This window comes from Anabrus simplex, chromosome 12, assembly GCF_040414725.1.
Source record: "Anabrus simplex isolate iqAnaSimp1 chromosome 12, ASM4041472v1, whole genome shotgun sequence".
Classification (NCBI taxonomy): Eukaryota; Metazoa; Arthropoda; class Insecta; order Orthoptera; family Tettigoniidae; genus Anabrus; species Anabrus simplex.
In genome coordinates, this window is record NC_090276.1 from 85582950 (window position 1) to 85871307 (window position 288358).

The following is a 288358-nucleotide window of genomic DNA, read 5'->3' on the forward strand; positions in this document are numbered from 1 at the left end:
CTGCTACGCCAAAAGGCGTATCTCCAAAGTGGTATTCATCAACTATTTCTACAACTTATTCAATTATTAGGGGACCAGTCACATGTTGCACATACACTTTATAAGCTTCGTGACTGTGTGCACACTATGTTCTCTTTAGATGCTACGTATCCTGCAGTGGAATGCTAGGAGTATTCCTTCTAAACGGTATGAGTTACAATTTTTGATAAACGAAATTTCCCCATTCATTATAGCATTACAGGAGACTTGGTTTTCCCCATCCTCTGAGTTTTATTTAAATGGCTTTAATGTTGAGCGCTATGATGGTGTTGCATAAAATCAGCTTCATGGTCCGTATCGCACTTCAATAGATTCACAATTAAGTATTTATTTTCCACCTAGTCGATACAATGATTGCTTAAGGCAATTTTTAATGGTCAAAAGTGGTACATGTTTCGTATATTATCAACATCTTCAGCCACATAACACTGTTTAGAAATAACTTATATATTTTCTCTTGAGTTATTTGTTTGTTTTAATCTTGTCAATCTTATGTTAATTTTAAGGACACTTCCTCTAAAGCATTACTTTGTCAATTTTATACATTTTTCATCTAAACAGTGTTATGTGGCTGAAGATGTTGATAATATACGAAACATGTACCACTTTTGACCATTAAAAATTGCCTTAAGCAATCATTGTATCGACTAGGTGGAAAATAAATACTTAATTGTGAATGATGGTGTTGGTTACGGTGGTGTTGCTTTATTTATTCACCATAGTTTATCCTATCAACGTCTTCATATCTCGTATTGTCTACCCCATACGTTTGTTATTGGTATCTTATATAATCGCCTTTCCATTATTAACCTTTACTGCCCTCCAGATCTTTCTATTTCTCATATTCAATGGTGTCGATTCTTGCAGCAATTTTCTTCTCATAACGAGCTTCTCCTCTTAGGGGACTTCAATCTTCATCATTCTATGTGGGGAAGCAGTAGTGACACTTCCCTGGGTTCTTATTTTGTCACTGCTTCCCAATCGCATGACTTTGTCATTTTAAACGATGGTTCTCCCACGCACCTCACTCCCCCCGGCTCTCCTCCCAGTGCTGTGGATTTATCATTATGTTGTCCTGCAATGGCTTCGGTTGTAACTTGGCACCGTCTTACTGATACACATTCTAGCGACCATTTCCCTATTATTCTTACGTATGGTCTTGGTAGGTTTCCTAGTTCTTCTTCCACTCCTACATGTATCAGTAATGTTCGCTCCCTCCGTCACTTTGATAGAGTATCTTTTATTTCTTATGTTACCCATCGTATTGAGCTTATTTCGGATACTATTTTGTCCTTTTCTACTCTCTTTCAATTTATACAAGATTATCTCGATCTTTACCATCCCTATAAACCTATTTCTTCTCACTCTGCTCGTCCCTCTTCCTTTTTACGATGGTGGGACTCAGAGTGCCATAATCTGGTTCTTAAACGACGCCGTTTATTCCGGATATATAGGACAACATTAGCCCCCCATCATTATTTCCGTCTTAAACAACATATTGCTTACGCTAGACGAGTTTTTCTTTCTAAACGCCGTGCTGCATGGCGATCCTTTATTTCCTCCCTAAACGCTCATACTTCGTCTTCTCATTTATGGAGTGCAATTTGCTCACTTACCCAAGCTTCTCAATACATTCCACCCTCTGTCACCCCTCCACAGATTCTATCTTTCTCAACTCACTCACTCCTGATTATGTCGTGCCCGACTTTACTATCCCCCTGTCTCCATGCTCTTCCCGCTTTTCTGTATTACTCCAACCTATACACCTTTCTGAACTTGAGGCCACCTTGTGTAACGCAAAGAGTTTGTCTCCAGGCCCTGATTATATATCATATGATATGCTGCGGATCCTCCCTCTACGTGCTAAACAAGCTTTATTAGCTCTCTGTAATAATATACTTCTCACTACTTCTGTTCCTGCCTCTTGGAATGATTTTTTTTTTTTTTTTTTTTTTTTTTTGTGCCTATCCCCAAACCAGGTCAACTTCACACTGACACTAACAGCTTTCGAGGGATTGTCCTTGGTTCATGTATCCGCAAAACGTTTTTAAAAATTCTCCTTCAACGAATTCTGTGGTCTCTTGAATATTATAATTTGGTTCCCAAATATCAATTCGCCTACTTTAAAGGTCGTTGTGCTCAAGATGCTATTAACATTTTAATTATAGATATCTTATTAGCACAAATTCGTAAGGATTGTCTTATTGCTATTTTTCTTGACATACGAGGAGCTTTTGACTCCATACCACTTCATCTTCTCTGGACTAATCTCGCACAGAAAGGTTTTCCTGCTCATTTTCTCCACATCTTGCGTAATTTGTTTACGTATTGGAAACTTTCACTTAAATCCACTTATTCTTCTCTTCCTTGTCGTCTGTCATCTGTCGGTGTTCCTCAGGGAGACATTTTAAGTGGTCTGCTGTTCGCCCTGTATATGAGTAATCTTGAACAATTGGTTACACAAAAAGCTTGCATTCTCTTTTATGCTGATGATATAGTTCTTTATTATTCTCATAGTAATATCGATGTGTGTCGTCACCATATATGTCAGCTAATGGAGCAAGCCATTACATGGCTTACTTTCCATGGTCTTCAACATTCCACCTCCAAATGAGTGCAATGTTTTTTACCTCTAAGCGTAGGTTTAACTCTGAGCCATTTGTTTTCGATTCTCATGTCATTCCTTTTTGTTCCTCCCATAAATACCTTGGTGTTATGCTAGACCGCTCGTTATCTTGGAAACATCATATTACTCAGTCAGGTAATTCTTCTGATACGTATATTAAAATTCTCCAAGCGGTTACTAGACGATCATGGGGTGCTGACCCTGGCACAGCTCAGTTGTTATATTCCGCTACTATTCGCTCTAGACTCGACTACTGTGCGCATGTTATAGATACTGCGCCGGATTCTTTTCTTAACCACTTAAATACTTTACAATTCAAAGCTCTGAGAACTTGTGTTGGAGCATTGTTGTCTACCCCTACTAATGCTCTCCTTGTCGAGACCGGTGAGCTCCCTCTTCCAATTCGCCGTAAAACGATAACATCTAAATATTTACTTAAAAGATTTGCCCTGGCTCAACACCCATTGCTTCCTAAATTGCAGTTATTAGATGGATACTCTCTTCTTTCACAGGGCCGCCGTCGTAAGATGCCTGCTTTGTTGTATGCATATCAATTTCTTCTCTCCTATAAAAATACTATCTTACGCACTGCGTCTTCCCCCTTTTATTCAGTACATTTTGATTGTTTATTTTTTGTCCCTTCTATCATTATCTCCCCATCTTCTTTTTCCTTTTCTATTCCTGATTCTTCGTTGACTGGCCCTCCTTTTAAGAAGCTACGTTTTGCTCTAAGTGATTCTGGTGTCAACATATATACAGACGGCTCAAAAAACTCTTCTGGCGTTGGAGCAGCGTTCTATATCGTCAATACCAATGTTGCTGAACTCTATCGTTTACCCAGTGACTTTTCTATCTACACTGCGGAAATTTTTGCTATTCGTCAAGCCCTCATGTACATTAAGCATCATTCTATACCTAAAGCAGCTATTTGTACGGATTCTCTCAGTGCCGTTCAGTCGCTCATGTTCTCTCATCTTTCTTTTAGCTGGTATTTGTATCATGTTAAAAGTCTCATTTATACTTTGCATCAATCTGGGGTGGTTCTGTCTTTTGTCTGGGTCCCTAGTCATATAGGTATCTATGGGAATGAACAGGCAGATTTATTCGCTAAGCAAGCTGCTCGTGATGGAAAATCCCTACTTAAACTTGCAGTTCCTCTACCTGATTTTTACTCTGTTCTTAAACATTCCGCTTATCGTCAGTGGCAAGAAGATTGGACTCGATCAGCTCCTTATAAAGGTCGCTATTATTACAACATCCAGCCTTGTATTCCTCCCTCTCCTTGGTATTTGAAGGGTAACTATTCTCGCCGTCACATTACCAACATTATTCGTCTTCGCTTTAATCATGCCCTTACTCCTCTGTATAAACATCGTTTTAACCTCTCCCCCCACTCCTCCTGTCTATGCGGTACTCCGAGTGCTGATGTAAATCATTTATTATTCCAATGCCCTGTGTATGATTCTTTTCGTCCGGCTTTTATTTCTCGTCTTATCAGTCTTCAGAAAGCTCTCCCCACCAATGTCTCCTGTTTGCTTACCAATATGTCTCCTGCAATAATACATGCTATCAATCAATATTTGGATGACTTTCATATTCATTTGTAAATTACTGTCTTTTTATTGTTCGCACGGTTACATACTCCTGCTTCCACTGGTTTTTGCTTCTACACACTTCCTTTGTTATGGTACGCGTTACTTAAGATGTGTACGTAGACATGATGCTCAACTCTGTTCTTGTGACCTTCGTAGTGTGAACAGTTGCGTGTGATTTCGTATTATAAGTGTAATATCACGATAATAAGTGTAGTGGCTGGGTGAAATAATAGAGCCCATAACCTCTACTACTACTACTACTACTATTACTACTACAACAACAACAGCAACAACAACAACAACAACAACCACTGTATCTTGTTAGGCAATCCATGTGGAGATAATTGAATGCATAAATGTTCATTAAAGTTCATTAAGGGTAGGCCTATTCCATGAAATATCACAATCTGCTACAAGCTCTTCACAAAATGTTATGACATTTTCCTCACATGTTCATTAAATACCAGTACCAATATTCTTTAAATCAGTATAATTTTCTGTTCCTATTAATAGCTCCGTTAGGCCTAATGATGCTCGAAATGTACTCGCCACCAAAATTCATAATTTCATAAAGATTTTCCTTAATATTTTCGGTATTTATTTGAAATAAATTATTTGCATGAGGAGAAGATTCCCTTGTGGTGAAAACTCAGATTTCATTAAAATTGTTATACTAAAATTGTTATACTGGCACTAACTACATTTTATCATTCTTTGAAATCTCAAGAAGGGTACCTATGGTTCTTGCTGAATTAGTTAAAGTATTATTTTAAGAAATTTTGTTAAGACTTATCTAGTTCTAGCAGTTACAGCATTATATCCATGGAAAGAATGTGCGCAAAATTCCGAACGTATTAATTCATGATGCAACCCTACATTTTAAATTATATGTCTGCTTTGAATACAGGATGATTACTTCCCCCTGTGAAATATAATTGTTGCAAGGCTGAAGTGGCCAGAGTGAATTCTGATTTCCATTTTAGAATTAGCATTGGAAGTCAGTGTGTTGATGTCGCACCGATTGATCTAATGCAAACCTGCATTTTATGTAAAAAATATTTCATCATTATTTTCATTCTTAGATAAAGTAATTATTTTAATTTTCAGGAATAACTTAGAGATGGGAATGTTTGCATAGTAAGATTGAATACCTACTTTCCTTAATCTTGTCTATAATCTGTCCTTATTTGCTCCATTCCACAGTTCTTGACAAACTGGATGTTTAGGCTACATCTTCTATAATCTATTTTGTCCACAAATATGGTTCCTCTGGGAGTTAAAGATCTGTTTTATCAACTTCTAGATTCAAAGAAAACATTGACAGCACCACCAAATACCATTAAATTATCTTTGTCTTTCTGAAGCGGCAAGAAAAGTGCTCATTTCTTTGCCAGAATCTGCGAGGTATTTACATAAATTTATGGAATAATATTTGTTACATCCTCATGTAATTCATGAACTTTTTCTGAAAAAATTTATACTTTAATATCTTTTGAGGTAACTGCTAAGGAAATTGTCATTGTTTAAGAAGCCTTTCTCGTGGTCAGTCGAGATTTCTTCTGAGGACGCAGAGCACAGTTTTCTGCGAAACGTTAAGAATTCCACCTTATTTTCTTGACACGGCATAAGCCCAAAAGCCTATAGAGCATTATGTCTACTATTTTGTCATACAGTATTCTTACTTGAAACTCTGGAAAAGGAAATGAAATAGCGAATGGTTTGTTCCAGATGTAAAGAATTGTATTTTGGAGAATAGAAGTATAGTTTTCCAGAAAATAATATATAACCACTACTTTTTTCCAAAGAAATAAACCTGTTGTTGGATCAAGTTGCACAAGTCTTGGTGAGTGGAGTCAATAGTAGCACTTGAAGAGTAATTTCTAGCCTCAATGGGTCACCCCCTGTGGGTGGGGGCGGTAGAATAACACCCACGGTATCCCCTGCCTGTCGTAAGAGGCGACTAAAAGGGGCCCCAGGGGCTCTGAATTTTGGAGCGTGGGTTGGCGACCACGGGGCCCTCAGCTGAGTCCTGGCATTGCTTCCACTTACTTGTGCCAGGCTCCTCACTTTAATCTATCCTATCCGACCTCCCTTGGTCAACTCTTGTTATTTTCCGACCCCGACGCTATTAGGTTTGCGAGGGCTAGGGAGTCTTTCATTTTCACGCCCTTCGTGGCCCTTGCCTTCCTTTGGCCGATATCTTCATTTTTCGAAGTGTTGGACCCCTTCCCTTTTTTCTCTCTGATTAGTGTTATATAGAGGATGGTTGCCTAGTTGTACTTCCTCTTAAAACAATAATCACCGCCACCACCACCTCAATGGGTCAGGCGGCAGCGCGCCAGCCTCTCACCGCTGGATTCCGTGTTTCAAATCCCAGTCACTCCATGGGAGATTTGTGTTGGACAAAAACGAGGCAGGAGAGGTTTTCTCCAGGTACTCCAGTTTTCCCTGTCATCTTTTATTCCAGCAACACTCTCCAGTATCATTTCATCTGTCAGTTATTAATCATTGCCCCAGAGAAGTGCGACAGGCTTCGGCAGCCGGCACAGGTCCTATCCTCGCCACTAGATGATGTGTTCCATTCCTGACCTGGTTGAATGACTGGAAACAGGCTGTGGATATTCATACTTGGGAGTGATTTCCAGTAATTTTTTTCTGAGTAATTCAGTGCTTGGATATACTGATCAGCTGTTCAGGCTGGGCTGGGTAGCTAGGGCAGTAGAGCACTGGCTTTCTGAGCTCAAGTTGGTATGTTCAATCCTAGCCCAGTCCAGTGGTACTTGAATTTAATGGTGCTTTTTGAGGATCCAACTTAACAGACAGACCATAGTCAGAGGTATTTATCAAAATTATCTGAAGCTCACTTCTCAAGTTCAAAGTTTATTTATAGAAGTATGCATGGAAATCACATTTTTTTGTTGAGATAGTCATTTTTAAAATACAACAATGAACATTAGATCAGCCTGCCTGGTGGCTATGATCGTTAAGGCGTTGAAGTCTAAACTGTCTGACACCGAGGTTAGCCAGTTCGAGTCCCGTTGGTCAAAAAAAATTTTACCATCAGAATGTTGGCTGCCAGGGTAGGGGAGGGGGTGGTATACAATTTATAACCACTAGATTGCTTGTCAATAGCCTAGATTAAATTCCAAACCTCTCTGCAATGCTCATATGGAGTGAGAGCGTATGACACTGTTGATAGTGATTTGTCCGTCAGATGGAGACGTTAAGCCTTGAGCAGACCTCTTGGTGCTATTCGACAGGAGTAGGCTACGTGCCGGCATGGGTTTCACCCTCTCCCTTCCTAGTATCATATATCACATCATTCATTTCATCTCATTAACTCCTCTGATGAGGTTGGCGTCAGGAAGGGCATCCAGTCATAAACACCCGCCACGACAGATTCATCTCACCTCACCTCATACCCGAGCCCGTACAGAAATGGGACAAGGGTTGGCCAAACAACAATGAACATTAGATCACCAAAACAGTACTCTACAAACTATGTCCAAACCTTGTCCCGTTTTATCTACGGGGTCGGGAATACGGTGAGATAAATCAGTCGTGGTGGGTTTTTATGACCGGATGCCCTTCCTGGCGTCAGCCTCATCAGAGGAGTTAATGAGATGAAATGAATGACGTGATATATGATAGTAGGAAGGGAGAGGGTGAAACCCTGTGCCAACATATAGCCTACTCCTGTCGAATAGCACCAAGGGGTCTGCTCAAGGATTAACATCTCCAACCGATGGACGAATCACCATCAACAGCGTCATATGCCCTCACTCTATATGAGCACTGCGGAGAGGTTTGGAATTTATTCCAGGCTTTTGGCACGCAATCTAGTGATTAGAAATTGTATATCACCACCTCCTCTACCCTGATGTTTTCGATCACGGGGACTTGAACCGGCTAACCACGGTGTTAGACCATGCAGACTTCAACGCCTTAACAATTATGGCCACCAGGCGGGAACGAGTACTCTACAAACAAGTTTAGTAAAAAAAAACAAAACGTAAATGTCTAATTTGTTGTAAGTTTGTGAGTTTTTCTGGAATGACCCTTACCATAACACAAGTTGAGCTGTGCAATAAGTTTATTATTATCTTAATGTTAATAACTAGTAATTCAAATTTTCTATTCTTTTCAAGATTTTAAGGTATGGAAAGCAAAGGAAAAAAAGACACTCAATCCAGATATTTTCTAACTAGTCCACCAAGACATAAGAGGACATCAACACCTACCAAACCAAACCCCATGACACTACAGCCCTTGAAGGATCTACTTATTTCTGTCATCACAGTGGATTGGTCAAAAGAAGAGGAATGGGAATACAACATATGAAATTTCAGGGTTCGTGTAAAATAAATAAATCGGGTGTGCAAGTTATTTTCAATAATGTGCATTTTGGACATCGCAGAGGAGTTGGGCATATCTTGCTGTCAAAAGAAGAGAGAGAGAGCAGATTGCTGGCCAGTTGGCTCAGAATATTCCCTTTGACACTGTTCTGAAAAATATCACAGACAATTTTGATTCTAAGCAGATTACCAGGCTACACCTTCTGCAAAGACATGACCTGAGTAATATTGTTCGTGATTTTAGATTAGACTAGCTGATGTACCCGTGCTTTGCAACGGGATTCTCAGAAAGACTAACTTTGTGGTTTTCCTAACTGAAGTCAACATAGGTCATTACAAAAACGTCAGTAGGAATGTAGCCATTAAAAGCAATGTTATCACATAAAATACTTGATCAAATGAAAAACTACACATTTTCTCACTTTTAACGAACAGTACTACAGTGCCGATCTAACAGTCCAAAGTTCCAGAGCTGGAATGACCAAGCCGCAGGCAGCCGTAAACACTCCTCCGCCAATATTCCGTTAAATATGCACACTTCTCATTCCAGTGAGTGCCTCAGAGTAGGGATTGAATAGCTCGAAAGCTATAATAAACCAGTGTTTTACGTGCCAGTAGTACCGGGAAATTTATGAAACAGAGGAATGGCATGCTAAAAAAGAAAGTTACCTAATTCCACAGCTAATTCTCGCCGATATTTAGGCAGACTGTTACACTCGTACGACTGGGCGAGTTGGCCGTGTGGTTAGGGGCGCACAGCTCTGAGCTTGCATGTGGGAGATAGTGGATTCAAACCCCACTCTCGGCAGCCCTGAAGATGTTATTCCGTGGATTCCCATTTTCACACCTGGCAAATTCTGCCAGGGCTGCTTCCTTCACATTCATAGCCCTTTCCAATCCCATCGTCGCCATGAGACCTAACTGTGTCGGTGCGACGTAAGGCAAATTATAAAAATACTCGGTACGCAGCAGTAATCCTATCTATCGGAGATCAGTGGCAACATAACACAAAGCACATCACAACAAACAATGCTCAATGTAATGTTATTGTTGATCAATTTTATGAGCTTTGTATATTGTAGGCCTTCACATTTAGTTTTCTTACGACTCTGTGATATTAGGGCGTCTTATAAAATTATTTATAGCATAGACTGTAATCCCTTATTCTCCGACTTTACATACCGATTTTCATTCAATCCTGTTTACCCATTTTCTCGTGACTCAGCGCTGATAAGGACTTACAGTAGTAACAAAAATCCAAATTCATGAATATCTCTGATCATAGCCGCTATGGTAACAATGTATAATACATAAATGATGGGAAATATAATACTACATAACAAAAATATTATGTAGTCTTTATCGATACGACCACTAATAACATAATTATTTGGGGATTAAATTTTAGGCCTACCCCTAAACTACCATTTTATTCAGCATGAATAACATTATTTATGGCATAGATTATAGCAACTTATTCCTCGACTTTGCATACCAATTTTCATTAAGATAGGACCACTAATAACATAAATATTTGAGAATTCCATTGTAGGCCTTCCCCTAAACTATAATTTTTCTCAGCATGAATACAATTAATTATGGCCTAGATTGTAGCGACTTATTCCTCGACTTCCCCTACCGATTTTCGTTAAGATAAGACTATTAATAACAAATATTTGAGAATTAAATTTTAGGCCTTCCCCTAAGCTACCATTTCAGTCAGCGTGAGTAAAGTGACGTATAGGCTAGATTGTAGCGACTTATTACCCGACTTTGTATACCGATTTTCATTAAATTCTCTTCAGCCGTTTCCTCGTGATGCATGTACATACAGACAGACGGAAAAGTAGAAAGTGCATTTCCTTGTTACTGTGGGCACGACTGATACAGAAATACCATCCTTTTTAAATTCTGAGCAATGTACAGACAAAACTCTTATTTTATATATATATATATATAGATTGTGGTGTTAAAATTTGGAATATGCCTAAATTGTTATTCTAGACCAGGCCATACTACTACTACTACTACTACTACTACTACTACTACTACTACTACTACTACTACTACTACTAAGTCAGCCTCTGCCTTAAGTATGCACACTGCTCATTCAAAACAGAGGAATGACATGCTAAAGAAGAAAGTCTTCTAACTCCCCGGCTATTCCCCCCCCAAACATTCAGTCAGGCTGTTATACTTGGTACGCAGCAGTTAATCCCATCTATCGGAGTTGAGAGGCAGCATAAGAAACAAATAACATCACAACAAACAATGTTCAATGTAATGTTATTGTTGATCAATGTTATGTGCTTTCGATATTGTAGTCCTTCACATTTAGTTTTCTTCCGAATCTGAAATACCACTCATCATAGTCGGTACGGTAAAACTGAAGAAAACATAAATGATCAGAAATTGTATTCTCTGTAACTTTTGTTATATAGTACTTTTCAATAGGACCAAAAACATAGGTATTTAAATTTTAGGCGCCTTGCCCTAAACTACAATTTCTTGTTTTATTTTGCTAGTGGCTTTACGTCACACCGACACAGAGAGGTCTTATGGCGGCGATGGGATAGGAAACGTCTAGGAGTTGAAAGGAAGCGGCCGTGGCCTTAATTAAGGTACCGTACAGTCCCGGCATTTGTCTGGTGTGAAAATGGGAAACCACGTAAAACCATCTTCTGGGCTGCCGACAGTGGGACTAAAATCCACTATCTCCCAGATGCAAGCTCACAGTCGTGTGCCTCTAACTGCACGGTCAAATCGCCCGGTAAACTACAATTTCATCCAGGGTGAATAAAATTGTTTATAGCTTAGACTGTAGTTTCTTATTCCCCGACTCTAAATACCAATTTTCATTAAAGTCTGTTACCCCATTTCCTCGTGGGTCGGCGTCGATATGGACTTAGCAACTAAAATACAAATTCATGAATATCTGAGTTATCATAGCCGGTACGGTAAAAATGTGTAAGACATAAATGGTCAGAAGTTTCATTCTGTATAACTTTGGTTATGTAGTATTTATCGATAGGACTACTAATAACATAAATATTTGAGAATTAAATTTTAGGCCTTCCCCTAAACTACAATTTAATTCAGTGTGAATAAAATGATGTACAGCCTAGATTGTAGTGGCTAATTCTCCGACTTTGTATACCAGTTTTCAATGAGATAGGACCACTAATGATGTAAATGTTTAAGAATTACATTTCAGGCCTTCCCCTAAACTACCATTTCAGTCAGCGTAAATAAAATTATTTATAACCAAGATTGTAGCGACTTATTCTCCAACTTTGCATACATAAATACATACATATCCCACGTCGTTCCATCTTAAGCGATGGGTCGGCAAACGAGGCTTCTCCACCAGTTGCGGTCCCTGAACTTCTCTCCTTCTTCAATGCTTTCCAAAGTATGTCCTCTCTGTTGAATGTCAATCTTCACCATGTCCTTGTACCTGCGTCTTGGTCGCCCTCTTGGTCTTTTGTCTTCAAGTTTTAGATCGTACATTTTTTTGGTAATCTGTTATCACCCATGCGTCGCATATGTCCATACCATCTCAGTCGTTGCACTGTTATTTTGTCCTGCAGTCTTACAACTTGAGCCTGCTTGCGGATTTCCTCATTACGGACTCTGTCCCCCCCGTGTTTTGCCGATCATGCTACGGACAAATTTCATTTCTGCTGCCTGGATTCTACTAACATCTTTGTTTCTCATGGTCCATGTTTCGCAACCATAGGTCAATTTTTATTAAGATAGGACCACTAATAACATAAATATTTGAAAATTAAATTTTAGGTCTTCCCCATAACTACCATTTCTACCAGCGTGAATAAAATTATTTATGGCTTAGATTGCATACCGATTTTTATTAAATTCTTTACAGCCGTTTTCTAGTGATGCGTGTACATACATACAGACAGACAGACAGACAGACAGACAGACAGGAATTACGGAAAAGAAAAAAGTGCATTTCCTTGTTACTGTGGACATGACTGATACAGAAATACCATCCTTTTCAAATTCTGAGCAATGTACAGACAAAACTCTTATTTTATATATATAGATAGTGATAAACAGAGTCAGGAAGATGTAGAAAGTGTGTGCACTGGGATGGATAGGTTAAAAGAACAAGGTAATGAGTATGTCCGGTTTGGTAAATTACAAGCGATTTCCAACCCAGAATACGGATTGACAGAGAATGATTTTGTATTAATAATTATGTCTGATGTGCAGAAAGTAATGCTTGTGGAGTTTGGGAAAAAAATCATTTGTATGGACAGTGCTCATGGGACAAATGCTTGTGACTTCTCACTTACAACATTATTGATGTTAGATGAATACAGTGAGAGATTCTCTGTTGCATTCTGTTACTCTAATCGAACAGACTGCAATGTGCTGAAATGGCTTTTTTTTTTTTTTTTTTTTGTCAAATAATCCATATCTGCAATTGATTTTCCTGTGCAGATACTGATAACTGATAATTAGGCTTCATTCTCTAATGCACGGGTGCCCCTTTGAAGAAACTTCTATGCATGTGGCATATGGATAGGGCTTGGAGAAAGAACATTTCCTCAAAAATTCATGGTACACAGGCATTCAAAGCAATTGTGTAACAAACACCTAAGGACGTTGTTGCAGTGTGAAAACGTAGTTGAATTCCACAGTGAGCTCAACAACTTCCTAGATGCTTGTGAAAATAATGACACATGTAGAGAGTTTGGTGTGTACTTCGAAAAGGACTATGCTAGTAGGCCTATTGTTACCGATTAGAAATGCACGGTAATACCAGTATGCATTTAGAAGTCTTCCACCAAGTCCTAAAACAAGTGGTAATGAAAGCTCTTCGAGTCAGTAGGATGGATAAGAGCATAAATGCTGTGACGTCAGTGGTAAAACACAAAGTGGTTGATAGGTTGCTAAAAGTAAATAAAGGAGAACTTAGCAAAGCTGTGCAACATATAAGGCAGAGACACAAAAACAGTCCACAAATGTGTATTGATGATGTGACAGTGGAAAGTTCCACTTCATGTAAGGTTGAAAGCAGGAGGACAGATGAGTTTTATAGTGTCAGGAAAGAATGTGTAACAGGTCATTCATTCTGCTGTCCATTGATTAGCTATGAATATAAAATATGTATTCATCAGTATCTGTGTACATGCTGTGACTATTCTTTGCATTCTACAATATGCAAACATATTAATTTGGTTTTGAGGAGAGCCTATTGTACTCATCTGTCCTGAAATTCCTGAGTTCTTTAATTATTGTGAAAATTTTCCTTAGGTGCAACTTCATGCCATGTATATTTTATTTCACTTGTTCATGGTAGTTTATAGTTTACTCAACATATCTGTAAATGTATCTTCATTCTCCTTGAGTGAGTCAAGATTATTTTCCAGTTTAGACATGTTCTTTACAGTATTTTAAAATGAATCATTCAGTATATTTGGCACAATGGCTACAGGCTCCTTTGTTACCTTCCTAGCAGTTTCATTATTTCAGCACAAGCTGCCATGCATTTATTTTTGGAACTAATGAATTTGTCATTGGCAATTATTTTTCATTTTTCAATGTGTCTTCTACATAATTATTTAATAGCATTGTACCTTTCTTTGCCTTCCGAAATATCCTGCTTAGCTTTAATGTAAAACAGTACCAATGAGTTCTTAATGGCTGCAAGATGAGGAATGTATCATTTTGACATGTTTTCTCATGTACCATTGTATTAATATTTTAATAAATGAATGTACATAAAAATAATGAGTTGACATTTATTGAAAATAATTCCTACATATTACTGTAAAATGCAGTTGGTATTTCAATGCTGATAATGATCAAATCAAAATCAAAATCAAATCAAAATCTCTTTATTTGCAAATGAGGTGTCTACCTCGGTGGCAAATGGTACACTAAAATACATTATTGTCAAGCACTAAATTTTAAATTAACAGGAGACGAAGAAAATTTTCCTAGAATACAATATTATACAATTTACGCTAATATTTTTTTCTATTAAACACACACATCATCCTTAATAAATTTATATTGTTTACAAAATTCTACTTATAATATCTTACAAACATAGTCAATTCATATACAGTACGGTATGTGAAATTACTTCTAATAATACTATACAACTGGTATAAGATTAAAATTAACATTGAATTTATTTACATATTTATATTTTACCCATTTTGGAACCTAAGTAGCATAACGACCTGCTGCGTCTTAACCAGAGCCCCTTTTGCCACCACTTTTCAGAGTTCCTGAAGGGCCTTCACAGCTACCGTAGCGGTCCCAGGGCCCTCGAAGTCCCCACTGTACTTCACCCCTACAGGCAGTCCCCTACTTGGGCTGTCCAAACTGCTTAGACCAGGGGATGGAATTAATTTAATCACACACATTTATTATTTACAATATCCTGCACTGGTCGAATGCCCTCTAACATTTAATTTATTATCTCTGTTGTAGTTTATTCTCTTCTTGAATATCTGTACAGATTTTGGAAAAGGATCAAACACTACCCCTGGTAAACTGTTCCACTCCTTCACGCCCTTCCCAATGAAAGAAAATTTACCCCAATCGCTTCTGCTAAAATTCCTTCTAATTTTGTACTTGTGGTCAGTTCTACCAATATAATTATTTTCCAACCGAAGCCTCTCACGGATATCTCCCCATGCTTCTTCTCCTGTATAGGCTCTATATAATACTATAAGTCTACTTTTCTCCCTTCTCTTACTTAAAGTTTCCCACCCAAGTTCCTTTAATATTTCTGATACACTATTCTTTCTCCTGAAATCCCCTGTTAAAAACCTTGCTGCTTTCCTCTGCACACCATCTAGTTCTTTTATTAGGTATTCTTGGTGAGGATCCCAAACACTGTTTGCATATTCCAATAATGGACGAACCATACTTAAGTAACATTTTTATTTTAATTCTTTGTTGCATCCTTTAAGTAGCCTATTATGACATGTAACGATCTGTATGCTTTCCCAACAACGTCATCAACATGACCCTTCCAGTGCAAATTACTTTCAAATCTCACACCTAAGTATTTGCACTTGCCATCTTTTGGGATAACTACCTCATCCAAAGTATATTCAAATTCAGTTTTAAAGCTCCTGTTTGTAAAAGTTGTAACAGTTGATTTGGCTCCATTAATCTTCATATTATTTTCTTCAACCCATTCCTGGATACTGTCAAGGTCCCTTTGTAATTCTGAACAATCCTCAATGTTATTTATTTCCCTATAAACAATTATGTCATCTGCATACAATCTTATTTTAGATGTTATATTGTTCCCTAAGTCATTTGCGTATATTAAGAAAAGTAACGGACCGATTATACTACCCTGTGCAATTCCCTTCCAGACTTTCTCTTCCTGTGATATATTATTTCCTACTTTGACTTTCTGAACCCTTGAATTTAGAAATGTTCTTATCCAACGTATAACCCTTACGTCCAATCCTATTCCCTCCAATTTCTTTAATAATATTCCATGTTCCACTCTATCAAAGGCTTTGGAAAGATCTATGGCTATGCAATCTAACTGGCCTCCTGAATCTAACTGATCTGATATGTCCTGCTGAAATCCCACCAGTTGTGCCTCGCAAGAAAATTTCTTTCTAAATCCATACTGGCTCCTCATGAACCAATTTTTATCATCACATATCCCTCTGATGTACTTTGCTATTAAACTCTCCAGTATTTTACAAACTGTACTGGTCAGGCTGATTGGTCTGTAGTTCTCTGGTTTCCTTTTATCACCCTTTCCTTTATAAATTGGTATTATTATAGATTCCTTCCATTCCTTTGGTATCACACTATTATTTATGACATAGTCAAAGAGAAATTTTAAATAAGGCACTATATACCACCCCATTGTCTTTAATACCTCCCCAGTAATTTGATCACTTCCTGCTGCTTTTCCTTGCTGAAGCAGTTGGATTTCTCTGAAAATATCTTCATTTGTGAATGAGAAGCTTCTTGTTTCCCTCTGTGTCTCTCCCTCTCTATCTTCTGTTACGGTTTCCAAGTCCTGACAATCTTCTACTGAATCTCGGAATTCCCTACTAAAGAGGTTTGCTTTCTCAGTATCTGTTAAATAGTGTTCACCCCCTTCTTCCACCATTGTAGGAATTTGGATTCCTTTTCCTTTTTGATTCCTAATATATGAATACAGCTTTTTCCATTTCCCTTTGTGGTCATTACCCTCTTGAAGAATGCCATTCATATAATTCTCTTTTGCTTCCTTTTTCACTCTATTCAGTTCCCTCACTAGTTGTTTTCTAGTTTCTCTATTCTCCCTACCTTCTTTGATTTTCCTGTTTACTATTCTACATTTTCTTTTTAATTTTCTTATTTCCCTTGTGTAATAAACAGGGTCTGAGGTCATTTTACCCTTGTTAACAGGTACAAATCTCTTCTCTCCTTCCCAAATTATTCCTTTAAATTTAGCCCAAAGTGTATCCACATTATTCCCTTCACTTATCCAACAACTGAATTGTGATTTAAGGTAAGTCCCAAATTCATCAACTTTAGTTTTTCTGTATAATTTCTTGTCTTTTGTGACCCTCTTATTAAGCATTTTTGGTACAAGTCCTACATCCATTATTACAGCCTTATGGTCACCTATTCCTTCAATTACCTCAGTTTTATCAACAATTTCCCATGGTTTAACCAAGAATACATCTAGCAAGTTATTGAGACGAGTTGGTTCTTGTACTACTTGTGTAAATCCTCCCTCCCAAATTAACTTATTTGCCAGTTTCTGTTCATGGGCTTCACTTGCAGCTCCATTCCATTCAACTTCAGGCAAGTTTAGATCTCCCCCAATTATTACCGTATCATTATTGTTTTTATGAGTATAATCTATTATTTTCTCAAATATTTCCATATCTCTTTCCTCTCTTCCAGGCCTATATGTTCCTATAATTCCCACCTCCTTCATATTATCACAAACTAATTTTATCCCTAATATTTCATCCCTTGATGATCCTGCAATCATTAAGAGGGAAATTCCTCGAGGCAATATTATTGGACCTTGAATAATGTGAGTAAACAACTGGAATCTGAGATAAGGCTTTTTGCAGATGATGTCATACTGTATAGAGTAATAAATGAGTTACAAGATTGTAAGCAACTGCAAAAAGACTTCGAAAATGTTGCGAGATGGACAGCAGGCAATAATATGATGATAAACAGTGTTAAGTCAGGTTGTGAGTTTCACTAATAGGAAAAGTCCACTCAGTTTTCATTACTGCATTGATGGGGTGAAAGTTCCTCATGGGGATCATTGTAAGTATGTACGTGTTGATATAAGTAAAGATCTTCATGGGGGTAATCACATAAATGTGATTGTAAGTAAAGGCGTCGGATTTCTGCACATGGTTGTGAGGGTATTTAGGGGTTGCAGTAAGGATTTAAAGGAGAGATCATATAAGTCTCTGGTATTACCCCAATTAAGAGTAAGTTTCCGGTGTATGAGACCTTCACCATGATTACTCGACTTGAGAAATGGAAGAAATCCAAAGAAAAGCAGCTCAATTTCTTCTGGGTGATTTCTGACAGAAGAGATGCGTTACAAAAATGTTGCAGAATTTGGGATGGGAAGACTTGGGTGTAAGGAGACTAAGTGGTACTTTCTGAGCTGTCAGCGGAGAGATAGTGTGGAACGACATTGGTAATCGAATAAGTTTGAGATCAAAATATAAAGATAAAGTTGGAATTCAAGAGGACAAACTGTGACAAATATTATTTTATAAGAAGAGGAGTTAGTGATTGGAATAATTTACCATGGGAGATGTTTAATAAATTTAAAAATTCTTTGTAATTCTTGAAGAGAAGATGAGTAAACAACAGACAAAGTATCTGCCACCTGGGCAACTGCCCTAAATGCAGATCAGTGGTGACTGATGCGAATGACAGAAAACATGACCGACAAATGGTGAATAAGTTAATCTGGGAAGGACAACTGAATCAGAAAGTCATGTAACAAACAATATAGAGGGAAAAATATTCCAGACATAGTGCTAATAAAACCAGATGAACACTATAGAAAAACTGAAGTGATCATGAAGATCATTTCTGTTGTAGTTGAAAATAAATGTGAGAGAATAGAATGCTGCAAGACTATTAGGCAATATCATAAGGTTGATAAGAAAGACAGAGGGGAGTTTTTAAAAATTAATTATGATTAGTTAAAAATGGTGAATCAAAATATAAACTGACTATGTGATGGGTTTAACTAATTGTTGGGGAGTTTGAAAACAGGTATGGTATTTTTCTAAAGTGGTAAGTAATGGTATAGACACACTGTATTATAACAGAGGTGCAGGTTAGAAAGAACCGTACCGTAATGGATGGGTATGTATAGGTACTTTAAGGCAGACACAAGTTCCAGGATGGACATTCCAGGGAAAATTAATGAACTAAGAGAGTGTACATGTGAGGACTTCCAGAAAGCATAAGAATTCAGTTAGCAATATGCAAAGATAGTTGGATGTAAGATTTATTTCCAGGTTGAGGAGGTGACTAATACAGGCAAAGTAGTGGAATTTACCTATTATTATAGACATTTTTAAAAAAAGATACAAAAGCTGAAAGCTAATAAAAGAAAGCAGCTGGCTTTATTAAGAATTCAGGGTAATTACTAGAAATATGCTGCCATATCGGAAATATTTGTAAGAAGGAGCTCTAGCCCCACTGTATAAAGAAAAGGCCAGTCTGCTTAACATGTGTTGCATATAAGCTCTGGTTTGATAGAAGGCTGTACACGTTTAGGAAAAGTTATTCCAGTGAAGCTCAACTTGTAGGATTCCAACATGATATAGCAGATAATTTAGATTCAGGTCGAATGGACTATATGTATCCATCCATGGTCATGGTGGTGGTGGTGTTTATTGTTTTAAGAGGAACTGGGCAACCATCCTCTATTAACACGAATCAGAGGGAAGAGATTCGACACTTCAAAAAAAGAAGGTAGCTGCCAAAGGAAGGTGAGGGCCATGAAGACTGGTAAAGTGAGAGTCTCTCTAGACCTCAAAAACCTAATACCACTGGGGTCAGAAAAGAACAAGAAATGACCAAGGGAGATTGGATAGGATAAATGAAAGTGAAGAACTTGGTGTGTAAGTAAAGGGAAGCAATGCCAGGACTCAGCCAAAGTCCCCACGGTTGTCAACCCGTGCTTGCAAGTTTAGAGTTCCTGGGCACCTTTTAGTTGCCACTTATGGCAGGCAGGGGATGCCATGGGTGTATTCTATTCCCCCACCCACAGGAGGTATTGATTCAAGGATTTTGACAGGGTAGATCATTAGAGATTACTGACGAAAATGAGGGCTAATGGACAAAAGAGTGGTTGAATGGGTGGCTAAATTTCTAGAAAGAACTCACAGAATTAGAGTAGTTGAAGCATTACCTGATCCTGAAATGGTTATCTGGAATCAAAGATAAGGCTTTTTTTGCTAATGACTTACACTGTATGTATTAAATAAGCTGCAGGTTTGTAAGTGACTACAAAAAGAGATCAACAATGTTGTGAGATGGACAGGAGACAAGGGTATGATGGTAAATGGGATGAAAAGTAATTTTTACAAAGAGGAAAAGTCCTCTCAGATTTAATTACTCTATTGATCAGATGACAGTACCTCATGGGGATCACTGTCTAGGTCTTAATATAAGTAAAGATCTTCATTCATGAATGAGATAGTACATAAAGGTTACACATGAGGGTATTTAAGGGTTGTAGTAAGGAGGTAAACCAGAGGGCATATACAATAAGTCTCTGGTAAGACCCCCATCAGAGAATGGTTTCACTGTGTGAGACTCCCACCAGGATTACTTGATACAAAAACTGGAGAAGATCCAAAGGAAAGCAGCATAATTTCTTCTGGTGATTTCAAATCAAAATCTCTTTATTTGCAAATGAGGTGTCTACCTCGGTGGCAAATGGTACACTAAAATACATTATTGTCAAGCACTAAATTTTAAATTAACAAGGGAAGAAAATTTTTTTTTCCTAGAATACAATAATATACAATTTATGCTAACAATTTTTTTCTATTAAACAAACAGATCATCCTTAATAAATTTATATTGTTTACAAAATTCTACTTATAATATCTCCTATACTTACAAACATAGTCAACTCATATACAGTACGTGGAATTACTTCAAATAATACTATGCAACTGGTATAAGATTAAAATTTACATTGCATTTAATTACTTTTTTTTTTAACCATTTTGGAACCTAAGTAGCATAACGACCTGCTGCGTCTTAACCAGAGCCCCCTTATGCCACCACTTTTCAGAGTTCCTGAAGGGCCTTCACAGCTGCCGTAGCGGTCCCAGGGCCCTCGAAGTCCCCTCTGTACTTCACCCCTACTTTGGCTGTCCAAACTCCATGGACCAGGGGATGGAATTTTTTTTTTAAACACACATTTTTTATTTACAATAGCCCGCACTGGTCGAATGCCCTCTAACATTTCATTTTTCCCTGTTGCTGTTTATTCTCTTCTTGAATACCTGTACAGATTTTGGAAAAGGATCAAACACTACCCCTGGTAAACTGTTCCACTCCTTCACGCCCTTCCCAATGAATGAAAATTTACCCCAGTCGCTTCTGCTAAAATTCCTTCTAATTTTATACTTGTGGTCAGTTCTGCCAATATAATTATTTTCCACTGAAGCCTCTCACGGATTTCTCCCCATGCTTCTTCTCCTGTATAGGCTCTATATAATCCTATAAGTCTAGTTTTCTTCCTTCCCTTACTTAAAGTTTCGTACCCAAGTTCCTCTAACATTTCTGATACACTACTGTTTCTCCTGAAATCCCCTGTTACAAATCTTGCTGCTTTCCTCTGCACACTATCTATTTCTGTTATTAGGTATTCTTGGTGAGGATCCCAAACACTGTTTGCATATTCCAATAATGGACGAACCATACTTAAGTAACTTTTTTCTTTTAGTTTTTTGTTGCATCCTTTAAGTAGTCTCATTATGACATGTAACGATCTGAATGCTTTCCCAACAACGTCATCAACATGACCCTTCCAGTGCAAATTACTTTCAAATCTCACACCTAAGTATTTGCACTTGCCATCTTTAGGGATAACTATCTCATCCAAAGTATATTCAAATTCAGTTTCAAAGCTCCTGTTTGTAAATGTTGTAACAGTTGATTTGCCTCCATTAACCTTCATATTATTTTCTTCAACCCACTGTTGGATACTTTCAAGGTCCCTTTGTAATTCTGAACAATCCTCAGTGTTATTTATTTCCATATAAACAATTATATCATCTGCATACAATCTTATTTTTGATGTTATATTGTTCCCTAAATCATTTGCGTATATTAAGAAAAGTAACGGACCGATTATACTGCCCTGTGCGATTCCCTTCCAAACTTTCTCTTCCTGTGGTATATTATTTCCTACTTTGACCTTCTGAACCCTTGAATTTAGAAATGTTCTTACCCAACGTATAACCCTTACGTCCAATCCTATTCCCTCCAATTTCTTTAATAATATTCCCCGTTCCACTCTATCAAAGGCTTTGGAAAGATCTATGGCTATGCAATCTAACTGGCCTCCTGAATCCAACTGATCTGATATGTCCTGCTGAAATCCCACCAGTTGTGCCTCACAAGAAAATTTCTTTCTAAATCCATAATGGCTCCTCATGAACCAATTTTTATCATCACATATCCCTCTGATGTACTTTGCTATTAAACTCTCCAGTATTTTACAAACTATACTGGTCAGGCTGATTGGTCTGTAGTTCTCTGGTTTCCTTTTATCACCCTTTCTTTACAAATTGGTATTGTTATACATTCCTTCCATTCTTTTGGTATTACACTATTATTTATGACATAGTCAAAGAGAAATTTTAAATAAGGCACTATGTACCACCCCATTGTCTTTAATACCTCCCCAGTAATTTGATCACTTCCTGCTGCTTTTCCTTGCTGGAGCAGTTGGATTTCTCTGAAAATATCTTCATTTGTGAATGAGAAGCTTCTTGTTTCCCTATGTGTCTCTCCCTCTCTATCTTCTGTTAATGTTTCCAACTCCTGACAATCTTCTACTGAATCTTTGAATTCCCTACTAAATAGATTTGCTTTCTCAGTATCTGTTGAATAGTGTTCACCCCCTTCTCCCACCATTGTAGGAATTTGGATTCCTTTTCCTTTTTGATTCCTATTACATGAATACATCTTTTTCCATTTCCCTTTGTGGTCATTACCCTCTGGAAGTATGCCATTCATATATTTCTCTTTTGCTTCCTTTTTCACTCTATTCAGTTCCCTCATTAGCTGTTTCCTAGTTTCTCTATTCTCCCTACCCTCTTTGATTTTCCTGTTTACTATTCTACATTTTATTTTTAATTTCCTTATTTCCCTTGTATAATAAGCAGGGTCTGAGGTCATTTTACCCTTCTTAACAGGTACAAATCTCTTCTCTCCTTCCCAAATGATTCACTTAAATTCAGCCCAAAGTGTATCCACATTACTCCCTTCACTTATCCAACAAATGAATTGTGATTTAAGGTAAGTCCCAAATTCGTCAACTTTAGTTTTTCTGTATAATTTCTTGTCTTGTGTGACCCTCTTATTAAGCATTTTTGGTACAAGTCCTACATCCATTATTACAGCCTTATGGTCACCTATTCCTTCAATTACCTCAGTTTTATCAACAATTTCCCATGGTTTAACCAAGAATACATCTAGCAAGTTGTTGAGACGGGTCGGTTCTTGTACTACATGTGTAAATCCTCCCTCCCAAATTAACTTATTTGCCAGTTTCTGTTCATGGGCTTCACTTGCAGCTCCATTCCATTCAACTTTAGGCAAGTTTAGATCTCCCCCAATTATTACCATATCATTATTATTGTTTTTAAGAGTATAATCTGTTATTTTCTCAAATATTTCCATGTCTCTTTCCTCTCTTCCAGGCCTATATGTTCCTATAATTCCCACCTCCTTCATATTATCACAAACTAATTTTATCCCTAATATTTCATCCCATTCATCGGTAAACCATTCATGTGGACAATAAGTTTCCTTCACCAGAATAAACACCCCCCCACCGTTTTTATCTCCTCGGTCTCTACGATAGACTGTATACCCTTCTGGAAATACTTCTCTATTACACACCCCTTCTCTCAACCATGATTCTACTCCTATCACCACATCAGTCTCATAAGATTCCATCAATGTACTGAATTTTATTTGTTTATTTACAACACACTGACAGTTTACCAAGAGCAATCTCAGACCCCCTTCCTCCCTAAAACTTGGCTGTTGTAATTGGGTAACATTTGACTCATGAGTTGAGAATGTCCTTGGAACCCAGATCTTTGTACATAGATCTTGATTTAAGGATCTCTGTTTTCTGGCAAGTTTCCCTGTATATGCCAATTTAGTGGTATGGGTTTTCTTAAGTGCATATTAGTTTGCAAATCTCTGTTGATAATGGTAGCAATTTGTCTACAGAGAGTTGCTTTTCCATTACCATTCAGATGTAACCCATGCCTAGTGAACATTTGCCTGCCAAGACCTAAAGTATCTACTACATAGACATTTCTAAAACTCTTACTTAATCTCTTGATTTTTATATTTACATCATGTACAGCTTTGTTCACACACGAGTCTTCTATAAGGTCATACCTGGGTGGCACATTAATTACAATTACTTTTGAGTCAGATAGTTTCGAAATCTTACCTCTGAGATTCATAATTAGTTCCTCACCTTCATTTGCAGCAATGTCATTTGTACCACTCACAATCACCACGTAGTTGTCCTTCTCTAACACAGGATCACAACTTGAAAGGACGTCTTCAGTTTTGGCACCTGGTTTTATTAGTCCTAAAACCTCAGTTTCTGGATTATGCAGCTCATTCTTGATGCCTTCTGCCATACCCCGCCCTTGACTGTCTGCGTAGAGATGAATTTTTGGCGATCTTGACTTCCGGTTGGTTTTCTTCTTCTGTAGGTTACCTCCACTGGATTTAAAATTATTCGGAAAACTTGATGTGTCTTCTTCTGGAACTTGTTGCAATAACTGAAATCTATTTTGGCACTGCAAAGAGTTTTTTCCCGGTTTTAAGTTGTACGTAGTTTCTCCCATATGTTTAACATTAGGCCTAAAATGGCCACGCGTCACTTCCGTCCACGGCGATCTTCCTTCTCCACTGTCTTCTTTATCTTCCAGTTTCTTTATTCTGTCCTTTAAGCTTTCATTTTCAAGTTTCAGAGCACATAAGTCTTCTTGTAGCACTCCCAAAATCTTAAGCATAGATTCGTAAGTCTCTCTTTCTTGTTGTTCTACCTCACTATCAGTTTGTTTACACTCGGGACACAGCCACACACTTTCTTCAATATCAGGCCTATTTACAATATTTGCACAACGAAAATGGTAAAATTCATCACACTTACGACACAGAATCCCATTCTATCTATCACTATCACTATCACTACTGATCTGCATTTAGGGCAGTCACCCAGGTGGCAGATTCCCTATCTGTTGTGTTCCTAGCCTTTTCTTAAATGATTGCAAAGAAATTGGAAATTTATTGAACATCTCCCTTGGTAGGTTATTCCAATCCTTAACTTCCCTTCCTATAAACGAATATTATGTTAGCCCCAATTTGTCCTCTTGACTTCCAACTTTATCTTCATATTGTGATCTTTCCTACTTTTAAAGACACCATCCAAACTTATTCGTTTACTGATGTCCTCCCACGCCATCTCTCCACTGACAGCTTGTATTGTATTGTATTGTATTGTATTGTATACATTATTGTATTGTATTGAACAGGTGGACTTATAATATTGTAATAAGATTTGAGACATACGTCAACTTCAATACGGAACCAAAATGAGAATAGTTACTTGTAACATACCACTTAGTCGAGCAGCTCGTCTCCTTTCTGTCAAGTCTTCCCAGCCCAAACTTTGCAACATTTTTGTAACGCTACTCTTTTGTACAATATAACTATTTATAATAGTTTATTTAAATCCGCCTTGATCAATACACTCATTAAATGGAAGAAACATTACTTATTAAACCATACATGTTTCGGGAAATCTCAACCATTCCCTTCATCAGTGGTTAGATCAAAGAATAACATAATATGACACAATCTTTTGTTTTACAATTTGAAGGAGTATTGTGTCCCAATACATCATGTCAAAGAGTAAAGAGAACTTATGAAATATTATAAAAATGATCAATACATACAATTTTGGTTGAACTGAATGAGAAACACTATACAAATTTATGATCTTCAAGTTTTTCTTCTTTTCTTCTTTTTTTTTGTTCCTTAAATGATTATATGCTAGCCTAAACAGTGGGTTATCTTCTGTACTTTTCTCATTTAAACTTGATTCAGAATTACATTTTTGTGTAAGGTAAATTTCTAAATTTTCCAAAACATTCATTAGTTTTCCCTTTTTGGTCGAATGTAATAATTTCATGTCATTGGAAATGTCTGTAAATTTATGATTCATTTCAACCATATGTTCTCCCATTGCCGAATATCTTTTATGTTTGACCGCATTAACGTGTTCTTTGTACCTTATAGCCAAACGCCCAGAACAAATCGAGCTGCTTTTCTTTGGATTTTTTCCAGTTCCTGAATCAAGTAAGTTAATCCTGGTAAGGGTCCCATACACTGGAACCATACTCAAGTTGAGGTCTCACCAGAGACAAATATGCTCTCTCCTTTACATCCTTACTACAACCCCTAAATACTCTCATAACCATGTGCAGAGATCTGTACCCTTTATTTACAATCATATTAATGTGATTACCCCAATGAAGATCTTTCCTTATATTTATACCTAGGTATTGACAATGATCCCCAAAGGGAACTTTCACCCCATCAATGCAGTAATTAAAACTGAGAGGACTTTTCCTATTTGTGAAACTCACAACCTGACTTTTTTCCCCATTTATCATCATACCATTGCCTACTGTCCATCTCACAACATTATAGAGGTCATTTTGCAGTTGCTCACAATCTTGTAACTTATTTATTACTATGTACAGAATAACATCATCTGCGAAAAGCCTTATCTCTGATTCCACTTCTTTACACATATCATTGATATATATAAGAAAACATAAAGGTCCAATAATACTGCCTTGAGGAATTCCCCTCTTAATTTTTTCAGTGACAGATAAAGTTTCACCTACTCTAATTCTCTGAGTTCTATTTTCTAGAAACAGAGCCACCCATTCAGTCACTCTTTTGTCAAGTCCAATTGCACTCATTTTGGCCAGTAGATTCCCATGATCTACCCTATCAAATGCCTTAGATAAGTCAATCGCAATACAGTCCAACTGACCTCCTGAATCCAGGATATCTGCTATATCTTGCTGGAATCCTACAAGTTGGGCTTCAGTGGAATAACCTTTCCTAAACCCAAACTGCCTTTTGTCAAACCAATTATTAATTTTGCAAAAATGTCTTATATAACCAGAAAGAATGTTTTCCCAAAGCTTACATACAATGCATGTCAAACTAACTGGCCTGTAATTTTCAGCTTTATACCTATCACCCTTTCCTTTATATACAGGGGGTACTATAGCAACTCTCCATTCATTTGGTAAAGTTCCTTCATGCAAACAAAAATCAAACAAGTTCTTCAGATATGGTACTATATTGCAACCCATTGTCTTTAGTATATCCCCCGAAACCTTATCAATTCCAGCAGCTTTTCTAGTTTTCAACTTTTGTATCTTACTGTAAATGTCATTGCTGTCATAGGTAAATTTTAATACTTCTTTAGTATTAGTCACCTCCTCTATCTGGACATTATCCTTGTAAGCAACAATCTTTACATACTGCTGACTGAATACTTCTGCCTTTTGAAGATCCTCACATACACACTCCCCTTGTTCATTAATTATTCCTGGAATGTGCTTCTTGGAACCTGTTTGTGCCTTAAAGTACCTATACATACTCTTCCATTTTTCACTAAAATTAGTGTGGCCACCATTATGCTTTTGAACTACTCTTCTGCATTTGCCACATTTTTCACTGCAGCTTACACCATTATCCACCATGGATATCACAGACTCACACACAGTAGTCGCCATCTTGAATCTTGAATCTTCCGACAAAGGAGTAGTTTTTGAATTTGTTGGACAGAAAAGACCTGGGAGTAAGGATACGAGATGCTTGACTAAGCGGGATGCTCTGAGCTGTCAGCGGAGAGATGGCGTGTGACGGGCGTAGCCATAAGGGGCAGGTTTACTGGTGGTTAGAAACCCCATGGAAATTTTATGAAAGAAAATAAACGGAAACTGACTATAAACACGTGAAAGTCGACTCAATGGGGTGGCTCTTTTTAACATTCATAGAGACATAATTGTAAAACCAACAGATATCTTGAATATGTCTTCTAAGAAGCCTCGAATGTTGGATTTTAGATTGTAAACTGAACATACCATTCGCTGTAAAACTGCTGAGTTTGATCGTATTGTTTTTTCTGTATTTTAATGTAAGATTCTGTAGTGTACTGCAATCTGAATATCAACGTAATTCATTTTATGATGACACTCAAGCATGCACAAGCACCTTAATTATGTTCTATCATAATTTTGCAACTTTAAGCCCCCTCCCATAAGTTGATCTGCTACTGGCGTGTAATGGCATTAGTAGACAAACAAGCTTGGAGAGAAGCTTTTAAAGGTAGGATAGATCACAATATGAGGATAACGTTGGAATTCAAGAGGACAAATTAGGGCAAATAATTTATAAGAAGACGAGTTAAGGATTGGATCAATTTATCATGGGAAATGTTTGATAGATTTCCGAGTTCTTTGAAATCATTGAAGAAAATACTAAGTAAAATGATAGGGAATCTTCCAATTGGGCTACAGCTCTAACTGCAGATCATTGATCATGGGCTTAATAGAATCCTTGATAATTCATCAATGAAATTATAACACGTAAAATTTCTGCTAACGAAGCTTGAAAGGTCTAATAAATTGTACAAAAATACAGGTTATGCAGTTGTAAATATGAATAATGAAAGCACCGACACGAATTCCTCGAAGTATAGACAGTCCCAAAAGCAGATCAATGATGATTGATTTCATAGAACCCTTCATAATTCATCAGTTATATTATCAGGTCGTATTATCGCAGTGTTATACCGAGACGCTTGTGTCTCTACTGTACTTGGCTAAAGTAACTATGTACTTGCATTCTGATTGGTGAACGGCCATTCACTGAGCCCATTCACACTGGAGGCGCTCACCTGGAGCACATCATAGAGAGCCCAGCACGGCCACCGAGCTAACACCCTGCAACAGACAGCTCACCAGCCGCCAAGTAACATCCCAAGCCCCGCACAGTCTGCCAGCCAACCAGAGGGCAGAACCAAGCACCGAACATAGAGCGAGCCAGCATCCCGCCAGAAGCCAGCTCGCTGCCGCCAAGAGACACCTCGAGCTCCCGCACAACCCTGCCAGCCAATCAGCGGGCAGCACCAAGCCAGCAGCCATCTTGCTATTCACTGCGCGGTCCGTCCTGTTTGATACACTCAAGCAGGACTTTCTGTGGTCGCCGCCAGTCACACAGCCATATTCCCACCAGCTCTTCAACCAGCCATAGTCCAGCCAGCTGCCAGCCTGCCTGCCATTGTGGGGCCACACAGCAATTTGTCAGTAGCACTCAGTGTAGTTACTCGCTCGGTTCTTGTCACGTTGAGATACGATACTTATACCTGAACCGACGGTACTCTCTGATCTGCGCCAAGTAACGAGCCGGTCCTCCTAGGAGTTTGACCGATCCAGTGCTCTCCCCTAACCGGATCCAGACACACGACCTCACCATGTCAGACCTCCCACCCTGGAATATGGCCAACCCTAGTGGACCGACTAGCTGGGGCGCCATATTCCAAAACCTTCAACTCCCCCCTTAATGTCACCTTTAACAGGACTGATCCATACAACGAACACAACTACATCCGCATCCCTATGCCATTCGTACCCCGCCCAGCCTCACTCAAGCGCCATAGACGATATATAGCCTCAATCCTGCACCCGATTTGTCACCTACTACACAGTGTAGTGGAAACACCCAATCACTGTATCTACATTATACCCAATAGCCCCTCCGACAACCAATCAATCCTCTTAACCCTACATGAAAACAGAATATCTCACTTGCTTATGCAAGCCTCACCCAGCTACCCCTCCACCCCACCGTTCCGTACCCAGCTGACTACAACAAGCGAAGTGGAAAAAGAAGACGAAGAAGTACACCCCACTACAGTAGCTACAAGCGAAGTTGCAACAGAAGACAGTAACAGCTAACCCACTGCAGCACCAAAAGAAGCTGTTGAAGAACGCCTGGAAGAGGACTTTGAGCAACCATTCCACTACATCAGGAAGAACTTCAAACATCCCATATCCCAGACATGCAGTTTCCTCATCATCCCACTCTCGAACCCAGGACCAGTACCTTGCACCCGCAAAATTGTGATAGAAGCAATCCAGCCAATAATCAGCCACCATATTGCCATCATTGAAGAAACCCATAACCACCACCTAATTGTCACCCCTACAGCAAACAGGTCTATATCTACCATACTCAATGCACTCCTGCACTGTGGTACCCCCAACCCAATCAAAATCAACCCTGTCACTAACTCTTCCAACCAAAGAGAACCATCACCTGAATCCTCTCCCACGCACCTAACCGCAGAAACCGGCTCCCAAACAACCCCACAAACCACTGAAACCGGCTCCCAAATAACCCCCAAAACCAATAACCCAAACACAACCAGATTCACCCAAACCAAAGCTAATTCCAGTAACCCAAACACAACCAGATCCACCCAAACCAAAGCTAATACCCGGGAAAAAACTTTCCAAATCACTCCATGTACCATATCCGCAGCAGTTCAAACCAACCCACCCTCATCTACCACCACACCACCACCCCCAACCCCACAGGGACTCGATCCCCTCACCTCCACCCCGCAACCCACCAGCCCTACTGTAACAGAATCCATAACCGAAGCCCAACCAACTCAGCAAACAGCCCAATCTCCGACTGCCCATGATTCATACACCCACACTACGAGGAGGCATAAAAACCCTCCCCCCAAATCGCTGGCAAAACCAACCCACTCAACCTCCCATCCTAACCTTGTAACGCAATGCTACAAGTGCCTAAAACTCTACCACTCTGCAGAATATTGCCCAGAATCGAGACGATGCAACAGATGTGGTGGCCCTCACCACCACTCTGTCTGTAAGGTACCAAAGGAGCAGCCAAAGTGCGCAAACTGCCTAGGCAACCATGCGACCTCGTTTCCTAGATGCCCCTACATAAAAAAAGCTATCCGAAGGCATTACCGTCATCAGCGCCACATCACCCACAGCACACACCCTAAGAACCCAGCACCCATTATACCACCCCCCTCCCAACCTAACCCAGAACCACAACAATCTACTCCTCATACTACTAAGCCTCCTCACCACCCAGAATTGGCCAGCCCCAGCCCCACTCACCTCACAATAACACAGTCCAGACCAGAACAATTCCCCCCACGCAGCCCCTCCCAACATGCTTCGCCCTGATAACTAATACTCTCCAAGTATACCTAATGCTTCTTCTTCTCCTCTCAACTCATCTCAAAAACTAGGCATCACATCATGATAGTTAAGCAACATCGGGCGTGGTCACTCACTGGTTGAGTGACTGACAACCGTACCGCTGATTTAATCCAAAAGCGCCTTGCGCACCTAATATTGCTAAAAAGCACTCACTGCGCACTCGCGCCAGGCCATACTCTGGCCAGTAATCGACCACAAATTTTCCCTAACCCAAACATTCTACCAATCATTAATGTAGGGGAAAGCACTGTTATGATAAGGCTCTCAAAACCAATACAGGTTCACAGGCCACAACGCTCGCGACTTAGTTTCTCACGATACTAAGCCGACGAAAGAAATGGGTCTTGCTTGGTGAACATGAACAGAATGTGACGTCATTGCCATCAATGCTGATAAATATATACATTGCGTGGCCAACACCGGCTGAATAAAGGCACAAAGAAGAAAACACCATGTAAAGGAAACAATGTGAAATGCACAACAGAAGTAATTTAATTTAATACTTACTTTAAATGGTCTTGTCCAGGTTCTATCCTAACCGTCCACATGTCCAGACCAATCGTATTTCCACAGGAAACTGGAGGCCTAAGGCCAGTTTGCGGCTTGTAACCGTCTAGACTATTTGTCTTGTCTACGGCAAGAATGCTAACTGTCCAGACCAAGGATCATGTAAGAGAAATGCTGAATGTAGCGAGTGCTGGGCTAAGGAAATAAAAATTATAATCTTCAGTCTCTGGAAAGTAATTTCTGATTGAATAAAATAGAGAAAATACTGGAAAAAGAAAAAAAATCTTTGTGAGATTTAATTTGTAGTGAGAAGAGCTATTCACTATTTCAGGTTGGGTTGTTGTTTAATGTTCAAATTCAATTGTTTCGAACGGTGAGAATTACATATATCGTAAACGCTTCCCCCGTTTCATTTCGCAGATTGTGCATTTCTCTTCGATTTCCTTCAAGTAACTTTCTTCTAGATCTCAAAAAAGAATTTAACATCGTACGGTGGTACCATAGGTACTTTTGAAATCAGGCGAGTTTCTTGTTTACAAACAGAACTTGAGTAATCGTCAGGCAATTTTTATCTATACTACTGCTTTGGGGTCCGACTCGTTGGCTGAATGGTCAGCGTACTGGCCTTCGGTTCAGAAGGTCCCGGGTTCGATTCCCGGCCGGGTCAGGGATTTTAACCTTCATTAGTTAATTCCAGTGGCTCGGGGGCTGGGTGTTTGTTCTGTCCCTAACATCCCTGCAACTCACACACCACACACAACACTATCCTCCACCACAAAAACACGCAGCTACCGACAAATGGCAGATGCCGCCCACCCTCATCGGAGGATCTGTCTTACAAGGGCTGCACTCGGCTAGAAATAGCCACACGAAATTATTATTTATACTGCTTTGGGAAAGCATTCTTTCTGATTATATTAGACATGTTTTGTTCGATAGAAGGCAGTTCAGGTTTATGTAAGGTTATTCCACTGAAGCTCAACGTGTAGGATTCCTGCAAGATACAGCACATAACCTGGATTCAGGAGGTCAAATGGACTGTATCACGACTGACTTGTCTAAAGCATTTGATAGGGTGGATCACGGGAGACTACTGGGATAAATGAGTGCAATTGGACTAGACAAATGAGTGACTGAATGGGTTCTTATATTTCTAGAAAATGGAACTCTGTGAATTAGAGTAGGCGAAGCTTTACCTGACACTGTAGTAAATGGTTCTTGCTGTGGGTTACTGTAGTCACGTCCTAGTTTGTGAACCATGGGTAACGGCTGAGTGGCCCAGAAAGTGGTCCTGAGAGTCAGGATACCAGTTGCTATGGAATGAGGGTGGGCATCTCGGACATATTCTCAGTCATGGTCCTCCTTGTGATCAGGCGGCTAGGACTATACAATCCACTGGTGCTCCATAACCCGTTAGAGGAGTGATCCTCACTTGGACTATATGTAAGTAATGTAGCATTCTGCTTCATGAATTTACCGAGTTCAGAACATTTTAAGCAAGCCTCGGACCTATGGGAGTAACGGAGTCCCACTCCCATTTGACAGGTGAGGGACTCCTTGGAAACAACTTGGCGAACGGAATGGAATTCGATGGGGAGCTATCAATATTAATGGGTCTTATGGAAGGAAGAAAGAAAGAAAGTAGAACTGGCTGAGTCAGCAAAGAGGATGCGTCTGGATGTTCTAGGAGTAAGTGATATTCGGGTAAGCGAGGAAGACATAGGAGATTATAAAGTGTACTTGACAGATATTAGAAAGGGAAAGGCAGAGTATGGGGTAGGTCTGTTTATCAGCAATACCATTGCACACAACATAGTTTCTGTTAGGCATGTAAATGAGCGAATGATGTGGGTAGATTTGGCAATTCGAGGAATTAGGACGAGAATTGTCTCAGGGTATTCACCATGTGAGGATGCAGATGAGGATGAAGTTGACAAGTTTTATGAAGCATTGAGTGACATCGTGGTCAGGGTCAACAGCAAGCATAGAATAGTGCTAATGAGCGATTTCAATGCGAGAGACCGAGCTCGATAGCTGTAGTTGTTTAAGTGCCGCCAGTATCCAGTATTCGGGAGATAGTAGGTTCGAACCCCACCGTCGGCAGCCCTGAAAATGGTTTTCCATGGTTTCCCATTTTCACACCAGGCAAATGCTGGGGCTGTACCTTAATTAAGGACACGGCCACTTCCTTCCCACTCCTAGCCCTTCCCTGTCCCATTGTCGCCATAAGACCTATCTGTGTCGTTGCGACGTAAGGCAAATAGCAAAAAAAATCAATGCGAGAGTTGGAAATAGAACTCAAGGATACGAAAGGGTGATTGCTAAATATGGGGAACATATGGAAGCTAATGGAAATGGGAAGTGTTTGCTGGACTTTTGTGGTAGTATGGGTTTAACAGCTATGAATACATTCTTCAAGCATAAGGCTATTCACCACTACATGTGGGAGGTTAGGGGTACCAGATCCATAATAAAATTATATCTTAATCGACTTGGAATTCAGGAAATCTGTTAGGAATGTACGAGTTTTCCGGGGATTTTTCAATGTTACAGATCACTGATGTGTAGTTAACTATATCTAGGCCTAGGGTAGAGAAAGTGAAATCTGTCTGCAAACGAATAAGGGTAGAACATCTCTAGGACGAGGAAATTAGAGGGAAGTACATGGATATGATTAGTGAGAAGTTACGAACAGTAGACAATAAGCAGGTTCAGGATATAGAAAGTGAATGGGTGCATACACGGATGCTGTAATAGAAACAGCAAGGGAATGTCTAAGAACAACTGTTTGTAAAGATGGGAAAAGGTGAAAGTCTTGGTGGAATGATGAAGTGAGAGCAGCTTGTAAATGTAAAAAGAAGGCTTATCAGAAATGGCTCCAAACAAGGGCCGAGGCAGGCAGAGATTTATACCTAGATGAAAGAAATAGAATGAAATAAATAATTGTTGAATCCAAAAAGAAGTTGTGGGAAGATTTTGGTAATAACCTGGAAAGGCTACATCAAGCAGCAGGGAAATCTTTCTGGACAGTAATACAAAAATCTTAGGAAGGGAGGGAAAAAGGAAATGAACAGTGTTTTGAGTAATTCAGGTGAACTCATAATAGATCCCAGGGAATCACTGGAGAGGTGGAGGGAATATTTTGAACATCTTCTCAATGTAAAAGGAAATCTTCCTGGTGTTGTTGTGAACAGCCAAGCTCATGGGGAGGAGGAAAATTATATTGGTGAAATTACGCTTGAGCAAGTGGAAAGGATGGTAAATAAACTCCATTTTCATAAAGCAGAAGGAATAGATAAAATTAGACCTGAAATAGTGAAGTATAGTGGGAAGGCAGGAATGAAATGGCTTCATAGAGTAGTAAGATTAGCATGGAGTATTGGTAAGGTACCTTCGGATTGGACAAAAGCAGTAATTGCACCTCTGTATAAGCAAGGGAACAGGAAGGATTGCAACAACTATCGAGGTATCTCATTGATTAGTATCCAGACAAAGTATTCACTGGCATATGGGAAGGGAGGTTGCGAGTAGTCGTTAAGGGGAAGTTGGATGAAAACCAGAGTGGTTTCAGACGACAGAGGGGCTGTCAGGATCAGATTTTCAGTATGCGCCAGGTAATTGAAAAATGCTACGGGAGGAATAGGCAGTTGTGTTTATGTTTCGTAGATCTAGAGAAAGCATATGACAGGGTACCGAGGGAAAAGATATTCGCCATACTGGAGGACTATGGAAATAAAGGTAGATTATTAAAATCAATCAAAAGCATTTATGTTGACAATTGGGCTTCAGTGAGAATTGATGGTAGAATGAGTTCTTGGTTGAGGGTACCTACGGGGATTAGACAAGGCTGTAATCTTTCACCTTTGCTGTTCATAGTTTACATGGATCTCTGCTGAAAGGTATAAAATGGCAGGGAGGGATTCAGTTCAGTGGGAATTTAGTAAGCATCTGGCTTGTGCTGACGACTTGGTCTTAATGGCAGACTGTGCCGAAAGCCTGCAGTCAAATATATTGGAACTCGAAAATAGGTGCAATGAGTATGGTATGAAAATTAGCCTTTTGAAGATTAAATTGACATCTGTAGGTAAGAAATTCAACAGAACTGAATGTCAGATTGGTTGTACAAAGCTAGAACAGGTCGATAATTTCTGGTATTTAGGTTGTGTATTCTCCCAGGTTGGTAATATAGTAAGTGAGATTGAATCAAATTGTAGTAAAGCGAATGCAGTGAGCTTGCAGTTGCGATCAACAGTATTCTGTAAGAAGGAAGTCAGCTCTCAGATGAAACTATCTTTACATTGGTCTGTTTTCAGACCAACATTGCTTTATGGGAGCGAAAGCTGGGTGGACTGAGGATATCTTATTCATTATTTAGAAGTAACAGACATGAAAGTAGCGAGAATGATTGCAAGTACACACAGGTGGGAACAATGGCAGGAAGGTACTCGGAATGAAGAGATAAGGGCTAATTTAAGAATGAACACGGTGGATGAAGCTGTACTCAAGGCAGTGTTATTGGACATTTATGTTTTCTTATATATATCAATGATATGTGAAAAGAAGTGGAATCAGGTAAGGTTTTTGCAGATGATATAATTCTGTATAGAGGTCTATGCTGTGAAATTTTCTGACTGTAAGTACCTACCTAGGTGTTAATATAAGGAAAGATTTTCATTGGAGTAATCACAATAAATGGGATTTTAAAGAAAGGTTCCAGATCTCTGCACATGGTTATGAGTGTGTTTAGGGAGTTGTTGTGACTGTGTAAAGGAGAGGGCATACAAGTCTCTGGTAAGACCCCAACTAGAGTATGGTTCCTGTGCATGGGACCCTCACCAGGATTACTTGATTGGAGAAATGATTAGGTTCTTAAAGAACCTAAAAGATGAACTCAATTATATAAAAGATTTGGCAGAAATTAATGAGTATAAGACAGGAACAATTAACCATTTAGTCAACAAGATAAAACTCAAATTAACAACAAACCTCATCCCTGACAGACCCATAAAATCAAATTTTATTACTTTCACTTACAACAACCCAGACATTTACCAGGTTTCAAACCCCCTAAAAATCCAAAACATTTGCATAGCCTTTAGAACAAATAACGCCAACCAAGAATTATTTTTCAGTCAATACACAGTCAAATCAGACAATAACATTTACTCAGGTTCAGGCTTTTACAGACTCACTTGCACCAAATGTGGCATCTCGGCTGCAGCGTTCACACTAGATACTTACAACATTACAATGCCTCTAAACACAACAAATTTTCAGCTATGAGCTCTCACTTGAAAGAAGCAGGTCATCATTTCATTACTATTGATCAAGACCTCACTATTATTAAAAAGTAGATAAAGAGAAATTAATGAACGAACTGGAAAACATCTGTATATTTGAAGACCAATATTACAACAAAAATTTAAACCTTAATGCTATTATTGAAGTCAAAAACTCATTATATTAGATTTTACCGAAATTGTTAGAATCACTGAACCATAAGCATAATAACGTAATAAACAATCTTAAATTATCATCTTCCAAGACCCCTCCCACTTTAAGAAACACAACTCCCTCCCCATCTGCCCCCACTAGCCAACTGCATCCAATAGCACATAAACTTAATGCCCCTCCCAACCCCTCCCACCTCCACACCCTGCCCCCACCCCCCAATCTCACATCGATGTAACACTAGAAGCACAAATATCAGTCATTCAAACGCTACCATGGCACTGTGCTGGTCGTAGTAGCTTACCTGCTGCCCTATTTTCTTATTCATTACTAAACCAACTCCTGCATTTCCCCTGTTTGATTTTGTGTTGAGTGGTGGTGATTATTGTTTCAAGAGGAAGTACAACTAGGCAACCATCCTCTATTAAACACTAATCTGAGAGAAAAATGGAAGGGGTCCGACACTTCGAAAAATGAAGGTATCAGCCAAAGGAAGACAGGCCACGAAGGACGTGAAAATGAAAGACTCCCTAGGCCTCAATACGTTATACCGTCGGGGTCAGAAAAGAACAAGAGTTGACCAAGGGAGGTCGGATAGGATAGATGAAAGTGAGAAGCCTGGCACAAGTAAGTGGAAGCCATGTCAGGACTCAGCTGAGGGCCCCGTGGTTGCCAACCCATGCTCCAAAGTTCAGAACCCCTGAGGCACCTTTTAGTCGCATCTTACGACAGGCAGGGGATACCATGCGTGTTATTCTACTGCCCGTACCCACAGGGGGATTTTGTGTTGATAATTCGGTAGTTGCCTGACCAAAAAATCCTGTTCTTCCTGCCAACGTACTTCACTTATACCATCTACGTCTAACTTTAGTCTATCCATCTCCCTTTTCAGGTTCTCTAATCTACCACAACGATTCAAACTTCTAACATTCCACGCTCCGACTCACAGAATGTCAGTATCCATCTTCCTGATGATCGCCCCCTCTCGTGTAGTCTCCACCCGGAGATCCGAATGGGGGACTAGTTTACCTCCGAAATATTTTACCCGGGTGGAAGCCATCATCAGTACATCATTCATACAGAGGGAGCTGCATGTCCTCGGGAGTTAGTTACGGCTGTAGTTTCCCATTGCTTTCAGCCGTGTAGCAGCATCAACACAGCTAAGACGTGTTGAGTATTATTACAAGGCTGTATCAGTCAATCATCTAGACTGCCGCCTTTGCAACTTCCGAAAGGCTGCTACCCCCCTTTTGGTGAACCATTCCTTAGTCTGACCTCTCAACAGATACCCATCCGATATGGTTCCACCTGCAGCTCTGCTATCTGCTTCATTGGGACACACAAGCCTCCCCACTGCGGCAAGGTCACATGGTTTGCGGAGGAGGAACACCAACATACCAGGCGGGTTTCAGAGCCAAACGAAGCTGCTATGAACAAGTATTAGCATTAACATCATATGTTGAGGCAGGATTCCAGAAGAAGCAAAAGATATCTGTTGCTCTTGCCTGACAGCGGCATATGATACAGTGTGGCTGGATGCACTACTATTCAAAATTGAAAAGCATACATGCTGCCAAAAACTTATAGCCCTTCTGAAGAACATGCTGACAAATCGTTACTTCAAGGGCATCATAGGGCAAAAGACTAGCAAGTCTTTTAAGTAAAAAATGGACTACCTCAAGGGTCTGTATTAGCCTCACTACTTTTCAACTTGTACACCAGTGACATGCCTGACACCATCAGCAAGAAATTCTGCTATGCTGACGACTTAGCCATCGCTGTACAAACTGTCGCATTAAAAGAGGGGGAAAGCATTCTCTCCAATGACTTGGAAGCCTTGAATGCATACTACACGAAGTGGAGACTTCTCCCATATCCAGCTAAGACAGAGGTATGCTCATTCCATCTGTGTAATCGAATAGCTCACCAAAAGCTCAACGTTGTGTTCTGCCAACAAAGATTTAAACATAGTTTCAACCCCAAGTACCTTGGCATCACCTTAGACTGTTCTTTAACATACAAAACTTTTTAAATAATAAACAATTAAGAAACATACACATCACAGTGAACAAAAGTGTTGGAAACCAAAAAATTTTTAACATCTGTTCAAGTGAATAGACATTGTTTTAAAATATGTTAGAACAAAGTGGCTATTTGCTTTACGTCGTACCGACACAGATATGTCTTATGGCGACGATGGGGTAGGGAAGGCCTAGGAATTGGAAGGAAGCGGCCGTGGCCTTAATTAAGGTACAGCCCCGGCATTTGCCTGGTGTGAAAATGGGAAACCACGGAAAACCATCTTCAGGGCTGCCGACAGTGGGGTTCGAACCCACTATCTCCCGATTACTGGATACTGGCCGCACTTAAGCAACTGCAGCTATCGAGCTCGGTTAGAACAAAGTAGATCCATTACCCTTCCCCTTTCATTGCCCCATTTAACCTGTGACATTGATTTTAATTATTTTCATTTTTTTAAATTCGTATCGTTTTTAAGCATAACAAGTTACTTTTATGATGTTCTTGAGAAGGAAAAGTATGCTTTGTAATTTTGCCTATGCATTGTATCATAGCAGAAGATGTTCACAATGAAGGGAGCATAACTAATTTGCTCGAAGCAAATAAATGTATCAGAAAGGTGAATATTTACTTTTATTGATTTAGTGTAAATAAGTTCTGATACGGGAAATGAAGCTAATTTCTTGCAGTAAGCGGTACGTTTCAAGCTGTCAGTCGAGAGATTGTGTGGAATGACTTCAGTAGACAAATAAGTTTAGCTGGTGTCTTTAAAAGTAGGAAAGATCACAGTATGAAGATAAAGTTGGAATTCAAGAGGACAAATTGGGGAAAATATTCATTTATAGGAAGGGGAGTTAGGGATTGTAATAATTTACCAAGGGAGTTGTTCAATAAATTTCCAATTTCTTTGCAATCACATAAGAAAAGGCTACATTAAGAACAGATAGGGTATCTGCCACCTGGGTGACTGCTGTATATGGAGATGAGTATTGATTGATTGATTGATTGATTGATTGATTGATTGATTGATTGATTGATTGAATATATGAAGAGAGAATGTGAGTTTGTTTGTATGTAACAGGTAACGTCAGAAACCACGGGACCAGTTTCACGATTTGAAAGATAAAATAATTCCGGGTAATATAGGCTACGTATCATCGTGGAATTACAAAAGGTTCTCTCAAGAGCCGTACTTTAAGGAAAAAATGACAGCAATAATAAATATCAAAGTTGAAACATTTGATGCCTGCTTGACTGATGGAGCTCGAAATTGGCAAACATTTGGTCAACTTACAGGTTACTTGCTATCACTGGGCGAAGTATTGACACAAAATGGGAATGAAGTGCTCTTGGTAGTTTATTGCTTATGTGGACAAATCATATTCATGAATTTTCATTGTAATTTTGCTTTTTTGCTAGTGACTTTATGTTGCACGATGATGGGATAGGAAAGACTTAGGAGTTGGAAGGAAGCGGCCGTTTTCTTAATTAAGTTACAGCCTGGTATGAAAATGGGAAACCACAGGAAACCATCTTCTGGGCTGCCGACAGTGGGATTTGAACCCACTATCTCCCGGATGCAAGCACACAGCCGTGCACCTCTTACTGCACGGCCAACTTGCCTGGTTGCAATTTTTGTCCTAAATGGAGGATATCACTTGCTTTCACACAAATCAACAGTAAAATTAGTTGTAAATTAGTAAATACCATTATTACTAGAGAAATATGCATATGTACCTACAGGGACTCTTTCATTTTAGGCACGAGTCTATTCTATGGCACTCCTCTTCATCGCGCTATCTTTTGTTTCCTTCCTGAGGTCTAGGGCTAGCACCGACAAATGGGAGTGCTATTCAGAACTAAGGAATATATTCATGTTAATGTGGTTATGGGGCTCTAAATCTTACATCTCACCGAGCTCGATAGCTGCAGTCGCTTAATTGCGGCCAGTATCCAGTATTCGGGAGATCGTGGGTTCGAACCCCACTGTCGGCAGCCCTGAAGATGGTTTTCCGTGGTTTCCCATTTTCACACCAGGCAAATGCTGGGGCTGTACCTTAATTAAGGCCACGGCCGCTTCCTTCCCACTCCTAGCCCTTCCCTGTCCCATTGTCGCCATAAGACCTATCTGTGTCGGTGCGACGTAAAGCAAATAACAAGAAGATCTTACATCTCGGTGACTGCCAAGGTACTTAAAATCACCAAGTATTGTGTGGTCTGCTTCATCATGTTTGTTTCCTTTTTGAGCACCAATGAATGGGTGTGCTGTGTCTGTGAATTCTCAATATCTTTGTCCATCATGAGTAGTCAACAATAAAATTGGATATTCCTATCTAATTAATACTGTACATAGTGCCTTTGCTGGCGGGACCTAGTGTTTACAGTGCTCTGTGTCTTCTGGTATAGGCTAGAGCAATTTTGTTACTTTCATTGATCTGTCTGTCTCTGTCTTATAATTGGCTTTTGACAAGATGAAAGTGACCGAGGTATGAGTGATGCTAGTAATGCCCTTCCTTATGCAGCCAGTCCCTGCTATGAATGGTATAAAACTGTTGGTCATAGGGTCAGTTGGTGCATGCATTTCAGTGGGCTTGGCTGACTGATATGTTCTGGCTTGATGAGGAAAACAATGGGAAATACCTCACTCCTCATTTCCCCAGTACTCCTCTTCAGTGATGCCTAGGCCATTTATGACAGCTGATGGCAGAGCTGTTGAGGATCAAACCCGCCTTCGGGCTGATGACTAAACATATTTATTTATATTTAAAATGTATATATACAATCAGCCATTTCAATCATTAAAATGATGTGGCCTCTTTAAGTCGTGGGTATAGGTAGGCCTTCAACAGTCTTCTCCAAGTAGAACGGTCTTGGGCAGATCTCATCCAAGTGGTACCAGCGATCTTCTTGATATCTTTGTCCCATCTGTCCGGTGGTCTTCCTCTAGGCCTTCGATGTTCTCTCGGACTCCACTCCAGCACTAGTTTTGTCCATCTATCATCATTTCTTCGTGCAACATGGCCAGCCCACTGCCATTTTAAGGAGCGTACTCTCTCTAAGATGTCTTTAACCTTTGTAACAGACCGGATGTCATCAGCTCTTTTCCTATCTTTCTTTGTATAGCCTAGCATTGACCTTTCCATGGCTCTCTGCGCGGTCCGAAGTTTCCCTTTTGTGAATTCGTTCAGAGTCCAAGTCTCACAGCCATAAGTCAGCACAGGAAGGATGCATTGGTCAAATACTGTTTTCTTCAGATTTGCTGGCATTTTTGATCTTAATACTGAAGAATTCCTTCCAAATGCTTGCCATCCGAGCTTGATGCGCCTATAGATTTCTGGTCTTATATCACCTGTCATATTTATAATCTGGCCAAGGTAGATATATATATGTATATATATATTAGCAAATGTCATGGGATAGTCACCTAATAGCGTGTGGGGCCTCCTCTGGCTCTGCGAACTGCAGTGAGACGCCGTGGAAGTGAGTCGACAAGTCTTTGGTAGTCCTCTGGACGCAGCTGACACCAAATCGTTTGCAGAGCGGGCGCCAATGCTGGTCTGTTCGTGGGTGCAGGATCCATGGCACGGAGCTTGCGTTTCAGGACATCCCAGATATGCTCAATAGGGTTCATATCGGGGCTCCTGGGTGGCCATGGCAGTTGTTGGACCTCTGCTGCATGTTCGTGGAACCATTCCTGGGCGACGTGGGAGCGATGTGGCAGCACGTTATCTTGAAACACCGCAGAACCGTCTGGACGCAGGAAGGCAAAAAATGGGTGGAGATGGTCCCTGTCTGAGCAGCTCAACATACCGCGTACCATTCAAAGTCACTTCCAGAACAACTAGCGGGCCCATTCCATACCAGGAAAATGCACCCCAGACCATAACAGAGACATCAGCGCCCTGGACCACACCTTCGAGGCAGGCGGGATCCATCGCTTCATGTGGTATGTGCCATACACCGTGCCTCCCATCGGCATGGTGCAGTTGAAATAGTGATTCGTTCGACCATATCACGTTACGCCATTGTTCCAGTGTCCATCCCTAGTGACTGGCGACAAATGCGCGTCGTTGTGCCCGATGATGTTGGGTTAACAGTGGCAACCGTGTGCTGCGCCAGCTCCCATACCCCATAGAACCCATGTTCCTATGGATTGTCCACTGGGAGACGTGTCTAGCACGGCTTGTGTTGAATTGAGCCGTGATTTGTTTCATGGTTGCCCGTCTGTCACTATTGACTATCCGTCTCAGATGTTGCTGGTCACGGTCATTGAGGGTGGATGGATGGTCGTTCATCTGTTTTGGACGGTGACACCTGCATTCAACCATTCACGATACTCCCTGGACACGGTTGGTCGTGTGAAGCCGAATTCCCGCACCACTTCCGAAATCGCACTTCCCATCCGTCGGGCACTGGCCACCCCGTTCAAACGGTGTCATCTCACGATGACGTTCCATGTTAAACCTGTCATACGCACAGCCACTGCTCACAAGGTCTCCTATACAACTGCCGCTGGCACAGGGGGCGTGTGGTGTGCAGACCACACACATGCGCATCAGTGCTCCGCTATCCCATGACATTTGCTCAGTCGGTGTATATAATACCCCTTACCGCATTCAGTAAATCGGTATATAAATTCTCCAGCTAGCATGATCTCAGGGTTCGAATGTAACGGTAGTGTAGTTTTACGTGAGTTCAGATGGGCTATGGTACGATAAATACAGAGTTATTGAATTTGTATTATGGATGACTTGGAGCATCCCATAGTGCATAAATGTGCAGCATATAATAGTATGGTCTAACGTGCCTTCGCGATACCCATGACAAAGGAAGACCTTAATATCATAAGGGCAATTGCCAAGTTCAATGGGTAGAACAAATAATCAACAAATACAGGTACCGGCCCAAGATCACTCTCGTGAAAGAAAAATCAAAAGCTCCTATTTTGTCTACTTTTACTAATAACAACGCCTATAAAATCACAATACTTTTCCGGAAACACAATGTGTGAATTTTATTCAGAACTAACAACAGAACCTCTGAAATTTTACACAACTCTGCATCAATTAATACCCCAACATTTACCCCAAATCTGGAACATACAGACAAATGTAATGAATGCAGCAGCTCGTACATGGGTCAAACAGGACGTAGCCTTACGATTAGATATTCAGAACACTTCAACGCAATTAGGTACAACAAATTCTCCGCCATAGGTTAACATATGCTTGACACTAATAATAAATTCACCAACATCGAACAAGACATGGAAATTTTTCAAACAGTAAATAAGGGACCCATCATGAATATTATCAGAAGTTGTTACATTAATTGTGATCAGTATTTCAATCCTGATTACAACTTAAATGAAAACTATGAGAAACCCAAAATTCTTTTTGATCTTTTAATCAATTGGCTTAAAAATAAACTATCGAAAAACAACTTGATTTTCTAAGTCATCCGTAATACAAATTCCCATCAGTTACCCCCGCTACCCCACCCTTCCGCCCTGCCATAGTTCCATTACCCCGCAGGTGCTCCGCCTCCTTCCTTCACCTTGCTTCCTTGCCTCTTCCCACTACCCACCACAGCCACTACACACATTGTCCGGCTCCTTCCGTCAGTCCAGTATATACGTTCAACATGCTGCTCAAGGTTAGTTAATTGTCAACATTTAATGGTTCTAGTCATTTCCGTACATTGCTTCCACTATCTTCCCCACCCAATTTGGCTTTCTTCCTCAGGTTTCAAATTGAAGTGGGAATCTCAAGCTCAAGTCATACTACAACCTTCATATGACCAATCAAACTTCTTTGGAACCACCTAATTCAAGTGAACAAGTGCCAACTCATATAGACGACATAAAAATAGTATAGATTACACAGGTTGGAATTACATAATAACTTTACAACGGAATTGTCAAAATGTTATGAATTTTATACCACAGCATTTCAATTGTAGCATAATTTTAACTCATTTCATGTATCATTGTAGTTGCTAGTAATGTATTTTATAATGCGTTTTAAAATGTGTTTTAGGTTGCTTTAGGTATGTTAATGGAATTTTTCAGTTTACATCTAGGGCTGATGATGCTGAAACTAGTACACTTATGACATGTGATTGACTCACAATAAAATATTATTGTATTGAATAGGTGGACCCTTAAAACCTTAATTTTCTGCATTAGAGACCTCTGTTGAAAAATGTTCATATTTCTTCCACTAGCAGTTTCAGAGTTTGTTATATATAGCCTTCCAAAGGGTGCTTATTTTAAATGCACAGGGCGGGTGTACCTGCAGTACAAGGAGTTCTGTACTAAAAAAGCACAGGTTTTACTATCTCCTTTATAGAAATGGGTGTTTTTCTGTTTTTTTTTCTTGGTAATAACCTGTTGTAATTAGAATTCATCTGAACGTAGTTTAAAATTATCGTAGTGTATTATAGCATCTTATTAGAAAGTAGTGTGTTTATTCTATTACTGTGAAATATTTGTATAGTATAGTACCATTTCTGTGGTATCTGTAGTAACTCTCTTACTAAAATTCTGTTGTTGTAATTAGGGTAGATTTAACTGCAGTTAAGAATTGTATAATTCTTGTGTATTATTCTCTGTTTCCAGTAATTAACAGCAATTTTCATCATGTTAGCGTGTTGTAGGAATAAAAATAGTACAATTAAGTAGTATTGTAGTGTAGTAGTAGCCTATATTAAATAACTTACTGTCGTGTGTTCTTTGTGAACTAACCTAGACAATATTTCTTTCCTTTCATTTTTATTTTGCACCGAATAAGTTATCTTATTTTTCCTTTTCTATTCATTATTTAGTAAAAAAATGCCTAAGCAGTGCGAGTGTAGGAACTGTGGGTGTGGTCAGGCATTAAGGAGTTTGAGGGAGGATTTGGAGAGGTTGAGGGAGATAATTAGGATACTCTCAGAGGACAGGAAGGAAAGTAGGCCTCCAAATAATGTACAGGATACAGTGGGTGAAATAGAGGGACTGGAAGGAAATGGGGGAATTGTGGAAGACAGGTGGTCTAATGTTTTAAGGGGAAGGAGATTGCAGGCTAAGGGCTCCATTCAGGATCAAAATTCAGGACAGGTGTCGGTGAGAAATCAGTACGAGTCACTGCAGGTAGAACAACCGAGGGAAGATGAGGAACAGGGAACTGTTGCCGAGAAGTTTGGAAGTAGGAGAAAGGGAAGAGGTAGGAAAGGGAAATGTGAAGTAGTGGATAGGAAAAGACAGGTGAACAGGGTCATGGGATGGAGAAAAAGGAGGAGGAAGTAGCTTCTGCAGCTGTCAGGAAAGATAGGACTGACCAGGAGGGGAGGGGATCAAATGAGGTGGGTAGGGTTGAGGCTCTGGTCATGGGGGATTCTATCGTTAGACATGTCGGGAAAGTATGTGGAGGAAAGGGTACCAGGATAGAGTGTTATCCAGGAATTAGGTTAAGACAGATCTTGAAGAGAGTAGAAGAGAAGGAGGAGGGAAAGGAGAAAGTGGTAGTGTTTCACGTTGGTACTAACAACGTAAGACAAGCAGGTATAAGTACCAACATAGTTGGGGATATGTGGGATCTGGTAAATGCAGCAGGATAAAGTTTAAGGAAGCGGAAATTGTTATCAGTGAAATACTGTGTAGGAGGGATACTGACTGGAAGGTGATTGGGGATTTAAATGAGACTATGGAGTGGGTATGTGGGAAACTGGGAATGAAATTTCTAGATCCTAATGGGTGGGTACGAGATAGGGATCTGCGCTCAGATGGCCTTCACTTAAACCGCAGTGGTACATATAAGTTAGGAAATTTGTTTAGAAGGGTTATATGGGGAACAGGGTGCGCTAGGCAGCGGTGTTAAGGGAACAGGGAACTGGAAATCAAGTAGGGATGACATAAAACTGTTAGTGCTCAACTGTAGAAGTATTGTAAAGAAAGGAATAGAATTAAGTAATTTAATAGATATATACTTACCAGATATTGTAATAGGAGTTGAATCATGGCTGAGAAATGATATAATGGATGCAAAAATTTTCTCACGGAATTGGAGGGTGTATCGCAGAGATAGGATAGGAAAGGTAGGAGGGGGAGTAATCATTCTCGTGAAAGAAGAATTTGTAAGCTACGAAAAAAGTTAAAGATGACAAGCACGAAATTCTAGGGGTAAGGCTCATTTCTAAAGATAATAGGCAACTAGATGACTTTGGAGTGTACAGACCAGGAAAGGGTAGCACAGATGCTGATTCAGAATTATTTGATAAGATAATCAGCTGTGTGGGAAACGATAAGGAAAGGAACGTGATCGTAGCGGGTGATCTCAATTTACCAAATGTCAATTGGGAAGGTAATGCAAACGACAGGAAGCATGACCAACAAATGGCAAATAAGTTAATATGGGAAGGGCACCTGATTCAGAAAGTGATGGAACCAACTAGAGGGAAGACTATTCTGGATGTGGTGCTGGTAAAACCAGATGAGCTCTATAGAGAAACCGAAGTAATAGATGGTATTAGTGATCACGAAGCTGTTTTTGTGGTAATTAAAAATAAATGTGAAAGAAAGGAAAAGATTAAAATTAGGACTGTTAGGCAGTACCATATGGCTGATAAAACAGGCATGAGGGAGTTTTTAATAAGCAACTATGATCGGTGGAAAACGGTAAATAAAAAAGTAAACAGACTCTGAGATGGGTTTAAAGCAATTGTTGAGGAATGTGAAAATAGGTATGTACCTTTAAAGGTGGTAAGGAATGATAAAGATCCACTATATTATAACAGAGAAGTAAAGAGACTAAGAAGGAGGTGCAGGTTGGAAAGAAATAGAGTTAGAAATGGCTGTGGAAGTAAGGAGAAATTGAAGGAACTTACTAGGAAATTGAATCTAGCAAAGAAGTCAGCTAAGGATAACATGATGGCAAGCATAATTGGTGGCCACACTAATTTTAGTGAAAAATGGAAGAGTATGTATAGGTACTTTAAGGCACAAACAGGTTCCAAGAAGCACATTCCAGGAATAATTAATGAACAAGGGGAGTGTGTATGCGAGGATCTTCAAAAGGCAGAAGTATTCAGTCAGCAGTATGTAAAGATTGTTGGTTACAAGGATAATGTCCAGATAGAGGAGGTGACTAATACTAAAGAAGTATTAAAATTTACCTATGACAGCAATGACATTTACAGTAAGATACAAAAGTTGAAAACTAGAAAAGCTGCTGGAATTGATAAGGTTTCGGGGGATATACTAAAGACAATGGGTTGGGATATAGTACCAAATCTGAAGTACTTGTTTGATTTTTGTTTGCATGAAAGAACTTTACCAATTGAATGGAGATTTGCTATAGTAGCCCCTGTATATAAAGGAAAGGGTGATAGGCATAAAGCTGAAAATTACAAGCCAGTCAGTTTGACATGCATTGTATGTAAGCTTTGTGAAAACATTCTTTCTGATTATATAAGACATGTTTGCAAAATTAATAATTGGTTTGACAAAAGGCAGTTTGGGTTTAGGAAAGGTTATTCCACTGAAGCCCAACTCGTAGGATTGCAGCAAGATATAGCAGATATCCTGGATTCAGGAGGTCAGTTGGACTGTATTGCGATTGACTTATCTAAGGCATTTGATAGGGTAGATCGTGGGAATCTACTGGCCAAAATGAGTGCAATTGGACTTGACAAAAGAGTGACTGAATGGGTGTTTCTAGAAGTAGGTGAAGCTTTATCTGTCCCTGTAAAAATTAAGAGGGGAATTCCTCAAAGCAGTATTATTGGACCTTTATGTTTTCTTATATATATCAATGATATGTGTAAAGAAGTGGAATCAGAGATAAGGCTTTTTGCAGATGATGTTATTCTGTACAGAGTAATAAATAAGTTACAAGATTGTGAGCAACTGCAAAATGACCTCGATAATGTTGTGAGATGGACAGTAGGCAATGGTATGATGATAAATGGGGATAAAAGTCAGGTTGTGAGTTTCACAAAGATGAAACGCTGGTTAATAGAGCAAACGCCTGAAAAGCCATACTTCTAATTGTTGATCTAATTTTTGATATGCTCTATTGGTGGAAAAATATCTAATTCCCGCCTTGGGAACTTAGATTTTCCATTCAGAATTGCTAGGCGGGCATTAATTCCATTGTGGAGTCATATCATATGCTCTATTGGTGGAAAAATATCTAATTCCCTCCATGGGAACTTAGAATTTCCATTCAGAATTGCTAGGCGGGCATTAATTCCATTGTGGAGTTTTGTCTCCTGTATGCAGTTATCAGACTGTGCCTCAAATAGGCTTCTTATAAGTTCACCTGCATCACATCCTTCGCCGTCCGACTGTTTGCAACACCGAAAGCAGCCACGGGGGTTTATTGCTTCATAAAAATTGTGGACTAGCCAGGTGGACGAACGCAAACCAGTGAGGTCTCACGTCAGGACGTGCCCATCGGTAGCACTGCACAATAGGAGAATCGTCAGCAGCTTAGCCCTGATCCGAGTCTACCAAGGCTTACTTATTTACGCCGCTCCGGGGACTGAAGCAAATTACAACCATGTACCCCTACAAGCCATATTCTCCTGCTAATACCACAGCTGCCACCTGCACCACCACCTCCAGCTTCCGACCATTCGCCGTAGACACCGCCGCCGTAGCCTTCCACACGACTCTCCTGTCCAGTTATGCAACTCCGAATAACGCCGCGCGCTTTCTGCCAGCAAATCCAGCAACGCACCCGGACAACCCGCGGACAACCCACGGGCTCATTACCAGAGGATGACTCATCAATCGGCCCCCGAGGGAGCGCGTGCTCCACTTTACCTGGCAGTGGACTCGGCACCTACAGCAGCTGCTACATCTCTTCCAATGGACACCACCATACAGCATATATCCCCATCTACTACCATCACTACACCCACCTCCTCTCGACTTGAATATTCCTCCACGTCTGGCACTAGACGACCCATCAACCATCTCTGATTTCTCCAGCAAACCCCTTTCGGCACACATGCATTTCTCCTCAGCCCTTCTCCAGAATTTCGGACACCTCAAGCCATCTTCTGCACGCTTCTTCGCTACAACATGCGCGGAGAGGACATCGCTGACATCAGGAAGACTTCAAAAGGAATCATCATTCAAATCAACGGGGAAGTAGCAGCACACCAACTCGCCACCACAATAGGATCAACTCCGTTCGGATCAACTATCCGTCTTCAACTCCTCTCACCACCACCCACTCCACCACCACCTCCACCATCACGTTATAATCTACTAAGTTGCGTCATCCGTGGTGTGGATCCTTCACTTTCAGAAGAGACGATTCTTGCCGAGCTCAGTGCGGAGGGAGTACCTGCTCGGAAGGCCGTTCGCATCCGGAATGCGGAGGGTCCAACATTCCTGGTGCGGATTCTTCTGCCAACACCAGCCGACGTCGACAGACTGCTTGCCAGTGGTGTATCGATACATCGACACCATCACAAAGTCGAACCTTCTCGTGCTCCACCTCCACAGTCAATCAGATGTGAAAGATGCCTCCTCTATAAAATCACACAACGGCTCAGTGCAAAGCAAATCATCCAATCTGTGGTCATTGCACTCAGCATCATGTCACTACCAAGTGCCCCAACACCCTACACCCCGCCCGCTGTAACACTTGCGGGGGCAGCCATCCAGTCTATTCTCGCCATTGTTGAGGACGTCCGACACCTCCCTCCAATCACCCAGAATTCATAGCCCCGACTTGCACTATTGACCCACCAACCACGCCCACCCGTTCACTTTTTCCCCACCCTACAATTGAAGATCTTGTCAGATTTGTTACACTCTCCTTGTTAAATATCCATCCATACAATAGACCCCTGGTTCTCGCACACCTTCAGGCTGCAGCTAATCAGACCCTCAATCTCCATTTTCTCACTACCCATTCAGGCTTAAACACTCATTTTAACTTCACACCCTTAGAAACTCTCGTATAAATCCCCTCAACCTCCTCTCAGCACCAAGAAACGGACAATAGCATTATATCTTAATGACACATTGTAATGCACAAGATCCAGAATCACTTCAGAATGGCATGCTATTAGAACCACCGAATTCTTGTATTGCAAACGTCCTTCTTCTTAAATGTATTTATAGCATAATATTTTCTATAGCATCAGGCGAAGGATGTAAAAAAGAAAAAAAAAACACCCCTTAAACCCTTTAAAATTATCTAATAATGAAAAATATTGTTTATGTTTATAAACTCTTCTCTGTAACTTTTGGAAAAAGAACATTCAATAAAGCTCAATAAAGAGGCCCAACCCAGTACCATCCCCTCTATTTCTCACATTCTCCTACCCACCTCCCTCATCCATCAAACCTCCCCAACCCGCCCGCAACTCTTGGCCAGAGCGAGGGCGTCACCCTCTAGGTGGCCCGCCCCACCCCTTCAGGGTGGGGAATGAAAACGAGTAAAGTAGTAAGTCACCTGCATAGGTGTGGCCCCCCCCTGGGGCCCGCCTTGGGTGGTCTCGGTTTCCTCTGCGCCAACCCACCTCCTTCCCAATCCTTTATGTATGTACAGCACATACCACTCTCAAGTTGTTCATTTTCGCTTTCACATTTAACTTCACACGGCCTAAGAGCTACTGGTTAGCTGCGGCCTGCCCACCTCATTTGGAGGTGGGAATGAAAGGACTTCTTGTTGTTGTTGTTGTTGTTGTCACCTGCATACACCCAGCGTCAGTGGGTAGGGTCTGACACATCCCACTCTGAAGAGTCTAGTGTCAGACCTAAGATGAAACGCTGGTTAATAGAGCAAACGCCTGAAAAGCCATACTTCTAATTGTTGATCTAATTTTTGATATGCTCTATTGGTGGAAAAATATCTAATTCCCTCCATGGGAACTTAGAATTTTCATTCGGAATTGCTAGGTGGGCATTAATTCCATTGTGGAGTTTTGTCTCCTGTATGCAGTTATCAGACTGTGCCTCAAATAGGCTTCTGATAAGTTCACCTGCATCACACATTACACATCACCTCGCTTATCGGGGAACACAACGACCTCTCTAAAGCAGAAACTGTTGTACGTCTACGCATCTCTCCGTCTCTTTTTTTGCGGCTGGGTGGCCATCATCTTTAGTCAGCTACCTCGCTGCCCCAAAAAAGCATATAGGCTGACGCCTAGTTGGCAGTCGGCCTCCCCATCACCATGTTCACCTGTGTCATCCCAGAGATCGCTCCAGCCATATCAGAAGATGACGTCTGCATCGCAATCCGCTCCGCCGGCTTCAGACTCCATGATGCCTACCAGCTATTGGATGGCACCAGCTGCTTACCATCTATGCAGATTCTTCTCTACTTACATACGTTGGACGACCAGAAGCATCTCATCGACGCCGGCGTGTCCGTTCATGATCATTACTACATCGTGGAACCTACTCCTCAACCCATACTTGCTCAACTTTCCGCCGATCCCACTCGCCTCCCTGTAGTACACACGCCACCGACCACGACCCTGCAACAACCTACATCGCTGTCCTTCTCTCTATCCCCTACGACAACTGTCACCACCACGACCTCTACTACGGCAGCTTATTCCTCCTCTCATACACCTGTCACTTTTGTCACGACCTGTCATCCATCGCCAATTACGACCTCCTCTCTACCCACTTCTACACTTCCTACAACAGTTAATTCCTTTCCACTCCCTGACAACCCCTCGGCATCCACCGCCGCAACGCCACTGTCGCCTCCATCATCGCATCCAGAAAACGCCGCAACAGTAGCAACCTCATCACCGTCCACGCAGCTCCCCACGTCGTCCCACGGTCTGCCCAGCTGTGTGATCCGTGGCATCGACCCTTCGATCTCCAACCAGGACATCCTCAGTGAACTTCACGCTGCCGGCGTCCCTGCTCGTAATGCCTTTAGAATTCAGACAATTACGCCTACTTCTACCGACTGCAGACAACGTCCACAACCTCATTGTCACCGGTGTCAACATCTACAGCCATCGATTCAGAGTGGAGCCTTCTCGCTCCCCACCTCAACCTTCTCACTATTCATCCAACACCACCTACCGTCGCCCCCGGCCAGTCCCTCCTCCGGTTCCACACCCTCAACCCGTTCATCCAACCCCTCCTCCAACTAATTTCTTCTTTTCGCCACCACCGTCCCCCACTGACTTGTTCCGACTCTTACTCACTTCTCTTGTTACCTTCTCGTCTGTGTTTCATGTACTTGCTCTTCAACTCCCTCATCACCCCCTTGCTTAAAACTTCTCTTCCTTCAGTTCTGTCATGTTTCTCTTAAGTCCTATATTAAAACCGTCCACATGCTCCTCCATATTCCACAATTCTACTTTCCATCTATCTAACTTTTCCTCTTCGAACCCATACCTTATCATTTCTCACTTCGTTTACCCACCTTCCCTTTTCCACACATCTCCTTGACCCGCCCGCACCTCTTGGCCAGAGCGAGGGCGTAACCCTCTAGGTGGCCTGCCCCACCCCTTCAGGGTAGGGAATGAAAACGAGAATAGTAGTAGTCACCTGCATACACCTAGCATCAGTGGGTAGGGTCTGACACATCCCACTCTGAAGAGTCTAGTGTCAGACCTAAGATGAAACACTGGTTAATAGAGCAAACTCCTGAAAAGCCATACTTCTAATTGTTGATCTAATTTTTTATATGCTCTATTGGTGGAAAAATATCTAATTCCCTCCATGGGAACTTAGAATTTCCGTAAGTGGTATGTTTCGAGCTGTCAGTGGAGAGATGGCGTGGGAGGACATCAGTAAACGAATAAGTTTGGATGGTGTCTTTAAAAGTAGGAAAGATCACAATATGAAAATAAGGTCGGAATTCAAGAGGAAAAAATTGGGGCAAATATTCTTTTATAGGAAGGGGAGTTAGGGATAGGAATAATCTACCAAGGGAGATGTTCAATAAATTTCCAATTTCTTTGCAATCATTTAAGAAAAGGCTAGGAAAACAACAGATAGGGAATCTGCCACCTGGGCGACTGCCCTATATGCAGATCAGTAGTGATAGTGATTGATTTGTGTGTAATTCTGGTGTTTGAAAGCCTGAACCTTCCCTACCACTATGGCTCGGTAGTATGAACACCAAGAATTAGGTCCCTTTTGGCAGAAATAATGATATGGCCCACCATCTGAGGGTAATTTTTGACACGATACAGCTTAAATAGTCTTCCTGATCTTATTCATACAATGGCAGTCGTCTCTGATGGCATTCCCATGGTAAGGAGTCAAGGTATATTTTCTGGAGTCTGTCTGAAAGAGGTTTCCTCTCCCAATCCTACTTTAGTTTCTTGAGGTGGCTGCTGTCTTCAACTGCACAAAAATTAGATAAGATTAGAGTATAGTGTAGTACATGATATGGTGATGTGGAGAGATGTACACCCAGGTGTATCTGGCAATAGGAAAGCGGTATAGTCTATATTAGAATACATGATATGGTGGTGTGGAGAGACTTTATACCCAGGTGTATCGAGCATGAAGTAAACGGTGTAGTCGTTGGCTCTTTACTATGGGGCTGCAAATCAGTCCCAGCTAATGGATATGGGATGTTACGGAGTGAAAGTGTACGTCCATGGGATTCAATTTTCATGCAGACCTAGATGTCCTCTTGCTATGAGCACGATCATCATCATCATCATCATCATTTCCCTTTATCCAGCTGTAGCCGGGTAGGGGCAAATATGGTTTCTCTCCACTTTCTATGGTCTTTCCACCACTCCTCCTCCAACACTGTGTCCCAGTCCAGGTCTCTTTCTATAATGCTGCGTTGGATGGTATCCTTCCATCTCAATCGTGGTCGTCCACGGCCTCTCCTTCCTTGGATTTGCATTTCCATCACCTTTTTTGGCATTCCTTCGTCGCTCATTCGCTTTATGTGCCCAAACCATCTTAGTCGGCCCTTCTCTATTCTATCATTCATTTTTTCCACTCCAATTTCTTCCCGGATTTTCTCATTCCTTATTTTGTCTCTTCTACTCTTCTGTATCATACTCCTCAAGAATTTCATTTCGGCTGCCTGTATTCGACTCTCATCCTTCTTTGTCATTGTCCAAGTTTCTGATCCGTAAGTTGTTATGGGTATGTAATACATCTTGTACATAGTTTCCTTTGCTTCCATTGGCACATCTTTGTCCCATAACATATTTCTTACACTATGATAGAAACAACTTCCAGCTTGAATCCTTTTACTAATCTCAGCATCCAGTCGAGCATTCTCCATTAATTCACTCCCCAGGTATTTAAACGTTTCCACTACTTCCAGGGGCTTGTCTGCAAGTCTAATCTGACCTTTCCCTTCTTTCTCCCCTCTAGTCATAACAAGAGTTTTACTCTTTTCTACACTTATTTTCAATCCACATTCTTCAATCTTCCCATTCACCACATTCAACTGTTCTTGAACCTTCCTGTCGTCTTCTCCCCAAATCACAATATCATCTGCAAATGACATCATGTTCATTTCTCTTCCTCCATATGCTGCTTTTGCTGTTCTCATGATGTCATCCATTACTATTGTAAACAGGATTGGTGATAGAACACTTTCCTGTTTCAGCCCACTAGTTATTTTGAACCAACTTGTCCTGCCAACTTGTGTTTGCACGCAACTACAACAATTCCTTAATCCCTGTCCAATTCCTTTTTGCACCAGACTGTCCCAAACTTTCGTCCTAGGGACACTGTCATATGCCTTTTCCATATCAATGAATGTCATCACCATATCATTCCCGTACTCCCAATGCTTTTCCATTAGTTGTCTCATAATGAAAATGGGCTCTATTGTTGACCTTCCACTTCTGAAACCAAACTGATTTTCCTGTATCTGCTTCTCAACCCTCAACCTTATTCTACTTTCCAGTATCCTTTCCATTATCTTAGCAACATGGGATATTAGAGTAATTCCCCTGTAGTTCTTCAAAACTTTCTTATCACCTTTCTTGAAAATTGGGATGATTATTCCTTTTTGCCAATCCTCAGGGACCTCCTTATTCTCCCAGACATTCCTGAGAATCCGATATGTCCACTGCAGGCCTACAGCTCCAGCTGCCTTTATCATCTCCACTGAAATTTCATCTATTCCAGCAGTTTTTCCATTCTTCATCTTTCTTACTGCCATTTCAATTTCATTCATTGTAATTTCTTTATCCATTTCTTCATCAACTAATTGCCTTTGCTGGTCGTCCATTGAATGACTGTCATCCGTTCTTATGTTCAGCAGCTTCTGAAAATACTCTCTCCAGCTATTTCTTATTTCTTCTGGCTTTGTTAAAATTATGCCACCTTCATCCTTCACAAATCTGGTGTTTACTTGATCTCTCTTTTTGTTTCTTAAGATACCATACAGTAATTTCTTGCTGCCCTGTGTATCATCTCTCAATTTCTGTGTGAATAAGGCCCAGCTTTTCCTCTTTTCTTCCTCCACTACTTTCTTGGCCAAATTCTTTGCCTCCACATATTTTCTTCTACTTTCTACAATATCAACAGTTATCTGAGCCTACAGCTCACTGATGACCCAAACAGAACTATTAAAAATAATATGTTTCTGGGTCATGTTTCAGTGGAAATAATTTACATCTCCTGCTCCATCTAGAACTACATACGCTTTGTGAAATGGACTTGCAAGGAACTGTCAAAGAGGAACCAGTAGGCAATTGAAAGGAATATGCAATGAGAATAACAGAAGTGGCTCTTTTGTAGAGAGACAGTAAATTACACGTAAGTCACTCCGAATCATGATGGACCCCTGGACATCACAAAAGAAGGTACACGTTTCTTAAATGCGTGTGTGATCACCACGGACAGGGATACATGCTCTGTTCTGCTACTCTGCTGGCCACAAGATTGGTAAGCAGTTCTTTTGGTAGGGCATTCCATTCCTCAACCGGCGTGGTTGACAACTGCTGGATGGTTGTTGGTGCATGTGGGCATGTTGCAATACGTCTGCCCAACATGTCCCACTCGTGCTGGATGGGATTTAAGTGAGGGCAATGGTCAGAGCAGTTCATTGGCTGAATATCCTCTCATTCCAAGAGCTCCTCCACCTGTGCTGTTTGATGTGGTCATTGTCATCCATAAAACTGAAGTCAGAACTGGATGCACCCCTGAAAAGACTCACATAGGGCAGGAGTATACTGTCACATTAACGTTGACTGGTGAGTATACCCCGTTCAAAGATTTGAATGTCGGGATGCCCATGCAACATTATGCCTCCCCACACCATAACACTTGGATCACCAAAATTATTATGTTCGACAACATTCCTGGGTGCACCTCTTGCCAAATTAGGGTACATCTACAGTCACTACTTTGATTGAACCTGCTCTCATCTGAGAAGAGCATGCAACCCCACTCTTTGTCGGTGTGCACCATTGCAAACGGTGCCGCTGATGTGCGGGTGTCAACGGAACATAACGTTATGGTCGCTGGGCAAACAGACCATCCCCCATGCAGTCGCTGTGCCACTGTGGAGTGCGAGTCCTGTTAAATGTGGTTGCAGTTTCACCCGCTGTTTAACTTAAGTCTCTTGTTGCCTGTTGCTCAATGTAGTGGCCATCTGGTGCTGTAGTTGACTGTGGTCGGGCAGCAGTGCCTGTGGTTTGGAATGCTCTCCATGCATGTGAAACAATGCTGTGAGCAATACCAAACTCCTGGGCTATACTCGTAACACTTCATCCTTCTTCTAATTTCCCGATGATTCTTCCCCATGTGAAGTCATCCAGATGTTGTCTCTGAACCATGTTGTAATGAAAAACACCATCACCATACACTGTAACAGCTTGCTGATTGCCTCACATTGTACTGACCCATCGAACTCAGGGACTCCAGGTTGGAGGCAGGGATGCTATCCCTACACCACAGTCATCCACTTTGTCACTCTTTATTTCAGCAGCCCAAAAAAACTATGGTTTACCGAGCTCGATAGCTGCAGTCGCTTAAGTGTTGCCAGTATCCAGTATTCGGGAGATAGCGGGTTCGAACCCCACTGTCGGCAGCCCTGAAGATGGTTTTCCGTGGTTTCCCATTTTCACACCAGGCAAATGCTGGGGCTGTACCTTAATTAAGGCCATGGCCGCTTCCTTTCCACTCCTAGCCCTTTCCTATCGCATCGTCGCCATAAGACCTATCTGTGTCAGTGCGACGTAAAGCAACTTGCAAACAAAAATCTATGGAATCAACACTAATATGGATTGTTTTCAGTTATTTTTACCTGTCATTCCCATCTACTCCAACTGTGTTTCACTCCCACAGTATTTCCCTCCAGATATTATTAAGTAATGTGTGTACCAAGTTTAGTTTTAAGTGCCGGATTGCTTGTAGTTGCCATCACTTTTAATTGTTTAGCTTCACCAGTTCCTTTACGTGAAGATATTGCTCCTTAACTGTGTGCAACCTGCTAAGTACAGAACGTATTGTTGGCTAGGGCAAGCATTGAACTGCTGTTTTATTAGAGTGGTCATTCAGTGATTTATTTTAGGAGGACTAAAAGCTGACTCAAGTTTGAAATCTCTCAATGCCTGTTGATTTACCAGCATGTCATTCCGGAGAGAATGACTCAAATCATTCCAGTAGAACAGATGAATAGACTTCACAAAGCTCATTTTAGTAAACTCTTAGTGTAGGCCTATAGATGGAAGTGAAAAATGAATTCCAAAATGAACTGAAACAACACATACCAGAATTGAGCTGGAGGGTGTGGAAGTCGAATGGGACATGTTCAAGAAGGAATCTGTAGGCTGTATAGAGGGAGCCTTTGGCAGAATAGTTGATAGGAGTGAAAGATAAAGAGACCCCATCTTTAAATTAGACAGTAAAGGAAAAATAAGAAAGCATGCCAGTATTGTGAAACTGGGATAAACTGGAAGGAGAAGAAAGGATCAGGAAATGAAATGAAGGAATAACAAAGTAGTAAGTGGAGAAAAGCCGGAAAGCTGAAACGGAATGTGGGTAGTGACGAAAGGATTTGTGGACTTGTAACAAAGAAGAGAGAAGAAAGGGTCTACAGAAAGCAGGTGGAAAAGAAGGAAGAAAGGATAATAACACAACAAGAGGAGATCGGGACTAGATGGAAGGGATCCTTTGAATTCCTCTATGTGACAAGGTGATAGATACGAAGTGTGAGGAGACAAAGTCCAAAAGTAAAAAAGAAGAAGCCGCTGTCAAGTGAATGAATGAGGGAAAAGCAGAGGATTGGATGAAATATCTGGGGAATTATAAAAGCAGTAGGACTTGTTGGTCTACAATGGCTGTATAGACTATTTAGATGAAATGTCTGTGTGTATGAGGACCTGTTGGTCTACAGTGTCTATGTAGGATATCGGGAAGAGAAGTCTGTGAAAATTATAAAAGCAGTAGGACCTGTTGGTCTACAGTGACTATTGGTTATTGAGATGAATTGGGAAAGAGAAATTGGTTTCAAATAACTGGAGTAAAGGAGTAGCAATACCTAAAATGTAAGAAGATACGTAATAGTTATTGATGTGTCACGATCATATATCAAGCAGCAAAAATATTTGAGTTGGTACTAAAAAAGAGAATAAGAAGAAAGGTGAATGGACAATTACAAGAACAGCAGTGTATATGGTTTTTGGAATAGAAGATCAACACTAGACTCCATCTTCGTTTTGAAGCATTTAATGGAAAATCAATGAGAATATGGGGGAGATATGCTGATGACATTCCTTGATTTGGAAAAGCCCCATGATAGTGTAATCAGAGCAAAGGTATGGAAAGTGAGGTCATGGAAAGGATTTGGAAAACATCTGATAGAATGTGTGCAAGCAATGTAGAAAAATTGTTCCAGCAGTGTCCAGACACATGTGGGGAGAACAGAGTGCTTTTGTAATGAAAATGGACTACTACAGATAAGATAATAAAACAGATGGGTAAAAAGAAGTCTTCTGGTTTAGATGGTTATTCAAACTACCTTATTAAATGCTGTTATCAATACATAATCAAGCCTCTCTGTTATTTGATAAATTTGTCACTAACCACTAGTAAATTTCCAGACAAATTCAAGGTAACCTAAGTTGTTCCGATACATAAAAAGGGTAGTGAAGAAGATGCTGGTAACTATAGGCCGGTCTGCCTCCCCTCTGTATTCTCCAAAATACTGGAAAGAATTATGTACGATATACTGTTACCATTCTTAGAGAAGCATAATATATTAGCTGGTTGCCAGAATGGCTTTCATAAAAATAGATCAACTACCACAGCATTCATTAACTTTATTGAACGGATATATGACACACTAGATGGAAAGGGTACATGTTTAGGTATTTTCTTGGACTTAACAAAATCTTTTGATATAATTGACCAAGGCTTGCTTTTAGATAAGTTATACATGTATGGAGTTCGGGGAATGGCCTATGACTGGTTCAAATCATTTTTAGGGGATAGAATACAGATTGTTGAAATATCATATACCGGTACTGATTTGAGCAAAAATGTAATTAAGAATGTGTATTTCTGTGCCAGATACATAGATCATGGCGTTCCACAGGGGTCAGTTTTAGGACCATTATTATTTTTAGTATTTATTAATGATATCGTCCAAATTGTCGATGATATTCAAGGAGTGCAATTAACTTTGTTTGCAGATGATATTACTGTTTTTGTAGCTGATGAAAATTCTGAAGTGTTAGAATTGAAGGCAGGCAATATAGTGAGTAATATCCTGAGCTGGCTTGAAGATAATAAATTAATTTTAAGTAAACAGAAAACTTCTGTGATTAGATTTCACCATAAGATTAATTTAAATATGGAAATTAGTCCAATATCATTTGGAGAGACCATAATTGAGTACTCATCATCAACAAAGTTTCTTGGCTTGTGGATGGATGAATCATTAACCTGGGAAAAACATGCAGAGTTTATAGGGAAAAAGCTTAGTAGAATTTATTTCATGATAATATCTTCGAAAAATAGTTTTAATTTAAAGGCTTGCCAAATTATGTATTTTGCATATGTCCATCCCATACTAACCTATGGAATCATTTACTGGGGAAATTCATGATATAGCAAAGTCATCTTTAAGTTACAAAAGAAAATAATTAGAGGAATGGCCGGTGTCGGCAGGAGGACAAGCTGCAAGAAATACTTTAAACTTTATTTTATTTTACCATTGCCTAGCCTTTATATCTTCCATACACTTGTATATATGAAGGAGAATGTAAACAGCTACACCATAAACTCTGATGTACACTAGAAATAGAAACACTCTGCACATAGAACCACACAAAACTAAGCTGTATGAATCAAGTTTGAGATATGCAGGAGTACATTTATTTAATAAATTACCAGACTACATTAAGCAGATAAAACCATGTTCAAAATTTAAGAAAGAATTATTCAAATTTGTTTCTAACCATTGTTTTTATTCTATTGAAGAATACTTAGCTCTTGAAAATTAACTTATGTATCACTTTTTTTTAAATCTGTGCCTCTTTACCACATTGTATATTTCTCTTTATTTATCTTGGCTTGTATATTACTGTTTTATCCTTTGTTACTGTAAATATGATTATTGACGTGTCCCATATCACTGTATGATCAGTTGGACGAAACAAAATACAATACAAGGAAGTGTTCTGTCACATCTCTTAATCATAATGTTCATGGACGAAATTGTTAAGAAGACAAACTGAAACTACAGTGACAGGGAGCCTGAAGGTGTTTGGTGTGGCTGGAGACAGGCAGGAAGCACAAGTGCAACTCGATAGATTAAGTGAGATTATTGAAAATTATGGAATGAAAATCATTGTCCAACTGGTTAGCTGAATAGTCAGCATACTGGCCTTCGGTTCAGAGGGTCCCGGGTTCGATTCCCGGCCGGTTCAGGGATTTTAATCACTTCTGATTAATTCTTTGGCTTGGGGACTGGGTGTTTGTGTCCGTCCCAACACTCTCCTCTTCATATTCACCCAACACACTACACTGCGAACCACCACAGAAACATGCAATAGTGATTACATTCCTCCATATATAGGGTGGGTGTCAGGAAGGACATCTGGCCCTAAAACAGGGCCAAATCAACATGTGCGACGCATTTCGCACCCGCGACCCCACAGGTGAGGGAAAAGCGGTAAGAAAAGAAGAAGAAGATGGAATGAATATCCTTGTGGAAAGGAGTAAGGCAATGCTGTTGATAAGAGGTAGAATGAAGGCAAAAGAATTATAAATTTAAAGGGACATGGAATCATGGAGAGCTTCAGGTCTGTGGAAAGCAAACTGAGGCAGGGCTGGACATGGAGATCAGTAAAGGGATTCAAAAGGAAATGCATTCTACCAGAGTGTGAGAACCCTGAAGTGGAAGAAGGAACTACTAGTGAAGTCGTAAGATATGCAACAGCCCAATACTTATACATGCAGTGAAGGCCTGAACACTGACAAAAAGACATGAGAATAAAATCTTGGCTGCTGAAACGAAATTTTGTAGGTATGTTAGGAAGACAAGAAAGGGCAAGGTAAGAAATGAGGAGGATAAACTTAGAAGGTTTGAACATATTAAGAGGATGGAGGAGGTAAGCATGCCAAAGCAGATGATGGAGACACAAATGAAACGAAGGTTTAGAGGGTGACCTTCTCAAAGGTGGTAAAAAAACCAAGAATAGTATAATTTGAAGAAACCTGGATTGGAACACAGCTAAGGACAAACAATGGTGGTCGGATAACTGAAGTTGATATGGAGAGTTTCATTGGGATGAGAACCAGCTTACATCTACTCACCAATAAGAATCCTCTTTGGGGACTTGAGGAATGGAAGGAAACACATGAACATAGTGACGGGACAGTGAAGGGTATGGGAGGAACAGAAAGAGAGGTGTGGAGATTGTCCTCTCTTGTTCTCCCTTTTCTATTGATCTCTCTTCCTTGTTATCTTCATCGTGTCATGTGTTCCTTTTCATGTTTCCATCTCTCAATATAATTATGGCACATGTTTCTCCCTTTTCATTCTTCTATCTTGAGATGCTCCTGCTTCTCTGTCTGTATTTATCTTCAGTTTCACGTATGTTTAATTAATGTTATGAAATCCTTTACTGTCTTTCTGTACTAGCAGTCATACACTTGATAGTTTATCATATTGTCACAAGATGGCAGTAGTGTTTCCTCTCGTACCTTTGGCTTTTCTACAGCCTTCATTCTAAGCCCCTTAGAGATTTCTTCTTTGAACTTTGGAGAAAAGCAAAATGGAATCCAGAAATACAGTGCATGCCTTCTTACTATATTATAATATTTATAATAGATTCAGAAGATACTATGCTGGAGATTCGTGCAGAATTTATAATTTCTTATCTTTACTCGGTAAGTTTGTGACTATGTCCAATTTACTTTGATTATTAATTCTGTGCTTTTTTTCCCTGCCTTGTCGGTCACAGTTTGATTACCGTTTGGCCGAATGTTACGCTTTGAAGGTGTTGCCATATTATTTCACCCTTTGCTTGGGTTTTGCCTATTTTTAACGTCTCGCCTCAAGTGTGTGTTTCTTACCTTTATTTCCACCTTATTTGTATGTATCACTACAATGTTGTGGCACAATATGGTCTATTCTAATTTTTTTTTTTTAAGTAATAAACTTCATGGTAGGGCTCCGTATTGAGTTAAGACTTAACTTAAAAATGAGTACAATTTTATTGTTCCACCTTCTCAATACTTAAAATCATTTAATCATTAACGGCTAGAGCTCTTCCTAAAATTCATTCGTCCAATTATCAACTTTAGACCGAGTCCCCTATATAAAACTACGCAATTTATCCAAAAGTTTTTACGTAAAAATTACCTATTTTCATCCAAGAAGTCGGTTAGAAACTCCTTCGAATTAATAGACAAACTTAATAACTTTAACATGCGACCTGACTATTCACTTCATTCCTTTGACATTGTTAGTACTATATGTACCCCAGTATACCAATTTCTAAACTAATTCCCATCATCAAAAATAACCTACAAAGTAGCGGTCACCTGAGTAAACTTGAAATCCAAGACTTTATTACATTGCTCAAATTGGTAGTTAACAATAACTTTTTTACGTTTAATGGTACTATTTACCAACAAAATGGCCCAGCAATAGGCTCACCGGCTTCCGGGATTCTCGCGGAAATTTATTTTCTCGAGAATACAAAAATCAATAATAAATTTTAACTGTAGCCTTTGCTACATACTATGGCCCTATGGTTCAGAGAAAATATTATACACGCAAGCTATTTTCTGACAGAACCCAATTTGACAGTTTCATCACGGCACTGAAATGTGTACTTTTAGTTAACAGGAGAGGACCAGTGACCCTGGAACCTCAGAACTCAGGTAACGTGCTTCAACAAAATTATTCGGACACAAGTCAGTTGCCATGCAGAGGTCGTGTTTAGAAGAGCCACGGGCAGTATGAACGAAAACATTCAGTGAGTTAGAGTACTGTGCACAACTTAGGAGAAAATCGCCTGCAGAGGAAGAGAGAGTAAAATCAAATCAAATCAAAATCTCTTTATTTGCAAATGAGGTGTCTACCTCGGTGACAAATGGTACACTAAAATACATTATTGTCAAGCACTAAATTTTAAATGAACAGGAGACGAAGAAAATTTTCCAAGAATGCAATATTATACAATTTACGCTAATAATTTTTTCTATTAAACACACACATCATCCTTAATAAATTTATATTGTTTACAAAATTCTACTTATAATATCTTACAAACATAGTCAACTCATATACAGTACGGTATGTGAAATTACTTCTAATAATACTATACAACTGGTATAAGATTAAAATTAACACTGAATTTATTTACATATTTATATTTTGCCCATTTTGGAACCTAAGTAGCATAACGACCTGCTGCGTCTTAACCAGAGCCCTTTTTGCCACCACTTTTCAGAGTTCCTGAAGGGCCTTCACAGCTACCGTAGCGGTCCCAGGGCCCTCGAAGTCCCCACTGTACTTCACCCCTACAGGCAGTCCCCTACTTGGGCTGTCCAAACTGCTTAGACCAGGGGATGGAATTAATTTAATCACACACATTTATTATTTACAATATCCTGCACTGGTCGAATGCCCTCTAACATTTAATTTATTATCTCTGTTGTTGTTTATTCTCTTCTTGAATATCTGTACAGATTTTGGAAAAGGATCAAACACAACCCCTGGTAAACTGTTCCACTCCTTCACACCCTTCCCAATGAAAGAAAATTTACCCCAATCGCTTCTGCTAAAATCCCTTCTAATTTTGTACTTGTGGTCAGTTCTACCAATATAATTATTTTCCAACCGAAGCCTCTCACGGATATCTCCCCATGCTTCTTCTCCTGTATAGGCTCTATATAATCCTATAAGTCTAGTTTTCTCCCTTCTCTTACTTAAAGTTTCCCACCCAAGTTCCTTTAACATTTCTGATACACTACTCTTTCTCCTGAAATCCCCTGTTACAAACCCTGCTGCTTTCCTCTGCACACTATCTAGTTCTTTTATTAGGTATTCTTGGTGAGGATCCCAAACACTGTTTGCATATTCCAATAATGGACGAACCATACTTAAGTAACTTTTTTCTTTTAATTCTTTGTTGCATCCTTTAAGTAGTCTCATTATGACATGTAACGATCGGTATGCTTTCCCAACAATGTCATCAACATGACCCTTCCAGTGCAAATTACTTTCAAATCGCACACCTAAGTATTTGCACTTGCCATCTTTTGGGATAACTACCTCATCCAAAGTATATTCAAATTCAGTTTTAAAGCTCCTGTTTGTAAATGTTGTAACAGTTGATTTGCCTCCATTAATCTTCATATTATTTTCTTCAACCCATTCTTGGATACTGTCAAGGTCCCTTTGTAATTCTGAACAATCCTCAATGTTATTTATTTCCCTATAAACAATTATGTCATCTGCATACAATCTTATTTTCGATGTTATATTGTTCCCTAAATCATTTGCGTATATTAAGAAAAGTAACGGACCGATTATACTACCCTGTGCAATTCCCTTCCAGACTTTCTCTTCCTGTGATATATTATTTCCTACTTTGACTTTCTGAACCCTTGAATTTAGAAATGTTCTTATCCAACGTATAACCCTTACATCCAATCCTATTCCCTCCAATTTCTTTAATAATATTCCATGTTCCACTCTATCAAAGGCTTTGGAAAGATCTATGGCTATGCAATCTAACTGGCCTCCTGAATCTAACTGATCTGATATGTCCTGCTGAAATCCCACCAGTTGTGCCTCGCAAGAAAATTTCTTTCTAAATCCATACTGGCTCCTCATGAACCAATTTTTATCATCACATATCCCTCTGATGTACTTTGCTATTAAACTCTCGAGTATTTTACAAACTATACTGGTCAGGCTGATTGGTCTGTAGTTCTCTGGTTTCCATTTATCACCCTTTCCTTTATAAATTGGTATTACTATAGATTCCTTCCATTCCTTTGGTATCACACTATTATTTATGACATAGTCATAGATAAATTTTAAATAAGGCACTATATACCACCCCATTGTCTTTAATACCTCCCCAGTAATTTGATCACTTCCTGCTGCTTGTCCTTGCAGAAGCAGTTGGATTTCTCTGAAAATATCTTCATTCGTGAATGAGAAGCTTCTTGTTTCCCTCTGTGTCTCTCCCTCTCTATCTTCTGTTACGGTTTCCAAGTCCTGACAATCTTCTACTGAATCTCGGAATTCCCTACTAAAGAGGTTTGCTTTCTCAGTATCTGTTAAATAGTGTTCACCCCCTTCTCCCACCATTGTAGGAATTTGGATTCCTTTTCCTTTTTGATTCCTAATACATGAATACAGCTTTTTCCATTTCCCTTTGTGGTCATTACCCTCTTGAAGAATGCCATTCATATAATTCTCTTTTGCTTCCTTTTTCACTCTATTCAGTTCCCTCATTAGCTGTTTTCCACTTTCTCTACTCTCCCTACCTTCTTTGATTTTCCTGTTTACTATTCTACATTTTCTTTTTACTTTTCTTATTTCCCTTGTGTAATAAACAGGGTCTGAGGTCATTTTACCCTTCTTAACAGGTACAAATCTCTTCTCTCCTTCCCAAATGATTCCTTTAAATTTAGCCCAAAGTGTATCCACATTATTCCCTTCACTTATCCAACAACTGAATTGTGATTTAAGGTAAGTCCCAAATTCATCAACTTTAGTTTTTCTGTATAATTTCTTGTCTTTTGTGACCCTCTTATTAAGCATTTTTGGTACAAGTCCTACATCCATTATTACAGCCTTATGGTCACCTATTCCTTCAATTACCTCAGTTTTATCAACAATTTCCCATGGTTTAACCAAGAATACATCTAGCAAGTTATTGAGACGAGTTGGTTCTTGTACTACTTGTGTAAATCCTCCCTCCCAAACTAACTTATTTGCCAGTTTCTGTTCATGGGCTTCACTTGCAGCTCCATTCCATTCAACTTCAGGCAAGTTTAGATCTCCCCCAATTATTACCGTATCATTATTGTTTTTATGAGTATAATCTATTATTTTCTCAAATATTTCCATGTCTCTTTCCTCTCTTCCAGGCCTATATGTTCCTATAATTCCCACCTCCTTCATATTATCACAAACTAATTTTATACCTAATATTTCATCCCTTTCATCAGTAAACCATTCATGCGAACAATAAGTTTTCTTCACCAGAATAAATACCGCTCCTCCCTTTTTATCTCCTCGGTCTCTACGATAGACTGTATACCCTTCTGGAAATACTTCTGTATTACCCACCCCTTCTCTCAACTACGATTCCACTCCTATCACCACATCCGTCTCATAAGTTTCCATCAATGTACCGAATTTTAATTGTTTATTTACTACACTCTGACAGTTTACCAAGAGCAATCTCAGACCTCCTTCCTCCCTAAAACTTGACTGTTGCAATTGGGTAACGTTTGACTCATGAGTTGAGAACTTCCCTGGAACCCAGATCCTTGTACATAGATCTTGATTTAATGGTCTGGGTTTTCTGGCAAGTTTCCCTGTATGTGCCAGTTTAGTGGTATGGGTTTTCTTAAGTACAGATTAGTTTGCAAATCTCTGTTGATAATTGTAGCAATGTGTCTACAGAGAGTTGCTTTTCCATTACCATTTAGATGTAACCCATGTCTAGTGAACATTTGCCTGCCAAGACCTAAAGTATCTACTACATAGACATTTCTAAAACTCTTACTTAATCTCTTGATTTTTATATTTACATCATGTACAACTTTGTTCACACATGAGTCCTCTAAAAGGTCAAACCTGGGTGGCACATTAATTACAATTACTTTTGAGTCAGATAGTTTCGAAATCTTACCTCTGAGATTCATAATTAGTTCCTCACCTTCATTTGCAGCAATGTCATTTGTACCACTCACAATCACCACGTAGTTGTCCTTCTCTAACACAGGATCACAACTTGAAAGGACGTCTTCAGTTTTGGCACCTGGTTTTATTAGTCCTAAAACCTCAGTCTCTGGATTCTGCAGCTCATCCTTGATGCCTTCTGCTATACCCCGCCCTTGACTGTCTGTGTAGAGATGAATCTTTGGCGATCTTGACTTTCGGTTCGTTTTCTTCTTCTGTAGCTTACCTCCACTGGATTTAAAATTATTTGGAAAACTTGGTGTGTCTTCTTCTGGAACTTGCTGCAATAACTGAAATCTATTTTGGCACTGCAAAGAGTTTTTTCCCGGTTTTAAGTTGTACGTAGTTTCTCCCATATGTTTAACATTAGGCCTAAAATGGCCACGCGTCACTTCCGTCCACGGCGATCTTTCTTCTCCAATGTCTTCTTTATCTTCCAGTTTCTTTATTCTGTCCTTTAAGCTTTCATTTTCATGTTTCAGAGCGCATAAGTCCTCTTGTAGCACTCCTAAAATCTTAATTATAGTTTCGTAAGTCTCTCTTTCTTGTTGTTCTGCCTCACTCTCAGTTTGTTTACACTCGGGACACAGCCACTCACTTTCTTCAATATCAGTCCTATTTACAATATTTGCACAACGAAAATGGTACCATTCATCACACTTACGACACAGAATCCCATTTTTAACTACTCTTCTGCATTTGCCATATTTTTCATTGCATCTTACACCATTATCTACTACGGATATCACAGACTCACACACAGTAGTCGCCATCTTGTTTAGGCAGCTAGTGATTTTTCCACCATGCCAAAGGTAAAAGTTGTCGTCAAATTCCTGAAATGTTACAAATGAAGAAAATACAGTCTCTGATATTATCACAAGATTCCGGGAGGAAGATAGGATTGAACATCTACGACAATATGAGACGCCCAAGAACTTATTCTGTGAGAGAAGAGAGTTATATCACCAGAAAGACAAAAAATGAACCCAAATTAAGTGCTCCAAAACTCATTATGGCGACTGCCGCAGACACCGGAAAGAAAGTGCATCCCAAAACGATACGGAGAGTGCTCAGAAGAGGTAACTTTCATGGCCGTATTGCAAGAAGGAAGCCCTTCATAAATCAAATAAATCGAAGAAAGAAAATGCTGTGTGCCAAAGAGCATGTTAGAGAGGACAATGAGTGGCGGAATGACGTTATATTTGCTGATGAGAGTAAATTTAACATATTTCAGTCTCATGAGAGGATAACAGTTTGGCGGCGTCCTGATACTGAGCTTCACGAGAAAAATCTGAAAACAACTGTGAAGGATGGCGGTGGACATGTAATAGTGTGGCGGTGCATATCGACGAACGGAGTTGGTGAATTGGATTTTATTGATGGTAAAACTGACCCCTTTCAATACCTTAGAATACTGAGGTAGAATATTAAAAAGAGTGCCAAAAATATGTAGATTGGTGAACATTTTAAGTTTTATCAAGATAACGACCCAAAGCATATGGCCTGTATGTAAGGATGTGGTTATTGTTTAATTGCCCAATGGTGCTTTATCCTCCCCCTCAATCACCAGACTTGAATGTGACTGAGAACCTTTGGGACAAAGTTGATATATATTTCGTATGGCATGAGGATACATTGTTACAATTAGGTTATTAACAAATATGTGCAATTACACGAAAAACAGTTTCATCTATACACACAGAACAAGTACGTAGTAAACAAACTATATTTATACATTTGAGCTCATCTGCATTGCTGCTAAAGCTGAATGTCCAGTTTTGTTAGCCAACTCACAGCTCCATCACTGGTCTCGTGGATATCCTTTATTGTCCCACTGAATCTTCGGAGTGGGCATTCTGTGACGATAGCACGTCAGAGCAGTCGCAATAAGGATCGCTGGTAATCTTCCACTTGTGTTTCCAGAAGTTGCATCTGCCATGTTGAGTTCTGATCCGATTAAGTGATGACCAGATTTTTCTGGGTAAGTTGAAACCAGGAGGTTGCATAACTGGATCCGAAATTAGACCTAATCTGTCAGGGTTTGAAGCTGCCCACCCATCGCGCCAGGCAGTGTTAGTATGAAATTCATCTTGGGCTAGCCTCTTTCCTAGTAACCAAGAAAGGTTCCTAGATTTCAGCCTGAGATCTTCACGTAGGCAGTCTTGATGTATTGGTAGAAGAGGATTGTCACAGCATTTAACCCATTCTTTCTTCAGTGCCATTTGTCTTCGGAGATGAGGAGGTGGAATATTTGAAAGAACTGGTAACCAATCCAAAGGTGTGGATTGGATGGTTCCTGATATAGTCCTCATTGTATCGTTTAACTGAGTGTCTATCTTCTTTGTATGGGCACTGTTGAGCCATACTGGGCAGCAGTATTCGGCTACTGGGTATACTAACGCAAGTGCTGTAGTTCGGAGGGTGGATGCAGATGGGCCCCAGCTTGTTCCTGTGAGTTTGTGCAGGATGTTATTGCGGGTTTTGATCTTGGCAGATGTTTTGCGTACATGTTCGCTGTAAGTCAAAGATCGATCCAAGGTAACGCCTAGATATTTTGGATGAGGATTGAACTTCAGTACATGACCTCTGAATTGAATCTGAGGGACATAAGTGGCTTGTCTGTTGCTCAAATGAAAGCAGCTGACCTCTGTTTTTGTTATGTTTGGTTTCAGTCGCCAGGTTTTAAAATAATTATCAATTCTGCAGAGATCTTTAGTGAGTGTGGTTTCTGCTCCAGCAAAATCACTAGACTGGGCTGCCAAACAGATGTCGTCAGCGTATATAAACTTCCTAGCATTAGTTGAAGGTAGATCTGCTGTATATACGTTGAAGAGCAATGGGGCCAGTACCGATCCCTGTGGTAATCCGCCCTCAGTTTGTAAGTTTTACTTATGTTGCCGTGTAGGTGTACTTCAATCATTCTATTAGCCAACATATTATTCAGCAGGGTGGCAAGCGTCTTACAAGGGATTAACTTCAGGAATTTGAGGATCATTCCTTTTCGCCAGACTGTGTCATAAGCTGATGACAGATCTACGAACACTGCTACGGTCTTCTTTCGATCTTGAAATCCCCTCTCAATATGGGTGGTTAGGGCTAACACCTGGTCGGTACAGCTGCAGCTTGGTCTGAAGCCAGCTTGTTCAAGTGGTATGTGCTCTAGGATTTTGGCTGAGATTCTATTGTATATTACTCTCTCCAGTAGTTTGTAGCAGACACTTAAAAGGGCTATGGGTCTGTAATCTTCTGCACTGTCTCCACTTTTCCCTTGTTTAAGGATTGCTACTATTTTTGTTCTTTTGAGTATTGATGGTAGTTGTCCAACATGTAAGATATTGCTGTAAAATTTGGCAAGCCATTCAGTTGTTCGGGGGCCACAATGTATAAGGAATTCTGGGTATATTCCATCCAATCCGGCTGCTTTTCCTGACTTTATTTCTTTTAGCGCAGTTGAGATCTCAGCAGCTGTGAAATCAGAGGAAAACTGTGAGACTGCTTTGGCCTGGGTTATCCTCGATTTTAGCTGTTTTTGAATTCTTTTTGACTCTTTCTTATTTGTGCCGACAGGTTTTCTTGTCAGGCTAACTAATCTGTTTGCCACCTCGTTTGGTTTTATCTTAGAGCTCTTGGGACCGAATTTGGGAGTGTTGTTGCCAAGTTTCCTTAGAAGTGACCATGATTTTCGACTGGAATATTGAAAACTTATATTTTCCATGAGATTGAACCATTTTTCTTTTCTAGATGAATCTAGAGACTGGATCAGTTCATCTGCAATTTCAGGGTCACTGCTGAGCATATATTCCTTGTATAGCTTTTTGCATTTTGGGTTCCATCCAGGAATATAATCCTTCCTGTATCCTCTTGGGATATGCTTTTTTGCGATGGCGGATGTTCGTTTGACAAAGCGCTCGTAATTTCCTGTTGTAGGAGGAATCCACTGTACATTATGTTCCAGTTCGCTGGTGAATTTAGACCAGTTGGCTTTGGAAAAATTCCAGCGGGGAAGTGGGACTGATCTGATGGCAGGTATTTCCAGACCGACTTTGACAAGCACTGGTCTGTGTTGGCTTCGGGGAAAGTTGTTCAGAATTTTCCTAGTACAGTGTAGAGGTTTCCAAGAGAGTCTTTTGATACAAAACACAGATCAGGGTTATAGTCCTTATTCCATCTGGTAGAGTGGAAGGAGCCCTTTTCTTTGGCATCAAACAATAGAAAAAGATCTTCGGCATCAGCCCATTCAGACACATCTTGTCCCTCTTTGTTGGTATAGTTATAACCCCATTTAGTGTTCTGACTATTAAACTCCCCAAGGATTACGGCTGGGTGCTGTATATTCAGGATGGTCTCGTTTAGGCTCCAAGTTTGACAAGGTGGTTTGTAGATGTTTACAATTTCTGTATTTGCAATCTTTGTTTTAGAGCAAAACATGTTGTTATCAGTATTTGTGCTTATTATTTCAGCTTCCTCTATATCATTTTTTACATATGTTGCTGTTCCGTACTGTTTATGAAAAGTTGCATTGAGCAGATTGTATCCGGGAATCCTACATCTGGCATAAAGCTGGTCCTGGTTTTCACAATGGGTCTCCTGCAATAGAACAATATCCACCTTGTGATTAGTCAGTATTTTTGTTAGATAGTCACTTTTTGGTCGACTTGCTCCTTCGATATTGAGCTGCAGAATGTTTAGAGTAGGATCATGATTTTCAGTGGGGCTCTGAAAAGGGCCATTTACGATTTTAATCATTTTTCTCACATTTAGTTGATGAATCCTCTAAATTGCTGGGATATCCACAAAGAAGAGCTTTGGGTCCAGCAGCCAAAGTTGTTGCTCTCTTAGCACCACCCAGGGGTCACGTGTAGGGTAATATGAGGTTAAACCTACGGACATGTAGCAACGAAAACCCCGCTCTAAAGATGGCTGACTAAGTAAGGGCAGAAGGTGTAAATAAACAATTTAAGCTCTGTGGCCTAGGCAACGCATAAAATGTAGGGTAGAATTCCCATCTGCATCGTGGTTTCCATGGCTGTGTAAAATGGCCGACATTTAGGGCAGTAAGAGTGATAGAAAAAAAAATTAGAATAGAACAATAAATTGCCCCTCTGACTAGTGTTTACTATGGATGGATTGTAGGAAAACAAGATGTCTGACACTTGGGGCACATAAATATAGTAAAAATACGAACTTAATATCGCTTGTAACAGAATGTATTCACAAGATAACACCACCACATGGACATCACATATAAACACACTACGGATAGCTCTTAAAACCACAACTGAGGCATTAGTTCTTAATAAATACATAAACTTCTCAGCACATCTTTATCTGATCTTAATTCAAGAAATAAGGAAAACAACAATCTCATCTAGAGAACAGCTGAAAAACCACTTCAAGAAGAGTGGCAGAGATATCTTCCGATTACATCAGGAAATCAGTGGAGAGCATGCCAAGTCGACTCAAAGAAGTAATTAAAATGAAAGGAAAGGCAACCAGGCACTGAACCTTTAGGATCATAAGTAAAAAGGAAACTGTCCGAATAATTTTGTGCAATATTGGTTTTGTTATTATTTTGTTTTTTAATTATTTCCCGATGATTCTTCCCCATGTCAAGTCATCCAGATGTTGTCTCTGAACCATGCTGTAATGAATAACACCATCACCATACACTGTAACAGCTTGCTGATTGACTCACATTGTACTGACCCATCGAACTCAGGGACTCCAGGTTGGAGGCAGGGATGCTATCCCTACACCACAGTCATCCACTTTGTCACTCTTTATTTCAGCAGCCCAAAAAAACTATGGATTACCGAGCTCGATAGCTGCAGTCTCTTAAGTGTTGCCAGTATCCAGTATTCGGGAGATAGCGGGTTCGAACCCCACTGTCGGCAGCCCTGAAGATGGTTTTCCGTGGTTTCCCATTTTCACACCAGGCAAATGCTGGGGCTGTACCTTAATTAAGGCCATGGCCGCTTCCTTTCCACTCCTAGCCCTTTCCTATCGCATCGTCGCCATAAGACCTATCTGTGTCAGTGCGACGTAAAGCAATTTGGAAACAAAATCTATGGAATCAACACTAATATGGATTGTTTTCAGTTATTTTTACCTGTCATTCCCATCTACTCCAGCTGTGTTTCACTCCCACAGTATTTCTCTCCAGATATTATTAAGTAATGTGTGTACCAAGTTTAGTTTTAAGTGCCGGATTGCTTGTAGTTGCCATCACTTTTAATTGTTTAGCTTCACCAGTTCCTTTACGTGAAGATATTGCTCCTTAACTGTGTGCGACCTGCTAAGTACAGAACGTATTGTTGGCTAGGGCAAGCATTGAACTGCTGTTTTATTAGAGTGGTCATTCAGTGATTTATTTTAGGATGACTAAAAGCTGACTCAAGTTTGAAACCTCTCAATGCCTGTTGATTTACCAGCATGTCATTCCGGAGAGAATGACGCAAATCAGTCCAGTAGAACAGATGAATGGACTTCACAAAGCTCATTTTAGTAAACTCTTAGTGTATAGATGGAAGTGAAAAATGAATTCCAAAATGAACTGAAACAACACATATCCAGAATTGAGCTGGAGGGTGTGGAAGTCGAATGGGACATGTTCAAGAAGGAATCTGTAGGCTGTGTAGAGGGAGCCTTTGATAGGAGTGAAAGATAAAGAGACCCCATCTTTAAATTAGACAGTAAAGGAAAAATAAGAAAGCATGCCAGTATTGTGAAACTGGGATAAACTGGAAGGAGAAGAAAGGATCAGGAAATGAAATGAAGGAATAACAAAGTAGTAAGTGGAGAAAAGCCGGAAAGCTGAAACGGAATGTGGGTAGTGACGAAAGGATTTGTGGACTTGTAACAAAGAAGAGAGAAGAAAGGGTCTACAGAAAGCAGGTGGAAAAGAAGGAAGAAAGGATAATAACACAACAAGAGGAGATCGGGACTAGATGGAAGGGATCCTTTGAACTCCTCTATGTGACAAGGTGATAGATACAAAGTGTGAGGAGACAAAGTCCAAAAGTAAAAAAGAGGAAGCCGCTGTCAAGTGAATGAATGAGGGAAAAGCAGAGGATTGGATGAAATATCTGGGGAATTATAAAAGCAGTAGAACTTGTTGGTCTACAATGGCTGTATAGACTATTTAGATGAATGATTCAGACCGGGCCGGAGGTGTCCTGTGACTATTCCTCTTCATATAAACTATATATTTTTAAGTGTCGGATGATCCCAGAAATATTTCTGCCCACGTATTTTACTCCTTTTGAATAAACACAGCGGGCTGTGCTATGCGGCATCTCTTCATCATAACCGACATCCATGACTTACGTTGCGTTTCGGACAGGTGGTGGTAGTGGTGATTATTGTTTTAAGAGGAAGTACAACTAGGCAACCATCCTTTATATAACACTAATCAGAGCGTAAGAATTGAAGGGATCCGACACTTCGAAAAATGAAGGTATCGACCAAAGGAAGGCAAGGGCCACGAAGGGCATGAAAATGAAAGACTCCCTAGCCCTCGCAAACCTAATAGCGTCGGGGTCAGAAAAGAACAAGTGTTGACCAAGGGAGGTCGGATACGGAAGATGAAAGTGAAGAGCCTGGCATAAGTAAGTGGAAGCAATGCCATGCGTTTCGGACATCGTCTTCAAGTTGTTGGATACAACTAAACACAATTATACTTTTGCACTGTCATATACCGAAGTACTTAATTATTATTAACAAATACATCGCAAATGGGAAATATCCCGGTGGCAATGGTAATTTACAGTAGTGTAATAATAACCAGGATACTGATGTGGGCAAATTTTCCTCTTAAACAGGACCATAAGGGATTGGAGTAAATTACCAGCAGCAGTCTTTGATAGATTCCCTTCCGGTATCAAATCGCTTAAGAAGATGATTAGTGCTAGTGTAAAGTGAAAAGTAAAAGCTGTAAACGACGGACACTGAATTTGTGATTTTCTGCTGGATTTAAATTGTTAAACTAGTAGTATTTCTTCTAATATTTCCTTTCAATGGAATTGCTTGTTGTACTCTTGTTGTTTTCGTTGTTGTTGTTGTTGTTGTTGGGTAGTTATGTTAACTTTACATATAACGCGAATACTCTACAACGCCGTAAGGAATTATTTCCTTCGTCACCAAAATATCGGCAAACACAAGCAGTGGTCATATGATATTGAATGTGGGGTCTGATAACGTCGTACAACTACCTGTCGAAAGAATTCGAGCAAACTCAAGCATTTTAGATTACGCAGTCCACTCATGCGTAATAGTGGTTACATATGCAGCAAGGCGCATCTTGCCTCGTCTCTACTTCGAATAATGCACGCCTCTAGTATCCAGATACGTGTACCTACAGTAGCCGTCAGTTTCTGTACTTAGCCTACTCATTCGTGAGCCTACCAGTGCACACAATGCCAGAATGCGTATCCTTTATAATTATGTTATACTGCTCAAAATAGGCCTCGGTAGAAATGAAAGAAATGAACGTCCTAGTCGCTTGTTGACACGTATTTACGGAATGGAGAAGGTTCGTAGTTTGCTATTTGCATACTCGGCACAAACAGCATTCAGCCCCGACTACCTGTAGGCCTACGAACACTGTTCGCCACACATTGTGGGGAAAACGCTCTCGAGATCTCTCGAAATCTCGAGACCTCGTCTCAGAGTGTCCATCACCAGTGCAAACATTACTAAACTGCACTGTTTTGCCAAGTGTTCTATTTTCCTCAGGAAATATGCTTGGAATAAAGACGGTAGGGAGAAATTATATAGTTTCAGAGTTATGAAGAGACGCCATGAGGTGTCTCAAGCACACACCAACGCTGTTGCCGAGATGATTTAGTTCGTATGGTCCAGAATAGAGAACAGCTTACAGAAAGAAAATTGACGAGCATGATGAGCCAGTAAAAATAAGAGAGATATTATCAGCACTTTAATAGATGCTGTGAGTTTTCTTTCAAAATATTGATTAGCTTTCAGTTTTCGTCATTAACTGGGCCGCTGCTTTTGATAAAGCAATAAGAAAAAGTTGATTACGGCACCAACAGAAGCATTTGTGCCCTCTGTCTACAGAGATCTACTTGAATTCTTCAGAGAAATGAAAGATAACGCTGACTAATTGGACAGTGGGACGAGAATTCAGGCTAAGTGTTAATATGTTACACTGCAAGACTTTGATTTCTAGTTCCTATTGCCCCCTTTATTCCCAGTTGGCTCAGCCGGAGAGAGAAAGTCCCAGACGTGGACAGTTCGCTGTCAGGCTTTGCTTGCTTTTAATAGGCAGGAAAGATACAAGGACTGACGACAATCACTAAAATAACATTTAAAACAACAGTTTTGACATTTATTTAAAACTAGCACTCAAAGCACAAATTTAACAAACAAATCTTGATGGATTTCTACTCAATATTCTTCTCCGCAAGTTGCCCGAGATATAACACCATCGTTCTCCACTCATATCGAAGCTTGAATTTAACTGAAATACACAATGAGTATGTATTAGCCTACATCTAGCTTGAATAAAGAAAATAAATTATGCTGGGAAAATCTCCTCTTAATAATGGTAGGATTATTGACAATTTACAAGAAAATTAAATATCAATGAGCTTTCCATGCCTCGAACATTTCACCTGTGCCATCCTAGGCTATCCTAGGCTACCTTATACTTTCATGTGTTATTGGGATAACATCCACATTCACGCAAAGAAACTTCATGTTTTCAGAAGAAATTAATTAATTGTGGCGTCATTAACTTCACAAAAATACGTCAGAAATATTATAACAGAGTCGTCCTTCTTGTGGATGAATTTGATTAACATTATCTCATTTATCTTGCGTGAATTTCCCTGAACTACGCTTCAAATATTTATTCTAAAATTTTACTGAAGCATGTCTATTTAAAACTTATCACCATTAATTTACATCATTATAATTGCCATTTCCACGAAACTCCTTCAAACTTCACTGAATAATACGTGATATTAATCAATCCCCATTATCTGACGCCTCAAAAATGAAATTAACAACTTTTACAAATTCGGGTGCCTTTGCCCTCACCTATGAAATATTACACACTTATTCATTCGTGACTGGTACCTGAAGGTTTAAATCAACACAAAATTAAGGCTAAAATAAAAGCAATAATCATCGTCTATCTGAATTAAATTTAAGCGCAATATATCGCCAGCAAATAAAATTTCCCCACTCCTCATCAAGATTCCAGTCAATAACAACACAGCCCTACTCTAACCTTAACATATATGCTATGTTAGCCACAAAAATTTGCGCAAATAAATGTCATGAGATCAACCTTTAAAATTAAGTTGTCGCCGCATCTTGTTACTTCGATAAATCACGGAAAAAAATGTAATTAACTACAACACACACACAACTTTCACACAAAAGATACTCGAATATTATTTTCATTCATTACAAGCGGATTCTAGAATTTGACTTATAAATTCTGGTTATTATCCCCTACTCATGGAATTTTAAGGATGACTGTATCGGTCAAATATCAACTCACGACCCTCACAGGAATGTGATAAAATATGGGCGATCAATAACAAAGTTCTCACGTCGTTGATCATTAGGAATATAATCGGTTCAATATTCAGAAGAAATTTCGGCTACAAAGATGCACATAATACAGGTCAAACATTAAAACCATCGAACCTGCGGTTCGTGAGTCACGATAATATTATTATTACTTTAAATCTTACACACATCATTTAACACGCGCTCCAATATTTACAGAAGTCATTGTTCACCAAACAAATACTTCCCAAATAAATAAAATAATTAATCTTCGAGATTTCGCTTTATTCCAGACTCATATTCCACTTGACTGAGCACATATCGAACATTTCACAATAAGAACAAGTAACATTTAAACTCATGACCCTAAATCTTTACTTCAATCCGAGCTATAATTTTCATTATTATTGTATCGGGAGGTACACTTCAACGCCGCCCATTCAAAATAAGCGCCCTTATAAACTCCCCTATCGATCAAAATGTGAAACTGATAATACCTGAACTTGGAACTTTAGTCGGAAGATGTCACCACTGAAAAATTAAGGAATAGTGTTATTGTGAAGTTTCCTAAACTGATTGAATTTCTCCTTGTTTTGTTTGCCATTTATCAAGAAGTTTGGACATTCTTCCACATATGACACTACCAAAAACCCTGATCATGCACTCTGGTGCTTGATGAAAGAACGTGTAACTAAAAGAAGTTTCGTATTCCAAGGTTTCCATAACTGAATCTAGGTTCATTTATTTTTGGGTTGGCAACACTTCCTTTTCTTTCCGCCAGTTTTGAATCTGGCCAATGAAAAATTCTGTAATTAATTTTCACCCTATCACAGGCTTTTTGTTCGATTTTGAGCGTAACTTTTGAACTTAACCAATATATTTGAGAGTGTGTGTACGGATTAGCCCATGATCCTCTCGAACCTTCCCTGAGGGTATATAAGGTGCGGATTTTCGGGTTTCCTTGCCAATTGATCATCATCTTTCTATGTGTGTGTTAAGGCAGGGGGCGGGGTCGCCTCCTTCTTCGGAGAGCAGAACATCCAAAAGGTAATGGCCACATAAAATTATATCTTTCTTGCTGTCTCCGCTACTTTATCTGAGGGGAAGCTTCGAATCTTTAACTATGTAACCTACTTTTCTAAAATGTAACTTTTCTTTCGGCTAAGGTAAAAACTTCATAAAATCTTTAATTGTAAATCGGGGATAGAGAGTGAGTTACCCTCTCGAGCTCCCCTTCATTTTGGTATGAGGTGACTACGTTTTCATAACTGTTTTCTTCCTGTAATGTGTTAAAATGATTTCCATGCAAGCCACCTCCGTAGTTTAGGAATAGCCCCTGTTTCATTGGCTAAGAGCCCTGTAGGTTTTTAATTTTTCATTATCTGGAGCGCAGTGTTCGCATCCATTCAGTTTGTGTTCGGGCCGTTTATTTAACATGTTCTTTTTCGCAAAGGTCCAGTAGGTTGGGTACGAGATACCTCTGTGTAAAATGTGCCTTGAGTAGGCTGAGAGCCTGTTAGCTCTTGTAACAGTAAAGTGTGCCTTTGGGAGGCTAGATATTATAATTTAGGGAGCAAGTGCTCTTGGACTAGGGGATTTCTGGCCTTAATTAAATAATACCACTTTCATTTGTAAATTTGTACCCTAGGGGCTTGTAGCCCAGAATTGTCAAGGTCTGAATCTTGAATTTTCCAATTTAGGAAATTGTCATTGTACCTGATGTTTCGTTGTTATGTTTATTCAGTGAAAAATTGTTAAATTAGAATTTCTAAAAGTAATATAACCTTCAGTTCAAGTTTTAAATTAATTTTGATATTGTAGATAAACCCATTCACCCCGGCACCTTCTTTAACCTCTTTCTGCTCCACGGGTATCCCCGTAACAATTATTATTCTTATTATTATTCTTAATGCTGGATATTACTTCCACAAATTCTGAGTTCGACAATGAATCTGATGATACTAACTCGCATAAAATCCAATGAAATACGTGAGGTGAAATTTACACTGAAATTCAACATATTAAATATGCCGTAAATCTGTCCCACACGAGTTCAATATTTGGAAATATCCTCTCAAAAACAATCATCTGTTATCGATGCGGTCAGTGATTTTTAAATGGTACACTAAGCTGTTGGTTGGAACATCCAGTATTATAATAGAAGACACACACAGTCTAACTACTCTACAGTAATAGAATCCAATAACTCATACACTCTCAACGTAACAATACTACCATTACCCATGTGAAAGAAGAATGGAAATATCAAAATTTACAAATCTAATATAAATACTACCACTAAGGAATAAGTAAGTATTATTTCTACAAAGATGAACAGGAAAAACTTTATAAAATGGCACTTAAATTTCTGATGGAATTGGATCTCCGTCGTTGTTCTGGATCTGCTCGCTCGCCTGTCGCAATCTCCCCTACAACTTAGTTCTCCATGTCGGCAGCCAAGTCCAGATGAGTAATCTTGTAGATGGTAGTTGAAACATCCTGGCGCTGTGGTCCTCTTCTCTCTTGATAATGTGAGAGCTGAAACTAACACAAAATGTTAATCTATGTTTCCACACACAACCACATTGAATTTATTGGAGAACAGAACGTAAAATCTGCTTTACTCGACGACTACCAGAATGTCAGAATGTCAGAGTATCATAGTGTCGTAGAATCAGAGTATAAGAGTGCAGTATCAAAGAATAAGAGAGCGTTTGAAGTATTTACCAGGTGGGTGTGTCTCGTACTTGCACCTGATAGGCTACTATAATTCTAGATGTCACATTCTCCAGAATATTCCACGCGCGCTGCTAATTAGCCTGGCCTTGAAATTTCCCAAGTAGGTCACATGACACAGCTGACTGGTCGATTGAAAATCAGTACTGCTCTCCCGGCCTGTAAAAACCGACTCTATGCATGCGAACACGATTGTGTAAGAATGAACTTGAATTATATCACTCTTGATAAAGGAATGATAGTCTCTCATTTCCACACACAATAAAATGTTCGTTTTTGTTCGCCGGGCTGAGTGGCTCAGACGGTTAAGGCGCTGGCCTTCTAACCCCAACTTGGCAGGTTCGATCCTGGCTCAGTCCGGTGGTATTTGAAGGTGCCCAAATACGACAGCCCCGTGTCAGTAGATTTACTGGCACGTAAAAGAACTCGTGCGGGATTAAATTCCGGCACCTCGGCGTCTCCGAAGACCTTAAAAAGTAATTAGTGGGACGTAAAACAAACAACATTATTATTAATAAAATGTTCATTGTAGGCCAAATTTGAAGGGAACAGTACTTCCACTGACGCATCAAATAATCATGCAGGCGTGTCAGCGAGAGGAAAGGTCACAAGTTCTGTCCGATTGCATTGTTGTACCAACAAAGGTTTGTTACCGCTGGTCATCTAAACCTCCCACAAGAGCAGGAAGGACCAAGGCCAGTCTATGATGAAGGACTCTAACTTACCAGAGATGACTCACTTCTATAATGGTAAAAACGGAGGCGTTAATGTATTTGACGAGATGCGTGGAACATACAACTGTGGCAGGAAAACAAGACGGTGGCCAATTTGCCTTTAGTATGGGATGATTAACGCTGCATGCTTCAATGGGTACATAACCTACAGAGAGAAGGTTTTTGCACAAAATCAAGAAGTAAAATCTAGGGAAGATTTTTCTTTTCACATTGGGTGAAGAACTGGTGTAACCTTGAATGATACACAGACTTCAAACCGCCCCCCTTCTGAGAGGTATTCGCGTGGCTATTGTGGAACAGCTGGGAGTTGAGATGTCCACTCAGCCGTCAACCTGCAATCGATCGTCCGGAAGGTGCTCCATCTGGCCACGATCCAAGGACACAAAGACCTCTGTGGAGCGCTCAGAATCATAGCTTGGTGTTTTGTCGTGAATGTAAGAAGTGAAAACGGTGATAAATTTTCATTTTATAGCCTCAATAAAGTATTCTGTGCTACAGGGTTGATTTTACTCATTTGTACTTGCAGTTATTGCAAGTAGTTGGATGTTCTCTGCTAGTTGTGCTCTGTGTCCAGCGTCAATTCCTACACCGTACGAGGCCACGACAGTTTATCGCTCTTTGAAAAGGTGGACCCCCAGGTGGAATAAGTGTCACCTCAGGACTTTGTGCGAGTATCGCATCTTCATTCATCCGTGTACAGCACACCCCAGGGATCCTGGGCTCGCTCACGGGTTAACCGGGGGTTTCCCCCTTTTTTCAATCTCGTCACAGCACCATGTTCAGTACTGCCAGCGCTTCGATGATCACCACTCCATCACACAGCCGAGGGGTTTCATCGCTCCCCCGCCACCATCATCACGGCATGCCCCACAAACAACGTCCAATTACGAGACGACATTGTGAGACACCCACCTGGTAAATGCTTAAATACCCGTGTTTTACGAACAAACTGTGGCGTCGCTCCAGCAAACACCACGGAGAAACTGGAGACCTCCGCCCAGCACTTCAAACGCCGTTTCAACACACATGCCGACTCTAATTTCGATATTTCAGACAATCAACTTTACTTAAACCTAGTCTCCTCCCCCGCACTCACACCCTCCATGAACTACATCTCAAATCCAACGGATGACGACACCGCCAGGAAGCGCTTTCTGGATGTCGCCGCAACATCAGGATAATCTACACCGTTAACTTCCACCCCATGGACACTCCAAACCTCCCACCAGACATTAACTCCATCTCTGAATTTCCACACTTCTCCCGAGCCCGCCGTCCAATTATCAACCTCCGCACTCTTCAGAAAACTCTCCAAGGCACGCACACCTTTCTCCTGCACAACCCTTCACCAGAAATCCGCCAGCCGAGGAACATATTCGCCACGATCGTCAGATTCAACACGCAGCGCCACGAGGTAGCTGACATCCGTCCAACTTCTATAGGTGTAATCATTAAAGTCAATGGGGAGGACGCCGCACGCCTGCTCACCCACACCATCGGAGCCACCCAGTTAGGATCAGCATCACCCTTGAAGCCCTTATCCATTCCCACCAGCAAAGCCCCTCCAACCCCCTCCCCCTGCCCAGTCACAGCCTGTTCAGTGGTGTTATCCGGGGAGTGGACCCGGACATCACAGAAGACACCATCATTTCCGAGCTGATTACTGCTGCATCCTCGCCCCACATTTCCACCACTCTCCACTCAGCATCCCAACCCTGACTTCCCCCGCGTTTCGTCCACCTCCAAAAGCTCTCCCAATCCTACCTTCACCAATTCCAACCCACTCGCGATCCTTACTTCCTCTGCCTACTTCGACAGACCCTCCGCACTATCCGGAACTACCTTGCAACTCGTACCCGTCGATCCTGGGACCATACCTGCACCACTCTCAATACTCTCCACGTACATCCATCTAAATATTGGCGCAAACTGAACACTCTCCTTGGTCAATCCTCTACTCCTAAATATCCGATGATCGACTGTGGCGTCGCTCCAGCAAACACCACGGAGAAACTGGAGACCTCCGCCCAGCACTTCAAACGCCGTTTCAACACACATGCCGACTCTAATTTCGATATTTCAGACAATCAGCTGTACCTAAACCTAGTCTCCTCCCCCGCACTCACACCCTCCATGAACCACAGCCTCACAAACCATCCTCTAGACAATTCCATCACACCGTTCGAAATCCGTTCTGTCCTATCCATAACCCGTAACACTGCCCCTAGACCTGACAAGACCCGCTACCTACACATCCGTCAAGCCCCTCCAATTCTTTTCAACATCCTAGCCACACTCTACACCTTTGTCCTTAGAACCGGCTTTTACCCTTCATTCTGGAAACACACCACAATGCTCCTTTTCTCAAAATCCGGGAAACCTCCCTCCGACCTCGACTACTACCGCCCCATCACAGTTAAAATCGATAAAATCCTTGTTCGCCGTCTCCACCAGCATCTCCACAGTAACAACTTACTTCCCCCCTCTCCCAATTCGGCTTCCGCCTTGGCCTATCCACGACTGATCAACTCCTTCGTCTGGTCCAAATCACATCAAATATCTTCAATCGCGCCGGTCCCACTCTTTTAATGACGTTTGATTTCCACCTAGCTTTTGATTCCATCTGGCACCCGGCTCTCCTTTTCAAGCTACATTTCTTTGCTCTTCCTCTCTCGTACATCCGATTTATCTCCTCCTTCCTCAGCAAACGCACGACCCAGATATCCATCAAATAGCAACTCTCCCCCTCTTTTCCTCTTACGCTTGGTGTCCCACAAGGCTCTCCACACTCCCCCTCCTCTTCATCATATTTGTAGCAGACATACCCCAGCCTCCATCCCCGATCCAACTTCTCCAATTTGAGGATGACACCGCCATTCTCGCCCCACTCTACTCCATCCAATCTTTAACGTACCGTCCAACCCTACCTAGACTCCTTCATTTCCTGGTGTGATAGGTGGCACCTTAAACTCAACTAATCTAAAACTCAGTCCCTTCTATTTCGTTGCAAACGCCGGAGATTCAGCAGCACCCGTGATCCCCACAATCTCCACCTCCGAATTCGTGATAACCCCGTCCGCACTCAATCCACACTTAAATACCTAGGAATCCATTTCGATGAACACCTAACCTTTCGTCCCCACTTCCTCCAGCTTAAAACCAAGACCGCCGCCCGGGCTCGGCTTGTCCGACGGTTAGCTGGCGCTCGGTGGGGTCTTAACTCCTCTCTACTCCTCTTAACCTACAAGTCCTTTGTTCGTTCCCCATCACCTACGGCCTTACTGCCTGAGCAGCTGTCGCCCACTCGAATCCTACCTTGTACCGCCCACTCCTTTCCATAGAACGTCACCTAGTCCGTCATGCCCTACGTCTCCCCTTCCTTTCCCACACGTCCGACCTCTATGACATTTTCCCCTTTCCCAAACTTGATTCCTTCGTCCTCATCCTCTTCCAACGAGCCGTCCTTCGCACCCTCAGCCGAGCCCATCCTCCCCTAATGAGCCACGCCCTCCTTCCCCACTCTTCATCCATCCCCATTTCACCTCTACCGTTCACCCTAAGGTGGTGACCGACCTGTTCCCGTATCACCCTCAACAACAACAGCAGCAACAGCAACAGCTAAGCAATCTACATCACCCCCCACCATTACAATTATTTTAATCTTGTGCGTGATGCTGCATCGGCGTCCCCCGTTCTATACTCATTATGAGTGTTCACCTCTCCAACCATCCATCTATTGTATTAAATCATTAAACTGTATGCTAAGGATTAACAAAGAAACAAAAAACAAGAAAACAAAAATGTAGACACGTCTAATAGTCTATGTTGTATGTTCTGCATCATTTACTTCTGCAAAATAGCATTCCAACAATAATCCATATATCCCCATATTTATAATGAAAACTAGTCCCTCAATTAGGCTAATGCCCATACCACATCTTAACATTCCTCAAATCACTCCACTCCCACCCTACACATCCCTCACTCCCTCTCAACGTCTTCAACTCCTGGCCAGAGAGAAGGCGTTACCTTCTAGGTGCCCCCCACCCCTTCAAGGTGGGGAATGAGAACTTTAGTAGATAGATAGATTTCCAGTCATTGACCGTGTCAGGAATGTGATGAATGAATCATATATAGCCTATTAGTACGATGGGGTCGCCACTTCCAAAGCGACTTATTAATGACTGATAGATGCTATGAAATGAGAATGGAGAGTGTTGCTGGAATGAAGGATGACAGGGAAAACCAAAGTACCCAGAGAAAAACCTGTCCCGCTTCCGCTTTGTTCTGCACAAATCTCACATGGAGTTACCGGGATTTGAACGTCGGTATCTAGCGGTGAGAGGCCGACGCGCTGCCGCCTGAGCCATGGAGGCTCACTTGCAGTTATTATTAATACATAACTAGCAGTTTCCTGCTGGCTCCGCCCGCAATGTGCAAAGTATAGTGTATTTACAAAGTTTCGAGTTAATGAAATAAAGCACATGATCTACTGTGGTAATAGAATGTAATATTATGTCAACAAAATACTTGAAAATACATCACACAAATAAATTGAATTAAACGTTCCTTGGAACAACACTACGCGCCGAACTGTTATAAAGTCCTTCAAAGATCTTCGTCATGGAGACAAATGTACTCATAACTTTTCTCAGAATCTTCCACTTTAAGTAGTTACTGCCTCAAAAGAAAGCGCTTGACCCACTGAGTGTTTTTAGACAAAAACGAACTGCGTACCTCAATTAGAACGAACGATATGATTGCTTCAATGAGAAAAATGCTGAAGAAATGAGACGTTAAATTGAATGTGCACTCACAACTTTCCTCAGAATCTAACCAATTTGAATAGTTAAGAGCTGAAATGAAAGAGCTTGATCCACTGAGTGTTCTTAGGCCAAATACGAACTCCGTACGTTAGTTAGAACCAAAGATATAATTGCTTCAAAGAGACAAAAAATTGAAAAATCAAATAATTTGAGGAAGGCGGAAGTTAAGTGATTTATAGTACCTGATGTCAAATCTGTGCATGAATACTTTTCGGTTTAAAAAAATTGAAGGAAATCGACTGCATAGAATGGCCGGACTGACTGACTTTAGTTTTCATGATTTTTTAAAATATATACTGTAGATTTTAATGGAGCAGAGTTGTGTTTCTGTCCTGGGGTACCGTTACTGTTTCTAGAGAATAAGGGTACTGTTCCTGGGTTAAAGCACTTATTTTCCGGGAGTAAATTCAATCGGAGAACGACTGTACCGGAGTAAGAGCGTAAGCAGCTGCTCCGCTCTCACCTAGAGATGGGCACTATCGACTAATAACTATCGAACTAGTCGATAGTTTAAACTATCGTAGCAGTCGACTACTTCAAAAAACAAGTCGACTGAATTCAGCCGCACTCCTGTTACAGCGACGCGGAAGCGAATGGAACTATCGGTTTATGGTCACTTCGGATATGTAATATATATGTTAACTTTATACAAATACAGTAGAGACAATACGCGACATTCAGCGAGATATCGAGGGACAGCTATTAGAGCTCTCTCTAGCGGATTGACCTGAGGACTACTGATTCTGTCATAAGAGCACGTGTATTTGTGTGTGTAAAGTTTTTGGTGTTATTTATGCGTTTTCAGTGAGTTGACATAGTTAAATAGTAGCATGTGTCATACCTTGATATCTCCTCTTAACATGAGGGGAAAGGTATGTGCTGTGTTTGGCTGCAGTAACTATGAAGTAGAGAATAATGCGCGGTCTTTCTTCAGTTTTCCTCGTGACAAGAAAATGTAAGTAATATTCTGTTTGCATATATATTCTTCCAGTGACAAAGATATTTTTATAGTACTTCATAATTTCTGATATGCTCGACCCATATTTTAATTGGCTTAAAATATAAATACGTATATTTTATTGTATTGCGCCCTGGTGGGGGCGTGATAAGCGTCATGCAATTGTAATTATTTATGGAGGAATATAAATTTCATTTTCAGAAGCGAGAAGATCGTACTGTACATACAGTAAGACCAGGCCAGGCCGAGATGGTATGGTGAAACATGCATAGGCTATTGTCTCCACTGAGATTAACAAACACAATGAACGGCAGAACTAGAATTCTCAGAAATTATGACGAAGGGGGAAAGACAAGGTTTTCATAGTCCCGAGCAGAATAGGTAGTGGCGACAGCGCCGAGAGCTGGGTGCAAATTTCTGAGAAATGACGTAGGGGTATCTCCATGTACTAGCGGGAGTTGAACGCAGGGTTGGCACTGGAAGAAAAAATATGAGCCTTCCCGGTCACGTGGTTTAGGTGGACCAATGGAAAAATTCACTTGACCAAAGCAAGGCGACAACTTCGTATTGTAAGAAGCACTAGCGAGGCTAACTCCGTGGATTAAACTGATAGAAGGGAAAGAGTAGTATAATATACGGGTTCTGCCGCCACCTCCACCTCAGGCTCCCAGTGGCCACCTCCACCTCCACCTCAGCCAGAGGCCTCGCAGTGGCCACCTCCACCTCCACCTCAGCCAGAGGCCTCCCAGTGGCCACCTCCACCTCCACCTCAGCCAGAGGCCTCCCAGATGCCTCCTCCACCTCCCGCGGGAAATTTGAATTTGTAAACAAAGCCACGTGCTTTTTGACAGACAACAACGCATCGCTAACCTCAGTACTGCCATCTTGACGGGACTAAACCTCAGTAGTGCCAACTTAACCTAACTAGCGCGAGGTAAACAAAGCCACGTGCTTTTTGACAGCCACGTGCTTTTTGACAGATTTGTAAACAAAGCCACGTGCTTTTTGACAGCTCTCATCAACAACAACGCATCGCAAACCTCAGTACTACCATCTTGACGGGCCTAAACCTTAGTGGTACCAACTTAACCTAACTAGCATGAGGTAAACAAAGCCACGTGTTTTTTTGACAGCCACGTGCTTTTTGACAGATTTGTAAACAAAGCCACGTGCTTTTTGACAGCTCTCATCAACAACAACGCATCGCAAACCTCAGTACTACCATCTTGACGGGCCTAAACCTTAGTGGTACCAACTTAACCTAACTAGCATGAGGTAAACAAAGCCACGTGTTTTTTTGACAGCCACGTGCTTTTCGACAGATTTGTAAACAAAGCCACGTGCTTTTTGACAGCTGTCATCGACAACAACGCATCGCTAACCCCAGTACTGCCATCTTGACGGGCCTAAACCTCAGTAGTACCAACTTAACCTAACTAGCGCGAGATAAACAAAGCCACGTGCTTTTTGACAGCCACGTGCTTTTTTGACAGCTGTCATCCGCCATCTTTAAACCACAGAGCACTGTGCTGCCCTCTTGCGTCACCTGTCATCGGCAGTGCTGCCATCTTGACGGGCCTAAACCTTAGTGCTACCAACTTAACCTCACTAGCTCGAGATAAACAAATCCACGTGCTTTTTGACAGCCACGTGCTTTTTTGATAGCTGTCATCCACCATCTTTAATCTATAGAGCACAGTGCTGCCCTCTTTAGCTACTTACCTTTGAAATGTGGTGGCGGATAATTTGAAAAATGCTTTTCGACAAGCAGCCATCTTTAATCCAGAGAGAACAGTGCTGCCCTCTATGTGGTGGCGGCAAATTGAAAAATTCCACGTGCTCTTGTTTGAAAACAAACTCACGTGCTTTTTTGACAGCTGTCATCTGCCATCTTTAATCTATAGAGCACAGTGCTGCCCTCTTTAGTTTGAAACGTGGTGGCGGTAAATTCCACGTGCTCTTGTTTGGAAACAAAGCCATGTGCAGCTGTCATCCGCCATCTTTAATCAACAGAGCACCGTGCTGCTATCATGCGGGCAATTTCATCACCTGTCATCCGCCATCTTTAATCCACAGAACACCGTGCTGCCCTCTTTATGGCTACTACCTTAAGCATGTAGTAGCGGGCAATTTGAAAAGTTCTGTTAGCTATCATCCACCATCTTTAATCAAGAGAGCACCGTGCTGCCATCTTTAGTTGAAATGTGGTGGCGGCAAATTCCACGTGCTCTTGTTTGGAAACAAAGCTATGTGCTTTTCTGACAGCTGTCATCCACCATCTTTAATCAACAGAGCACCGTGCTGCTATCATGCGGGCAATTTCATCACCTATCACCCGCCATCTTTAATCTACAGAACACCGTGCTGCCCTCTTTATGGCTACTACCTTAAGCATGTAGTAGCGGGCAATTTGAAAAGTTCTGTTAGCTATCATCTACCATCTTTAATCAAGAGAGCACCGTGCTGCCATCTTTAGCTAGATACCTTTGAAATGTGGTGGCGGCAAATTGAAAAATTCCACGTGCTCTTGTTTGGAAACAAACTCACGTGCTTTTTTGTCAGCTACCATCCGCCATCTTTAATCAACAGAGCATAGTGCTGCCCTCTTTAGTTTGAAATGTGGTGGCGGCAAATTCCACATGCTCTTGTTTGGTAAACATAGCTACGTGCTTTTTTGACAGCTATCATCCGCCATCTTTGAGCACCGTGCTGCCCTCTTTATCGCAGTAGATGTAAATTCGTCACCTGTCATACGCAGTGCTGCTATCTTTAGCTAGATACCTTTGAAATGTGGTGGTGGATAATTTAAAAAGAAAAATTCTACAGCAGTCCTCTCTCAACGCTAATTGCATAAGATGGCGGCTATACATGACTCCTTAAGGGTGCTTACGCAAGATGGCTGCTATACACAGGTTCTTATGAGACTCCCTTGGGATGCTTGCGCAAGATGGTGGTTATACAAGGCTCCTTATGAGACGCCCTAGTGATGCTTGTGCAAGATGGCGGTTGGTCTTATGAGGCGGCTTAAGGGTCCTTGCACAAGATGGCTAGAGACGCCCTAAGGATACTTGCGCAAGATGGCGGACACAAGATGGCGGCTATACACGTCTCCTTATGAGACGCCTTAAGGGTGCTTGCGCAAGATGGCTGCTGCTCTTAGCTTAGAGACTAACGTGTCGTGCTAGTTCGATTCATTAAATTTAGGGCTTAACTGCAAAATGTTAAATATCTCGAAAGCAGTGCATCGTAGAGCAAAACGGACAAAAAAAATTCCGCCCAATACCTCGGTTCGCAGTACGAGGATCAAGTAAAACATAGTCTAATGATGAGATCAACGGTTCGGTTCGTACTTAGGCCCTTTGGCATTCACTCTGTTTTAGCTTGTATTGAAGTAAGTCTTCGTAACATGATCAGGTCTAGCTATGGTAGAGAGTATAACGTGCCGTGCAGGTTCGATTCATTAAATTTGGGGCTTAAATGCAAAATGTTAAATATCTCGAAAACGGATAAAATTTTTCTACCTGATACCTAGGTTTGCAGTATCAGGAACATGAAAAAACATAGTCTAATGATGAGATCGACGGTTCGATCCTTACTTAGGCCCTTTGGCATTGGCAGCTATCTATTTCTACAAGATGGTGACTATACATAGCTTCTTATGAGACAGCTTAAGAGCGCTTGCACAAGATGGCTGCTACTCTTATGAGACGCCCTAGGGGTGCTTGCGGGAGGTAGCAGCGACAAGACGGTGACTATACACAGCTGCTTATGATACGGCCTAGAGGTGCTCACACAAGATGGTGGCTGCTCTGATGAAGAAAGTTAGCTTTGCATCGTGCAGGTATCTTTACAGCACTAAACCTCATACCTTTGAAATGTGGTAGCAGGTAATTTGAAAAATTCGACGTGCTTTTTCTTCACAGCAGCTATCTTTAAACAATAGCGGCTATACATAAGCTGTTAAGGCCTCCTCTTATGTCAAGGTATAGCTCTATCGAACAAGTTTAAACCTGCATCGGGATAGCTAGAGTAAGCATGTGCTGCAGTGATGACGTCATTATGCATGTTTAGACTTGCAAATCACTAAAGAAACATAACAAGACTAGAATCGAACACCGCACTCTATGCCGTTAACTTTATCATGTGATCGGAACATTGATTGAAGTGTTTAGAACACTAAATAAGTGATCAAGACTATAATAGAACACTGTACTCGATACAACATGTGTTTAGAACATGTCAGGGGATACCTTTGTTCTAAGAAGATTAGATTACCGCACATTCCTTGGCTAAAGGGCTAATGGGCTAAAGGGCTAATGGGCTAAAGGGCTAAAGGGCTAATGGGCTAAAGGGCTAGGGCGCCTCTCCTCTCTTTATCCGGGCTTGAGACCGGCTCTACAACTAGAGGCGGAGTTAACACCCTAAGGAAGGGAGAATGTTGGGAAATAATCTATACGAATATAGCTACTCGATCGACTATATACTACAGATGGATGACTTAGGTGAGGGTAAGCGCTTACTTAATAATACCAACACGACGTAATTCATGCTCTATTTCAAAAATATCTTCTTTGTACTGTGTGTAACCAGCATCATGATAGGCTCTTAGCAGTTGTAAACGTTTTACCAGTACGTTGGGGTCTTTACAGTAGCTTATATCTACATAGGGTAACAGAGGCTTGTTGTGAACTTTGAGTCTATATGCAGACAGTTGATGTGCAGGGACTTGTTTTGATATAATACGTGCTTCAGCAGTAGCGTTTCTAGGTACAAACATAACTTGTTTCGATAGCGATGAAGCGTTGAAATTTCCTTCTTCTTTACCTTGCATCTCTTCTTGAGATGTTTGCACTTCGACAGAACGTGTAGTAGGCTTAGGAAATGAAGTAAAATCATCAAGCTGTAATGGCAATGAATTTTCTTCTTCTTCTACTTTCCCTTTACTACTGTTTTGATCAACATCATTATCCTTATTATCATAATCATGATCTTGCCTCTCTTTATCTTGAAGTTTGTGCTCAGTAACAGAACTTGCAGCAGGCCTAGACAGCAAGGGAGAATTAAAAATCTCTCGCAGAGGTGTACTTTTTAAACATAAATCAGTGTTCGCTGGAATATGGTTGAGCTCTTTGTATTTTGTTCCCGATGAAGCTACATTACACGCGGCTTCATGACGTTGAGCGTTGTATGCGTTCTTGAACTCTCTTCTACAATGTTTGCATTGAAAAATCATCCTACATGATATCTCATGACGTCTCCTGTGATAGCTTCGGGAAAATGCTTTTCCACACTCTTCGCAAATATACCTAGAAATAGGTTTTTCCATGACGGACTTTTATCTTCTGCTAACAGATTCTTCTTTAAATCTACTCGACATTTGTTACTCTCTACTTCGATGATGCGAACAGCTTAGCGATTAATAGTAAACTAACACAAAAGCGTATAGCCAAGGTAGCAACAGTAAGGTTTAAGCCCATCAAGATGGCAAGAGTGAGGTTAGCGACGTTCTGCTGTTGGATTTTAAATTCCGCGCTGTAACATGCATAAGGTGGCAGCCTTGAGGTTTACTGCCGTAAAGATGGCAGCAGTGAGGTTAGCGACGCTCTATTGTCCTTCAAAGTGAGGTTAGGGTTCGTCAAGAAGACAGCTGTCAAAAAAGCACGTGGTTATGTTTACCAAACAAGAGCACGTAGTTGTGACGTCATGGTCACTTCATCAATCCTTAGCTCTACGTCGTTAAGAGCAGCATTAGGATTAGCTATGTTTAAAAATCATAGGAACAGAGCAGCAGTATGAATAGCCATGTTTTAAAGCGTGTAGACATCACCTATCGATTTTACATGCATCGACTCTCGTACTAAACTTCTTCCGCTAGATCGTGCTGCTATCTTAGCATAACCTATACGCATGACCTTAAAGTACAATGAATAGTCATGTTTCAAAGCGTGTACGCATCAACTATCGATTTTGCATGTATCGAATCTCGTACTGAACTTCTTCAGGTAGATTGTGCAGGTATCTTAGCATGAACTTAAAGTACAAAGAATAGCCATGTTTCAAAGCGTGTACACAACACCTATCGATTTCGCATTCATCGAGTCTCGTACTAAACTTCTTGCGCTAGATTGCGCTGCTATCTTAGCATAACCTATACCCATGAACTTAAAGTACAAAGAATAGCCATGTTTCAAAGCGTGTACATATTACTTATCGATTTTGCAAGCATCGACTCTCGTACTAAACTTCTTCCTCTAGATTGTGCTGCTATCTTAGCATAACCTATGTGCATGAACTTAAAGTACAAATAATAATCATGTTTCAAAGCGTGTACAGATCACCCTGAACTTCTTCCGCTAGATTGTACTCCTATCTTAGCATAGCCTATACGCACGAACTTAAAGCACAAAAATAACGATGTTTAACAGCGTGTACACATCACCTATTGATTTTGCATGCATCGACTATTTTTTACCGCCAGAGTGTACAACGATCGCATATGTGTATTGCTAACGTATGTGTATAAAGTTAAAGCACAAAGAATAGCTATGCTCCAAAGCGTGTACACATCACCTATCAATTTTGCATGCATCAACTATCGTACTAAACTTCTACCGCTAGAGTGTACAACGTTCGCAATTGTGCGCTGCTACCTCTGTGCGTGAACTTAAAGCACAAAGAATAGCGTGTACACAACACGAGTCAATTTTGCACGCATTAACTCTTGTACTAAACTTCTGTCACAACAGCGTGCGATCATCGCTTGTGTGTGCTGCAATCTTAACATAACCTATGTGCACGAAGTTAAAGCACAAAAAATACCCAAGTTCAAAGCGTGTACACATCACCTATCGATTTTGCATGCATCGTCTTTCTTACTAAACTTTTCCACTAGAGCGTGCAACAACCTTATAAGTATGCTGCTAACTTAGTATAACTTATACGCATGAACTTAAAGCATAAAGAATAGCGATGTATAAAAATCTTGTGAACATAGCAGCAGCAGTAAGAATAGCAATGTTTTAAAAGCGTGTACGCATTGCCTATCGATTATACATGCATCAACTAGAGTACTAAAATTCTCCCGCTAGAGTGTGCTGCTATCTTAGCATAACCTATGTGCACGGATTTAAAGCACGAAGAATAGTTAAGTTTCAAAGCGTGTACACAACACCTATCGATTTTGCATGCATCAACTATCGTACTAAACACATTCCGCTAGAATGTACAACGTTCGCATGTGTTTGCTCTGCTACTTTAGCATGACCTATGCGAACGAACTTAAAGCACAAAGAATAGTGATCTTTGAAAATCTTGCGAACATAGTAGCAGTAAGAATAGCAAGGTTTAAAAACGTGTACGTATCACCTTTGGATAATGCATGCATCTTCTACTAGAGCACGTGACCATCACTTGTACGTGTGCTGCTATCTTAGCATAACCTATGTGCACGAACTTAAAGCATAAAAAATAGTTGTGAGTAAAAATTTTGTGAACATAGCAGAGTGTTTACTACGTAGGTGTAGACATTGAACATTGCATGCTGAAGCAGCATACTACGTGACCGTGACGTTACGACCACGTGCTCTTGTTTGGTAAACATAACCACGTGCTTTTTTGACAGCTGTCTTCTTGACGAACCCTAACCTCACTTTGAAGGACAATAGAGCGTCGCTAACCTCACTGCTGCCATCTTTACGGCAGTAAACCTCAAGGCTGCCACCTTATGCATGTTACAGCGCGGAATTTAAAATCCAACAGCAGAACGTCGCTAACCTCACTCTTGCCATCTTGATGGGCTTAAACCTTACTGTTGCTACCTTGGTTATACGCTTTTGTGTTAGTTTACTATTAATCGCTAAGCTGTTCGCATCATCGAAGTAGAGAGTAACAAATGTCGAGTAGATTTAAAGAAGAATCTGTTAGCAGAAGATAAAAGTCCGTCATGGAAAAACCTATTTCTAGGTATATTTGCGAAGAGTGTGGAAAAGCATTTTCCCGAAGCTATCACAGGAGACGTCATGAGATATCATGTAGGATGATTTTTCAATGCAAACATTGTAGAAGAGAGTTCAAGAACGCATACAACGCTCAACGTCATGAAGCCGCGTGTAATGTAGCTTCATCGGGAACAAAATACAAAGAGCTCAACCATATTCCAGCGAACACTGATTTATGTTTAAAAAGTACACCTCTGCGAGAGATTTTTAATTCTCCCTTGCTGTCTAGGCCTGCTGCAAGTTCTGTTACTGAGCACAAACTTCAAGATAAAGAGAGGCAAGATCATGATTATGATAATAAGGATAATGATGTTGATCAAAACAGTAGTAAAGGGAAAGTAGAAGAAGAAGAAAATTCATTGCCATTACAGCTTGATGATTTTACTTCATTTCCTAAGCCTACTACACGTTCTGTCGAAGTGCAAACATCTCAAGAAGAGATGCAAGGTAAAGAAGAAGGAAATTTCAACGCTTCATCGCTATCGAAACAAGTTATGTTTGTACCTAGAAACGCTACTGCTGAAGCACGTATTATATCAAAACAAGTTCCTGCACATCAACTGTCTGCATATAGACTCATTCACAACAAGCCTCTGTTACCCTATGTAGATATAAGCTACTGTAAAGACCCCAACGTACTGGTAAAACGTTTACAACTGCTAAGAGCCTATCATGATGCTGGTTACACACAGTACAAAGAAGATATTTTTGAAATAGAGCATGAATTACGTCGTGTTGGTATTATTAAGTAAGCGCTTACCCTCACCTAAGTCATCCATCTGTAGTATATAGTCGATCGAGTAGCTATATTCGTATAGATTATTTCCCAACATTCTCCCTTCCTTAGGGTGTTAACTCCGCCTCTAGTTGTAGAGCCGGTCTCAAGCCCGGATAAAGAGAGGAGAGGCGCCCTAGCCCTTTAGCCCATTAGCCCTTTAGCCCTTTAGCCCATTAGCCCTTTAGCCCATTAGCCCTTTAGCCAAGGAATGTGCGGTAATCTAATCTTCTTAGAACAAAGGTATCCCCTGACATGTTCTAAACACATGTTGTATCGAGTACAGTGTTCTATTATAGTCTTGATCACTTATTTAGTGTTCTAAACACTTCAATCAATGTTCCGATCACATGATAAAGTTAACGGCATAGAGTGCGGTGTTCGATTCTAGTCTTGTTATGTTTCTTTAGTGATTTGCAAGTCTAAACATGCATAATGACGTCATCACTGCAGCACATGCTTACTCTAGCTATCCCGATGCAGGTTTAAACTTGTTCGATAGAGCTATACCTTGACATAAGAGGAGGCCTTAACAGCTTATGTATAGCCGCTATTGTTTAAAGATAGCTGCTGTGAAGAAAAAGCACGTCGAATTTTTCAAATTACCTGCTACCACATTTCAAAGGTATGAGGTTTAGTGCTGTAAAGATACCTGCACGATGCAAAGCTAACTTTCTTCATCAGAGCAGCCACCATCTTGTGTGAGCACCTCTAGGCCGTATCATAAGCAGCTGTGTATAGTCACCGTCTTGTCGCTGCTACCTCCCGCAAGCACCCCTAGGGCGTCTCATAAGAGTAGCAGCCATCTTGTGCAAGCGCTCTTAAGCTGTCTCATAAGAAGCTATGTATAGTCACCATCTTGTAGAAATAGATAGCTGCCAATGCCAAAGGGCCTAAGTAAGGATCGAACCGTCGATCTCATCATTAGACTATGTTTTTTCATGTTCCTGATACTGCAAACCTAGGTATCAGGTAGAAAAATTTTATCCGTTTTCGAGATATTTAACATTTTGCATTTAAGCCCCAAATTTAATGAATCGAACCTGCACGGCACGTTATACTCTCTACCATAGCTAGACCTGATCATGTTACGAAGACTTACTTCAATACAAGCTAAAACAGAGTGAATGCCAAAGGGCCTAAGTAGGAACCGAACCGTTGATCTCATCATTAGACTATGTTTTACTTGATCCTCGTACTGCGAACCGAGGTATTGGGCGGAAATTTTTTTGTCCGTTTTGCTCTACGATGCACTGCTTTCGAGATATTTAACATTTTGCATTTAAGCCCTAAATTTAATGAATCGAACTAGCACGACACGTTAGTCTCTAAGCTAAGAGCAGCAGCCATCTTGCGCAAGCACCCTTAAGGCGTCTCATAAGGAGACGTGTATAGCCGCCATCTTGTGTCCGCCATCTTGCGCAAGTATCCTTAGGGCGTCTCTAGCCATCTTGTGCAAGGACCCTTAAGCCGCCTCATAAGAGCAACCGCCATCTTGCACAAGCATCACTAGGGCGTCTCATAAGGAGCCTTGTATAACCACCATCTTGCGCAAGCATCCCAAGGGCGTCTCATAAGAACCTGTGTATAGCAGCCATCTTGCGTAAGCACCCTTAAGGAGTCATGTATAGCCGCCATCTTATGCAATTAGCGTTGAGAGAGGACTGCTGTAGAATTTTTCTTTTTAAATTATCCACCACCACATTTCAAAGGTATCTAGCTAAAGATAGCAGCACTGCGTATGACAGGTGACGAATTTACATCTACTGCGATAAAGAGGGCAGCACGGTGCTCAAAGATGGCGGATGATAGCTGTCAAAAAAGCACGTAGCTATGTTTACCAAACAAGAGCATGTGGAATTTGCCGCCACCACATTTCAAACTAAAGAGGGCAGCACTATGCTCTGTTGATTAAAGATGGCGGATGGTAGCTGACAAAAAAGCACGTGAGTTTGTTTCCAAACAAGAGCACGTGGAATTTTTCAATTTGCCGCCACCACATTTCAAAGGTATCTAGCTAAAGATGGCAGCACGGTGCTCTCTTGATTAAAGATGGTAGATGATAGCTAACAGAACTTTTCAAATTGCCCGCTACTACATGCTTAAGGTAGTAGCCATAAAGAGGGCAGCACGGTGTTCTGTAGATTAAAGATGGCGGGTGATAGGTGATGAAATTGCCCGCATGATAGCAGCACGGTGCTCTGTTGATTAAAGATGGTGGATGACAGCTGTCAGAAAAGCACATAGCTTTGTTTCCAAACAAGAGCACGTGGAATTTGCCGCCACCACATTTCAACTAAAGATGGCAGCACGGTGCTCTCTTGATTAAAGATGGTGGATGATAGCTAACAGAACTTTTCAAATTGCCCGCTACTACATGCTTAAGGTAGTAGCCATAAAGAGGGCAGCACGGTGTTCTGTGGATTAAAGATGGCGGATGACAGGTGATGAAATTGCCCGCATGATAGCAGCACGGTGCTCTGTTGATTAAAGATGGCGGATGACAGCTGCACATGGCCTTGTTTCCAAACAAGAGCACGTGGAATTTACCGCCACCACGTTTCAAACTAAAGAGGGCAGCACTGTGCTCTATAGATTAAAAATGGCAGATGACAGCTGTCAAAAAAGCACGGGAGTTTGTTTTCAAACAAGAGCACGTGGAATTTTTCAATTTGCCGCCACCACATAGAGGGCAGCACTGTTCTCTCTGGATTAAAGATGGCTGCTTGTCGAAAAGCATTTTTCAAATTATCCGCCACCACATTTCAAAGGTAAGTAGCTAAAGAGGGCAGCACTGTGCTCTATAGATTAAAGATGGTGGATGACAGCTATCAAAAAAGCACGTGGCTGTCAAAAAGCACGTGGATTTGTTTATCTCGAGCTAGTGAGGTTAAGTTGGTAGCACTAAGGTTTAGGCCCGTCAAGATGGCAGCACTGCCGATGACAGGTGACGCAAGAGGGCAGCACAGTGCTCTGTGGTTTAAAGATGGCGGATGACAGCTGTCAAAAAAGCACGTGGCTGTCAAAAAGCACGTGGCTTTGTTCATCTCGCGCTAGTTAGGTTAAGTTGGTACTACTGAGGTTTAGGCCCGTCAAGATGGCAGTACTGGGGTTAGCGATGCGTTGTTGTCGATGACAGCTGTCAAAAAGCACGTGGCTTTGTTTACAAATCTGTCGAAAAGCACGTGGCTGTCAAAAAAACACGTGGCTTTGTTTACCTCATGCTAGTTAGGTTAAGTTGGTACCACTAAGGTTTAGGCCCGTCAAGATGGTAGTACTGAGGTTTGCGATGCGTTGTTGTTGATGAGAGCTGTCAAAAAGCACGTGGCTTTGTTTACAAATCTGTCAAAAAGCACGTGGCTGTCAAAAAAACACGTGGCTTTGTTTACCTCATGCTAGTTAGGTTAAGTTGGTACCACTAAGGTTTAGGCCCGTCAAGATGGTAGTACTGAGGTTTGCGATGCGTTGTTGTTGATGAGAGCTGTCAAAAAGCACGTGGCTTTGTTTACAAATCTGTCAAAAAGCACGTGGCTGTCAAAAAGCACGTGGCTGTCAAAAAGCACGTGGCTTTGTTTACCTCGCGCTAGTTAGGTTAAGTTGGCACTACTGAGGTTTAGGCCCGTCAAGATGGCAGTACTGAGGTTAGCGATGCGTTGTTGTCTGTCAAAAAGCACGTGGCTTTGTTTACAAATTCAAATTTCCCGCGGGAGGTGGAGGAGGCATCTGGGAGGCCTCTGGCTGAGGTGGAGGTGGAGGTGGCCACTGGGAGGCCTCTGGCTGAGGTGGAGGTGGAGGTGGCCACTGGGAGGCCTCTGGCTGAGGTGGAGGTGGAGGTGGCCACTGGGAGCCTGAGGTGGAGGTGGCGGCAGAACCCGTATATTATACTACTGGAGTGTGTTATCAATTCGGAATAATGTGGGATTTAGGAGCCTTACTATATTATATAACTTATAAAAAGTTAATAATTGCGGGAGATTGCATGGTGTAATTCTGAGAATTCATGGACGCTATTCGTTGATTGGCTGGAGGCAAAGGACGCCACAAAAGAGCGCGAAATCCCAGGCCGGGATACGGCAGCTAAATTCGCAAATATATCCATTACCAGCGAACGATAATAGCTGAGAATTGGTATAGAGCATTTGAGAACATAATTACATCATTGGATATCATATTTAAGCCACGGGCCAAACCGCAAATTGTCGTATGAAGATATCGGGACTGCGCGTCCCAAGATGACCTCCTCTGAACTCGGAAGAGAGGGGATACAAGTATAAATATGAGGTCGTGGACAAGGACTGACAACTACTTTCGACAAAGCGTTCGAGCGGATACCACGCCTGGGGTGCGTGACAACTTCTGATAATTTGTTCGAGCCGTGATTACGCCAGGGGTGCGTGTGTGTACTTACTCGTGGAGTAGGGTTCGAAGTATTATATTGTTACATAGTATAGTGATTCATGACGTGATGTAGCTCATATTACAGTCTTGAGCAGTATACTAGTATGAAGTGTTTCAAATAGACAGGACTCAGTAAAGCATAACTTACGGAGTGTGAGATTCTACCAACAGATTAGGAAGTGCGTTACGTGAGAACGGTCACGAGTGTTTATGTCACCTAGTAAACAGTCGATTCTAAACTGATACCTGTTCAGCTACTCGAACGTGAGACGGGAAATTCAAGTGCGCGCACGGGCCGTTGTAAAGGGGATCCCGAGGTATCCCATGTTCCTAGTGTCCGGGAAAGGAATGAAGAATGTATATCTACATTAAGTGGGCTAGACACAAGGCCGAGAGTGTAAAATTTGTGAGTAGAATTTAGGGTGGAAATTATTCCAGAGTGCAACAGTTATTTTATTTGTTTTCATTCAAAATGTGTAAAGTTCAAAAAGGTCAAGGATTAATTCTTCAAGCTGGCATGAATACCAGTGGAATGCAGGGCTGAGACTGGACGGGGCCTGTGCTTCTCGTCCGGCTTAGCAGACTACAAAAAAAGAGATGAGTAACCTTTTCAAATATTTGTAGATTGCTATCGTTAGGGGGAGGAAATCATATTATTTTATCATGGTAACTTGATTGTGAAACGAGCAATTTCCGGCTCGTATAAATTCAAAGATAGATAGACAAAGGGACAAATTAATATGTACATGATTAGATCGAGCACTCATCATATTTTTGATTATTAAATAGAGTAGAGTAGGATTGATTTGTTCATTCAAGTGCTTGAGTTGTTTGATATAATACGGAGCACGTTTCACGTAAAGATAATGTTAATATTCAATTTAGAAGTGCTTCCAAAGTGTTTTTCCGTTATCGGATGTTTTATAGATATTAAGGCATGTTGTTAAGATAATCCAGAGGTAGGGTTGCCAAGTGATATAAATTGTTGTGGGACGGAATGAAGTCCATTGATTTGTTTGTAAATATCGCGAAGTTCGCCAGTGGACAAAATAATAATAATAATCTGTAGAAGTGTCGGAGTAATAAATTAATGTTGGGTAATGTGTAAAGGCGTGTTTAATAATAATCTTTGAGAATAAAGGCACGGGCCTAGTTGGATAGAATGATTGCAAATTAAAGTAATTTAAATGTGGAGATATTATGTGGCATGAATATTTTATTTGGACAGTGAATCCGATTTTAACACTAATTGTTGATTTAACGTTTTTTTTGGACTCCATAATAATCATAAATAATTTTGCTAGAAACGAGATAGGCAATTTGATAATATGGTCACGCTATGTTTGAGGCCCAGAGTGATTTGAGCCAAAAGTTGAGATTTGGAGTTTTGTGGGACAGAAATCCGGCCCGAAATAAAAGTGAATTGTACTGATGTTGATGAAGAAATAGATGGATCTTAAGGCCTACATAGAGGTTGTATTTCTATACCGGTGTATTGAGTGGCAGAATAGAGTCCACACACCGAGGGTTAATTAATGAAAATGTTTTGAAGAGTTCCAACGGATAAATGGACTTCAAAATGGAAAAGGAAGGAATAATTTAACACTTGCAGAGATTGGAGGTATTTGCCCAACTGCGAGGTGTTATGGGATTTGAGAATTGTCTTAGGAGCACATGGTCTCCATGAATTAACGACAGTACGAAAATAAGGTTGCGGGTTCGAACACTATTTTGTCCCGACCGATGTGAATTCGGATCTTTGTGATTTCTGTTTGGGAGAGAACGTATGTGACTAAATTATAAAGATGGAGCATAAACATAAAAATTCTCGAGAGAATAATATTAATATTATTATTAATAATAATAATAATAATAATAATAATAATAATAATAATAATAATAATAATAATAATAATAATAATATTCCAAGTAAATCATGTCTGGATTAATAAGTGCCAAAATAATTCGGAATTGTAAAAGGGGTTATGCGTTAAAAATATATAGAGTGGACTACCGTGTAACAAGCGAAATTATTTTTTTAAATTATAATAATAATAATCATAATATTTGAAGAATCAGAAGAAGAATTTTTTATTTTTATTTATGAACACAATAATGATGTTGGGAGTTGAAATGAAAAATTTGAAATTATTAACTAATAATAATAATAATAATAATAATAATAATAATAATAATAATAATAATAATAATAAATATTTGAAAAAGAAGAAGAAGAATTTACTCTTTATATATTTTGGACATAATAATGATGTTGGGAGTTGAAATGAAAAATTTGAGATTTTTAACTAATAATAATAATAATAATGAGGAGAATATTTGAAGAAGGAGAAGAAGAATAAAAAAGGAAGCTTTTTTTTATGAGAATAATAAGAGCGAGAAGTTGAAGTATTATAGCGAGGATGATTACGGGTTACGATAATCACGATTTCCACTATTAATAATAATAATAATAATAATAATAATAATAATAATAATAATAATAATAATAAATATAAATATAATAATATTTTAATATTTTTATTTTATTTTATTATTTCGGATGCTGATGATGAATGATACTAGGGAAGTCAGCTGGCGAATTAACGTAATAATGTCAAGTGTTGTGAATAATAAGTTAAGTTAATAGTTGTAAAATGAAGGCAAATCCCTACATCTGGACCATTAGGTTAGAGTCGCTTTGTCGTTTCCTTCAACTAACGATTAGCATATCTTGGTTAGGAACCCGGGGAGAGTTTGTAGTTTCCCGGGTTGGTCTCATCTCAATCAAAGTGGAGGCGATAACATAGTTCATGTGATCGCGCCCACTTAGCCAACAGGTAATTGGTCCATGACCAAAAATGGTCATGGTGTTAACGAAGGTAAATATGATACCTTCAGATATCAACGGTTCTACCACCCAAATGGAAGGGTGGTCAAAAGTGATAAATATTATGTAATCATTTTTCAGGAATAATTTGCCAAATTACCGGCAAATCAAGGGTCAACAGATTTTGATTGTGTGTAAAAATTAATTTGTTTACTTAAACAAAATGCTCCTTTAGCATTTGCAAGGAAAAAGTTCCAGGTTCTTGTTCTTGTAGAATAGTAAACCCTTGGTGACCGTTTAAATATCCGTCCCCATCCCTAGGATGGAGCCTTCATAATTTCCCTTTGATCTGAATATAAATATAATTTGTGTGTTTCCTGATGAGCCTTAAAGTTAAAGATTAGAGTGTCCCGTTCAACCCTGTAGTACTGATTGGATGGCGCCCTTACATTTAGTTTGAGATCTTATATCTCAAAATATATTTTTTTTATTGTTTATTAGTTGCGATAGATTCGGACCGTAACACTCCCTGAGATAAATGCTGGTTGGGACTCAGGCTTTGAGCGGGTACAGCATAGTGCAGCAGTTAACTTTCAATACCGATGTGTTGTTGTAGGTGTGGTCTGTGGGTTTGCTTTAATTCGGGAAAATACACATGCGTATGAGTGTGGCTGCTTGTGTTCCAAGTTACCCCATTTGGAATGCCGTAATGCGTTGTCAAGCACCGAAGAAAATATGGGTGATTTAAGAAATGTACATACTTTGTTGAAACAATATGATGATGCAAATTTGGTTTACCCTAATGTAATGGCATTATGGCAAGTATTGCTTATAGGAAAAGTTTGAATGTTTTTGAGGCTAAATTTATAGATTTTCTTTCTGTTAGTAGGCTTCAATTTAAAAGGAAAATTGTCCAGCTCTTAAATGTAAATTAATTGAAGCATGTGTGTAAGGAATGTGCCGATATTTTTGTTGAAAAGTGTTTTAATAATATGAATCAATGCTTTTAAATAAAAAGAAAAATCTAGCCGTGAACGTTCAGGCAGGAATTCTAAAGCTAAAAAAATGCTTAAATGAAAGATCAAGCCCTTTCACAGCAGTCCATTTCACATCTTGATTGTGTATCTAATTTCAGTCTTTAAATAATAACGTGTTAAATAATTGTTCATTCATTTAACCAGAATTGCTTTAGCAACTTTGAAGTTAATATCTTAGCAACACTTTCTTTCTAGGCGTAATTCATTTATCCACTTCCGTATATACATTTCCATTGATATTTGAATTTAGCGCGAATTTTCAGGTCAAGCCACTAGGAGCGCCACTTTCGACTTGTCTCCCAATTTAACAAGGCTAAATCCGGAAGTGTCGCGTATTGTCTCTCCTGTATCTGCTTTATATGTACCTACTTAATATGGTGATTTTCTCTTGTCGTTTATGTGCTCTTTATTTCATAGCATATTTTTTATATTAATTACGTTATTCATAAATAAGGCATAACTATAATAATAATCCAGAAAATACAGTTGTAGCGTAGTAGTGTGTTCGGCTATTCTCATATACAGGTATCTTGATTGTGTACTACAGCAACAAGTTTTACATATTATTATTGTTAGCTTTGTTCGAGAATAGAACCTCATTGTCGTCTTTCTACGTTTCACTGTCCATTTAGCGCCAAGCAAGGCCATTCGTATGATGCTGTTTCGTGTTAATGTCATCTCTCTATTTATTAGTCCCGTGTGCGTACATCGGATTGTAACCTGCGCAACTGTGAATTCCTCGATAGTGTGATTATATAATCCGGGATTGGGGTATAGTACAGTACTATTGTGACATTTGCCAGGAATAAATCTAGAAAACTCCATGGAAAACTGCCGGTACATTAAGGATATGGTATCCGCTGTCAGTGAATGGAATACGAACCTGGGATATCCAGGTGGTGCAGCGTCTTATTCCTAATGTGGAACGAAGTGGACTCCTCGGCTGCGAACGTAGGTCCCTCTGAATAAATTTGTAAGTTACTCAATATAACATTAATATTGTCAGGACGAATAGAAATGAATAGTGTGACGACTCCCTCTGAATCACATGTTAACAGACGCGGTGTACATGTTCTCCGCCACCTGCAGCGCTGCTGTCGATAAAAGGGCCAAGTACGCGCGCTTTTCGTCGGCTTACTGTGGAAGTGTGCAAACAGTTTGTGGTCTTTTTCAGTAGTTTTATACATTCTCCAGTTGTATAAGTGCAAAATAGCTGGCATTAACTTTTCATGAACTGAAAAGTGAAAAAGATTATGCATTTGAGAAGTAGAACGTATACTTTGACATATGCTTCAATTTACTACCGCATGTGAATATGCCTACAACTTGCAATGTCCCGGGTTGTAATTCGGGTTACAATAAACATTCGAATGATAAGCATCATTTTGTTTCACCCCCAAAAGATCCCACTCTGTTCTCAAAGTGGTCGAAGGCTATCCCACGTAAACATCTGCCTTAAAGTGATAGTACCCTTAACATAATTTTTCAGTCAGATTAGAGCCATAGCAAAAGCTGGTTGTCAAAGAGAATGCCAAAACCACAAGTACAGCTCAGGAAAAAATTACAGCACGCTTACCTTTGATCAGCCACATTATAATTATTATTATTTTTTTTTTTTTTTGCTTAGTTGCTTTACGTCGCACCGACACAGATAGGTATTATAGCAACGATAGGATAGGAAAGGCCTAGGAGTTGGAAGGAAGCGGCCGTGGCCTTAATTAGGGTACAGCCCCAGAATTTGCCTGGTGTGAAAATGGGAAACCACGGAAAACCATCTTCAGGGCTGCCGACAGTGGGATTCGAACCCACTGTCTCTCAGATGCAAGCTCACAGCCGCGTGCCCCTAACCGCACGGCCAACTAGCTCGGTCCACCATTATCAAGTAGGGAAGATGAACAAATAGCTCCTTTCACCAGTTCAAAGATTAATGTCATTCATCAGTTCTGTGGGTATATTGTTAAACATGCAAGCGAAGTGATAGGCTGTACAGCATGTATTGGTTCTATGCAAAACAATACAGAGGGCCTAACAAGTCTAGAAGAATATTTTAACGCATCCAACTATCTTATTTATCCATCGAGTAAATTATTATTGATGTTTTCTCATGTAGAGGAAGTTGTTGTGAGAAATACTGGTGTACAAGAAGCATATGGAGTGAAGTATATCACAAATGCCTGGATAGTTTACCTTCAGTTACTGTTTCTTACACACTTGGGTGCTGTAGTGAACATGCTCAGGACTTGGTACCAAAATTAATTTTTCATTACATACGATGCCGATTTTATTTCCGAACAAAAGAAGTACGGAAAGAAATGCAAGCTTGTACGACCGCAAAACATACCCGGAAAATGTTCAAGGTGTCCAGTTAACTGACTGATGGGGTGAAGTGCTGATAAGATTCATGAATGTGAGCATGTTAATATATAATTTAACTTAAGTAGTTATGTAGGAATTACATATGTATGACATACCGGTACGTAACAATCATGTGGGTGCCTGCAGAGTTTTAATATGTTTATATTACGCAGCATGTACACTAGCAGTTGAACATGTGTTTTTTAAAGGTTACAGCTGATAATTGCAACTGAGTTTGATTTTGTAGTGAATTAATGAAATAGCTCTATACACACATACCCGTTTGACATATTCGTTAAGACACTGACGAACCAATTTCAGAAGTAATGTCATTAAATCATTACTAAAAGTAAAATATTTCCTGCGAATTTGTCACATATTACTTTCAAAACAAGGAACACTGTAATCTTAATTTGCACGAAACACAGATCGCACATAAACACAGTCAACGGTCAGTAAAGAGAATGCACATTCCTGAAACATAACAATAATAAACACACGGTTTTAAATAATTTATTTAAACGATACATTTCGAATTAAGTCACATCAGATCTCATTTAAAAACACATGTTCAGGGACAGCTGATCCCTGTTTACCTACACCAGCGCCGCGTAGTGTAGGAACATATCAAACAGCAGAAGTCGTCACACTATGTACTTCTATTCGTCCTGATATTGTTCTAATAGGTGTCTATACAAGTGATTTCTAATTATTGGTAAATTGCGTTAAAAGAAGTCGAATTCGTAAAAGTACGGCTCTCCACTTTTGATACGGCGAGTTTCGACTGGAAATATTCGAATGTTTTTCATGGACTAACTCTACTTGCGTTATATGAATTCTTTCATTCGATTGTTCAGTCTTCTCGACAGGAAGTAATGAATACTTTCGTTCGTCTGAAAACATTCCACTATTCAGTCGATAGTTCGAAGGGAATATCGCCCGACTAGTCGATAGTAGTGATGGCTGCCGCTTGGTAAATAACGTAACGGGGTTTTTTAACAAGTACGCGCTTGTAACGGTTACACCATGTAACGGTTACAGGAGATATCCAGTTACTGAAATAACTGCAACTCAACAATACTCGGGTGAACTCGATTAACACCGGCAGCGCGTTTCCGAACTCCCCAGCAGTAACTCTCGGCTTTCTTGACCGAGGCCGTCATCACCGTCAGATAGCTTCTCAAGTTTATAAACACGTGGACCTCTCGAAGCAGCCCCTCAGATGCAGCTAAAAATCGCTGACCAGGCCGGCACGCTACACCGAGACTGGCACCATATTTCCTTTGTGCAGCGAATATTAGGTACCCCTCTTGTACTAGAGGTTATAATAATAATAATAATAATAATAATAATAATAATAATAATAATAATAATAATAATAATAATAATAATAATAATACTTTTATTGACGTTATGCCCCACTAACTACATTTACGGTTTTCTGAGAAGCGAGGTGTTGAAATTTAGTCACGTAGGAGTTCTTTTACGTGCTAGCAAATCTACCGACACGAGGCTGACGTATTCAAATACCACCAGACTGAGCGAGAATCGAACCTGCCAAATTGGGGTCAGAAGGCCAGCGCCTTAACCGTCTCAGCCACACATTTCAGCACTAGAGGTTATTTTTTATCGTTAACGTTAATGAGTATTTTTGTGTAACCTTTCCAGTTGTAACCGTTAATCAAAAATAACTGCTAAGCCCATCTCTAGATAGCGCCCATCTCTACTCTCACCTCTCCCAACCTTCATTTCTATTATTTTGCTTATTTAAAGATAAAAGTTCCCTTTGTCGGAACTCCCAAAAATTATAATTACAAGACACATGAAGATAAAAAACATTATCCTTTGACCAAGGACCAAGGGGGATGTTACGCCTTCTCTCTGGCCAGGAGATTTGGCGGGGTTTGGGGATTTGATGGGAGTTTGAACTTAAAAGGAAGAAGCTTTGATTTTGGAGATGTGTAGGGATTTGGCCTCTTGGCTAAGAGTGCAGTATCTGCTCTTGTGCTTTTTATTGAGATTCCTGGGTTACATACATGAGTTAAATACATGGGTTACATACATCATATGAGTTATGTACATTAGGTTGCTTACAATGATTTTACGAGTACAATGTGTTTAGTTGGTTTACTAGTACATGTAATAGATTGCTAGTTAGATGTGGGTTGGGTAGGGGTTGTAGTGGTAGAGTTGGGATGTAAGGAGATGAAGGGTTGTTGTGATGTTGGTGATGGACGTGGCTAGGAGGCGGAGAAGATCTAGAATTGGGAGTGGTGGTAGTATGAAGTTGGTTTGGGGGATGGGTAGGTGTATGGTTTGCTGTGGCGGGGCGGCGGTGCGGGATATTAGGTGGGGGGCGTGTAGATTGGGGCGGGGAGCAGGTGTGTTCTACTCTGTGATACTGGCTATTAATTTGGACGCCGGTGGTTATTAGCTGTTGTACTTCTTCTTCTGTGGGGAGTTGGATTCGTACCATGTAGGTCGGGCCGTTCCTGCTGTAAATGCGGTACGCTCGGAGTACTGATATGCCTGCAGATTTCAGTTCTTGCTGGATGTCACTTGTTGTTAAAGTTGGTTCGATTCCTCTGATGGCACAGCTCGGCACTGGAGCTGGTGGCTGCTGATGTGTTGGAGTTGCGGCGGTTTCTTGTTTCTGAAGGGGTGGGGCGGGCCACCTAGAGGGTGTCGCCCTCTCTCTGGCCAGGAGAGATGACGGGGTTGAGAAGATGTGAGAAAAGAGGGAGGTGGGTAATGTGGTATGAAGAAGTTAAGGAGATGAGAATAACGGATGTGTAGGTTATTTATTGCTTTGCGGAGAGATGTACAAATACTTATATAGGAGAGAAGCCAAGAAGGGAAGGTTTAACCAAGGTTGCAAGGGATAAGATGAGCTGCAAGGATGTGATAGAAGGAACAAGAGAAGTGAGTAGAAGGCTAAGGAGGTGAGAGGTTGGCGATGGTGGCGAAAAGTAACGGGGTGGGGGTGGATAAGGTCGGAGATGTGTACTAGGTGGGTGAGGAGAAGGGGCAGGCCGGGGACGGCGACGATGTGTGGTATGTCGGGGCGAGGTTTGAGGAGGCGAGCGAGATGGTTCAACTCGATGGTGGCGGCCATAGAGGTTTATCCCGTTGTCGATGAGGCGTTGAGCGTCTTCGGAAGTTGGAAGATGGAGTCTGACTAAGAAGGTCGGGCCGTCGACGTTGTGGATGCGATACGCTCTTCACACGGGCAGTCCTGACTGGCGGAGTTCCTGGGCGATGACGTCAGTTGGTATACTTGGTTCCACACCGCGAACGACGCAGCTATACAGGATATTACGGTCCGAAGGTGGTGGCGTCGATGGTGGATGTAACATACTTCCAGGAGTATCAGGAGTAATAGTTCCCTCGGAAGGTAGCTGAAGAGATATGTTCTGGGGACATGATAGATCAGGGGTGGGAGGGGTGGGGAGAGAAGACATAAGGGGGAAAGGATGGGACATCGTTGTGGTGGTAATAGGAGTGTTGAGTGAGGTGTGCGCAGAGGTGGTAGTAGTAATTAGGGATGGGCATGAGTGCAGCTCGAGCGGCTCGAGCTGATGACGTCACTGCTCGATCTAGGTCGAGCAGGAGTATGGCCTGCCATCTATGAGTGATTACCTTGTACTAAATCAGATGAGTGGCAATCTTCTTTGCTCTTTTAATACTAATGAAATGAAACCAGTGTGTGTGTACAGGAACACAACTGAACAAACTATATCCTCACCCGGCAATTTCAGAAATAGCTTGTTACATTTCGTACCATGAAAATAATACACTGACTGACAGAGCAAATGCAACACCAAGAAGGAGTGGTCAGAACTTTATGCCAATTGCAGGGTAGACTGACGTCACTGAGGTATGCTCATGGTGTGAAATGCGCCGCTGTGCTGCGCACGTAGCGAACGATAAATAGGACACGGCGTTGGCGAATGGCCCACTTCGTACCGTGATTTCTCAGCCGACAGTCATTGTAGAACGTGTTGTCGTGTGCCACAGGACACGTGTATAGCTAAGAATGCTAGGCCGCCGTCAACGGAGGCATTTCCAGCAGACAGACGACTTTACGAGGGGTATGGTGATCGGGCTGAGAAGGGCAGGTTGGTCGCTTCGTCAAATCGCAGCCGATACCCATAGGGATGTGTCCACGGTGCAGCGCCTGTGGCGAAGATGGTTGGCGCAGGGACATGTGGCACGTGCGAGGGGTCCAGGCGCAGCCCGAGTGACGTCAGCACGCGAGGATAGGCGCATCCGCCACCAAGCGGTGGCAGCCCCGCACGCCACGTCAACCGCCATTCTTCAGCATGTGCAAGACACCCTGGCTGTTCCAATATCGACCAGAACAATTTCCCGTCGATTGGTTGAAGGAGGCCTGCACTCCCGGCGTCCGCTCAGAAGACTACCATTGACTCCACAGCATAGACGTGCGCGCCTGGCATGGTGCCGGGCTAGAGCGACTTGGATGAGGGAATGGCGGAACGTCGTGTTCTCCGATGAGTCACGCTTCTGTTCTGTCAGTGCTAGTCACCGCAGACGAGTGTGGCGTCGGCGTGGAGAAAGGTCAAATCCGGCAGTAACTGTGGAGCGCCCTACCGCTAGACAACGCGGCATCATGGTTTGGGGCGCTATTGCGTATGATTCCACGTCACCTCTAGTGCGTATTCAAGGCACGTTAAATGCCCACCGCTACGTGCAGCATGTGCTGCGGCCGGTGGCACTCCCGTACCTTCAGGGGCTGCCCAATGCTCTGTTTCAGCAGGATAATGCCCGCCCACACACTGCTTGCATCTCCCAATAGGCTCTACGAGGTGTACAGATGCTTCCGTGGCCAGCGTACTGTCCGGATCTCTCACCAATCGAACACGTGTGGGATCTCATTGGACGCCGTTTGCAAACTCTGCCCCAGCCTCGTACGGACGACCAACTGTGGCAAATGGTTGACAGAGAATGGAGAACCATCTCTCAGGACACCATCCGCACTCTTATTGACTCTGTACCTCGACGTGTTTCTGCGTGCATCGCCGCTCGCGGTGGTCCTACATCCTACTGAGTCGATGCCGTGCGCATTGTGTAACCTGCATATCGGTTTGAAATAAACATCAATTATTCGTCCGTGCCGTCTCTATTTTTTCCCCAACTTTCATCCCTTTCGAACCACTCCTTCTTGGTGTTGCATTTGCTCTGTCAGTCAGTGTATTTATAATGATAACGCCTTAACATTATTAACAGAATACATTGAATCCCTTACACAACATAGGAGTATATGGATTATATGGTTGTTATCCTAGAGTAATATTATCGCCTGAGAAATGATACGGTGTAATATGTAAGTAAGTCCGCCTCTGTGGTGTAGTGGTTAGCGTGATTAGCCGCCACCTCCGGAGGTCCGGGTTCGATTCCCGGCTCTGCCACACAATTTGAAAAGTGGTACGAGGGCTGGAACGGGGTCCACTCAGCCTCTGGAGGTCAACTGAGTAGAGGTGGGTTCGATTCCCACCTCAGCCATCCTCGAAGTGGTTTTCCGTGGTTTCCCATTTTCACACCAGGCAAATGCTGGGGCTGTAGCTTAATTAAGGCTACGGCCGCTTCCTTCCCACTCCTAACACCTTTCCTATCCCATCGTCGCCATAACACCTATATGTGTCGGTGCGACGTAAAACCAATAGCAAAAAACCCAGTTATATTATATCGGACGCAGGACTTCAGGTCTGTTCACATTTTTTATTATGTAGGAGAAATAGTAAATATAGCATTATAATAAAACTGACCAGAATATATTATTAAAATGATATACAGTACAATGTTCAGAAGAACCGAAAATGGAAGTAGCGACCAAGTAACGAAAGGAAAACCACACAAATACTATCACTATGCAGAGCTCATCGCCATGTCGAGCAGTCACTTCCATTTGATAAAAAAAGTAATTCTGGGCATATATGGATTTAATAAACTGATGCGTCCACTATGACTTACGGTACGTATGTATTTCTGTAGAATGGACGCTATCGCTAATGACTCTACTTCTACTCTACGCGTAGTGCCGGAAGGTGAATATCAAAGAGAATGAGTGCAGACGGAATTGTGGCTCGAGCCCTAACACACACTCCTGCTTAGCGCACATGCAAGCCTACGTCACGAGGGAATTCCGTGTTGCTCGATCTGGCTCGACACACCAGTTCGTGACGTCAGCACTCGAGCCTGCTCGAGCAGGCGATCGAGTGGCCCATCCCTAGTAGTAATGGTAGTAACGGTGGTGGTGTAGCTAGAGGACACGTGTGCTGGTGGTGACGGGGATGGAGGGGTTGTGATGGGCGAAGCGGCTGGAGCAGGTGCGTTGTCTATGAGCTGCGCGAAGACGTTGGAAGGAGTAGATTCCACACGGTAAAGGCGATGTTGGATGAACACACCATTATCGTGAAGGTTGAAGTAGGCATCTGCAGAGTCGATATACAGAAGTACATCCGGTGATGGTGCGGGGTCGTCGTAGAGTCGTGCGGCACTATGAACGCCGAGGATGCGCAGATCGTTCTGGATGGCTTCGTCGGAGATTGCAAGGTCAACATCACGGACTATACAGGTATAATACATGGCGGGAAGGCCGACTTCCTTTTTATTTTTATTTTTTTTTTTTGGTGTTGTGGGCATCGAACTGGAGAGTCCCAGGGCGAAAACTATGCCCTTTTAGTCATCTGTTTCCTAGGAATAGCCGATGAGTCGGAAAATCGCAATCATGCACTGGCGGGGGGGAAAAGCGATCTGTCTTGCAGGCTAAGCCTGCAAGTCAGAGAAGAAAACCCCCTCTTCGCTAAGTTTTGTTTTCAGCTAATTAAAATCATAGGGTAAACGGAGAAGAAGAAGGAGCATTCTTAAGAAACGGGGCTTTTCAGGGTGTAATTTCTAGGTATTTAATGAGTGGATAGTGTTCAATTTGGAAAAGGCCGAAATGGTTTACTTAAGACCGGTCATACAGGAGCCAAGGGCCGCGATACTTATAACGAGTATTCGGCTTCTTGGTCCTGATGACCTGTTTTAGTAACGTGATGCCCTGATCAGTAGACTGGGCTTGGAGAATTCTAGCCCTGGTCATCCTAGTTAGCTTGTTAATCTGAGTTCTAATAGTAAGAATACGGACTTCTGTGCGCATCCTCCTATTAGATCTCAGAAGGGGCGCTCTTGTCATTTTTCTTAATATTTTATTTTGGAAAACTTGTAATTTAGAAAGAGGAGTCTTGGGAACATAGCCCCAGGCCTCGCACCCATAGAGCAGTATGGGCCTGACACATGCTAAATAGAGCTTTCTCTTGATGGATATTGAGATGTATCTATTATAAAGCAGAGGTGCCAGGTTTGCCACACGCGCCCATGCTCGTTGCAGGGCCTGTTCTATGTTCCCTCTCCAGATAAGACTTTTGTCCATTGTTAGGCCGAGATACTTGATTTTATTAGACCAGGACAGGGGGGTATCGTGTAAAATAAGATGACCAAGGCTAGGCCTTCGTCGAGAAAAAATAATTGCTTGCGTCTTGCCAGCATTTATTTTAATTCTGTTCCAAAGGCACCACTTCTCAAACAGAGAGATCCAAGATTGCAATATGGTGATGGTATCTCTGTTTCTCCTTTTAGAGGCGTAAACAGCTATATCATCCGCATACTGCTGGATTTCTACTCCCTGCCACTGGGGTAGATCATTTATTTTATTATTATTATTGATATATACAGTCGTATCAGCACACACGTTTTTAAAACATAACCGGTTTTCGGACACTAAGGTCCATCATCAGTGTTAATATTTAAATTTAATTTCACATAAGTGTGTCGTCAAAATGAGTTAAAAATGAGTTTAAATTTGTAGCCCTGTTGACATCAACTGTAAAATGAGAAAAAAAGGAACCAAGTGTTAAAATTATGAAATCAATACATGTAAACTTACAATGTTGTTGTAAAAATGGTATGTCCATAATTTTTACAACAACATTGTAAGTTTACATGTATAATTTCATAATTTTAACACTTGGTTCCTTTTTTTCTCATTTTACAGTTGATGTCAACAGGGCTACAAATTTAAACTCATTTTTAACTCATTTTGACGACACACTTATGTGAAATTAAATTTAAATATTAACACTGATGATGGACCTTAGTGTCCGAAAACCGGTTATGTTTTAAAAACGTGTGTGCTGATACGACTGTATATATCAATAATAATAATAAAATAATTACATCAGCACTGTCAAAATGGCTTTGATATTTTATAATGATTATAAGTAGATCATTTACGTATATGGCGTAGAGTATGGGGGAGATTTTTCCACCCTGAGGGACTCCAGCTCGTAGCCTCCGAGGGGTGGATTTTTCTCCGTCTACAGTAACGTAAAATTTCCTATGTGTTAAATAGGACGTTATAATTTTGATAATATAATTTGGAATAACATGTAGGTCCAAAAGTTTGGCTATTAAATTTTCGTGCCAGACGGTGTCAAAAGCCTTCTCTACGTCGAAAAATACCGCTGGCACGCTACGCCGTATGTTAAATGATCTACAAATATACTGCACGAGGCGCAGCGCCGCTAGAGGGGCGCTGCGCTTCGACCGGAACCCAAATTGTTCCGGTCGCAGTATATTGTGGGCGTTTAGGCAAGCATTGAGGCGGTTGAGAATAAGTCTCTCAAGTATCTTAGAGATGTGGGATAATAGGGTTATAGGTCTATAATTTTGAGGGAACAATCTGTCCTTCCCCGGTTTAGGAAGGACGACCACTCGGCCCGTCTTCCAAACCTTGGGGAAGTATCCCTGCTTAAAACATGCCGAAAAAATGGTTGCCAAAAAGATTACTGCTCTGTAGGGCAGAGATTTAATTTCTTTGTTGCTAACCCTATCATCCCCGGGAGACTTTTTCTCATTTAGGTCTTTTATAACCCTGCGGACCTCTGCAGGCGTTACGTCAGATATGTCATTGTCAGGCGTCCATTGTTGTAAAAAAGATGAGACCTTTCTGTGTACCTCTCGGGTCCGTAGTTCGTTTTCGTCGTCGTCATCGTCAGAAAGATCGTGAGGTACACTTTGACTTTCGATAGTATCAGCGAAGGCCTCAGCTTTATCGTAAGGGGAGAACGCTAATCCGTTGCGGCCATGAATTGCACGCCTGGGGGGGGGAGGGGCGATTCAGAGAACGAGTAACCCGCCAGAACTCGTGATCTGATTCGTTTTCGGTGAGGGTACGGCAGAATTCCTCCCATCTTTCCACCTTTCTTTCCAGTAATCGTTTTCGGACTTCTTGAGCGAGTTCGCGGTATTCCGCTCTGTCCGCTGGGTCCCGAAATCTTTGCCATTTTTACGGTAGGCATTTTTAATTTTAATTAAATCCTTAATAATTTCAGGAGTGGACTCATCTTGGCATGTTATGCGGCTTCCCATATTAACATTATTATTATTATTAAAATGGGAGGAATGACGTATCGTATGCCCGCCATGTTGTGTGGGCGTACGATTGTCATTGTTGCCCCTATCGCTATTTACTGAATTTCTAGCAGCTCTTAGGATGTATTTACGGGCGTTTTGCATCTTATTAGTAAGATGCTCCACGGCCCGGTCAATATCATCCCGGCTGTTGATTTCGAAAGGTTGAAGGTTCTTATTTACATGCCAAGTGAACTTATTATAATCCAAAGATGAGTTTAACAATGGAAAAGATGGCTCAGATAACCTAACCCAAGAAAGATGAAAAAGAATGGGGTCATGGTCTGAATTTAATTCCCTAGGTACTGTAAAATTTATAGGTTGATTATAGAATTTTGTCACTGCCACGTCTATGACATCGGGACGCGAACCATTACTGGGGTAAATAGTAGGTTCGGTGGGGGCAAAAACTCCGATGTCATTTTCCCTCATATATTTATGTAGCGTTCTGCCCTTAGGATTAGTCACTCGTGAGTTCCAATCTGGATGCTTGGCGTTTAAGTCACCAATGATGAAAGAGGAGACTCTGGACGGGTTGTTTAATAATAAATCTAGTTCCGCTGTATGTAGCGGAGTCTTGGGAGGAGAATAGGCCGCAAAAATACGATAGTGATAATTTCCATGTCTAATCTCGATACCGAGAGACTCGATAGCACCATGAGGAAGAGGGTCTAACAGGTTGTGCGTAAGTTTAGACTTAATCAGCACAGCCACGCCCCCGTGCTCATCGTGAAGCCTGTCTTTACGATAGACAGTAAAATTTTTAATTTTAAAGGGCATATGTGGTTTTAACCAAGTCTCCCCTAACAGCATTATATCAATATTGTGGTCAGAAATAAAAGCTTCAAGCTCATATTTCTCACCGACAACACTCTGACAATTCCAAGCACAGATTGTTAAGTCCATGTCAGAACAGAATGAGCCTTAAAATTAGGGCTCTGAGAAATACTGCATAGCAGCATTTATCAGCACCATAATTTTGTCCATTGTTGTCGGACATGTTCTTAATTTGGTCGCTGTGTCTTTTATTATAGGTATCAACTTGGGAAAATTTACTTGCCTACAGAGGTCTACGATATCCCTCAGTCCCGAGAGGTCGGACGTGAGGGATGCCGCCGCTTGAGGGGCAGGGTCGGCTGTTGGCGCGCCAAGTGCGGCGGGGGCGGGGGTGGGGGCGGCGCCTCCTGACGCTTGGGCGAAAGAGAAGCTGGGATCAACTACTCTTGAGGGAGGGAGAGTCTTGATTTTCTTAGTTTTTGAGACCTCCCTGGCCGCTTTTTGCTCCATAATGGAGACGTATACAGAACAGCCTCTGAAGGAGGCTGGGTGGCTTACTCCACAGTTAAAGCACCTGGCTGCGGCATTATCCTGAAGAGGACACGCCGCAGCCATGTGGTTTTCGCCGCACTTGACGCATCTCAGCATCATTTTGCAATAGTTGGCCGTGTGGCCCCACCTCTGGCATTTATAGCACTGAGATGGGCCCTCACGGCCCCTGAATGCCTCAATTTTGACCTTCGACCCACACAGGTATTGCACAGAGTAGATGGTCTTGGAATACTCGGTGTTGGGGAGGGTAAGGCTCATTACGTTAAGGGGTATTTCTTTTTTAGTCGTGGCGTCACGATGGGTGTATTGATGGATGTCCTGGGGTTCATACCCCATCGCCATGAGCTCTTCCCGCGCCCAGTCTACTCCTACAGTAGAAATAATGTTTCTGATGATAACTTTGAGGAGCCTGTTGCCGGGGAGCTGGTGGGTGTAAAAGCTGGCATTTGACTCCTCAAAGTACTGCTTAATGAGGTTATAATCCTCTACATTTTCAGCATGATATTTCAGGGCATCACGCGTGTTGATTACCCTGATATTACCAGTGCATTTAGATCTTAAAAATTTGTAGTGGCGCTGATAATCACTCTTATCAGCCACTACAATGGGGGGGGGGATTGCGACTTTCTTCTTTGGGGTGTTCTCCATCTCAACGTCCACCACACCATCGGGCGCAGAGCTGGTTCCAGGTTGCGCCTCTGGGGACGGAGGTGGGGCCACGTCTTGGGGCTGATTCGCAGTCGTGTTACTTATTGCAGACTGCGACTGAGCAACCTGGTTAGCTGTCGTAAAAAGAGGTTGAGATGGAGGAGGGAGGGGGGGGAAATCGCCACTAGAAGGGAGGGACGCTAGTGCACTAAAACGGTTTTCCGTGGTAACCGGATTTAGTGCTACCCTAGCCGCCTTTCGGAGGCGCATTCTAGGGGCGGTTTTCCTTCTACCTCTAATTAATGAGTGCCATGCCGGGATAGCAGCCAGTTTGGTAACGTTTCCTGTATTAACTAGTTCTGAAATGAGATTTGGGTCAACTTCATTAATTGTAGGGAGCACAGTTATTGAGCTAGAGTTCATGCAAGGCCCAGAAGAACACTGAGGGGTTTCAGTTGCGCATTCAGGGGTGTCCCCGCCTCCCGGCGGGGCGCAAGCCATCGCCATTACTCACAAGCACTAAAACAGGGTTTTATCCAGACACAAGACAAAAATAACCATCAAAACAACAAACATGCACTACACAAGCACCGATCACAACAACACTAGGGGCACAAGCGCCGCACACCGGGAAAGGATAGCAAAATCCACTACCAGGATGAAGGGATCCCGCTAACAATGCACCAGAGATAAGGGAGCCCAGAACAAACACGTCCGTCCTCTTTGCATTCAAGATAAGGAGTGTGGCCGACTTCCAACTTGGTGTCTGGCCGATATGCGTTGTTGGGTCGGCTGGGTGCGATGTTAGAGTTGCTGCTTCACCCGGCCGAATCAAAAATAGTTTGGGATGAGGTAATGGAGAAGACAGTCCACTGTAGAGACAGACGACGAAGGCCCCCCGGAGAATTCCTGGGCGGCTGCTTCTGCTGCTTCAATGCTTTCATTCCCCACCCTGAAGGGGTGGGGCGGGCCACCTAGAGGGTGTCGCCCTCTCTCTGGCCAAGAGATGCGGGCGGGTTGGGGAGATGTGATGGAAGAAGGAGGTGGGTAGAGGATGTGGAGAGTTAGGAGATGAGAGAGGAATTGTGCCTATGCCTGGGTATTACACAATTGCTTTATTTAAGTCATAAGTACATGATACATAAAACATATATTATTTACGAAAGGGTGTGGGGGATAAGGGGGTGTGCAAGGTAAGGAGATGAAGGGTGGCTGTCAGGTGATTAAGTGAAGTGATGAGAAGTCGAAGGAGTTCAAACGTCGGGACGGTTGGGGGGATGAAACCAGTCGGAGGAAGGGGAGGACAAACTGGTGGAGATGGGTAAACAGGAGGAGGGTCCGGCCGGGGTCGGCGACGAGGAAAGGTAAATCGGGTCGAAGGTTGGGGAGGCGAACGGGAGGGTTCCACACGATGGTGACGTCCATATAGCTGGATCCCATGAGTGATGAGTTGGTTCACGTCTTCGGGCGTCGGCAGGTGGAGGCGAACTAAAAACGTTGGACCATCAGCGTTGTGTATCCGAAACACTCGTTGTACGGGTAGTCCTTGCTGGCGGAGGTGAGTAGCGATGTCGTCAGTAGGAATGTTTGGGTCCACCCCGCAAGCAACACAGCTGTAGTTATTAGTACGGTTGGGCGACGGTGGTGGTGATGGTGGATTTGCCATGTTTATTGAAGTCCCGGTGTTTGTTCGCTCGGAGGTTATACACTGAGGTCTTTGTTGAACAGTGGTGGGAGGGTTGGGGAGTGTAGACATCATAAGGGGTAAAGGATGGGATACAGTTGTAGTGGTGATAGGGTGGGTGGGGGAGGTGGATGCAGAGGTGGTGGTGACGGTGGTGGTAGTAGTTGTGGTGGTAACAGGGTTGGTATGACTAGGGAACAACGGTGGCGATGGAGGAGGGGGTGAGTTGACGATGGGCGAAGCAGTTGTAACAGGCGTAGCAGGTTCATCTTCTGGCAGCTGGGCTAATATATATGATGGAGTAGAGGTCACTCGGTGTCGGCAGCCATGGATGAGCGCTCCGCTTGCTTGAAGACGATTGCGGTCGTTCTCAAAGGCGAAATACAGAAGTACATCGGGAGACGGGTCGGGGCCATCATAGAGCCGTGAGGCGCTATGGACGCCGGTCCCGCGGAGGGCGGTCTGGACGTCGTCGTTGGAGAGAGCAAGGCTCACTTCTTCGATGATACAGGTAAACATGGTGGGAGGCCGACTTCCAACGAGGTGTCAGGCCGTTATGCGTGTTTGGGATCGGCGGGGTGAAATAGTAGAGTTGTGGAAACACCCGGCCGAACAAAAAGAGACCTTGCGTGGAGAAGCGATGTCCTTCCTGGGCGGTGATGAACGTCAATATTTATTCCATAGTATTTGCTATAATAATGCAAGTAATAATTCCGGGATATGATATGAATAGAATTTCTTCCTAATATTCAACGTTATTTTTCCCTTTTTGTATAACAAAGGATTTGTTTTTCACCATTACATATAATTAGTTTACTCGATAAATATTATATAGCATCGCAGATATCTATAATCGAGTACACACGGCACCGACACCAACGCTAGAAATTAGGTCATCGTCTCCCACCAGAGTGAACAACCGTATGGTCTGGAACGTTCAAACAGGCTATGGTATTTGGCCTTTCTCGTAAGGTGTAAGGTCCAACTTTTGGATCGTATATGGCATAATGTACGTCTTGCTCAAATTTTGTAGTAAAATGAACTTTTAAAAATAAGAAGAAACCCTTAGTGAAATATAAAGAAGAAGGGGGGGGGGGGTTGAATGCAATATTTTCTATGTTTCTCAGAATGCATTCTTGAAACGTATGGCCGCTGATGGCCTCAGCCAAAGCCTACTAGATATTAGAAGGCCTGGACAGAGAGCCAATTTCTTGCATTAAAAGCGGGGTAATAGTTTTTCTCTTTTCCACCGCTAGGTTCGCGTTTATGTTCTGTTGTTTGGCGCGAATTCTATGATTACGTGTGTTACTGCAACATGTTTTATGAGAAGAAATAACATATTAAACTTCGTTTTATAAGGTAAGGCCTTATCTAACATGAAATATGAAGAGTTTAGTCTTTTTTTAATTTATTTGGTCTCACGATTTGCATGTTATGGATGGTTACTGAGATGCACTTAACATTTGTTTAGTTATGTGCTTCCAAATTACCTTCACGGTGGTGGTGGTGATTATTGTTTTAAGAGGAAGTACAACTAGGCAACCATCCTCTATATAACACTAATCAGAGAGAGAAAATGAAAGTATCGGCGAAAGGAAGACAAGGGTCACAAAGGGCGTGAAAATGAAAGACTCCCTAGCCCTCGGAAACCTAATAGCGTCTGGGTCGGCAAAGAACCAGAGTTGACCAAGGAAGGTCGGATAGGATAGATGAAAGTGATGAGCCCTGTACAAGTACTTGGAAGAAATGCCAGGACTGAGCTAAGGTCCCCGTGGTCGTCAACCCACGCTCCAAATGTCAGAGCCCCTGGGTCCAATTGCCGTCAAGTTTCTCTTTCCATTCTGTATGTTAATGCGGTTTATTGTTGCGTGCCTAACTGCACATGTGACATAGCGAAGAAATACAGTTGAACCTGCTTTATACGTAACTCTGTTCTACGTAATTCGTATTTGTACGTAATTTCCTTTAGGTCCCGGCAAAATATAATTTAAAAGCGTGTTAATTAAACCTTATTTATACGTAATCCGTTTATACGTAATTCGCTTTTATACGTATTAAGTGTCAGTGAAATATAACTGAGTTTTGCGTAATTGTAAAGAGAACGTGCTTTTTTTAAAAAGAAACTACTGTATTTACGAAGTTTTCTCTTTGCCGGCGTAGGCGGAAGTAGAGCGATCGGGTTTCGGTGCTGAAATAGAACACACAGAGTTTCGCCGAGTGACATTGTTAACCCTTACTTACTGGCGGCTAAACAAAGGCAAGTCCTCTTCGCTCCTCCTCTACTTCGTCGTTTTTTACACGCCGCCAAAGATTAAGATACATTATAAACAAAGCGGGCGGTTTCGGTGCGGAAACAAAGAAAATACAGTAAATTTGTTTGAATATGAGAATTTCTTTCGTAGGAACAACGGTGAAGTAAAATGTCCACGGCGCCGGTATCTGGTGTTCACTGTTGAACAGTAGTTTTGTCATTGGAGAACAGAAAAAGAAAAAGTTATACGAGAAGTGGACGCTAATCCACACAAAACAAAAACGGAAATTGCTTAGACCGCGCTATGTACAGTCATCAGTAAAAGAAACGCTATTTTGGATGAGTTCCTAAAACTGGGTTCAAAATCAGCAAAGCGCAGCCGTCAGCAAGAAGGATGGTACGCAGATTTCGAGAAATCACTTTTCACATGGTTCCGGCAAAAGCGGGCTGCAGCTCTACCAATTAGTGGCAACATGCTGAAGGCAAAGGCGATAGATTTAGCTAAAATGATGAGTATCTCCGATGATTTCAAGGCTTCATCAGGATGGTTGCAAGGATTTAAAGATCATCAAGGAATCACAGGGAGAACAATTTGCGGTGACTCAAAATCTGCGGACGACGTCACTGTGCAACACTGGAAAGAAGAGGTTCTGCCGGGTATCGTAAGTGAGCATCAGCCTCCAAACATCTACAACTGTGATGAGACCGACCTATTCTACAATCTCTCCATCTAATAAAACATTAGCTGAAAAAATGACTCATGCCATGGAGGGAAGAAAAAAGTAAAATTAGTGTAACAGTACTTCTCGCCACCAATGCAGATGGATCTGACAAACTTCCTCCACTTGTGAAAGGAAAATCGAAGAATCCGAGGTGTTTTAAGGGTGCGAAAACAAAACCTACGGAATATGAATCCGATGGCACAGTGGTTGAAAAAACTGGACATTAAAATGAAAAAGAAACAGTAGAAGATCCTTCTTCTTATGGATCGATGTGCAGCACATACACCTCAAATCGTTCTGGAGAATGTCGGAGTTGAATTTTTCTACAACCGCTTGATTTGGGCATCATTGCAAATTTCAAAGTGCATTATAGAAAAATGCTGGTTCAACATTTGATAACACTGAGTGATGCAGGAAATGAACCTCTCTCCATTAATTTGCCACAAGCCACGGACTTTATTTCGGCTTCCTGGAAGCAGGAGTCATCCTCCACAACCAGCAACTGTTCCCGCAAAGCTGTTGTCTTACTAGAAGAGGCTGCCTCTAATGATGATTATGGGGACGAAGTTTTGTCTGGCAATGAGCTAACGCTACCGGAAGGCGTAGAAGTCGATACTTTTGTACATTTCGATGACAATCTGGCTGTATGTGGAGAACTACCGGATAAAGAGATTATTGTTGATGTATGCCAACAACGCGGCGGTGATGGACCAGCTACAAGCGATAGTGACATTGGAGATGGAGATAACAACTTGAATTTTGAAACACCTGAACTGAGTGAAGTGTTAAGTGCAATCGATGTGTGTAGGAGTTACATCAATGCGAAAATTTGTAGTGAAAATATTTTGAATTCATTACTAAGTTTGCAAAAGGGAGTTTATACTCTTAATGCAAGAAAAGTGAAACAAGCCACACTATCTGATTTCTTTAAAGCTGGACTAAGTTCAAAATAATATTTTCTCTCTTAATGTGTTTATTATTTGCAACGATTTACACATGTAGGTCTATTCCATTGTTTTTTGGAGTAAATATGTGATGTATTGCGTAAGTCTGATTTCTAAGTAATTCTGAGTTATAAGTAGTGTTTTACTCTTCCCCTTGATATACTTATAAGTCAGGTTCAACTGTATACACAAATACAAATTTTCATCTTTTTCCTAAAAATCCGAGTTTAGGGGACAAATGGAGGATTGCTATTTCTCGACAGGGCAGCAGAAAAGGATCTCTTTGGGCTCCTAATGATAACTCGAGAATATGTAGCTTGCACTTTGTCGAATCAGATTACAGTGTAAGTACTGTGAGGGGAATTGTGCTCCCCGACAAAGTGCCGACGCAAATTCGTCTTCTTCTTAAAAATGTATTAATATTTACAACGCGGGCGTTAGGATATCTCAGAAAATATAATCTTGTCAGAAAGCTGAAATTCCTTACCGCTCAAAAGTTTAAAGAGACGTTTCAGTGCCGCGACTCTGTTCAAGCACACATTACATACGTTATACTAACAAAATTTTTCAGGCCTGTTCTGGATACTAATGCAAATAAAGTGACTAAAGACTGTTTTATTAAACAAATTCAAGAGCAAGCCTCTGAGCAGAAAAGTGTTGATATTATATAAATAGGGAAAAATCGTGTGAGTACTTTTGTTTAGGCCTATTTCCCTATTCTTTATTCTTGTATGATAATCAAGTGAAAAATGAAAGAAATATATGAAGTGTAGTGTGTTCTAAGTTGTTTTATATATTTATATCTGATTCACACCGGGCATAGTGATAATAAAATGTATTAATTCGCGTTATTGTATGAATCTTCAATATAAGGATATAGACAGAACATGAGAACAACAGAACATAAACGCGATCCAAGCGGCCATTGCCTAAACTACTTTGTTCACCCAGAAATGTGTCGGCTTGTTCAGGCCTTCTATTATAGCGTAGGCAACGCCTCAGCCTTTCACGAAAGTGCTGCCATCTGGTATGATTTGTAGTAAATATGACAATTGATTAGCAATTGGTTTTGCGTAAGTGGAGGGAAAAGTTGTTGTTTGAATTGTGTTTAACATGTGGTCAATACGTTCGGGTGAATAATTTTTAATATTTGTTTTAATTGCGTCAACACATGGTCAATAAGTTCATTTGGATCATTTCTAGTGTGGTCAATACCTTCATTTGGATAATTTCTGCTATCTACACGATACAAAGTTAAAGAGACATAAATTACGAGTACACAAGTTGTCATCTGAATCACTAAAGAGTGGGCGGCTTAATGGAACTGGATTTACTTGTAAATTTTGTAGCTGGGACATATCCAGCGAACGAGAGTTACGGGGACATATGAGCGTCATACATTCAGTGAGAAGATTCAAAATTCATATAGACTGTCCTGGTAAGTGCTGACGATTTCCAGGTTATGTGAACGATGGTGATCATTGAACTATAGGTAATACTGGAATGCTGACTGTAGTGGTAGCTCCCGCAGAAACCTGCTTCCTGTTTCTCGGCTAGTCACGCCCCCTCGTGTACGGCAAAGTTGACAAGATACAGAGCCTGGAAGTTAGCTGATGTGTTTGGTGGACTCTTTTGGTAATATCTGATCGTACGTCAAATTTGTGATACAATCAAGGTGCCTATTTCTTGTGCAGCATACGGTTACACTAACAGACAACAGAGGAAAACAGATGTGAACTCACAAAAGCTTCGTTTCCACAGATAAGCAGTCTAAGCACTATCTCACTGCAAAGCAATGAATATGGTATTTTAAAACGATAATTACTATTTTCTTCCGGTTTGGCTCTTGTCATTTATTATTCTACGTTTATGGAGATATCTTACATGATATTAAATATCGTACGTTACGTTTTATAGGTTGTAGTCAGGATGATATTGTTATAGAATTTATAACTTCAATTGCAAATTGGAAATATTAAAAAAGTGGGTTATAGCTGTGAGAAGGATGGATTGTACCCTAACAAAATGGGAGATGTTCGATACATTTTCAATTCTTTGAAATCATTTCAAAAAAGACGAGGGAATCTCCCACCTGGGTGGGTGCTCTAAATGCAGATCAATAGTGATTGATTATTATGTAAAATGTATATATTTTGTTTATTAAGTGTATATTCCATTGTGAAGTTGCGTATTGTGTATGTATAATATACACGCATACGCATGCTGCCTTTGTCCTGATAACAAATATGGTTCTAAAACTGATTACAATGTATTTTCAATTGACCATCATTCGCAGATATTTCCCGTCTAAAACCACTAGACTATAACTTTGTATGCATACGTTTCGTTCTTTTGGCGTCTATTTTATTGCTTTTCTAGTGTAGGTATCGGTCTCGAAAGCCAAGAATAACGGCCGAGAGGATTCGTCGTGCTGACCCCACGATACCTTCTAATCTGCAAGCCTTAGGACTGAACAGCGGTCGCTTGGTAGGCCCTGGTCCTTCGAGGCTGTTGCGCCAGGGGTTTATTACTTTTTTGTTAGTGCAAATATACGCATTTACTGTATTGTGATGTCTTGAAGTAAAAATGTTTGAGAATAATCAGGCCTAAAATATATTTTCATTTTATCCAATATTCCTAGCCATTTTCAATTTCAAATCGCTAATAATCCTCTGAAATATAGATTTCACCGTAAATCAGGTGAAATATGCAAGAGTCATTCCGCCTAAATGTTTAAAGTTCGCTAAGATACCTGTGTCTCTTCGCATGTACGTATACGTCAGTCATGCCTCCTTGCCGTACAGCTAGTCGCCCCGGAAGCCGCACTTCGCTCCCATACAGTCAGCGTTCCAGTATTACCTGCAGTTCAATGATGGTGATCCACGAAATATCACTGTAATATTTGTCACAAACGAAAGGTAATCATTGATTTACTCAAATGAAGTCTCAAATCCCAGGTTGATTAAGAAATACCGTCGTTACTAGCAAGAAATATGTATACGTATTTACTGGCTGTAAATAGGAGTCCATGGTGTTGCATTCCGCTGCTCGCGCCGTAGTTTTTTTTTTCCTATAGGTCCAGGGCTGGCACCAACGAGCAACGAGCTCTCTTTCTAGCGAATGGGAGTGCGGGTATTTTGTTGAAAAATAGCATGATCCCTGGACCAATACATATATTATATATATATATTTGAAAAGGAAAATAGCATGATCCCTGGACCAATAAATCGTTTAATGAATCAGTTAATGCACATGAAGTGTGTAAGACATTTTCCTGAATTGCTGACTAAATTTACAAACATATATAAATCTGGATTTTACTTGAAAATCTGAATATCTGCATTTAAAATGGAGATTATGAAAATTAACATTCATTAAATAAAATACACACTCGTCGAACCTTGTACTCACACTTACTTGTTACCTGCTTACTTACACATACGTTATTTGAAGGGCGCCAGCTGTCACTCAGTACAGCAATAATAGAATGAGACTCTTGACTATCTCTAGGGTGTGGGATAATAAGCTTACTTTTGACAACATACCATATAAGTTCTGGGAAAAGGAGATTGGCGTTCGGTTTCCCCATTAATTTTGAGGTTAAGATATTTCACTGTCAATGAAATGAAACTATGAATTCGTTTGATAGAACAATATATATTCTTTAAATAATATATCAAAAAATAGTGAGTCTTGTTGCGATAAAACAGATGAGAATATGAAATTATGACATTGCAACTGAAAGAAACTAGGCACGAATTTGAATTCTTCTTGACCGGACATTTAACAATTTATACGAAATATTTCCCTCACTGATTCACTTGACTGTACCTTCAACACTTTTAGTGTAATTACGACGTATTCCTTTGCTCTGGTGTTTACTGTAGATGTGTCACGCCTAACGTGGTGATACATCCTCGCGACTGCTTCTTCTCCATATCATCTGACTTCTTTGTAAGTCAATATGGTATGACCTCTTGGCAGGTCCAGGGTTGCCCTCTCTGACTCCTTGGTAAGCCTTGCGTCCGCGTCTTCCACTAAGTGACGGACCAACCATTTGGTCTCACTCTCTCAATGTCCAATAATGGCTCACTGAGTCTTCTCCATCTCTCGTTCACACTGGTTGACTGGCCAACTAAGGCCTCTTGATCTAGTAGACTACTTCACTGTACTGCATCCGTATAAGTAATGACTGACGCTACAATATGCACCCACCTTATATAGACGTTGGTTGACACAGCTACGTAATCTCCAGAAATAACAGACATACTCCCACCTACGCGACAGATATTACAGACAGTGGTGAAATAGCCCGCAGGCGGCTAACTCCGTGAGCGCATATCTAATAAATACAATGCCGTAGCCATGGCGCGATGACTTGGCAGAATCGCCAGTGGTGTCGCAATATAACAACGTCACTTCCAATCTCTGATATATACAACAATTCTCACTGTACAGGTATTGAGTGCTATTCTACACATACGTATATATGTATACATCTAAGTTCAATCTTGCAAGCAACAGGCAATTGCAAAATTGAATAAAACGGATAATTACAATAATAGTACAATATCACAGATAACATAATAATAATACTGACATAATAATAATAATAATAATAATAATAATAATAATAAAATACAGATAAAATCATACAATAATAAAAATACAGATATCATCTTGTAACGGGATTTGAACCGTTACAATTCGCCTCCCTCATAAATAAATCGAAGAACAATGAATCGATTGATTTATGAACAAAATTATATATATAACACTGACACATATAAGCACTTTAAATGAGTATACAACAATAATTTTCTTTTTCAGCATCCATACATTTTATAATACATCACATATGAGAATTATTCTCGCACATTGCCATCGTAGATAACTGTTCAGTGTCCCATTCTCATACAATTCACAAGAGCATAGCCCTTAATTTAACACACACAAATAATTTTCAATCAATATACACATTCTTCTCTTTTTTTTAACATATCAAAACTTTTTGTGAAATATCACTTATATGAGAACTGTTCTCGCATATTGTTATCGCAGATAACTGTCCAATGTCCTGTTCTCCGTTTTTTTGTCACACAGTACATGACAATGTAGCACTTATTCTTCCAATACACCAATACGACACTTGGTTCACACGCATATCGCAGATGTTAGATTTATTTTGCCAGTTTCTCACAAAATTAATCATCTTATTCTTATCTCAACAAATCTCACGTGATGTACTTCTTTAAGTTCATTATACTATAAATACCGACAATATCCCCTTCCTGAATTTATAAGAATATGCACACTTCCCGATACGGTTCACAATAGTGAAATACCCCTGATACAAAAGAATAACTTCAAGATATTTCCCGCCTCTGCAGATGATGAAATGGAACTCTGAGTAGCACTCTGTCACTCAAACTGAATTCGTCCAATTTTGCCCTTATTAACTTACATATATCAATAAATCACATCCTTCTTGGCAACAATAATTAAAGAATCAATACTATGGCTACAAGATGGTTCAATTATTCCGTAATCCAGCATAATGTTTATTTGTTCTTAGACGTCACTAGCATTTTTAAATTTAATGGGGTACTTACCTCCCACAAACGATCAATGGTCATTTACTACAAATTCATATTCATATACGTGTTCTTCCTCACTTACCACTAAATACATCTCGATGCTTACCATACATCGAACACAATTACTCCTCCTGTAATTCACTCAAATTACCTCACGTCACTGCCTCATACCGACTATCCCTCGGATACTGGTCGTTATAGACACGTAACACACCCAACAAAACATTTCCTCTCACTAGGAACAACTTCACTTACCTCTCATATATTTCAAAGAACACACGTCACCAACACACTTACCTCAGATCATCATAATTAACACGTACTTCTTTGCTAGATTATTCCAAGAACAAACACACACTACCTAAATTAAAGACTACTCTACTTCCATGATTTGCAACCAAGTCAGTTCCTAAAACAACTGAACACACAAGTTTTGGTACAACAAGGCGTGGCTGAAACTTACAATCATCTTCTATCGTGATTACTACCGCTATCATCTTATTTACTCACTTTGACTTACCCAACGGCTGTTATAAGATCTGATAGTACCTTCTTCATATCACAATTTCCATCATCGGAGTTACTATCTCACTACTTACGTCATATTCTCGGCATTACAAGTACTTACATCACTTAACAGAACACTTCTTACGTCTAGCTTACTACTACTATTAATTACTTCATTATCTACGACTACGTCATTACTTAAATATCTCACTTAACATTACTTAGGTCACAATCACACTACTCTTAAATCTACTTTCACTACATAACTACTTGTACTAAATACCAGTTCATCTACTACCTTCAGCCTGTCTACTTAACTTACCCGATTCCCTGTGAATCTGAAATACTCTGGCTCGATAACGACACCTTGATAACCTTCATATTCGGCTTATCATAATCCCTCTGATAACTCAAATCCGTACGCCTCCCATCTCCCGATTCTCTCTGATTACTCCTCTGACCTTCTCTCTCATAACTCAAATACATACGCCTCCCATCTTCCGATTCTCTCTGATTACTCCTCTGATACTCTCTCTCACAACTCAAATCCATACGCCTCCCATCTTCCGATTCTCTCTCGTTACTCTTCTGACCACTATCACCATCAACACAACTATTAATCCTCTGCGGATCATGATCACCCCCTCTCCTCTGATACACGGCTAACATTTTCCCCCTTCTCTCTACTATACTACTTTCCCCAGCTATCATGCGCTCTCTCTCACGCGCGCGCCCTAGCACGCATTCCTCCCAAAGCCTATCAATGAATACTTTAATCTCTTCTAAATTAGACATATTATCCCAGTACACTCGAAACCATATTCTACTTTCACCGATAAAAACATTCGACAAAATCTCCAACACATATTCCCATTCATTAATATTATTCCTCGACTTACTTGTAAATCTTGTCTCAACTACTTTTACAAATTCTGTAGTATTAAACTGTTTTCCAGAAAACTTGGTTAAATCACGATCCCTACTGAACAAACCACTCACTACTATCACCTCACCCGCCGACTTACCTCTACCTTTCTGCTGTACCACTCCCTGGCAGTTCACTTCTTCTTCTTCTTCTTCTTCCGCTGCTCTTTCAGCATTCTCTTCCACTATTCTCACGTCTTCCTGCAATTCTTCCTCTCTCTCTCTCACCTGCTGTGATAGCGTTTCCTGCTCGTTCCGTAGTTCACTGACTTCCTCAAGTTTGCTTTCAATTTGTTCAATTCTACTAATCTGTTCCCTCGTATCTTCCCCAATTACATTGTAAATTTTGTCCAATCTTTTCTCGACTACCTCATAAATTTCTTCCCGATTACTCGAAATTTTATCACTTAATTCTACGATATTCTCTGTACCAGTTCCTTTATCATGCTTAATTTGAGTATGAAAATCGCTCCGATTCAACTTCATTTCACCTTCAATTTCAACACTTTCTTCATTTGACTTACTTTCTAACTTACATGTTGACTTAGATGTTTGATTATTTATCTCTAATATCTTAGAATCTATTTTACTAATGATCGCATTACAATTTTCGTTATTACTGCTAATAAACTGATCCATTTTGTTACATAGAGAGTTACACAGTTTTTTAAAATTTTCATTACTACTATCAATTAATTCTTTCATCTCTTTCTTATTATTTTCACTCATCTTTTCCATTCGTTTATTACTATTTTCACTACTACTACTACTAAATAATTCTTTCATCTCTATCATCTCTTTCTTATTATTTTCACTACTAGTATCAATCTTTTCCTCCTTCCGTTTATGACTGCTTCCAGTACTATTAATTATTTGTTCCATTTCTTTATTATTATTATTTTCACTACTAGTATCATTCTGTTCTTCCATTTTGCTACAGCTACCAATCACTTCTTCCATCTGTTTATTATTATTTTCATTACTAGTATCAATCTTTTTCTTCCACTTTTCGAAACTCCTATTCATTTCTTCCTCGAACTCGTCCATTTTGGCCATCAGCAAATTAAAAAGATCCTGGCTCATCCCCCCCGCGATTTCCTTTTGAGTTTCAGTGTGCTTCTCAATTTCTGCACTTTCCTGAATTATCTCAGCAGCTTCCATCGTTTTCACCTGTTCCCTACTCCGAATTTCACCTTGGATGTCCGCAGAAGCAATGACCTCGTCGTCACATGACTTGTTATTGTCTTCCTTGTCCATCTTTGGTTCACTAGTGATAGTACGCGATCTCAAATTAATTTCCCTCTTCAAATCCCTTGACATATCCCCAAAATACAAATATATATCACAAAGTTACACTCCTAACATTTATCGGTAATACTTCCGCTGGCTTAACTGTGCATACTCTTCCCAAATGAACCTATGATATGCTGTCATTCAGAACAGATTCTGAATTTATTCGTGCCCCACGTTGGGCGCCAATTTGTAAGACATTTTCCTGAATTGCTGACTAAATTTACAAACATATATAAATCTGGATTTTACTTGAAAATCTGAATATCTGCATTTAAAATGGAGATTATGAAAATTAACATTCATTAAATAAAATACACACTCGTCGAACCTTGTACTCACACTTACTTGTTACCTGCTTACTTACACATACGTTATTTGAAGGGCGCCAGCTGTCACTCAGTACAGCAATAATAGAATGAGACTCTTGACTATCTCTAGGGTGTGGGATAATAAGCTTACTTTTGACAACATACCATATAAGTTCTGGGAAAAGGAGATTGGCGTTCGGTTTCCCCATTAATTTTGAGGTTAAGATATTTCACTGTCAATGAAATGAAACTATGAATTCGTTTGATAGAACAATATATATTCTTTAAATAATATATCAAAAAATAGTGAGTCTTGTTGCGATAAAACAGATGAGAATATGAAATTATGACATTGCAACTGAAAGAAACTAGGCACGAATTTGAATTCTTCTTGACCGGACATTTAACAATTTATACGAAATATTTCCCTCACTGATTCACTTGACTGTACCTTCAACACTTTTAGTGTAATTACGACGTATTCCTTTGCTCTGGTGTTTACTGTAGATGTGTCACGCCTAACGTGGTGATACATCCTCGCGACTGCTTCTTCTCCATATCATCTGACTTCTTTGTAAGTCAATATGGTATGACCTCTTGGCAGGTCCAGGGTTGCCCTCTCTGACTCCTTGGTAAGCCTTGCGTCCGCGTCTTCCACTAAGTGACGGACCAACCATTTGGTCTCACTCTCTCAATGTCCAATAATGGCTCACTGAGTCTTCTCCATCTCTCGTTCACACTGGTTGACTGGCCAACTAAGGCCTCTTGATCTAGTAGACTACTTCACTGTACTGCATCCGTATAAGTAATGACTGACGCTACAATATGCACCCACCTTATATAGACGTTGGTTGACACAGCTACGTAATCTCCAGAAATAACAGACATACTCCCACCTACGCGACAGATATTACAGACAGTGGTGAAATAGCCCGCAGGCGGCTAACTCCGTGAGCGCATATCTAATAAATACAATGCCGTAGCCATGGCGCGATGACTTGGCAGAATCGCCAGTGGTGTCGCAATATAACAACGTCACTTCCAATCTCTGATATATACAACAATTCTCACTGTACAGGTATTGAGTGCTATTCTACACATACGTATATATGTATACATCTAAGTGCAATCTTGCAAGCAACAGGCAATTGCAAAATTGAATAAAACGGATAATTACAATAATAGTACAATATCACAGATAACATAATAATAATACTGACATAATAATAATAATAATAATAATAATAATAATAATAATAATAATAAAATACAGATAAAATCATACAATAATAAAAATACAGATATCATCTTGTAACGGGATTTGAACCGTTACAAGTGACAGCCCATCAAATTACATCGAATGAGAAAAATCAATAAAACGACACCAAAGAATGCGTGACAGTGTTGGACAAACAAAACACTTACGGAAGCGCTGCGACGTAGCAGAAATAGTTGTTGTAAGGCAGTAAAGTATGTATTCTCTAAAATAAAATATTTCGTATTATTTCGTAATCAACCTGGGATTTGAGACTTTATTTGAGTAAAAGCAATTACTATCTTCCATTTGTGACAAATATTACAGTGATATTTCGTGGATCACCATCGTTCCCATAACCACTGTATCTGAGTCCGTTCGTGTGTCTCGTACGGTGCGGATCGTTCTTTGGTTGCAGTCTGGTGTTTGCCTGCGGTGACAAGTAGTGTGTCTGAGTAAGCTTTGGCGATGGATACTGATAGTGGAGGAGATGAGGCACCGGATCCCTCATCCAATGCCAATGTTGGTCGTGAAGAAACTGTGCCGATGCAAACCGATTTGATTAATCTCACTTCAAATATGAATTCATTACAGCAGCCTTTACAACCTCAACAGTCTGATGACGCTCAGCCACCTCCCCCACTTCCTGAAGAGTTGGAGGTTTATCAACAGGCTCATTTTGGTCCATTTATTGTCTTTGTTGAATCAACTAAGTCGAAAAATATTGGTGGGCTACATCCCATGGCGCTTGGGCGCTTGTTTTACGATAATGATATTTTTGTGAAAGGTATAACGCCCAAAGGACGAAATAGATTATTGGTGGAATTTAGTTCCGCGATCGAAGCTAATTCCTTTCTACGTCATTCAATACTTGCAACTCACTCTTTGAAAGCATATATTCCCAGTTCCAATATCTTTCGTGTTGGACTTATACGCGGTGTGGAAAAGAATGTTTCTGATTCTGACATTCTTAAATACCTCAAATCTGATGTTCGGGTCAAATCGGTCAAGCGGCTTAACCGTAAGGTTGTGGAGCCCAGTGGTGTGACCTACGTTCCTACTGGAACAGTTAAGATTGTTTTTCGCTCAAAGAATCTTCCTCAATACGTCTCCTTGTTTCAAGTGCATTTAGAGGTTCACCCTTTCATATTCTCTCCGATTATATGTTCAAAATGTCAGCGATATGGACACACGATCAAAAACTGTCAGGCTAAGTCACCCCGATGTGGGCATTGTGCGTTACATCACCTTACATCTGAGTGTCAGGAAAATATTCGCCGATGTGTTCACTGTCATCAGGAACATTATACTGGCTCATCAAACTGCCCTACTCATCAACAGCAAACTGCCCTTAAAAAGCTTATGTGTACAGAAAATCTATCCTTTTCCGAGGCGTCTGCTAGAATACCCTCGACCCAATTTGACATGTCCAATAATACCCATCATTTTCCACCTCTTCCTTCTACTAGTTCCTCTTCACCTGTGGAAACCCCCAGAAAACGTAAATTTACTGAGGTGGTTATGAAAGAGCCCCGTCCCATTCCAACACCTGGTTTTGATAAGTCTGGGTATCTTAATCTCATCAGACCCACTCCAGTGTCTTCACATACCTCGGTCTTTATCTTCATCCTCCCCGTCCCCGATTCCGTCTACGTCCCGTAATTCTCAGTGTTTACCTTCAGCTCCTTCTCAATCATCTAGTTCCCCTGTGCAACGCCAAAAGGCGTATCTCCAAAGTGGTATTCATCAACTATTTCTACAACTTATTCAATTATTAGGGGACCAGCCACATGTTGCTCATACTCTTTATAAGCTTCGTGACTGTGTGCACACTATGTTCTCTTTAGATGCTACGTATCCTGCAGTGGAATGCTAGGAGTATTCCTTCTAAACGATATGAGTTACAATTTTTGATAAACGAAATTTCCCCATTCATTATAGCATTACAGGAGACTTGGTTTTCCCCATCCTCTGAGTTTTATTTAAATGGCTTTAATGTTGAGCGCTATGATGGTGTTGGTTACGGTGGTGTTGCTTTATTTATTCACCATAGTTTATCCTATCAACGTCTTCATATCTCGTATTGTCTACCCCATGCGTTTGTTATTGGTACCTCATATAATTGCCTTTCCATTATTAACCTTTACTGCCCTCCAGATCTTTCTATTTCTCATATTCAATGGTGTCGGTTCTTGCAGCAATTTTCTTCTCATAACGAGCTTCTCCTCTTAGGGGACTTCAATCTTCATCATTCTATGTGGGGGAAGCAGTAGTGATACTTCCCCGGGTTCTTATTTCCTCACTGCTTCCCAATCGCATGACTTTGTCATCTTAAACGATGGTTCTCCCACGCGCCTCACTCCCCCCGGCTCTCCTCCCAGTGCTGTGGATTTATCATTACGTCGTCCTGCAATGGCTTCGGTTGTAACTTGGCACCGTCTTACTGATACACATTCTAGCGACCATTTCCCTATTATTCTTACGTATGGTCTTGGTAGGTTTCCTAGTTCTTCTTCCACTCCTACATGTATCAGTAATGTTCGCTCCCTCCGTCACTTTGATAGAGTATCTTTTATTTCTTATGTTACCCATCGTATTGAGCTTATTTCGGATACTATTTTGTCCTTTTCTACTCTCTTTCAATTTATACAAGATTATCTCGTTCTTTACTATCCCTATAAACCTATTTCTCCTCACTCTTCTCGTCCCTATTACTTTTTACGATGGTGGGACTCAGAGTGCCATAATCTGGTTCTTAAACGACGCCGTTTATTCCGGATATATAGGACAACATTAGCCCCACATCATTATTTCTGTCTTAAACAACATATTGCTTACGCTAGACGAGTTTTTCTTTCTAAACGCCGTGCTGCATGGCGATCCTTTTTTTCCTCCCTAAACGCTCATACTTCGTCTTCTCAATTATGGAGTGCAATTCGCTCACTTACCCAAGCTTCTCAATACATTCCACCCTCTGTCGCCCCTCCACAGATTCTATCTATCTTTCTCAACTCACTCACTCCTGATTATGTCGTGCCCGACTTTACTATCCCCCTGTCTCCATTCTCTTCCCGCTTTTCTGTATTACTCCAACCTATACACCTTTCTGAACTTGAGGCCACCTTGTGTAACGCAAAGAGTTCGTCTCCAGGCCCTGATTATATATCACATGATATGCTGCGGATCCTCCCTCTACGTGCTAAACAAGCTTTATTAGCTCTCTATAATATTATACTTCTCACTACTTCTGTTCCTACCTCTTGGAATGAATTTTTTTTGGTGCCTATCCTCAAACCTGGTCAACTTCACACTGACGCTAACAGATTTCGAGGGATTGTACTTGGTTCGTGTATCCGAAAGACATTTTTAAAAATTCTCCTTCAACGAATCCTGTGGTCTCTTGAATATTATAATTTGGTTCCCAAATATCAATTCGCCTACTTTAAAGGTCGTTGTGCTCAAGATGCTATTAACATTTTAATTATAGATATCTTATTAGCGCAAATTCCTAAGGATTGTTTTATTGCTATTTTTTTGGACATACGAGGAGCTTTTGACTCCATACCACTTCATCTTCTCTGGACTAATCTTGCACAGAAAGGTTTTCCTGCTCATTTTCTCCACATCTTGCGTAATTTGTTTACGTATCGGAAACTTTCACTTAAATCCGCTTATTCTTCTCTTCCTTGTCGTCTGTCATCTGTCGGTGTTCCTCAGGGGACATTTTAAGTGGTCTGCTGTTCGCCCTGTATATGAGTAATCTTGAACAATTAGTTACACAAAAAGCTCGCATTCTCTTTTATGCTGATGATATAGTTCTTTATTATTCTCATAGTAATGTCGATGTGTGTCGTCACCATATATATCAGCTAATGGAGCAAGTCATTACATGGCTTACTTTTCATGGTCTTCAACTTTCCACCTCTAATTGCTGTGCAATGTTTTTTACCTTTAAGCGTAGGTTTAACTCTGAGCCACTTGTTTTCGATTCTCATGTCATTCCTTTTTGTTCCTCCCATAAATACCTTGGTGTCATGCTAGACCGCTCGTTATCTTGGAAACATCATATTACTCAGTTACGTAATTCTTCTGATACGCATATTAAAATTCTCCAAGCGGTTACAAGACGATCATGGGGTGCTGACCCTGGCACAGCTCAGTTGTTATATTCCGTTACTATTCGCTCTAGACTCGACTACTGTGCGCATGTTAAAGATACTGCGCCGGATTATTTTCTTAACCACTTAAATACTTTACAATTTAAAGCCCTGAGAACCTGTATTGGAGCATTGTTGTCTACCCCTACTAATGCTCTCCTTGTCGAGACCGGTGAGCTCCCTCTTCCAGTTCGCGGTAAAATGATAACATCTAAATATTTACTTAAAAGATTTGCCCTGGCTCAACACCCATTGCTTCCTAAATTGCAGTTATTAGATGAATACTCTCTTCTTTCACAGGCTCGCCGTCGTAAGATGCCTGCTTTGTTGTATGCATATCAATTTCTTCTCTCCTATAAAAATACTATCTTACGCACTGCTTCTTCTCCCTTTTATTTAGTACATTTTGACTGTTTATTCTTTGTCTTCTTCTATCATTATCTCCCCTACATCTTCTTTTTCCTCTTCTATTCCTGATTCTTCGTTGACTGGCCCTCCTTTTAAAAAACTACGTGTTGCTCTAAGTGATTCTGGTGTCAACATATATACAGACGGCTCAAAAAACTCTTTTGGTGTTGGAGCAGCGTTCTATATTGTCAATACCAATGTTGCTGAACTCTATCGTTTACCCAGTGACTTTTCTATCTACACTGCGGAAATTTTTGCTATTCGTCAAGCTCTCATGTACATTAAGCATCATTCTATACCTAAAGCAGCTATTTATACGGATTCTCTCAGTGCCGTTCAATCGATCATGTCCTCTCATCTTTCTTTTAACTGGTATTTGTATCATGTTAAAAGTCTAATTTATTCCTTGCATCAATCTGGAGTGGTTCTCACTTGTGTCTGGATCCCTAGTCATATAGGTATCTATGGGAATGAACAGGCGGATTTATTTGCTAAGCGAGCTGCTCATGATGGAAAATCCCTACTTAAACTTGCAGTTCCTCTACCCGATTTTTACCCTGTTATTAAACATTCCGCTTATCGTCAGTGGCAAGAAGATTGGACTCGATCAGCTTCTTATAAAGGTCGCTATTATTACAATATTCAGCCCTGTATTCCTCCCTATCCTTGGTATTTGAAGGTTAACTATTCTCGCCGTCACATTACCAACATTATTCGTCTTCGCTTTAATCATGCCCTTACTCCTCTGTATAAACATCGTTTTGACCTCTTCCCCCCACTCCTCCTGTCTATGTGGTACTCCGAATGTTGATGTAAATCATTTATTATTCCAATGCCCTGCGTATGATTCTTTTCGTCCAGCTTTTATTTCTCGTCTTATCAGTCTTCAGAAAGCTCTCCCCACCAATGTCTCTTGTTTGCTTACCGATATGTCTCCTGCTATAGTACATGCTATCAATCAATATTTGGATGACTCTCATATTCATTTGTAAATTACTGTCTTTTTATTGTTCGCTCGGTTACATACTCCTGCTCCCACTGTTTTTTACTTCTATGCCACTTCCTTTGTTATGTTACGCGCTATTTAAGATGTGTACATAGACATGATGCTCAACTTTGTTCTTGTGACCTTTGTAGTGAGACTCATTGCGTGTGACCTTTGTAGTGTGAATAATTGCGTGTGATTTCGCATATTAAGTGTAATATCACGATAATAAGTGTAGTGGCTGGGTGAAATAATAGAGCCCATAACCTCTCCAACAACAACAACGACCTGCATTTCACACGAGGCGGTGTGGACAGGACGGCTGCGATCATGCGACATATAGCGGTGAACTTTTCTTGCCTTCAGCCAAATCAAATACAGTAGAGACAATACACGACACTTACGGATTTCTCCTTGCTAAAATGGGAGACAATTCGACGGTGGCGCTCCTAGAGACTTGACCTGAACAAATCGCGCTAAATTCAAATATCAATGGAAATGTATATACGGGAATGGATAAATAAATTACGTCTAGAAAGAAAGTGGTATTGAGATATTAACTTCGAAGTTTGCTAAAGCAATTCTGGATAAATGAATGAAGAATTATTTAAAAGGTTATTATTCAAAGACTGAAATTAGACACATAAACAAGAAGTGAAATGGACTGGTGTGAAATGGCTTGATCTTTCATTTATGCATTACTTTTTTAGCTTTAACATTCCTGCCTGAACTCTTACGGTTGGATTTGTCTTTTTTCTCATTTAAAAACATTGTATCATCACATTAAAACACTTGTCAATAAAAATATCGGCGCATTCCTTACACATATGATGCAAGGAATTAACATTTAATAGCTGGACAATTTTCCTCTTAACATGAAGCCTACTAACAGAAAGATATTCCTTACACATATGATGCAATGAATTAACATTTAATAATAATAATAATGTTTTTGTCCCACTAACTACGCTTTTACGGATTTCGGAAACACCGAGGTGCCGTAATTTAGTCCCGCAGGAGTTCTTTTACGTGCCAATATATCTATCGACACGAGGCTGATGTATTTGAGCACCTTCAGATACCACCGGACTGAGCCAGGATCGAACCTGCCAAGTTGGGGTCAGAAGGCCAGCGCCTTAGCCGTCTGAGCCACTCAGCCCGGCGAATTAACATTTAATAGCTGGACAATTTTCCTCTTAACATGAAGCCTACTAACAGAAAGATAATCTATAAAATCCCGGCTTTAATCTGAGAAGAGGGATAAAGAAAGGAAAGTATGAAAATGTCGTCGATAGTGATGCTTTAAGGAATATTTACGTACAATTAGAGCAAAAATGTAACATATCCTTGGCTGTATTGTCGAGGATTTCTAAAGTCACTGGCCTGGAAATGATCTGAACAGATCTTATAATTCTTATACAAGCGTAACGTCCCTTCTTTCTTGTACACTTTATCCAAATCGCTTCTGTGACATTTCAAAACCCATAGATCACACCTACAACAACGCATCGGTATTGAAGGTTAACTGCTGCACTATAGAATAAAATATGCGTAATATATTTTAAGCCCGTTAAAACATGGGTCGAGCAGGTCAGAAGATTATGAAGGACTATAAAAATCTCTGTCACTGGAAGAATATATATGCAAACACAATATTACTTACATGTTCTTGACACGAGGGAACCTGAAGAACGACCGCGCATTTTTCTCTACTTCGTAATTACTGCAGCCAAACACAGCACATAGCTTTCCCCTCATGTTGAGAGGAGATATCAAGGAATGACACACGCTACTATTTAATTATGTCAACTCACTGAAAACGCATAAATAACACCAAAAACTTCACACAAAAATACACGTGCTCTTATGACAGAATCAGTACCGTTCAGGTCTATCCGCTACAGTGAGCTCCAATAGCTGTCCCTCGATATCTCGCTCAGTGTCGTGTATTGTCTCTACTGTATTTGGCCAAATACAGACACTGAGCGAGATATCGAGGGACACCTATTGGAGCTCACTCTAGCGGATAGACCTGAACAGTACTGATTCTCTCATAAGAGCAGGTGTATTTTTGTGTGAAGTTTTTGGTTTTATTTATGCGTTTTCAGTGAGTTGACATAATTAAATATTAGCGTGTGTCATTCCTTGATATCTCCTCTCAACATGAGGGGAAAGCTATGTGCTGTGTTTGGCTGCAGTAATTACGAAGTAGAGAAAAATGCGCGGTCGTTCTTCAGGTTCCCTCGGGACAAGAACATGTAAGTAATGTTGTGTTTGCATATATATTCTTCCAGTGACAGAGATTTTTATAGTACTTCATAATCTTCTGACCTGCTCGACCCATATTTTAACTGGCATAAAATGTAATACGCATATTTTATTGTATAGTGCAGCAGTTAACCTTCAATACCGATGTGTTTTTGTAGGTGTGATCTGTGGGTTTTGAAATGTCACAGAAGTGATTTGGATAAGGTGTACAAGAAAGAAGGGATACAGCTATACTATACAGCCAAGGATATGTTACATTTTTACTCTAATTGTACGTAAATATTCCTCAAAGCATCACTATCGACAATATTTTCATACTTTTCTTTCTTTAACCCCTCTTCTCAGATTAAAGCCCGGAATTTTATAGATTTTCTTTCTGTTAGTAGGCTTCATGTTAAGAGGAAAATTGTCCAGCTTTTAAATGTTAATTCATTGCATCATGTGTGTAAGGAATGTGCCGATATTTTTATTGACAAGTGTCTTAATGTGATCATACAATGTTTTTTAAATGAGAAAAAAGACAAATCCAACCGTAAACGTTCAGGCAAAAATGCTAAAGCTAAAAAAAAGTAATGCATAAATGAAAGATCAAGCCATTTCACAGCAGCCCATTTCATATCTTGTTTCTATGTCTAATTTCAGTCTTTGAATAATAACCTTTTAAATAATTCTTCATTCATTCATTTATCCAGAATTGCTTTAGCAACTTCGAAGTTAATATCTCAATACCACTTTCTTTCTAGACGTAATTTATTTATCCATTTCCGTATATAGATTTCCATTCATATTTGAATTTAGCGCGATTTGTTCAGGTCAAGTCACTAGGAGCGCCACCGTCGAATTGTCTCCCATTTTAGCAAGGCGAAATCCGTAAGTGTCGCGTATTATCAAATACAGTAGATGCTTCAGCTGCGTAGAGGGGCGTGTCTTAGAACCACGTGATCAAGTAAGTTTCCAATATGGCGGAAGTCCATGTTTTCCGTCCTGTCCTACCGCTTCGATGTGTCTCTTGAAAGCCATTGTTGCATTTGTGATTCTTTACGATTACGATTTTAGACAACTGCTTTTCGTTGTGATTATTGGGTGCGACAAGTAGTTCACGGTCAAGGGTTGTGTGTCTTGAAAGCTATTTTGCAGTGAGATTCATTTCAAATTTTAGATAACTGTTTTTCATTGTGATAATGGAAAGAACATGTGAATATTGCGACAAACAGTTCACAGTAAGAAAGAATTTATTTGCTCATCTGCGAAACATTTATAAAGTAGAACCTAATGTTTCAGGTGAAAAGAAATTGAGTTGTTCATTGTGCGATTCGTATCACAAAACATACGAAGGATTACGTGACCATTATGTTGAAACACATAATAAAAACATTTTCAAGGAAACAAAAGTATTCATTTCTTTAGCCGGTAAGTATTATACACAGTACAATAACAGACTAATTAGAAAGCCTGTTTTTCCATATTTCCTTAAACAAGCGCACTAATGTTTTTCCCATATTTTATTAAACAAGCACACTAATGTAGGCTATATTTTTTTCTTACATATTTTCTTTCATGTAAGGATGCAAAAGAAAAGGAAATGTAATGCTCTTATGTGAAAGTGACGGGTATAAAACAATCAAATGAAAATAAAAGGTCATATTTCATTTGCCACCGTTCAGGTTCAAGTAAAGAAATGCCTAATTCAAGAAAAGCACAGAGAAGCCAGGGTCTGGTGAAAATGGGTTCATGCTGTCCTTCAACACTTGAACTGAGAGAACATACTGATAGCGAATTATTTGAAGCCACATTATTCACACCACACATTGGTCATGAATGTTCACTAACATACTTAAATCTTTCCAAGGCAGAAAGAGCTGAAATAGCAGGTAAGTTGTTTTTTTTATATATAGGGGAAGCATGCTGCATATTACTATTGATGATTGTGAAATTAGTATTAATATTAGCCTATTTCTATAATTTCAGGTAAAATTCAACAGGGCATATCTTTCAATAGAATCTTGGATGATATAAGAGGCAGCATAAACATGGAACAGTCCATGGAAAGAATCCATCTCCTTAGTCGACAAGATCTTAGGAATATTGAGAAAGAATTTTTGTTAAAAAGTGAACCTCAATTTCATAAAAATGATGCTGTAAGTGTAGATTTGTGGGTTCAGCAGATGTCCAAGTTTACTGACTGTTCTCCTGTTTTATTCTATAAACCCCAAGGAATGGTGAGTGAGTCTGAAATGTTCAAAGATGATGATTTTGTTCTGATAATAATGACATCTGCTCAAGAGTCACTACTGAAGCAATTTGGTAACAAGAAGATTTGTAATGATTCTACTCATGGTACCAATCAGTATGATTTTCAGTTAACATCACTTTTGGTCGTTGATGAATATGGTGAAGGAATACCAGTGGCATTTTTGCTTTCAAATCGTGTTGATACCAATACTCTTACACATTTCTTTAATGTGCTAAAAAGTAAGGTAGAGTCATTAACATGTGAAGTGTTTATATCAGATGATGCTCCTGAGTTTTACAATGCTTGGACTAATGTAATGGAACGTCCTGAACGCCGCCTGCTGTGTATTTGGCATGTTGATAGGAACTGGCGTAAGCAGCTCAGAAAGGTACAAGGGGATCAAACTCTGAAAGTTCTTGTATATAAAAGTATAAGAATGGTAATGGAGACAACTGATGAAGATGAATTTTGTAAGGTATTGGATTCTTTGTTAAATGAGTTGCTTTCTACAGAAAACACCAAATTGTTTGGGGAATATTTCCAAGAATATTATGCCGGAAGGCCAAAGTGTTGGGCATACTGTTATCGTAGAGGACTAGGGATTAATACGAACATGTATCTTGAATCCATGCATAAAACATTGAAATATGTTTATTTGGAAGGAAAAAAGCAAAACGAGTGGACAAATGTATTGGTGCATTGATGAAATTAGTGCAAGATAAGTTATTTGACCGTTTGAGGAAGAAAATAAAAGGTAAGCAGACCTATAGATTAAAAGAAATTAATGATAGGCATAGAAGGGGTATGTTGATTACACAAGATTAACATTGTGGCAAAGGATGAAAATGTATGGGATGTGAAGTCTGAGAGGAGTAGCCAGTATTTCACTGTGAAGTTGTTGAACAATGTATGTAGTGAAGGTTGTGAACTTGCATGCAAAGACTGTAGAGTATGTGTCCATATGTTTACATGTGAGTGCAGTGATTATTACATAAGATGTAATTTGTGTAAATATATACATAGCGTTTGCAGCATGTTGGGTGTTGTAAGAAATACACCTAAGGGTTTGAACACTACAATTGTAAGCCGAAATGAAACTGAGCAACATGATCACAAGCTAAGTGCACTACACAATAGTCAAATGCATGACTCCAATGACAGGATTAAATCAAAGTTGAACCATTTACTAGCATACGTATCAAATACCAAACTTGATGCTAGATGTGGCAGTCTGCTACCCCAGTATCAAACAGGGAACCATCAAATAAAACTGTAAATGGGCAAATTCGCTTTGAAGGCACTAAAAAGAGACTGAAACGTAACCATGAAAGTGCTGTAAGTAAACCCAGTCTAGTGGAAAAGCAGGCCATTAAGAATCTTGTTAGTGGGCCTGATGATGACTCAGATAATATGTATTGCAAAAGAAAAAAATCTTTGAATGAATATTATTAAGTGCTGTACATATAGCTTACATTGACATTTTTCTGTACTGTGTGATGATATAAATTGTTGTTAATTACTGTACTTATAGCATACATTGACAGTTTTGTGTACAGTGTGTTGATTTCAATTGATGTCTTGTAACCTATGGCTTTAAGTAATAATGTACAGATCTATTAGAGAACAACAGATTCTTGTTTCTGGCTGTCCAGTATAGGGCTGGTAAGTTGCCTTGTTTTTGTTGGTTCGGGTCCATCCAGTAATTTTGCAGATGGTACACTTTTCCATCTGGTATATTTTGATTGTAGCTAGATGTGCAGCTAAGCAATTATGTCCTGTTTCTAATCTGAAGATCACCACTGCTTCTTTTGTACCATAGGTCATTTTTTACATTTCTTCATTGTAGTAAGTTGGGTAATTCCTTTCTTCCATTTTTCAACGGTTTTATTTGTGATTATCTATCAAACACATCAGAGACAAAGCAGCCTCAGCAGTCGCAGCAATGAAGTACATCAAAGTTCTTCGACATTTATCTATAGAGACAGCAATAGCCTTATTCCACATCAAGATCTCCCCCATCATGACATATGCATTAGAGATTATCTGGGAGTACCTAACAAAGCTTCTTCACCACTGATCTTCAGGATGTTCTTCGTTTAGCATACGAAGTGCATTACTGACAATACCATCTCTCTTTTTGAGATTATCAGGGAGAGGTAGGTTGGTTTGTATTGAGGTGTAGTCCAATGGGCTTATTGGTTCAGGGGTGGTTTCAATTTCAAATGGTACCGTATACTTAGTGCTTTTAAAATATTTCTACTAGCAGTTATAGGTGTCTCTTGCTTTTTTAATCTTTCATTGTGTCTTATTCTGGGTATCCAGTTTGCTTTTCATAAAGCTTCAATTTTAACTAAGTTTATTGCACTTTTTTTATTTTGTATTAATCTTTGTATTGGTGGGTTATTTGTATATAGCATGGTGCTGTGATTGTTGTTGTTTTAACTGCTCCTGATGTTAATCTTAAGGCATTTGATTGTATTCTTTCAAATTGTTGTAAACATGTTTTATTTCCTGTGACTATTACCTCCATTACATATTTAATTATACGTTTCACATATGTATTATAGGTGATGTTGAGTGTGTCTTGTGTACATCCCCATAGTGCCTGCTAGTCTCATCCGGTTAATGGCTTTATAGAAGACCCCAAAGTTTTGTTAACCAAGTCTCTCCTGTCTTGAAAGGGGAACCTAAGTTCTGGGAAACGATGAAATGAATAAACTGATTGATACCTTGGTGTTTAATGTTCTACGTACAGCCTACATTGACATTTTTCCAGTGGCGAAGCTTGCTAGTATCCACTCTTACCACTGGTAATAGTTTGAAAATATAAAAATATAGTACTCTTTAATATTAATATTTAATATATTTATTTCTTTGCTGGAACGTGTTGCGAGAACTGTATTACAGTAGATAGCCACCATCAAAGCTGAGAAAGAGACTGTTACCAACTCCAGGCAGTGGATACACGTTGAATCTCTTCTAACAGCTCGGCGAGTATTATTACACCAAGCAAAGCCCTTCTCCCTCTGACACTGAGACGTTCTCTCATTATGTTACCACAATGCAAAGTGGTCACAAACATTTACAAAGTTGGATGGTTCTGTCCATTCTTTCTGCCTTGCTCAAAAGTGCACTGTTATAATTCGTGTTATTATTGTTTTCTATTATAATATGATGTGACTTTTCTTGTTAGTGTGAATTTATATTTAATTTGTCTTGGGTAAAGATAGCATATTGTACTGCACAACTTATTAAATTTTAAAATGAGTGCTGTCACTTCCACCTCGAAAAGAAATGTGTTGGTGGGCCCAGAATGCTCATGTATAATAGAAAGTTTAATGAACACACCAATTTCCTTAGGAAACTTTGAAGGTAAAGGAAAGTATAATTGAAAAAGTTAAGACCCACGCCTTCTCTTAAGAATTTAATCAAGGAATCAAAAAGAACAGTACGATATTTTCATAACTCGTGGTACAGAAATCTGCACTGGTTATTTGGTTATGCAAAAATGAATAAACTGTATTTTTGGCTGCGACTTCCATTTTCCTCAGGAATGAATGCTTGGGAAAACGACGCTATTGAGAATTTATATAGTTTCAGAGTTTTAAAGACCCGCCGTGAGGTATCTCAAGCACACATCAACACTTGCCGATATGATTCAGTTTGGAAGGTCCAGAATAGAGTACAGCGTACAGAAAGAAGGCACGGAGGAGTGTGGTAACACTTTTCAAAACGTCACGTGTCACCACTGTTCAGTGTAGGGATCTCAGGCTGTGATAATTGTTTTAAGAGGAAGTGCAAGTAGGCAGCCATCCTCTAAATAACACTAATCAGAGGGAAAAATTGGAAGGGATCCGACACTTCAAAAAATGAAGGTATCTGCCAAAGAAAGGCAAGGGCCACGAAGGGCAAGAAAATGAAATCACCCTTGTCCTTGAGTGCTCTAATACCATTCTTACAGGTAATAAATTTCAACTTGATCCTTGGGGGAGTTATATATAACAAATTTCAACTTGTATGTTTGGGAGGTTCCACCACTAGATTACCGAGCTCGATAGCTGCAGTCAAGTGCGGCCAGTATCCAGTAATTGGGAGATAGTGGGTTCGAGCCCCACTGTCGGCAGCCCTGAAGATGGTTTTCCGGGATTTCCCACTTTCACACCAGGCAAATGCCAGGGCTGTACCTTAATGGCCACGGCCGCTTCCTTCCACTTCCTAGGTCTTTCCTATCCCATCGTCGCCATAAGACATATCTGTGTCGGTGCGACGTAAAGCAAATAGCCACCACTAGATAGAAAAAGTGAATCAGCTGTCATTTACCGAGGCCTCTATTTTCTTTGATTACAATAACATTCATTTTTAAAGGTTAGTTGGTACTGCACCCGTCCACCTCCCGAGTCCCAGACTAGCATTTATCTCAGGGGTGTCGGTTCATTATTTAAGTCATCAAATATAAATATAACGGCATAATAGAACACGGGGATGAACGGAGCAACTAAAATTAAAATGGGGAAGGCTCAATTGTAACTTGAATTTAAGGACTCCATGATAGGACTAGGAAGTGACTGTTACTTTAAAAAGGGCATCATCTAACTACAATAAAAAGATTATGAGAGTGGTTTCCTTTGAAATAATTGCCAGAAGGGGCGGTTTATTACGCCATCTGACGTATGAAACTTTGATACATTTGGCAACGACATTTAAATTTCCACACATGTTACATACACAAATCACTTGCCATACCGCAAGTGGTATCAATATCTTGCTGGGTTGCTTCTGAAATAAAATGACATTTTGGAGGTATAATTTCCGGATCGATTCCATTTGAATCGAACCGTTACTCAAGGATATAGCTTCCTTCTATCGGGAGCCCGAGCATAACCCATGTTACGGTCGGCTTCCCGATTTAACTAAGATGACGTACTCCGGCTATATACATTTTTCCGAGACCGGTACTCGGACTGGGTAATGTTTCTCGTGAATTGCGAAAACTGGATTCCACGGACAGTTCCTATCTTACGATATCCAGCTGATGCCATACCACTGATTTAGCATTTACATTTTATTTACATGTGATTTGAAATCTTGCAAAGTAGCCTCAGCAGACTACTGCCACAGATGAGATAACGAGAAGCGGTTGGGAAATACCGTGGCAATGGCCCCCCTCGCATCGCGAGCGAAGTAAACAAACACGCCAAGTATTACTGTAACATCGTCCCATGCGGAAACCGTACAATAACGAGGTCCCAAAATGACTCTAATATTATCATTCTCATTATTCAAACATACGAATAGAGGGATGTTGTCACCAAATAATTCAATTCACTATCGTCAGAATATTCATGAAATTATCATCTTCGAAATTATTATTATTATTATTATTATTATTATTATTATTATTATTATTATTATTATTATTATTATTATTTAACGGTTCCTGGCACTGTCACGTTTGATTAATATCGTCATTATTATGCGGGATGCAAACACAAATGGTTATTACTGTTATTATTAGTATATCCCTCTCGTGGTTATTATTATTATTAATGAATAGGTGACTCAAGATATTATTATTATTATTCACGTCACTTAAGAGGTTATTATTATTAATGGACCGGTCACTTCCGCCAAAATATATATAGATATCGGACGCAATTACAAATATTTCACTGATCAACCAACGACATCATTACTGTTATTGTTATGACAATTATTATTAATCTGACCGCGATGATTTAACATCATCCTTACATTATTATTATTATTATCGGTTGCATATTCTCATTTAGATTCCCGTTTAACATCTTCATCAACGCTCATTTAATTAAGGCGGTCCAATCCTTTATCTGCAATATTTATTATTATTATTATCACGACATCATGATTGTCCTCGTTCGTCATTACAATGAATACAATATACGACCATTTATGTGGAATCTGAACTCTCATTATCCTTAGATCCGTTGTATCTCAACGAATAGCTGTGCAGTCTATTTATTTCGTACATGCTGTCACGGGTTCGAATTCTACCCGCTATGTAACTCAGTCTTTCTCTGTGACACTGCCCGTACATTTTACACTCATATCAATATCCTAAGTGTCTCTCGTACGGAATCTATTTTCCTCTCTATCTCAATATTCCTCGATTCATTTATTTCTCACAGAATTATCAACTGACTTATTTATTCATTTCTGACATCGTACGACCTCTTATTATCTGACTGCAGATCCTTTAACTTTTTCTATCTCATTTTGATCTACGACTTAGTTCATTCTCCACAAATAATCGTAACATCTTGAAATTATATTTACCAAAATTTGACAATCATGGTTTCGTAATATTAGTCCTACGTGTTCCGGCTAATGAATCGCAACTTTAAAACACGACATTTATTCGTAAAAAAATATTGGACCGTAATTTAAACCACACGTTCATAACATGTACGGATTATTAGCACCGATCTACATTTCAATATTATTAATTGATCAAATTAAATTATCACACACTTTAATTCCGAATTAAAAACGACCTCCCGTCATTAAATGATTCCCGATAAACTCAACACCTGATCACTAAAATTTATTATTACGCACCGCTCACTAAATATTCCGATATCACATGAATTATTATTATATCCAAATTATATTTAAAAAAATATCTTCTTCAAAAAAATAGTTATATTATTTATTTATTATTATTATTAATTAAAACAAATAATTTCGCCTGTTACACGGTAGTCCACTCTTAATATGTTTAACGCATAACCCCTTTCACAAACTCGATTTATTCTGGCACTAATCACTCCAGATATGATTTACTCGGAAAATTATTATAATTGCTTCTCACAAATTTAACAACTTCACTTTGAAATATGACCATATTAATTACAACAAAACACAACTGGTATGGCGAAGCTGGATTTTCCTTCCATGTCATTACATAGCTCGTTAAAATGACAAAACAGAAAACACATATCGGGTCTTATTTAACTATCATAACCACAATCAAATGTAAAGAAAATTATTGACTACAAAGAAATATGAATGCATGCATGACTATATATACAAATTTACATCTACAACAAACTGAATACATAAAAGACCCGATTATTTACATTATTATTATTTACTACTGTCCGTGCTACAAATTTAGGATGGGGTCGTTAAGCGACTCATCTTGTTACAGAAAGTAACCAAGTATAACCAAATTATTCCCATTTTTCCCATCACGATAACATTTCCCAAATATTATTTACAGTTTAGTACTCATCTTAGTTATCGGTATTCCATTACAGCTTTGCAGATGAGAGGCTCCTCCGGCCCCTCCCTGCGTTTTACTCCTCCATTCTTGATGGCGTAGTTCCACAAAAGATTTCCTGGCACATTACCATTTTACACTGATATCTTGATTACTACAAACCTTCACCATTTACAACGTTAACACTGAATACTTTAACTTTTATACAACAAATTACTATCCTAGACCCAAGAATTTAATATTTACACTATTTAATCTTCGTCCAACTACCGCACAATGGACCTGGACACGTACGACGAGGTGTCAACTTTTACGCCCGTCGCGATACGCTTGTTTCGTACGGCACTCTTGACGTGTTCATGACATCGGTTCGATATAGCAAAGTACAGGCTACTACTTCCTTAAAGTACTGTTCGTCACACAGTCTATTATGTACGTACTTATTTGATATAATTTATACTACTCCCGTGCAGTGCAATTACTTTACATCACTGATATTCATAAATGACAAACACTGTCCTACGTTAACTATTTCCCGTCCATGTTGCTTGAGCGCGATCACATTTTACAAACACTGGCGGATGCTCGCGCCATTAAATGACTGTACGTCCGCAGAATTTTAAGTTAGCGGCGACCAACAGTTCAGCTCCCGATATTCAATTCAAGTGTACCGCGACCGTCAATTCAGCTCCCGAGATTCACTTCAAGTGTCCTGCGACCGTCAATTCAGCTCCCGAGGTTCACTACAAGTGTGCTGGCGAGGATCCCTTGCCCCGTATATATGGATGAAGCCTTTTTCCCGCGGATTCCTTGACGTCATACCCCTGAGGGAGGGGGTGGATTTTTAATATCGGTACTTGCACTCCGAATTGGAAGTTAAAATTTACATCAAATTAATCCACTCCGCTAGCATATCTCCTGGATTAAATATGAACTCCTGGTGATCACAGATTTAGGAGATACGGGTGGATTTAGCTCCTCACATTTCGCGCCTTCGTAAGCGTCCCTTACAACGTGGTCTTCTTTCAGCCAATGAGATTCAAGCTGTCTGGTTTCCAAGAAATCCAGCCTTCAATTTATTTAATTCGCCAATAATTATTGATTATTTTTCCATGCGTGACATCTAATAAATTCATTACATCCATCCGTGTACTCACAATAATTTATTACTGATTACTTTTGTAGTTACGAAAATATCTCATCCATCCTTCCTTAAGATGGTATCCCTGAGCCTTCCATTAAATTTTTACGATTGGCCGGCAAGCGGTCACGTGATTTAAATCTCCACCTGCTCGAACTTAGGCTAGCGAATGTACACACAGCCGCTGTAATTTTCCATGAGCTCACGGAATTTCCGTCCTGCCAAAAATATCCCAATGTATTACTCATGTGGTGAGTTTCCTTTGTATGACTCTCCCCCTTCCTCTTTCTGACCAAGACTTATTTGTGGACTCTGTATTTCCTTGTTCGCCAACTAATGATATTCCCTGCTGTGAAGTAGCTAAAAGTTGTCGTGTTGAGCTAATCCGTCAGGCTCCAGTCTGTCGTCCTTCCTTCGCTCTGATTTCGACATAACATAAAAGAAAATATTTTCAACTACACTTCTGTATTCCAATAAATGTACCCTATATTATTTTACCAATCAAATCATGACTGACTATGGGCCTAAGTCACTCGGGTTCATGTTTACTGAGGCCTCAAGTTCACTGACCACCTGACACCCCTCATGGCTGACTCACACCGGGTCTCTAGTGTTGCATCTGTTTGTGCTTGCATGCTTGGTGGAGGGAGGGGGAACAGCAGGTGCAAAAGGAGGTGGAGGGGAAATGGTCCTTCTAGGTGGGGAAAAGTTCTTCATTCTGTAGCCTGTTTTGTTATTGATGCTGAGTAGGTTTAATAAGGGAGGTATTGAATCAAATAAAGGATTCCTATTTTCTATGTTTTTGTTCAGATTGTGATTATTATAGAACTTGTCGAGGGTAATGAATAGGTTCTCCATTTTATATTCATGAGGAACCCTTTCTTCACTCTTTTTATTACCTCCAGATCTTGTTCATTTGAGGTATATGTATGTCTGGACTCCTCCATGTGACTACTCATGGCAGAGAATTTTGCACAATTAAGTCTGTAAACACCTGAAACTGTATAATTACTGTTTTTTTGGGTTAACACTACTGTATTGTGTTTTACCTATGTTACTTGTGTTTTTATATATATTTTTAACTGTCGTTCAAGATCACAGCTAAAGATGTTTTCCATGCAAAACGAAATATGTACCAAGTAATGTTTTAAAATAAATGAATGTTGATTGTAATCTGAGAAAATTGTAAGATTTTAAAGTGGTGGGACTTCCCAAACGTGCAAGTTGGAATTTGTTATATGCTCTAATAATGTCGGGTCGGAAAAGAACAAGAGTTGACCAAGGGAGGTCGGATAGGATAGATAAAAGTGAGTAGCCTGGCACAATTAAGTGGAAGCAGCGCCAGAACCCAGTTGAGGGCGCCGTGTTTCCCAGCTCAGGCTCCCGAGTTAAGAGCCACTGAGGCCCCTTTTAGTCACCTCTTATGGCAGGCAGGGAATATCTCGTGTGTTATTCTACCACCCACAGGGGTAGTGATCTCAATGTGTTGATTTCAATGAGTGTTATTAAATAATGCACATAAAGACTGCAGTGACAATTTCCTGTACATTGTGATGATATCAATGTGTTGATTTCAATGAGTGTTATTAAATACTGTATGTATCGGTACTGCCTACATTGACAACTTCCTGTACAGTGTGGTGATTTCAATTAATGCCTTGATTTCAGTGAATATTAAAAAAAATTGTCATTAAATAGTGTACATTGTACCTTTTTTTTGCCATGTAAAGACATCCTGAGCCCCATGGAATTATCCTACTTTATTGTTCGTACTGTAGATGTGAATTTTAGGAGAGGACGACAGTTATTATACCTTCTAAAATATGATTTTCATCTGCTGATGGCTTTAAGACCCGAGATACACAGAATTTCAGTTTCCTGATTCAGCAGTTGGAAGCCTGGAGCTGGACCACTATCTGTGCTCCTCCACTCTTCAGTTAGCTCATTCTCGTACACTGTCTGCTATAAATAACAGTCATCTGGTCATCTTTGAAGTGTAATATTTTTGTTAAATGGTCTTAGTTGGTTTTGTGTTATGGTGGGCAATTTTGATGATGAGCAACTTTTACAGCAGATGTGCAAGTGCATCAGAAAGTAAATTTGAGTTGAGTTTGCTCTTCAAAGAAAGACTGGAATACTTGTAAGGAGTGTGCCAAGTGCTTTTTGTGGATGATGATATTCTGTATAGAGTAATAAATAAGTTACAAGATTGTGAGCAACTGCAAAATGACCTCAATGTTGTGAGATGGATATCAAGCAATGGTATGATGATAAATGGGGTTGAAAGTCAAGTTGAGAGTTTCACAAATAGGAAAAGTCCTCTCAGTTTCAATTACTGCATTGATGGGGTGAAAGTTCCTTTTGGGGATCATTGTAAGTATGGTACCTAGGTGTTGATGTAAGGAAAGATCTTCATTGGGGTAATCACATAAATGGGATTGTAAATAAAGGGTACAGATTTTTGCACATGGTTATGAGGGTTTTACAGTTCTAATAAAGATGTAAAGGAGAGGGCATGTAAGTCTCTGGTAAGACACCAACTAGAATATGGTTCCAGTTTATAGGACCCTCACCAGGACTACTTGATTCAAGACCTGAAAAAAACAAAACAAAAGAAAAGCAGCTTGATTTGTACTGGGCGATTTCTGACAAAAGAGAAGCGTTACAAAAATACTGCAAAGTTTGGGCTGGGAGGACTTGGGAGAAGGAAGACTACATATTCAACTGGGTGGTGTGTTCCAGGCTGTCAGTGGAGATATTTGCGTAGAATAACATTGGTGGACGAATAAGTTTGAGTGGTGTCTTTAAAAGTAGGAAAGATCACAATATGAAGGTAAAGTTGGAATTCAAGAGGACAAACTGGGGTAAATATTTCTTTATTGGAAGGGGAGTTTGGGATTGGAATAACTTACCAAGGGAGATATTCAATTTCTTTTCAGTTTTTTAAGAAGAGGATAGGAAAGTAACAGATAGGGAACCTGCCACCTGGGTGATTGCCCTAGATGCAGATCTGTAGTGACTGATTGAAATGGAATGCTAACAATTTCATAGACTTGTTGCTGCCCTCCCTAGCTGTATTGCTTAGATAAAAGAAGATTTCTTGAGTTTTGTTGCATTTTAAGATCAATTTATTCCCTTTTTCCCGTGCCATTGACTCCAGGTACCTCACCCTGTTTTGAGTAACTACCGTACATTTTTCTAATTCTTTATCTTCTGTTATGAGAGTAATGTCATCTGCATAGAGTACAGACTTGCCTGATAAGTACCCAGAAAGTCATGAATATATATAGAAGAAACATACACTGACCTTTGGACTACTCCCTGCAACTCACACACCGCACACAACACTATCCTCCATCACAATAACACGCAGTTACCTACACATGGCAGATGCCGCCCACCCTGATCAGGTGGTCTGCCTTACAAGGGCTGCACTCGGCTGGAAATAGCCACACGGAATTATTATAATAGCACTATTAAATAAATTTATTTGAAAAGGGAGTTGGACACACCATAACAATCTTCTGTTTTGGAATAACTAAGTTCTGTAACTATCACGCAGTGTCACTTCTTCCCATGTGAACTTTGATTTGTCAGTTAAATGACCTCATCAGTCCTTCGACTGTAGGCATAGTTGTAGGTCGAGTCTTGTCGCTCTATCGAATGATTACCAGGATTGGCAATATTTCATATTGAGTTCACAAAAAAATGATTAAGGACATCTGGTTTGACCAAGCATAACTGCAGTCACTTAAGTACGGTCAGTATCCAGCATTCAGGCGGTAGTGGGTTCGAACCCCATTGTTGGATGGTTTTTAGTGGTTTCCTATTTTCACAACAGGCAAGTACTGGGGCTGTACCTTACTTAAGGTCACAGCCGATTCCTTCCCACTCCTAGCCCTTCCCTGGCCCATCGTTGCCATGAGACCTATGCCTATCTGTCAGTGTGACATAAAGCAACTTGTAATTTAAAAATTCTGGTGCAATGGGAACTGGCTCCTTTCTTACATTCCTGTCTATTTCCTTATTTATAATTTCTCAAGCAGCTTTACACTTTTAGCGTTTCTAATATGGTTTTCATTGGTCATAACTTATGCCAATTTAATTTCCCTCCTGTATATTTGTTTTACGTTGTTGTACCTATTCTTATCTTCTGAAGTATCGTTCTCAGATTTCTTATAAAGGGGTATCATTGGTTTCCTAATGGCTGAAAGATAGGAAGTTTATCACTTAAACGCACGTTTACTTGTATCATTTGTCATATTTACTATCTTACTTCTTTTGGGACAGCTTACATTAAATACTGCACAAACAGCCTACATTGACATTTCTCTGCATAGGTGGTGGTTGTGATTGTTTTACAAGGAAGAACAACTGGGCAACTATCCTCTATTAGCACAAAATGGAAAAGGACCTACACTTCGAAAAATGAAGGTATCGGCCAAAGGAAGACAAGGGCCACGAAGGGTGTGAAAATGAAAGATTTCCTACTCCTCGCAACCTAATACCATCGGGGTTGGAAAGGAACAAGAGTTGACCAAGGGAAGTCAGATACAATAGACGAAAGTGAGGAGCCTGGCACAAGTGAATGAAAGCAATGTCAGGATTCGGCTAAGAGGCCCATGGTCGCTAACCCAGACTCCCAACTTAAAAACCACTAGCGCCCCTTTTAGCGGCCTCTTACGACAGGCAGGAGATACCGTGAGTGTTATTCTACCCCCCCCCAGAGGGTATTCTTCTGCAATGTGATTACTGTATTTCAATTAATGTTATTAAATGGGCTACTATACATCTAGCTTAAATTTACATGTTTCTATACATTGGGCTGATTTCAATGAATGTCCAGTCAAAATTGTTAGCATGCTAGCCTTGATCCAAAGAGTCCAAGGTTCGATTCTCTGCCAGGAAAAGAATTTTAACCTTCGCTGGTTAATTCCGATGGTTTCGAGTCTGGGTATGTGTGTGTGAGACGTCTTCAGCATTAGAATTCATGATGGCCAAGGCCAACAAGAAAGACAGGCCCGGACGTGCACATGAACGAGCAAAGTCACATGACCCATCCAATCTTTGCCGAACAACTGCGCTTATACGAATGATCCTTGCATCTGCTCATATGAATAACCTACCATTTTTATTTATTTTAAAAGTATTCATACACTGTGACAATAATCTCTGCATCTTACACGACCAGCAACATTACAAATTGCAAGCGACTGAAAAAAAGAGGAATCGTGAAAAGTGCAGGGGAAATAAACAGCTTAATTTGAGGACTGAAAGGTATCTCTAGATATTTTTATTTTAATGGAATAATCAATGCAATTCTTTGTGATGGGAAATTATATTTTTTTAGTAATATACTAATTAGATTACTTAATTAAATAATTTCATACAGTACACTCCCTTGTTACTGCATGAGAAAACAAAAAAAATAACTTACCAACTTATCCTAGTTTTTCATTGTCCTATTTCTCTCTTCGGTTCTACTGAAGGAATGCTCACAACGTGAAATAATATTCTTCTGCTGTATTTGTTCATTTAAGTTGAGTGCACTACAGATGATGTCCCTGAGAGAAGAGTGGGATTTTTGGAGAAGGTAGGCCTAATAAATGATTGTTTTTGAAAATGGAAAATAATTACTGTGAACAATCATTTTTGAAATACATTAATAATGCAGGAGAAAGGTGTGCCGAAAGAAAGGAAACAAAGCAGAGTTGAGAACCAAAATCATACTCAGCAAGTTTGAAATATATTAGAAGATTAGTTATGAAACTCATATTTTAATTTAATGACAATATGAACCGTAAAATATTATGACACTGAATTTACTTCCCAACTCCTTAACTCTGAAAATAAGTGAAATAAAACAATGGTATTTGCTGTACATATATTTATTTACAATCTAAGTTCAAACACAGCCATTCCATATAAAATTGGGCCAGGTTAATATAAAATTTGAAAATAAAAGTACATTTATTTAGGATTGCCACCCCCACACCCCCTATTAACCGGTTTTAAATATCTTAAAAGTTTTCTGTCAGCATTACATCTTTTTTTTCAAAACTTATTCAACATTATTTTACAACCACAGTTACTAATATTTACAAGTTTTATGGCACTTTGCAGGACCACAAAGAAGATTCTTCAGAATCTGTTACCATTCTAGTATTGCAGTTGGTCAGTATCTGTGAAGTCAATTTCTTCAGAAGTACCATCTGATTCATGCAAGCTAAAAATTTGCCCATATAATTGTGAACTATGATCTGCATTACAAAGCATACAACACAAATTGCAAGAATTTAGAGACAGTTCTGAGGGTAACATAAGCATACCTCTATCTAATGCCTCAATTAATTTGAACTCAGATGGTGTTTCAACATCCACGGTTTTCTTTCTTCGCAGCCATGAAACACATAATTCATAACTTTGTCGTACTTCATGCCTGACTACATACCCTGCAATGTAACTTAAAATTGGAAGTACTTCTTCAGGTATGCATGATATTGAAAATTCTGATTTCAAAAGTGAACCGAATAGTGTAACGTCTACAGAGCTCTATGATTCATCACAGCATGGTGTTGTTAATGAAACATTTCCATTCTTGCCTGCTAACAACTCTACAGACTTAAACCTGAGTTTCCTCTCACTCTCAATGAACTACAAGAATGATATATGGTAGTTATTGCCACTTAACTGCCTGTAGCACCCAAAACTTCGCTCGGGTCTGGTAGATAAGCCCACTATCTCCAATTCCGGTCTCAGAATTTTTAAACCTAAATGGCAAATTCTGCCATGTCCCAAAAAAAAAAAATCTAAGTAATTATTAAATGCAGATATTTTTCAAGCGCTAAGACTGTCTTGCCACGGTGGCCATGATGAAACTATGACATCATGAGTCAACATCTGACATTTAAATTTACATAAAAGCACAAACTATGCACACCATGAGTTACAGCAGAAAACTATCACTCCACATCACATGATGCGTGCTGATGATATAAATTCACCATAAAAATTACAACGAACCATTAAAATACTGTAAATTAAAAACAAAGGAAGAAAACATCAGACATCGCTTTGATACAGCTTGAGCACACGATCATTATGGAGTAATTAACAGTTCCCAATTTACGAACGTGGGTGCATGTTTAGGAATCAGAAACGCATGTACGAACGATGACACGATACATGGCAGAGATGGGAAGAAATCCTTCCTTTATGCTTGCCAGGGACGCGTCCCAGCCAAAAAAAGTGTTATTACCCACACAGAAAACTGAGGCTACATTACATTGCAAATTCACACAGTAGCAAGAATAGAAAAAATAGTGTGTTCAAATGGTACTAACAGAAGGTTACTTAGGTATCCATTGCACGTACTGCTGACATCGTCTACAAAGCAGGCCAGCATTAATTTGAAAGCAATCGAGATTACTTTCATCTCACTTTGATATGCAATTAAACGCCTAAAACGTACATAAATCCACCTTGAATATACGAATCATTCCTTAATTACATAATACCGTACAGTGTGCATATAAGTGCCATTAATTACATATGCTAATTCAAATTGACAGTAATGGCACAACTATCACGACCACGTGGTAATTGCTGCGAGTAACCGCTCGTCCATCTTCGATCTACACATGCACATAAGAAGTACCAACCTAAGGAACATAACCACTTGGCAATTGCCTTCAATCCCTAACGCTAATACTTAACTGTTTAGTGATGAAAAATTAAATCATATGATTTCATTTGTACTTAAAAATTTCACAGTTTTTATTCGCCATGGTTATGTATTTTTTCAATAATCCATTACGAGCCACGCATATGTGTATAACCACCGCAGGTGTTACGCCCCCTTCCTTCCAGGAGGAAGAGTTTGCGGCCCTTACTTACGTCAAATTCTTGCAGGTGTACTACATGGCCTGTCTACAGGGGTACAGGGGGTGGTGTGACATACCTTTGACATCACAATGATTTTTCTTGTCCACAGTTAAATGTTAAATAATGAAATTAGTTGCGCATGCGCAGTAGCGAATATTCGGACTTAGTTTTCGGATATTATACAACCGTTAGTACAGAACATACAGAAAGCAAGACCGAGATATTTCGAACATGTAAAAAGAATGAGAAAGGAACGGGTAGCAAGAAGGGAATTGGAAAGAGAAGTTAAGGGAAAGATACCAGTTGGAAGACCGAGAAGAAGGTGGTAGGATCAGATTTGGAAGGACATTATAGAAGCTGGATTGGATGTAGCGGAAGTAATGGAGCAGTAAAAGTGGAAGGTCAGAAAGGAGTGGAGGAGACTTGTTAATCACACCCGGGTGACTGGAGTGGGACATCAATGATGATGGTAGAAATTCAGTAAGAGTTACATTACTTTTTTAGCATGATAAGGATGTAATATGTTGGAAATCTTAAGTGGAATACCTTGTAGAGGAGAGATGTGTTCACTGCGACAGTTAAGAAACCATTTGCGGTCCCCCAAAAGTAATTTTGCTTTTATAACCTAATACAACTTATCACGCACCATAGTCCATCCCCTAACTACGTTCCAGCATTTCGATTGGGTGAGACACACTGGGATATGATGTCACTCGTAGCAATGAAGAAAATGAATTCCGTTACCAACCCGCGCTCAAGAAATACGCAACTGCCCAGACCACTGGAGGTATCACGCGAGATACTAGAGGCCTAGGGCCGCTTCGCGGCTTCTAACCTAGGGGCTTACATCCCCAGACCCCCTTTGCTTGATCCAGACCAATGGCTTTGTCACGAGATTCGTAAATTCAAAAGTAGCGCCGCTGCGCTAGGACTAGTTCTTTATATGAACAGTTGGCAGCTCTGTCCACCGCACGATCAAGCCCTTCGCGAGACGCGAGAGAAACAAATGACAGTGCAATCGCGCCTAGATGCGTGCACTGGAAAATGTAACCTGTTCTGAACTTTTGCTGAGCGGGCCAAAAAAAGGCCCTGTATTTTTACTTATATAGCAGAATGAAATAATTCGAGGTGTCGCTTCCGTACCCGGTGTGCAGACTTAGGGATGGTAAAAATCATATAAGAATGATGTGCAACGATACCTTAAGTAGCAGAAAGGAGAGATCCTTCTTTCATGCTTGCCACAAACCCACCATCCCGCCCCAAAAAGTATTGTTACTTGTATAGAAGAATTAAAACAGACTGTGTAAATGAGATGACAGCGACCATGTGCTGTGTTCCTATTGGCCGGCTAATGTTCGCGAAGAGTTCCTATTCGCCGGACAAGCTTTCTAATGTCTCCGTCAGAGCTCGCATCGTGTGCAAGTACAGGGCTGCTATATTCGCTAAAAGTAAGAGAACCATGAATTCCTAACTCGCTGTAACCTATCTTTGCAAATCCAGGCCAAGCTCTGTCATGAGAACACACTCCCTTCGAGAGGCTCTTAACTATGGCCGTGGCGCATACTGCCCGCACGGCAAGGAAAAAAATGTAATTTAGCAGCTCTAACCTATCTTTGAAAATTCAGGCCAAGCTCTGGCCTTGTCACTAAGAATGCGTAAGTTGGCAAGCCTCCCGAATGTTACGTGACGCCGCCCGTGTCACGCCATGTTGGATGTCTAACCTCACTTTCGCACACCGGGTACGGAAGCTTTACCAAATTCGAGACTGTGTACATCAGCTGAATGCGACCATGTGCTGTGTTCCTATTTACTGGCCAATGTTTGCGATGTGTTCCTAGTCGCCGGACAATCTTCATATGGTCTCTGACAGAGCTCGCATTGTGTGCAAGTACAGGGCTGCCATATTTGCTAAAAGTAACAGAACCATATCCAAACCAATTGTTTTGTCACTAACCTACCCTAACCTATCCAGACCAATGGTAGTGTCATGCGGGATACTAGAAGCCGGCAAAGCTTACGCCGTTCTGATGTTTTTCCTAAAAACACCAATGGTGACCACTACTACACAAGAAATGGCACAGTATACAGAAATGTAAAGTATTATTTAGAGCTTACCTACATTTGCCTACGCATGACACTTGGTTATCCAGACTGATGTACGTAGTACTTTAGTTCACTGATTTGTTAATTATTATTACTGCGCTTTATTATTACACAACTCCAATTTTTTTTTCACCATAACACTCAATAGACTACACAGTACTTCACAACACTAAGCTTTCCTCCACAATTGAAATAAAGAAACTTGTGTTCACTTCTTTCTAATCATGTCTTTCTGAATGCAGTCCTTAGCTGGCGCCATTAGTTCATGAAGCGTGGAAGTGTTAGATGTAATGGCAAATGCTTTATGTCACAAATGCACTGTAGGGCCTGATTATGGATTTGAATTTTGATTTGATCTTCTTGCTTGTCTCCTTCCGTCTGCTCCTCTTTCTCGGCCTTTCTCACTGCTAGAAATTCTGCAGCTGATTCAAAATTGTCATGTGTCGTAAGTTATTGATGTCACTTCGAATAAAGTTCCTTGACTCGCAGGGAACGTTTCTTGCTTGACACAGGTCGGATATTGCCGATACGTTTTCAAGAAACAGACGCTTCTCCTTGGGTGTAATTGGACTTGCACCCTTTCATGCCAGTGACGAGGCATGCTACATTGCAGCATTATCTGAAACAGTAATTCATAGGAATTTACAGCATATTGCACAGATAAGCGTGCACGAGTGCTAAGAGATATCTCATCAGAGCAGACAAGTATCTATCTATACGCAGACAATATGGTAATTGTCGCGTCTTGTAGAGATCTACAAACAGCACTTGATAGACTGTCAAAATGGTGTGAAAAGGCCGGTTTGGAAGTTAACAAAGAGAAAACAGTAGTGATGGTTTTTAGAAGAGGAGGAAAACGAGCGGCTGCAGATACTTTCTATGTTGAAGATTCTCTTCTAAATTCTGTGAACTCTTTCAAATACCTTGGAATAACTCTCCAAATGAACGGCAAAACATTCTCAGCTCACGTGAAAGAAAGATCTCTTGCAGCAATAATAGCAATAAATGATATAGAGCACAACGACCAATTATCATTTGAGACAGCAATGAAACTGTCTCATCTAAAGATTACTCCAATTGCAACTTACGGTTTAGAACTAATATGGACCTTCTTGAAAAAGAAAGACCTAAAGGAATTAGAAAGTGTTAAAGCCACCTTCCTTAAACGAATCCTTTGTGTGTCCAAATACACGCCTTCAAGACTTCTTTACGAACTGACAAGAGAACTGTTTTTCATCGAAGACCTACGGTTTTCTATGACCCTGCAATCGTCGACAGAATACCAAGACTTCCTGAGTAAATTGAAATTTAAAAAGACCGAAATATGGAGTGACTTCTACACAACCGACGCAATGACTACAACTGACTGGCAACAAAGTTGTTTTGAACTGAGACACGCGGTGACCCGTGCAGCGGTCCACGGATCTCACCACAAGGCTTGTGCTACTCTCCCCTTTAACGATCCGAATAGTGACTGTGTATGTCGATGGTGCAATAGACTTTGTGGCCGTTACCACGCTTTGGAGTGCCCAGAGAGAGCCTACTCTCTGAAAAGTCTCTGTAGTGAATAGTGCTATGTATTCTATTCTTTTATTTGACCATTGATGGCAATAAAGATTTATAAGTTCACATATTTATAAAGAAATAATGTTACACATGTAAAGGTAACTTTCTCGTCAACAAAACAAAACAACATGAACCTCCGCCAACCGCCATGTTGGCAACTTACTTGATCGCGTGGTTCTAAGACACGCCCCTCTACGCAGCTGAAGGCAAAAAAAAAAAAAATGTTCACCGCAAGATGTCGCATGATCGCAGCCGTCCTGTCCCGTTGCCTACGAGATACACCAAGGCCGGGAAATACAGCACTCTAAACTTGTCTCGAGATACTTCCGACAAGCGCCGCTAGAGTTCTCTTTACTATTCTGTCTCGCGCGCTCATTGCAACACGTTGGTTTGCGAAAAACTATAAAATTTAATTAAAACTAGTAATTTCAGAGGACACCAAACAGATATAAGATAAAAAATAGACTAAGAGCAATTGTATGACTTATTTTCTAGAACGTAGGCCTTTGTCTCACACTGTGTTAAGATGAAATAAGTAATTCACGAAAACTTCGTGATCAATTAAGACAATTACATATCAGCAGCATTAATGTTCAAATGATCACAAGAAACAATTCATTTAATCTCATAGAATATTATCTATAATCTATGACGTACCGATACATAAGATTAGCTTACCTGAGGTACAGAAAGTTATCAAAATTTCAGCACTTTGTGGTTCAGGGATTTCCTTCGGAAATTCTTGAACGCATCATCCTGATCGGAAATTTTCGATGAAGTTCAGATATCTTTTAAGACGTTTTTCTGATTTCATTGCCCGTATCCTACTTCTCAATTTAAATATTGTTTCCCTTAACCTGGTATTTGACTTTCTCGTCAATAAATATTTCGATTTAAAAGAGCTACTCGTAGACTTTCTCTTACATAAAAACGAGACTTGTAACCTTTTTTCGTTTGTGACTGGTGTAGAACCGTTATTTGTTGAAGATATATCATTATCTGAATCAGAAATTCTACTAAATTTTGATGGTACGTCATTTCTGGGAGCTGGATCCTTCCTGCGCTTGTTACTGTTCTGTTTATGAACAGGGTACACACTAAAAACAGAAGGAACTTTGTTGGGAAGAATTCGCTTGATTGATGTGCTTACACTAAAATCTGCTTTTTTTTTTTTTTTTTTTTTTTTGGCGACGATAGGACTGGAAAGGGCTAGGAGTGGGAAAGGAAGCATCCGTGGCCTTAATTAAGATACAGCCCCAGCATTTTCCTGGTGTGAAAATGGGAAACCACGGAAAACCATATTCAGGGCTGCCGACAGTGGGGTTCGAACCTACTATCTCCCGAATACTGGATACTGGCCGCACTTAAGCGACTGCACCTATCGAGCTCGGTGAATCTGGCGTATTAAAATGCGAGCTACACACTCGATAAGAATTGTTAGGTAATTAAAGACATCCTAGTTTATCACCTTGCCTGGAAATGCCTTGCCTCCACTTCTCTCTTAAACCGCGCTCCGAAGGGAAACTATGAAACGTCACATTTTCTTGCTTTTTAGCAGTATCGGAAGTACACAGAGGTACACAACAGTTCGCCATCTTCTCAACCTCACATACACACACCGACAGAAAAAATACTGACAATAAATTGCACAAAATCAACACATCATCACTATTAGTCCGTACATCGCAATGTTAAAAGTCCGCCAAGAACAGAACGGAAACCTGACATCTAGCGGCCAAGCCGTGAACACGGTCGGGCCGCTTTTTCAGCAGCAAATTGCTTCCTATTTCCCGGCCTTATGTATCTCGTAGGCAACGCCTGTCCACACCGCCTCGTGCATTTCACGGCCTTGCGAGTGTATAACGTAGACAACGGTTGTAGAACTCTTTGGACCTGTATGTGATGCTCTTTGGTTTATTGTTAATCTCGTTAATTTCGTAACTGAGTCTCAATATTGAGATTCATTTCATAAAACCCACCTAAAGGTCAACAATCGTTTTCTTCTTCGTCGCGAATCGATCACTTAGGACCACGCTGAATCAACTTTTAGTCCAGTATTCCTCCATATGTAGTGAATGGGTGTGTTTTCGTTGCAAGGATCATACGTGTCGGTTAGACTTCTTCTCATCATCTCCAGAACCCCGTGTGAGTGTGATTAGTCCAGTAGATTTGGTGATCCTAATGCTGTCTGTACCAATTTGATCTAGTGCTTTTATTCTTTAAGAATGAGTAAATTCAGTGAGTCAGTTTCTAACTGCCCCATGATTGTGCATTGTGTCTGTAATGTTGGAGATTCGTTTTCATATTTCCGCATTTGGTTTTGGAAAATGTACTCCATCTTTGATTCCCGGTCCTATTACTGCATCATTTATTTATACTTGTACACAACAAATATTTTAGAACTGACTCCATATTATTTTAATCAACCACACGATTATTTTTTGACGTCCCCACGGCAACAGAGCAAATATAATCTCATCTAATCTCTTTGCCTTTTTTATCGTCCTTTTCTTTGCTTAATCTCCGTGTGGCCATGAAACCGCGACAGTCTATGATTTTTCTCCATTATTTTACGTTTCTTCACTTCTAATTGTCTCTCGCGTTCGAGGGTGAGAGCAGAGAGCAGCAGCAGGCTGTAGTGTCGAATTTTGCAGATCAAGGAGAGGGTTTTAGTTGTATTTCTTGTCAACTGAAGTGCAATCTCCATTTTCGGAAATCGGGATTCACATTCCTTTCATTACAATTTTCAGTAATTCATTCACCTAAATATTTAAATTCCTCCACAAGAGATGAGGTCGTTGGAACCAATTTGGAGTTCAGATGGGGCAGTTTTGATGTGCATTAATGTTTTTTTTTTTTTTTTTTTTTTTTTTGTAAGCTTTAACCCAATTTTCGATAGTCGTTCTTGCAGGAGTTCATGTTGGTTTTATTCATCGGGGATGTCTTGGGCAATTAGTGCCATGTCGTCTGCAAATGCCAAATAGTCCAATTCTAGGCCTTTACGTGTCGCTCCGATTCGGTGTAGCCCTGTGCTGGAGGCGATAAAATAACATCCACGGTATAGTTTACTTGCAGTAAGAGGCGAGTAAAGGCCTCAGGGGCTCTGAACTTTGGAGCGTGGGTTGGCGACCACGTGGCCCTAAGCTGAGTCCTGTCATTGCTTCCACTTATGCCAGACTCCTCACTTTAATCTATCTATCCGACCTCTCTTGGTCAACTCTTGTTCTTTTCCGACCCCTACGCTATTAGGTTTGCGAGGGCTAGGGAGTCTTTCACCTTCGCGCCTTTCGTGGCCCTTGTCTTCCTTTGCCCGATATCTTCATTTTTCGAAGTGTCGGACCCCTTCCATTTTTTCTCTCTGATTAGTGTTATATAGAGGACGGTTGCCTAGTTGTACTTCCTCTTAAAACAATAATCACCACCACCACCTCACAACCACTAATAGGCATTCCAACATCCGTGTGCACAGGCCGTTCATGGTCCGTCGAACTGGCTGAACAAGTGTAGCCGCTGGACGTACTATAAATGTCGCACCAACTTGAGGGGATAATTTTGTCTACACTTTCAGTGTTTTCTCTAAGAGCTATTTAAAGTAACAGTGAATTATTCATATTTTTATTTTATTGAGTTTGCCTCTGCCACAAAGTGTTTAGTGTGTAGCATGTTTTCTCAAGGCTGTATGTAAGCACTCAATTTAAGCTGTACCTGTACCTCCGTAAGGGTCAGAGTCAACAACAGACCTAGAGATTTTACTGTCACCATCACGATAACATTCAGTATAGGCCCTACTGGAGTTGCCTCGCCTGCTCAGAATGCACCGAAATCCTCCAATTTAGGAGAACTGCATTTGTACTGGACTATGTCCGGTGTGTCTAACATCGAGACGACACCCAAATGAGCAGAAGAGCCATGCTTCATCCACATTCACCTTTACCAGTCAGTTCATCTGTTGCGGTTTTATTGATTTTTCAGCAATTTTAATATCTACTTTACATTCTGTGTGGTTATGAAAAGCAGAGCTGACTCCATTCTCGTGTTTAGTTCAAAAGGTAGAGGTGTGGACTTGTCCTTGTGCATGCTCACAGACTAAGCTATAAGAACCAGTAAGTTTTGACATTATACTATTGTAATGTTGGTCACAATAATTACACTAAATTTAGCACTGGTATCCCTGTGCACTGCTCTTTTTCTTTTCTTACTGTTTCTAGAACTGGAACCTATTTCCTTTTCATTTCACTGGAAGAAAACGAATTTATTCGGTAAGCCTAGCATGTGTTGAAAATGAAACATAAAATTTTGCTGTTATGAAACGCAGTAAATGTGGTGCCATCTGGTGGAAACTGAACATACTACATTCAAAGAACTTAGGAACAAGTTTCGAACTAAAACTTGGCAGACAATACATCACTTACGAGCGGAAAGTTTCATATTTTTGTTGATACATGAGGTTTGGCAGCTGTCAGACAGAGCGGTCACACACCCCAGCAGTAAATAATGTATTCACGCATAAAATATTGATGCGACACACTCAAACCAGATATGTATTAAACCTACAAGGAAGTTTAAAACCCGCGAAGAAGCTGAAGACAGGCAGAAGGAATGAAATGTTTCTGTTATACTCAGCATACCGTGATAGGTACTTGCAAGGGTCTCAGCAGGTGCCATTACCACCTCGTAATTGGGTTCTCATTCTTGATTCATCCTCCTCCGTTTCATAGCTCGTGTCTCTGGAGGCATCTTCTAAACTTACACCTACTCTAGTTCCTATTTCTAATTTACTCCTATGTCCTCTTTCGTTCTCCTCCTTTCAGATGCCTTTCAGCACCGCACTCGATTCTCAACCGACCTCTGGAATGTCTGCAGAACATTTCCTTTCCGCTCTCTTTTCGTACGAGGAAACAAAGAAACCACAAGGTGCGAGGTGTGGCGAGTAGGTTGGAGGATGAACAATTGTCATCATACTCAGAAAGAGCTGGTGGAAGAACCAGTCCCCACACTGCCAGCCCCAGGGGCTCTGAACTATGGAGCGTGGGTTGGCGACCACGGGGCCCTTAGCTGAGTCCTGGCATTGCTTCCACTTACTTGTACCAGGCTCCTCACTTTAATCTATCCTATCCGACCTCCCTTGGTCAACTCTTGTTCTTTTCCGACCCCGACGCTATTAGGTTTGCGAGGGCTAGGGAGTCTTTCATTTTCACGCCCTTCGTGGCCCTTGTCCTTCTTTGACCGATATCTTCATTTTTCGAAGTGTCGGATCCCTTCCCATTTTCCCTCTGATTAGTGTTATATAGAGGATGGTTGCCTAGTTGTACTTCCTCTTAAAACAATAATCACCACCACCACCACTTTCCGACCCCGACGCTAGTAGGTTTGCGAGGGCTAGGGAGTCTTTCATTTTCACGCTCTTCGTGGTCCTTGTCTTTCTTTGACCGATATCTTCATTTTTCGAAGTGTCGGATCCCTTCCCATTTTCCCTCTGATTAGTGTTATATAGAGGATGGTTGCCTAGCTGTACTTCCTCTCAAAACAATAATCACCATCACCACCACCCCAGGGGCTCTGAAATTTGGTCCCCCTGTGGGTGGGGGCGGTAGAATAACACACACGGTATCCCCTGCCTGTCGTAAGAGGCGATAAAAAGGGGCCCCAGCGGCTCCGAACTTTGGAGCGTGGGGTTGGCGACCACGGGGCACTTAGCTGATTCCTGGCATTGCTTCCACTTACTTGTGCCCGACTCCTCACAATCATCTATCCTATCCGACCTCCCTTGGTCAACTCTTGGTCTTTTCCGACCCCGACGCTTTTAGGTTTGCGAGGGCTAGGGAGTCTTTCATTTTCACGCCCTTCGTGGCCCTTGTTTTTATTTGACCGTTATCTTCATTTTTCGAAGTGTCGGATCCATTCTCTTTTTCCCTCTGATTAGTGTTATATAGAGGATGGTTGCCTAGATGTACTTCCTCTTAAAACAATAATCACCACAACCACCTCCCGTGGTCAACTCTTGTTCTTTTCCGACCCCTGGGCTATTAGGTTTGGGAGGGCCGGGGAGTATTTCATTTTCACGCCCTTCGTGGAACTTGTCTTCCTTTGGCCGATATCTTCATTTTTCGAAGTGTCGGACCCCTTCCACTTTTCCCTCTGATTAGTGTTATATAGAGGATGGTTGCCTAGTTGTTCTTCCTCTCAAAACAATAATCACCACCACCACCCCATTGGCTCTGAATTTTGGTCCCCTGTGGGTGGGAGCGGTAGAATATCACACACGGTATCCCCTGCCTGTCGTAAGAGGCGACTAAAAGGGGCCCGAGGGGCTCTGAACTTTGGAGCGTGGGTTGGCGACCACGGGGTCCTCAGCTGGGTCCTGGCATTGCTTCCACTTACTTGTGCCAGGCTCCTCACTTTCATCTCACCACCACCATCTGACCTCTCTTCCCCCTGTGGGTGGGGGCGGTAGAATAACACCCACGGTATCCCCTGCCTGTCGTAAGAGGCGACTAAAAGGGGACCCAGGGGCTCTGAACTTTGGGGCGTGGGTTGGCGACCACGGGGCCCTCAGCTGAGTCCTAGCATTGCTTCCACTTACTTGTGCCAGGCTCCTCACTTTCTTCTATCCTATCCGACCTCCCTTGGTCAACTCTTGTTCTTTTCCGACCCCGACGCTATTAGGTTTGCGAGGGCTAGGGAGTCTTTCATTTTCACGCCCTTCATGGCCCTTGTCTTCCTTTGGCCGATATCTTCATTTTTCGAAGTGTCGGATCCCTTCCATTTTTCCGTCTGATTAGTGTTATATAGAGGATGGTTGCCTAGTTGTACTTCCTCTTAAAACAATAATCACCACCACCACTCTGACCTCTCTTGGTCAACTCTTGTTCTTTTCCGACCCCGACGCTATTAGGTTTGCGAGGGCTAGGGAGTCTTTCTTTTTCACGCCCTTCGCGGCCCTTGCCTTCCTTAGGCTGATATCTTCATTTTTCGAAGTGTCGGACCCCTTCCATATTTTCCCTCCGATTAGTGATATATAGAGGATGGTTGCCCAGTTGTACTTCCTCTTAAAACAATAATCACCACCACCACTCAGGGCCTCTGAACTTTGGAGCGTGGGTTGGCGACCACGGGGCCCCTAGCTGAGTCCTGGCAATGCTTCCACTTACTTGTGCCAGGCTCCTCACATTTATCTAACCTATCCGACCTCCCTTATCAACTCTTGTTCTTTTCCGACCCCGACGCTATTAGGTTTGCGAGGGCTAGGGAGTCTTTCATTTTCATTTCCACGCTCTTCGTGGCCCTTGTCTTTCTTTGACCGATACCTTCATTTTTTCTAAGTGTCGGACCCCTTGATAACGTTGCCCCAGGCCCCCTGCCTGTCCTAAGAGGCGACTAAAAGGGGCCTCAGGGGTTCTGACCGACGCTATTAGGTTTGCGAGGGCTATGGAGTCTTTCATTTTCACGCCCCCTGTGGGTAGGGGCGGTAGAATAACAACCTCGGTATTCCCTGCCTATCGTAAGAGGCGTATAAAAGGGGCCCCAGGGGCTCTGAACTTTGGAGCGTGGGTTGGCGACCACGGGGCCCTTAGCTGAGTCCTGGCATTGCTTCCACTTACTTGTGCCAGGCTCCTCACTTTCATCTCCCCCTGTGGGTGGGGGCAGTAGAATAACACCCACGGTATCCCCTGCCTGTCGTAAGAGGCGACTAAAAGGGGCCTCAGGGGCTCTGAACTTTGGAGCGTGGGTTGGCGACCACGAGGCCCTCAGCTGAGTCCTGGCATTGCTTCCACTTACTTGTGCAAGGCTCCTCACTTTCTTCTATCCTATCCGACCTCTCTTGGTCAACTCTTGTTCTTTTCCGACCCCGACGCTATTAGGTTTGCGAGGGCTAGGGAGTCTTTCATTTTCACGCCCTTCGTGGCCCTTGTCTTTCTTTGACCGATATCTTCATTTCTCGAAGTGTCGCATCCCTTCCATTTTTCCCTCTGATTAGTGTTATATAGAGGATGGTTGCCTAGTTGTACTTCCTCTTAAAACAATAATCACCACCACCACCTCACTTTCATCTATCCTATCCGACCTCCCATGGTCAACTCTTGTTCTTTTCCGACCCCGACGCTTTTAGGTTTGCGAGGGCAAGGGAGTCTTTCATTTTCACGCCCTTCGTGGCCCTTGTCTTTCTTTGACCGATATTTTTATTTTTCGAAGTGTCGGATCCCTTCCATTTTTCCTTCTGATTAGTGTTATATAGAGGATGGTTGCCCAGTTGTACTACCTCTTAAAACAATAATCACCACCACCACCACCTCTTACGACAGGCAGGGGATACCGTTAGTGTTATTCTACCGCCACCACCCACAGGTGGCACGGGGCTCTTAGCTGAGTCTTGGCATTCTTTCCATTTACTTGTGCCAGGCTCCTCACTTTTATCTATCCTATCGGACCTCCCTTGGTCAACCCTTGTTCTTTTCCGACCCCGATGCTATTAGGTTTGCGAGGACTGGGGAGTCTTTCATTTTCACGCCCTTCGTGGCCCTTGTCTTCCTTTGGCCGATATCTTCATTTTTCGAAATATCGGTTCCCTTCCATTTTTGTATCTGATTAGTGTTATATAGAGGATGGTTGCCGAGATGTACTTCCTCTTAAAACAATAATCAACCCCAACAAATTTCGATGTATCGGCCCCCTTCCATTTTTTCTCTCTGATTAGTGTTATATAGAGGATGGTTGCCTAGTTGTATTCCTCTTAAAGCAATAATCACCACCACCACCACCACCTTTCATTTTCACGCACTTCGCGGCACTTTTCTTCCTTTGGCCGATACCTTCATTTTTCGAAATATCGGTTCCCTTCCATTTTTTCTCTCTGATTAGTGTTATATAGAGGATGGTTGCCCAGATGTACTTCCTCTTAAAACAATAATCACCACTACTACCACCCTTCGTTTTTCTCTCTGATTAGTGTTATATAGAGGAAGGTTGCCTAGTTGTACTTCCTCTTAAAACAATAATCACCACCACCACTCTGATTAGTGTTATATTGAGGATGCATGCCTACTTCTACTTCCTATTAAACCGATAATCACCACCACCACCTCCCAGGCAACATCTGCAAAAACGCACTTTTCGATACATGTGCTGTTAAAGCTCTAGTTCCTTTAGCTATCCCCCTGTGGGTGGGGGCGGTAGAATAACACTCACGGTATCACCTGCCTGTCGTAAGAGGCGACTAAAAGGGGCCCCAGGGGCTGTGAACTTTGAAGCGTGGGTTGTCAACCACGGGGCTCACAGCTGAGTCCTGGCATTGCTTCCACTTACTTGTGTCAGGCTCCTCACTTTCATCTATCCTATCCGACCTCCCTTGGTCAACTCTTGTTCTTTTCCGACCCCGACGCTATTAGGTTTGCGAGGACTAGGGAGTCTTTCATTTTTCACACCCTTCGTGGCCCTTGTCTTTCTTTGTCCGATATCTTCATTTTTCGAAGTGTCGGTTCCCTTCCACTTTTCCCTCTGATTAGTGTTATATAGAGGATGGTTGCCAAGTTGTACTTCCTCTTAAAACAATAATCACCACCACCACTACTTTGGTCCGCCTGTGGGTGGGGGCGGTAGAATAACACCCACGGTATCCCCTGCCTGTCGTAAGAGGCGACTAAAAGGGGCTTCAGGGGCTCTGAACTTTGGAGCGTGGGTTGGCGACCACGGGGCCCTCAGCTGAGTCCTGGCATTGCTTCCACTTACTTGTGCCAGGCTCCTCACTTTCATCTATCCTATCCGACCTCCCTTGGTCAACTCTTGTTCTTTTCCGACCCCGACGCTATTAGGTTTGCAAGGGCTAGGGAGTCTTTCATTTTCACGCCCTTCGTGGCCCTTGTCTTCCTTTGGCCGATACCTTCATTTTTAGAAGTGTCGGACCCCTTCCATTTTTCTCTCTGATTAGTGTTATATAGAGGATGATTGCCTAGTTGTACTTCCTCTTAAAACAATAATCACCACCACCACCACCGACCACGGGGCCCTAGCTGAGTCCTGGCATTTCTTCCACTTACTTGTGCCAGGCTCCTCACTTTCATCCATCCTATCCGACCTGTCTTGGTCAACTCTTGTTCTTTTCCGACCCCGACGCTATTAGGTTTGCGAGGGCTAGGGAGTCTTTCATTTTCACGCCCTTCGTGGCCCTTGTCTTCCTTTGGCCGACATCTTCATTTTTCGAAGTATCGGATCCCTTCCATTTTTCCCTCTGATTAGTGTTATATAGAGGATGGTTGCCTAGTTGTACTTCCTCTTAAAACAATAATCACCACCACCACCTTAGGTTTCTGAGGGGTAGGGAGTCTTTCATTTTCACGCCCATCGTGGCCTTTGTCTTTCTTTGACCGATATCTTCATTTTTCGAAGTGTTGGATCCCTTCCATTTTTCCCTCTGATTAGTGATATACAGAGGATGGTTGCCTAGAAGTACTTCCTCTTAAAACAATAATCACCACCACCACCACCTGTGTACTGCTCTTTTTCTTTTCTTACTGTTTCTAGAACTGGAGCCTATTTCCTTATTTCACTGGAAGAAAACGAATTTATTCGGTAAGCCTAGCATGTGTTGAAAATGAAACATAAAATTTTGCTGTTATGAAACGCAGTAAATGTGGTGCCATCTGGTGGAAACTGAACATACTACATACAAAGAACTTAGGAACAAGTTTCGAACTAAAACTTAGGAGACAATACATCACTTACGAGCGGAAATTTTCATATTTTTGTTAATACATGAGGTTTGGCAGCTGTCAGACAGAACGGTCACACCCCTAGCAGTAAATAATGTATTCACGCATAAAATATTGAAGCGAATCACACAAACCAGATATGTATTAAACCTACAAGGAAGTTTAAAACCTGCGAAGAAGCTGAAGACAGGCATAAGGAATGAAATGTTTCTGTTATACTCAGCATACCGTGATAGGTACTTGCATGGGTCTTAGCCACCTGGGAGCAGGTGCCATTACCACCTCGTAATTGGGTTCTCTTTCTTGATTCATCCTACTCCGTTTCATAGCTCATGTCTCTGGAGGCATCTTCTAAACTTACACCTACTGTAGTTCCTATTTCAAATTTACTCCTATGACCTCTTTCGTTCTCCTCCTTTCAGATGCCTTTCAGCACCGCACTCGATTCTCTACCGACCTCTGGAATGTCTGCAGAACATTTCCTTTCCGCTCTCTTTTCGTACGAGGAAACAAAGAAACCACAAGGTGCGAGGTGTGGTGAGTAGGTTGGAGGATGAACCAGTGTCATCATACTCAGAAAGAGCTGGTGGAAGATCCAGTCCCCACACTGCCAAATGAATGCAGTACTCAGTTAGAAGGCTTGGATCAACGCACGCTGAGTGAACAGATCAATGTCGTTTTTACGGCCAATTTCACTTGCCGGGTCAACTGTGGGTGAGGGCGGTAGAATAACACCCACGGTATCCCCTGCCTGTCGTAAGAGGCGACTAAAAGGGGCCTCAGGGAATCCCCCCTGTGGGCGGGGGCGGTAGAATTACACCCACGGTATCCCCTGCCTGTCGTAAGAGGCGAGGCCCCAGGGGCTCTGAACTTTGGAGCGTGGGTTGGCGACCACGGGGCCTTAGCTGATTCCTGTCATTGCTTCCACTTACTTGTGCCAGGCTCCTCAATTTCATCTATCCTATCCGACCTCCCTTGGTCAACTCTTGTTCTTTTCCTACCCCGACGCTATTAGGTTTGCGAGGGCTAGGGAGTCTTTCATTTTCACGCCCTTCGTGGCCCTTGCCTTTCTTTGGCCGATAACTTCATTTTTCGAAGTGTTGGACCCCTTCCGCTTTTCCCTCTGATTAGTGTTATATAGAGGATGGTTGCCTAGTTGTACTTCCTCTTAAAACAATAATCACCACCACCACCACCTCAGGGAATCTGAACTCTGGAGCGTGACGTGGCGACCATGGGGCCCTCAGCTGAGTCCTGTCATTGCTTCCACTTACTTGTGCCAGGCTCCTCACTTTTATCTATCCTATCCGACCTCCCTTGGACATCTCTTGTTCTTTTCCGACCCCAACACTATTAGGTTTGCGAGGGCTAGGGAGTCTTTCATTTTCACACCCTTCGTGGCCCTTGTCTTCCTTTGGCCGATACCTTCATTTTTCGAAGTGTCGGACCCCTTCCTTTTTTCTCTCTGATTAGTGTTATATAGAGAATGGTTGCCTAGTTGTACTTCCTCTTAAAACAATAATCACCACCAATCACCACCTTCGTGGCCCTTATCTACTTTTGGCCGATATCTTCATTTTTCGAAGTGTCGGACCCCTTCCGTATTTTCCCTCTGATTAGTGTTATATAGAGGATGGTTGCCTAGTTGTACTTCCTCTTAAAACAATAATCACCACCACCACCACTATCACGCCCTTCGTGGCCCCTGTCTTTCTTTGGCCGATACCTTCATTTTTCGCAGTGTCAGACCCCTTCCATTTTTCTCTCTGATTAGGGTAAAATAGAGGAAGTTTGCCTAGTTGTACTTCCTCTTAAAACAATAATCACCACCTGAACAGATCAATGTCGTTTTCACGGCCAATTTCACTTACCGGGTCACCTGTGGGTGGGGGCGGTAGAATAAAACCCACGGCATCCACTGCCTGTCGTAAGAGGCAACTCAAAAGGGCCCCAGGGGCTCTGAACTTTGGTCCGCCTTCCCCCTGTGGGTGGGGGCGGTAGAATAACACCCACGGTATCCCCTGCCTCTCGTCAGAGGCGACTAAATGGGGCTTCACGGGCTCTGAACTTTGGAGCGTGGGTTGGCGACCACGGGGCCCTCAGCTGAGTCCTGGCAATGCTTCCACTCACTTGTGCCAGGCTCCTCACTTTCATCTATCCTATCCGACCTCCCTTGGTCAACTCTTGTTCTTTTCCGACCCCGACGCTATTAGGTTTGCGAGGGCTAGGGAGTCTTTCATTTTTCACGCCCTTCGTGGCCCTTGTCTTTCTTTGTCCGATATCTTCATTTTTCGAAGTGTCGGTTCCCTTCCACTTTTCCCTCTGATTAGTGTTATATAGAGGATGGTTGCCAAGTTGTACTTCCTCTTAAAACAATAATCACCACCACCACCACTTTGGTCCGCCTGTGGGTGGGGACGGTAGAATAACACCCACGGTATCACCTGCCTGTCGTAAGAGGCGACTAAAAGGGGCCCCTGGGACTCTGAACTTTGGAGCGTGGGTTGGCGATACGGGGTCCTCAACTGGGTCCTGGCATTGCTTCCACTTACTTTTGCCAGGCTCCTCACTTTCTTCTATCCTATCCGACCTCCCTTGGTCAACTCTTGTTCTTTTCCGACCCCGACGCTATTAGGTTTGCGAGGGCTAGGGAGTCTTTCATTTTTCACGCCCTTCGTGGCCCTTGTCTTCCTTTGGCCAATGTCTTCATTTTTCGAAGTGTCGGTTCCCTTCCACTTTTCCCTCTGATTAGTGTTATATAGAGGATGGTTGTCAAGTTGCACTTCCTCTGAAAACAATAATCACCACCACCACCACTTTGGTCCGCCTGTGGGTGGGGACGGTCGAATAACACCCACGGTATCCCCTGCCTGTCGTAAGAGGCGACTAAAAGGGGCCCCAGGGGCTCTGAACTTTGGAGCGTGGGTTGGCGACCACGGGGCCCTTAGCTGAGTCCTGGCATTGCTTCCACTTACTTGTGCCAGGCTCCTCACTTTGATCTATCCTATCCGACCTCTCTTGGTCAACTCTTGTTCTTTTCAGACCCCGACGCTATTAGGTTTGCGAGGGCTAGGGAGTCTTTCATTTTCAAGCCCTTCGTGGCCCTTGTCTTCTTTGGCCGATATCTTCATTTTTCGAAGTGTCGGATCCCTTCCTTTTTTCCCTCTAATTAGTGTTATATAGAGGATGGTTGCCTAGTTGTACTTCCTCTTAAAACATTAATCACCACCACCACCACATCTTAAAACAATAATCACCACCACCACCACATCACCAACACTAATAGGCATTCCAACATCCGTGTGCACAGGCCGTTCATGATCCGTCGAACTGGCTGAACAAATGTAGCCCGCTGGACGTACTATAAATGTCGCACCAACTTGAGGGGATAATTTTGTCTACACTTTCAGTGTTTTCTCTAAGAGCTATTTACAGTAACAGTGAATTATTCATATTGTTATTTTATTGAGTTTGCCTCTGCCACAAAGTGTTTAGTGTGTAGCATGTTTTCTCAAGGCTGTATGTAAGCACTCAATTTAAGCTGTACCTGTACCTCCGTAAGGGTCAGAGTCAACAACAGACTTAGAGATTTTACTGTCACCATCGCGATAACATTCAGTATAGGCCCTACTGGAGATGCCTCGCCTGCTCAGAATGCACCGAAATCCTCCAATTTAGGAGAACTGCATTTGTACTGGACTATGTCCGATGTGTCTAACATCGAGATGACACCCAAATGAGGAGAAGAGCCATGCCTCATCCACATTCATCTTTACCAGTCAGTTCATCTGTTGCGGTTTTTATTGATTTTTCAGCAATTTTAATATCTACTCTACATTCTGCGGGGTTATGAAAAGCAGAGCTGACTCTCCCCCTGTGGGTGGGGATGGTTGAATGACACCCACGGTATCCCCTGCCTGTCGTAAGAGGCGACTAAAGGGGGCCTCAGGGGCTCTGAACTTTGGAGCGTGGGTTGGCGACCACGGGGCCCATAGCTGAGTCCTGGCTTTGTTTCCACTTACTTGTGCCAGGCTCCTCACTTTCATCAATCCTATTCGACCTCTCTTGGCCAACTCTTGTTCTTTTCCGCCCCGACGCTATTAGGTTTGCGAGGGCTAGGGAGTCTTTCATATTCACGCCCTTCGTGGCCCTTGTCTTCCTTTGGCCGATACCTTCATTTCTCGAAGTGTCGGACCCCTTCCATTTTTCTCTCTGATTAGTGTTAAATAGAGGATGGTTGCCTAGTTGTACTTCCTCTTAAAACAATAATCACCACCACCACCACCTCCTAACCGAGCTCTCTTGGTCTATTCTTGTTCTTTTCCGACCCGACGCTATTAGGTTTGCGAGGGCGAGGGAGTCTTTCATTTTCACGCCCTTCATGGCCCTTGTTTTCCTTTGGCCGATATCTTCATTTTTGGAAGTGTCGGACCCCTTCCATTTTTTTCTCTCTGATTACTGTTATATAGAGGATGGTTGCCTAGTTGTACTTCCTATTAAAACAATAATCACCACTACCAAAAACAATAATCACCACCATTACCACCCCCTTCTATCCGAACTGTGTTGGTCAATTCTTGTTCTTGTGCGACCCAGGCGCTATTAGGTTTGCGTGGGCTAGGGAGTCTTTAATTTTCACGCCCTTCGTGATCCTTGTTTTCCTTTACCCGGCATCTTCATTTTTTGAAGTGTCTGACCCATTCCATTTTTTCTCTCTGATTAGTGTTATATAGAGGATGGTTGCATAGTTGTACTTCCCCTTAAAACAATAATCACAACCACCACCTCACCGCCACTAATAGGCTTTCCAACATCCGTGTGCACAGGCCGTTCATGGTCCGTCGAACTGGCTGAACTAGTGTAGCCCTCTGGACGTACTATAAATGTCGCACCAACTTGAGTGGATAATTTTGTCTACACTTTCAGTGTTTTCTCTAAGAGCTATTTAAAGTAATAGTGAATTATTAATATTTTTATTTTATTGAGTTTGCCTCTGCCACAAAGTGTTTAGTGTGTAGCATTTTTTCTCAAGGCTGTATGTAAGCACTCAATTTAAACTGTACCTGTACCTCCGTAAGGTCCCCCTGTGGGTGGGGGCGGTAGAATAACACCCACGGTATCCCCTGCCTGTCGTAAGAGGCGACTAAAATGGGCCTCAGGGAATCTGAACTTTGGAGCGTGGGGTGGCAACCACGGGGCCCTCAGCTGAGTCCTGGCATTGCTTCCACTTACTTGTGCCAGGCTCCTCACTTTTATTCCCCCTGTGGGTGGGGGCGGTAGAATAACACCCACGGTATCCTCTGCCTGTCGTAAGAGGCGACTGAAAGGGGCCCCAGGGGCTTTGAACTTTGGAGCGTGGGTTGGCGACCACGGGGCCCTTAGCTGAGTCCTGGCATTGCTTCCACTTACTTGTGCCAGGCTCCTCACTTTCATCTATCCTATCCGACCTCTCTTGGTCAACTCTTGTTCTTTTCCGATCCCGACGCTATTAGGTTTGCGAGGACTAGGGAGTCTTTCATTTTCACGCCCTTCGTGGCCCTTGTCTACTTTTGGCCGATATCTTCATTTTTCGAAGTGTCGGACCCCTTCCGTATTTTCCCTCTGATTAGTGTTATATAGAGGATGGTTGCCTAGTTGTACTTCCTCTTAAAACAATAATCACCACCACCAATCCTCACTTTTATCTATCCTATCCGACCTCACTTGGACAACTCTTGTTCTTTTCCGACCCCAACGCTATTGGGTTTGCGAGGGCTAGGGAGTCTTTCATTTTCACGCCCTTCGTGGCCCTTGTCTTTCTTTGATCGATATCTTCATTCTTCGAAGTGTCGGATCCCTTCCGTATTTTCCCTCTGATTAGTGTTATATAGAGGATGGTTGCCTAGTTGTACTTCCTCTTAAAACAATAATCACCACCACCACCATTTTCACGCCCTTCGTGGCCCCTGTCTTTCTTTGGCCGATACCTCCATTTTTCGAAGTGTCAGACCCCTTCCATTTTTCTCTCTGATTAGGGTAAAATAGAGGAAGTTTGCCTAGTTGCACTTCCTCTGAAAACAATAATCACCACCACCACCACTTTGGTCCGCCTGTGGGTGGGGACGGTCGAATAACACTCACGGTATCCCCTGCCTGTCGTAAGAGGCGACTAAAAGGGGCCCCAGGGGCTCTGAACTTTGGAGCGTGGGTTGGCGACCACGGGGCCTTAGCTGAGTCCTGTCATTGCTTCCACTTACTTGTGCCAGGCTCCTCAATTTCATCTATCCTATTCGACCTCCCTTGGTCAACTCTTGTTCTTTTCAGACCCCGACGCTATTAGGTTTGCGATGGCTAGGGATTCTTTCACTTTTACGCCCTTCGTGGCCCTTGTCTTTCTTTGGCCGATATCCTCATTTTTCGAAGTGTCGGACCCCTTCCATTTTTCTCTCTGATTAGTGTTATATAGAGGATGATTGCCTAGTTGTACTTCCTCTTAAAACAATAACCACCACCACCACCACCGACCACGGGGCCCATAGCTGTGTTCTGGCATTTCTTCCACTTACTTGTGCCAGGCTCCTCACTTTCATCCATCCTATCCGACCTGTCTTGGTCAACTCTTGTTCTTTTCCGACCCCGACGCTATTAGGTTTCTGAGGGGTAGGGAGTCCTTCATTTTCACGCCCTTCGTGGCCCTTGTCTTTCTTTGACCGATATCTTCATTTTTCGAAGTGTTGGATCCCTTCCATTTTTCCCTCTGATTAGTGTTATACAGAGGATGGTTGCCTAGTTGTACTTCCTCTTAAAACAATAATCACCACCACCACCACCTGTGTACTGCTCTTTTTCTTTTCTTACTGTTTCTAGAACTGGAGCCTATTTCCTTTTCATTTCACTGGAAGAAAACGAATTTATTCGGTAAGCCTAGCATGTGTTGAAATTGAAACATAAAATTTTGCTGTTATGAAACGCAGTAAATGTGGTGCCATATGGTGGAAACTGAACATACTACATTCAAAGAACTTAGGAACAAGTTTCGAACTAAAACTTAGCAGACAATACATCACTTACGAGCGGAAAGTTTCATATTTTTGTTAATACATGAGGTTTGGCAGCTGTCAGACAGAACGGTCACACCCCCCAGCAGTAAATAATGTTTTCACGCATAAAATATTGAAGCGACACACACAAACCAGATATGTATTAAACCTACAAGGAAGTTTAAAACCTGCGAAGAAGCTGAAGACAGGCATAAGGAATGAAATTTTTCTGTTATACTCAGCATACCGTGATAGGTACTTGCATGGGTCTCAGCCACCTGGGAGCAGGTGCCATTACCACCTCGTATTTGGGTTCTCCTTCCTGACACCCCTGTGGGTGGGGGCGGTAGAATAACACCCACGGTATCCCCTGCCTGTCGTAAGAGGCGACTAAAAGGGGCCTCAGGGGCTCTGAACTTTGGAGCGTGGGTTGGCGACCACGAGGCCCTCAGCTGAGTCCTGGCATTGCTTCCACTTACTTGTGCCAGGCTCCTCACTTTCATCTATCCTATCTGACCTCCCTTGGTCAAATCTTGTTCTTTTCTGACCCCGAGGCAATTAGGTTTGCGAGGGCTAGGGAGTCTTTCATTTTCACGCCTTTCGTGGCCCTTCTCTTATTTTGGTCGATATCTTCATTTTTCGAAGTATCGGACCGCTTCCATTTTTTCCCTCTGATTAGTGGTATATAGAGGATGGTTGCCTAGTTGTACTTCCTCTTAAAACAATAATCACCACCACCACCACCACCGGAGTCTTTAATTTTCACGCCCTTTGTGGCCCTTGTCTTCCTTTGGCCGATATCTTCATTTTTCGAAGGGTCGGTCCCTTCCATATTTTCTCTCTGATTAGTGTTATATAGAGGATGGTTGCCTAGTTGTACTTCCTCTTAAAACAATAATCACCACCACTTGGATCAACGCACGCTGAGTGAACAGATCAATGTCTTTTTTACGGCCAATTTCACTTGCCGGGTCACCTGTGGGTGAGGGCGGTAGAATTACACCCACGGTATCCCCTGCCTGTCGTAAGAGGCGACTAAAAGGGGCCTCAGGGAATCTGAACTTTGGAGCGTGGGGTGGCAACCACGGGGCCCTCAGCTGAGTCCTGGCATTGCTTCCACTTACTTGTGCCAGGCTCCTCACTTTTATCTATCCTATCCGACCTCACTTGGACAACTCTTGTTCTTTTCCGACCCCAACGCTATTGGGTTTGCGAGGGCTAGGGAGTCTTTCATTTTCACGCCCTTCGTGGCCCTTGTCTTTCTTTGATCGATATCTTCATTTTTCGAAGTGTCGGATCCCTTCCTTTTTTTCCCTCTAATTAGTATTATATAGAGGATGGTTGCCTAGTTGTACTTCCTCTTAAAACGTTAATCACCACCACCACCACCACCTCTTAAAACAATAATCACCACCTGAACAGATCAATGTCGTTTTCACGGCCAATTTCACTTGCCGGGTCACCTGTGGGTGGGGGCGGTAGAATAAAACCCACGGCATCCACTGCCTGTCGTAAGAGGCGACTCAAAGGGGCCCCAGGGGCTCTGAACTTTGGTCCTCCTTCCCCCTGTGGGTGGTGGCGGTAGAATAACACCCACGGTATCCCCTGCCTGTCGTAAGAGGCGACTAAATGGGGCCCCAGGGGCTCTGAATTTTGGAGTGTGGGTTAGCGACGACGGGGCCCTCAGCTGAGTCCTGGCATTGCTTCCACTCACTTGTGCCAGGCTCCTCACTTTCATCTATCCTATCCGACCTCCCTTGGTCAACTCTTGTTCTTTTCCGACCCCGACGCTATTAGGTTTGCGAGGGCTAGGGAGTCTTTCATTTTTCACGCCCTTCGTGGCCCTTGTCTTTCTTTGTCCAATATCTTCATTTTTCGAAGTGTCGGTTCCCTTCCACTTTTCCCTCTGATTAGTGTTATATAGAGGATGGTTGCCAAGTTGTACTTCCTCTTAAAACAATAATCACCACCACCACCACTTTGGTCCGCCTGTGGGTGGGGACGGTAGAATAACACCCACGGTATCCCCTGCCTGTCGTAAGAGGCGATTAAAAGGGGCCCCAGGTACTCTGAACTTTGGAGCGTGGGTTGGCGACCACGGGGTCCTCAACTGGGTCCTGGCATTGCTTCCACTTACTTTTGCCAGGCTCCTCACTTTCTTCTATCCTATCCGACCTCCCTTGGTCAATCCCCCTGTGGGTGGGGGCGGTAGAATAACACCCACGGTATCCCCTGCCTGTCGTAAGAGGCGACTAAAGGGGGCCCCAGGGGCTCCGAACTTTGGAGCGTGGGTTGGCGACCACGGGTCCCTCAGCTGAGTCCTGGCATTTCTTACACTTACTTGTGCCAGGCTCCTCACTTCAATCTATCCTATCCGACCTCCCTTGGTCAACTCTTGTTCTCTTCCGACCCCGACGCTATTAGGTTTGCGAGGGCTAGGGAGTCTTTCATTTTCAAGCCCTTCGCGGCCCTTGTCTTCCTTTGGCCGTTACCTTCATTTTTCGAAGTGTCGGACCCCTTCCATTTTTCTCTCTGATTAGTGTTATATAGAGGATGGTTGCCTAGTTGTACTTCCTCTTAAAACAATAATCACCACCACTCCCTTGGTCAACACTTGTTCTTTTCCGACCCCGACGCTATTAGGTTTGCGAGGGCTAGGGAGTCTTTCATTTTCACGCCCTTCGTGGCCCGTGTCTTCCTTTGGCCGATATCTTCATTTTTCGAAGTGTCGGATCCCTTCCATTTTTCCCTCTGATTAGTGTTATATAGAGGATGGTTGCCTAGTTGTACTTCCTCTTAAAACAATAATCACCACCACTGCCTAGTTGTACTTCCTCTTAAAGCAATAATCACCACCACCACCACATCACCAACACTAATAGGCATTCCAACATCCGTGTGCACAGGCCGTTCATGGTCCGTCGAACTGGCTGAACAAATGTAGCCCGCTGGACGTACTATAAATGTCGCACCAACTTGAGGGGATAATTTTGTCTACACTTTCAGTGTTTTCTCTAAGAGTTATTTAAAGTAACAGTGAATTATTCATATTTTTATTTTATTGAGTTTGCCTCTGCCACAAAGTGTTTAGTGTGTAGCATGTTTTCTCAAGGCTGTATGTAAGCACTCAATTTAAGCTGTACCTGTACCTCCGTAAGGGTCAGAGTCAACAACAGACTTAGAGATTTTACTGTCACCATCACGATAACATTCAGTATAGGCCCTACTGGAGTAGCCTCGCCTGCTCAGAATGCACCGTAGTCCTCCAATTTAGGAGAACTGCATTTGTACTGGACTATGTCCGATGTGTCTAACATCGAGATGACACTCAAATGAGGAGAAGAGCCATGCCTCATCCATATTCATCTTTACCAGTCAGTTCATCTGTTGCGGTTTTTATTGATTTTTCAGCAATTTTAATATCTACTCTACATTCTGTGTGGTTATGAAAAGCAGAGCTGACTCTCCCCCTGTGGGTGGGGGTGGTTGAATGACACCCACGGTATCCCCTGCCTGTCGTAGAAGGCGACTAAAGGGGGCCTCAGGGGCTCTGAACTATGGAGCGTGGGTTGGCGACCACGGGGCCCTCAGCTGAGTCCTGGCATTTCTTCCACTTACTTGTGCCAGGCTCCTCACTTTCATCTATCCTATCCGACCTCCCTTGGTCAACTCTTGTTCTTTTCCGACCCCGACGCTATTAGGTTTGCGAGGGCTAGGGAGTCTTTCATTTTCACGCCCTTCGTGGCCCTTGTCTTCCTTTGGCCGATATCCTCATTTTTCGAAGTGTCGGACCCCTTCCAATTTTCCGTCTGATTAGTGTTATATAGAGGATTGTTGCCTAGTTGTACTTCCTCTTAAAACAATAATCACCACCACCACCACCAACTCTTGTTCCTTTCCGACCCCGACGCTATTAGGTTTGCGAGGGCTAGGGAGTCTTTCATTTTTACGCCCTTCGTGGCCCTTGTCTTCCTTTGGCCGATACCTTCATTTTTCGAAGTGTCGGACCCCTTCCATTTTTCTCTCTGATTAGTGTTAGATAGAGGATGGTTGCCTAGTTGTACTTCCTCTTTAAACAATAATCACCACCACCTCAGGGGCTCTGAACTTTGGAGCGTGGGTTGGCGACCACGGGGCCCATAGCTGAGTCCTGGCATTGTTTCCACTTACTTGTGCCAGGCTCCTCACTTTCATCTATCCTATCCGACCTCCCTTGGTCAACTCTTGTTCTTTTCCGACCCCGACGCTATTAGGTTTGCGAGGGCTAAGGAGTCTTTCATTTTCACGCCCTTCGTGGCCCTTGTCTTTCTTTGACCGATATCTTCATTTTTCGAAGTGTCGGTTCCCTTCTCTTTTTTCCTCTGATTAGTGTTATATAGAGGATGGTTGCCTAGTTGTACTTCCTCTTAAAACAATAATCACCACCACCACCTCATAGCTCGTGTCTCTGGAGGCATCTTCTAAACTTACACCTACTGTAGTTCCTATTTCAAATTTACTCCTATGACCTCTTTCGTTCTCCTCCTTTCAGATGCCTTTCAGCACCGCACTCGATTCTCTACCGACCTCTGGAATGTCTGCAGAACATTTCCTTTCCGCTCTCTTTTCGTACGAGGAAACAACGAAACCACAAGGTGCGAGGTGTGGTGAGTAGGTTGGAGGATGAACAATTGTTATCATACTCAGAAAGTGCTGGTGGAAGATCCAGTCCCCACACTGCTAAATGAATACAGTACTCAGTTAGAAGGCTTGGATCAACGCACGCTGAGTGAACAGATCAATGTCGTTTTCACGGCCAATTTCACTTGCCGGGTCACCCGTGGGTGAGGGCGGTAGAATAAAACCCACCGTATCCACTGCCTGTCGTAAGAGTCGACTAAAAGGGGCCCCAGCGGCTCCGAACTTTGGAGCGTGGGGTTGGCGACCACGGGGCAGTTAGCTGAGTCCTGGCATTGCTTCCACTTACTTGTGCCCGACTCCTCACAATCATCTATCCTATCCGACCTCCCTTGGTCAACTCTTGGTCTTTTCCGACCCCGACGCTATTACGTTTGCGAGGGAAAGGGAGTCTTCCATTTTCACGCCCTTTGTGGCCCTTGTCTTCCTTTGGCCGATATCTTCATTTTTCGAAGTGTCGGACCCCTTCCAATTTTCCGTCTGATTAGTGTTATATAGAGGATGGTTGCCTAGTTGTACTTCCTCTTAAAACAATAATCACCACCACCACCCTGTCTGTCGTAGGAGGCAATTAAAGGGGCCCCAGGGCCTCTGAATTTTGGAGCGTGGGTTGACGACCACGGGGCCCCTAGCAGAGTCCTGGCATTGCTTACACTTACTTGTCCCAGGCTCCTCACTTTTATCTATCCTATCCGACCTCTCTTGGTCAACTTTTGTTCTTTTCCGACCCCGACGCTATTAGGTTTGCGAGGGCTAGGGAATCTTTCATTTACATTTTCAGTTTCATTTTCATTTTCACGCCCTTCGTGGCCCTTGTCTTCCTTTGCCCGATATCTTCATTTTTCGAAGTGTCGGACCCCTTCCATTTCTTCTCTCTGATTAGAGTTAAATAGAGGGTGGTTGCCTAGTAGTACTTCCTCTTAAAACAATAATCACCACCACCACCACCACCAACACTATCCCCTGACTGTCGTCCCCCTGTGGGTGGGGGCGATAGAATAACACCCACGGTATCCCCTGCCTGTCGTAAGAGGCGACTAAAAGGGGCCCCAGGGTCTCTGAACTTTGGAGCGTGGGTTGGCAACCACGGGGCCCTTAGCTGAGTCCTGGCATTGCTTCCACTTACTTGTGCCAGGCTCCTCACTTTCATCTATCCTCTCCGACCTCGCTTGGTCAACTCTTGTTGTTTTCCGACCCCGACGCTATTAGGTTTGCGAGGGCTAGGGAGTCTTTCATTTTCATGCCCTTCGTGGCCCTTGTCTTCCTTTGGCCGATATCTTCATTTTTCGAAGTGTCGGACCCCTTCCATATTTTCCCTCTGATTAGTGTTATATAGAGGATGGTTGCCTAGTTGTACTTCCTCTTAAAACAATAATCACCACCACCACCTTTTTCAACCCTTGTTCTTTTCCGACCCCGATGCTATTATGTTTGCGAGAGCTGGGGAGTCTTTCATTTTCACGCCCTTCGTGGCCCTTGTCTTCCTTTAGCCGATCTTCATTTTTCGAAGTATCGGTTCCCTTTCATTTTTCTCTCTGATTAGTGTTATATAAGAATGGTTGCCCAGATGTACTTTCTCTTAAAACAATAATCAACCCCAACAACTTTCGAAGTATCGGCCCCCTTCCATTTTTTTCTCTCTGATTAGTGTTATAGGGAGGATGGTTGCCTAGTTGTACTTCCTCTTAAAACAATAATCACCACCACCACCACCACCACCACCTTTCATTTTCACGCCCTTCGTGGCCCTTGTCTTCCTTTGGCCGATACCTTCATTTTTCGAAGTGTTGGACCCCTTCCAATTTTCCCTCTGATTAGTGGTATATAGAGGATGGTTGCCCAGATGTACTTCCTCTTAAAACAATAATCACCACTACCACCACCCTTCCATTTTTCTCTCTGATTAGTGTTATATAGAGGAAGGTTGCCTAGTTGTACTTCCTCTTAAAACAATAATCACCACCACCACTCTGATTAATGTCCTATTGAGGATGCATGCCTACTTCTACTTCCTATTAAACCGATAATCACCACCACCACCTCCCAGGCAACATCTGCAATAACGCACTTTTCGATACATGTGCTGTTAAAGCTCTAGTTTCTTTAGCTATCCCCCTGTGGGTGGGGGCGGTAGAATAACACCCACGGTATCCCCTGCCTGTCGTAAGAGGCGACTAAAAGGGGCCTCAAGTGCTCTGAACTTTGGAGCGTGGGTTGGCGACCACGGGGCCCTCAGCTGAGTCCTGGCATTACTTATACTTACTTGTGCCAGGCTCCTCACTTCCACCTATCCTATCCGACCTCCCTTGGTCAACTCTTGTTCTTTTCCGACCCCGACGCTATTAGGTTTGCGAGGGCTAGGGAGTCTTTCATTTTCACGCCTATCGTGGCCCTTGTCTTCATTTGGCCGATACCTTCATTTTTCGAAGTGTCGGACACCTTCCATTACTTCTCTCTGATTAGTGTTATATAGAGGATGGTTGCCTAGTTGTACTTCCTCTTAAAACAATAATCACCACCACCACCGGACAAAATCCATAATCAAATGCTTAAGCATTTGAGTGACAGATGTCTCAAGGATATCCTCACCCTATTCAACAGAATATGGAGTGAGGGAGTGTTTCCATCTCAATGGCGTGAGGGAATTGTAATACCAATTCCCAAGCCAGGTAAAGATCCAAAACTTCTGGATAGTTATAGGCCAATATGCCTTACAAGTGGCCTCTGTAAGCTATTTGAAAGGATGGGTAACCGGCGTCTTGTGTGGGCCATGGAAAGGGAGGGCCTCTTGTCTAACTACCAGTGTGGTTTTCGCTCTCATCGGTCTGCCACTGATCATCTGGTCAGACTGGAGAGCGCCATTCAGGAGGCCTTTCTCCGGAAGGAACACCTAGTCGCCGTATTTTTTGACCTGGAAAAAGCTTACGATACTACCTGGCGATATGGGATTCTCTCCACTCTACACCAGTGGGGATTTCGGGGAAATTTGCCTACGTTTATTGAGAACTTCATGTCCCTCCGTCTCTTTCGAGTCCGAGTAGGGAATGCATTTTCTCAATATTACGTTCAGGAAAATGGAGTACCTCAGGGATCGGTACTGAGTGTCACGCTGTTCGCAATCGCCATCAACGGCATAGTTGCCGCTGCTGGGCCCGCAGTCGTTCCATCGCTGTATGTAGACGACATAGCTCTACATTACAGCTCCGGAAGGGTGGCGTTTGCAGAGAGACAGCTACAGCAAGCTATTAACCGAGTCGACAGATGGGACCTGCAACATGGTTTTCGATTTTCAGCAGCGAAAACCTCAGTTGTACACTTCTGTCGACGTCGGCCTGTGCATCCGGAATGCCCCAGGGGCTCTGAACTATGGAGTGTGGGTAGGCGACCACGGGGCCCTCAGCTGAGTCCTGGCATTGTTTCCACTTACTTGTGCCAGGCTCCTCACTTTCATCTATCCTATCCGACCTCCCTTGGTCAACACTTGTTCTTTTCTGATTCCGACGCTATTAGGTTTGCGAGGGCTAGGGAGTCTTTCATTTTCATGCCCTTCGCGGCCCTTGACTTCCTTTGGCCGATACCTTCATTTTTCGAAGTGTCGGACCCCTTCCATTTTTCCCTCTGATTAGTGTTATATAGAGGATGGTTGCCTAGTTGTACTTCCTCTTAAAACAATAATCACCACCACCACCTGCATCCGGAACCAGAGCTCCGCTTGCGAAACAGTGTCTTACCAGTGGTTGACACCTGCAAATTCCTGGCTCTCCATTTTGATAAGAGACTTACGTGGCAGCCCCACATCCGTCAGTTAAAGGTTGCCTGCATGAAGAGACTTAACATGCTTAAGTTTCTCAGCGGCACTTCGTGGGGGGCTGACCGTGCGGTACTGCTACGATTTTACACGGCGACGGTCCTCTCCCGAATTGACTATGGAAGTGCAACTTATGGCTCAGCATCAAAATCTACGCTGAGCCTTTTAGACAGTATTCACCATAGTGGAGTAAGGCTGTCAACGGGTGCTTTCCGTACTAGCCCCATTCCCAGCCTGCTCGCTGAAGCGGGAGTTCCACCTTTACGGATAAGGAGGCAGCAGTTACTCCTAAAGTACGCTGCCAAAATTCGTGAAATGCCGCAACATCCAAGCTATCAATGCATCTATCGCACCCAATACCACCAGCGGTGCCAAGACCGGCCGAATGCCACACGGCCGGTTGGGTTTCGGATTGATAGCTTGTGTCATGATTTGAATATTGATATCGGTGGTTGTCTTGAACGAACTCTTAGCGAGGTACCTCCGTGGTTGGTTCCGCGACCAGATATACGTCTAGATCTGCTCCGTGGACCCAAGGTGAACACGGCTTCCTCCGTTCATCGGAGGTATTTCCAGGACTTTGTTCACCAATATCCGGCCGCGAGACTTATCTTCACGGATGGTTCTAAAATCGGAGATAATGTTGGTTGCTCTTTTGTCATTGATGATATGAGTATGAAGATCTCGCTCCCTAAGTATGTAGCGTGTATACTGCAGAGCTTTACGCCATCTTAGAGGCTCTGCAGTTTGCACTGCGTGACGGAAGAAGCCACTTTCTGTTGTGTACCGATTCGTTAAGCTCTCTGCAGTCTATTGAAACCTGTTTCTCGCAACATCCACTGGTGCAGCAGATACATGACCTTCTAGCCAAGTTAAGCGATGCTAGCACCAGAATTACTTTCGCGTGGCTTCCAAGCCACGTTGGGATTGCGGGAAACGAACTTGCGGATGAAGCAGCAAAGGAAGCTGCACTTTTACCTCAAGACCCGTCAATGTACCTGCTAAGGATATTTGGACCTCAGGGGCTCTGAACTTTGGAGCGTGGGTTGGCGACCACGGGGCCCTCAGCTGAGTCCTGGCATTGCTTCCACTTACTTGTGCCAGGCTCCTCACTTTTATCTATCCTATCCGACCTCCCTTTGTCAACTCTTGTTCTTTTCCGACCCCGACGCTATTAGGTTTGCGAGGGCTAGGGAGTCTTTCATTTTCACGCCCTTCGTGGCCCTTGTCTTTCTTTGGCCGATAACGTCATTTTTCGAAGTGTCGGACCCCTTCCATTTTTCCCTCTGATTAGTGTTATATAGAGGATGGTTGCCTAGTTGTACTTCCTCTTAAAACAATAATCACTACCACCACTAAGGATATTTGTTCTCAGCTACGTCGAACCATCTTGGCGTTCTGGGAATCGGAGTGGCTAGATATGCGAACTCCCAACAAGCTGAGAGCAATTAAGAAGACAACTACCGTGTGGCGGTCCTCTTTCCGACCTTCACGGAGAGAGGCCATAGTACTGTGCAGGCTGAGGATAGGTCATTTACGATCCACGCACTCTTATCTCCTAAAGAGGGAAGACCCCCCAGTGTGTTCTTGTGGTGCCGAATTCACCGTGGCCCACATCCTCACAGAGTGCGCCGATCTCTCTGGCCTAAGACGGAGCCTCGGCCTGCAGGAAACACTCGAACGCATACTAGCCGATGACGCGACTACTGCTGATCTCGTCATCCGCTTTATGTGCGAGAGTGGACTTATCAAAGGTATGTAAATTACAAGTGTACTGTTACTCAGGGAACGTACGTTCCCTTTTGATACGTTAGTAATCCTTTCGGCTTAGTTTTATAATTATGTTTTGTTTTATTTTGTACTGCGTTTCCAAATTCCTTTGTTGAATAAATAATTTTGTTTTATATTTTAAATTTCTTTTCCACTTATTTGTTCAGAGAGGATGATTACCTCGTTGTACTTCCTCTTAAAACAAAAATCACCACCACCACCACGATGACGCGACTACTGCTGATCTCGTCATCCGCTTTATGTGCGACAGTGGACTTATCAAAGGTATATAAATTACAAGTGTACTGTTACTCAGGGAACGTACGTTCCCTTTTGATACGTTAGTAATCCTTTCGGCCTAGTTTTATCATTATTTTTAGTTTTATTTTGTACTGCGTTTCCAAATTCCTTTGTTGAATAAATAATTTTGTTTTATATTTTGTTCAGAGAGGATGATTACCTCGTTGTACTTCCTCTTAAAACAAAAATCACCACCACCACCACCTTTTCAGACCCCGACGGTATTACGTATGGAGGCCTAGGGAGTCTTTTATTTTCACGCCCTTCGTGGCCCTTGTCTTCCTTTGGCTGATCCATTCATTTTTCGAAGTGTCGGATCCCTTCCATTTTTCCCTCTGATTAGTGTTCTATAGAGGATGGTTGCCTAGTTGTACTTCCTCTTAAAACAATAATCACCACCACCACCACCTCACTTACATCTATCCTATCCGACCTCTCTTGGTCAACTCTTGTTCTTTTCCGACCCCGACGCAATTAGGTTTGCGTGGGCTAGGGAGTCTTTAATTTTCACGCCCTTCGTGGCCCTTGCCTTCCTTTGGCCGATACCTTCATTATTCGAAGTGTCGGTCCCATTCCATTTTTTTCTCTGATTAGTGTTATATAGAGGATGGTTGCTTAGTTGTACTTCCTCTTATAACAATAATCACCACCACCATTTCCCCCTGTGGGTGGGGGCGGTATAATAACACCCACGGTATCCCCTGCCTGTCGTAAGAGGCGACTAAAAGGGGCCTCAAGGGCTCTGAACTTTGGAGCGTGGATTGGCGACCACGGGGCCCTCAGCTGAGTCCTGGCATTGCTTCCACTTACTTGTGCCAGGCTCCTCAATTTCATCTATCCTGTCTGACCTCTCTTGGTCAACTCTTGTTCTTTTCCGACCCCGACGCTATTAGGTTTGCCCTTCGCGGTCCTTGCCTTCCTTAGGCCGATATCTTCATTTTTCGAAGTGTCTGACCCCTTCCATATTTTCTCTCTGATTAGTGTTATATAGAGGATGGTTGCCCAGTTGTACTTCCTTTTAAAACAATAATCACCACCACTTCCATATTTTCCCTCTGATTAGTGTTATATAGAGGATGGTTGCCTAGTTGTACTTCCTCTTAAAACAATAATCACCACCACTTCCATATTTTCCCTCTGATTAGTGTTAAATAGAGGATGGTTGCCTAGTTGTACTTCCTCTTAAAACAATAATCACCACCACCACCACCTTGTCTTTCTTTGACCGATATCTTCATTTTTCGGAGTGTCGGATACCTTGCATTTTTCTCTCTGATTAGTGTTATATAGAGGATGGTTGCCTAGTTGAACTTCCTCTTAAAACAATAATCACCACCACCACCTTGCCTGTGGGTAGATAGAGAGCGCTTGGCTAAGAAGCGATCCTCAAAGGCATTGAGCTAAGACCGCATCTACGGTATCCCCTACCTGTCCCCCTCTAGGGACACCATGACCTTGAAGTCGGTGTGGGGGCTTGTGTGCTTGTTGATCCCGAGGGCTGTGCCAGCTCAGGGTTACCCATGCTGGATAGGCCTCGGTGTAGGGCCAGACTAACAAGGTGTCACCCGAGTTGTTGAGAGGTGTCTGTGCTCTTTATTTTTCATCACTATTTCTACCCTTCTATTCTCACCATCTTTAATTTCATTCCTCTTCCTGTCTGGCCACCCTCTCTGCCTCGGGTAGATTAGGTTAGACATTACAGAAAAATAAAAAAAATTAAAAAATTAAAAAAGTATCTAAAAAAATAAATTTAAAAAAATTAGGTTAGCACGGAGGTTTTTTCCTCCCCCAATCACAAGTTTCGGGTCGTGGCGAGGTGATGCATGGCTACTGGGTGAGTAGTTCCAAGCGACCCCCTCCAGATACCGGGCGCCCTCTGGAGTATATAGCCTTGCCTCCGGTAAATCTCCTTGGCTCTGCCGGAGGTCGACGTCATATTTCCGTGAGTACTCGTGGGACCAAGAAACGGAACCTCTCTCTTCACTTTCTACTAATTCAAAGGGTGGCACCCTTCAAAAAACTGCGTCCAAGATTGCCAAGAAACGCAAGCGGTATACTCCAGTTCCAGTGGGTTATGTAAGTGACGAACGTCTTCCCCGATTCCTAACCCCCAGGGGCTCTGAACTTTGGAGCGTGGGTTGGCGACCACGGGGCCCTTAGCTGAGTCCTGGCATTGCTTCCACTTACTTGTGCCAGGCTCCTCACTTTCATCTATCCTATCCGACCTCCCTTGGTCAACTCTTGTTCTTTTCCGACCCCGACGCTATTAGGTTTGCGAGGGCTAGGGAGTCTTTCATTTTCACGCCCTTCGTGGCCCTTGTCTACCTTTGGCCGATATCTTCATTTTTCGAAGTGTCGGACCCCTTCCATTTTTTCTCTCTGATTAGTGATATATAGAGGACGGTTGCCTAGTTGTACTTCCTCTTAAAACAATAATCACCACCACCACCACCACCTCGATTCCTAGTTGCTTCCAGGGTCGATGGTAAGAGTTTTCTTGATGAATGTCCTTTCATGATCAGCAATTCCATCGAAGAAATTGTTGCTGGTGAAGTCGACGCGATGCGCAAGCTCCGCGATGGATCCGTACTTATTAAGACATCCACGGCTGAACAGTCCAGACGGCTACTTAAAGCCAAGTTATTCGGAAAGGTAGAGGTGAAAATCGAGAAGCACCAAACCCTTAACTCCTGCAAGGGAGTAATATTCCACAGGGATTTGGTTAAGTCTTCCGATGATACAATGATCCGGTAACTAGCACGTCGGGGCGTAACCGACGTGAAGAGGTTGAAGAGGCGTGTGGGTGATAAGCTACTCGATACGGGTGCTTTCATCCTTACCTTCGACGCTGAGGCCATACCTGAACGAATAAAGTTAGCAATGTATCGCCTGACTGTTCGTCCGTACATTCTGGCACCAATGAGGTGTTATAACTGTCAAAAGTTTGGCCACACCTCATTGCGATGTACAGGTTCGACGACCTGCAAAATGTGTGGGAAGTGCGAGCATGCTGGGGTTGAATGCACACCACCACCTGTGTGCGTCAACTGCCCGGGTACGCATGCTCCAATCTCCAAAGAGTGCCCCACATTCAAGCGGGAGAAGAAGATCCAGGAGATAAAAACGCTGGATAAGCTATCTTATCCAGACGCCCGGAGGAAGTTCAAGTCCATGGCTGCTCCGGAGTTCTCCATCTCATTCGCAGAAAGGGTCGCAAACGTACGGATCACTCCACAGAGTTTTGTACACAACACCGGTACTGAAAATGCATTGAAAAGTCAAAGCCAGCAACAAAATTCAGTAAGTAAAGAAACTGGAGTTTCACCATGTGAAAAACCGAAAAGAGCGTTACTGTCGACGTTGCCTGGGAAGGGCCCTTCCCAGGAACGTTCGGCTGGGAAGTCCTCCCCCAACAGGGCGGGGGGAAAGACTTCCCCAAATAGGGCTGGAAAGTCCAGCCCTCCTTCCAATGCCCAGATCATAAAGGAGGAGAAGGTGAATCCACAGAGCTCCCTTAAAAAATTGGAGAAGAAGCCTTCTCCAACTCAGTCGGGGTCCACAGGATCACCGAAGAAATCCGGCAAGCCATCTGCCGGCTCTCCTCCCAAAAAGAGAGAAACGGTGGGCAAGAGCGAGATGGCCAGACGCCCTCTTGTTCGATCACTTTCTGGAGAACCTAGTTCTCCCAGGAAAAAGGCCCACTGTTCCAGACCAATAAGATCACCGTCCGCGGAGGGTCCAGTCACCGCGCCTCCTTCTTCTGAGGAGACAATGGAGACTGAACCACTCATTGTCGTGGATGGTGACGACAATACCGGCAACAACGGCGGAAAATGGCAGGTAGTATACAAAAAGAAGGGCAAGCAATTGTCCTAATTTCGCAACACTACCAATCCACACAATGACACTATTGCAGTGGAAGTGCAGTAGTTACCACTGTCGCCTAGCTGAGTTACGTCAACTGATATCCGTCTATGCGGCCTCCATAGTCTGTCTACAGGAATCTCGTTTGAGACCTGGACACGACAAGACTATGAGAGGATATCGTCTTTATTCCAAAGACAGAGTAGCTGTGGATGGCGCGGCAACTGGGGGCGTTTGTACCCTAGTTCGCTCCGACATCTTCAGCGAAGAAGTACCGCTCCGTACTCAGCTAGATGCAGTTGCAGTTCGCACTCCGTTGCCAGTAATGACAACGGTTTGCAACGTGTACTTTCCACCGGATTATAACCTTGATATGCATGCACTACAAGATTTGATCGCTCAGTTGCCTCCTCCTTTCCTCATGCTGGGGGATGTGAACGCCCGTAACACACTATGGGGTTCTCCGTCTTCCTGTTCTAGGGGGAGGAAGCTCGAGCGAATGATCAACCTATTTGATCTTTGTGTGCTCAATACAGGGGAACCGACACATTTCAGTAGCGCGCATGGCACATTCTCACACCTGGATGTCACTTTGTGTAGCCGTGCGCTAGTTCCCCTGCTACGGTGGCAAGTTCACGACGACCTCTGTGATAGTGACCACTTCCCGATTATTCTGTCTCTCTTGGATCAAAGACAGTCCGAAGTACCCAAGCGCTGGTTACTTCGGCGGGCAAATTGGCCAGAATTTACAAAACGCGCAGTGATGGCTGATGATATGCTGGAGTCTGTTGACGACCACGTCTCTTCCATTACTACTGGAATTTTGGCTGCTGCAGAGGAAACAATTCCTTCCTCGTCCGGTATTCGTTGCCGGGAACAGGTCCCATGGTGGACTGACGAAATTGCAGCAGCCATACGTGATCGCCGACGGGCTTTTAAGCATTATCGTCGGAATCCTACGATGGCCAATTATATCGCATTTAAGCGTCTGCGCGCGAACGCCCGTTTTTTGATTCGAGAAAGTAAGAAAGCTACGTGGGAAAAGTATGTGTCATCCATCACGGCACATACTCCGTCATCACAAGTGTGGACAAAACTCCGCCGTATTGTCGGAGTACAGAATGTGCCCTCAGTACCCGGAATCTCCATTAATGGAGATATAGTTACGATTCCTTCTGTCATTGCAGACCACATCGCGTCACATTTCGCAGATACGTCCAGCTCTAGGAGATACGACCCTGCATTTCTTCCAATTAAGCGCGAAGCAGAGAGCCTCTAGTGCTTCGCATCCCTACAACGTGGCCTTCACGGAGTGGGAGTTGCGAAGTGCACTTGCGCTATGCAGAGATACGGCTCCTGGACCGGACAAAATCCATAATCAAATGCTTAAGCATTTTTGTGACAGATGTCTCAAGGATATCCTCACCCTATTCAACAGAATATGGAGTGAGGGAGTGTTTCCATCTCAATGGCGTGAGGGAATTGTAATACCAATTCCCAAGCCAGGTAAAGATCCAAAACTTCTGGATAGTTATAGGCCAATATGCTTTACAAGTGTTACAAGTGGCCTCTGTAAGCTATTTGAAAGGATGGTTAACCGGCGTCTTGTGTGGGCCATGGAAAGGGAGGGCCTCTTGTCTAACTACCAGTGTGGTTTTCGCTCTCATCGGTCTGCCACTGATCATCTGGTCAGACTGGAGAGCGCCATTCAGGAGGCCTTTCTCCGGAAGGAACACCTAGTCGCCGTGTTTTTTGACCTGGAAAAAGCTTACGATACTACCTGGCGATATGGGATTTTCTCCACTCTACAGCAGTGGGGATTTCGGGGAAATTTGCCAACGTTTATTGAGAACTTCATGTCCCTCCGTCTCTTTCGAGTCCGAGTAGGGAATGCATTTTCTCAATATTACGTTCAGGAAAATGGAGTACCTCAGGGATCGGTACTGAATGTCACGCTGTTCGCAATCGCCATCAACGGCATAGTTGCCGCTGCTGGGCCCGCAGTCGTTCCATCGCTGTATGTAGACGTCTTAGCTCTACATTACAGCTCCGGAAGGGTGGCGTTTGCAGAGAGACAGCTACAGCAAGCTATTAACCGAGTCGACAGATGGGCCCTGCAACATGGTTTTCGATTTTCAGCAGCGAAAACTTCAGTTGTACATTTCTGTCGACGTCGGCCTTTGCATCCGGAAGCATAGCTCCGCTTGCGAAACAGTGTCTTACCAGTGGTTGACACCTGCAAATTCCTGGGTCTCCATTTTGATAAGAGACTTACGTGGCAGCCCCACATCCGTCAGTTAAAGGTTGCCTGCATGAAGAGACTTAACATGCTTAACTTTCTCAGCGGCATTTCGTGGGGGGCTGACCGTGCGGTACTGCTACGATTTTACACGGCGACAGTCTCTCCCGAATTGACTATGGAAGTGCGGCTTATGGCTCAGCATCAAAATCTACGCTGAGCCTTTTAGACAGTATTCACCATAGTGGAGTAAGGCTGGCAACGGGTGCTTTCCGTACTAGCCCCATTCCCAGCCTGCTCGCTGAAACGGGAGTTCCACCTTTACGGATAAGGAGGCAGCAGTTACTCTTAACGTACGCTGCCAAAATTCGTGAAATGCCGCTACATCCAAGCTATCAATGCATCTATCGCACCCAATACCACCAGCGGTGCCAAGACCGGCTGAATCCCACACGGCCGGTTGGGTTTCGGATTGATAGCTTGTGTCATGATTTGAATATTGATATCGGTGGTTGTCTTGAACGAACTCATAGCGAGGTACTTCCGTGGTTGGTTCCGCGACCGGATGTACGTCTAGATCTGCTCCGTGGACCCAAGGTGAACACGGATTCCTCCGTTCATCGGAGGTATTTCCAGGACTTTGTTCACCAATATCCGGCCGCGAGACTTATCTTCACGGATGGTCCTAAAATCGGAGATTATGTTGGTTGCTCTTTTGTCATTGATGACATGAATACGAAGATCTCGCTCCCTAAAGCATGTAGCGTGTATACTGCAGAGCTTTACGCCATCTTAGGGGCTCTGCAGTTTGCACTGCGTGACGAAGGAAACCACTTTCTGTTGTGTACCGATTCGTTAAGCTCTCTGTAGTCTATTGAAACCTGTTTCTCGCAACACCCACTGGTGCAGCAGATACATGACCTTCTAGCCAGGTTAAGCGATGCTAGCACCAGAATTACTTTTGCGTGGCTTCCAAGCCACGTCCCCCTCTAGGGACACCATGACCTTGAAGTCGGTGTGGGGGCTTGTGTGCTTGTTGATCCCGAGGGCTGTGCCAGCTCAGGGTTACCCATGCTGGATAGGCCTCGGTGTAGGGCCAGACTAACAAGGTGTCCCCCGAGTTGCTTGAGAGGTGTCTGTGCTCTTTATTTTTCATCACTATTTCTACCCTTCTATTCTCACCATCTTTAATTTCATTCCTCTTCCTGTCTGACCACCCTCTCTGCCTCGGGTAGATTAGGTTAGACATTACAGAAAAATAAAAAATAAAATTTAAAAAATAAATAAAAAATAATTAAAAAAATTTAAATTTAAAAAAATAATTAGGTTAGTACGGAGGTTTTATCCTCCCCCAATCAGAAGTTTCGGGTCGTGGCGAGGTGATGCATGGCTACTGGGAGAGTAGTTCCAAGCGATCCCCTCCAGATACCGGGCGCCCTCTGGAGTATATAGCCTTGCCTCCGGTAAATCTCCTTGGCTCTGCCGGAGGTCGACCTCTTATTTCCGTGAGTATTCGTGGGACAAAAGACGGAACCTATTTCTCTTCCTTCTTTTACAAAGGGTGGCACCCTTCAAAAAACAGCGTCAAACATAGGTAAAAAACGTAAGCGGTATACTCCAGTTCCTGTAGACTACATGAGTGACGAACGTCTTCCTCGATTCCTGGTTGCTTCCAGGGTCGATGGTAAAAGTTTCCTTGACGAATGTCCTTTTATGATAAGCAATTCCATCGAAGAAATTGTTGCTGGTGAAGTCGACGAGATGCGCAAGCTCCGAGATGGATCCGTACTTATCAAGACATCTACGGCTGAACAGTCCAGACGGCTACTTAAAGCCAAGTTATTCGGTAAGGTAGAGGTGAAAATCGAGAAGCACCAAACCCTTAACTCCTGCAAGGGTGTTATATTCCACAGGGATTTGGTTAAGTCTTCCGATGATACAATGATCCGGTACCTAGCACGTCGGGGTGTAACCGACGTGAAGAGGTTGAAGAGGCGTGTGGGTGATAAGCTACTCGATACGGGTGCTTTCATCCTTACCTTCGACGCTGAGACCATACCAGAACGAATAAAAGTAGCTATGTATCGTCTGACTGTTCGTCCGTACATTCCGGCACCAATGAGGTGTTATAACTGTCAAAAGTTTGGCCACACCTCATTGCGATGTACAGGTTCGACGACCTGCAAAATGTGTGGGAAGTGCGAGCATGCTGGGGTTGAATGCACACCACCACCTGTGTGCGTCAACTGCTCGGGTACGCATGCTCCAATCTCCAAGGAGTGCCCCACATTCAAGCGGGAGAAGAAGATCCAGGAGATAAAAACGCTGGATAAGCTATCTTATCCAGACGCCCGGAGGAAGTTCAAGTCCATGGCTGCTCCGGAGTTCTCCATCTCATTCGCAGAAAGGGTCGCAAACGTACGGATCACTCCACAGAGTTTTGTACACAACACCGGTACTGAAAATGCATTGAAAAGTCAAAGCCAGCAACAAAATTCAGTAAGTAAAGAAACTGGAGTTTCACCATGTGAAAAACCGAAAAGAGCGTTACTGTCGACGTTGCCTGGGAAGGGCCCTTCCCAGGAACGTTCGGCTGGGAAGTCCTCCCCCAACAGGGCGGGGGGAAAGACTTCCCCAAATAGGGCTGGAAAGTCCAGCCCTCCTTCCAATGCCCAGATCATAAAGGAGGAGAAGGTGAAGCCACAGAGCTCCCTTAAAAAATTGGAGAAGAAGCCTTCTCCAACTCAGTCGGGGTCCACAGGATCACCGAAGAAATCCGGCAAGCCATCTGCCGGCTCTCCTCCCAAAAAGAGAGAAACGGTGGGCAAGAGCGAGAGGCCCCGACGCCCTCTTGTTCGATCACTTTCTGGAGAACCTAGTTCTCCCAGAAAGAAGGCCCACTGTTCCAGACCAATGAGATCACCGTCCGCGGAGGGTCCAGTCACTGCGCCTCCTTCTTCTGAGGAGACAATGGAGACTGAACCACTCATTGTCGTGGATGTTGACGACAATACCGACAACAACGGCGGAAAATGGCAGGTAGTTGACAAAAAGAAGGGCAAGCAATTGTCCTAATTTCGCAACACTACCAATCCACACAATGGCACTATTGCAGTGGAACTGCAGTAGTTACCACTGTCGCCTGGCTGAGTTACGTCAACTGATATCCGTCTACGCGGCCTCCATAGTCTGTCTACAGGAATCTCGCTTGAGACCTGGACACGACACGACTATGAGAGGATATCGTCTTTATTCCAAAGACAGAGTAGCTGTGGATGGCGCGGCAATTGGGGGCGTTTGTACCCTAGTTCGCTCCGACATCTTCAGCGACGAAGTACCGCTCCGTACTCAGCTAGATGCAGTTGCAGTTCGCACTCCGTTGCCAGTAATGACAACGGTTTGCAACGTGTACTTTCCACAGGATTATAACCTTGATATGCATGCCCTACAAGATTTGATCGCTCAGTTGCCTCCTCCTTTCCTCATGCTGGGGGATGTGAACGCCCGTAACACACTATGGGGTTCTCCGTCTTCCTGTTCTAGGGGGAGGAAGCTCGAGCGAATGATCAACCTATTTGATCTTTGTGTGCTCAATACAGGGGAACCGACACATTTCAGTAGCGCGCATGGCACATTCTCACACCTGGATGTCACTTTGTGTAGCCGTGCGCTAGTTCCCCTGCTACGGTGGCAAGTTCACGACGACCTCTGTGATAGTGACCACTTCCCGATAATTCTGTCTCTCTTGGATCAAAGAGAGCCCGAAGTACCCAAGCGCTGGTTACTTCGGCGGGCAAATTGGCCAGAATTTACAAAACGCGCAGTGATGGCTGATGATATGCTGGATCCCCCTGTCGGTGGGGGCGGTAGAATAACACCCACGGTATCCCCTGCCTGTCGTAAGAGGCGACTAAAAGGGACCCCAGGGGCTCTGAACATTGGAGCGTGGGTTGGCGACCACGGGGCCCTCAGCTGAGTGCTGGCATTGCTTCCACTTACTTGTGCCAGTCTCCTCACTTTCATCTATCCTATCCGACCTACCTTGGTCAACTCTTGTTCTTTTCCGACCCCGACGCTATTAGGTTTGCGAGGGCTAGGGAGTCTTTCATTTTCACGCCCTTCGTGGCCCTTGTCTTCTTTTGGCCGATATCTTCATTTTTCGTAGTGTCGGACCCCTTCCCCCTTTTCCCTCTGATTAGTGTTAGATAGAGGATGGTTGCCTAGTTGTACTTCCTCTTAAAACAATAATCACCACCACCATCACCACCTGATATGCTGGAGTCTGTTGACGACCACGTCTCTTCCATTACTACTGGAATTTTGGCTGCTGCAGAGGAAACAATTCCTTCCTCGTCCGGTATTCGTCGCCGGAAACAGGTCCCATGGTGGACGGACGAAATTGCAGCGGCCATACGTGATCGCCGACGGGCTTTTAAGCATTATCGTCGGAATCCTACGATGGCCAATCATATCGCATTTAAGCGTCTGCGCGCGAAGGCCCGTTTTTTGATTCGAGAAAGTAAGAAAGCTACGTGGGAAAAGTATGTGTCATCCATCACGGCACATACTCCGTCATCACAAGTGTGGACAAAACTCCGCCGTATTGCCGGAGTACAGAACGTGCCCTCAGTACCCGGAATCTCCATTAATGGAGATATAGTTACGATTCCTTCTGTCATTGCAGACCACCTCGCGTCACATTTCGCAGATACGTCCAGCTCTAGGAGATACGACCCTGCATTTCTTCCAATTAAGCGCGAAGCAGAGGCCCACCATCTCTCTTTTGCCTCTAGTGCTTCGCATCCCTACAACGTGGCCTTCACGGAGTGGGAGTTGCGAAGTGCACTTGCGCTATGCAGAGATACGGCTCCTGGACCGGACAAAATCCACAGATGTCTCAAGGATATCCTCACCCTATTCAACAGAATATGGAGTGAGGGAGTGTTTCCATCTCAATGGCGTGAGGGAATTGTAATACCAGTTCCCAAGCCAGGTAAAGATCCAAAACTTCTGGATAGTTATAGGCCAATATGCCTTACAAATGGCCTCTGTAAGCTATTTGAAAGGATGGGTAACCGGCGTCTTGTGTGGGCCATGGAAAGGGAGGGCCTCTTGTCTAACTACCAGTGTGGTTTTCGCTCTCATCGGTCTGCCACTGATCATCTGGTCAGACTGGAGAGCGCCATTCAGGAGGCCTTTCTCCGGAAGGAACACCTAGTCGCCGTGTTTTTTGACCTGGAAAAAGCTTACGATACTACCTGGCGATATGGGGTTCTCTCCACTCTACACCAGTGGGGTTTTCGGGGAAATTTGCCAACGTTTATTGAGAACTTCATGTCCCTCCGTCTCTTTCGAGTCCGAGTAGGGAATGCATTTTCTCAATATTACGTTCAGGAAAATGGAGTACCTCATGGATCGGTACTGAGTGTCACGCTGTTCGCAATCGCCATCAACGGCATAGTTGCCGCTGCTGGGCCCGCAGTCGTTCCATCGCTGTATGTAGACGACTTAGCTCTACATTACAGCTCCGGAAGGGTGGCGTTTGCAGAGAGACAGCTACAGCAAGCTATTAACCGAGTCGACAGATGGGCCCTGCAACATGGTTTTCGATTTTCAGCAGCGAAAACCTCAGTTGTACACTTCTGTCGACGTCGACCTGTGCATCCCGAACCAGAGCTCCGCTTGCGAAACAGTGTCTTACCAGTGGTTGACACCTGCAAATTCCTGGGTCTCCATTTTGATAAGAGACTTACGTGGCAGCCCCACATCCGTCAGTTAAAGGTTGCCTGCATGAAGAGACTTAACATGCTTAAGTTTCTCAGCGGCACTTCGTGGGGGGCTGACCGTGCGGTACTGCTACGATTTTACACGGCTACGGTCCTCTCCCGGATTGACTATGGAAGTGCGGCTTATGGTTCAGCATCAAAATCTACGCTGAGCCTTTTAGACAGTATTCACCATAGTGGAGTAAGGCTGGCAACGGGTGCTTTCCGTACTAGCCCCATTCCCAGCCTGCTCGCTGAAGCGGGAGTTCCACCTTTACGGATAAGGAGGCAGCAGTTACTCATAACGTACGCTGCCAAAATTCGTGAAATGCCGCTACATCCAAGCTATCAATGCATCTATTGCACCCAATACCACCAGCGGTGCCAAGACCGGCCGAATGCCACACGGCCGGTTGGGTTTCGGATTGATAGCTTGTGTCAGGATTTGAATATTGATATCGGTGGTTGTCTTGAACGAACTCTTAGCGAGGTACCTCCGTGGTTGGTTCCGCGACCGGATATACGTCTAGATCTGCTCCGTGGACCCAAGGTGAACACGGATTCCTCCGTTCATCGGAGGTATTTCCAGGACTTTGTTCACCAATATCCGGCCGCGAGACTTATCTTCACGGATGGTTCTAAAATCGGAGATAATGTTGGTTGCTCTTTTGTCATTGATGATATGAGTACGAAGATCTCGCTCCCTAAGTATGTAGCGTGTATACTGCAGAGCTTTACGCCATCTTAGAGGCTCTGCAGTTTGCACTGCGTGACGAAAGAAGCCACTTTCTGTTGTGTACCGATTCGTTAAGCTCTCTGCAGTCTATTGAAACCTGTTTCTCGCAACACCCACTGGTGCAGAGATGCATGACCTTCTAGCCAGGTTAAGCGATGCTAGCACCAGAATTACTTTCGCGTGGCTTCCAAGCCACGTTGGGATTGCGGGAAACGAACTTGCGGATGAAGCAGCAAAGGAAGCTGCACTTTTACCTCCAAGACCCGTCAATGTACCTGCTAAGGATATTTGTTCTCAGCTACGTCGAACCATCTTGGCGTTCTGGGAATCGGAGTGGCTAGATATCCGAACTCCCAACAAGCTGAGAGCAATTAAGAAGACAACTACCGTGTGGCGGTCCTCTTTCCGACCTTCACGGAGAGAGGCCATAGTACTGTGCAGGCTGAGGATAGGTCATTTACGATCCACGCACTCTTATCTCCTAAAGAGGGAAGACCCCCCAGTGTGTTCTTGTGATGCCGAATTCACCGTGGCCCACATCCTCACAGAGTGCGCCGATCTCTCTGGCCTAAGACGGAGTCTCGGCCTGCAGGAAACACTCGAACGCATACTAGCCGATGACGCGACTATTGCTGATCTCGTCATCCGCTTTATGTGCGACAGTGGACTTATAAAGGGTATATAAATTACAAGTGTACTGTTACTCAGGGAACGTACGTTCCCTTTTGATACGTTAGTAATCCTTTCGGCCTAGTTTTATCATTATTTTTTGTTTTATTTAGTACTGCGTTTCCAAATTCCTTTGTTGAATAAATAATTTTGTTATATTTTTTAAATTTCTTTTCCACTTATTTGTTCAGAGAGGATGATTACCTCGTTATACTTCCTCTTAAAACAAAAATCACCACCACCACCACCACCCTGCCCGTCGTAAGAGGCGACTAAAAGGGGCCCCAGGGGCTCTGAACTTTAGACCGTGGGTTGGCGACCACGGGGCCTTAGCTGAGTCCTGGCTTTGCTTCCACTTACTTGTGCCAGACTCCTCACTTTCTTCTATCCTATCCGCCCTTTCTTGGTCAACTCTTGTTCTTTTCCGACCCCGACGCTATTAGGTTTGCGAGGGCTAGGGAGTCTTTCATTTTCACGCCCTTCATGGCCCTTGTCTTTCTTTGACCGATATCTTCATTTTTCGAAGTGTCGGATCCCTTCCATTTTTCCCTCTGATTAGTGTTATATAGAGGATGGTTGCCTAGTTGTACTTCCTCTTAAAACAATAATCACCACCACCACCACCACCCTGTGGGTGGGGGCAGTAGAATAACACTCACGGTATACCCTGCCTGTCGTAAGAGGCGACTAATAGGGTCCCAGGGGCTCTTCCCCCTGTGGGTGGGGGCGCTAGAATAACACCCACGGTAACCCCTGCCTGTCGTAAGAGGCGACTAAAAGGGGCCCCAGGGGCTCTGAACTTTGGAGCGTGGATTGGCGACCACGGGGCCTTTAGCCGAGTCCTGGCATTACTTCCACTTACTTGTGCCAGGCTCCTCACTTTCATCTATCCTATCCGACCTCCCTTGGTCAACTCTTGTTCTTTTTCGACCCCGACGCTATTAGGTTTGCGAGGGCTAGGGAGTCTTTCATTTTCACGCCCTTCGTGGCCCTTATCTTCTTTTGGCCGATATCTTCATTTTTCGAAGTGTCGGATCCCTTCCATTTTTTCCGCCTGATTAGTGTTACATAGAGGATGGTTGCCTAGTTGTACTTCCTCTTAAAACAATAATCACCACCACCACCTCCCAGGGGCTCTGAACTTTGGAGCGTGGGTTGGCGACCACGGGGCCCTTAGCTGAGTCCTGGCATTGCTTCCACTTACTTGTGCCAGGCTCCTCACTTTCATCTATCCTATCCGACCTCCCTTGGTCAACTCTTGTTCTTTTCCGACCCCGACGCTATTAGGTTTGCGAGGGCTAGGGAGTCTTCCATTTTCACGCCCTTCGTGGCCCTTGTCTTCCTTTGGCCGATATCTTCATTTTTCGAAGTGTCGGACCCCTTCCATTTTTCTCTCTGATTAGTGTTATATAGAGGATGGTTGCCTAGTTGTACTTCCTCTTAAAACAATAATCACCACCACCACCACCACCACCGACGCTATTAGGTTTGCGAGGGCTAGGGAGTCTTTCATTTTCACGCCCTTCGTGGCCCTTGTCTTTCTTTGGCCGATACCTTCATTTTTCGAAGTGTCGGGCCCCTTCCATATTTTCCCTCTGATTAGTGTTATATAGAGGATGGTTGGCTAGTTGTACTTCCTCTTAAAACAATAATCACCACCACCACCTCATAGCGTGATGCACCATCTCCAGGACTGAGGTAGAAACACTACTACAGTATTTGATATCCTTAAAGGAATATGTGTCCTGAACAGAATGGGAGGGCAGGAGTTTCCCAGCACAATTCAACAATCCTCCGGAAGGAAACAATATAATATACGAGAGAAACTCAGTTCTTATGACCTTATTCCTTAGTGTTACATAATTTAAAATCTGGTACTAGATAATGGGATTGGGAGAAGCCTTCATTCTGCTCCATAGTTGCAACATATTCGGTGCACAGTGAACACAGAAACATAGTTTTGTTGAACAGGTCGCTTACTGTGCAGTCCGCATTCAGTTCATATATGAAGGGTAATAATTGTTTTCGCTATTCCCCGTTCACCCAGCACGCGTCCGTAAGGATTCCGGGGGCAATCAAGCGTGCTGACTCTCTGGATGTTTCCCCCTCTGTGGGTGGGGGCGGTAGAATAACACCCACGGTAACCCCTGCCTGTCGTAAGAGGCGACTAAAAGGGGCCCCAAGGGCTCTGAACTTTGGAGTGTGGGTCAGCGACCACGGGGCCCTCAGCTGAGTCCTGGCATTGCTTCCACTTACTTGTGCCAGGCTCCTCACTTTCATCTATCCTATCCGACCTCTCTTGGTCAACTCTTGTTCTCTTCCGACCCCGACGCTATTAGGTTTGCGAGGGCTAGGGAGTCTTTCATTTTCACGCCCTTCTCCCCCTGTGGGTGGGGGCGGTAGAATAACACCCACGGTATCCCCTGCCTGTCGTAAGAGGCGACTAAAAGGGGCCTCAGGGGCTTTGAACTTTGGAGCGTGGGTTGGCGACCACGGGGCCCTCAGCTGAGTGCTGGCATTGCTTCCACTTACTTGTGCCAGGCTCCTCACTTTCATCTATCCTGTCCGACCTCCCTTGGTCAACTCTTGTTCTTTTCCGACCCCGACGCTATTAGGTTTGCGAGGGCTAGGGAGTCTTTCATTTTCATGCCCTTCGTGGCCCTTGTCTTCCTTTGGCCGATATCTTCATTTTTCGAAGTGTCGGATCCCTTCCATTTTTCCCTCTGATTAGTGTTATCCCCCTGTGGGTGGGGGTGGTAGAATAACACCCATGGTATCCCCTGCCTGTCGTAAGAGGCGACTAAAAGGGGCCACAGGGGCTCTGAACTTTGGAGCGTGGGTTGGCGTCCACGACGCCCTAAGCTGAGTCCTGGCATTGCTTCCACTTACTTGTGCCAGGCTCCTCACCTTCACCTATCCTATCCGACCTCTCTTGGTCAACTCTTGTTCTTTTCCGACCCCGACGCTATTAGGTTTGCGAGGGCTAGGGAGTCTTTCATTTTCACGCCCTTCTCCCCCTGTGGGTGGGGGCGGTAGAATAACACCCACGGTATCTTCTGCCTGTCGTAAGAGGCGACTAAAAGAGGCCCCAGGGGCTCTGAACTTTGGAGCGTGGGTTGGCGACCACGGGGCCCATAGCTGAGTCCTGGCATTGCTTCCACTTACTTGTGTCAGGCTCCTCACTTTCATCTATCTTATCCGACCTCTCTTGGTCAACTCTTGTTCTTTTCCGACCCCGACGCTATTAGGTTTGCGAGGGCTAGGGAGTCTTTCATTTTCACGCCCTTCATGGCCCTTGCCTTCCTTTGGCCGATATCTTCATTTTTCGAAGTGTCGGACCCCTTCAATTTTTCCCTCTGATTAGTGTTATATAGAGGATGGTTGCCTAGTTGTACTTCCTCTTAAAACAATAATCACCACCACCTTCACGCCCTTCGTGGCCCTTCTCTTATTTTGGTCGATATCTTCATTTTTCGAAGTATCGGACCCCTTCCATTTTTTCCCTCTGATTAGTGTTATATAGAGGATGGTTGCCTAGTTGTACTTCCTCTTAAAACAATAATCACCACCACCACCACTAGGGAGTCTTTCATTTTCACGCCCTTCGTGGCCCTTGTCTTTCTTTGACCGATATCTTCATTTTTCGAAGTGTCGGATCTCTTCTATATTTCCCTCTGATTAGTGTTATATAGAGGATGGTTGCCTAGTTGTACTTCCTCTTAAAACATTAATCACCACCACCACCACCTCTCTGGATGTTTGCCACGGGTGATGGCGGGGAGGGGCCATCACTACGGGGAAGCCTGCTGCGATCGCAGTTGGTACTCCCCCGCTGTACTTGTTAACATCGCGGGGGTGACAGTCGAACTCGACACGAGGTACTGCTCCTCAGAACAGAGGTTTTCTCTGTTTGGGGATTCAGTCCCGAGTATCGGAAACAACTGAAACTTCGGGGATATTAACAAATACGCGGGATGAGGTGCGCGTCCGAAAGGATTCCGGGGGCGACAAAGCGCATCGACATACTGGAAGGTCGCCACGGGCGATGGCGGGGAGGGGCCATCACCTCTACAAAAGCTTCCTGGGTTGAGTCAAGGAGGCAAGACACCCTCATCGTATTTGGTAGTATGGAGAAGGTCTACCCACTATGTGACAAGAAAGAAGAAACGTGCGGTGAATCGACAAAACGACGCATGTTTAGTTGATGTGAAGAGTTTCAGTTGTAAAATGTTGGTATCAGTGGATGGTAATAAAATCTATATATGGATAATTTTGTCTACCCCTATGATATTCGGCAAATAAAATATAACATCACTGTTCTTAACTGCAGTATTATTTAATATGCAATCAAATAAAGAAGGCTAAATGTATTTACACTGATGGGTTATAGAAAAGCTCACAATCATAGTGTTAACAGGAGATTTAAGATAAGATATTACCCATCTCTCATAATTTCGGAAATCATAGATACGAGAGAAGATGTTGATTATTTTAATCTTAATTTCTGATTTGTGAAAAACATGCAGTCAAATAAAGAATAACGTGCTCCGAAAATATGAATCAAAATTTTATATTTGTAAGTAATTTAGAAATTGAACAGAGAAAGAATTGCCTGAAAGGTGTGTTAGAAATGTTATTGTAAGAAATGAAACTTCTTGGACATGCTATCGAGGAAAATGATACCCGCCCCAAAGAGGTCATCACAGTAGTTATCCTCAATCCCTCGATATGTACGATTACTGAAATGAATATTAATAATTCCTATCGAAAAAACCAGGCAACCATCCTCTGTATAACACTAATCAGAGAGAAAAACGGAAGGGATCCGACACTTCGAAAAATGAAGGTATCGGCCAAAGAAAGACAAGGGCCACGAAGGGCATGACAATGAAAGACTCCCTAGCCCTCGCAAACCTAATAGCGTCGGGGTCGAAAAAGAACAAGAGTTGACCAAGGGAGGTCGGATAGGACAGATGAAAGTGAGGAGCCTGTCACAAGTAAGTGGAAGCAATGCCAGGACTCAGCTGAGGGCCCCGTGGTCGCCAACCCACGCTCCAAAGTTCAGAGCCCCTGGAGCCCCTTTTAGTCGCCTCTTACGACAGGCACATGCTGGTTCATACACATAGAAAGATGAAATGTACTTAATTATACATATACTAGGTTTATTACATACACTGACTGACAGAGCAAATGCAACACCAAGAAGGAGTGGTCAGAACTTTATGCCAATTGCAGGGTAGACTGACGTCACTGAGGTATGCTCATGATGTGAAATGCGCCGCTGTGCTGCGCACGTAGCGAACGGTAAATGGGACACGGCGTTGGCGAATGGCCCACTTCGTACCGTGATTTCTCAGCCGACAGTCGTTGTAGAACGTGTTGTCGTGTGCCACAGGACACGTGTATAGCTAAGAATGCCAGGCCGCCGTCAACGGAGGCATTTCCAGCAGACAGACGACTTTACGAGGGGTATGGTGATCGGGCTGAGAAGGGCAGGTTGGTCGCTTCGTCAAATCGCAGCCGATACCCATAGGGATGTGTCCACGGTGCAGCGCCTGTGGCGAAGATGGTTGGCGCAGGGACATGTGGCACGTGCGAGGGGTCCAGGCGCAGCCCGAGTGACGTCAGCACGCGAGGATCGGCGCATCCGCCGCCAAGCGGTGGCAGCCCCGCACGCCACGTCAACCGCCATTCTTCAGCATGTGCAAGACACCCTGGCTGTTCCAATATCGACCAGAACAATTTCCCGTCGATTGGTTGAAGGAGGCCTGCACTCCCGGCGGCCGCTCAGAAGACTACCATTGACTCCACAGCATAGACGTGCACGCCTGGCATGGTGCCGGGCTAGAGCGACTTGGATGAGGGAATGGCGGAACGTCGTGTTCTCCGATGAGTCACGCTTCTGTTCTGTCAGTGATAGTCACCGCAGACGAGTGTGGCGTCGGCGTGGAGAAAGGTCAAATCCGGCAGTAACTGTGGAGCGCTCTACCGCTAGACAACGTGGCATCATGGTTTGGGGCGCTATTGCGTATGATTTCAGGTCACCTCTAGTGCGTATTCAAGGCACGTTAAATGCCCACCGCTACGTGCAGCATGTGCTGCGGCCGGTGGCACTCCCGTACCTTCAGGGGCTGCCCAATGCTCTGTTTCAGCAGGATAATGCCCGCCCACACACTGCTCGCATCTCCCAACAGCCTCTACGAGGTGTACAGATGCTTCCGTGGCCAGCGTACTCTCCGGATCTCTCACCAATCGAACACGTATGGGATCTCATTGGACGCCGTTTGCAAACTCTGCCCCAGCCTCGTACGGACGACCAACTGTGGCAAATGGTTGACAGAGAATGGAGAACCATCCCTCAGGACACCATCCGCACTCTTATTGACTCTGTACCTCGACGTGTTTCTGCGTGCATCGCCGCTCGCGGTGGTCCTACATCCTACTGAGTCGATGCCGTGCGCATTGTGTAACCTGCATATCGGTTTGAAATAAACATCAATTATTCGTCCGTGCCGTCTCCGTTTTTTCCCCAACGTTCATCCCTTTCGAACCACTCCTCCTTGGTGTTGCATTGTCACTGTCAGTCAGTGTATATACACATCATGATACATTTGATGGCGACCACGGGGCCCTCAGCTGAGTCTTGGCATTGCTTCCACTTACTTGTGCCAGGCTCCTCACTTTAATCTATCCTATCCAACCTCTCTTGGTCAACTCTTGTTCTTTTCCGACCCCGATGCTATTAGGTTTGCGAGGGCTAGGGAGTCTTTCATTTTCACGCTCTTCGTGGCCCTTGTCTTTCTTTGGCCGATATCTTCATTTTTTCGAAGTGTCGGACCCCTTCCATTTTTTCTCTATGATTAGTGTTATATAGAGGATGGTTGCCTAGTTGTACTTCCTCTTAAAACAATAATCACCACCACCAACGATCAATCACAAACACCAAGGATGATCCAGTTGCTGTTCAATCCCTGCATGAGACAGCGGGGAAGGCAGGGCTACAAATTTCATACGACAAGACAAACTACTTCGAGAGTAAGCACCCCGGGAAAGCCCCTTTGACGACCATCTGTGGAAACATAGGAAACGTCAGTCGATTCCGGGATCTCGGCGAACGGGTCCTCCCCAATGGTAAAGATGGAAACTCCATCTTAGACATATGTGCCAAACTCAACGCAGCATACCAATTGTCGCAAAACAAGGAGTGCATTTCGAAGAACACCAAAATATGCCAATACAAAACTGTTGTTATACCCCACTTCGTATGTGCTGGGGAGACCTTACTGACGAACAGGAAAGGCACTATAGACGACCTGGAAAATAGTGAAAGGCGTATCCTCCGGAAAATTCATGGGCCAAGTGTGCTCCCGGATGCAATCCACCGACTGAAAGCGAACTCTGAACTGTGCATGCGAAGGCGGCTTCCGAGAATGGAGAACAGCAGGCTGACGAAGAAGGTCATCTCACTCATCATAAACTATAAGGCTGGAAGAATGTAGCTTAATAAGGGGATCTCTGATACCGATGTCTCAGACCGCCCTAAAGGTTGTAAATTGGTAAATTCGAGGTCTCCTCTACCAAAAGTTGTTAAATCTCGCAAACCACAGGAAGGAAGGGACTCAAGAAGTATTGGGAACAAAAGCGAGCATCCAAAAAGTTCTCCCTAGTGGACTTCACTCGTAGTCACTTGAATGTTATCATTTTAATACGTGTTAGCCATCAAACCACATATTATAGTACTCCATAGTACCTTGTGAAAATTAGGTCAAGAGTACTTAAATTACAGATATCATACTCATCCAGGTACTTCAGTCCAAAATAAGGTTGTATTGATTTACGTGCAATGTTGCCAAAGTACATCCGTTGAGAACTGTATATACTAATTAAATAACTAAATATATATTTCTCGCGCGTGATAAAGATTGAAATATGGTTTGCGAATCGCTTGAACACGTAAATATAAATTTTATCAACATATCCACTTCAATTCAAAATACTCATACAAAGACTAATCTTATCCCTACCGAGCTCGATAGCTGCAGTCGCTTAAGTGCGGCCAGTAACCAGTATTCGGGAGATAGTGGGTTCGAACCCCACTGTCTTCAGCCCTGAAGATGGTTTTCTGTGGTTTCCATTTTCACACCAGACAAATGCTGGGGCTGTACCTTAATTAAGGCCACGGCCGCTTCCTTCCCAGTCGTAGCCCTTTCCTGTCCCATCGTCACCATAAGACCTATCTGTGTCTGTGCGACGTAAAGCCAATAGCAAAAAATCTTATCCCTGCCATAATGTATACAAATTTTATGCTGGAATTGTGGCAATTTATTACGACGTCATTTCACTTAAGGATAAAAAACTTTCATTAACGGATATTCTGCCCGGCCATGAGGTCATGGTGGTCTCCACAATTCTTGCATCATTACGGTCCATTTCGGAAGTCCTTTACGACTTCATCTCTCCTCCAAGATTTAAACTTCCGTCTTGGGATCGAAAGGGGTTGCTGCTTGGTCAATCCCCATCCTCTTTCTATACATATCGAATTCAGGTGAAAAGAGTCTTGCAGGTCATAATGTGATGAACTCGTTCCACGATGAAATTAACTTAGAAATTTTTAATTCATTTTTGCGAAATGGTCACCTCGAACTTGTTCGAACACCATGAGTAAGATAAGATAATTGTAACAGAGTTTTGTACTTGGACACAAGATAATAACCTCTTCGTTGAAATAATTTCGCATTATAAATTACTCATGTTTAAACACACTCAAACTGAACATGATTGACATTGTTTCGTCAACAAAAATCACTGTATATTTACATTAATTTTATGTTACTTCCCTGCGTGTGGCAGTTCATTTCTAAGTAACTCACATTAATTAATGTTCCAAGATGCCCTGTTTAAATGTATGTGGGCTCCTACTATTGTATTACTGTTCGGTTTAACATCTGGATAATTGCATATTGTGGTGCCACACAACGTGGCACTACACAAAACCGGCGCTAATAGCATAGGCACATAGTGAACACAAACGAAGCATATCGGTAAGTCCACGGTATTGGTGATAAGTTGAGAAAACCGTCCCAAAACACATGTGCTACAAAACGCCACTGATTCCTGCGCATGTACCCCCGACATCAGTATGGGATATGATCACCATGCACACGTACACAGGCCGCACTACGGGTTGGCATACTCTGGATCAGGTGGTCGAGCAGCTGCTGGGATATAGCCTCCCATTCTTGCACCAGTGCCTGTCGGAGCTCCTGAAGTGTTCTAGGGGTTTGAAGACGTGGAGCGATACGTCGACCGAGAGCATCCCAGACGTGAGACTACTCCATTCGCCGGATATCTTCCGTTTCACGGTACTCCTCCACGATGGCAGCTCGGTGGGGTCTGCGTTATCATCCATTCAGAAGGAAGGTGGGACCCACTGCACCCCTGAAAAGGCGGACATACTGGTGCAAAATGACGTCCCGATACACCTGACGTGTTACAGTTCCTCTGTCAAAGGCATGCAGGGGTGTACGTGTACCAATCAAAATCCCACCCCACACCATCAAACCACTACCTCCATACAGGTTTTCACCCTGTGGGTGGGGGCGGTAGAATAACACCCACGGTATCCCCTGCCTGTCGTAAGAGGCGACTAAAAGGGGCCCCAGGGGCTCTGAACTTTGGAGCGTGGGTTGGCGACCACGGGGCCCTCAGCTGAGTGCTGGCATTGCTTCCACTTACTTGTGCCAGTCTCCTCACTTTCATCTATCCTATCCGACCTCCCTTGGTCAACTCTTGTTCTTTTCCGACCCCGACGCTATTAGGTTTGCGAGGGCTAGGGAGTCTTTCATTTTCAACAGAATATGGAGTGAGGGAGTGTTTCCATCTCAATGGCGTGAGGGAATTGTAATACCAATTCCCAAGCCAGGTAAAGATCCAAAACTTTTGGATAGTTATAGGCCAATATGCCTTACAAATGGCCTCTGTAAGCTATTTGAAAGGATGGTTAACCGGCGTCTTGTGTGGGCTATGGAAAAGGAGGGTCTCTTGTCTAACTACCAGTGTGGCTTTCGCTCTCATCGGTCTGCCACTGATCATCTGGTCAGACTGGAGAGCGCCATTCAGGAGGCCTTTCTCCGGAAGGAACACCTAGTCGCCGTGTTTTTTGACTTGGAAAAAGCTTACGATACTACCTGGCGATATGGGATTCTCTCCACTCTACACCAGTGGGGATTTCGGGGAAATTTGCCAACGTTTATTGAGAACTTCATGTCCCTCCGTCTCTTTCGAGTCCGAGTAGGGAATGCATTTTCTCAATATTACGTTCAGGAAAATGGAGTACCTCAGGGATCGGTACTGAGTGTCACGCTGTTCGCAATCGCCATCAACGGCATAGTTGCCGCTGCTGGGCCCGCAGTCGTTCCATCGCTGTATGTAGACGACTTAGCTCTACATTACAGCTCCGGAAGGGTGGCGTTTGCAGAGAGACAGCTACAGCAAGCTATTAACCGAGTCGACAGATGGGCCCTGCAACATGGTTTTCGATTTTCAGCAGCGAAAACCTCAGTTGTACACTTCTGTCGACGTCGACCTGTGCATCCCGAACCAGAGCTCCGCTTGCGAAACAGTGTCTTACCAGTGGTTGACACCTGCAAATTCCTGGGTCTCCATTTTGATAAGAGACTTACGTGGCAGCCCCACATCCGTCAGTTAAAGGTTGCCTGCATGAAGAGACTTAACATGCTTAAGTTTCTCAGCGGCACTTCGTGGGGGGCTGACCGTGCGGTACTGCTACGATTTTACACGGCGACGGTCCTCTCCCGAATTGACTATGGAAGTGCGGCTTATGGCTCAGCATCAAAATCTACGCTGAGCCTTTTAGACAGTATTCACCATAGTGGAGTAAGGCTGGCAACGGGTGCTCTCCGTACTAGCCCCATTCCCAGCCTGCTCGCTGAAGCGGGAGTTCCACCTTTACGGATAAGGAGGCAGCAGTTACTCCTAACGTACGCTGCCAAAATTCGTGAAATGCCGCTACATCCAAGCTATCAATGCATCTATCGCACCCAATACCACCAGCGGTGCCAAGACCGGCCGAATGCCACACGGCCGGTTGGGTTTCGGATAGATAGCTTGTGTCATGATTTGAATATTGATATGGGTGGTTGTCTTGAACGAACTCTTAGCGAGGTACCTCCGTGGTTGGTTCCGCGGCCGGATATACGTCTAGATCTGCTCCGTGGACCCAAGGTGAACACGGATTCCTCCGTTCATCGGAGGTATTTCCAGGACTTTGTTCACCAATATCCGGCCGCGAGACTTATCTTCACGGATGGTTCTAAAATCGGAGATAATGTTGGTTGCTCTTTTGTCATTGATGATATGAGTACGAAGGTCTCGCTCCCTAAAATATGTAGCGTGTATACTGCAGAGCTTTACGCCATCTTAGAGGCTCTGCAGTTTGCACTGCGTGACGAAAGAAGCCACTTTCTGTTGTGTACCGATTCGTTAAGCTCTCTGCAGTCTATTGAAACCTGTTTCTCGCAACACCCACTGGTGCAGCAGATACATGACCTTCTAGCCAGGTTAAGCGATGCTAGCACCAGAATTACTTTCGCGTGGCTTCCAAGCCACGTTGGGATTGCGGGAAACGAACTTGCGGATGAAGCAGCAAAGGAAGCTGCACTTTTACCTCCAAGACCCGTCAATGTACCTGCTAAGGATATTTGTTCTCAGCTACGTCGAACCATCTTGGCGTTCTGGGAATCGGAGTGGCTAGATATCCGAACTCCCAACAAGCTGAGAGCAATTAAGAAGACAACTACCGTGTGGCGGTCCTCTTTCCGACCTTCACGGAGAGAGGCCATAGTACTGTGCAGGCTGAGGATAGGTCATTTACGATCCACGCACTCTTATCTCCTAAGGAGGGAAGACCCCCCAGTGTGTTCTTGTGGTGCCGACTTCACCGTGGCCCACATCCTCACAGAGTGCGCCGATCTCTCTGGCCTAAGACGGAGTCTCGGCCTGCAGGAAACACTCGAACGCATACTAGCCGATGACGCGACTACTGCTGATCTCGTCATCCGCTTTATGTGCGACAGTGGACTTATCAACGGTATGTAAATTACAAGTGTACTGTTACTCAGGGAACGTACGTTCCCTTTTGATACGTTAGTAATCCTTTCGGCCTAGTTTTATAATTATTTTTGTTTTGTTTTATTTTGTACTGCGTTTCCAAATTCCTTTGTTGAATAAATAATTTTGTTTTATATTTTAAATTTCTTTTCCACTTATTTGTTCAGAGAGGATGATTACCTCGTTGTACTTCCTCTTAAAACAAAAATCACCACCACCACCACCGCCCTTCGTGGCCCTTTTCTTCCTTGGCCGATATCTTCATTTTTCGAAGTGTCGGACCCCTTCCATTTCTTCTCTCTGATTAGTGTTAAATAGAGGATGGTTGCCTAGTTGTACTTCCTCTTAAAACAATAATCACCACCACCACCACTCAAGAGAGAAGTATCGGGATGTGGCCACTGTCACAGAGGTAATGCTATTCTTCACATCGTAACAAGGGAAATAGTGCACGGCTGCACCAGATGTGAGAATGTGCCTGTTCTCCTGTGTTAAGCACGCAAAGTACACGTTGCACACCGTTGTCATTAGTGGCAACGGAGCGCGAACTGCAACTGCATCTAGCTGAGTACGGAGCGGTAATTCTTCGCTGAAGATGTCGGAGCGGACGAGGATACCAACGCCCCCAGTCACTATGTCATCCACAGCTACTCTGCCTTTAGAATAAAGACGTAATCCTCTCATAGTCGTGTCGGGTCCAGATCTCAAATGAGATTCCTGTAGACAGACTGTGGAGTCCGCAGACACGGATATCAGTTGACGTAACTCAGCAAGTCGACGAGTGTAACAGTAGTGCCATTGTGTGGACTGGTAGCGCCCATGTTTCCAAATACTACCGTCCTTGTCGGTGTCCTTTGTGTCATCACCATCCACGACCATGAGCGCTTCAGTCTCCATTGTCTCCTCAGCAGAGGGCGCCCCAGGGGCTCTGATCTTTGGAGCGTGGGTTAGCGACCACGGGGCCCTCAGCTGAGTCCTGGCATTGCTTCCACTTACTTGTGCCAGGCTCCTCAATTTCATCTATCCTATCCGACCTCTCTTGGTCAACTCTTGTTCTTTTCCGACCCCGACGCTATTAGGTTTGCGAGGGCTAGGGAGTCTTTAATTTTCACGCCCTTCGTGGCCCTTGTCTTCCTTTGGCCGATATCTTCATTCTTCGAAGTGTCGGACCCCTTCCATTCTTCCTTCTGATTAGTGTTATATAGAGGATGGTTGCCTAGTTGTACTTCCTCTTAAAACAATAATCACCACCACCACCATCCCTCGGAAGGGCTTCTAATTTACAACTGTCTTCACAAGAGCTCTTTCATTGATATTCAAGTACCAGAGGGGCCTCCGCACTTAACTGACCTTCTAGATAAATTCTTATGATGTGGATAATCTGAAGAAATTTAACGAACAGAATATTATTTTCTACGATTTTACTATAGATTTTGTCCATTCTAAAAAATAAAAAAATAAAAAATAAAATGAAAATAATAATAAATAATATAAAAAGGTCCGAAAATCTCGGCCTTCTCCTGCTCCTGAAACAGAAGAACAAGAAATGAATAGATAAACGAGTGATTTGACTGTCAACATTTGCGATGTAAAACAAAATACGTGTATAAATATCAATGGAACACGGAAACAGAACTTGTACAACGAAATGAAGAAATCTCTAAACTACAACAAGAATTCGCACCTCACTCAGACTTGCAGGAGTTAGAATTGTTCATGTGAGCTCTTGAAGTGAAAATACAAAATTCCTTTAGAAGAATATTCCGTGCGTGAGCTCAATCTCGGTAGCAGCCTTGCTGTTTCTTCGGTGAAAGGATATTTACTAGCTCTTATAGATCTCAGGTATGTTTGCTTATTCCTGTATCTTTATGGACACGTGAGAAAGAAAATGGGTATTTTGAAAGAAAACTTCCTTGATTTCAACTTTTGAACGAATTTTATAATTTCAAATTTGACGGGTATGAATAAGAAAAAGAACTTAAATTATGCTTTCACCGGGCGAGTTGGCCGTGCGGTTAGGGGCTTTGGAAAAGAAGCAGCAATCCAGAAAGGAGTGAGGCAAGATTGTAGTTTATCGCCTCTTTTACAGTTATTATATAAAACAGGCGGATAAGGGGATCACAATCCATGGAGATTTGTGGATGCTGTTATTATGCAGAAGATCTCTCCTGTTGTGGGTGGAAGTGGTAGAATGACATACACTGTATACCCTGCCAGTCTTCAGAGACACCTGAAAAGGGCTCCCACGGTCTCTCAACTTGGGAGCGTGCGTTGACGACCACCACCACCTCACCGAAAGATTTTCGAAACGATTTAAATGTTAAAATAAAAAGAAATACGGAATTGAGACGAAAAATTACTAACGTGCGTTCCCTGATTAACAGATCACTGTCGCACATAAAGCGGATGACGAGATCAGCAGTAGTCGCGTCATCGACTAATATACGTTCAAGAGTTTCCTGCAGGCTGAGGCTCCGTCTTAGGCCAGAGAGATCGGCGCACTCTGTGAGGATGTGGGTCACGGTGAAGTCGGCACCACAAGAACACACTGGGGGAAGGTTCTTTCCTCTTTAGGAGATAAGAGCCGTAGATCGTAAATTACCTATCCTCAACCTACCCTATACCATGGCCTTTCTCCGTGAAGGCCGGAAAAAGGACTGCCACACGGTAGTTGCCTTCTTAATTGCTCTCAGCTTATTTTGAGTTCGGATAGATAGCCACTCCCATTCACAGGACTCAAGACGGTTGGACGTAGCTGAGAACAATTGTCTTTAAGAGGTACATTCATATCTCTTGGAGGTAAAATACCGCTTCATCCTCGGTGTAGTGACTAAACACAGAGGTGTTGCGTTGGTAGGTAACTTCAAATCCCACGAGCGACAAATGTACCATTATATTGAGCGGTGAGAATGGATATTTAACGCAGTGATAATTTTGCAGTAGGGCGCCGTTTGTGAGGGCGTGATGCTATACAGAGCGCGGGAATCGAGAAGGTGATTTCCCGAGGCAAGGCGTGGTCAGGTGTGACGAAGAAAGAATATGTGAGGAAGAGAGAAAGAGAGATGGGATTTTGTCTGGGGGAGAGACCTGCCATCTTAACAGAGATTTTTAGCGGGAGCAGACAGGCCCACCACATTACGGAAATTGAGCCGTAATTCCCGTAATTGAAGGTTTTTCAAGAAAATAAAAAGATGGAAATGATTACTAGAATTTTACGAAGCGGTAGATACCTCTAGGTTTATTAACATATGATTAGATCAATAAATATGTTCCAAGCAGAACCACCGTGGGAAGCTCTGTAGTGGCCACATTCCAGACTCAAGTTGTTTCTCGGGACTTCCCCTGGCGTCCTTTGGGGTGCTGCCCCATATAAAAGCTAAGTGATATGGGGGGAGATCATCCAGTTGACTATCATATTGCTGCCGGCACGCGTCGCACGTCTGCCTAGATTGAGCCAGAAATCCTTTGTTCAGAACAAAGACAGTGTGTAATTATTACAGTGCGATAACTTTGATTCAGTGGATAAGAGACTTACGGAGTTACAGGTGGTAGATTTGTAAATGGCGCGATTTTCAGAGACCTATCAATGAGATCGCGTGTGCTTAATGGTATCAGTAACAATAGAAAGCCGTACTTGTAGACTCGGATAAATAGCGGTAGGGGCGAAGCTCCCGAGGTGCCGAGGAAGTGTGGACAAAGGCTAAGGAGGTCTATGTTTATCCTTTGATAGACTGTTGAATCCAAGTTAAGCGGGCATAAAAACACAATAACCGAGTGGATAGTTTATAGAGCAGGAAATAGTTTATGGCACAGTGCACAATCTAGCGAGTATGCAGTTATACGAGAGTGGAGGACGAGGAGTGTGTATTGCAAAGTGTTAGCGATCTGTGCTAGCTCAACCTAAATAAATATCCAGAATGTGGCGTTGTGTTTAAAGTGAATATTTCATTGTAGTAAGAAGTCGAGATATAGCCGAGGGGAGTGAGGTGCAAGGTCCCCCTGTGGGTGGGGGTGGTAGAATAACACCCACGGTATCCCCTGCCTGTCGTAAGAGGCGACTAAAAGGGGCCTCAGGGGCTCTGAACTTTGGAGCGTGGGTTGGCGTCCACGAGGCCCTCAGCTGAGTCCTGGCATTGCTTCCACTTACTTGTGCCAGGCTCCTCACTTTCATCTATCCTGTTTGACCTCTCTTGGTCAACTCTTGTTCTTTTCCGACCCCGACGCTATTAGGTTTGCGAGGGCTAGGGAGTCTTTCATTTTCACGCCCTTCGTGGCCCTTGTCTTTCTTTGACCGATATCTTCATTTTTCGAAGTGTCGGATCCCTTCCATTTTTTCTTTCTGATTAGTGTTATATAGAGGATAGTTGCCTAGTTGTACTTCCTCTTAAAACAATAATCACCACCACCACCTGAGGTGCAAGGACTTCAGAACGTGGCTTCGAAGACGCTACCTTGAACGAGGCATCCCTCAAGAAGAAGGCGGCACCATGTACCAGCGGGGCTGGAAGACTGGACTCCAAGAATCGAACCTGGCTGAGACATCTATCATGATGGGCTAAATCATGCTAGCCTACCCGGAGGGAGAGACGAGGAGATTAATTAAGATAAGTGGACCAATGAATTATTAGACATATGGTAGAGTTAAGGTATCACGCAGAGATAGTAGAATTAAACGTGTAAATATTCATATAGGATTTGATGGTGGCCCATCAGGCTGCATATTAAGATTGTTTGATATATCTAAGGGTAAGAGTAGTTAGATTTGTTTTCTTGTATCTTTATGTAAAGCGGACAATGAGGTAATATTTGTTATCGAGGCAAGAGGTAGTGTGCCTAGTGATACATAAGTAGAGTATCTAGAAGAATTCGCCCCAGGGGCTCTGAACTTTGGAGCGTGGGTTGGCGACCACGGGGCCCTCAGCTGAGTCCTGGCATTGCTTCCACTTACTTGTGCCAGGCTCCTCACTTTCATCTATCCTGTCCGACCTCCCTTGGTCAACTCTTGTTCTTTTCCGACCCCGACGCTATTAGGTTTGCGAGGGCTAGGGAGTCTTTCATTTTCATGCCCTTCGTGGCCCTTGTCTTCCTTTGGCCGATATCTTCATTTTTCGAAGTGTCGAACCCCTTCCATTTTTTCTCTCTGATTAGTGTTATATAGATCCCCCTGTGGGTGGGGGCGGTAGAATAACACCCACGGTATCCCCTGCCTGTCGTAAGAGGCGACTAAAAGGGGCCCCAGGGGCTCTGAACTTTGGAGCGTGGGTTGGCGACCACGGGGCCCCTAGCTGAGTCCTGGCATTGCTTCCACTTACTTGTGCCAGGCTCCTCACTTTCATCTATCCTATCCGACCTCTCTTGGTCGACTCTTGTTCTTTTCCGACCCCGACGCTATTAGGTTTGCGAGGGCTAGGGAGTCTTTCATTTTCACGCCCTTCGTGGCCCTTGTCTTCTTTTGGCCGATATCTTCATTTTTCGAAGTGTCGGATCCCTTCCATTTTTTCCCTCTGATTAGTGTTATATAGAGGATGGTTGCCTAGTTGTACTTCCTCTTAAAACAATAATCACCACCACCACTAGAAGAATTCTGGACCAGCTTTGCGAGAGAAGAATTCTGGACCAGCGGCAGCCACTGCGCATGCCCCGTGCGCTTCACTCCCTGAAGGGGCCTCTCACTTGGCAAGGCGTGTGTGGAATGTTAACTACACATACTGCAAGGTCTTAATGTGAGAGGTAATTAATTCTTGAAAGGTGTGGGGGGCAAGGTGCTGTGACTGGATTTTGCTGGAGTAGCTTTCACTGGCTAAGGGGGTCAACCACATGTAGAATGAGGACAACACACTCAGAGGTCTTTATGTAAGAGGTAATTAATTTTCTTGAAAGGTTACTCTTGTGGCTAAGGTACAGTAACTATGTGGCAACTGGATTTGCTTTAATAGGTCACTTGCTGGTGAAAGCTGAACAGGATGTTAGTTTATGTAAAAATTGATCCCTCACTCCTCTCTTACTAGAGGGGTGAGGGGGAAACACTAAGGAGTGCTACAGTGCAGCTGTTACTAGGCAAGATCCGCTTTCTAACTTGTTGAAGGTTATCTCTGTCACGAACAGGATGTTTATTGTAGGTTGTAATTTTGAGTGAAGGTGAACTAGTGACAAGTCCAGCCTACTGGTGAGGAGTGAAGGTGGTGGCAGGGAGTATTTAAGGAGCAGAGCACAACATGAAAACTATCATCTAGTTGGAAGAGTTCTCTACTACTACTTTTCTTTCCTCTTCAGTAAGTGTAAGTTTATTTAGTTTGTTAATTTTAAAAAGATATAGCAGTTTCAACAAAATGGACATGTTAATGAAATTAAACAAAATTGCCAAGGCACCACAATTTCATAATAGAAAGTTAAGTGAGTTGCAACTTAACCATCCATTTAAGGTTAAAGCGCTGAGAGCGGTAGAAACAAGATTTGGGAGGAAAATAATCGTTGATATAGAAGGGGAAGATGAGGAGACTGTGAGTGTTTTCCTGCCGGCGCAATTCTCAAAACTTACAGCAGAAGAAGTAGAAGAAATAAATTCTTTAAAAAACAAATTGAAAATGATGTACAGAGGCATGGAGAGGGGCTACCATCAAGTGTGCTTCCTACAGTAGAATGTCATCAGTTACGACATCTATTTTAACTAAGTAAGTATGCAGAGAGTATTTTCGTTCTTAATGTAATTTTTTTCCGCCATATTCGCATAATTGTTTTGTTAATTGAAAATAGTATGTGGTGTTTCTTTTCAGGTCCGAGGTGGTAATATGATGAAGTGGAAGAAAGTTGAGATTAAACCAGGAACTGAACATCAAGCATATCCAAGCATACAGAGTCGTCGTCTGCAAGTACATCGAGAGGAGGATGTGGTCGCTACTTCACAGCCTGTTGAAGATGAAGCTGGACAACTGAGCGCACAACAAGAACAAGAAGTGAGTGCTAATTGTATTGAACTATGGAACAGAGGGGGTTCTCTTTTTAATTATACAGTATATGTGACGAACCTGAGTAAAGCTTATGAAAGCCAGCAGGAAGTGACAGCTGCTGTAGTGCGATTTCTTTTGAGTGAACTTTCAAGTAATGAACATTTTCTACTATTTCTTGGCTATAATACATTCGAAGAAATTTATAAAATTGAATTTTCTTTTTCGTCACAAGATTCAAATAACATTTCCTATTACCGTAATACATTGCTAGGGAAGCTTCAGGAGGAGTTTCCTAGCGAAGCTGTACACTGTTCACGCGATGCAGAAGGTAGTGACCTAGCTCGATGGTTATACTGTGTAATGACGGATTGTACATTCTTGATAAGTCGTTGCTACAGCAACTGCTGGACTTGTCTTGAGATTGCTGAAAAATTTAGCACCAAATCGTAATTTTTTTTGTAGTCATGGAGTATCCTTCGAGCAGCAAACGTAGGAAACTAGACATTAATTTACAGACAGATGAAGATGCGGGTAGAATGCAAACTCATTTTGATAGAGCGTTTGAACGCATTCGCGCGTTTATGAGGGAGGTAAATGGATCAATACTAATTTCATATCGGTTCGAACCTAGCGACGAGCGAGAAGAAGCTCAGTTCAAGCTGATTGAAAATCTTAACGAGCTAGAGGAAATGCGTAATCAGATGTTAGAAATTTATTTTCACGCTCGCGCTGTTAATGGACTAACTTTTCAGATAGAAGATTTGTCTGCTTTCCAGTGTAAACAAATCGAGGAAGCTTTTCGGCGCAGAGTGTACACACTAGCGGTGGTAAATGTTAACAATGATTTCTTACTCCCCGAAGAGTTCCTAGATAAATCTTACGTGTGGTTTAATAAATACGTGAAGGAAGCACTCAAGACACAAGCATTAAAAGTAAATACCGTTCTCTGCACACAACATGTCCTTCACGATAAAATCGATAACAATTATTTTCATTCAAGGAACGCTGAAATTACTGAAGGTACTAATTTAAGAGAATGGTACAACGAACATGTAACGAGACCGATTCTGAAAAAATTATCAGAGTTCGAGGCTCGTGATTCGGGATGGTCTCTGCAACGAATTCGCGAATTGCGGATAAACATTAATAAAAATGTAGGTTTTCACGTGGGCAAGTCGCCAACTAGTCTAACGTTGCCTACAGCAATTCGAAACAAGAAAGCAGTTATTAATCTGCGGAACACACGAGATGCTTGCTTTGCGTGGAGTGTAGTTGCTGGCTTAGTTCCAGCTAAACATCATGTAGATCGCATTTCTTCTTATCCACATTATAATGCAATTTTAAATTTAAAAGACATACCAATCCCGATGGAAATGAGATACATGAGAAAATTTGAAGATCAAAACGAAATCTCCGTGAATGTATTCGGAGCGCAGTATGACGAGAACAACTGGGTGTGCATAGGATGGAATGATGACAAAAAAGAGTTTACTCTTGTACCTTTGTACATTTCACATAAAACGTGTGAAAAGATCGTAGATCTTCTAATGCTTCAGATTGGCGACAGTGAGAAGTATCACTTTTGTTTGATTAAGAATCTTCCACGTCTTGTGCGCTCATCTCTTACGAAGAACCATAATAGAATTTATATTTGCAGACGGTGTTTGTCTTACTTTTCTAATAAGGAAAAATTAGCTTTGCATACTAATAACTGTATACAATTTCCGGTGGGCAAAAGTATAATGCCTTCGGATAGCGAACGGCTAGTGTACTTTACCGAGTATAAGGTTAAAGAGCCAGTGCCTTTCATTGTGTATGCTGACACAGAATGCGTACTGAAACCTGTGTCTACTTGTCTATATGTTACTAGTATGGAGGTGTTAGACGACACTAGTTTACCGTCAAGGAGTTCATTCTTTAGCTCTTTAAAGGGTGAAACTGTTTCGGAAGAAAACTACGCGTTTGCTCAGCTTATTTGGAATAAGTTTAACTGTAAATCGTTGGGTGAATATTCTGATCTTTACTTGAAAATCGATACTTTACTCTTGGCCGATGTATTTGAAAACTTTAGATTGAGTGGAAAAGAGACATATGGTATTGATGCCGCTCATTTCTACACGGTACCGTCTATGGCATGGAGTGCTATGAAGAAAATAACAGCTGTCCAGCTAGAATTACTTCAGGATATCGACATGCTGCAGTTTTTCGAACGCTCCATACGCGGTGGTAATGTGCAATGCGTTACGCGGCATGCAGTAGCAAATAACAAGTACATGTTAACATACGATGAGTCCAAACCGGAATCATACATAATGTACTTTGACGTGAACAATTTGTATGGATTCGCTATGCAACAGTTTCTTCCAACGGGCGGCTTTCAATGGGTCGAAAACGTTGAGAATTTAGACATTATGAATGTAGGAGATGAAGCAGATGTTGGGTTTATGGTAGAAGTTGATTTAATCTACCCGCTAGAACTTCATGATAAACATGCCGATTATCCATTGTGTCCTGAAAAATCTACGAAACTAATGAGCACTCTTTACAACAAGGAACGGTATGTTCTTCATTATAGGCTATTAAAACAGTGTGTAGAATTAGGTATGAAAGTAGCTCACATTTACAGAGCGATTCAGTTTAATCAGAGCGCATGGTTAAAATGCTACATTGATTTGAACACAGAGAAACGAAAGTTAGCAAAAAATGAGTTCGAGAAAAGTTTCTATAAATTAATGAATAACGCAATTTTTGGTCGTTCATTAATGAACGTAAGGAAGCTGCGCGACGTCAGATGGGTCACACAGTGGAAGGGACGTTATGGTGCAGGTACGTTGATCTCAAGAGCAAACTTCAAACGTCGTATTATAGTAGACGAACAGTGTATGGTTATCGAAATGAAGAAACTTCAAATTCATCACAATCAACCGGTTTACCTCGGTGCTACAATTTTAGATTTGTCAAAAATGAAAATGAACGATTTTCACTACAACGTTATTTTGAGAAACACAGAATCAAACTCACAACTACTCTACACTGACACCGACAGTTTGATATACAATTTTTCATTTGATATATATGAGTTTATGAAGGAAAATTCAGTTTTGTTTGATACAGGAAATGATGATGAAAATAATCCTTTCCAAATTGAAAGAAAAAATTCAGGTGAAATAGGTTTGATGAAGGATGAAAACGGTGGAAGTATTGTTGAAGAATTTGTAGGTTTGCGACCAAAGATGTATGCTATTAAGTTGTGTGAAAAAGAGAAACCTACATGTAAAGCTAAGGGTGTCAAAAAATGTTGTCGATCACCTTACAATTGATCAGTATAGACGTTGTCTGTATGAAGGTGAACAAGTGACCAAACTACAAGTGTGCATTACTTCCAATTCTCATTCTGTGTTCACGGTTCGTCAATACAAACTAGCACTCACAGCTAATGATGACAAAAGGTACATCACAGATAACAAAATTAATACATTACCATTTGGACATTACAGTCTTGCAGAGAAAAGAAGTATAACTAATGTATAGCTATCTTGCAAAGTAGGTTTGCTTTTTTTGTGAACACCTCCTCCACTTTGTCATCAGTTTACCCCTCTGTATGTAAAATAATGTAATTTTCTCTGAAGGTGAATATTAAGTAATAAGAGGAGAAGCTCCTATGATTACTTTAATCATTTTTATTTTAGAGAAACTTTTGTTTCATTCTGTAATTAATTAATGAAAAAAAATGTAAGCTTATAGATTTTCAAACTAGATAAACATTTCACTCGCTGTTTCTTTTATTCAATGTATTGTACTGTATTTATACTTTTAAAGTACATTGCATACTATTATATTTATTTAATTATGAAAAAAAAGGAATCTTATAGAATTACACTCGCTGTTTAAGTACATTGTATACTATTGTACTAACTAGTATTGTACTGTAAGTTAATTTTCTATCATTTATATATTAAAGTGCATTGTAAACCTTTATTTAATCTTTTTTCTTTTTCGAAAAAAAATAAAAACTCTACACTAGATGATCAAAAAGTTGATTTTCTTTCAAACTATTCTGCGCAGCCTCTCCTTTTATTCCTTGTACTCTTAACTAAAGTAGGAGTAGGAGAATGAAAAAAAAAAGAGAACATATTTCTTTTTTACAATCAAGTTTATTGAATAGGAAACTACAGAGGTTTTTCAAAATATAAACTTCTGATTGAATTTGTAACTGCAACCACGAGGAGAGATCTGCAGAGACTGAATCTTCTACCGCCACCAGAGGAGAGTCCTGCAGAGGGGAAAAAAAGAAAGAAAAATTAGTTGATAGCAGCATAAAACAGAAAAAAGCAAGCAAGAAAAAAAGGAAACTATTTTTTTCTTTACCTTAATAATTGATGAAATAGTAACTAATATCAAGCTCAGACGTCGTTGTTGTTGTTGTTGATTGCACTATGAGGAGACACCTGCAGAGGAGAAAAAATAAATAAATTAGTTAGAAGCAGAATAAAACCGAAAAAACAAGCAAGGAAAAAAGGATGGTATTATATCTATTTTTTTCACCTTAATAATTGATGTATTAGTAGCTGATATCAAGCTCGAACGATGTTGTTGTTGTTAGCTCCTGAATCCTGACATGTCTGGTGTAAGTTCGCCTTCAGATGATCTGGTAGAAACTGCCAGAGCGCACTTAACTGATGTTGTTCGTAAATAGATAATATGTTTTCAGGGAAGAAAGTCCACTCAAATTTATTGAATCTGCTCACACCTTCTTTCTTAAATTTGTTTATCACTGAACACACTATTCTCATCACACCATCTGACGATTTTAGCCAACTATGAACTGCGTGAACGTTGAATATAGCACAGCTGCCTGAATGTCTTGCAACATGTGCGCGGACAGTCAACAGGGAAACACTCGTTACGCATTGTTCTTAAATCAGGTACACCTTCTATAGTGTTCAAGTCAATTATGCATGTACGAGGATACTCTTGCAGTGCTAATAGACGTAACTCATTAACACAGTTGCACACAACCAGATATTGGTATTGTTGTTCACTGAGAAGATTGAAAAACGACGTAAGCGTGAAATCTAAATTAGGTACACTCATACCTAATAGAGCAGTAGATAACACATTTGTAGACGAATCTATATTACAACAGGCTATCTCGTAACCTCCAGTAGGTAACCTCTGAATGTCAACTATCACTCCTCTGGGTTTTGCACTCATGGTGTGCTTGATATCGAAGAACTGAAGCAGAGAATCTTCACTCTCTCGTTTATATACACTATTAGAAAAAAAAGGAAGAAAAACTCGCGCAAGATTATTGGAAGAAAAATACTTCATTCGTTAGTGGTTTATAATTTATTATGCGATCATGAATAATATAGCAATGCAGAGTAGTGTTTGCTGGAATAGGTTCGTTTGTTTCAATTTCAACGCGAACATCTACAGAAGAAGATTTTATCGATTCAACCTGTTCCATGCAATTAACAACAACAATAGGACAATGCGAGTGAAATTCACTTCGTGATATGTTCGGTTCGGAACGATTATCATCAAGCTGATAGTACGCATTACGAAACTTGATGAACATATCATACAATTCACTGTAGTCACCATTGTTAAAATTAGCTACAGCCTTTTCATAGGGATAAAAGTTTGAATTTAAGAATACGCCAACGGATCGAATATTACAGTGATCGAACAGAGAAGAAGAAACATTAATTTTCTTACGATCGGTTTGGAAAGCAAGCATAAAAACTCTCGGTTTTTCTATTTGTGACGTAGTCATAACAGTCCAATTAATTTTCGTTGAATTTGGAATAGTAGGTAACTCGTGATAACTCCACGATCGAAATGCTACAGGAATAGAAGGATTTTTTTGGATTAACTTTATGCGTTTAACTTCTTCCTCGTCGGACAGTATTAGAGTTGGTAGCTTTATATACATTATCTTCCGCGTTGGCTGAAAACAGTGCACATTTGTCATCTCTAGAACGAATAAAGATAAATTCAAGTTTACAGTTTATGAATGGTTTCCTGTAGTCTTCAAATAATCCGCAAAGAAGACTCAGTGGGATAATTGCGTGGAACAGCTTTGTAGTTGCGTGGGCAATATTAGCTTCGTTTGGTGGTGTAGAAATTGATGGAAAATAGCCAGCATTTTGCAGCGCTAACATTTCATTTTTAGAATAAGAGGCGAAAGTTTTTATAGCACTAGTTGTGCCTACACGTCGTGTTCTTTCAATCTCTTTCCCATTCAATTCAATACGCATTTCATCGAAGAGATTTGCTGCAAAGTTTTGATCGGGAACGGCTGTAGCTGATGGTGTATTATCTACGCTTGATCTAACTATTTCACCTTCGATGTGAACATCAGCTTCAGAGGGTAAAAATATATGTTCTTGGTTGTGTACAGGAACTCGAATTTCATCGTTATTTTCATATTTCGTGCCAGCATATGGATGATAGCTCCTTACTTCCCGCCTAGCAACTCTGTTGTCAAATATAACTTTGTCCGTTACGTTGAACATATTTCTCCTTGATGTTAGCGTGATTGTACACAAAAAGAGACTAAAGTAGTTTTTGGTAAGGAATTAGAATTTATATGCTTTATCCTGGGGGGGTAGTCGGTAGCATTGTAAAGTGATTTCACACAAAAAGAGAGTGATGTTACCTTGATTACGCACACGAAAAGAGAGTAAAGTAGTTTCTGTAGGAGAAATAGAACTTATAGTAGTCGGTAGCCTAGCGATTGTAAAAAGTCTTTATTGTTTGTGGTTAATTTTTTCTTGTCGCGTACACGATGAGATTGTTTTTTTAGCTTTACTCTATATTTTACTACTCTAGCTGCTTCCTCTTTTAATCCTCGGTTTTTTGACTGGTTGTTGTAAATTACTACCATGATGTTGTTGATCAACTGTTCCTTACTCGAATGATAGTACATAAGTGTACGCTTTATGTTATATATGATTACTGTATTTTTACTGGACGAATAATTAACTCTACTGTTACATCCTCATTTTGTAAGTCGATTGGGTTTTCGAACTGATCTTCGAGTACGACGGATATATGTTGAATAACACTAGTGTTTACCGGTAAGAAGCTTATAGTTGACGGTTGAACTACGATAGGATAGCCAGCTGGAACAAGAGGTTTAAAATTGTATAACGAATGTGTTTGTTTACCGTTGAGGTAGGAACCGGAACCTAACACGAGATTACAACATACACGAATCGAGTTCACGTTATTAATTTTAATAATCTCTCCTGAAATATGTAATTTATTAGCATCATATTTTCGACGTGAAAATCCTAACAAATCAGCAATTGAATCGGAAACATCAAAGTCTACGTCTAGGTTGGAGGACATTTTACAGCGAAGATAGGTCTTTTCGTAAGTAATAGTAATAAGTTTACTATCTCCATCTAGAGAGTCATTCTCCTCTTCGAGAATAGGAAAGTTGTTAATTATTGCTTCTTGAACTAGAGCTCCTATTTCCGAAAAAGTGTAACTACCTTCCGGTAATGTGAGTACAGTTGTTTTGTCTCCCTTCATTTTAATACCAATCTGGTTATTTGTGCTATTAACGATTACGTTACCTATTTCATTCAGCAGTGATTCATGGTTAGCATATTTCTCATATACATTTAACAGATAACCTAAGCTAGTGCCAACACTGTTCGGTACATTGAAATCAATGTCAAACGGAGAATGCATAGTAGGTTTGTTGTTAATAGTCGAGATAAAAAAACTAAGTTTTGGAGTGTACTCCCGCAGAAATAGTTTCACATTTTTAATAGTTAGCAAACTTTCTATTTTTGCAACAAGATCTTCGAATTCATAAATGCCTTCTGCTACACTCAAAAGAATTTTTTTACCATTCAAATATATAGCAAACTTATTATTTTTACTAGTGACATTTCGAATACTATTAGATGTAAATAGTGCGGCACGACCTATTTCATAGAAAGAAGCTCTATTCAAATAAATCGGAGTTTCTAATACTACATCAATCTTCGAGCCTCTACCCTCGAGTGTAATCCGTCTTTCATACGGCATCGTGCACACTGAACACAAATACTAAGGTCTTGCTTTATTTATACAGTATAAAAATAGTAAACACAGATGACCACAAATTGATGAATTAAAAGTTTGATAAGAATGAAAATTATATCGAATGTAACAGTTTCTTAAATATTCTAATACCTCTTTAGGGGGACGTAAATTACCAAAACTATCGAAGTAGTAGACATACGCACCTCGTTTACTGAACGCAACCCAGTGCGAACCAGATTTACTTATCGGATCTAAATTCAAAATACAACTCTCATTTTTACGAGAAATTTTCGGTAACGTATCTCGCATAAACACACCTCTGAAGTAGGGAATTTTTAAACGATATGCGTAACGATATAGATCTATGTTAGTTAATGCTCTATTCGGCAGACCTTCCATTATCTTTTGTATGCTGGAGGATTTAAGTAAATGCCCTTTCCTTTGTTTCGAGTAGAAAGCCCTTTCCCACGCATCGCTTCTAGCATTCGATTGTGGCGCTTCATTTCTTTTAATTCTTCCTGTGCGGCTTTCGCCTTGTTTACAGCCGATGCTATGCCCGCAGCTCCACTTGCTAGACCGCCCAAGCCCGACAAGGCTGCAAATATCGGAAGGAGTGGAAGAAAACCACCTTTCTTTTTTTTACAGCATGTTGTCTTTTTTTTGGTTTTACACGTTCTCTTCGATGTTTTGATTTTCTTCTTCGTCTACCGCCACCTACTTTAGTTTTCGCTTTCATAATACCCGTAACTGCTAGTGCAGCTGCTCTTTCTCCTAATGATGCGTCCTGAGAGTTTACACGAGACCAAGCCTTAGAGGCTAAGATTTCATCTGCTTCTTTCCTTCTGTTCTGGTCTTTGTATGTAGCGTAAGCGATATCGTGTTCTTTACATGCCTTATCTAATAGATTTATTCCTTGATCACCACGCTTAAGTCGTTTTTCTAACTTTGTCCCAGGTCCACAGAATTCATAACCTGGTATGTGCAATTCTACTGGTAAATTATCTATAGCTTTATTAAGAACTTTGCCTATTATTCCTCCTTTCCCTACTCGTTTACATGGAGCTGCTACAACGTTGCGTCTTCGACGCAGCATACTCAAATAAGAGCTCTTGCTATCAAGTGTGTTATTATATACGAATTACATTTTTACACGATGTGCAACTGTTGAGTACTAAAAATGTATGTAAGTTTATTTTTTTTCTTTTTTTTCTGAAAGGTAGAAAGATATATATAAATAAGAGAGATATTTTTCTGCTCTCCTCATTTTACCGCGACATGGCGTACATTCCTCGTCCGTTAAATTTAAAATCTGAGGTAGATCGGATAAGGACTTTCGCTAGATGGCGTGTACCGTGGATAGACCCCGTAAGTTTAGCTAAAGCTGGATTTTACTTCACGGGATACCTAGACGCAGTTAAATGTATTTTTTGCGGAATCGAATTATTTTCGTGGGATAAAAATGATGACCCGTTAACAGAACATAGAAAATGGTCACCTTCTTGTCGGTATATGAGGGGTTGTGAAGTTGGCAACATAGTATTAGATCACTATAACAGGACAGCTCTTCCAGCACTTCTTAATACTACGTGTAGTGTGATGCACGAACCATTTTGAAACTAGATAAGTAAAACAGAAGGTAAAAAAAGTTCGTGTTTATTTAGTAATCAACAATAACTTTGAGAAAAAAAAAGAAATTCACTGTGCACTCGATCGTTGAAAATTATCATCATCAAAAGAAAGTGATGGTGAAGACAATAAAACAATCGATATCTTTACCTGTTGCAAATCTGAACGACACAAAACGTTCAGTAGGAAAGAAAAATAAACATAGTAAACTGTTGCCGGACACAATACGCGGTCTCATATGCGGACCATCGAATGCAGGGAAGACTAATGTAATGATTAATTTGTTATTGCAACCGAACGGGTTACGTTTTGAGAATGTGTATGTTTACTCAAAATCATTGTCGCAGAAGAAATATATTGAGCTAGAGAAGCTTTTAAAATCTATTAAAGAAATAAAATGCGAGTTTTACTCTGATCGTGAGCAAGTAATACCGCCAGAAAAAGCTCAAAGAAATTCCGTGTTTATTTTTGACGATGTAGCAAGCGACAAACAGCAGCACATGAAAGACTACTTTAGTAGAGGTCGACACCATATCGTGGATGTTTTTTACTTATGTCAGACCTATTCCTGCATTCCCAAACAACTTATTAGAGACAACGCTAATTTCATTATTCTGTTTAAACAAGATGCAAGAAATCTTCGGCATGTCTACGACGATCACGTGAACACCGATATGAGTTACAACCAGTTCACTGATTTATGTTATCGTTGTTGGTCGCAGTCGAAATTCAGCTTTCTCGTTATCGATAAGGATAGCGAAATAAGCAAAGGTCGATATCGAAATGGATTCGATATATTTTATGTGATATAAATACGAGAGTGTATACATTAACGAACTCATTTTCGAATTGTTGAATAGAGAAAGAACATCACGATGGCATCAAACAACAGAACCAGTAACGTGTATGTAACGCGACCATCATCACGTCATGATATTGCTACTAAATCATATGTAGATGAAAAAATGATGGTTAATACAAATTACGTAACATCATCATCTGACGGAAACTTAAGTATTCATGGTAAACGTTTAAAGAACGTTGGCAATCCTATAAACATGGATGATGCTTGTAATAAAAATTATGTGTTAAAAACCGTTAAGGACAGTATTAATAAAGAAGAAATACAACGTGACATTTTAGATCTTAAAAATGAAATACATGACATATGTGAAGTAGAAGAGGATGCAGTTGATTTTAAGAACAAAAGGCTGAAAGGAATAGCTCCAGCGATGAATGGAAACGAAGCAGTTTCGCTTGACACAATGCGTACGCACACTAACCATGTGCAGAGAAATTTAGAGAAACGAGTTAACGACGTTTCTGCACGCATAGAATATGTTGATTCTCTTTTACGTGATATTGTGGATGATCACCTTCCTGTAACTGACAATAACCTCAACATGAACAACAAGAGAATATCGGGTGTGGCAGATCCTGAAGAGGAACAAGATGCAATTTCGCTTTTATTTTTAGAAAAGCATACAAAAGGTAGACTACTACAAGTGAATGACGATGGATCGATAGATATGCAAAATAAACGAGTAACAAACATCGGAAAACCTATTCATTCGACGGATGCGATTAATAAAGCATACCTGGAAAAACATTCAGCAGCGCGTGAAGAACTCGAAAAACTGAAGAATGAAATAAGCAATCAACAGAAACTAAACGTTGATGTGGGTGGTACTTTGAGTATGGAAAATAAGCGAATTACTAACGTACATAATCCGTTAAATGAGAAAGATGTTGCAAATAAAATCTTTGTAGAACAGTATGCAGCTGCGCGGAGAGAAGTTGACGAGTTAAAACTTGTCGTATCTAAACTTCAGAAAAATTCTCTACCAGTTGAATCTAACGGAGAATTAAATATGAAGAACAAACGAATTACAAATGTTGATTCACCTATCCACGAGCAAGATGTTGTTAACAAACGGTATTTAGAAACGTTTGCTACAGCAAAAGAAGAGTTTGAAGTGATGAAAAAGGAACTGCACAAAAAACCAAGAAAAGCTCTTTTTCAAATTAACAGTCTACCGTCAAATCAGTCACCAATATATATGCTACAAAACTGTCGTCTTATGTATAAGCTTCCCTACACGGGTACACTTACACCGTTAATAAGTTCACGTGGTTCTCTGGTATATGCGATGATTAATCACGTGAACATTCCAATCGAATTAGAAGTAGGTACACCAATTGCTGTAAAGGAAGGTGATGAAATTCAATTCCGCCTAAAAGACCCAGAACAATGGAATACTAACGATCTTCCGCTCCATATACTCTTTGAATATACTATATATGAGTAAAACAATAGACGTTAAGCTTCAGTTTAAAAATGCAGGCGAACATAGTGGAAAAAAGTCGTGTAAAGGATAAACTAGCAAAATTAAGAAAAGATGTAAAAAAAATATAACTCTCTTAAAGCAGATATGGCTTTAAACCAACTAAAGTTAGAAGAAACATTTAAACCAATAACTGCACCATTAAATAAACTACAGCAGCTTACAGTTAACTCGAATGGAATAATTGCAAAGAAAAATCGAAAATTAAATAGTTATATAAGTGATGAGGAAGAAGAAGAATCAGAAGAAGAAGAAGAAGAAACTCTGGACAGAAAGGTTACAACTCTCCTGCAAAATTATCTTAACCCACAATTGAGACACAAAGTTGATAGAATATTCGGGGTTCGAGTAGTTCATGGAGAACACTATTTAGGGAGTAAAAAGTACTGTTTCGCGATAACAATCTTATAATTGACAATTTTAACTATCCTTTAACTGAAGGTCTCCTTGAATTAATATTTCAGAAAGATCCGGACGCACAGTTTTATGATGATAAGGATCTGTCAGCTTACAGTCATATATTAAATTACACTAACGTGCACAGGAAACAGTATGACGCAGGCAAGCCAATGAGAGGCACGAAATCGCTCAAATTTCAAAAAATTATCAAGCCATTAGTAGAAGATGCAAAAGTGAAAAAAGGAAGGAGCATACCAAAATTTGTAAGTGTACGCAAATACAAACGTACAGGAAGAGGATCAAAAGTAGCCAAGTGGAAAAATGAACAAAGAAAGAAGATCGAATTAGTTCATTGGAATGATCCAAACAGTCTAGTGGAGAGACTGAAAAAGTTAATAGCATCTAGAAGTGCTGGTCATTTGTCACACGAAAACGAAATCTTGTCAATCGAAGAAGAACTTCGAAAGTCGAGGTACATCGAATAAATGAACACTGCGCGATGGGACGAACTTCCGTTCGCAAATATATTTAAAGCGGTTAGATTCTCAAAGGATATTTCAGTAATCTATGAAATTGGATGTGAAGACAGAAGAAGCAACTGGCAACAACTGGCTATAGATCGACTGCGATTCAAGAAACGAATAGACGACACAGAACGAATTCTTTTACCTATACTTTATGAACAATATCAGAGAAGAAATAGCGAAAGAACTCCACGCTCCAGTGCGAAAGAATTTTGAAAGACGGAGCGTTATTAGCCGGGGGAGAGATGATTTACATCAAGCGGATCTTGTTGATATGTCTCTGTTTTCGAAAGTTAATTATGGATATAAATACATGTTAACTGTTATTGATGTTTATTCAAAGTATGCCTGGGCAGTTCCACTTAAAACAAAAACAGGAAACGAAGTAGTGGAGAATATGGAACGCATCTATTCAAAATGTAAACGCTATCCAAAACATCTACAAACTGACAGGGGAAAAGAATTTTATAATAAGATTTTTCAACAGTGGATTACAATAAGAAAAATTAAGCACTATTCAACAGGGAGCAGCTTGAAGGCAAGCGTAGTTGAACGCTTCAATCGAACACTGAAGCAGTGGATGTGGAGGAAATTCTCGGCGTGCGGATCATACCACTGGCTTCGCATGCTACCAAAACTATTAGATGAATATAATAATCGAAAACATCGTACGATTGGTATGAAACCTATAGACGTCACAAATAATCTACAACAACTTGCTACTGTGTACAAATTACGGGAAATGAAGAAAAAGAAGTCACCTTATCCACCAAAATTTAAAGTAGGTGACACAGTACGAATAAGTAAAATTAAGCGATATTTTACAAAGGGCTATACTCCTAATTGGAGTAATGAATTATTTACTGTAAGAAAAGTAAAAGAAACATCACCGAGAACTTACTTGCTTCACGACTATCAAAATAAACCAATATTTGGTGCGTTCTATGAACAAGAACTGCAGAAGACAAAACATCCTAAAATATACCTCATTGATAAAATTTTAAAAAGAAAGAACGACAAAGTTTTCGTATCGTGGCTAGGATTCGACGCCACGCATAATTCATGGATTCCGAAGGAATATGTATTCTAAAAAAAATCAATAGTAAGTACGTTAGTATAATATATTTTTAATTTTCTACTCTAATGTCTGATAGATTTACCATCTTATAGTGTCCTCTCTCTATTGTTGCAGACTTCCCTTGCTCAAGAAACTGTGCTGTTTGTTTTGTTGATGACAACGTTGGACATTACCTCAAGCAAGAAGATATTTCCACCTCAACTCTGCATAATTATTTCGAAGCATTTGTGTAACATGTATATTAATAAATTATAATAAACAAAATTTAACTAAAGATAACCTCTTGTAATTTTTAAAATAAAAAATTAAACTCCATCCTTTTTCCTACTCCTTTACGTATCTGTGTTAGTGTGATGTAAAATAAATCTCTTTAATTAGTTTATCTTCCTAAGAGCAGAAAAAAAAAGAAAGCAAGAAAAATATTTTTTTACACTCACCTATATCGGTTCAAAGAAATTTAATTCTTCTGGTCTTACAGGCTCTTCTACTTGTTGTTCATATACTATATTAAAGAAAAAGATAATGTAAAATTAAAATCTTTCGCAATCCTACAGTAAACGAATTTCTTAAAATTAAAAAAAGTTGAAACTCACCAATAACATCTTCGTTACTTTCTTCTATCATCGCTCGTAGCTCAGCTAATAACGCGCAGCAGAGAAAGTAATTAAATTTATGAATTAAAAATAGGTGGAAGTAAGGGCTATTGCGCCGTGATATAATGTCGGAGTACACACTAATAAAGAGCTGAAACTCTTCGTTAGTGAACTCCCTCATTCTATTCACAATAGCGCGTTCAAACGCACCCTCTACTTCTACAATATTATTTAATTCACATTCTTCTTTTAATCTAATTACATCCCTCAGCGCTACTAGTTTTTCTAAAAGGCTACGTTGTACTGCTGACATTTTTCGAAACTTTAACGTAGCTACAGCAAGCGATCGCAGTATATATATATATATATACCTGTTCTAACGGCGATATGTAATTTGAAAAAAAACAACTAGTTTCAAAAAAAACCTGCCTGGATACAACATCTGCTAGTAAGCTGCGTAGCGACCCGGACTTAAGTTCACGCATCCTTTTTTTGTAGCCTTAGCGAAACCGTGGTCAAAGCACGACCATGACCAGCAATGACCGCGAAAGAAGTAAGGCGTTAACCGGTTTATGCGAAAGCTGCTTGCAGAAAACATCCGGGATAGATATACACTACAAAGGAATGTTCTGCTTCAAACATATGTCTACAAAATAATAATTTTACACACAATAAAGTCGCGTCTGGTAATATAATGTGAGATTATCTTACACCTAGCATTAAAATTTTTATATAAAGCAAGTGAATTCGCTCACATCTAGATGAGTACAAGTTCGATCCTCCTCGTTGGCAATCATAACATTATTCTCTCTAGTTCGCTATTTTAACACTAGGTAACTGCTAAGAGAAGTGTACTTTAAAGCTAACTGGAGTATACACCATGTCAGTGTGACGTAACGTAAACTGTAGCACACTATTTAAAAAAGTGTGTGAATAAATATTAAGGTATTGTCTTTTTTGGCAACAGTGTGTGCGTGTCATCAGTCATGGAGCGACAAGTAAAGAATGAGTTTAGTGAGAAGAGAAACCGTAACATCCAGTGTAAATGTGAACTTTGTACACCAAGTATTAAACCTGATCCTTTACGTACAATATATTTCTCACTAGTAAGTGAGGCTATTACATCATACTATACACATGGCAGTTTACTTCGAATGCCACAACATCTAATTCGCTATTTACCATCTGGGTTTCTCTCAACATATGCCGCTAAAGATTTAGATGAAGCATGGGAGAAACTACCCTACTATGTAAAAGCAAAACTAGAAATAGCAGTCTGCAGCCCATGTGTCAGACATTATTGCTACAGAGGACAGGATGAAGTTGATGGTTTTGACGCACCGAATCCAATGATTAAAGACTGTGAAGCATGCAAGAAAGAATTTAATCATGTATTTTGAACTAACAGGTAAATAAAACAGTATGATGTTCCACTTATTATTCGAGTTGCTTGAATAATTCATCCTAACCTATATATGCATACACATATTTTTTTTGTTTTTACACCAACCAAATGCTATAACCTTGAATCCTTTACCAGATTTTATTTTTTCTATCCTCATATCACCAACCTGTGTAGGTGTGACAAATTATAGCTTTCACTCACACACTGTCTCAATTCAGAGGTTGATTAAGAAATAATTCGTAATATTTTATTTTAAAAGAAACCATGCTTTACAGTTTTTCAACCAATATTTCAGCTACGTGGCAGCACGTTCTTTTGTTTTGTTAAAACACTGTCGTGTTTGATGTCTTTGTCACTGAAGTTCTTTGCTGTTGTTCTTTGCGGTGAATTCACGCGCCCCTAACCGATTCATTAGACGATTTATTATTTCATCTTCCGTGCTAAACATATATATTCGTTATAATTTTTGATGAGATAGCACATCATGTGTTAGCCTAACTAATTTATTCGTTCAGAGATCATAATGTATTCTTTTTTTTGTGTCAGCCATCTTGGACAAAGATAATAAGAAATCACAGACATGGCACTCTCATGTATGGGCTGTTTGACCTCGATGAGTATAAACAGTTGCCGACGTATCCAACAAAAATGGCGAGATGTTTTTGTTTTATTCCGTATGTAAAAATTCATACTATCGCGTTCGTAACAACGGAATGTCTTAATCAACCTCTGATTTCAGACTTTATCCGAGTTTTTTTTTCTTTTTTTACCTAGTACAATGATATTTCATTGATGACATTTATTGATGTAAGGTTAGTAAACAATGCGTGTATCTATCGTCAAGAATTACAGCTAGGTGTGCATCCTGTCGAAAAATAATTAAAGGTAAGTAGTCAAGAAAAATATTTTTATTATTTAATTAATCTAATCACTTTTGTGTTGTCCTTCACTCATCACCAGTTAGTTACAGTCGATAGTAGTTAACCTTCACTCAGGTAAGGAGGAGGAGAGGAGCGATTCTTTTTTACAAAAAAATCTCATATGCTGTTCACCTTTTGGGCAGCAAGTAACCTTGTGAAGCAAATCCAGTTGCTGCAATTATTTAACATGTAGCTGTCTCACCTTGAACAGTGAGAGGAACTCCACCAAGTAACTTTTAGAAGCAAATCTACTCACAGAACCTTGCCTTTCAAGAAATATTTACCTCTTACATAAAGACCTCTGGGAAGTGTAGTTAACATTTCCTACATGCACCCTAACAAGTAAAAAGAACTCTGCAAAAAAAATTTAGTACCATATCTAACATGATGATTTTTGTCAAAATGTCTTTCCTGTCACCAACATAAACATTTCAAGAGGTAATCACATAGGCAAGTAGGGTAGAATATTTTTTTTTGCTAATTGAACAAAGCAGTTAATTACACTCAATAGAGGATCTTTTTTTTTAAATCTCTACTAGAAGAGTAAGGTTAATAGTGAACATGTTTTGCTCTTACAATACCTTTCAGTAAAAAGATACTCAATTACGCACCAAAACAAGTGATGTCACCTATCACGCCCACGCATAGCAGTAGTAAGCCACCGCAAGGAGCGACATTCCACACTTGTGTGTAGCCTTGACAGCGAGAGGCGCCCCCCGCACGTGCCTTGGCAAGTGAGAGGCCCCTTCAGGGAGTGAAGCGCACGGGGCATGCGCAGTGGCTGCCGCTGGTCCAGAATTCTTCTCTCGCAAAGCTGGTCCAGAATTCTTCTAGATACTCTACTTACATATTTGTTTGAGTACGATAGACTGGATATTTTCCTTTGGGTCGGTCGCGAAATGCATTTTACTTGTAGGATTAGGCACTATGTGTAATTCCCATTATATTCCAGGGGAAGGGCAGATATACCTGCGTAATATAAGGTATGCAGGCTGATGGTATTTATTTAGCTAAGGGGCTCTATTTACGTGCCTTAGACGGGCGTAAACTATAGCGGAGGCGCAGGTTTTAACGCTATTCGACTCTGTGCTACTCTGCCAAACGTTGGGTTTGAACCTCTGACTCCCAAGGTTACTGTTGTCGTGCCGCATATTGGCGGTGATGGTTTGATATGATTGAATAGTAGAACACTTTATGTGATTCAACTGCGACCCGAGTGGGTGGTTAATTGAAGTCAGGAACGTGATGTGAGATGTGTTTTTCCTCACTTATTTTATGCCATTTGCTGCTATGTGTAGACGCTTGAAAGTCCCTTTGTGAAAGAATGTAGGGTAAGACGTCTAGCGGGAGTTTGTTTACAAGTTTTTTTTGTTGTGGAAGGGGGCTCCAGACCCGACTTCAGGTCAATGTTCGCCTGCTCCGTATTGGGGTGAGCTCGGCCATTTTTAAATTGCCCTGGAGGTCGGTCATTCTCCTTTGGCAGGGAGTCTTTTGTAAAACTGTGCGTCATTTATTTTTATCCATTTTACCTCGTATTCCTTTCTTGTTTGATTCGCGTTCTTAGGGTTGTGTATTCTACTAATGTGATCTTGGCACTATGCTACTGGTATGATTGCCCTGTTGGCACAAGCTTCTGCCTGGTGGACGTGGGTTCACGTCCGTGTAAATATGTAATTGAGGGCGCTAGAGTAGGTTATCTTAGTTTATTTTTATTTACCTATTGTGCTGCTAATTTTTGTGTATATAAATATCCCGGTATGGGAGGAAACTTTCATAATAGCGGTAATCTCAGCAGGTATCCTTAATTCTACCATTATATCATTTTATGTCGCAGATATAGGGATGTAGTTTCCATGTGGGAGAACACATCCGGTTTTTTTTCTTGGTTCACAGATCGACAAATTTCAGCATAACGTCATCATCCAGATTGTATTTGCTTTGTTGTCTTTTTAATTTGTAGATGTGAGCCTTCGGCGCACGTATTTTGGCACTACAGGTGCAATCCTTGTAATTAACTTGTGTTGTGAATACAAACTTACGCTCAAAATTCTGATCACAACGAAAGTGTTCCTCATTTCGTAGTTTAATGTAGTATTGAGTTCCCCATGATCCTCTCGTCATAAGAACCCAAATTATCGACCATTTCTGCTGACTGCAGCTGAGCTGGTGTCCGTATACAAGAACAGAAGAGCAGGTAGGTATCATCCTGCAGTATTAATGTGCCCTGTAGGGTATAGTAAAGCTTCGCATTATACACGCTACATACACTAGGAAGCGAGATCTATGTGCTCATATCGTCAGTGACGAAAGAGCAAACCAACAGTTTCTCCGATTTTTGAGCCATCTGTGAATATACCGGGTGAGTCAGCCGCGCCTGACGTTTCTGCTTTTAGGCATCCCAACGAACATCAGTGAAGTGATGGTCGATTTTCTTTTGCCGTGCACCGACCTACAGTCGCCTTTAAAGCACTTACAGTGTCATCACTGCACAACTTTTGCAAAAACGTGTGCGACAGGTACGTACACATTACACGGTTATGTAAAATGTACGTGTCAATTATAAGTTTTCTATTGGTTATGAAATTATCGCTAAAAGCGATGACATTCTGATAGAAGACCTGTATGAGTTTGTGAAGCGGGACGTAGTTTTACACCAAGTAAGCTGGAGGGAATAGTCACCGTGGTGTAGTGACTAAACACAGACGTGTTGCGTTGGTAGGTGAGTTCAAATCCCACGAGGGACAAATATTTTTATTCACATTTTAAGCTTTGAGGATCAAATCAGAGGCTATTCGTGCCACGTGCGACCAAAAGCATGCATGTTGAATGTCTAGTGGCCTGACATTTGGTGTAGCCTCGCAGTCCTGGTCGTTTCTTCACTAGCAATTCAACAGATGAGTATGTTGTCATGCTTCTCATTTACGGTGAAGCGAGACAGAACGCACAGGAAACACAGCGCATGTACCAGGAAGATTGCCACGCAGACAACAACCAAACGCAAATACGTTTAGGAGGGTGGAGCGACGTTTGCGAATAACTTCGTCACTTTCCCGAAGACGTCCTGTTAGCGAGGCACCAATTACGTCCGGTGAAACTGCTGAGGTGGTTTTGAACACTTTCCGGGAGAGTGCTCACACGAGTACTCGGGCAGTAGCACAACAGGCCAACATTTGCCAGTCGTCTCTTGTACAGATGTTGCATTCCAGTTTCTTCCGTCCGTATCACGTGCAACTACATCAAGAAACTCGTGTTGATTTCTGTGAGTGGAAATGATCCAGCGTTTGTATCGCACACTGTACTTTCGAACGAGCCACCATTTCATCATAATGACTCTATGAATCGTCATAATATGCACTACCGGAGTGTTGAAAATTCCCACTGGGTAAGGCAGGCAGCATTTCAGGCACGATGGGGAGTAAATGTCTGGTGTGGTGTACTGGGTCATCACCTAACTGGACCAACAGTTTCTTCAAGACCAACTTCCATGGTTGCCACAGGATGTGCCCCTGGCTGAGCGTGTGGTAGCAACACGACGGAGTTCCTCTGACATGTCAGCAGATGATCGCAAGTATCTGAATGTTACACATCCCGGTCGATGAATAGGAAGGAGTGGACCTGCCACCTGGCCTGCTAGATCGCCCGTTTTGACACCACTGGACTTCTTCCTATGGGGTTATTTGAAAGATCAGCAGTCGGAACATCCCGAAAGCCTTATTACGGAAGGCTGTGATCCGTAACACCTACAATGCTACAAAGAGCCCGAATGGCAGTTCAACGGCAGGCTGAAACGTGCATTACTGCAGGAGGCCTTCTTTTCTAACACTTGGTGCGCTAACAGGCTGTTGTTCAGTCAAGCGGATTAAAGCCCCCACCATTCTATCCTCGTCTAACCCTGCTTATAAAACATCCACATAAGCAGCCCTATTGGACTACAACAGAGCCAGAATAAATAAATAAATAAATAAATAAAATAAACCACAACGTGAGGGCATTCGGCATTGGCTCTGTGGATGATCCTCGAACTACGAAATGCGAATAAAATTTACAGGCTCAAGTGGGACTCAAATCCAACTACCAAACGCTTCTGTATTAACAGCCCCGCATTTAACCGATGACACCACGGCGACTCCAGCGAGTAGGTTTCCCGAAAGCCTACTACAAGAACTACTACTTCCGCTTCACTAATGCACACACGTTTTCTATCAGTATGCCATCGCTTTTAGCGTTCATTTCATACTCTACTGAAAGCTCATAATTGGCAAGTACTTTTTACATAACCGTATGGCAGTTTGATGCATTGTTAAAATGGATACGGTTGGCCTATATGTTTTGCAAATATAATGGTGCAGTGAGTGATTAAAGGCGATTGTTGCTTGGTATACGGCAAAGGAGAAGAGACCATAACGACAACTCTGAGATGCGTAACAGCGTAAAACTTGAGGCGCGGCTGACTCACCCGGTGTGTCTCGGGCCGGATAATGGTGAACGAAGTACTTTAAATACCTCCGATGAACGGAGGAATCCGTGTCCACCTTGAGTACACGGAGTTGATCTAGACGTAAATCCGGTCGCGGAACTAACCACGGAGATACCTCGCTATAAGCATAATATCTGTATATAACTCACGACACCGGCCGTGTGGGCTTTGGCCGGTCTTAGTACCTCTGGTGGTATTGGGTAAAAATGATGCCTTGATAGCTGGTATGAAGCAGCATTTCACAAATTTTGGCAGTGAACGTGATGAGCAACTGTTGCCTCCTTATTCGTAAAGATGGAACTCCCGCTTGAGCGAATAGGCTGGGAATGGGGCTAGTGCGGAAAGCTCCCGTTGCCAGCCTTACTCCACTATGGTGAATACTGTCTAAAAGGCTCAGAGTATATTTTGATGCTGAGCCATAAGCCGCACTTCCATAGTCAATCCGGGAGAGGACCGTAGCCGTGTAAAATCGCAGCAATACCGCACGGTCAGCCCCCTCGAAGTACCGCTGAGAAACTTAAGCTTGTTAAGACTCTGCTTGCAGGCAAACCTTCAGCTGACGGATGCGGGGCTGCCACCTAAGTCTCTTATCAAAATGGAGACCCAGGAATCTGCAGGTGCCAACCACTGGTAAGACACTGTTTCGCAAGCGGAGCTCTGGTTGGGGATGCACAGGCCGACGTCGACTGAAGTGTACAACAGAGGTTTTCGCCGCTGAAAATCGAAAACCGTGTTGCAGGGCCTGTCTGTCGGCTCGGTTAATAGCTTGCTGTAGCTGTCTCTCAGCAAACGTCACACTTCCAGAGCTGTAATGTAGAGCTAAGTCGTCTACATACAGCGATGGAACGACTGCGGGCCCAGCAGCGGCAACTATGCCAAACAGCGTGACATTCAGTACAGATCCCTGAGGTACTCCATTTTCTTGAACGTATTATTGATAAGTGGTTGTGATTATTGTTTAAAAGGAAGTACAACTAGGCAATCATCCTCTATACTAATAATAGAGAAAGTATGGAAGGGATCCGACACTTCGGAAAATGAAGGTATCGGCCAAAGGAAGACAAAGGCTGCGGAGGGTGTGAAAGTGGAAGACTCCGTAGGTTTCGAGTGCTCTAATACCTTCGTGGACGGAAAAGAACAATAGTTGCCCAAGGGAGGTTGGACAGGATGGATGGAAGGGAGGTGCGTGGCACAAGTAAGCGGAAGCAATTCCAGGACTCAGCTATCGGCACTGTGGTCGCCAGCAGACGCTTCCAAGTTGAGAGGTGGTGATGGTGGTGGTGAATATTGTTTTAAGAGGAAGTACAACTAGGCAACCATCCTCTATATAACACTAATCAGGGAGAAAAATGGAAGGGGCCGACACTTCGAAAAATGAAGATATCGGCCAAAGGAAGACAAGGGCCACGAAGGGCGTGAAAATGAAGGACTCCCTAGCCCTCGCAACCTAATAGCGTCGGGGTCGGAAAAGAACAAGTGTTGACCAAGGGAGGTCGGATAGGATAGGTGAAAGTGAGGAGCCTGGCACAAGTAAGTGGAAGCAATACGAGGACTCAGCCAAGGGCCCCGTGGTCGCTAACCCACGCTTCTAAGTTCAGAGCCCGTGAGGCCCCTTTTAGTCGCCTCTTACGACAGGCAGGGGATACCGTGGGTGTTATTCTACCGCCCCCACCCACAGGGGGGACCAAGTTGAGAGCCCATGGGTCCCTTTCAGTCGCCTCTTATGACGGGCAGGGAATACCGTGGATATTTTCCTACCGCCCTCACCCACAGCAGGATATTACTGTTAAAATGCATTCCCCACTCGGACTCGAAATAGCCGGAGGGACATGCAGTTCTCATTAAACTTCGGTAAATTTCCCCGAATTCCGCACTGGTGTAGTGTGGAGGGAATCCCATATTGTCAGGTACACGGCTACTCTGTGTTCCTTACGGAGAAGGGCGCTCGCTAGTCTGACAGATGATCGGTGAGAGCGAAAACCACTCTGGCAGTTAGACAAGAGTCAGTGTACGTCAGAGGTCGGCGCTGCCTGAAGGAGCGGCTGGTTGGTGAGTCATGTCATGAGGTTTTAGAATGGCGGGTAACACTAGACACAACTGTATTAAGAATAAATCGCAAGAAGGCAGAGAGCTTTCCGGAGCCCGGGTAAGGGCGTCCGCAGAACAGTGTCTTCCTTGCCGGAGAACCGCTGATGGTGACCGACAAGTTCAAGTCACCACAACTGATGGTAATGGATGAAATGGCGGTCTCTTACTGGTGTTCTGTGTGATAAACGGATGTCAGTCAAATGAAAGGGCAAAGTGTAAAGAACCACTGTCCGTTCTTCCCTCACGTACGGCTCCGAATATCGGGAGGAGTCACAGAGATGCGGATGTTGCGATTGTCGGCGGTCTTTGCTCTGCATGACAAAGTGTGCAGTGGGCATGTGCGGTGGATTGTGCCCATCAGCGACAGTTACAGTGAACACCATTTAGTACGAAGAGAGGAAGAGGGCGTGGCTGAGGCTGTAAAGTGCCGACATTCTCCAAGTAAGACGAGCTCGGGAGTGCCCGTTTTGTGGGTACATCTACGCCCAGGAAAGGAGAAGTATCCATGACTAAATACCAGCTGCTTGTATGGTCGATGGGCTCGTAAAGAACAAGCGGCAGGTCGCGGTGTACTTAGTGGAAGAACATAACCACCACTGCCAGTTCATTAGGGTCCTGGTTAAGGGTCACTGGCCAGCAATAACACTTAGACATTTTGGAAAAATAATAATTTCATATTATTCAGAAAGCAAGACATTTTCACGAATTCTTAAGTCATCTTATTATGTCCCAAGTTTAACAACACAAAAAACGCAAACTACCCCCTGAGCGGCATTGGGGCTGTATCCCCTATATGCCGGAGCGGGGGCTTTGAACTTTTCAGCGCCCTTAGTCAGGCATTTTTTCCACTAGTGTCTGGCTCCTCCCTTGTTCAACTCTCGCTCTTTTCCGACCCGACGGTATTAGGATCGCCATTTTCGCGGCCTACGGAGCCCTCGACTTTCTTCTGTGTCGGAACTCTTCCGTTTTCCTTCTCTATGTACGTCCGACACCTGCCCCGCTTCTTTACGGGGTGCGGATAGCTAGCCACTCCCATTCCCAGCACGGCACGATGTTTCGGCGTAGCCGAGAACAAGTGCCCTAACAGGTAATTCATAGGTCTAATGCATTATTCTTATACGGATTCAGAAACTTCCGAAGATATGGTGAGAGGGGATCGATTTGTGCACATTTGATGAGAAGAAGCGATAGAATAATAGGACACATCTTGAGACACCCAGGACTTGTCCATTTGGTTTTGAGGGAAGTTTAAGTGGTAAGAATGGTAGGGGTAGAAGAAAGTATGAATAACACAAGCAGATTACAGCAGATGTAGTTTGCAATTGTTATGTAGAAATGATATGGTTAGCACAGGTAGGCTGCATGGAGAGCTGCACCCAACCAATCTATGCACTGATGACTCAAATAGCAGCATTATAACGAACTCGCCACTTCAAACTGAAATGCCTATAAAAGTAAAATAATTTTACAAATGAATTAATTAAAATGAAAATAATTAAAATTAATTTAAATATTGTAACTCAGTCAAATTACATCCTCTGTCGGTTCATCACATCTGCTACAAGCTACCGTGCTCGATAGCACAAATGCCAGTTGTCTGGATCGCCCTAGGAAGCTACTCACCCACTTGAGGAGGATAATTTTGTCATTTTCCGTAATAGATATGGTAGATATCCATATTAATCCTATGAATGACCTGATGGTATTTGAATGCTTTCAGTATCCTGGCAGGCACTTTACATTTTAACCCATTCCTGCCAAACCCATATATGTATGCTTCTGAAGGCATTGCCTTGTCCACTGAACCTGTATGTTTAAGTTTTGGTGCATTGCCTATTCTGCCGAGCCTGATATAGCGTCTTGCTTTGAATTTTCGGGGTGACATTCAAAGAGGTTTCGTTTAGCAGATATACCATGTTACATCATATTACATGTTTTGAAACCGATCTCGAAGTGATTTTGTCTTTGCTGAAGTGTAATATCTTTCCCGCTATCCTGTAGACATCATGGTGCATCGAAGTACATTTTCATCTCCTGTTGACGAAGAAATTTCTTCATAAGTAGTGATTTTGAAGAGGATGATGGAGAATATAGGGCGAATGATATTGTATAGCCAGAAAAAGTCTGACAGTATGGTAGTTGTGAATCTCATCAGGAATTGTCGCCTTCTGCTAAAAAGAGAATGAAGAAATTGCACTGTATAAAGCAGGCCTCTCCATTTTATGGGTTGTTCATGATTTTGATGATAATAGTTCTGGAATCACCAACTTCGTATTATATTCCCGTATTAGTAATGGTAATGACTGAGATGTAAAAGTTAATCCTCCTTTTAAAAAGCCTGGTATAGAGGGTTTGCCTGGTCATTAAAACATGGCAGTGTGTCCAACACTTGTCATGTTCGTATACGGGGGCAGGTATAAAGTGAGATTAATCTTATCAGCTAGTTTTTACAATCGGATGATCTTCCTGACATCAGCATCATCATAGGAGTTGAAATCAATAACCTCTCATCCATCTCTGTAATCGGCTTGATGTTAGGTGCTCGAAGATCCATACCTAAATTTTTTCTCGACTTTTGCAATACTTTTGGGATAAATAGAGATGGCATCTATAACATCGCCCTTACTACTCTCAGGAAGTCCATCGTGATCTTCAAGAACCTCAGATAAATATTTGACGTGTCCCACTCTTAACCTCATACTATCTGTTGTATCTATCTGTATCCATTGTTGTTGTTAAGGTACCATTTTACGGTCTTGATGCCATACGAGTAACACGCGTGAGTTTAAGCTCGTGGAATTTAAGTGTCTTGGCAGGTGTAAACAATTGCGACAGTGCTGTAATTCGCCACAGTGCATCTATTTGTATCGTGGAATCAAGTACTATCAACAATCATTTCGTTCTTTGTTCGAGTGCCGTGCAATTAGTGCAATAGTGAAATGGCGCCAGGAACGAAGAAGAATCAACAGCAGGCCGAGTGCAGGAGTGCCAACCCAACAGAAGACACCGTGAGGAAAATAATAGAAGAGACACTTCAGTCTAAGGTATTCGTGGAATTAATTGTGAGTACCATAGTGGACAAAATTACGGAGCGTGTGTTAAAGAGACTAGAGGAATCTGTGCAGTTCAATATAAATGCATGTGAGGACCTAAAGAATCAGATTGCCAAGAGAGACAAAGAACTCGCAGAACTGAAAGCGGAAGTGAAGTTAAATCAAGATAATTTGGAACAATATCATCGTAGAAATAACCTCCGCATATTTGGCATTCCGGAAGAGTCGAATGAGGACACGGACAATTTAGTATTAAATGTTGCACGTGACATTGGTGCCGACATAAAATTGACTGATATTGACAGGAGCCACAGAGTCGGGCTTAAAATTGGTAATAAACCCCAGCCTATTATCGTGAAGATGACAAGTTATCGCAGCAGGAAGGAGATATTCGCAAAGAAAAGGTATTTAAAAGGATCTCGTGTCACGATCCGGGAGGACCTTACGTCTGCCAGACTGACGGTTCTGAAGGCGACTATCTCCAAGTTCGGCGTCAGAAATGTCTGGACCAGTGATGGAGTTATACTGTTTAAAAGACCGCTGACGGCAGCATGCACCGCGCTACGCAGATGAGTGACATTCCATGAGTTTACTCATATCTAACCTGTGTTTAGTTTACTAACCCATAAGTTGGTAACCCTCTGTATTGAGTTTTTCCTCTTGTAGGACATCTCCCTCTCGCTATCTCTCTCTCTCTCTTTCTTTCTCTCACTCTTCCCTTCACTGCTATTGCATTCCACCCTGCTTGGCTGAACGGCTGTAGTTTACCTGCTTGACCTTCACTAGCTCGTTTATTACGGTACCCTACTGGACACTGTTTAACAGCTGACTATAACCTTTTCCTGTAAATAGTCAGAATAGGTCTAGAAGATGATTATGTAACATACCAACCTCTTTCAAAGACGAGAAGGGGCATCAAAGATTCCACTAAAAGGGGCCCCAGGGGTCTGAACTTAGGAGCGTGGGTTGGCGACCACAGGGCCCTTAGCTGAGTCCTGGCATTGCTTCCACTTACTTGTGCCAGGCTCCTCACTTTCATCTATCCTATCCGACCTTCCTTGGTCACCTCTTGTTCTTTTCCGACCCCGACGCTATTAGGTTTGCGAGGGCTAGGGAGTCTTTCATTTTCACGCCCTTCGTGGCCCTTGTCTTCCTTTGGTCGATATCTTCATTTTTCGAAGTGTCGGATCCCTTCCATTTTTCTTTCTGATTAGTGTTATATAGAGGATGGTTGCCCAGTTGTACTTCCTCTTAAAACAATAATCACCACCACCACCCCACTGTCGGTAGCCCCGACAATGGTTTTCCGCGGTTTCCCATTTTCACACCCGGCAAATGCTGGGGCTGTCCCTTAATTAAGGCCACGGACGCTTCCTTCCCGTTCCTAGGCTTTTCCTATACCACCCTCGCCATAAGACATATCTGTGTCGGTGCGACGTAAAGCAAATAGAAAAAAAGAACACATCGTGAAGAGGACACACATGCGCCCGGGGGAATACGTGACCATTATTGAAGGTACGTACTCTCTCTTCTAAAGCTGAACATATCTGAGAAATGTGACGCGATGTGGTCTGCAGTGACTGAAGGAATCGTAACTACATATCCATTAATGGAGATTTCCAGGATCAGTCCGATATTACGGCGGAGTTTTGTGTTGACGGAGCATGTGCCGTCATGGAAGACACATTCTTTTCTCATGTGGTTTTCTTACCTTCTCGAATAAAAAACGGGCCTTAGCACGCAGACGCTTAATGTGATATGATTGGCCATCGTGGGATAATGCTTACTAATCCGTCGGCGATTATGAATGGCTGCTGCAATTTCATCGGACCACCATCGGACCTGTTTTCCTACGAGGGATACCGGAGGAGGAATGAATTGTTTCTTCTGCAACTACAATAGTTCCTGTGGTAATAGAATAGACTCTACCATACCATCGGCCATCACTGCGCGGTTTGCAAACTGTGGCCAAAGTAACCAGCGGTGGGGCACTTCGGACTGCCTTTGATTCAAGAGAGAAGTATCGGGATGTGGCCACTGTCACAGAGGTAATGCTATTCTTCACATCGTAACAAGGGAAGTAGTGCACGGCTGTACCAGATGTGTTAAGCATGCAAAGTACACGTTGCACACCGTTGTCATTAGTGGCAACGGAGCGCGAACTGCAACTGCATCTAGCTGAGTACGGAGCGGTAATTCTTCGCTGAAGATGTCGGAGCGCACGAGGATACCAACGCCCCCAGTCACTATGTCATCCACAGCTACTCTGCCTTTAGAATAAAGACGTAATCCTCTCATAGTCATGTCGTGTCCAGATCTCAAATGAGATTCCTGTAGACAGACCGTGGAGTCTACAGAGACGGATATCAGTTGACGAAACTCAGCAAGTCGACGAGTGTAACAGTAGTGCCATTGTGTGGACTGGTAGCGCCCACGTTTCCAAATACTACCGTCCTTGTCGGTGTCCTTTGTGTCATCACCATCCACGACCATGAGCGCTTCAGTCTCCATTGTCTCCTCAGCAGAGGGCGACACCGCGACAAAGGGAGGTCGAATAGGATAGAAGAAAGTGAGGAGAAAGGCAAGAGTATATGGAAGTAGAGTCAGGACTCAGCTAAAGGCACCTCGGTCACTAAACCTCGTCCAAAAGTTAATAGCTCCTGGGGAAACTTTTAGTGTTACTCTACCACCCCTCCCTCGGAAGGGCTTCTAATTTACAACTGTCTTCACAAGAGCTCTTTAATACCAGAGGGGCCTCCGCACTTAACTCACCTTCTAGATAAATCCTTATGATGTGGATAATCTGAAGAAATTTAACGAACAGAATATTATTTGGTACGATTTTACTATTAATTTTGTCTATTCTAAAAAATAAAAAAATAGAAAAATAAAATGAAAATAATAATAAGTAATATAAAAATGTCTGGAAAGTTTGGGCTTCTCCTGCTCCTTAAACAGAAGAACAAGAAATGAATAGATAAACGAGTGATTTGACTGTCAACATTTGCGGTGTATGTGTATAAGTATCAATGGAACACGGAAACAGAACTTGTACAACGAAATGAAGAAATCTCTAAACTACACCGAGAATTCGCACCTCACTCAGGCATGCAGGAGTTAGAATTGTTCATGTGAGCTCTTGAAGTGAAAATACAAAATTCCTTTAGAAGAATGTTCCGTGCGTGAGCTCAATCTCGGTAGCAGCCTCGCAGTTTCTTCGGTGAAAGGATATTTACTACCTCTTATAGATCTCAGGTATGTTTGCTTATTCCTGCACCTTGATGGACACGTGAGAAAGAAAATGCGTATTTTGAAAGAAAACTTCCTTGATTTCTACTTTTGAACGAATTTTATAATTTCAAATTTGACGGGTATGAATAAGAAACATAAAGAACTTAAATTATGCTTTCACCGGGCGAGTTGGCCGTGCGGTTAGGGGCTTTGGAAAAGAAGCAGCAATCCAGAAAGGAGTGAGGCAAGATTGTAGTTTATCGCCTCTTTTACAGTTATTATATAAAACAGGCGGATAAGGGAATCACAATCCATGGAGATTTGTGGATATTGTTGTTATGCAGATCTCTCCTGTTGTGGGTGGGAGTGGCAGAATGGCATACACTGTATACCCTGCCAGTCTTCAGAGACACCTGAAAAGGGCTCCCAGGGTCTCTCAACTTGGCCCCAGGGGCTCTGAACTTTGGAGCGTGGGTTGGCGACCACGGGGCCCTCAGCTGAGTACTGGCATTGCTTCCACTTACTTGTGCCAGGCTCCTCACTTTCATCTATCCTATCCGGCCTACCTTGGTCAACTCTTGTTCTTTTCCGACCCCGACGCTATTAATTTGCGAGGGCTAGGGAGTCTTTCATTTTCACGCCCTTCGTGGCCCTTGTCTTCCTTTGACCGATATCTTCATTTTTCGAAGTGTCGGATCCCTTCTATTTTTCCCTCTGATTAGTGTTATATAGAGGATGGTTGCCTAGTTGTAGTTCCTCTTAAAACAATAATCACCACCACCACCTCTCTCAACTTGGGAGCGTGCGTTGACGACCACCACTATCTCACCGAAAGATTTTCGAAACGATATAAATGTTAAAATAAAAAGAAATGCGGAATTAAGACGAAAAATTACTAACGTGCGTTCCCTGAGTAACAGATCACTTGTAAGTTACACACCCTTGATTAATCCACTGTCGCGCATAAAGCGGATGACGCGTCATCGACTATACGTTCGAGTGTTTCCTGCAGGCCGAGGCTCCGTCTTAGGCCAGAAAGATCGGCGCACTCTGTGGGGTGTGGGCCACGGTGAAGTCGGCACCACAAGGACACACTGGGGGGGGGGGGGTGTCTTCCCTCTTTAGGAGATAAGAGTTCGTAGATCGTAAATTACCTATCCTCAACCTACCCTATACTATGGCCTCTCTCCGTGAAGGCCGGAAAAAGGACCGACACACGGTAGTTGTCTTCTTAATTGCTCTCAGCTTATTTTGAGTTCGGATAGATAGCCACTCCCATTCCCAGGACTCAAGACGGTTGGACGTAGCTGAGAACACTTGTCTTTAACAGGTACATTCATATCTCTTGGAGGTAAAATACCGCTTCTTCCGCAAGTTCATTTCCCGCAATCCCTACATGGCTTGGAAGCCTGGCTAGAATATCATGAATCAGCCGAACCAGTGGATGTTTCGAAAAGCAGGTTTCAGTAGACTGCAGAGGACTTAACGATTCGATACAGAAGATAAAATGGTTTCTTTCGTAACCCAGTGCAAAGTGCAGAGCTTCAAAGATGGCGTAAAGCTCCGCATTATACACGCTACATACACTAGGAAGCGAGATCTATGTGCTCATATCGTCAGTGACGAAAGAGCAAACCAACAGTTTCTCCGATTTTTGAGCCATCTGTGAATCCGGGTGAGTCAGCCGTGCCTGACGTTTCTGCTTTTAGGCATCCCAACGAACATCAGTGAAGTGATGGTCGATTTTCTTTTGCCGTGCACCGAGCTACAGTCGCCTTTAAAGCACTTATAGTGTCATCACTGCACAACTTTTGTAAAAACGTGTGCAACAGGTACCTACACATTACATAAATGTCACACGGTTATGTAAAATGTACGTGTCAATTATACGTTTTCTATTGGTTATGAAATTATCGCGAAAAGCGATGAAGTTCTGATAGAAAACCTGTATGAGTTTGTGAAGCGGGACGTAGTTTTACACCAAGTAAACTGGAGGGAATAGTCACCGTGGTGTAGTGACTAAACACAGACGTGTTGCGTTGGTAGGTAACTTCAAATCCCACGAGCGACAAATATTTTTATTCACATTTTAAACTTTGAGGATCAAATCAGAGGCTATTCGTGCCACATGCAACCAATAGCATGCATGTTGAATGCCTAGTGGCCTGACATTTGGTGTAGCCTCGCAGTCCTGGTCATTTCTCAGTCAATACTTATCTGCATTTAGGGCAGTCGCCCAGGTGGCAGATTCCCTATCTGTTGCTTTCCTAGCCTTTTCCGAAATGATTTCAAAGAAATTGGAAATTTATTGAACATCTCCCTTGGTAAGTTATTCCAATCCCTAACTCCCCTTCCTATAAATGAATATTTGCCCCAGTTTGTCCCCTTGAACTCCAACTTTATCTTCATATTGTGATCTTTCCTACTTTTATAAATGCCATTCAAACTTATTCGTCTACTAATGTCATTCCACGCCATCTCTCCGCTGACAGATCGAAACATACCACTTAGTCGAGCAGCTCTTCTTCTTTCTCTCAATTCGTCCCAACCCAAACATTGCAACATTTTTGTAACGCTACTCTTTTGTCGGAAATCACTCAGAACAAATCGAGCTGCTTTTCTTTGGATTTTTTCCAGTTCTTGAATCAGGTAATCCTGGTGAGGGTCCCATACACTGGAAGCATACTCTAGTTGGGGTCTTACCAGAGACTTATATGCCCTCTCCTTTACATCCTTACTACAACCCCTAAACACCCTCATAACCATGTGCAGAGATCTGTACCCTTTATTTACAATCCCATTTATGTGATTACCCCAATGAAAAAGCATGCATGTTGAATGTCTAGTGACCTGACATTTGGTGTAGCCTCGCAGTCCTGGTCGTTTCTTCACTAGCAATTCAACAGATGAGTGTGTTGTCATGCTTCTCATTTACGGTGAAGCGAGACAGAACGCACAGGAAACACAGCGCATGTACCAGGAAGATTGCCACGCAGACAACAACCAAACGCAAATACGTTTAGGAGGGTGGAGCGACGTTTGCGTATAACTTCGTCACTTTCCCGAACACGTCCTGTTAGCGAGGCACCAATTACGTCCGGTGAAACTGCTGAGGTGGTTTTGAACACTTTCCGGGAGAGTGCTCACACGAGTACTCGGGCAGTAGCACAACAGGCCAACATTTGCCAGTCGTCTGTTGTACAGATGTTGCATTCCAGTTTCTTCCGTCCGTATCACGTGCAACTACATCAAGAACTCCACGGACGAGTTGATTTCTGTGAGTGGAAATGATCCAGCGTTTGTATCGCACACTGTACTTTCGGACGAGCCACCATATCATCATAATGACTCTGTGAATCGTCATAATATGCACTACCGGAGTAAGGCAGGCAGCATTTCAGGCACGATGGGGAGTAAATGTCTGGTGTGGTGTACTGGGTCATCACCTAACTGGACCAACAGTTTCTTCAAGACCAACTTCCATGGTTGCCACAGGATGTGCCCCTGGCTGAGCGTGTGGTAGCAACACGACGGAGTTCCTCTGACATGTCAGCAGATGATCGCAAGTATCTGAATGTTACACATCCCGGTCGATGAATAGGAAGGAGTGGACCTGCCACCTGGCCTGCTAGATCGCCCGATTTGACGCTACTGGACTCATTCCTATGGGGCTATTTGAAAGATCAGCAGTCGGAACATCCCGAAAGCCTTATTACGGAAGGCTGTGATTCGTAACACCTACAATGCTACAAAGAGCCCGAATGGCAGTTCAACGGCGGGCTGAAACGTGCATTACTGCAGGAGGCCTTCTTTTCTAACACTTGGTGCGCTAACAGGCTGTTGCTCAGTCAAGCGGATTCAATTCCCCACCATTCTATCCTCGACTAGCCTGCTTATAAAACATCCACATAAGCAGCCCTATTGGCCTAGAACAGAGCCAAAATAAATAAATAAATTAATTAATTAATAGTCCGCCTCTGTGGTGTAGTGGTTAGCGTGATTAGCTGCCACCCCCGGAGGTCCGGGTTCGATTCCCGGCTCTGCCACGAAAATTTGAAAAGTGGTACGAGGGCTGGAACGGGGTCCACTCAACCTCGGGAGGTCAACTGAGTAGAGGTGGGTTCGATTCCCACTTCAGCCATCCTCGAAGTGGTTTTCCGTGGTTTCCCACTTCTCATCCAGGCGAATGCCGGGATGGTACCTAACTTAAGGCCACGGCCGCTTCCTTCCCTCTTCCTTGTCTATCCCTTCCAATCTTCCCATCCCTCCACAAGGCCCCTGTTCAGCATAGCAGGTGAGGCCGCCTGGGCGAGGTACTGGTCATTCTCCCCAGTTGTATCCCCCGACCAAGAGTCTGAAGCTCCAGGACACTGCCCTTGAGGCAGTAGAGGTGGGATCCCTCGCTGAGTCCGAGGGAAAAGCCGAACCTGGAGGGTAAACAGATGATGATGATGATGATGAAATAAATAAATAAATAAATAAATAAATAAATAAATAAATAAATAAATAAATAACCTACGCAGTGAGGGCATACGGCATTCGCTCTGTGGATGATCCTCGAAGTACGAAATGCGAATAAAATTTTCAGGCTCAAGTGGGATTCGAATCCAACTACCAAACGCTGCTGTATTAACAGCACCTCACTTAACCTCTGACACCACGGCGACTCCAGCGAGTAGGTTTACCGAAAGCCTAGTACAAGAACTTCTACTTCAGTATACCCTACTGAAAGCTCAAAATTGGCACGTAAATGTTTACATAACCGTATGGCAGTTTGATGCATTGTTTAAATGCATACGGTTGGCCAACATGTTTTGCAAAGAAAATGGGGCAGTGAGTGATTAAAGGCGATTGTTGCTTGGTGTACAGCAAAGGAGAATACACCATAACGACACCGGTGGGATGCGTAACAGCATAAAACGTCAGGCGCGGCTGACTCACCCGGTGTGTCTCGTGGCAGGATAATGGTGACGAAGTTCTGGAAATACCTCCAATGAACGGAGGAATCCGTGTCCACCTTGGGTCCACGAAGTAGATCTAGACCTATATCCGGTCGCGGAACTAACCACGGAGATACCTCGCTAAAAGCATGGTATCTGTATGTAACTCACGACACAAGCTATCAATTCGCAACCCGACCGGCCGTGTGGCCTTTGGCCGGTCTGTGTACCTCTGGTGGTGTTGGGTAGAAAGAATGCCTTGATAGATTGAATGTGGCGGCATTTCACAAATTTTGCCAGTGAACGTGATAAGCAACTGCTGTCTCCTTATTCGTAAAGATAGAACTCCCGCTTCAGCGAGTAGGCTGGGAATGGGGCTAGTACGGAAAGCACCCGTTGCCAGGCTTACTCCACTATGGTGAATACTGTCTAAAAGGCTCAGCGTAGACTTTGATGCTGAGCCATAAGCCGCACTTCCACAGTCAATTCGGGAGACGATCATTGCCGTGTAAAATCGTAGCAGTACCGCACGGTCAGCCCCCTCGAAGTGCCGCTGAGAAACTTAAGCATTTAATATTACAGGGAAGGATCCACCTTTCAATACTCCGTAGTAAAAAGTAGTTACAACCTGTTTATTGGGACCGGTTTCAACACATTTCAAGTGTCATCATCAGCCAATTAGCGAAGATCTTAAAACAACTAATATATTGAACACAGGCAAAATATTAACATTGTATCATATTGTAGCAATTCAGTCAATGTTCAAAACACAATAATCACAGTCAAGAGAGTAAACAGAACATCCTAAGTCTCTTCATGCAAGCAACCTTCAACTGACGGATGTGGGACTGCCACGTTAGTCTCTTTTAATATGGAGACTGAGGAATCTGCAGGCATCTACCACATTGTTTCGCAAGCGGAGCTCTGGTTCGGGATGTACAAGCCGACGTCGAAAGTAGTGTACAAGAAACTCGCCTGATTTCAAAAGTACCTATGGTACCACCGTACGATGTTAAATTCTTTTTTGAGATCTAGAAGAAAGTTACTTGAAGGAAATCGAAGAGAAATGCACAATCTGCGAAATGAAACGGGGAAAGCGTTTCCGATATATATAATTCTCACCGTTCGAAACAATTGAATTTGAACATTAAACAACAACCCAACCTGAAATAGTGAATAGCTCTTCTCACTACAAATTAAATCTCACAAAGATTTTTTTCTTTTTCCAGCATTTTCTCTATTTTATTCAATCAGAAATTACTTTCCAGAGACTGAAGATTATAATTTTTCTTTCCTTAGCCCAGCACTCGCTACATTCAGCATTTCTCTTACATGATCCTTGGTCTGGACAGTTAGCATTCTTGCTGTAGACAAGACAAATAGTCTAGACGGTTACAAGCCGCGAACCGGCCTTAGGCCTCCAGTTTCCTGTGGAAATACGATTAGTCTGGACATGCGGACGGTTAGAATAGAACCTGGACAAGACCATTTAAAGTAAGTATTAAATTAAATTACTTCTGTTGTGCATTTCACATTGTTTCCTTTACATGGCGTTTTCTTCTTTGTGCCTTTATTCAGCCGGTGTTGGCCACGCAATGTATATATTTATCAGCATTGATGGCAATGACGTCACATTCTGTTCATGTTCACCAAGCAAGACCCATTTCTTTCGTCAGCTTAGTATCGTGAGAAACTAAGTCGCGAGCGTTGTGGCCTGTGAACCTGTATTGGTTTTGAGAGCCTTATCATAACAGTGCTTTCCCCTACATTAATGATTGGTAGAATGTTTGGGTTAGGGAAAATTTGTGGTCGATTACTGGCCAGAGTATGGCCTGGCGCGAGTGCGCAGTGAGTGCTTTTTAGCAATATTAGGTGCGCAAGGCGCTTTTGGATTAAATCAGCAGTACGGTTGTCAGTCACTCAACCAGTGAGTGACCACGCCCGATGTTGCTTAACTATCATGATGTGATGCCTAGTTTTTGAGATGAGTTGAGAGGAGAAGAAGAAGCATTAGGTATACTTGGAGAGTATTAGTTATCAGGGCGAAGCATGTTGGGAGGGGCTGCGTGGGGGGAATTGTTCTGGTCTGGACTGTGTTATTGTGAGGTGAGTGGGGCTGGGGCTGGCCAATTCTGGGTGGTGAGGAGGCTTAGTAGTATGAGGAGTAGATTGTTGGGGTTCTGGGTTATGTTGGGAGGGGGTGGTATAGTGGGTGCTGGGTTCTCAGGGTGTGTGCTGTGGGTGATGTGGCGCTGATGACGGTAATGCCTTCGGATAGCCTTTTTTTATGTAGGGGCATCCAGCAAACGAGGTCGCATGGTTGCCTAGGCAGTTTGCGCACTTTGGCTGGTCCTTTGCTACCTTACAGACAGAGTGGTGGTGAGGGCCACCACATCTGTTGCATCGTCTCGATTCTGGGCAATATTCTGCAGAATGGTAGAGTTTTAGGCACTTGTAGCATTGCATTACAAGGGTAGGATGGGAGGTTGAGTGGGTTGGTTTTGCCAGCGATTTGGGGGGAGGGTTTTTATGCCTCCTCGTAGTGTGGGTGTATGAATCGTGGGCAGTCGGAGATTGGGCTGTCTGCTGAGTTGGTTGGGCTTCGGTTATGGATTCTGTTACAGTAGGGCTGGTGGGTTGCGGGGTGGAGGGGAGGGGATCGAGTCCTTGTGGGGTTGGGGTGGTGGTGTGGTGGTAGATGAGGGTGGGTTGGTTTGAACTGCTGCGGATACGGTACATGGAGTGATTTGGAAAGTTTTTTCCCGGGTATTAGCTTTGGTTTGGGTGGATCTGGTTGTGTTTGGGTTACTGGAATTAGCTTTGGTTTGGGTGAATCTGGCTGTGTTTGGGTTATTGGTTTTGGGGGTTGTTTGGGAGCCGGTTTCAGTGGTTTGTGGGGTTGTTTGGGAGCCGGTTTCTGCGGTTAGGTGCGCGGGAGAGGATTCAGGTGATGGTTCTCTTTGGTTGGAAGAGTTAGTGACAGGGCTGATTTTGATTGGGGTGGGGGTACCACAGTGCAGGAGTGCATTGAGTATGGTAGATATAGACCTGTTTGCTGTAGGGGTGACAATTAGGTGGTGGTTATGGGTTTCTTCAATGATGGCAATATGGTGGCTGATTATTGGCTGGATTGCTTCTATCACAATTTTGCGGGTGCAAGGTACTGGCCCTGGGTTCGAGAGTGGGATGATGAGGAAACTGCATGTCTGGGATATGGGATGTTTGAAGTTCTTCCTGATGTAGTGGAATGGTTGCTCAAGGTCCTCTTCCAGGTGTTCTTCAACAGCTTCTTTTGGTGCTGCAGTGGGGTACTGTTACTGTCTTCTGTTGCAACTTCGCTTGTAGCTACTGTAGTGGGGTGTACTTCTTTGTCTTCTTTTTCCACTTCGCTTGTTGTAGTCAGCTGGGTACGGAATGGTGGGGTGGAGGGGTAGCTGGGTGAGGCTTGCATAAGCAAGTGAGATATTCTGTTTTCATGTAGGGTTAAGAGGACTGATTGGTTGTCGGAGGGGCTATTGGGTATAATGTAGATACAGTGATAGGGTGTTTCCACTACACTGTGTAGTAGGTGACAAATCGGGTGCAGGATTGAGGCTATATATCGTCTATGGCGCTTGAGTGAGGCTGGGCGGGGTACGAATGGCATAGGGATGCGGATGTAGTTGTGTTCGTTGTATGAATCAGTCCTGTTAAAGGTGACATTAAGGGGGGAGTTGAAGGTTTTGGAATATGGCGCCCCAGCTAGTCGGTCCACTAGGGTTGGCCATATTCCAGGGTGGGAGGTCTGACATGGTGAGGTCGTGTGTCTGGATCCAGTTAGGGGAGAGCACTGGATTGGTCAAACTCCTAGGAGGACCGGCTCGTTACTTGGCGCAGATCAGAGAGTACTGTCGGTTCAGGTATAGGTATCGTATCTCAACGTGACAAGAACCGAGCGAGTAACTACACTGAGTGCTACTGACAAATTGCTGTGTGGCCGCACAATGGCAGGCAGGCTGGCAGCTGGCTGGACTATGGTTGGTTGAAGAGCTGGTGGGTATATGGCTGTGTGACTGGTGGCGACCACAGAAAGTCCTGCTTGAGTGTATCAAACAGGACGGACCGCGCAATGAATAGCAAGATGGCTGCTGGCTTGGTGCTGCCCGCTGATTGGCTGGCAGGGTTGTGCGGGAGCTCGAGGTGTCTCTTGACGGCAGCGAGCTGGCTTCTGGCGGGATGCTGGCTCGCTCTATGTTCGGTGCTTGGTTTTGCCCTCTGGTTGGCTGGCAGACTGTGCGGGGCTTGGGATGTTACTTGGCGGCTGATGAGCTGCCTGTTGCAGGGTGCTAGCTCGGTGGCCGTGCTGGGCTCTCTATGATGTGCTCCAGGTGAGCGCCTCCAGTGTGAATGGGCTCAGTGAATGGCCGTTCACCAATCAGAATGCAAGTACATAGTTACTTTAGCCAAGTACAGCAGAGACACAAGCGTCTCTGTATAACACTGCGATAATACGACCTGGCCAATCACAATGCATTCTCGCAGAGTCTGTGGCCCTGGCTGCTTTTTATTCCCATAATTCCCTTGCTTTCGTAATGGCGACTTCGCGATTAGTTTGTTTACGATGATCAGCTGATGAGGAGGGCATCAGTGATCGAATCCAGCCTATTTATGCCACTATATACGTTTGTCTGATAACCTAAAACAGAAAAATTTAACACAGTAATAATTAAACTCGAATACGAAAGGATACGATTCTTTTTTCGATTTACTATGAATGATTTCAGGTTGAGTTGCTCAGAAAACCGATGCAGTGTTTTTATAGTCCTCGTTAATAATTATGGAATTATTTCAGGTTGTTACACAGCAATCCAAGTTTAGATTTATGTAACCGATAGTTTTGCATAAGGTATTCAATATTTCAAGCTATGTTAGCAGAAGAAAACGAGGTTAGGGGAGTTTCTTATACATGATAATATAACTGATGAATTGTGAAGGGTTCTATGAAATCAATCATCATTGATCTGCTTTTGGGACTGTCTATACTTCGAGGAGTTCGTGTCGGTGCTTTCATTATTCATATTTACAACTGCATAACCTGTATTTTTGTACAATTTATTAGACCTTTCAAGCTTCGTTAGCAGAAATTTTACATGTTATAATTTCATTGATGAATTATCAACGATTCTATTAAGCCCATGGTGAATGATCTGCATTTAGAGCTGTAGCCCAATTGGAAGATTCCCTATCATTTTACTTAGTATTTTCTTCAATGATTTCAAAGAACTTGGAAATCTATCAAACATTTCCCATGATAAATTGATCCAATTCCTAACTCGTCTTCTTATAAATAAATATTTGCCCTAATTTGTCCTCTTGAATTCCAATATTATCCTCATATTGTAATCTATCCTACCTTTAAAGCCGGGCTGAGTGGCTCAGACGGTTAAGGCGCTGGCCTTCTGACCCCAACTTGGCAGGTTCGATCCTGGCTCAGTCCGGTGGTATTTGAAGGTGCTCAAATGCGTCAGCCTCGTGTCGGTAGATTTACTGGCACGTAAAAAGAACTCCTACGGGACTAAATTCCGGCACCTCGGCGTCTCCGAAAACCGTAAAAGAGTAGTTAGTGGGACGTAAAACAAATAACATTATTATTATTACCTACCTTTAAAAGCTGAACAGCTGATCAGTATATCCAATTACTGAATTGATGATGATGATGATGATGATGCTTGTTGTTTTAAGGGGCCTAACATCGAAGGTCATCGGCCCCTAATGGTACGAAATGAAACAACAAAAATTGCAAAGGCATCCACTGACCAAAATAAAAATAAAATATGTCATGAAGAATGAATGGATGGGCAGGAACTCAACAAAACACAAAACAAACAAACAAAAACCAGTGGATCGGACTCAATACAGATCGAAAATAACATTATTACCGACCAAGGAACCACTTATAAAGCACAATGATGCTTGGTGTCTAAAGGGGGTGCAATATCCACGTCTAAGGCCCCACAGAATGGTACATGTCGCGAGTAAAATAGAACCAAGGTATGTGTCATGTTGGGGTATTCATCAGAAGTAGCGAAGACTCACGGTGTTCCACAAAAGATGGTACTACTCACAAGTATTGCAATACGTACAAGTAACGCAGACCTATGATGTGTCTCACACAATGGCCCAACTCAGAGTCAACGCAAACCGAGAAGGTTCCCCACCTAGGTGTACTAAACACGGGCGCCGGTATTCCCATGGTGTTCCTCACATAGTGGGTACTAATCACAGGCAACGCAGACCCACGGTGCTGCTCATATAGTGGTACAACTCACAGGCTACGCCCAGACCCGCGGTGTTGCACACATGGGTACGACGCACGGGTACTGGAATCCACCAGGCCAGGCTTTTACTGCTACTAATCACAAACCTATTTCGTACCGAATTTAGTGGTACTACTCGCAAGTACAGGCAACCTATGGTGTTCCCCGCGTGATGGTACATTCAAAATTAGTTTCATGGTTCTAATTCAGTCAGCCCTTGGTCGCCCCTTTTAGTCGCCTCTTACGACAGGCAGTGGATACCGCGGGTGTAAGCACTGAATTACTCAGAAAAAATTACTGGAAATCACTCCCGAGTATGAATATCCACAGCCTGTTTCCAGTCATTCAACCGGGTCAGGAATGAAACACATGAAGCCCCATCTAGTGGCGAGGATGGGAGCTGTGCCGGCTGCCGAAGCCTGTTGCACTTCTCTGGGGCAATGATTAATAACTGACAGATGAAATGATACTGGAGAGTGTTGCTGGAATAAAAGATGACAGGGAAAACCGGAGTACCTGGAGAAAACCTCTCCTGCCTCGTTTTTGTCCAACACAAATCTCCCATGTAGTGACTGGGATTTGAAACATGGAATCCAGCGGTGAGAGGCTGGCACGCTGCCGCCTGACCCATGGAGGCTAGAAATCACTCTTCAAGTGCTACTATTGACTCCACTCACCAAGACTTGTGCAACTTGATCCAACAACAGGTTTATTTCTTTGGAAAAAAGTAGTGGTTATATATTATTTTCTGAAAAAAAAAAGCAATTCTTTACATCTGGAACAAACCATTCGCTATTTAATTTCCTTTTCCAGAGTTTCAAGTAAGCTTACTGTATGACAAAATAGTAGACATGATGCTGTATAGGCTTTTGGGCTTATGCTGTGTCAAGAAAATAAGGTGAAATTCTTAACGTTTCGCAGAAAACTGTGCTCCGCGTCCTCAAAAGAAATCTTGACTGACCACGAGAAAGGCTTCTTAAACAATGACAATTTCCTTAGCAGTTACCTCAAAAGATATTAAAGTATAAATTTTTTCAGAAAAAGTTCATGAATTACATGAGGATGTAACAAATATTATTTCATAAATTTATGTAAATACCTCGCAGATTCTGGCAAAGAAATGAGCACTTTTCTTGCCGCTTCAGAAAGACAAAGATAATTTAATGGTATTGGTGGTGCTGTCAATGTTTTCTTTGAATCTAAAAGTTGATAAAACAGATCTTTAACTCCCACAGGAACCATATTTGTGGACTAAATAGATTATAGAAGATGTAGCCTAAACATCCAGTTTGTCAAGAACTGTGGAATGGAGCAAATAAGGACAGATTATAGACAAGATTAAGGAAAGTAGGTATTCAATCTTACTATGCAAACATTCCCATCTCTAAGTTATTCCTGAAAATTAAAATAATTACTTTATCTAAGAATGAAAATAATGATGAAATATTACATAAAATGCAGGTTTGCGAATCAATCGGTGTTACATCAACACACTGACTTCCTATGCTAATTCTAAAATGGAAATCAGAATTCACTCCGGCCACTTCAGCCTTGTAACAATTATATTTCACAGGGGGAAGTAATCATCCTGTATTCAAAGCAGACATATAATTTAAAATGTAGGGTTGCATCATGGATTAATATGTTCGGAATTTTGCGCATATTCTTTCCATGGATATAATGCTGTAACTGCTAGAACTAGATAAGTCTTAACAAAATTTCTTAAAATAATACTTTAACGAATTCAGCAAGAACCATAGGTACCCTTCTTGAGATTTCAAAGAATGATAAAATGTAGTTAGTGCCAGTATAACAATTTTAGTATAACAATTTTAATGAAATCTGAGATTTCACCCTAAGGGAATCTTCTCCTCATGCAAATAATTTATTTCAAATAAATACTGAAAATATTAAGGAAAATCTTTATGAAAGCATGAATTTTAGTGGCGAGTACATTTCGAGCATCATTAGGCCTAATGGAGCTATTAATAGGAACAGAAAATTTTACTGATTTAAAGAATATTGGTACTGGTATTTAATGAACATGTGAGGAAAATGTCATAACATTTTGTGAAGAGCTTGTAGCAGATTGTGATATTTCATGGAATAGGCCTACCCTTAATGAACTTTAATGAACACTTATGCATTCAACTATCTCCACATGGATTGCCTAACTAGATACAGTGGTTGTTGTTGTTGTTGTTGTTGGAGAGGTTATGGGCTCTATTATTTCACCCAGCCACTACACTTATTATCATGATATTACACTTAATATGCGAAATCACACGCAATTATTCACACTACGAAGGTCACACGCAATGAGTCTCACTACGAAGGTCACAAGAACAAAGTTGAGCATCATGTCTATGTACACATCTTAAATAGCGCGAAACATAACAAAGGAAGTGCATAGAAGTAAAAAACAGTGGAAGCAGGAGTATGTAACCGAGCGAACAATAAAAAAACAGTAATTTACAAGTGAATATGAGAGTCATCCAAATATTGATTGATAGCATATATTAGCATGTATCGGTAAGCAAACAGGAGACATTAGTGGGGAGAGCTTTCTGAAGACTGATAAGACGAGAAATAAAAGCCGGACGAAAAGAATCATACACAGGGCATTGGAATAATAAATGATTTACATCAGCACTCAGAGTACCACATAGACAGGAGGAGTGGGGGGAGAGGTTAAAATGATGTTTATACAGAGGAGTAAGGGCATGATTAAAGCGAAGACGAATAATGTTGGTAATGTGACGGCGAGAATATTTACCCTTCAAATACCAAGGAGAGGGAGGAATACAAGGCTGGGTATTGTAATAATAGCGACCTTTATAAGGAGCTGATCGAGTGCAATCTTCTTGCCACTGACGATAAGCGGAATGTTTAAGAACAGGGTAAAAATCGGGTAGAGGAACTGCAAGTTTAAGTAGAGATTTTCCATCACGAGCAGCTCGTTTAGCAAATAAATCCGCCTGTTCATTCCCATAGATACCTATATGACTATGGACCCAGACAAAAGTGAGAACCACCCCAGACTGATGCAAAGTATAAATGAGACTTTTAACATGATACAAATACCAGTTAAAAGAAAGATGATAGAACATGAGCGACTGAACGGCACTGAGAGAATCCGTACAAATAGCTGCTTTAGGTATAGAATGATGCTTAATGTACATGAGGGCTTGACGAATAGCAAAAATTTCCGCAGTGTAGATAGAAAAGTCACTGGGTAAACGATAGAGTTCAGCAACATTGGTATTGACGATATAGAACGCTGCTCCAACACCAAAAGAGTTTTTTGAGCCGTCTGTATATATGTTGACACCAGAATCACTTAGAGCAAAACGTAGCTTCATAAAAGGAGGGCCAGTCAACGAAGAACCAGGAATAGAAGAGGAAAAAGAAGATGTAGGGGAGATAATGATAGAAGGGACAAAAATAAACAATCAAAATGTACTGAATAAATGGGGGAAGAAGTAGTGCGTAAGATAGTATTTTTATAGGAGAGAAGAAATTGATATGCATACAACAAAGCAGGCAACTTACGATGGCGGGCCTGTGAAAGAAGAGAGTATTCATCTAATAACTGCAATTTGTTGCCTGCTGCCATTTCTTGATGGATACAGTACTTTTGTGTCCATCCCTTGGCACAGGCCAGAGTAAAGTGTAGCTTTCACCGAAGTCCCAGTCTCATCCATGGCTGTGACAATATGGAAGCTGCTGGGGTATGGGTGGTGCTGAGTATTGACATTCAGAGCACAACTAGTGCATCTGAGTGTTATGAAAGGTGTTGCTCATAGGGTCAGCCGTGCTGCAATAGCACTTTCTGACCCAGTGAGGAAAGCAATGGCAAACTACCTCACTCCTCGTCTTGCCTAGTATGCCTCATTTTGGTGCTGCCATTGGTTTTTGTGGTTTCCTTATAACCGCATAACCTTTGGTGGTGCTATTTGAGGATCCAACCAGCCTATGGGCTGATGACCTAACAGACAGACAGACAACTGCAATTTAGGAAGCAATGGGTGTTGAGCCAAGGCAAATCTTTTAAGTAAATATTTAGATGTTATCATTTTATGGCAAATTGGAAGAGGGAGCTCACCGGTCTCGACAAGGAGAGCATTAGTAGGGGTAGACAACAATGCTCCAACACAAGTTCTCAGGGCTTTAAATTGTAAAGTATTTAAGTGATTAAGAAAAGAATCCGGTGCAGTATCTATAACATGCGCACAGTAGTCGAGTCTAGAGCGAATAGTAGCGGAATATAACAACTGAGCTGTGCCAGGGTCAGCACCCCATGATCGTCTAGTAACCGCTTGGAGAATTTTAATATACGTATCAGAAGAATTACGAAACTGAGTAATATGATGTTTCCAAGATACCGAGCGGTCTAGCATAACACCAAGGTATTTATGGGAGGAACAAAAAATGAATGTTGTCGCCATAAGACCTATCTGTGTCAGTGCGACGTAAAGCCCCTAGCTAGCTAGAAAAAGGAATGACATGAGAATCGAAAACAAGTGGCTCAGAGTTAAACCTACGCTTAGAGATAAAAAACATTGCACAGCATTTGGAGGTGGAAAGTTGAAGACCATGGAAAGTAAGCCATGTAATGACTTGCTCCATTAGCTGATATATATGGTAACGACACACATCGACATTACTATGACAATAATAAAGAACTATATCATCAGCATAAAAGAGAATGCAAGCTTTTTGTGTAACCAATTGTTCAAGATTACTCATATACAGGGCGAACAGCAGACCACTTAAAATGTCTCCCTGAGGAACACCGACAGATGACAGACGACAAGGAAGAGAAGAATAAGCAGATTTAAGTGAAAGTTTCCGATACGTAAACAAATTACGCAAGATGTGGAGAAAATGAGCAGGAAAACCTTTCTGTGCAAGATTAGTCCAGAGAAGATGAAGTGGTATGGAGTCAAAAGCTCCTCGTATGTCCAAAAAAATAGCAATAAGCAATCCTTACGAATTTGCGCTAATAAGATATCTATAATTAAAATGTTAATAGCATCTTGAGCACAACGACCTTTAAAGTAGGCGAATTGATATTTGGGAACCAAATTATAATATTCAAGAGACCACAGGATTCGTTGAAGGAGAATTTTTAAAAATGTCTTGCGGATACACGAACCAAGGACAATCCCTCGAAATCTGTTAGCGTCAGTGTGAAGTTGACCAGGTTTGAGGATAGGCACCAAAAAAAATTCATTCCAAGAGGTAGGAACAGAAGTAGTGAGAAGTATATTATTATAGAGAGCTAATAAAGCTTGTTTAGCACGTAGAGGGAGGATCCGGAGCATATCATATGATAGGCTATATAATCAGGGCCTGGAGACGAACTCTTTGCATTACACAAGGTGGCCTCAAGTTCAGAAAGGTGTATAGGTTGGAGTAATACAGAAAAGCGGGAAGAGAATGGAGACAGGGGGATAGTAAAGTCTGGCACAACATAATCAGGAGTGAGTGAGTTGAGAAAGATAGATAGAATCTGTGGAGGGGTGACAGAGGGTGGAATGTATTGAGAAGCTTGGGTAAGTGAGCGAATTGCACTCCATAATTGAGAAGACGAAGTATGAGCGTTTAGGGAGGAAATAAAGGATCGCCATGCAGCACGGCGTTTAGAAAGAAAAACTCGTGTAGCGTAAGCAATATGTTGCTTAAGACGGAAATAATGATGGAGGGCTAATGTTGTCCTATATATCCGGAATAAACGGCGTCGTTTAAGAACCAGATTATGGCACTCTGAGTCCCACCATCGTAAAAAGGAAGAGGGACGAGCAGAGTGAGAAGAAATAGGTTTATAGGGATAGTAAAGATCGAGATAATCTTGTATAAATTGAAAGAGAGTAGAAAAGGACAAAATAGTATCCGAAATAAGCTCAATACGATGGGTAACATAAGAAATAAAAGATACTCTATCAAAGTGACGGAGGGAGCGAACATTACTGATACATGTAGGAGTGGAAGAAGAACTAGGAAACCTACCAAGACCATACGTAAGAATAATAGGGAAATGGTCGCTAGAATGTGTATCAGAAAGACGATACCAAGTTACAACCGAAGCCATTGCAGGACGACATAATGATAAATCCACAGCACTGGAAGGAGAGCCGGGGGCAGTGAGGCGCGTGGGAGAACCATCGTTTAAAATGACAAAGTCATGCGATTGGGAAGCAGTGACGAAATAAGAACCCAGGGAAGTGTCACTACTGCTTCCCCACATAGAATGATGAAGACTGAAGTCCCCTAAGAGGAGAAGCTCGTTATGAGAAGAAAATTGCTACAAGAATCGACACCATTGAATATGAGAAATAGAAAGATCTGGAGGGCAGTAAAGGTTAATAATGGAAAGGCGATTATATGAGATACCAATAACAAACGTATGGGGTAGACAATACGAGATATGAAGACGTTGATAGGATAAACTATGGTGAATAAATAAAGCAACACCACCGTAACCAACACCATCATAGCGCTCAACATTAAAGCCATTTAAATAAAACTCAGAGGATGGGGAAAACCAAGTCTCCTGTAATGCTATAATGAATGGGGAAATTTCGTTTATCAAAAATTGTAACTCATACCGTTTAGAAGGAATACTCCTAGCATTCCACTGCAGGATACGTAGCATCTAAAGAGAACATAGTGTGCACACAGTCATGAAGCTTATAAAGTGTATGTGCAACATGTGACTGGTCCCCTAATAATTGAATAAGTTGTAGAAATAGTTGATGAATACCACTTTGGAGATACGCCTTTTGGCGTAGCACAGAGGAACTAGATGATTGAGAAGGAGCTGAAGGTAAACACTGAGAATTACGGGACGTAGACGGAATCGGGGACGGGGAGGATGAAGATGAAGTGGATGGAAAGACCGAGGTATGTGAAGACACTGGAGTGGGTCTGAGGAGATTAAGATACCCAGACTTATCAAAACCAGGTTTTGGAATGGGACGGGGCTCTTTCATAACCACCTGAGTAAATTTACGTTTCCTGGGGGTTTCCACAGGTGAAGAGGAACTAGTAGAAGGAACAGGTGGAAAATGATGGGTATTATTGGACATGTCAAATTGGGTCGAGGGTATTCTAGCAGACGCCTCGGAAAAGGATAGATTTTCTGTACACATAAGCTTTTTAAGGGCAGTTTGCTGTTGATGAGTAGGGCAGTTTGATGAGCCAGTATAATGTTCCTGAGGTGGTGGTGGTGGTGATTATTGTTTTAAGAGGAAGTACAACTAGGCAACCATCCTCTATATAACACTAATCAGAGTGAAATAATGGTAGGGGTCCGACACTTCGAAAAATGAAGGTATCGGCCAAAGGAAGACAAGGGCCGCAAAGGGCATGAAAATGAAAGACTCCCTAGCCCTCACAAACCTAATAGCGTCGGGGTCTGAAAAGAACAAGAGTTGACCAAGGGAGGTCGGATAGGATAGATAAAAGTGGGGAGCCTGGCACAAGTGGAAGCAATGACAGGACTCAGCTAAGGGCCCCGTGGACGCCAACCCACGCTCCAAAGTTCAGAGCCCCTTTTAGTCGCCTCTTACGAAGGCGAGAATACCGTGGGTGTTATTCTACCGCCCCCACCCACAGGGGGATATAATGTTCCTGATGACAGTGAACACATTGGCAAATATTTTCCTGACACTCAGATATAAGGTGATGTAACGCACAATGCCCACATCGGGGTGACTTAGCCTGACAGTTTTTGATCGTGTGTCCATATCGCTGACATTTTGAACATATAATCGGAGATAATATGAAAGGGTGAACCTCTAAATGCACTTGAAACAAAGAGACGTATTGAGGAAGAGTCTGAGAGCGAAAAACAATCTTAACTGTTCCAGTAGGAACGTAGGTCACTCCACTGGGCTCCACAACCTTACGGTTAAGCCGCCTGACCGATTTGACCCGAACATCAGATTTGAGGTAGCCCTATTTAAGAATGTCAGAATCAGAAACATTCTTTTCCACACCGCGTATAAGTCCAACACGAAAGATATTGGAACTGGTAATATATGCTTTCAAAGAGTGAGTTGCAAGTATTGAATGACGTAGAAAGGAATTAGCTTCGATCGCGGAACTAAATTCCACCAATAATCTATTTCGTCCTTTGGGCGTTATACCTTTCACAAAAATATCATTATCGTAAAACAAGCGCCCAAGCGCCATGGCATGTAGCCCACCAATATTTTTCGACTTAGTTGATTCAACAAAGACAATAAATGGACCAAAATGAGCCTGTTGATAAACCTCCAACTCTTCAGGAAGTGGGGGAGGTGGCTGAGCGTCATTAGACTGTTGAGGTTGTAAAGGCTGCTGTAATGAATTCATATTTGAAGTGAGATTAATCAAATCGGTTTGCATCGGCACAGTTTCTTCACGACCAACATTGGCATTGGATGAGGGATCCGGTGCCTCATCTCCTCCACTATCAGTATCCATCGCCAAAGCTTACACAGACACACTACTTGTCACCGCAGGCAAACACCAGACTGCAACCAAAGAACGATCCGCACCGTACGAGACACACGAACGGACTCAGATACAGTGGTTATGTGAACGATGGTGATCCACGAAATATCACTGTAATATTTGTCACAAACGAAACAAAAGGTAATCATTGATTTACTCAAATCCCAGGTTGATTAAGAAATACCGTCGTTACTAGCAAGAAATATGTATACGTATTTACTGGCTGTAAATATGAGTCCATGGTGTTGCATTCCGCTGCTTGCGAAATCTTTTGTTTCTTTCTTGAGGTCCAGGGTTGGCACTGATGAATGGGAGTGCAATGTCTGCGATTTTGTATATCTTTGGCCGTATGTCTTGCATTCCTTTGCTCGTGCCGTCGTTTTAGGTTTTTTTTTCTTTCTTTTTTTTTTTTTTCTTGAGGTCCAGGGCTGGCACCAACGAGCAACGAGCTCTCTTTCTAGCGAATGGGAGTGCGGGTATTTTGTTGAAAAATAGCGTGATACCTGGACCAATACATACATATATATTTGAAAAGGAAAATAGCATGATCCCTGGACCAATAAATCGTTTAATGAATCAGTTAATGCACATGAAGTGACAGCCCATCAAATTACATCGAATGAGAAAAATCAATAAAACGACACCAAAGAATGCGTGAGCAAAGACATCACACACGACAGTGTTGGACAAACAAAACACTTACGGAAGCGCTGCGACGTAGCAGAAATAGTTGTTGTAAGGCAGTAAAGTATGTATTCTCTAAAATAAAATATTTCATATTATTTCTTAATCAACCTGGGATTTGAGACTTTATTTGAGTAAAAGCAATTACTATCTTCCATTTGTGACAAATATTACAGTGATATTTCGTGGATCAACCTAACCTAACCTAACCTAACCTGGAAATCGTCAGCACTTACCAGGACAGTCTATCTTCTCACTGAATGTATGACGCCCATATGTCCCCGTAACTCTCGTTCGCTGGATGTGTCCCAGCTACAAAATTTACAAGTAAATCCAGTTCCATTAAGCCGCCCACGCTTTAGTGATTCAGGTCACAACTTGTGTACTTGTAATTTATGTCTCTTTAATTTTGCATCGTGTAGATAGCAGAAATTATCCAAATGAAGGTATTGACCATGTGTTGACGCAATTCAAACAAATATTAAAAATTATTCATCCGAACGTATTGACCACATGTTAAACACAATTCAAACAACAACTTTTCCCTCCACTTATGCAAAACCAATTATTAATCAATTGTCATATTTAGGGATGGCAACGATTTATCGGTTTTTATGAAATACCGATATTTTCCATTCGATTTATCGATATATCGATATCGAAATTTTGATTCAATTTATCGAATAATATATCGGTTTTTCCATAAATATATCGTTTTTCTTTGAATTATTATTTTCATTAACAACATCCGCACTAGAGACTTAGCCTACAAGGAATACAATACCTTGCTCTGAGCCTCTGGTAGGCCGGACTATAATTCGAATACAAACGGTGGAATATGTAACACAGTTGCCTCCGTATGGCAGTTTACACAGCGCGAAATACGTTCTAGTTCCAGAGTCACCGCTAGACTTCGTGTTAGCTCTCCACTATTTAACAACACAGACGCATATGTAAACTGTGAAGGAAAAAGGTAAGTTAGTGAGGTTTTAGGTGAGATAAGCCTTAAAATTCATTATAAAAGGCGTTGATTTGTGTATTCAGCTTGTGATGAGTATATGGTTTATATTTAAACGTAAAGTTATGAAAATAGAAGCCTCCGCGAGTCAGGTGGCAGCGCGCCAACCTCTCACCGCTGGGTTTCGTGGTTCAAATCCCGGTCACTCCATATGAGATTTTTGCTGGACCGGTTTTTCTCCGGGTACTTCGGTTTTCCCTGCCATCTTTCATTCCAGTAACACTCTCAAATATCATTTCATTTGTCAGTCATTAATCATTGCCCCAGAGGAGTGCGACAGGCTTCGGCAGCCGGGAAATTTCCCATTCTCGCCGCTAGATGGGGCTTAATTCGTTCCATTGCTGACCCGGTCAAATGACTCTAAACAGGCTGTGGATTTACATTAAGAAAATGTTTTGTGTATATTGATAAATATACAAGAGCCGAGAGAGTATTTATTGTAAACATTCTATTCACAAGATGTTTATTGCGCGTGATAAACAATGGTTTATTGCTGTGCACCATTCTGCAAAAGTAAACTTCAGAAAGGTAGTGGCATTTATTTCCACGAGCAAATGTGGAACTACGAGAAAAATGGGTCTTAAGTATGTCATGTCGCGGTGACGAGAAAAATAGCATGTGGCAACCTTCCTCGAAGTCTGTAGTATGTAGTGAACATTTTGAAAGCACGTGTTTTAGCATTTCTACTAAAACTAGCCGCAATCAATGCCAACACTTTTTTTCAGGGTATCCATCGTATTTGCATGGTAAGACTAGGTTACGTACTAATACTAAAATGTTTTAATTCCTCCCCTGAAGGAGGAGGCGGGCCTCTTAGATGGTGACGCCGTCTCTGAGGCCGGGAGATTTGTTACGGCGAAGGAGATGCTCGGAGATGGTGAGGGGGTTGGCGGCCGTGGCCTATACTAGGAACCCTCCCAGCATTCGCCTTATTGCAGGAGAATGGAAAACCACGGAAAACCATTCTCAGGAAAACCGACAGTGGGGACCAGCCGTGAGGTCCAGCCCTGTCCAGTCTCCCGAATACAGAGATGAAGAGCCACCCTTCCTCTGCTCGGTTGGCCGGTCGGAGTGCAGAGCTGTTGGACCACGGACCAGCTGTGGCCACTTGTGGGCCGAGACCCACTCTGCATTCATCGACGTAGGCTATGTGAATACCGCAGTGTTTTAAAATATACTATGGAGCATTTTCATTTTTATTAGGATGTGTACTTTCCGGTTGCAATTATACTACCTGATTCGTATGAGCTCATCTTGAATTACTGGGTGATACATTTATTTTTCTTCATTAAACGCCATAGAAATATCACTTTCCTACTCAAAACGCAATGTTTTATATTTGTAATGTGCTTTTATGTGCAAGTTATTCTCGTAATGCCAATTGGAATTGTGCTGAGGAATGGAGGGAAAACCTGAAATCCAGCGGCGATATTTCAACTGCTGCTACTTTGTCAATTTGGTACTTGAAGAGACCGTGCATGCAGAGGCCTTTAATTATCTCGTAGGCATCGATAACACCTAGGGACGTTCAGATATAATAAATATCGATATTTGATTCGATATCGACATGCCGATATTATCCTACTATCAAAACAAAATAGCGATATATCTCGATAGCAAACTATTTCTTTTCCAAAATACAAGGATTTGAAATTATATTGAAGTTCTATAAAACGGAGATCTATTAATAATATGCAACTTGTTTGAAGCCATCAAGAAATATTTAATTTGTTTGAATCTATCTGTACATAATACTGAATGATTAAAAATTTTAATTTGTTTGTATATAATTCCGAATTTGATTGATTCCTTACTTTATAAGGTAAGACGGCAGCTAAGAATTTAAGTCCGTTAAAATGTGCAGCATGCTTGAAGCCATCAACAAAGATTTGATTTGTTCGAATCTGCTTCTATGTATTACTAAATGATTGGAAAATTTCATTTGGTTTTATATCATTCTGAATCTGGTTTGCACGTAAATTTGAATGTTTCAACAAAACAGTTAACCAAGAGACGTAAGCGTGGTAAGACCTCTGTGGTGTAGTGGTTAGTGTGGTTAGCTGCCACCCCCGGAGGCCCGGGTTCGATTCCCGGCTCTGCCACGAAATTTCAAAAGTGGTACGAGGGCTGGAACGGGCTCCACTCAGCCTCGGGAGGTCAAATGAGTAGAGGTGGGTTCGATTGCCACCTCAGCCATCCTTGAAGTGGTTTTCCGTGGTTTCCCACTTCTCCTCCAGGCAAATGCCGGAATGATACCTAACTTAAGGCCACGGCCGCTTCCTTCCCTCTTCCTTGTTTATCCTATCAATGCAATGATAAAACCATAAATACTTGCACGGTAGATGCTGCATCATATTCTTAACTATTTTCAGCCATTCTACTAATTTACGAGGTTTATATGAACTTCATCAAGCATTACTGACACTACTTCTTTCACTCTATTTTACGTGTGTATTTATCTCTTAAAAACGCTATTTATTTAGGATCTATGCCTCGACTGCTGTCTTGTGGCTGCGGGTGAATGAAAATTTGTGTTATGGAAGTATAACCCTAGCAACCGTGCAGGCTAGTGGTCATCTTAAATTAGCAGCCGTTGATGGATAATTTCCATGGATAATTAAACCGCGAATTCCAGTAGCAAGATAAACTCAACCAACCAGTCGCGTACACAGGCAGAATAAACCAATATTGATATATATGCATTGAGGTCTGGTTATGATATTGTAGTTACTCTTGTACTCTTGGGTTACGATATATCGATATCGCTTGAATATACCGATATATTATGTGCAATAAATATCGATTATCGAAAATAAGTTTTCATTATATCTAAATATCGATATATCGGTATATTTTTAAAAACTGCCATCCCTACCTCAAGTAGCCTAAGATCTCTATTGTCTTCTGTGATGGAATGTCAGTTCGGCAATTTAGGTCTCCTGCTAGGATGATGTTATCCTCCCGTTCCGTTATAATCAGAGCGGTGCCTATTTCATCAGTGATCTGATAGGATGTGAAACCTGGCTGAAAATACACACGTATTAACACGCACAATTTAGTCTTCACTACTAGAACATTGTTGTTCTTATACACGACTTTAAAAGGCAGGTGATCACTATAAAACCTTGTGATATCGAATGACTTTATCAATTATCTTTCTCTTCCTAGACCACCATCGATACCGTCAAAATTTATGCCATGACATTCGTCATAATGTTGAGAGTAGTAATATCGGGATTGCAAATAAATATTATTTATTTATTCAATGTAACCTCATACTTCCTGCTTTTATATAGAAAAATATTTTCCTCGCCATTACATATAGTCAGTTTTCTCGATAAATATTATATAGTATAGCAGATTTCTATAATCCAGTAAACACGGCACCGACACAACGAAACCGACCACAAGCTAGAATACGAAATAATACGATTCCTTTTGCGATTTACTGTGAACGATTTCAGGTATAGTTACTCAGAAAACCGAGGCTGTACTTTTATTATACACGTTAATAATAATAAATTATGGAATGTTGTTAGGTCGTTACACAGAAATCAGTCAGTAGACCTACTCTTAATTGTCCGCGTTTACAATTACGTGATCTTTAGTTTTGCCTAAGGTGTAGACATTTCAAGCTGTGTTAGCAGAAGATGAGGATTAGGGGTGTTGTTTTCCTCATTATGGTACCGGTTGTTACACCTATACGTCGCACATTTGAATTTTCCGCCTTAAAGTACTCCTCTACAGCTGAAACTCTGAACTTTAAAACTGAATCAATTCAACCGTTTATCAGAAGATGTCACTGTGTTAATTTCGAATTGTTTTTGTTTACTAATTATCAAGAAGTGTGGACATTCTCTCACAGATGTCTCTATCAAAAACTATGATCATGCACCCTGGTGCGAAGTGAAGGAACTTTTCTTGAAGATATTTTGTATTCATAAGTTTGTTCTTTACTAAATGTTGTTCTTTCATTTGTGAGTTGGCAATATTAATCTTTCTTTCCGCCAGTTTTGAAATTAGCCAATCGTAAATTTATGTCATTAATTTTCAGCCAATGGCGTCTTTCTTCCACAATATTGATGTGTAACTGTAAGCTACCCAATAAACGACTGTGGGTGTGTCTTAATCATTCATGGAAGGTCTCGAATCTTCCCCGAGAGTATAAAAACTGTTGATTTCCCTGGCTCTCCGCTACTCGTACAACATCTAGCTTAGTGTACGGAAGTATAGCAGGAGGCGGCAAGAGCCTCTTTCATCCGCCAGCAGCTCTTCTACAAGGTAATGGCCTTTTAACATCTTTATTTCTTGCTAGCTCAGCAGTTTAGCCCTCGGGGAAGGTCCGAATCCTTTTCAATGTAACCTACCTTTCTAAAAATGTAACTTAGTGCCGGTTTCTTATTACTTTAACTGTAAATTGGGGATAGAGAGTGCTTTACCCTCTCGAGCTCCCCTTCATTTTTGAGTTTAGGTGACTACGTTTTCACAACCGATTTTCTACTCTTAATGTATTAAAATTTTCTTACACGAGACACCTCATTAGTTTGGGAATAGCCCCTGTGTCAGCGGCCTAGTGCTCCTTAGGTTTTATAAGGTTTCATGTAGGATCGCAAGCTACGCCTCCATTCATATTGGTATTTTGGACCATTTAATTAACCTATTATTTTTCTTTTAAGGCCCTGTAGGCTGGGTACGAGATACCCCTGTTTAATTCTTGTAAGTTGCGCCTCGATGACAAGTGATTGTAAAGCATTGTATTGCCTTTAATAGGCTTGAAGGATTGAGAGCGGGTCAGCTCTTTATGGTGTTTTGAAAGGTGCCTCTAGGCGGCTTGACATTACTAGGCGGGAGCATGTGCTCCATGTAATGAGGGGTTTTCTGCCCTTTGGTAATTTGTGGTTGTGAGCTGAGGGCTCAGGAATTATAAACTTGGGTCTCGAAGCCCAGAATTTGTAAAGATCCCTTAACTTGTGCTTTCGTTTGTAAAGTTATAATTGTACCTGATTTTTCATTGTTATTTCACCTAGTGAAAAGTTGTTAAATCTTGTTGTCTATTGAAAATATAACCTTTATTGAAATTTTAATTCATCTTTCGGACTTGTAATTAGACCCATTCCAGCCCGCACCTTCTTTCACCTCTGCATTCCACGGATAACTCCGTAACAAGTGGTAGCAGAGCATGGTTGAATGGGTCTCAATTTTGCCCCTTTTGACGGCTAAACATTGCTTTTGTTTTGAACTTTAACAATTTTCTCCGTCGCTGGAATTTTCTTTTTTATTTTCTAAATTTGTCAATCTTTTGTCATCATGTCCGGCCCTCGCGATGTCCTCCATCCCGGCTATTTGCGCAAAGAGGAATTAATTTATGAATTAACTATTAGAAATGTTCAATCTGGAGGCACGGTTGCGGCCGATACCACTAAGCTTAAAGATTCTCTTGATTTGCCGATTGGTATTGTCCCCTTCAAAATTGGTAAAATCATTTATTGGAAAGCATTTATTTCTACTGTGTGTTAAAATATTATTTTATGAACCAGGAAGGGAGTTTTATCACGTCGAGTGGACTGAGCGAGATACGCCAGGTGGCTGGGAATTCCACTCAAGGCCAGGCGAGGGGAGAACGCAGAGACAGCTAGCCAAATAACCTTGGAATCAGCCGTGAATGACACGTGACCAGGCTGAATGTGTGTCAAGTGCTCGATCGATAATTGTGAAGGTGCATGACGTCTGACTATGGCAGCCAATCAAGCGATTAATTTGGTGCTAAGTTAATAAATTAACCAATCGCTTATGAGGAAAAGACGCACCCCTGTCTTAAGACAGTGAATAATGGATTTTCCTAGGGAAAATTTACACAGAAATTTCTACCTCTGAACACGTCTTGTGGAGGATTACTCTAGCTTCAACAACGGACGGAAGAAGACGTATTTCGCTTACTGAGAAGAATTACTCTAGCTTCGACTACGGACAGAAGAAGACGCACTTCGCTTGCCAGGGAACTTCGTCATTCAGAGCCTACAACTGGTTACAACTGCAGTTCAGATGTTCGCGGATTCCACCTATAATTCAGCAGATTCTAAAAGTTAAGTTTCCTTGTCATCTTATCAGACATCGGTGTGAGTTTTGGACCTTGTCTTAGACGTGATTTTTAGTTTCAGCTTCACAAGATTTCCACAGAAGAGGTCACCGGTTCGAGTCCGAGTCAGGATGTCAGTCTTCTTTCTTCGTGAACGGTGTGATTTCCAGCGCGCCAGCATGTCTCCAATGCACGAGTAAAATGTAAGGCAGTCCAGACGGGCGTGACGAGGATCGATGGTGTGTAAAGTGATAATGCACTAGGTCATCAGCCCGAGTTCTACAACCGACAGTCACCACCAAGTAATATTTAAACTTTGTTATTCTTTCTTTCCTTTTGTAAAGTAATTGTAATGACATAGCCTCTACTTATTTGTTTAGACATTTTCTATTAGTTAGAATTTTTCCATCTCTTCTTTCTTGGTGATGGTAGATTGAGAATGAGTGAGTATTTGAACCTATTAGTTTGTTTGAGTGGATGTCTTCGAGAAGTGTTTCAACTGTCCCGAGTTCGTTGTGGCAGGAGAAATAAGTGTAAATTGACCCCAACGTTAAACTTGGACTATTTGAATATTTTTTGACTTTTAATGAGATCAAATGGGACAGAAATTCCGTGGATTCTATCATGTCAGAGCTCATTCTTCGATTATGCGACGTATGGTTGAGTTTTGTGTGCAATAGAGTCATCTGAAATATTATTGTGTAGTAGCTTCCGCACGTATGATCTTGCGCGGCCAGTAATAATAAAAATAATTTAACTAAATTATCGCGTAAAAGAACACCTAAGGTCATGAGCATAATATTAGTTATTATTGAAAATGGTTGATGTGCGCTCATTATTATAATTTAGGCCTGGGAAATGGCAGTATCTGACCGATACAATTTGTTATATGTTTGCTGCGTTGTGATGATTAAGTTGATTGATTGATGGATATTATTGAATTCAGCAGTCGAGCTGTGCATCCATTAATGAGTCAATGATGGAATAAATATGTTACTTGATGTAATGTCTTCGTTATGAGTGCAGATTAATCGAGAATCACAATTATAGTGGAGAAGTAAAAATAAATGTCGTAGCTCATGAACCGCGTGCGCGGAATGTTTATTCTGGCCTATGTTTAAGCGATTTATCGATGATTTTTGGATGATTTGTGTTCGTAAATTTTCTCTAAACGTTGTCGTATAACTGTGTTCTATAATTAAGTGATAATCCTTGCTCTGTCACATTTCCCAGTTGATGAGAGGAGGTCACCACGATAGTGTCATCGTGAGAATAATTTTCCTAACTTTGTCTAAACATAAAAATTAATAATCAAGGGCTAGCGTTCGTGTAAATATGTATATAATATTTCCGTGTATCCTTGTGTGAGTGTAGTATGTGTGATTTGACTATATTTTGCTTAATGTAAGTTTATAATCCATATTTGTGATGATGCTCTTCATTATTTTGTGGAATTTTTGGCCTGAATTTACGCCAACTTTAGTGGTTCACCATTTGAATGAATTCAAACCTTTAGTGGATTTTATTCGTTTTTAAGGAGGAATAGGATCTTATTTAACGAATACACATGAATAAGTATAGGCCATGTCAGTGGATTGAACTCACAAAGTCGAAAATTGTAAGAATAATTTAATTAATTGTTTCGAGTAACGGATAAATGTAAATTGACATGAGGTCAAGTTCCGAGCTATTATGTGAGAAGCAACTACTAAATAAAGTTGAGTTTATTAATTAATTTAAAAGTCAAGGAAGACGACTTAACTATAATTTTGTAAGAGAAAAATTTTTATTTAATTTTCAAAGGGGAATGAAAATGATCATTTTCAAATTTATTTAAAATCAAATCCATGAAGGAAGGAAGTTTATTTTCAAATTATTAAATTATCAATGAGAGAGATCATCTCAAATTAATTATTATTAATTATTTAATTAATTTTTCACTAAAAATATGAATATTATATTTGCAGATACAGGCATTTCCTGTTTCGTTTACCGATGAAGTATCTATGTGACTACGACATAAAAGAAGACAATCATATAAACAAAATACCTAGATTTTGTTAATTATTGTATAATTTATGAAGAGCAGTAGTTGTAATAAATGTCTAAAACCTATTTAGCTTTCTCTCATTTGCCACTAGTTCATTATCTATCCCTGCACTTTAAAATTTTCGCACAGCCGATAAGCGAACGATCTACACCCTGGAGATCTTCGCTCACCGGCCGAGCTGAGCCCGGCATGACGGGTGCAGTATCCCCACCTTGGGGGAGAAAGATATTGACGACGCTCTCTCCATGATCACTGATAATGCTACTGAGCTAGCATCTGTAGTTATTTTTTTGAAGGGGTGATCCATCACCTAATCAAGTTAATCGTGTACAAGCTATATTGTTCCATTTTTACAATAGGGTTACTGATCTATTGTGTCTTAAGTTAAATGTCATTCAAGGGAAGGAGGCTAGTGCTCTTCTTGAAAACCTTTCTAAATTGTCCAGTAAGGTGAGCCTATTGTTAACTGGGGCAGCGGCCCCCAAAACTGACCAACCCACTCTGGTAAGCATAGTTAGCGAGGAGGATTCTCCCACGGGTGAAGGAGGTAGAAAATCCGTGGCAACTCAACAAACATCTGCCCCATTGGAAACCGAGTCAGGTCATCGTACATCCATCCCTCCATTTGTCTTGAATAATGCACCCTCTGAAACAGCTTCTCCACCTCCTAGGCCGTTACCTACTATGTCACCCGTGTTCAGTAGTTTGCCTCACCCGTTAGCAATGTTGATCAGGTGTATTTATAAGTTTTCTGTTAACTCCACCAGTGATGTTATTTCATTCCTAAGGTTTTTAGTTGAGTTCCAAGATCACGCTCTTGTATTTTCTCTTTCTCCGTGTCAAATTCTGAAGATCATTTATCCCTATTCCATTCGTGTCCTCTCTGACAAAATAGTAAGAGCAACCGCTGAACAATCAAATATTGAAGATCTTGCCGACTTCATCCAAGACATAAGTTCTGTACTAGGGTATTTGCTCTACATTTCCCTGGAGATCAAATTGTACAGGCCATTGTGGAAGGAATTTCACCATCCTACAGGTCATACTTGTGTTTTGCGTCGCGTCCGCAAACTTTTGCCGAATTAGAAGCTATGGCTGTCTCAGCCGAGGGAGTTAGGTATGCGGACACACTACGTGTCGCGAGGGAGCCCCCTCCTTCTTCAATTAATCTTCAGCCTCCACCTCGCCGAACCATCGCAACCCGCAAATGTTATGCTAGTGGGTCTGCAGACCATCTCCGGAACAAGTGCCCTTTGATCCAACGGGGCAAAGAATGGAGCAGGGTCATCTCGAGGCTGTTTTAAATGCGGTGCTTTTTCCCATATTGCTAAGAATTGTCCTAATACTAACAGCACCCCGTCCTGCTCAACTTCTGGTGCACCTTCCAACAACAATCTAAAGTGACTAGCGGCATCGGCTGAGTCGGCGTGCCCACCTTCTTCAGGCTCAGCCCCTGTTAAATCCGACGAAAACTCAGGGAAATTTCAGTTTTCTAATTTATCATTTGAAGGTCCCAAAGAATGTCTTAGGATTGCGGCGGATTCCCCCGCTCCTGTACCATTTCTCAAAATTGAATTTAATAATGAACCTGTAACTGCTCTATTAGACTCAGGCAGTGTTTGTTCTATTATTTCGGCTGAATGGTATTCCAAATTAAAATCTGTTTGTAAATTTTCCGATTTTTGTTCGTCTTCGGTTCAATGCATTTCGGCTTACACTTCTCCGTTAGAATTTTTAGGTCTTCTGTATGCCAAAATTAGAACTGCTAAATTTACGTGGAAAGTTAAACTGTTTGTGGCTAAGCACTTGTCTTGCCCCATTATATTGGGAGCGGATTTCATGTCTTACACCGGTCTAGTGCTCGACATTCAGAGCAAGTCGTGCACTTTCAAATTTGCTAGTAATTTCAAAATTCCCTTACTTAAATGTAGTTATGTGTCATGTTCATCTCTTTCGCCTACCCAGGATGAGATGTTGTTGGACCTTAGACATCTACCTGAGGAGCAGGCTGATAGTATTCGTAACTTGTGTCAGTCGTTACCAGAGGTTTCCTCCGATACTCTTGGTGTTACTGACCTTATTGAATACAAGATTGAAGTTACGGATTCTATTCCTGTTCGATTTCCACCTTATAGGTTACCTCCACCTAAAATGAAGGCTCTGAAGGAGATCATAGATCAGATGTTAAAAGATGGTATAATTCGGCTCTCTAAGTCGGCGTATTCATCGCCTATTTTTCTAGTTCCGAAACCCCAAGGTGGCTTCAGGCCTGTGATTGACTATAGGGCTTTAAATCGGAAGGTGGTGTTACAATCTGTGCCACTTCCAGACCTTCACTCTTGTTTCTCGTGGTTTCGGAAAGCTAAATTCTTCACCATCTTAGACCTCAATCAGGCGTATAATCAGATCCCTCTAATCTAAACATCTGACAGCTTTTGCCACGGATTTGAACTTGTATGAGTACAACCGCGTGCCTTTCGGGCTCCCCATGGAAACAGCTATGCTTACGCGACTGCTAGACAGGGTCTTCTCCGACATCAAATTTGAGTATCTATACCATTATCTTGATGATGTCGTCGTATTTTCTCAGACCTTTGAAGAACACCTTGATCATCTGAAAGAGGTCCTGAGTCGCCTTCGTAAGGCAGGGTTAACGGTGAAGTTGTCCAAGGTGGCTTTCGATAAGCCTTCCATGTCATTTCTAGAGCATATTGTGTCGCCCGATGGTGTAGCTGAAGATCGTTCTAGAACACAGGCCATCCGTGATTTCAAACCTCCTAAGGACATCAAAGGAATTGCCAGATTCATTGGCATGGTGAATTTCTTCAGGAAATTTATTCCTAACTTCGCTAATAGAGCGGCGCCCTTGAACTTACTCCGTAGGAAAGGCGTTAAATTTGAGTGGGGACCTTCTCAACAAGCCGCTTTCGAAGATCTCAAATCAGCGCTGTGTAATGCCCCTGTTCTTGCCATGCCTGATTTCTCGAAGAAATTCATCGTCCAAACCGACGCGTCGTCGTCGGCGGTGGCTGCAGTCCTTCTTCAAGAGACTGAACTAGGGAGGCGACCCATCGCCTATGCATCTAGGACTTTATCGGCTCAAGAAGCCAAGTATTCCATTTATGAACTTGAAGGTTTGGCAGTCTTATTTGCACTAGAAAAGTTCCGCCTCTATCTGGAACATGTCAAGTTCGACTTGGAGACAGATAACCAAGCCTTAAGTTGGGTCTTAGCTAGACCGCGTCGCACTGGTCGTATAGACCGCTGGGCCATCAGAATTTCTGCCTTCCAATTTAATGTTAGGCATATAAGAGGAACTGAAAATGTTGTGGCAGACGGCCTAAGCCGTATGTTTGCCAATGATGTAGAGCCCCTTGAACAAGTACACAGTTCTTCGCTTCCTGAGTCCATATCTCCTGGTGTAAATGCCATACTCACGGATACTCCCATGTTGTTTAGGGATCTTGAAAAATATCAACGTGAAGATCCAGTGCTGGCTCCTATTATGGAAACCCTTTCTTCTTGGGAACATGTCGTCCCTTATGTATTAAGGAATGGTGTTTTATGTTGCCCGTCGAGGCTTGATCAGAAGATGAAAGTTGTGGTTCCAGCCGTTCTTGTACCTATGACCTTCAAGTATTACCATGAGACCCCATTAGGGGGGCATTTAG